General features: G+C 36.7%; 2 protein-coding genes, 2 long non-coding RNA genes and 1 pseudogene across 8 annotated transcripts; 2 read left to right on the forward strand and 3 right to left on the reverse strand.

The window, feature by feature from the left end:
• Positions 1-7,163: 7,163 nt before the first annotated feature.
• On the forward strand, positions 7,164-59,839 carry LOC140505765 (uncharacterized). Of its 5 annotated transcripts, none has more exons than XR_011967655.1 (5): positions 7,164-7,445; positions 16,819-16,947; positions 38,183-38,285; positions 46,210-46,282; positions 59,515-59,839. It is a non-coding gene; the product is annotated as an uncharacterized lncRNA (long non-coding RNA). The 5 variants fall into 5 exon arrangements; XR_011967653.1 differs by lacking the exon at positions 59,515-59,839 and adding an exon at positions 58,254-58,429; XR_011967658.1 differs by lacking the exon at positions 59,515-59,839 and adding an exon at positions 58,254-58,429 and having other exon boundaries at positions 46,210-46,255.
• LOC140505763 (cyclin-dependent kinase inhibitor 2A-like) lies at positions 28,901-35,048 on the reverse strand. The gene is given in 4 exon segments (XM_072612075.1): positions 28,901-29,074; positions 30,652-30,951; positions 34,535-34,731; positions 34,734-35,048. Coding segments are annotated over 3 exon segments (606 nt in total). The 5' UTR covers positions 34,855-35,048; the 3' UTR covers positions 28,901-29,074; positions 30,652-30,663.
• Positions 59,840-60,031: 192 nt separating the features above from the next.
• LOC140505772 (uncharacterized) lies at positions 60,032-241,967 on the forward strand. Its single transcript, XR_011967661.1, has 6 exons — positions 60,032-60,678; positions 90,914-91,041; positions 158,708-158,828; positions 159,816-160,125; positions 235,798-236,031; positions 240,690-241,967. It is a non-coding gene; the product is annotated as an uncharacterized lncRNA (long non-coding RNA).
• Positions 74,492-81,267, reverse strand: LOC140505764 (cyclin-dependent kinase 4 inhibitor B-like). Its single transcript, XM_072612091.1, has 2 exons — positions 80,043-81,267; positions 74,492-77,914 (listed from the first exon to the last, which is right to left on the reverse strand). Exons 1-2 carry the CDS (start codon positions 80,199-80,201, stop codon positions 77,654-77,656), a joined length of 420 nt encoding a protein of 139 aa, XP_072468192.1. The 5' UTR covers positions 80,202-81,267; the 3' UTR covers positions 74,492-77,653.
• LOC140529048 (heterogeneous nuclear ribonucleoprotein C pseudogene) lies at positions 115,103-116,595 on the reverse strand (annotated as a pseudogene).
• Positions 241,968-288,358: the final 46,391 nt, after the last annotated feature.

The following is a 288,358-nucleotide window of genomic DNA, read 5'->3' on the forward strand; positions in this document are numbered from 1 at the left end:
CAATCTCAAACTTATTTTCTAGAATTCCTAAGTTCAATAAATGCTATGTACTCTCTGGAGACTGCTGATTTAGAGGATTTGATTTCTCTTCCTTCCCTATGGATAGGAGATATATTCTTAACCCAACAAGAAACAGAGGCAATTATAAAAGAGAAATAGATAACTCTTTTTATTTGAAACTGAAAAGTTTCTGTACAGACAAAATTAATGCATATTGGATTGGAAAAGAAGTGATCAATTCAGAAAAATTTTGCATCAAATTGCTGATAAGGGTTTGGTATTCAAGATACACAAATAATTACTGTACTTGCTATATTAATTATTATTGATAATATCAGTGATAGATTATAATTATATCACAACTAATAACATAAATCTTATTTATCAAAACATCAACTTGTAAATATTTAACATATACTTAATGTATGCATACATATTAATTATATATATTGGATACCAAACCCTTATCATATATATATGTATAACATACAGATCAGAAATAGATAGCATATTTATAAATGTGTCAAATATGACTAATAGTTATTTCCCAATAGAGAAATTGTCTCAGGATACAAACCATTGTCAAAAGAACTGCAAAGTATTCACAACCACATAAAAGAACACTCCAAATCACTAATAATAAAAGAAATGCAAATGAAAACAACCCTGAAGTTGTACCTCACATCCTACATATTGGAAAAAATTACAAAACATGGCAACAGTCAATATCGAAGGGCTCATGGAAGGATAGGTACATTAACATATTGTTGGTGAAGCTGTGAAATGGTACAACCATTTTGGAAAGCAATTAGGAATTATGCAAATAAAGTGACTAAAATAACCATACACTTTGAACCAGAGAATTCAAGAAAGTCATAGATAAGAAGAAAGTACCCACACCTATCAGATTGGCTGACATGACAAAACAGGAAAATGATAAATGTTGGAGAAAATGTGGAGGAGTTGGAACACTAATTCATTGTTGGTGGAGCTGTGAGCTGATCCAGCCATTCTGGGGACCGATTTGAAACTATGAACAAAGGGCCATAAAAATGCACATATCCTTTGACCCAGAAATATCATTTCTAGGGCTATATCCCAAAGAGATCATAAAACTGGGAAAAGGACTCACCTGTACAAAAATATTTATAGCAGCTTTTTTTGTGTTGGCCAAGAACAAGTTGTGGCATATGAATGTAATGAAATACTATTGTACTATAAGAAATGATGAACAGGTGGACTTCAGAAAAACCTGGAAAGACTTGTATGAACTGATGCTGAGTGAAGTGAGCAGTCAGGAGAACACTGAACACAGTAACAGCCACAGTGTGTGAGGACTGTTTTTTTTTGTTAGACTTAGCCCTTCGCAGCAATGCAAGGACCTAAAACATTTCCAAAAGCCTCAGGATGCAAAATGCCATCCACGTCCAGAGAAAGAACTATAGAGTCGGAACATAGAATGAAGCAGACTATTTTCTCCTTTGTTATGGTTTGTTTTCCTCATGATTTCTCCCATTTATTATAATTCTTCTATGCAATACAACTAATATGAAAATCTGTTTAATAGGAATATATGTGCAGAGCCCATATCCAATTGCATGTTGTCTTGGGGAGAGAAGGGGGAGTGAGGGGTAGAAAATTTTAAATTTATGGAAGTGAGTGTTGAAAACTAAAAATAAATACATTGAAAACTGTAAAAATCAAAAATAGGGGAAAAAGGTCTCCATATACTCCAAAATATTTATAGCAGCACTTTTAGTGATAGCTAAAGTTTGGAAACAAAGTAAATGCTCATCAGCTGGGGAATGGCTAAACAAATTGTGGTTCATGAATGTAATGGAATATTACTATGCTATAAGAAATGACGTATGTGATGAATACGCAGAAGCATGAAAAGATTCATACAAGCAAAGTGAAGTAAGCAGAGTAAAGAAAACAATATACATATTAACTGCTATAATATAAATGGAAAGAGTGGTTATATATCAACAAATTAAATGTAAATGTAACAAAATTATAAAGATCTAATAGGATTCAAATGAGGGGTGCATGGGCAGGTACCCTAGTACCACCTCTCTGCGGAGTTGAGAAATCCAAAGGTGTTACACATTGTATATGTTTTTGGTCTTTTTCAAAGTATTGATCACTTGTGCTGATTTTTTTCTCTCAAAAAATATTATATGTCAAATGAGATGGCTCTTTGAGAAGGAGAGGGAAGAGATACATGGAGCACTGTGGTGATATAAGGAAAACAAAATATCGGTAAAAATTTATATTGTAAAGGGGACACAGAGCTGAGGGATAGAAAGTTGTACAGTCTTTTAGAACTTGTAAAATCTATGAACCCCTGATATTATGTGTGAAAGTAGCTGTAAGTCTTGTGACCCCCACCATTTAGCAAGATAACCCCTATCTTAATATTAAGAAGCATCTAAGTTTTATAGTCACACCCACTGGTTGTACTCTCTAGGCATAAGTTTCATATAGATAAGTTTAAGGAGCCCCAAGATACTGTCTGAGCTCACATTGCGTGTGTATCCCAGATAAAGCTCCAATTTCTCCCCTTACACTTAACTACACCCTTCTAAAAATTGTGTAAAAAACCCACAGTTTTGTCTACTGGTCAGCCAGTCATAGTCAGAGTCAATTAACCAGTTTAGTCACTAATGCTGACTTGCTAGTGGGATGAGGGAGCCAACCTGACTCTATCCAAGGAGAACTACAGTCCAGTAGTCTCAGTGGGGTAATCCTGTACCTCCGTAAGCATGGAGAGCTCCTGACAGACAGACAGACAGCTCCCATATTACCCAACACCATCTTTAGGCATTTTGCCTTTACAATAAACATTGTGATCGGTGCATCACTCCTGACTGGATCTAAGTTATTCATGGCACCTTCACGTCAAGTTTGACAGACTGAAAGACCCTGGAACTTCTTCAGTACTTTTACCTGAGGAGATGATTGTGCACAACCACTAAAGTGAGCATTGGACTCTTCATGGCCAGATCCTCTTATGCTGAACAGATTCAGGTGAGTGGTTAGCAAAACTTCACACTCCCTTCTTACCTCCTTTTCTCAAAATCCTCATTTTTTGAATCAGATACCATTTCCTCTGTGACACCTTTCCCCATTTCCCTAATTGTTGATGTTATCTACCTCTTCAAATTAATGCTATCTATGTCTTCAAATTGCCTTTTATTTATTATGTCTACAGGTTACATGTAGAACAATAAGCTCTTGAGGGAAGAGACCTTTTTTTGTCTTTGTATCTCCAGCCCCTGGCAAAATGCCTTTCCCATGGTATATGCTTAATAAATGTTTGTTTTAACCGAATTGAACTGAATATTTTCAGAATCCTCGGTGTGAATATTCCTATTAAACAAATACCTTGAGTATGGATTGTAACTAGACACAATTATGCTTCCTCTTAGATTCTGTCTAAACTCATCATATGCTTGCTCCTTTGCATATCATGTTGTCCCACTCTGTGATATTCTATACCCTTATAACAGCAAGCACCCTAGCATACCCAGGATGATCTGCTAACACAGGCTTTTGGATCTGCTTTTCTTCAAGGAAAGCAACTTTTAAGGGATCAACAATCTTTTTAAATTACATTCACTAGTTAGGAAAAGTCAGCACCCAGAACTTCAGAGAAAATACAGAGAAAATATAATCTGAAAAATAAAGACCATCAGACAGGGTTCTACTACACACATCCCTGGATCAAGAGAGCCTTTACATGAGAGCAGTCAGGGGGCTCTGAACATACAGCTACTCAGAGTCTCAACCAGGGAACCACAAAATCCTTTTCGTAAGCAAACCCCCAAAGTAAAATACCAACTCAGAGTATATATACACTTCTCAGAGCAAGAAGGCATCACAACCCTCCTGACTCAGTGCCTAATTAGAAATTAGCATAAGATGTGAAAGCCTTCCTACAAGCAGGCCTCCTCTAAGCAAGCTTTCCTTAATGGGCTCCATGTGAGGCCTATTAATGGGGGGGTGTAAGATTTTACATCCCATTAACATTGCAGCCCCTTTCTTCGTGTAAGTTCTACATTTCATTTAAAGTCCCATCCATGACACACTTTGTTTGGACACATTTTTGATGCTACTAAAATACGATATACCAGATTAATATCTTCTTATTTATGTGACTTATTTCTGATAAAGGGCAGTAATATGTCTTTTTTCTCCTTCTGTCCCTGACCTACTCTTGAAGACAAGACATTAGATAACTGCTTCACACTATTGATTTAAAAAAAATATCCATAGCAGCATTCTGTGGTAATAAAGAATTGGAAATAAAGTTAATTATCAATCAGAGAATAGCTAAACAAATTATGGTAAATGAATATCATGAATGTAAAGAAGTAATATGTACTGTAATACTGAATATTATGAAAATTGAGAAGTGTAGAAAGACTATGAACTAATGTAAAGTGAAATAAGTCTTGTCAAAAGGCAACATACATACAACAACAATGAAAATGAAAAGAACCACCACAAAATAATAAAAAAAATGAATGTTGCAAAACTGCAAAAAACAAATTCTGAAGAAGAGACATTAGAAGATGCCTTTCCCAACTTCTCTGCAGAGGTGAGAGGTCCATGAGTATAGAGTGTTTCATATATTTTCAGATTTTTGTCAATGCATTAGTCATTTTTTATTATTTTTTTCATCTTTTTTTTAAGTTTTTTGTTATATGAGATAACTCCCTGAGAGGAAGAGAGGGAGTGTTACAGAGTGAAATGTAGACAATGTTTAAAGAAAATCTAATTTTTTAAATTTTGAATGACCTTTAGGTTAATTAACTCATTCTATCCTGCCTTTGCTGCTCTGCCTAGTTTGAACTCCATGGAACAAAATGGCCCAGTGGATACTTCCTGATCCCTTTTGGGATTCCCCCTGCTTTCTTCCCTTCTTTTATGTGTTGTCTGTCCCTATTAGATTGTAAGTTCCTTGAGGAAATGGACTATCTTTCTTTTTATTAATTGTATCTTCAGGACTTAGCCCAGTACTTGACACATAGTAGACCTTTAATAGTTGTTTTACTGGATTGATTTAGATTAATTCCCTGTTTCATAGATTAGATACATTGCAAATGTTTCTTGAATATGCTGATGAAGAAAAAAGCTGACCCCACCCCAACGTAATGTTCAGTCCCTGAACTCCCATTCACTAAGGATTTTTTGTCACTAACAATGAAGTGCTTACCCCATTCCTATTCTCTAGCTGGCTTATTTCTTACTCTATATTGTTTTCTTGTCTTTGTTTACTTCATTCTGCATCATTGTACCCTGTATGAAGTACAACTAGAAACTTTTTTCTAACCTAGTGCCAAAATATTTTCCCTCAAATTACCTCCAAAAATTTTCATCAGCCATCTCTGAAAAAGACGGATGAGGAGATAAGAATGTCCTATTCATATTATGTCAGCACCTTTTAATTATTTTTGTTTTGGTCTGATTGTCTTGATGTGGTAACTCCTTTCACCAGTGCAGAATTCTTCCATAATGTATGGTCATAGATAGTTGCTTGGCATCCTCTGAGTTGTTAAGAACAGGCCTAATGCCAATACCCTAGTAGTTCAAGTTTCATTTTGTGATGAAATAAGACACATATAAGTAATTGAACAGTTAACAAAATTAGTTTTATTAAGTCTTATTTAGCCTGGCAAGGATATTCAACAAGGAAAATGGGAAGAAAAATGTGCTTAGCCCCCTCTTAATGCTAGCACTAGTTCAAGTTTGATTCAAGAACAGAAGAAGACCCTGTTAGGTCATTGAAAAGTCAGCACAAGATTTACTTAGCCCAAACATAGTTAGATTACACAAAAAGGATACAATGATCCTCAGCTTCCAAATGTGTGCCTCAGTCCTATCTCCAAACAGAAATGTGTTTGGGCATCAGGGCATCAGGGCGTCAGGGTATGGCGACTCAAGAAGTCTTCAGAAGACGGTCCTTGACTCCACATTGGTGGGGTTTTTTTAATGCCCTTAGGTGACCAGGAAACAAGAGCTGATCATTTCCCAAGGTTAGATGGATTTCATACTGGTAGGGAAGCTGGGGACCCTGATAGATATTGGTTGTATCACAGTGATTAAATGACTTGCTCAATAACTAATATGTATCAGAATTAGGTCCCAGAAGATAGATAGATAGATAGATAGATAGATAGATAGATAGATAGATAGATAGATAGATAGATATAGATAGATGTAGATAGATGTAGATATGTCAATATATAGATATATACACACATATCACATACACACACACAAATATATCAGAGGCAAGATTTAAACCCACATCTTCCTGACTTTAATGATGGCACTTTATCCAGTGTGCCAATTTCTTTCTCTAAGACCAAGTGGTGATCTTAATACTAGCTTAGCAAGGTTGAGTAGCTAGTGGAGGAATGTTCAACAGACATTTATTTTAGTATTTACATCAATGATTTCATTGAAATACATATGCCCTCCATCAGTACAGATGAAACCCCACCCATGCCTTCTCATCTTGTAAAATTCTTTGTTCATGTTCTTCCATAGGTTCTCTAGAAAGAATCTGCTATCTTTTAATTTTTGAACCATTCTCATCATACAAAATCAAGCCAATAAATATATTCAGGCCATGGGATGTTCCTGGATCTCAGTATTTAAAAAAGCCAAATGCCAAAGAAAAAGAAAAAAATGAGAGCAACACTCAGTGATACCCCAAACCTCAGTAAGAATTCCATAGGGCAGGCCAGACACAATCCTGCCAAAACACTGACAGAATATAAAAAAAAAAAAATCAAGGAAAACTAGTAATGCATCCAGATAAAAGTGATTCACCGTGGCAGGTGTTGTGCACCTCAGATTAGTTTGGTTTTGGATGGCCAGGCATCTGAACAAGTGTGCTCTTTCATAAAGCCTACTAGCATTGCATCATTTTTCTTTTCAATGCGTGGTTTAACCTGCTGTGTGGATTAGAACCCAGCCTAGCTATTGATATCATCTGCACCACTGGTATGAACTCGTTCATTTTTTCCACGTCAAATGGCATGACAAGTTATCCAATGAGAAGGGTTGGGAATATAATCACTCCACAAGCAGTAAAAATGGGCTCCTCCCAACATAGCTAAATAAGAATTAGTCATGAGTTGAGATCTGATGCCAAACGCAGGAGGTGGTGCACTGGGGCTTGGGCAAGTGAATGTTTATCATTTTTTTCTTTGCCAAAGTAAACCCAGGACTGAGAAATAGTCGAAAGTATCCAGCAGTGGCAGTTGGATCAAAAGAAAATACATCATGATGACATATCAAGGACATAAATAATAAATACAGCTTCCTGCTCACCACAGAAACAGAGCATCTTTAGGATCTAGAAGTCACTGCTGCTCACTACAGGAAAAGTTGAAATTTGCTCTCTTTGTGGAAGAGGAAGCCTGCACAGGGTAAGCAGAGCTTTGTACTAGGAGTCCCCCACCTCTGTAATGTCCTTTGTTTCACAGAATCCCTCATTTCCATCAAAACATGACTTTGATGCCATCTCCTCCTCACATAAGGATTTCCCTGATCTCCACAGTTGTTAGATCTCCCTCAATCTCCTGAAAATGCTATAAATTCCTTTGTATATCTGTGTTCATACATAATATCCTTCTGGAATATGTTTTCTGAGAGCAGGGACTGTTTTTTCTTTTCTCTCTTCAGTGCTTTGCACACAGTAGACACAATATTTTTTATTGTTGAATTGAATTGTCAACCAGCTCATCTGACCAACTCATTGTTTTCCGAAATTTTTTTACATACTAAAAAAACTTTACCATGTACAGCCTCATTAATAAGGACCCCCCTCCACTTATGACTTGGGCTGGTATACAGCCAGGATGTATAGTAGAAATCTATCGACCATGTAATACTCTCATTTGAAACATTAATTTCTATCTCCTTGCCTCCCTCACATGTACTCCTAGAGTAACGGAAAGAGTGGTGAATTTGAAGACAGGAGACCTACTTTCAAATTCCACATTTTTACTAGAATTCTGGCATCCCTCAGTGTCATTCTATTTTTTTCTTTTAATTTGATATTTGGCATATTAGCTTTGTGACAGTGGGAAATGACTTCTCTTCCTTGGACTTCTAGTTCTTTCATGTATGAGATGAAGAGTTTGGACTGGATAATCTCTAAGGTTCTCTTCCAATTCTAAATCTATGATCCTATGATTGGATCAACCAATCCAAAAGCATTTGTGAAGCATGTATTACATGGCAAATACTGTGGTAGGTTCTAGGGATATAAAGATAAGAGTTAGAGTCTCTACCCTCAAGAAACCTATGTTCTAATAGGAAAGACAATGTGCACATATATAGACCTAGAGTAACCTAGGAGGGAAGAAGGGAGAGTCTAGGAACAGAGGAAACTATGAAAAACATCTTATGTAGAAAATGAATCCTAAATTGAATCTTGAAAGAAACCAGGGATTTCAAAAGGCAGAGATGAAGAGCGTATTCTAGATATGAAGGAGAGCTAATTCAAAGGCAAGTATGGAGCATTATATGTGTAGAACTGCACGTCAGCCAGTGTCAGTGGATGAGGAGTTATATATAAGAATACTAGGAAGATGAGAAGGAACTTGGCTATGAAAAGTTTTAAAATGTCAAACAGGAGCTTATATTTCATCGTAAAGATAATAGGGAGCCATAGTTTATTGAGTGTTCATATCTATATGCATAGATATACTTGTCCCTTTCTCAGCCAAACAATTTGAAAAAAACTGTCTCCACTTGGTATCTCCATGTCCTCTCTTCCAAATCTCTTCTAAATTCATCATTGTCTACCTCTTCACTAAAATTCTAAAGTTAACATTGATCTCTTAAGTCTTAAATCGAATATCCTTTTCACAATTCTCCTCCTTCTTGACTTCTCTTCAACATTTGGCCCTGCTGACCATGGGGCTCCTCCTGAATGTTCTCTCTTCTCTAGGTTGTTGTATATGTGTGTATAGACATATATATTCATATACACACATACATATGTGTATAGATATATACACACATACATATACACAGCTAAACAGCAGAGTGACTAGAGCATTGGCTCTGGAGTCAGAAAGACCTGAGTTCAAATCCAGCCTCAGACACTTTTACTAGCTATGTAACCCTGAGTAAGTCACTTAACCCTGATTGCCTCCAAAAAAATGAAGAATAAAAAAATAAGTAAAATGGGAATACTAATAATACCTACCTCCTAAAGTTGTTGGGAAGGTAGAATAGGATAACATTTATAGAGTGTACTTAGCACAATGGTTAATTCATTTAGGCACTTAATAAATGTTTGGGATAGGCAAATTAATCCAGAAGCATCATAGTGTCCCCTGACTGCTTCTAGTATCCCAATTTTATAGTTAAGAAAATACTTAAGAAAATGAAAGGAGTTAAGTGTTTTATTCAGGGTGAAAAACCTAGTTAAGTGTCTGAGGCCAGATTTGAAATTAGGTCTTCCTGACATTAGTCCTAGTGTTAGTTCAAATATCCTGTTCAAAATGTTCACTAGGAAATTGGTGATAAGAGATTGAACTTCATGAGAGATGCTAAAGCTATATCTGTATGTATTTAGATATAAATGTATATATATATATATCAATGGGAATCATCTGCAAAGAGATATTAATTGAACATATAGGAACTGATCATATAATCAAGTGAAAGAATATAAAGATAAAACAGAAGTAGGCCCAAGAGAGAGGCTTGGGAGACACAAACTCAATTAGTGGGTATGACATAGATGATGATATTCATTTTTTTAAATTTTATTTTATTTTTCATTTTTAACACAGTTTATATCACATAAAACAATTCCACATTTGGTCAGGTGATACTTCTTTTTAAAGCACTTACAATATAGACCACAAAAGAATTTTTTTTAAACATTAACCGAGACACAAATAATATTTATGTATGCCAACTTCATAAGCCTAATTGTCTTCACAGTATTACTAAGAATTAAAGGACCCTAACTTATTGTTGCTGGTCTAAAGTCCTAAGCCTAATAGCTTAATTTTAGACTTAACATTGGATGTTCCCCTACCAACAATCTATAATTTAATAGATCTAGTATTAAGCTTACAAATCTTTTGACTATAGGAAATTGCCACTAAGAGTAGGGACATTGCAGGGAACAATATCTCCCCAACTTCATGTCAATTCCAGGTAGGAGTAGATTGTCCACTTGCATTCAGTCAGGCTTAAAAGTCTGCCAAGTGTCACTGGGGAAATTGAGTCAGGAGAATCCTACCTTAGCCCAGACTGAACAGCCACTCTCCCACCCTTCCCATGAGATCACCTTTTTCAGTTCATGCTAGCATCTCACAGGCTTACTGGCATCATGGATTGGAGGCTCAGACAGCCTTTGTTGCTATCCATACCTGGAGTTAGACTCAGAAGAATAGTCACTTAATAGTTCCATAACATCTTAAAACAGCAAGTTCCAATAATCAGGTTTCAAATATGACTACAATTTCACTTTGGCTAAGGAACATCTTTTGGGGCAAGTCTTAAGTGACTTATATGCCTTTCTATACATGTCTAGTTCCTGGTTAAATAGCAATCATAAAATCAAATTTACCATTAAAACCTTAATTTTTCCATCAATGTCAAATTTTACCTGAGGTTATCTGCCTCTAGGAAATTTAGACTAAAATTCTTTTCCCCAGACTAAAGATGTCTTTGATTTATTGTCAGTAATTAATTCAGTCAATTGTTTTAATACTAATTGCTTTTACATCACTTTGTAACATGTTCCCATCTCTCCCCCGCCCCCGCTTCCTAATACCTTACATTCTGATTACTCCTTCCCTCAATGTACCCTCCCTTCTATCACATCCCTCTCTTCCCTTATCCCCATCTTCTCTCTTTTCTTGTAGGGCAAGATAAATTTCTATACCTCATTCCCTGTATTTCTTATTTCCCCGTTATATGCAATAAAAATTCTCAACATTCATTACTAATACTTTGAATTCCAACTTCTCTCCCTCCCTCCCTCCCACCCTATCCTCACTGAGAAGGCAAGCAATTCAATACAGACGAAATATGTGTTGTTTTGCAAAAGACTTCAATGATAATCATGTTGTGTAATGCTAACTATATTGCCCTCTATCCTACTCTATCCCCACTTATTTTTTTAATTCCCTCATTTGACCTTGTCCCTTCCCAAAAGTGTTTATTTCTAGTTACTCTCTTCTCCCATTTGCCCTCCCTTCTATCATTCCCCTCACCCCATTTGTCACCTCCTTCCCTACTTTCTTGTAATGTACGATAGATTTTCATATCAAATTTAATGAGCATGTTATTCCCTCCTTCAGCCATATGTGGAGAGAGTAGCTTCACTTTTCCCCTTTCCCTTTCTCCCTTTTCTCCTCCATTAAACAAGATTTTTCTTATCTCTTTTATGAGTTATAGCCTGCCACATTTTATTTCTCCTTTTCTCATCCTAGTATTTTCCTCCCTCATTCCTTAATTTTTATTTTATTTTATTTTTGTGGATATCATCTCTTCTGATTCAGTACAACCTATATATGTGTATGTGTGTGTGTGTGTATGTACAATCCCTCCACCTACCCAAATACTGAGAAAAGATTCAAGAGTTATGTTTTCTTTCCATGTAGGAATGTAAACAGTTCAGCTTTAGAAAGTCTTTTATGATTTCTCTTTCCTGTTTACCATTTCATGCTTCTCTTGATTCTTGTGTTGGAAAGTCAAATTTTCTATAGTTCTGGTCTTTTCATCAATATGAATGCTTCAAAGTCCTCTGTATCACTGAATAACCATCTATGCCCTTGAAGTATTATACTCAGTTTTACTGGGTAGGTGATTCTTGGTTTTAATCCCAGTTCCTTTGACGTCTGGAATATCCTATTCCAAGCCCTTCAATCCCTTAATGTTGAAGTTGCCAGATCCTGTGTTATCCTGATTGTATTTCTACAATACTCAAATTGTTCTTTCTAGCTGCTTGCAGCATTTTCTCCTTGATCTGGAAGTTCTGAAATTTGGGCCACAATATTCCTAGGAGTTTCTCTTTTTGGGTCCCTTTCAGGAGGTGATTGGTGGATTCTTTCGATATTTATTTTACCCTCTGGTTCTAGAATATCAGGGCAGTTTTCCTTGATAATTTCATGAAAGATAATGTTTAGGCTCTTTTTTTTTTTTATCATGGCTTTCAGGTAGTCACACACTTTTTAAATTGTTCCTCCTGGATCTATTTTCCAGGTCAGTTGTTTTTCCAATGAGATGTTTCACATTGTCTTCAATTTTTTCAAATTTTTGGTTTTATTTTTTAACTGCTTGGTTTATCTCATAGTCATTCATTTCCCTGAACTCAATTGTCTCTTTCAATGAACTATTTTGTTCAGTGAGCTTTTGAACTTTCTCCTCCATTTGACTAATTCTGCTTTTTAAAGCCTCCTTATCCTCATTGGCTTTTTGGACCTCTTTTTCCAATTGAGTTAGCCTCTTTTTAAAGGTGTTATTTTCCTCAGCATTTTTTTGATTCTTCTTTAGTACACTGCTAACTCTCTTTTTAAGCTCTTCTGTTGCCTGAGTCTAGTTTAAGTTCCTTTTGGAGGCCCTGGAGGCAGGGGCTTTGAATTCTTCTGACAATGTGCTTTGTTCTTCCTCATCTGAAAGGATGGAAGGAGACACCTGTTCCCCAAGAAAGTAACCTTCTATGGTCTTATTTTTTTCCCTTTTTTGGGAATTTTCCCAGCCAGTTACTTGACTTCTGAGTTTCCTCTCAACAACCACCTCGCCTCCAGTTCCACCAAACCAGCACTGGGGGCTGGGATTCAGATGAGCTGCTCCAATCCCCCAGGGGCTTTAGGTCATGGCAGAATGCTATTCAGTGTGAGATTAAGATCAACTGCTCAGGTGGAGGCAGGGCTGCCACACAGGGCTCAGTTCCCTCAGGGGTTTTACAATGAGGCCTTCAACAATGGATGTGGGTTGCTGCCTGCCTTGGGAGCCCCTGTCTGCTGCTGTTTCCACTACTGCCTCTTGAGGAGACCTGAGTTATGGGGACACCCTGCTCCCTTCTCAGTCAGCCGAAAAAACCCTCTCACTGACCTTTAGTGCCTGTGGGTTGAGGGATCTGTGCTACTGCTGGAGATTCTGTCCCTGAAGCCTGCTTGGTCCTGTTCCTCCTGGTGCTGCACAGCCAAGGCTGAGCTGGGCTCTGCTCTGAGTCTGGATGCAACAGACCTTTCCCATCAGTCTTTCCGGTCATTCTGGGCTAGAAATCTCTTCCACCCCATTGTTCTGTGGCTTCTGCTGGTCTAGAATTTGTTGAGAGTCCTTCTTTAAGGGTATTTTATGGGCTGTGGGGGAAGAGCTAGTGTATGTGTGTCTTTCTACTCCTCCATCTTGGCTCCGCCTCAGTGATGATATTCCTTAACAGAAAATTAGGAGTGAAGGAAAAGTTAGGAAAACCAGAAAAACCCAGAGAGGACAGAATATTCAGGAGGAGTGCCATAGTCAACAGAGATAAAAATGTTGGAGAGAGGACAAGAAATGATAAGAATTTTGAAAAGGACATTAGATTTAGGACTTAAGAGATCATTGATAACTTTGGAAGCTGAATAAAGAGGTAGTAAGCTAGACAGTGATGGATTTAGGAGAGAACTGGAAGAGAGGAAGTGGAGAAACCAAGTGTAGAAAGTTTTTTTTCAAGTTATTTGGTTGAGAAAGGAAGGAGAGAAATAGAATGATAGTTAACCAGGATGGTGGGATGTAGTGGAGGTTTTTTTGGAGATTGAAGAGACTTGGGTGTATTTGTAAATAACAATGAAAGTACCAATAGATAGAGAAAGATGGACAATTAGAGAGGAGGCATGATAGTGGTGATAGTCTGCTGGGGGAAATGGGAAGGGATGGGATAATGTATACATGTGGAAGATTTGGCCTTGGCAAGGAGAAGAGCCACTTCTTTATCAGAAAATGGAGGAAAGGAGGAAATATTAGATGAGGGTGTCAAGGGATTTTGAAATGAAAGGAGAGAGTTGTGAAATAAGGGGGTGTGTTGTAAAATGAGAAGAAAGATCTTTAGGCAAACAGATTTGTATTTTCTCAATAAAACATGAGGTAAGAACCTAAACTGAGAGGCTAAGCAGAAGTGAGACTGCGATAGTTTGAGGAGACAAGAGAAGTTTGCAACAGTTGTTGTGGAGAGTCAATTAAGGAAGAATAAAAGAATTATCTTGCTTTAGGTTAGAAAACAAATTGATAGTGGAACCACTCAGTAGAGTTGTGTGACTCTCCAGATTTTTTTCAGTAGCATGTGAATAGAAGCAAAGGAAGCAGATGATTGAAAAAATCCATAATTAGGTTTTACAAAATGTGAGCAGAAATAGCCTATGGGAATAAAGAATTTAAGAGAAAAGTCTACTGTAGAGTTGAGGGCTAAAATTGGGAAGGTAGGAGGCTGTAGCTAGAGCAGAGGTGGTGGACTGGCAAAGTATGGAAAGGAAGAAGGATTGGAAATTATAATTGGGGAAAAATAGATTATAAAGACTTGTGGCTGATAGCAAGATATGTGGCCAATTCTGTGTGTTAAGGTGGAGTAGATCATGGTAGCTGAGTACACTGAGGAACACAAAAGTTAAGTTATTTAAAGGAACATCAACATATATGTTGAAGCCTTCTAATTTGATGGCAGAAGTTGGGATCAAGAGGGGCAAAGTGGCTCAGGTGTTGAAAGTCATTGAGAAAGTAAAGAGAATGCCTTTAGGTCAAAGGATAACAGCCACAATGATCTAGATTGATTAATTTGGATAGAGTGAACCTCAAAAGTTACTGAATGCTGTCAGAAGAGGGAGAGTTTGTATGACATGTCAGGGAACAAAGGAATATTCTGATTCTGTCTCCAAGACCAGTGAGTTGGGTATTATGAGAGAAAACAACCAGTACTGGAAAGGATGGGCAGGGATGAATTGTTATCTGGGGGTGTCAAGTCTCAGTGAGAGCAAGAAGAGAAAAAGAGTATAAAAGGAAAAGGTCTAAAATAAAGAGATATTTGGAAATTAATTATTGGGTCAAGTATTCCAGAGACACAGTGGGAAGGATAGAAAGAAACAGAATGAGTTATTATAAGGATAGGATTGAGGTGGATGGGGATGAGATATGGAGCAGCAAGAGCTGGAAATGGAGAGCTTGATCTTTGGCAGTTATGGATTCATAATAGAGGAGTTAAGAGGTGCAAGGAGGTGAAAGCTTGCTAACCATATGGCAGTGAGCCCAGGAAGAATATCAGTGAATAGAAGGAGCTCTGCTGATAAAGGCAGATAATTACAATGTACAAGATCTGATCTGATTGCCTGTCTCTCTGTTTCCTTGAGGGGCTGTGCCTGTTCACAGTAGCAGTAAACTAAATGGTCTGGTGTTCTGGAATTGAGAGCAGTATATCAGAGGCAATTTCTTAACCCCTTTCAGCTTTAAATTCTATTACATATATATACACATACACACATATACATATATTTCTTCTACTCATTTTGTAGTGTAAATTTTGCTTTAGCAGCAATGTCTCTGTTGTGTCAATTTTTCAGTCATAGCCAACTCTTTGCGACGCCATTTGGAATTTTCTTGGCAAAGATACTGGAATGGTTTTCCATTTCTTTCTCCAGATGACTTTGCAGATAAGGAAACTGAGGCAAACAGAGTGAAGTGACTTGCCCAGAGTCATACAGCTGCTAATTGTTTGAAGCCAGATTTGCACTCAGGAAGTTGAGTCTTTCCTAATTCCAGGCTTGGCACTCTATCCACTGGCACAACCTAGCTGCCCAGTATATTTCTAATGAAGGCAGCACAAGTTAAAGTAGCATGGATTGAACTTGAAGTCAGAAATTATATTCTACTAGTCTACTAGTCTTCTCATCTTCTCATCTGGAACAGATTAAGTTTAAGACACCTTCCCAGGTGAACATTTTGTGAATTTGTGAATTCTAGGCAGAGGAAGAGGAAACAGGCCAAAAAAAAACCAAACAAACAAAAAAAAAACAACCTGAAAAATCTAGCTTGAAAAGAAGATAGGAATGTTACTTCACAAAATCACTGTATCTTGAGATTTAAAGGGACCACAGTGAACATTTAGCTCAAGAAATTTCACTGGAGACCCTTTTCTAACATCCTAGACAAGTGGCCCTTGTATTGTCATAGAACATAGAGTTGGCCTAGAAAGCAAGAAGATTTGCATTCAAGTTCTGCCATTGACATATGCTGGCTACTATGACAATAGGCAAGTCATTTAACCTCTTAGTGCCCCCAAGCAACTAAGACTATAGGTTGAAGACAAGTTACAGACCTTATTCTGTGGAAGGAGTTTCCCACACCGATGGCATCACAGATTGATATACCCAGGCAAAGTGAAATAATACTATTATCATCCTCATGAAACCTCCCTCTTTAAACCTCTTATAACACATTGCCTGTACCTTTCTTTAGTGCTTATCTCATTTTTGGAATGAAGAAGACTCATCTTCCTGAGTTCAAATCTGGCCTCAGACATCTGATTGCTGTGTGACCTTGGGCCAACCACTTAACCCTGTTTCCTTCAGTTCCTCATCTGTAAAAATGAGTTGGAGAACAAAATGGCAAACTGTTCCAGTGTCTTTGCCAAGAAAACTCAAAATGGGGTCATGAAGAATCAGATATGACTGAAATGACTGAACATTTTCCCACATATGCTCATTATAGATATATTTGCCCTCACAATTAATTACAATTAAATAGCTAAGTTCCTTGAGAGTGGAGCAAATGCTATTTTTATTTTTGCTTCTCCAGGGCCTAACAGTGCTTTGCACATAGTGTTGACAGAGGTCAGAGGAATGTTTCAGCAGAAAGAGAGATGGGGCTGGCTAGGGGACTAGCAGGAGGAGGAGGAAGAACCCTGATCAGAAATGGTTCAAAAAGGTAGGCCAGTGAAAATTCCCATCATTGTTTCTTTTTCTTTTTAAAAATAAGGCTTATGATGACTTTTGCTTTTTATATCATAGTCATTTCCAGATGTGCTCCCTGACTCCTGAATCAAAGGGCCTTTGCTATAACAAGGAAAAAGTTAAACAAAAGCAACTGCATTTAACACCAGAGAGGACATTCTGCACCTGAGTTTTCTACTATAAGGAAGGGCCATGATAGTTTCTTACTAACTTCCAAAGAAGTCTTTGTTCTTCCCTGTTTATCTCTTCTCCCTCATAACATCTCAGTGTGTATAAGTGGAGGGGATTCCAACCTGATGCTGGGGGGAGACCAGTGTTATGAATAAATCCACACAAATATTTAGACTCTTCCTCGGAAATTTTGGGGTGTAGATGGGGTGGAATGGCAGAGCTCTGCATCTTTACCATTTTCCTTTCCCTCAAGGAAGGCTGATAATGGGATTTAGTCCTGACCTTCAAAGAAAATCAGAAATTGTGTTCTCCAATATCAGTCAATCTTTACCCCTGCCCTCCTTATGAGATTTCAATCAGGTTTCTGCCCAAAGAATAATTTGTTATCAAATAATAATAGCTTTCAATTTTGTAAAGCACTTTATATACATTATCTCATTAGAGTATCATAGCAATCCTGAGAGAAGATACTAGCAGTATTCTACTCATTTTAAAGATGAGGAAATTGAAGTTCACAGAGTTAATTGACTTGTCCATGGTCACACAGCTAGTCAGAGGTGGGATCTGAATCCAGCTCTTCCTGAAATCCAGATCCATACTACTCTTTATAATTAGAAGATATTCAGAATGATTTTCTTAACATAGGGACAAATGAGTTGTTTAAAAAGTTTAAACTGGTAAGTACTACAGAATACAAATGAATTGTATACCAAGTATATTTAATGACAAAAAGTTTTAGCCATATTAAAATATTATTCATGATTATGAAAAATAAAACTATGCTCTATGTTAATATAAAGGACCCTACTGAAGAGCTTTTATTTATCTTATTAGTCGTTATTTTAGAGGAAAATGTAGAGGAAAATTGTATGACAATGGAGAAAATGTGAAAGTCAAACCCAAGGGTATCTGGCTATTAGCTTCTTATCTTTCTCTCCACATCCCTCCTTCTCCCATTCCTAACTACTGTTGAGGGCACCACCATTCTCCCAATCATTCAAGTTGGAAACCTTTGAGTCATGCTTGACTCTTTACTCTCTCTCTCTCTCTCTCTCTCTCTCTCTCTCTCTCTCTCTCTCTCTCTCTCTCTCTCTCTCTCTCATCTCATCTCATATATGCAATCAGTTGCCAAATCTTGTCATTTCTACCTTTACAACAATCTTTCACATATGTCCCCTCCTCTCCACTCACACATATCACCCTGGTTCAGACCCTCATCATCTGTTTTCTAGACTATTTCAATGACTTTCTGATTGGTGTCCTTACTTTATCTTTCCTCATATCAATCCATCCAAAGTGACCTTCTTAAAAACTTGAATCTGACCATGCCAATTTTCTACTCAATAAACTCCAGTGGTTCCTTATTATCTGTAGGTTAAAATAAAAACTACCTTCTTTGGAATTTAAACCTCTTCTAAATGAGGCAGTGTGGTATAGTGCAGAGGAGTCAAATACGTGGTGGAAATGCCAACAATAGTCCAGATTGCTGCTGAAGCCGATGAAAATGTAATAGATGACTATTTTATAAAATAGATAAAAATACAATATAACATAGACAATGTGTGAGACTCTGTTTTGGGGCTAGGTCCATCCTTCACAATGGAGGCTTTGTTTGGTGCTAATGAAGGGCTGTACATAGCAGTGAGTCAGGTAAGAGTGATAGAAGACTATGGGATGGTAGATTGTGGACAGAGAAAGTAAGAGAACAAACGGTTCATAATACACAGAGACTTTGTCCTGTGCTCACTGCTGACAGTCTCATTGATTCAGGTCCTCATTACCTCTTGCTTAGGCTAAAGAAAGACCTTCTGCTATGGCCCCCATGGCTTTAATCTCTCCCTAACTTCAGGTCATCCTATATACTTCAGATGAATTTAATTAATGGGCAGATCTGATAACATCATCACATTTTTCAAGAGCTTTCTGTGGCTCCCCATTGTCTAACAAATAATTCATTTATATTGCATTTTCCAAATTCCTTAGTTTGCCATTCAAAAACAATTCCAATGTGGCTCCAACACACCTTTTTAGACTTATCTCAAAAATTTGGTATGTCTTAGAGAAGCTGGATTACATTCAGCAAACATTTATTGGACACCTACTCTATTTGAAACATTGTCATAAATGCTGGCAACACAGAGACAAAAATGAAACAATTAGCAAAGAGAGATTTCTGTTTGATATTGGAATGAAATGAGATATTGGTAGGTCCCTCAATATTTAAAAAGGGAAATTTTACTTAGCCATAGTAGAAGAAAGATGTTCAATAAGGAAATGCATTGAAGTCACTTTGAGATGATTCAGGTGGGTGGAACTTCCTAGCCTGAATGGTCTGTTATCTTCTGCCAGACAAGCATCAACTCCTAGTGGCTATTTTGTCCTCAGACATCCAAAAAGTGATGTTAATAGCCTGACTTTTTGTCCCCAGAGTAAATCAAGCCTAAAATATGGTTCTAATATCTGTCACCATTCAATCACAATCTCATCTTCACCTAAACTATAAAAACTTTATTTGCAGTTTTTAAATGTCCTTTTTTGTATTGAGAGGCAGTGAGATATAATAGAAAGCCTGGTCAGTTTACAATCTCCTGGGCAGGGAAGAAGAGGTGAGGAATATAACATATACAAAAATAAATATAAAATAATCTGAGGAGAGAATGAGCATTTATAGCTCAAAGAAAGAGAGAGGCTTCTGGTAGGAGGAAATAATAAAAGTAACAGTAACAATAACTAGCATTTATAAAGTGTTTATTATGTGATAAGCACTGTGCTAAGCTCTCTACAAATATCTCATTCGATTCTTATAACAACCCTGGGAGGAGGGTGCTATTATTATCCCCATTTTTTAGTTGAGGAAACTGAGGCAGACAGGGCTTAAGTGACATGCCTAAGGAAGTGGTGCCTGATCTGGCTCTTGAAGGAAAGTAGATTTTTTAACAGGCAGAAATAGGATGAGCGACATCCAGGCAAGGGTGAACAAAGAGAGAGAGGGAGAAAGAGTTATACCCAGGGGAATGGGGAAGGAGGGAAATAGAATAGACTATAATAGAAGCAGTGTCCACTGGAAAAGAGGAAGTGTGGCATAGTGACTAGAACGCTGAACTTAGTCTGGAATACTAGATTCAGATTCCACCTCAGACACTATGTGACCCTAGATAAGTCATTGAATATCTCTAAGCCTTAATTTCCTCTTCTGTAGAATTAGGGCATTGGAGTTGATGACCTCAAAGATAATTTCAGGCTTTAAATCTATGATATTAAAATCCTCCAATACATTTCCTGTAAAGTCTTATATTTAATTAAATTTATCACCAGGTGGTAGTGGGAAAATAAAAAAAAAATTGGTAGTACCAGGTCTCAAGGAGTGCAGTTGCATTATTTGAATTCATATTGCATATTTCTGCTGGGCTGGAGCCAATGACTGTATTTATATAATTGCAATTTCAAATAGTGCAAACTTGAATTCTTCAGGGGATTTGTTATTCTTACTTACCAGGACCAACCTGTAAAATCATGAACTTAGAAGAACATAAGGACTTTTTCTATTGTCTATCAAAAAAACCTTTTTCCATGACATAAACATTGTCTTCTGAATTTCTTGGAATCTCTGATTTTCAGATATGTTAGCTAAGGGTAAATACATTCATATTGCACTCACCTTCCTAACATCCCTGTGAGGTAGAAAGTGTGTTATTGTGAGCCACAACCCCATTTTAAGGATAGGGAAACTGAAGTTCACAGGGTTAAATGCCTACCCATGATCTGTCACAGTTTGCAAGAACCAGAGTCAGAATTTAACTCAGGGGAAATGGTCTTCTTTTCAATGTTCTATACTATACTGCTTTTCTAAAATCAAAAGGGATTAAGTCATAATCTCAATAAAAATTTATATCACAAAATCAGAAAGCAATTTAAAGGGCATTCCTTCTCAGAGCACTAACCTGACTCACTACATTCCCAACAACTGATCATCCTGTCTCTGATTGAATCTCTCTAGTGACAAGAAACTCACTACTTAACATGTATAAAATTAAGCTCATCATTTCCACTCCCCCCCCAAAAATCCACCCCTCCCAAACTTTCCTACTTCTGTATAGAGCACAAGCATTTTCTGAATCATTATATTTGATATTATCTTTGATTTCTCACTCTAATCTCACATATTCAATCAATGCTAATCTTGTTTCTAACTACCAGCTGAAATACTGGCCTCCCAATTGGTCTCCCTGCCTCAGATCTCTTCCCTTTTATCAATCCTCCGTATAGCAAATGATTTTCCTAAAGTTTATGTATGACCATGTCAGTGCCCTACTCAATAAACTCCAATGGTTCCCTATTGTCTTTGTGATCAATATAAGGTCCTCTGTTCAACTTTACAGTTCTTCACAACCTGTCTCCAACCTACCTTTCCAACTTTATTACATATTACTCCCTTTTCTGTACTCTAAAGTCAAGCCAAATCAGACATTTTTCTGTTCCACAATATGACACTCTATCTCCCATCTCCTCACTTTTGTACTGGCTGTTTCAATGACTGGAATAATTCCCACTTTATTTTTACCTCTTAGAACCCCATATTTTCTTCAAAACTCTCGTTATACATTGTATGTAGTCTTTCCTGATTCCCCCAAATCCTACCTCTCCCTTCAAAAATTCCCTTGTATTTATTTTGTTTTTTATTATTTATGTACATAGTGTTCCTCATTATTTCTCTTGATAGAATGAAATCTCCTTAGGGACAGACACTGTTTCATTTTTGGCTTTGTTCTTCCAGCACCTGGAATGTCTGTTACACAGTGGATGCTGAATAAATAATTATTGATTGATTGATTCCTAAAGCATTACATTCCACTTTTGGATAGATCTGATTTTCAGGGAAATTTTTCTTTTAATCAACTCAAAATTTTCTTTCCTAAAACTATTATCATTACTCTCATTTTTTCTTGAAGACAAATGTAAAAATTTAATGTATCTTCATTATACTTCTTCAACGATGTGGATATAGTGATTGGGTCCATGAATGATGCCAGAGGCCATGTGCTCCAGAGCTTCTCTTGTCTGTGCTAAACATCTCCAGTTTTTCCAACTTGATTCCCATATTATATACTCTCCAGTCACATCACATTATGACTTACCTTCTCTGAATCATTCATAAAGTCTCTAACCATGAGCTTACTCTGTTAAGTGTGTCATTGCTAAACTCTAGGGCTTAGATCATCTTATAATGGAAAATAGCTTGGTAGTAACATAGAGAGCTTGAAAATTGAAAGATAGGTTGGAGCCAGACAGGGCTAGGTTAAGGAGTCTGTATTTTATCCTATAGAATCTATAATAAGAAGTCCCTGAAGAGGATCTGACTTTGTATTTGGAAGTATGGCTTCACAAATAACATGGTAGAAAAGGTAAGCTTAGGTTATTCTTAAGGGCTTCCTTTTTTAAAGTAGCCTAGCCCAGTGATTGTGAGAACCCTAGTTCAGGAGTTATGTTGAGTGATTTAGGCATACATTATTGATACTCAAATGGTTAATAAATGAGAACATACATGTGAAAATTATAAGTTCTTTTAAAATGTCAGGTATTATAGCTACCATTCAATTCACCAAATATTTATTGAATATCCGTCATATGCAAAGTACTTCATAGAATCATAAAACTGGAACTAAAAAGAACCTCAGAAATTCAATCTGAACAAACAAACACTCATCTAGCACAGTTTCTAGTTATTTTACAAGGAAGTGCAAACAAATAAGTCAGAGGATACACAAGGCCTCCAGGAAGGTATGAAATACAGAGCTAATGTCACCAAAATTCCTTTAAGGAAAAACAGTGAAATTATTATACTGTTTCAGGTGAACAGAATGCAGGGTACACAAGTAGTCTTCTAATACTTAGGAGAGGAATTCTGTTCCTATTTGATCTGGGGCATGATAAACTGTACCTTTATAGGCTAACACATTGATAAAATTAAGTATATATGCCACATGACAGAAGAAGTATAGTATAGACCTAGATTCTACTCATGGTAGTTCATGTGAACTAAGGTCTAAATCTTGGTGGGGGGAAGTATTTTGAATAATAACTTGACATGTCTGACTCATTTGTCCTTGCCCAGACTGATAATGGGAACTTTGAAAGGCATTCAGGTATAAACTTTCAGCTGCCTATGGTGTTAACCTGATCGAGATAAACATTGGATTAGGAAGATATTTAATTAGAACTGAAATAAATAATAAAATGTCAGTGAATCTACCTCACTCACATTTTAGAGTAGATAAAATCCCATCTTCTCTTTTCTCCCCCGAGTGGTTTGAGAAAGCTTCCAGTATCTGCAGGACCCATGGCTCCAGTATAAACAGGGGATTAAACCTTTGATATAGACAGTTTTGCTATTGCTGCCCACAAATTTGTTTTGACTTTGCCACCAGATCTTTTGCTCCTCATCTGCATGAAGATATCAACTTGCCTGGTCTCTGGCATCATTTATGGACCTGATCATTATTGTCTCCATATTTTCCTAGGTCATCTCTCTTTTCTCATGGTCACCAACCCCCCAGCATCAGGTGGAGAATAGATGAGAAAAGTGTACCTCCCTTTCCCCTCCTTTTTTGTTGAGGTGGAGGATTTATGGGTCTGGAACATTGCATATACTGTTAGACTGTTATGTGAATTAATTTCACTGTATTGTTTCCCCAACACTTTATGTCTGTCAGTGTCCCTGTCTCTGTTTTTGTCTGAATCTTTACCTCTGTCTCCGTCATTCTTCCCCTTCATCCCCCACCCCACTTGACTGAGAAGGGAAGGGGAGATTTATTTGGAAATGAAAGTGATATAAATATATGTATGTATAGTATCAATAAATTTTTAATTTGGAAAAAAACCAAAGAGAGTGGAACATATGAACTCAAAGATTCTTTACCAGATCTCATGTATTAGTCATTTGATGTTAAAATAAAGTCAATGAGTTTCTCCTATGAACAGCACAGCTCCAAGAGTGCGTCGAATCCATTAAGTAAAGACTCCCAACTGAAGTCTGCAGCTGGCTAAGCATGGCTGGTGAAAGTCCTCCAGATTTCCTCTACATCATACTAATGGAGCCCACACAGAAATATTGTGGGTGCGAGAGGTATTGACTTTTACTCTGAGCACTCAATAGGGGAGTGGCTGGAACTGCAGTACATACCAAAGACAAAACTAGTATCTTAATTTATCTTGTGTTTGATTGGGAGAGATAAAGAAAAATTTGTTTTGAAACTGGCTGGGGGAGTGGGAATAGGGAAGGTAAGTAAGTCTTCATTCTCACTAACTTCACCTCATCATTTCCTCTGACCAACACACAGAGACTGAATACAAGTGAGGTTGCATGGCATAGGTGGAGAGGGAAATATGTTTGGAAAAAAATAGAATTTACTCTGCAAGAAAGTAGGAGGGGAAAAGGATAAGAGAAAGGGAACTGGGGTGACAGAAGAAAGGGCAGATTGGGGAGGGGATAATCAGAAGCAAAACATTTTTGAGGAGGGACAGGGTAAAAGGAGAGCAGATAGAATAAATAGGAAGGGGATAGAATGGAGGGAAATACATGTAGCAGTAGTAACTATGAAAAAAATTTGAAGCAAGTTTCTCTGATAAAGGCCTCATTTCTCAAACATAGAGAACTGAGTCAAATTTATAAAAGTAAGAATTTCTCCCCAATTGATAAATGATCAAAAGATATGAACAGTTTCCAGATGAAGTAATCAAAGTTATCTATAGCCATATGAAAAGATGCTCTAACTCACTATTAATTGGAGAAATGCAAATTAAAACAATTTTGAGGTACAACCTCATACCTAGTACATAGGTTAATAGGACAGAAAATGAAAGTGAGAAAAGTTGAGGGAGATGTGGGGAAAATGAGACATTAATGCACTGTTGGTGGAGTTGTGAACTGATTCAACCATTCAGTAGAGCAATTTGAAACTAAGCCCAAAGCACTATAAAATCATGCATATCCCTTGATCTAGCAATACTACTGCTAGATCTGTATCTCCAAAGAGATTAAAAAACAAAAAGCAAAATGACCTAAATGTACAAAAATAGTTATAGTAGCTCTTTTCTGATAGAAAAGAATTGCAAAATAAGTGGAGGCTCATCAGGTGAGAAATAACTGAACAAGTTGCAGTGTGTGATTATGATGAAACACTCTTGTACTGTACGAAACTCTCAGAAAAATTAGAAAGACTTACATGAGTTGATTCAAAGTGCAATGTATTGTCTACAAAATAACAACAATTATGAGATGATGGGGGGGGGGGGGGGAGTGTGGAGCCAAGATAGAGGAATAGAAGCAGAGATTTGCTAGCGTTCTTCCCCTGAGCTCAGCCAAATAACTGTAAAAAATGACTAAGCAAGTTCTGGAGCTGCAGAACCTACAGAATGATGGAGTGAAGCAAATATCCAGCCCAAGACAGCCTGGAAGGTCAATGGGAAGCATCTATGCCACAAGTTTGGGAGGAGACCACAGTCCAGTGTGGACCACACCATCACAAATGAGACCTGAGTAGGTCTGGGGGGACTGAATCTCTGGCACCTGTGTCACTTTCCAGATTCAGAACTCCAAAATGCCAAGGACAAATTGGACAGTCAGTGGAAAAACCCTGTGGGACCTGTGTGAGAGAGTAGAGTGATCCAGCTCCAGCCCCAGAATGGTGGAGGAGCCAGTGGCAGCTGCAGCAGCAGAGGCTGTTTCTGGAGCTCTAGGTCCACAGATTTTGGGGGGATCCAGTGACTGACAGTACATCCCCACCTCCATTGGAAGCAGAGAATTACCTTTATAAAGACCTCAGAAGTCAAGTAAATGGCTGGGAAAATGAGCAAAAACCAGAAAAAGAATCAGAATCTTACTTTGATGACAAGGAAGATCAAAATATACAAACTGAAGAAGCCAACAAAGTCAAAGCTCTTCCATCCAAAGCCTCCAAGAAAAATAAGAATTGGTCTCAGGCCATAGAAGAGCTCAAAGAGGATTTTTAAAATTAAGTAAGAGAAATAGAGCAAAAATTGGGAAGATAAATGAGAATGATGCAAGAAAATCATGGAAAACAGGTCAACTGCTTAATAAAGGAGACCCAAAGAGGGCTGAAGAAAATAACACCTTAAAAAAATAGACAAACCAAATGGCAAAAGAGATCCAAAAAGTCATTGAGAAGAACGCCTTAAAAAACAGAATTGGCCCTATGGTCCAAAAGCTCACTGAAAAAAGTAATTCCTTAAAGATTAGAATGGACCAGATGGAAGCTAATGACTTTATGAAAAATCAAGAAATTATAAAACAAAGCCATATAAAAACAAAAATGAAAAAATAACAATGTGAAATATCTCATTGGAAAAACAATCGACCTGGAAAATAAATCCAGGAGAGAAAATTTAAAAATTATGGGACTACCTGAAAGCCATGATCTAAAAAAGAGCCTAGACATCATCTTTCAAGAAATTATCAAGGAAAACTGCTGATATTCTAGAACCAGAGGGTAAAATAGACATTGAAAGAACTCACTGACTGCCTCCTGAAAGATCCCAAAAGAAAAGCTCCTAGGAATATTGTAGTCAAATTCCAGAGCTCCCAGGTCAAGGAGAAAGTATTGCAAGCAGCCAGAAAGAAACAAGTGGAATATTGCAGAAATACAGTCAGGATAATACAATATTTAGCAGCTTCTACATTAAGGGATCAAAGGGCTTGGAATATGATATTCCAGAGGTCAAAGGGCCTAGGATTAAAACCAAGAATCACCTACCCAGCAAAATTGAATATAATACTTCAGGGGAAAAAATGATCATTCAATGAAATAGAGGACTTTCAATCATTCCTGAGGAAAAGAATAGAGCTGAATAGAAAATATGACTTTAAAACACAAGAATCAAGAGAAGCATGAAAAGATAAACAAGAAAGAGATCATAAGGGACTTACTAAAGGTGAACTGTTTACATTCCTACATGGAAAGATCATGTTTATAATTCTTGAGACTTTTCTCAGTATTAGAGTAGTTGGAGGGATTATATATAGACAGAGCATATGGGGTGAATTGAATATGAAGGGATGATATAAAAAATAAAATTAAAAGATGAGAGAGGAATATATTGGGAGGAGAAAGGGAGACACAGAATGGGGTAAATTGTCTCTCACATAAAAGAGGCAAGAAAAAACTTTTTCAGTGGAGGGGAAGAGAGGAGAGGTGAGAGGGAAATAGTGAACCTTACTCTCAATTGAATTTGGCTTAAGGAGGGAATAACATGCACACTCAATTTGGCATGAAAATCTATCTTAAACCACATGAAAGAAGGGAGGAAGGGATAAGCTGTGGGGTGGGTGATAATAGAAGAAAGGTCAAGTGGGAGGATGGGAGTAATTAGAAGTAAACATTTTTGAGGAAGGACAGGGTCAAAAGAGAGAATAGAATAAATGGGGGGGGGGGGGCCAGGATAGGATGGAATGAAATGTAGTTCATCTTTCACATCATGACTATTATAGAAGTGTTTTGCATGGCCTTCTCAGTGGGGATGGGTGGGGAGGAAGGAAGGGAGAGAAGTTGGAACTCAAAGTTTTAAAAATTGTTTTTATGTGTAACTGTGAAATAAGATATACAGGCAATGCTGCGTTACAAGAAAATTGAGGGGAAGGGGATGAGAGAAGGGAGAGGTGTGATAGAAGGGAGGGCAGATTGAGGAAGGGTTAATCAGAATGCACAATCTCTTGGGGTGGGTGGAGGGGAGACATGGGGAGAAAATTTGGAACTCAAAATCTTGTGGAAGCGAATGTTGAAACCTAAAAAAAAAATATTTTTTAAAAAATGCTGTAAGATAATCATCTATGAATGACTTTGCTATTCCCAGCAATATGGGGATCCAAGACAACTGTGAAGGACTTGTGATGAAAAATGCTATCTATCCCCAGAGAAAGAACTGATGGTGTCTGAATACAGATCGAAGCATATTTTCTTTACTTTGTTTTTCTTGAGTTGTTTTTGTCTATATTTTCTTTCATAATGTAACTAATGTGGAAATATTTTGCATGACTACACACATATAACCTATAGCAAATTCCTTGCCTTCTCAATGAGGTGGGTGGGGTGGGGAGAGAGGAGGGGAGAGAATTTGGAACTCAAAGTTCTAAAAAATGTATGTTAAAAATTGTTTTTACATGTAACTGGGGGAAAATAAAATACTAAATAATTTTTTTAAAAAATGAATGCTGACTGAGTAAAAATGAATGCAAAGAGAAGACTGATTTCTATGGCCCTCTTTGCAAGAAGCCCAAACAAATAATTTAAATTTAAAAGACATGGAAATAATTTTAATGTTTATTTTATAAATAAAGCAACTAGATGGGTCTATTCACTGATAGATCACTGGGACTGGAGTTGAGGACCTGAGTTCAAAACCAGCTTCAGACACTTACTAGCTGTGCTGGAAAGGCCACTTCATTTCTTTGCCTAGAAGGTGGTTAGGTGGATAGAGCACTGGTCTAGAGACAGGAAGACCTGAGTTCAAATTTGACCTCAGATAGCGTGTGACCATGGGCAAGTCACCTATGTCTATTTACCTTAATCCACTGGAGAAGGAAATGTATAATCCAGTATCTTTGCCAAGAAAACTCCATGGACTGTTGGTCCATGGGTTCATGAAGAGTAAGACTTGATTGAACAGCTACAACAGCACACACTTATTGAGTCCAGACACAGCATCCTGAGCAGCTGCCCAAGTAAGAATAACAGAGACTACTGTTTCAGGGCCTCAGAGAGAAGCAAGTTTATTAAAAAATATAGAAATGCTAAGGGATGTTTAGCTGAAGGCAAAGTAAGGCAGTATAGAAGGAGGAGGACAGGAAGCCTTTGACTGGGACTCTCAGTCTTCTAGCTTTCTTGAGAGCTTTTTAAATTTGCAGAGCGTATCGAAATCTGCAAAAGAAAAGATCAGTCTAAGAAAATTCCATAAGACTAACAGACAAATGTCATTCCTTAGGCCATCCCAGTTCTCATCCCAAACCCCAAAAGTGCTACAAAGAAAAAAACTAGTTTCATTTAACTCAGACAATCTCTTCTTACTGCTTGCCAGGAGGTAGTCAATTTTTTCATAGGATTTTAAAGCACCAACTTCGCTAAATCTACAGACAATTGTATGTATCAGTGTCTGTGTCCTGCTAAGACCCCTCTCTTTCTGTATCCCTCTTCATACTTGGGCTTTCCTTCTATTGATTATCACCAATTTATCTTGTATATATCTTATTTGTGCAAAGTTGTTTGAATGTTGTCTACCTCATTAGACCGTGAGCTCCCCAAGGGCAGAGCTTTCTGCATTTGGGGCGGGGGACGGGGGAGAGAGGGTAATCTCACCGTTTAGCACCGAGATTGGCTCGAAGTAGGTGCTTGGTGGTCAATTAGAGCTGTTTATAAACAAATGTCTCCGGCACGCCACTGCTCTGAAGTTTGCATCTCCAGACCACTCCCCACGCCATCCCCTCCTGTACAATAAGGGAACCCGTTTCTAACAGAGCACAACTCCCTAGCTCTGCGTCCCTCCATTGGATAGCGGTTCCTTTGTGAGCTGTCTTTGTGGATTCCTCGCTCTTGCTATGAACATTTCCACTAGTCTTTGGGGAAAATGGACAAAACCAAGAATGTTGATTTGGAAAGCCTGGGGGAAAGCTGCACCTAGCTCTTTTCTTCTCACCATTACAAATGGTATCGGCTCTACTTACAGATCCCTTTCCACGACTTTGCGAAGGGCATAGAATCTAGTCGCGCGCTGTCCATAGCTATAGAAAGGAGAGGCAAGGGAGGGGGAAAACGGTTTCTGGAAAGCCTAGTATTTCTGCAGAATTGAAGTGGAGAGGACCGTGCAAGGAAATTTTCGGTGAGCAAGTTAATCTACCAAAATAAAAGCTCTGTGATTTATAGTCTTACAGCGCTGTCTGGCGGGCATGGAGAAGTTACTAGACTAGCAAAGGCTGCATTTGAACTCAGCTCTTTCTGACAGAGTTTTCCATCCATTATGCCCCACAACCTCTAAAAATCATCCGTCACAAGGAACGGGTTTATGAAATGGAACTGTATTTATTTCTGTTTTGGTTGCACTCAATTCTGAACACACCTGACCTCAGTAGCCACAGAAGCAACCTGCGTGCTTAGCAGGGTAGCTACATTTTACAATGCATAGAGTGCTGGACCTGTAGTCAGAGAAACCTTTGTTCAAATATGCTTTGAGACACTTACAACCTGTGTGACCACGGGTAGATCACTTAACTTCCCTCAGGTTGTTTTCTTATCTGTAAAACGGGATTAATTGCACCTACCTCCCCGAGTTTTTTTGAGAAACAAATGAGATATTTGAAAAGTGCTTTGCAAACCTAAAAAAGCTAAGTAAGCGATAGTTATTCTATCCTTAACTTTGGTGGTCCTAGAGAAGGGAAAAAGCAGTGGCAGTCTTAACCAAAGAGGCTCCGTACCCACTTACTAATTTTCTATTTTGGCCTCACCTGAGGATCTTATTACACATCCTGGATCTTGGACTTTAGTCCTCCCTTCACCACCTCGCGCAGATAGGAGACCACGAGGTGGTGTCCCTGCTCCTCAGCAAGGTCCACGGGGAGGCGACCCAGGGAGTCCTTGACGTCCAACCGTGCCCCTGCCCGGTGAAGCAGCATCAGAGTGTCCAGGAAGCCCTCCCGGGCAGCGTCGTGGACTGGTAGAGTGAGGGTTGTTCGGTCCGGGGTGTTGGGCTCCGCTCCGTGCTGCAACAGGAGCTCTGCCACGCGCACACTGCCCATCATCATGACCTGGAAGACAAACGACACGGTTGTACACATTAACAAAGCAGCTTGGGAAAATTCCTATGATAAGGCGCAAGAAGTGAGGCTTCTGTTTTATTTATCGCTGTATCCCCAGCACCTACCACTGTCCTACGTACAAACAGGTGCTTTATAATTAAAGTTGAACTTGATTTCAGGATAGAGGTGAGGCACAACACAGCTCCTCGTATGTGAGAAAGTTGGGAGACGTCAGTAGTACAATAACAGAAACGGTGAAGAGGAAGTGAATTTAGGCATGGATGTATGCATTCATTTTTGCAGTACATCAGACTAATAGAGTTGGAAATGTATTTGTCTGCGGCGTTGTTTACAACTCAGAACAAAAACACTAGTTAATTTTAATTTTAATTTGAGAACACTGAGTTGCCCAGGCAGTAGGAGAGGAGACCGCACGGATTTCTGAAGATGGTATAAGTTCGGTGAAATCGCAGAGACGTTCAACTGGCAAAGAATTGTCTCCAGAATCTATTCTCACTTACAGGATATGAAAGATGTAGGGCCATTGAAAAAAGATCAGACTACTGGGTCCATGAGGAATTTAGACTTACGTAAATTGAATTAAATTCAGCTTAAAACTTAGTGAAAAGAATCACAGATTTGTAGGCAGAGAATCTGCGTTTGAATCTAGGCTCAACTACTTACTACTGGTCAAGTTACTTTCTAGGGCTGCAGTTTCCTTGATAGTAAATGAGATCCTAGCCCTAGAGAGAGGACTTCTAAATCCTTACATGAAACTCATCCCAAGGATGTTCAACAATCCAGCCACTCAAATGCTTCCAAGCCATGAAACAGTCACATGAGGTGAGAGTATATACAAGACTATTTGAAGATATTATTATTATTATATAACTATATTATTTTTTAGTTTTCACATGCATATATTATTGTATTGTACTGAATTTTGCTGTAATGTACTGATATGTGGGTAACCCCATTTAATTGACTTTGATTATTTTTTTCAAAGAAAAAATAAATTGTCATGGCTCCTATATAAAGGTCTGTAATTGTCAAATTCTTCTGTGGAACTTTCAAACAAAAATATAATGTACCAGTAGTGATTTTATAGATTTGAAAATAACTATATTTACACAAGTGGCACATAGTTTGGAAAATAAGGTGGCTATTATAATGGAGGGTGGATTAAAACTAACATTTTTTAAAAGTCTGAAAATGCTAAATCAATTTTTCATAAATAACAAAGGCTAAAAGATGAATTTGAGGGTTTTGCTATGTTCATGCAACAGATGGCTGTTTAGGTTGTGAGCTCTGCCACAGCTCATGTCTTTAGCCTTGGTTTCTGATTTTTAAAAAGAAAATTTTGAAACTTAAAAAGAAACCTAGCTTAATTTAGCTTTTATTATTTAGCTAGTTTGGCATATCCCAGGAATACATCTATTTTGTAGACAGCAGAAATGATTATGACATATTATGATTTGTAAACTGTCTTTAAAAATATTTTCCAAAGAGATGTGCTTTGAGTTATGGCAACATCAATGAAATAGATAGCCTCCCCAGGTGATAAGTTTAAGGACAATACTCATGGATTTTAGTTTGATGAGTTCATTTACAAACCAGTTTCATGGCTTTTTAACTTCAGCACTCATACACAGCTCACAAAACTAATAGCAACAATAAAAATCAAAAGATTTGGGGACGAAGTGGGACCAGATCTTGGGGACCATCAAATTCAATGCCCTTATTACTTTAATTTACCTATGTAAATACCAAGTAAATCCCAAATGGTGTACAAATTTTACAAAAAGAGTTGAATATTCATTGCAAATAGTAATAAAGCTGGTCAAAATATTCATTTAAATATTCACTGGAAATAGTAAAGTTATGGAACATTTTCATTTACATTTTATTCAACAATCCTAGTGGTAATCTAGGAGAACCAAATTAGATATTCAAGGGGAAAAAATTCTACAATTCTACAAATGCAATTACGATAATTGTATCACCTCTCATTAAACTTTACATAAAATATTTTATGTAATTTAGTTCACCTCATAAATAAGAGAGAAACAATACGACGTTTATTGAAAGTGTTTTTTAAAAAACTCAGAGTGTTTACAAATAACCCAAAAGATATTTGCTTTCACTAATTGTTTCCAACAATGTACACAGCAGCCAACCCTAATCTGCCCAATCTCGTCTGAATCCAAAAAACTGACTACAGGGGTTGCACCCAGGTTCTAAGTGACTCAAGTTCTCTCCACTTTTTAAAAAGCCATTTAAATATAGTCCTTTTGAACACTGTATTTTAGTCAATTATTTCAAAACATAAACTTAGCTATTTTCTGTCCTTCGCTTCCCTTTTTTTCAAAAGCAATTTTTCAGTTTTCAAAAAAGTTTTTTTTTAGAAGAAATACTCCATTTTGTTTCAATGACCAACTTAAAACATTAAAATACACATTTTAAAATCCAACATTTAGTAGAATAAATAATTTATAAGTGGAAATTGACAACAGTAAAGTACTTTGGTAGACAACAGATACAGCTTCTATCTTAAAGGTGAGCCATTTATTACTTTCGAGGTCACATTTTGAAAAGTAACGAATATAACCATAGCATTTTATTTGCCCCTCCCCCAATATCTGATTATCCATCCACCTCGAAACCAAAATGTCTTCACCCCCACCCCACTCCCCAGATCCACAATAAGCAAGGCACTGTTAATTTTCTCCACGATGAACAGCATTTTTTTGTCCTCTATATAGATGTTTCAGAGTCAGGAGAAAGATGTTTCATTTGTGAGTCTTTGGTTTGTTTGTTTGTTTGCTTGTTTTTACTTTTGTTCTCTCTTTTCTTGGGCAGAGGCTGCAATATTTTTACACGAAATTAGTAAACTCTAAACTAGAATAATCTTGGGATCCTGAAAGGTAACAGTTTATCTCTAGATTTCGGGAGATAGTAGTGGAAGCAGTTAAATGCTTTTGAAAACTAGAGATAGTTTTAACTGAACACACACACACACACACACACACACACACACACACACACACCAATTATTACTTTAGAGGTCACATTTTGAAAAGGAAAGCATTCTCTCTGCCTCTCCCCAATATCTGATCATTTACTAGTCATCCATTTTGCAACTAAAGTATCTTCATCCTGTCCCCACCCCGCACCTCAGATCCAAAAAAAGTTAGGCTTTATTAGGTAACTTTTATATTTAACATTGCTAATTTTCTCCCCTATGAACTATATTTTTAAATCCTGTAGAAGGTTTGAAATCAGGAAAAGATGTGTCATTTGTATACATATACATATGAATTACTCCATCCATTTCATCATCTGGAATACTTAACTATGTAGTTCATTATTTAGAAACACACACCACTCAATAGCGAATGCATTTTTTAAAATTACCATTTCTTTTAACTTTTTCCCTCTGCGAATAATTCGAATCAATACTTCATTCTTTAAAGCCTCCCTTTTATAGGGATCTCTGTAAGACTTCTTCCCTCCCCCCTCCACCCCCCACCTTCCCCCGACTCCTCGCTCCGTTCCACCACCGCCATTCTCTAACACTTCCTTTTCTCTCTACCTGAATGGCGCTCCGGCCGAAGCGGTTCACGGCATTGGGGTCCGTGCCTGATTCAAGAAGCTTCCTTACTACTTCAGTCCGACCTCTAGCAGCAGCTTCTGTTAGCCTCTCTACGGACAGATTCATCCTTTTCTCTGGATCGTGCCTTCTGTGCACCCTGGTTTCTTTGCAGTACCCTGCACCCTTACAACTGCCTCCGAATTAAACACAGCCCGATTTCTGTCTCCCTCCAATTCCCCCTCCTCCCCTATCCCAGTTAACTCCTCAACCACTCCTTTCTTCTTAACAGTCCCTTCTGATTTGACGAACTCTTTCACCATTATTTTTTTGGACCTCCGGTCTTAAAGGGGGGAAGGGCAGACCGCAGCTGAGAAGCGAAGTAGGGAGGAGGGAGGTTGATGAGTCAGGATTACTAGGGGGGAAATAGGGTATTTTCGCAAAGTGTAGGGCTTTGTTACCTTGGTCACTAACTTCTCTTAACTACTGAGTTTATATAAAAGCCAGCTATATCGACAGCTTGGGAAATCTCACTCTTCAGCCTCTTTCTATTTTAAGGGTAAAATCCTACCTTGACGACTAACTATAAAGGAACTTGGCAATGAGCAGGGTGAGTAGACCGCGTGACGGGAAGTAAGAAGCACAGAGAAAAACCGTTCCCCTTCGACACCCCCCTTCTCCATTGCTTTATTACAGAAAAATGTTTTGGCTCTGTGACAGTACCAGAACCTAATATCAAGTGAGCGCCTCTCAGAGACAGTTATAACTGAATGGAGAGAGTTCAGATTCTCTATACAGTGCTGTATCAATGTCATTACTTCGGCATCACCCATTTCCCAATTAAATGGGAGTGCAATGTGATGTAGTAACCAGAATTTTGATTTGGAGTCAGAAGACATAGATTTGAATTCTGGCTCTGCTGCTTAATAATAATAATGATAATTGTGAGTTTAACTTTTCTGAGCATCAAGTATTCTCATCTGAAAGATGAGGGTTGAATTAGCTAAGCTTTATGGCCCTTTCCCCAGCGCTAAATCTAATGACCCTGTACAGACTTTTGAGATCATGATATACGTATGTACAAACACATATATATGCATGTGTACACACACGCAGATATCGCGAAGAAACTGGGGCTATTTAACCTGATGAAAAGAAGATTTAGGAGGCACATTATAACAGTCTTCAAGTTTTTGAAAAGTTCTTATGTAGGAGATAGACTAGACTTGATTTGCTTGAACCCAGAGGGGAGAACTGCAAGCAGTGTGTGAAAGAAAGGTCCAGAGAGTCAGTTTTAAACTTGATATAAGCAAAAAAAACTTCATAATATTCAGTGCTGTCCTAAAGTGAAATGAGTTGCCTTGGAGGTTAGAAGATCCCCTCAGTGCATATCTTTCATCAACAAGTATTTATTAAGATTAACATCCTAGACACTGAGGAACACAAAGATTTTTTTTTTAATGTGCTGGCCTCCAAAGAGCTCACACACTGATGGAGAGAGATATCATAAATGTATAGAGATGAATCAATACATGAAAATACAAAGTAATTTCAGAGAAGGCACTAACAAATAGTGGGGGCGAGGGGCAAGATGTGTAAACATTTCGTGTAGGAGGTGGCATGTATATACTTTGTCTCCTCCCTGCAAAGAGAGTACACCAGAGAGTACAATGTATCAGGTACATAAGTATTATTAGAATTGGATATTCATTGAAAACCAGGCGGGGGGATGGAAATGTTGTAGAAATGTAGCATTATTCCATATGTAGGGGAACTGCAGTTATCCTGGAAAGTGTCCCTAGGTAACTGTGATTACATTTGTTTACAGCTTAGAGTAAAACAGAGCTCTTAAAGTGAGACAGAAACTCTTCTTGGGATGGGGTGGAGCATGAAAAATAGAGATGGAAAGAAGAAATTGTCATAGGACCTTACTGGCTATCTAGACCAACCCATACATGAAAGGAATCCTCACTATAACATACCAGAAGAATGATTCTACTGTCTGTGCTTGAAGACCTCTAAGGAGGAGAGAAACCTCTGCAGCTTGAGAATGTTTAATGTGCCTTTGAACAACTCTATTCAGAATTTTTCGCTTCCGTCAAGCCTTAATTTTCTCTTTGGGACTTTCACCCCTAGTTCTACCCTGTGGGGCCAAAGAAATCAAATCCAATCCTTTTTCATGTAAGATTTAATCCTCCACTTGATCCTCATATGTGACAAACTTATGTCCCTTCACCATCCCGGCTGCTTTTCTCTGTGCGTTTTCCAGGATTTAACACAATACTATAAATGAGGACCAAAGAGGGCAGAATATCATTGGAACCATTAGCTCTTTGTTACTGGTTTACCTTCTTAATGCTTCTCAAGACTGAATTAGCTTTTTAAAATTTTTGGCGGGGAAGAGATGCCACACCATGGCTACTTATTCAGATGGAGCCTGCAGACTGCTAACTATTATTCCTAATGTTGTGTCATATGTAAATTTGATAAGTATAGCATCTACATACTGTTATCCAAAATACTGATAACTGTTAAACAGTAGAGGACCAAATACAAAAACTTAGAGATCACTCTATTAGAGAACTCCTGCCATACTAACATTGAATTTTTAACAATTACTCTCCAATGGGCTCTGAATCCATGTGGTTGTTTTACTGTATAATACATAACTCTTCATATTATCCAAAAATGGCATGAAATACTTTATTAAAAGCTTTGCCAACATTAATTCATCGTTGGTGGAATTGTGAATTGATCCAGTCATTTTGGAGAGCAATCTGGAATTATGCCCAAGGAGTTATTAAACTGTCTAAACACTTTGGCCCAGCAATACCACTACTTGTTCTACTTCTGAATATAATTAGTGCAAGAGGAAAAGAATCCATATGTTCTAAAATGTTTATAGCAGCTCTTTTTGTCATGGCAAAGAACTGGAAATTGCAAGGATATTCATCAATTGAGGAATGACTGAATGCATTGTGGTATATGATTGTCATGGAATACTTCTCTGCTATAAGAAATGATAAGCTCAATGATTTTAGAAAAACATGGAAAGACTTGCACAAAATAATGAAGCGCAAAATGAGCAGAACCAGCAATGGTGTTTTAAGAATGACTTTGAATGAATAAGTTATTTTAATGATTATAAAAACCCAAACTAACTATAAAGGATACATTAAGAAAGACGCTATCCACATCCAGAGAAAGAACTAATAAATAGGTGCATAGAATAATTTTACAATTGTATATATATATATTGTTTAATGGTGGTGGGGGGAGAGAAAATTTAAGCCATGGGAGAAAAAAAATTACAAGACAATTTCGTTGTATATTTGAGAGAAATGGTAAGTTGTGAGTAGAGGATTTGCAGTTTCATGTGCAATCATCTTTTTTGTTATACTATGTTATAGAAATGCTTGTTTTATCCCATAAATTAAAAATTAAAATTTAATAATGAAAAAGTTTTGCTAAAAATCTAAGTAAACCATATCCTCTGCAATCCTCTATATCTATTAGTTTAGTAAGTCTATTAAAATGTAAATTAGGTTAGACTGGCATGACCCATTCTAAATGAAGTCATGTTTGGCTCTTTGTAAACACAACATCTATTTCTAGTTGTTCACAAACCATCTCTTTAATGATCCTTTCTAGAATGATGCAGCTACACAGCATGATGGATGAAGCACTGGATCCTGAGTTAGGAAGATCTGAATTCAAATGTAGCCTCAGTTACTTACTAGTTGTGTGACCCTGGGTAAGTAACAACCTCTCAGTCTCAGTTCCCTCATTCATAAAATGGTCATATTAATAGCACCTACCACCCAGGACTATTATGAGGCTAAAATACAATAATATTTGTAAAGCACTCTGCAGATCTTAAATCTCTCTATGAATGTTCGCTATTAGTAATTCTCAAGAATCTAAGCCAAAGTCACTAATCTAATAGAGTTGACAGACTGTTCTCATCCTTTTTGAAAAATCAAGATATTGGCCCTTTTCCAATCATGTGGGACTAATAATTTTCTATAATTTTTCAAATCTCAACAATAATTTCTGGCAGTTCTTTCATGACCAGAAGATGTAGATGCTCTCTCACTTATTCCTCACTTTCTAACTCCTTACTCACTTAGTTTCTCACTAATTCTCTTACTAACTCCTTGGGTATCAATTCCATGTTAGTTATTTTTGTTCTGTCATTTACAATGCAAAGGTCATTCTCCTTAGCAGAGAAAACAAAAACAAAATAAGTATCAAATATTTCTACTCTAAAGATACTATCCCTTCCTTGCTTTTCCATCTTCTAATAGAGTTTTTAAAATCTTCTTAGATTTCTTCATCTGTCTAAGGTTATTATGAGCTTTTTAAAAGTATTCATGATAATCTCTTTACAAGACTATGCCATGCTCATCTTTTGTTACTTGGCCTTTCTTTCATATTTTGTATATTTTTCTTTTAAATGTAAGTAAGCTAGTAAGTTTCTTGTTAATCACACTGTTCTCCTTGGACAGATACCATTTTTCCTCTTCATTGTAATTGGTTCTCTTGGTGCCTTCAGAATTTCATTCCTGGGCTGACTTTCCCTGATGTAATCTCTGGCATCATACCCATCTTTCCTCTAAGCCTTTTGAAATATGCCTTTGTGAAATGTAGGGTACACGTCAAACTATGTCTAGATTCCCTTCCTTGTCTATCAACTCTAGGATGGAGTGATCATCGGATCCCCGCCCCCCCCCCCCCACCAAGATTTCAGTCATTTCCACCCTAGCAACCAATTCCTCCCTCTTAATGAGAATCAGATGCAGAATAGAGTTTTCCCTTGTTGGTTTCTCCATAATTTGAAAGATGAAACCACCACTACAGCAAAGCAAGAAACCATTAGCTATTCTGCTTTTAGCGGAGAAAACTCCAGCAGACATCTGGGTAAAGATTCCATGCTTACCATATCATACCTTTGTGCAGGCTTTTCCAAACTTCTCATTTATTTTTTCTTTCTACATAAGTGACTGGTTGCATATTCCAATGACAAAAATCACTTCTATTTATCCCTCATTTGTCTTTCAGTCAAATTTTCTTATGTTTTTTCCTCGAGTGATTGTCTTTGGATTTGTGTATCATATTGAAGGGAGAAGGGAATTTTATGGTAAAAAAGTAGGATATCTGAAAAGAGGCACAGGCCTATGAAATGTTGCTTCTTTTCTACAGAAAGGTCAAAATACCCCCCACTATGTCTCTAGGAGTTGTGGGCCTGGGAAAAGGGAATTCAGGGTAAGGAGGAGATCCTTCAGCCTTCTAATTTCCCTTTATTCTCTCTTTCTTCTGCCTTCCCTTATTAACCCCTTTTCCTTGTCTTTTGTCCATATTCATTACTTTAGAGTGGAAAAACTAAAGCTCTCTGTGTGTATGTGTGTATATATATATATTATATACATATATATGTATGTATATTATATCTTGTAATTACATTTTGTATACAAAGTTTCTATCTTTGTATATTAGATTTTCTTAGAATGAGATAGACATGTGGTTCTCTGTGTAATATTTGAATCCTTTGAGATCTAGAGGGGAAAATATGACCTGGGTATATTACATATATATGTATATTTTATATATATGTATAATATACATATATAAATATATTCAAACTTAAGGAGAAACTACATATTGACTTAAAAAAACCTCAGTATAGGATAATGGGAAGAGCAATGGTTTGATAGTTATGGAAGCTTACTTCTAACTCTTAACTGTCACAGAATTTCCAAGTCAGAAAGGATGTTAGAGACTATTTAGTCCAACCCTTACCATCTATAAAGTTAAGGAAAAGTAGTAATCTAGAGTTTTGTATAAAGATATATAGTTAGGAGAAACCCATTGTTAATTGTTTGGAAGTTTTTCCTTACATCAGTCCTTACTTAATCTGTCATTATTTAAGCTCCACCCATTGCTCCTAGTTCTTTCCTCTGTAGCCAAGAAGAGAACAAGTTGACCAATTCTTCCACAACAACCCTTTTAACACTTGAAGGCAGGAATCATCCTTCTCTAAGTTATTTGGGAAGCTATTTAAGAATTTTTTAACTAAGGTATTTCTGGGGAGGAGTAGGATAAAGAAGGTCAATTCTGCTGCTAGTTATCCATTTTAATTAAAAGTTCAATAGGAAAGAAATTTAAAATTAATTACCAAATATTTTTCAAGCACAGACAGTTTTATGAATGATTATACCATATGCAGCCTATGTGGGGTGGTTACCCCTCTCTTTGTTACTAACTCATTTCCTTAATAATTCTCATCCTGCATTCTAAGGCAATCAAGGGATACATTATATTATTTCCTTAAAAATTACAAGTATGTAAACCAATTAGCTCAGAGTTGCCACACTATACATAAACTGGGGAAACATTTTGTCCCATATGTTTTTGTTCTCCCTTCTCCTATCCCATCCCCTCCTAAACTCTTGATTTTATTTGTTTTGTTGTTTTTAGTTGTGTTTGACTCTTTGTGACCCCATTTGGGTTTTCTTGGCAGAGATATTAGAATGGTTCACCATTTTCTTCTCCAGCTCATTTTACAGATGAGGAAACTGAGGCAAAAAAGGGCAAGTGACTTGCTCAGGTCACACAGCTATTAAGTGTCTGAAGGCCACATCTGAACTCATTCACTATGCCATCTAGCTGCCCCTCTTGATAGGCTTAAATTATTTATGAAAGTAGCAAATAATAAAATAAACGCATAAAGTTTATAACCAGAAATCACCTTATGTTCTACACAAACAAGAGAAAGAAACCTTTGAATAGAACAATTCTCACCAAAGCTTTTTAAACTCTTCCTCGAAAAGTTAAGAAGCACAGTTCTGTCAGGAAAGTACTTTGTCTCTCAATAATACTTTTCAGAATTTCTTTTCCATACAGGATAGGGGTTAAATTAAATTATCTCAAAAGATCCCTTTAGACTTTTTTCTCCCTGACAGTTACCTGATTCATTCTCTCAGAAAAAAGCTTCTTACTCCCTTCTCTGTGCACTCCATCGACATAAATCTCTGCAGATAACAGTGCATTATGTATTTAAAGATTTTGTGCTCTTGACAATGGTGTTAGAGAAGTATTTGTTATATTGCCAACAAAATAGCATTGAAGAGAATCTGTTCATAATGTCGAACAATTTGATCATAATTTTCCTCCTTGATCATTTGTTGGCCAGCAGAGAAATATTTCTAGAAAAAGATAGTGATGGCAAAATGCTGTTATATAAGCACAGGTTTAGGAAAAGTCATCAAAAATCTCCAGAGATGAATTAGATTTACATTATTGACAAGATTTACTTTTAAACTTGAAGTATAATTCATGAAACTCAAAAGAATAGCTTATTTTAAATAGATGTCACTGATGAAAAGATATATCTTTATATTAAAAAGTGTTCGTTGCTCAAATATTGCTTGTATTTGAGGCCTTCTTATGTCTAGCAATGCTTGATACAAGGAAGGTGGTATGGAGGAGGGAATCATATCTGAATATAAATATGTATTTATTACAGTAAACACACACATGCCATAACCAATGAAGAATTGTTTACCAGGATAGACATAGATAGTATCTGTTAGACAAAGTTCACTTTCAACTTCCTTCTTGGCATATATCACAAATATTTTATTCCCTTTGACAAACGATAAAACAAGAATAGGGTCCCATTTCAGCATTTGGTCATGTTAGATATGTTTAGCACATAAGTTCCCTATGATTCTTCTACCTTCAAAGCAACCACTTTTCATCAGAATATTGTGTAAAGGCTGTTAATTGTAGTTTCCACTTACAAAATTTTTTCCACTGCTGTTACTTACTTAATGTATAATTGTGGAAAATCCAATTAATTTTTCTTGGTCTCATTTTTTCCTGCTCTAAAAATGTGAAGAAACTGATACTACCTATATTTATCTATTTACCAAGTTTATTGTGAGAATAAATAAAGGTGTACCTCAAATTATAAAATATGTGTGTTCCTGAAATCTGTGTTAATCAAATTTTATTTTCAATACACATGAAAAATACTACTAAAATAGTGCTACAGTGAATCTTATCAAGAGGTAAAGCATTTTTCAAAGTTTCTATCTCTGTATATTAGATTTTCTTAGAATGAGACAGACAGGTGGTTCTCTGTGTAATATTTGAATCCTTTGAGATCTAGAGGGGAAAATATATAGATAACTTTAATAATTGGGAAGTTTTTCATATATCAAACCAGAATCTTCCTCTGTATGTAATTTGAATCCATTACTCTTGGGTCTGCTCTCAGGGGATAAGCAGAACAAGTCTGATCTTTCTTCCACATGAAAGACCTTCAAATACTTCTCCAGGGGCAGCTAGGTGGTGCAGTGGATAGAGCACCAGTGCAGGAGTCAGGAGGATCTGAGTTCAAGTCTCACCTCAGACACTTGACACTCACTAGCTGTGTGACCTTGGGCAAGTCACTTAACCCCAATTGCCTCATCCTGGGTCATCTCCAATCATCCTGATGAATATCTGGTCACTGGATTCAGATGGCTCTGGAGGAGAAGTGAGGCTGGCGACCTGTACAGCCCTCCTTCACTCAAAACAAAGGCAAGTGTAAGTCATGTAATTGTTTCTCTGATGGCATGTTCTTCTTCGGCAACGAAGGACGAACACCTTTCTTCATGCTAATCCCTCCCAGTTCCTTCAAATGATCTTCATATGTAAAGATCTCAAAGTCATTCATTGTACAGGTCTCTTGATGGAAGTATAGGTTATCAATGCTGTTCCTAAAATATTGTGTTCAGAGTTGAATGAAATTTTCCAGATATGACCTTACCAGGGCAGAGTATAGTAGAACTATGACGTAGTACAAGTTAGTAGAACTAATATTGGGGTGCAGGTCAGACCATGCCAATATTTTCTGTCCTCTATCAGGATTTCAAAGAAAAGTTTCTATTATACAAGGATTCCATCATTTCAAGTTACTTTCTTTAAGTAGCATAAGAATGCAGGGTTTTTTCTGACCAGTCACATTAGCTAGTAGGTTCATATTGAGCCAAAAGTGACTAAAAACTTGATTTTTTTGAGATTCATAACTATATCTAGTCATATTTCTTCCATTTTATACTTGTGGGGTTGACTTTTTTTTGGGATGCAAGAGTTAATTTTTAAATTTGTCCCTACTAAATTTTATCTTGTTAGATTTGGCTCAAAATTCTACCTAAGATGTTTTTGGGATCTTGACTTATTCATCCAGTAGGTTGGTTGTCAATGATAGCTTTGTGTCATATGATAATCTTACAGAATGTCATCTGCATCTTCAACCAAATCTTTGATAATAATAATGATAATCAACTGAACAGGGTATTCCACTGGGATCCTCCAAAAATGATGAGAAATCCAAATTCATTTAAATTTATCCTAATTTTGACATATCTTTACCATGAGATATTGCCAAATGTTTTGCAAATCAAGGTAAAGTATAACTTTGGCATTGAATGAATGAATGAAAAAAATTGCTAAATGCTTATAATGTTCTAGGCGTTGTGGGAATTGCTGAAGAAATAAAACAGAGATTAAAATCCCTGCTTTTAAGAGGTTCACATTTTAATATAAGGATGCAACATGTGTAGCACAGTTGTGGCTAGGGAAGGATATTTTAATTGGGCAGTCAAAGGGTGGAGCCAAAGGGTAGTAAATTGACTGCTGAGCTAGGTACTCTCTTAATATCAGTCCCTGCTGTTAAGAAGGGTATCAACTTTACATCAGTCATTTTTGTTCTTTTCTTTCCAGTCCAAAGATAATTCTCCTTGAGAGAAACACACACACACACACACACACACACACACACACACACACACAGAGTAAGACTTGAACAGCCCTTCCCCTTAGCATCATCTCATCCATTCTCTTCTTTGAACCTCTTCTTTTCCCTTAAAAACTTAAAATCCTCTTTTCTTGTCCTTAGGTTTCTTGAACAGCCCAGTCTTAGCTCATTCTGAGCATTAGCACTTCTGATACAATTTTTACAGGACTAAGATATGTTTTTAATGTTATTTTCCTTTATCTATCTTGTTTCACTCTTATGCACTTGTCTTTTTAACAACCTAAGTTATTTAATTGGCTCTCTTTATATCCATAGCAGTAAAAAGAAAACAACACTGTCCTTTAATGCAGTGTAATCAAATAAGAGTATTGGCTCTGGCTTCAGAAACAAAGGTACAGGTATCAATGCTGAGATTTACTACTTCTGTGGTCTTGAAAAAATCCATTACACTCTGACAGCCTCATATGTAAAATGAAGGCTTTGTATTAGATGACCTCTGAGGACCCTTTTGGCTTTAGAGCTAAGATTCTGTTGATCTTCATTACATTTTTTTTTCACCCTTATGTCCTTATTTCATTCTTGAGAAACTGCTATTCTTTTGTGATGTGATTTCTAAAGAATTTAAGTTCATTGGATTTTCCTATACTTTTTTTTCAAAGTCTTTGAAGTCTGATGTCCTAAATATCGGAATGTATGTCAGATCATGCCAAGATTTTTTTGTCCTCTATCAGGATTTCTAAGAACAATTTCTATTGCATGAGGATCCCATCATTTCAAGTTTAATAACCAGTGTCATTGTTAGTCAAGTACAGAATATTCTTTCTAACAGTCACTCATTTCCTGTAACTTTTTGAAAAATGAAATAACTTTTGTTTTTGCAAAGAGGAAAAAGAAAAGAGAGAAGGGGTAAAGGAGACAGACAGAGAGAGAGAGAGAGAGAGAGAGAGAGAGAGAGATTCTTGAAGGAAAACTTGAATTTCAAGAGGCGAGGGAGAAAAAGCATTCCAGAGATGAGGGACAGCTAGTTAAAAGACACAGAGATGTGAGATGCAGCCTAATGTGTGAAGAACAGTAAGAAGGCCTGCATGTCTGGCTCACAAAATGATTTGGGGTGGGGGTGGGGGGTGGAGTAACCTGTAAGAACACTGGAAAGATAGGAAAGGTCAGGTTGTGAAGAAATTTAAACATAACTAGGAGAGAAAAATTTGATTTGAGAATTAACAGGGAGCCATTGGAGTTTATTGAGTAGGCCAGTGACATGGTCATAGCTATGCTTTATTTTTTTACATTTATTTATTTTAATTTTAATTTATGGAATAAAACAAGCATTTCTATAAGAAAGTATTTAAAAGATGATTGCATACAAAACTATTATGTACAACTTGCTATTCCTTTTAAATATATAAAAGTTATCATGTAATTTTTTTTCTTTTTTTCTTCCCTCCCTCCTTTCCCACCTTAGAGATGGATATCATTAGACACAAAAAGGTATATATCTAAAATTGGAAAACTATTAACATAATTGATTATATCAATAATAAAAGTTTAAAAATAATATGGTTACATCAATAGATTCAGAAGAAGCTTTCGAAAAATACAACACATTTCTATTAAAAATACTTGAAAGTATTGGGATAAATGGATTTTTCCTTAAATTGATAAAAAAAAAATCTAAAATCATCAGCAAGCACTATTTGTAGTGGGGATAAGCAAGAAGTCTTCCTAGTATGATCAGATGTGAAACAAGGATGCTCACTGTCACCAATATTATTTAGTATTGTATTGGAAATCTTAGCAATAGCAATAAGAGAAGAAAAAGAAATAGAAGGAATCCGAATAGGGAATGAAGTAATAATACTATCCTTTTTTGCAGATGATTTGATGATAAACTTGGAAAATCCCAAAGACTCAACTAAAAAGTGAGCTGAAACAATAATTTTAGTAAGGTAATTACACACACACACACACATACTCACACATATATATCTAAAATTATACGTGTGTAAACTCACACACACATATATGTATATATGTATATATATATATAGAGAGAGAGAGAGAGAGAGAGAGAGAGAAAGAGAGAGAGAGAGAGAGAGAGAGAGAGAGAGAGAGAGAGAGAGAGAGAGAGACATAAGGATATAGCAGGATATAAAGTAAATTCACATAAATCATCAGCATTCCTATATGTCATAAACAAAAATAGTAAAAGATACCCCATTTAAAAGAACTCTAGACAGCATAAAATGTCTGGGATTCCACCTGCCAAAACAAATCCAGGAATTGTATAAACAAAATCATGAAAAAAATATTTAAACAAAATCAGATTTAAATAATTGGAGAAATATTACTTGTTCAGGGATAAGCAGGGTCAATATAATAAAGACAAAATTTTTACCTAAACTAATTTATACATTCAATGCCATCCCCATTAAATTACCAAAAAAAGAACTATACTGAATTAGAAAAAATAAAAACAAAATTCATTTGGAAGAACAAAAATTCAAGAATATCAAAGGGACTAATGAAAAAATGTAAAGGAGAGAGGTTTAGCAGTACTAAATCTTAAACTATGTTATGAGGCAGTAATTATCAAAACTATGTAGTACTGGCTAAGAAATAGAAAAATAGATCAGTGAAACAGAGAAAACATACAATTTATACCAGCAAACAAATAGAATAACCTTGTATTGGATAAGTGTAAAGACCTGAGATTTTGGGATAACAGTTCATAACTATGCTTTAGGAAAATTACTTGGCAGCCATATGGAGAATGTGAGGGGAGAGTGATTTGAAGCAGGAACAACAATTTGAAGGTTATTGCAATATTCTAGGCAAAGGATGATAAGAGCCTGAACTAGGGTGGTGCTCTCTGGGTGGAGAGCAGAAAGAATGGAGATATTGTGAAGAAAGATAGGACAAGATTTGGTAAATGATTAGACATGTGAGGGAAGAGCTGAGAGTTTGAAGATGACACTAAAGTTGTTGACCTGGGTAACTAGAAGGGTGATTGTGCCCTTGACAGTGATAGGATCAGAAGGGGGTGTTTCTGGGAGTAGAGATGAGTTTTGTTTTGGACATATCCAGTGTGAGTATGAGATACTATGAGACAATCTCTTCAAAATGTTCATGAGGCAGCTGGTGATGTCAGAGTCTCTTAGGGGAGAGATTATATCTGGATATTTAAATATGGGAATCATTTATATAAAGATAATAACTGAACCTTTAAGAACTCACCAAGTAAAAGAATATCTAGAAAGATAAAAGTTTATAGCACAGATCCTTGGAGGACACCCACAGTTAGTAGTGTAACACAGATGAATATCCAGCAAAGGAGACTGTCAGGTTGCAAATAGACCGGTACCAGGAAAACCAAGAGAGAGCACTGTCAGAAAAACACAAAGAGGGGAGGGTATTCAGGAGAATCCAGTGTCAAATGTGGCAGAGAGATCAAGAAGGAATGAATACTGAGAGGACATTAGATTTAGCAATGAAAGGATCATTGTTAATCTGGAGAGACAACAGACATGATCTAGTGTGAAGTTTTGTTTATTTGTTTGGCTTTTTTGGATGGGGGGAGATTTAATCTGGTTTATAGGCAACAAGAAAGGAATCAATTATATAGTGCTTTGAAAAATTTATGAAGTGCTTTATACAAGGAATCCCCAAAGTCTTAGTGCATTTTAAAAGTCTTTATAGCTTAGAACAGCACTAAGACTTTTGGGACACCCTGTATAAATAATTTCATTTGAACCTCCCAATAACCCTATGGATTAGATTTTAAAGGTATTATCACCTCACTTTATTGTTGAGGAAACTGAGGCCCAGAGATCAGCAGAATTTAAGTGCAAGTGTTTTCCTGATTCCTTGTCTAATACTTGATTTTCCATACTATGGTAACTCTTGTTTGCTTTCTTTCCATATAATATCAGTGTTACCCTTGATCTTTCTAGACAAAACACAATATGTAAGGGCACTACTACTTCACACAGACCCAGAGGTAAACAGCTTCAGCCTCAGGGGATATTATTGAGTACAATAAAATTTCATTTTCTTATCCATTAGGTAGGAAGGAGAGGAAATGCCCCTCCTCCCCTTCAAGTATTCAATGCTCTTCTGATCTTTAACACCTTTCTTCTATTAAAACAGGAAAGGTTCTGATTCTTCATTTAAATTTGTTGAATGGTTATAATTGAGTGTTCATTAGTTTCAGTTCAGATGCTTTCCCAGTTTAAATAATTTGTTTCTATGGAAAGATGGATGTTAAAATAACCAAAGGCATTATCAAGCAGACGGAGAAATTATTTGGTAGCAGAACAAAAAAACAGTGAATAAGGTGGAGAAAGTGCTGAATTTGGGCTCAGGAAACCTGAATTTGAATCTAGATTCTGCCACTTATTATCTATGTGTCATTGAGCAAGTCATTTAGATTGAGTGTCTTCATTTTTAAACATGAGAATTGGACTAAATGACCTCAGATGCCCTTGCAGTTCTAAGTCTATGACCCTTAAAGCCCTACTATTCAGAGCTCATTGGTAAAGATGACTTTCCTGTTAGGGTGACCAAAGAGGAGAAAGGACAGAAGGAATTATTATGTAATAGTTTACATTTCTAGGCCTACAGCCTTATATTATTATTATTGCAGTATCTAGTAATGACCGAGGAAATACTGTACATCTTGTCATTAAAGGCACAATTATGTTTATTATGCTCTATTTATGTAGGGACAAGACCTGTAATTATATACAGGGTATACCCAGATGAGGAAATTCCCTCTACCATTGCAAGTCAGTGCCTATCAATTATATAGTCACAGAAAGTTACCTCACTACTGCTAAGATTAAGTGACTTGCACAGGGTCACATAGCTAGTATGTGTCAAAGATTTGGACCCAGATCTTGACTTCAAGGTAAGCTCTCTATCCACTATGCCACATCAACTCTGCTTTTTCTGTTTACTAATGCAGGAAAATGGACAGTGGATTTTGGAAATCTTTTTTATAACAAAGATTAATAAATTAAATTTATTGAGAAATACCTGGTTAATCAGAAAACTCAATTAATGCTTACTGATCATCATGGTGCCTGACTTGTGCATGGTGCTTAATAAGGTCCTGATGAATTATCAAATGAATAAACAAGGCATCTACCTACACCCAGGATTCTCAATCTTTTTTGTGCATGTCTTAAGCCACACCATCCCTTTAGAAGTTCTTAGAATAGTATTTTTAAATGAATCAAATAAAATGCATAGAAAGGAAGGACACAAGTATTTATTGAGCACACACTGTGTCAGGCACTGTGCTAAGTGCTTTCCAAATACTATCTCATTTGATCCTCACTACAAAATGAGAGGTACATGCTATTATTCACATTTTACAGTTGAGGAAACTGAGGAAGACAGAAGTTAAATGACTTGTTAATGTGTCTATGAGGCCAAATATGAACTCAGGTCTTTGTGATTCCAGGCCCAGTTCTCTATTCACGGATCCACCCAGCTACATCTAATTAGGATTACAAAAGAAAGCAAAGGGTAGTAAAAATAAAACTGTACTTTTTCCCCATCCAGATTTGCAATCCTGCCCCTGGAATTTATCTATGGATTCCACAATTTTTAACTCTTTTTGCCCATTTTAGAATAGTCTAAAAACCAAGCATCAAGAAGAATTATATGAAATATTAGTTTTTATTTAATTGGATTCCATCAATTTTTATAAAATTCCACTTCAGATGATAAAATATCAGAAGTAGTTGGGATCTTGAAACCATCTAGTAATAACCTCTCAATTTATATGTATATAAGGAAACTGAAGTCCATTGAGGTTATGTCACTTACATAAGAGCAAATGATGTCAAATGTCAGAAATGGCACTCTAATCCAAGACAACCCCAAGTAGCTCAGTGGGAATTAAATTACTTGAGTCAATCAGTAATTTTGATAGCTTTTTATTTTGTGACAGCAATGATCATGAGTCTGTGCTTCTACTGACAATAAATTGACTCAGAATATCTAACTGGATTAAGCCCAGGGAGGTTTTGACTTGCCAAGGTCACATTGGTGGTAAGTCTCAGATGAGACTTGAAACCAGGTTCTCTGACTTCAGCACCAATGCTCTTCCCACTTTGTTACAGTTACTTTTAATAGCAATCTAAAATCACAGAATAACATTTAAGGGATTGACACTCTGAGTACTAATCAGAAGTGATATTCAGAATATTCTACATAACTTAAGGAAACAATGTAATTGATGTAAACAATGTAAGAGAAATTTAAAAAGTATTATAAAGCAGTTTTCCACTAGAATAAAATTTAGTTATCACTTTTTATATTTGTTCTAAAAATAAATTTGAATTTCCACATGATTAAAAATGAGTCTAGTTTCACAACCATCTTTGATTGTATTGCTAATCTAGACATTAACAAACTACTACATTTGTGGTAAAGATATAGGGCCAAGATGACTTATTTCAGGGGAATGACATTTTTCTTTGTCATGTTTTCATCTCTCAGGGCCCCATGAGTGTTTTCATTTTGTGCTTTTGTTGTCCAGTCCCCTATTCGAGTACCCTAACTCGGACCTACTCATTCCATGAGCCCGTATTATTGACTTTCTCTTGTCCACTCTGTGTCCATTCAAAACAAAATTTGCCCACGTAACTAATCTCAGCTAAGCACTAGGAAGAAAACAATGTGGCAATTCACACTAAGCTATTAGCAAATGATAAGCTCATCCTCCTATGCATTTTTAAACTCCTAATAATCTATTACTATAAGTTGTACTGGACAGGGATTGGTACCCACTTCTGAAAGATGGATTATTGTGCTAATCAAAGAGCAGTCCCCTACTCCAGAGCTCCTTAGTTCTACCCCCCTCATTTTACAGATGTGGAAATTGAGACAATGTAGATACTGTCTTTTATAAAGTTGCAAGCACTATATAAATACCAGCTGTTATTGTTTGTATGATTAGATTAAACACATCAGTTAGTGGCAAAGGGAAAACTGAAACAAGGTAAACTGTGGCTTTTAAAATTTGAGCCATAAGCAGAATACAAAAACCAGGAGCATGCCTTGACTAATCATTTCATGAGGGTAAAAAATGTACATTAATCACAGAATGTCAGAGCTGGAATAGACCTTAACACTCTCATTTTAAAGATGAGGGAACAAAACCTAAGAGGGGTGAAGCAAGTTCACACAGCAAGTAAATGACCAAGTGAATATTCCCACCCAAGCTTTGTGACTCCACACTAAACTACCTCCCAAATATTTATTGTGAAAAGGAAGTGCTAATTTAAAAAGGTTTCTTTGAAAAACTAAAAAGCAAAAAATAAAAAATAAACACAACTTGAAATACCTAGAATATACACAGAGCATACTTTAACTGCATAAGATGTGTATTTGTTTTGTGTTTTTTGTTCATGCATCCATAGTAAACAAATTTTTATAATACACTCAATAGCATGAGAAAGATTTATCAAGTAGGGGAAGTGATTGTTTTCTGAGTGACTCTGTTTCTTTAAAAAGTAGTGAAATGAAAAGTCTATTGAATAAGTGCTGAGTCAGGTCATCAGGCAGCCAAAAAGAATCACGAGGCAAGAAAATGGTGGCACTGAAAGGAGGTAAAACACAAGCATATTTTTAGAACAGATCAACCAAATGAGAGGCTGTCACAGAATGATCAAGACTACAAATCACAAGAAATATTAGCCTTTTACTTTGGAAGGATCATATGTTTTCACTGTTTTTCAAAATTGCAAATTATTTTTTTAGTTTATATTATATTAATTTGTTCTTTCTCTATCAGTGTGTTGCACACAAATACACAAGACTATCAGTTTTATCTTAGTACTGGATTCTATTGGGGTCTCATTTTCTGTAGTTTTACTGCAACATTTAGCAAACATGATTTTTGGATTTTTTAAAAAAATACATCTCTTATGTAAGTTCGTGATGTACTTGACTACATTTGAAATATATGAACCAAATGAAAACATTATTATAGACATTTCCATTCTCTCTCTCTCTCTCTCTCTCTCTCTCTCTCTCTCTCTCTCTCTCTCTCTCTCTCTCTCTCTCTCTCACACACACACACACACACACACACACACACACACACACTGTAATATTATCTAGTCAAAATGACAGATCCATTTATGTCCTATTTGGAAATTCACTTATTCTGTAAAATAGAAAATGAATATTCATATGCCAGGTTTTGCCTTTACTCTACTTTTGTTTGTTAATTTAGTGAAAGCTTTAGTAGTTTCTTAAATTTTGAACACACCAATCTAGATTCTGATCTAGAATCCAATCTTCTTGAATGAGAGGAGTGAACACATAATTATAAAGGTTATCCTTTGGGGGAAAACAGTTTTCCCCACTATCACAGAGATCTACATGTCCCTAATGTTACTACTAATGTTTTACACTATAAACATGAGACACTTTGAAACAAAAAGGAAATGAAAACAAAATCACATGATCTCCAATTTCTTTATTGTTCCTTTATATTCTCATAATTAAAAGTATAGCCAAGACAGAGGAAAGCCTACCTCCTTGAATAGACAGTGATGGTGAAGTTATGGAATTTTGTTGAAACTACTTTTACTTTCACAAGGAATGACTATATATGTATATATATGTAATATACATATATATGTAATTTATTTAGAAGAGCTTCTTTTCAGTCCTCTTTACGTACAGCTTAATTCTGAACCTCCGCATTTAACTCTATATTTCTAGAGCATTCATTTAAAATTTCCCCCCAGAACTAAAAATGAAAATGTTTTTGAGGTTAGGGAATGGGAGAGAAGATGGCAGGAGTGGGGATGGTGGGAGAGTACAGAGAAAGACAATGAAGGAGAACAAATTATCCAAGAGTTTACAAAAAACCCAAAATAGAGATCACTGTGATGAAGATGAGCAAGAACCAAGTTATATTTTCAAACAAAAATCAATTCATTATTTTCTACATAAATATGGGAAAAGTCATTTTAACATATTTTAACACAGTCCTGACAATATGAATTATTTTTACTGTAATTGGCAAGCCAGATCAACATCTAAAAAATTAGTCAAAACAGATTTAACAATTTTCATGCAAGCTAAGTAGTTTGTTATTAGTAAAAAGCATTTTTGTACTTTAGAACCCACATAGCATTTTTAAAGTTTTACTATTTACATTCTTTAAAATAGTAACAATAGTCTTGGGACAGCTAGGTGGTGCAGTGAATAGAGAACCAGTGCAGGAGTCAGGAGGACCTGAGTTCAAATCTCACCTCAGACACTTGACACTCACTAGCTGTGTGACCTTGGGCAAGTCACTTAACCCCAATTGCCTCATCCTGGGTCATCTCCAGTCATCCTGATGAATATCTGGTCACTGGATTCAGGTGGTTCTGGAGGAGAAGTGAGGCTGGTGACCTGCACAGCCCTCCCTCACTCAAAACAAAGTCAAGTGCAAGTCATGTAATTATTTCTCTGATGGCATGGTCTTCTCCGGCAATGAAGGGCGAACACACGACAATAGTCTCAAGCATAGGAAGGGACTTTGGGAATCATAACATCTAAATCTTTCATTTTATATATTTGGTGTTCTGAGGTTAAGCCACTGCCTCATGTAACACAAACTTGCAAGATGTAGAAGCCAGACTTGAACCTAGCTCTTCTGAGTCCAATTCCAAGATTAAAAAGTGTTTTTACTTTGGAGATTTTATTACAAAGCTAAATGAAAATGAATGTATCATAGTTGAAGCTGTTATTTAAATGTAGATAAGATATAATGGTTCAGGTAGATTTCCAGCTGTCAGAATTTTCTTTTTTAATAAAAATGTTGGGATTTTTGGCTTTTATATCACTAATTTTCAAATAACTCTCTTTGCCTCCTCCCCAGAGAGCTTAGACCCTTGCAGAAAATAATTTTTAAAGCTAAAAAAGAAAATCCAGGAAAATTAGTCAACATACTAAGCAGCTCTGACAACACATGTAAAGTTCACCATTCATAGTTCCCCACCTCTAGCCATTTATTGGGAGCAATGAATTTAAGACTTTTCTTAAAGATGTGTCTAGACAAGACAGTTCATATATGTTCTTATTTCCATACTTTTATCTAGAGACAATTTTTTTTTTAATATGGGAAAAGAGAATAATGAGAAAAATTTACTATGTCACAGGAAACAAGCGATAACCTGTTATCCTTTTTTTTTTATTGGGGGATCAGCCCTTCTTCCATTTCCTTCTCTCCGTTTTCAAAGTCACAGGAGAGAAAGGAAAAGCAGGAGACTGGTGGAAATGTACTTGCAATAATTTCAGAGACCTAACCAGACCTGAAGATAAAGAATGCCCCAAACAAGGTTCAGAGTCTGTTAAATCTCCTCTGCATCTTTTCCTACAAATGTCATTAGAGAGATAATTGCCTCATACACATAGTCATATGCATACATATATATGTATGTGTATATATATACATATTATACATATTACATATGTATATATATAATATGTGTGTGTGTGTGGGGGGGGGGTATATATACACATACTGTGAACACCCAAATCCACAGTGACAGCCCTTAGTGTGAAGTTAAGAGAGAAGGGCTGCCATAGGAGTGAAAAATAAATGTAAATGGGAGTTAAAAGGGGGTCAAAGTTGGAGAATGTGAATAGAGTGAAGATAGAGCCAAGGTCTGCAATCACAGCTAAAACTTTCAGTTGACAGCTCTAGTCTCAGAACTTAGTGCCTGGGGAAGGCTGTGAGTGTGTGTATGTATGTGCTAAGCATCAGGCGGGGAAGAGAGAGACCGGTGGAGTCTGCTACTGCAAAATTGATCACATAAGGCGTGGTGCAAAAAGTGCAACGAGATAAGTAAAGGGTCTTTGGTATTTTTCCATGACAAACAGGTAGGGAATTCTCTTAACTGGGAACACACATCACCCAGTGTTTCAGCGTTCTTGAATCTGGGGGTAGATAAGGGATGATGTTCCAGACCTGTAGGTCCAAGCGGTTGCTAGGGATTTGGGAGGGAAGAAGAGAGTGAACTGAATAGATCCTTTAAAAAAAGAAAAAAGTGATGATTCACAGAGACCTGAAGAGGGAGTAAACCAAACGAAACTGTAGAAGCCTCGTGGTTTTCTGAGGCCTCTGAGGATGAAGTTTAGTCTTCATTATAAAAAACAAACAACAACAACAAAAAGTTTTCCAATGATCCAATCTTTCACCTATGACTAGGGAGTTTGGGGTCCCACCTCCAGATTAAGAAGAAATCTGTATCAAAATGTATCTATATCAAGTCTCTATGATTTTCTGGTATGGGAACTCCCTCTGGAGCATTGGACTGGTCATAGAGAAGTGACTTGTTCATGACCACGCTACTTGTAACCATCAGAGATTAGATCTGAACCTGATTTCTTTACTTTAAACCCAGTATTCTATTGATTGCACCATATTGCTTATTATATTATACTACATTATATTATATCATATTATATATTATTTCTATTAATTATATTGTTATATTATATTTCCTGGACTTATTCTCTCAGCATTTTGAGTCTTTTCCCTTTCCCTTCCTCCTCACTTTTTATTCCTAGGTAGATATGCAGGTTTATCTGTTATACAGACTAGTTATGTCAATTTAATTTTTTTTTGAGTGTACTGTTCAGTCAACCCTGCACAATAGATTATGCCATTAGAGATTGAATTGCTTCTTCTAAAGGATCATTGATTTAGAGCTAGAAGGACCTTTCAGGTTCATCTAGTTCAACTCCTTCTTGGGAACTGAAGGCAGAGAGAGGTTAAGTAATTTATTCAAGGTCACACAAGCAAAGCTCTGATTTGAACCAAAGTTCACTAACTCTCAATTTGAGTATTTTCCTTTAGGTATCACAATGCTCCAGGATCTGAACTTAATGGCAAGTGATTTAGAAAGTGCATCAATTCCTCCAGGCCAGTACAGCACATTTAAAATCTTATGCTAGGGGGAGTGGAGAAGGGAAGGGAGAGTGTTTAATTAAATAAAACTTTTACTAAGCTTTAACTGAGTCTTAGAAACTGTGCTAACTGAAAGAAATGGATAGGAAATCAAAGGGAAAGACAGTCCTAACGCTCAGGGAGTTTATACTGTAATGGGGGAAGAATACATAAAAAAAGAGTTAGCTATCCCTGAGCAAGCCTAATTTACTAACTATGAAGTGACTTAAGTACCGTGGACAATGACTATTGTTTGTACTTAATGATCATAGTGTACTCAAACAATTATTAGTCACATAGTATTTCACAGTGATATATTACCAATCCATAAAAATATATTTTATATTTATAAAACTAGATCCTATCATGTTCAACCTGAGACACACCATGTAAAAAATTGTGTCCCCCATAGTGGCATGAATTTATATATTTATAAATTCTGAGCCTCATATTGCATAATGACTGTACTATGTACATTTCACACAAAATACAATAATCATTGTATTTTTATTGTATGGAAAATATTATACACTTATAAAGGCTACTATATAATATCTGTATGTATCTCTCCAATATTATGCCACTTAAATCTTATCCATACAAAAAAAAAATCGCAGAATAATAATTACTTACTTGCCTTTTCAAATGTATGTGATATTCATAACAGCATTTTCATGAATACATTTACATCTGTATGTTCAAGATATAAGCATATTTAAACTAGTGTTTTGTGTGAAATATACATTTGTATGACAAATAAATGATATTCATTAGTATTTATAGCTATGTAATATAATTATGGATAAATTCAATATTATTTCAGCAGTATTTAGCAATATTTTGTTGTTGCTGCAAAAATACTTTTTACAAATATACTCAAGATATCATGGGGAAATGGGGTCTTTAATATGAACATTAAAGCATGTATATCTATTTACACCTTCCTATCTACCTTCACTAAAGTCTTACTTATAATGCTTTATGTCTGCTGTGAAAGACCCTTAGCTGACTAAGATACTATTCTACAAACAGTTTTAATAAGTGGTCAGTCCTAGCACACTAGTCATGCTTTTAGTATAGCCTTGGCAATGAACTGTTTGTTCCATCTCAACCATTCTAGCTAAATGCAATAAGCTTATCATCAGGTTTTCTGCAGGGTGACGAATTTTTTTCAGTCAAAGGATCTCATGAAAAATGGAGAAACTACCTACACCTAGAGAAATACAGATCCTTAAGCTACAAAAATGTCTGTCTTTTGTATGTGTACATGTGTGAATTTTCCATATGTGAATCCCTAGCTACAACAATAAAACATAGTTTATAATTTTTATATTTGCTGAGAGTCAAAAAAATACAAAAAAAATCCTTATGCATACTTTTAAATGAAGACATTATTATACTGTCCTAAAAACAAATTTTTAGCACAAATGCTTCACCAAGAGAATTCATACACATATTTTAAATATCTAACATACCTAACTGTTGTAATACATCTGTGAGTACTAACATAATCTGTTTGTATACATACAGTATTACCAAAGGCAACATGGTATGGTGGATACAGAGAGAAAGGTTTGGATTCAAGTCCTAAATTTGACACATGCAGGCTGTATGACTCTGGATAAGTCACTCAATAACCTCTCAGTGCTTCAGAAAACTCTCTAAGACCAATGAGTAGCAGAGAAGATTTTGCCTTGGAATGGCAAAGAAGCATTGCCTTACTGGGACCTCCCAAAATGGATGAAATCACAGTATTGTGTATCATATTATTTCCATAAGTACCCCAGTTTCTTATGTGGAATTATTTCACTATGAATAGGTAATAACTGGCTGAGCATTACTTTAAAATTATGAATGAATAAAATACCATATCTATAATCTACATACTCAGAAATACAAATAAAATATATTGTTTTTAAATTATGCATGAATAACCGTGTCTTCATATACAGATTTACAACTAGGCAGAGGAAGAAGGACTTCACAGTTGTTTAACAAAGAAGCCAGGCACTGGAATGAATGATGCACTTTTGCTACCATTCCCCCTTTCCTTATATTCTCTGGTTTCAACCTATTCCAAAGGACAAATTTATCTTACATATCAAATAAATTTATATATAAACATGTATGTTAATGATTGTGAGGATCTCACTTTTTTTGCTTAAGATTCAAAACTGTAAAGTTTCTATATCAAGAGCCTCAACTTTATTTTCCACAAGAAAAAAATCACAATAAATAAAATTTAGTTTTCATATGAAATAAAGTGAACCCCAAATTTGACTTTGCCTCTTGCTTTTACATAGGTATTTTTTTTTAATGGGCCACCACATGGGAAGTCACTCAAATGATAGGCCTCATTACTGGATTGACTACATTGTCTTCAGGTTTATAAGCAAACACAGGTTAAGTAGCTTTGCTATTCTGACCCTAAAATTTCCTTTATAAATGAGTTTCTAAAAGAGCTGAAATACCTTCGGTAGCGAACATGTTGCCTTCAACATGTGGACCAAATGGGCCTAGAACACCTTAGTTCTTTAGTAGTGTTGTAAGCTGACTGGTTAGGAGAGGTCTCCAAATTAAGATGGTCAATTGCCCTTCCTTATTTATAACGTAGGGACAGGCACAAAATATGACATCCCAATAAAACATAAGCTCGAAATGTACCATGGAAAACAGACTGATTAAAACAAAATCATTCCTGAGAACAAGTTGGCTCTTGCTGGTTGACAATTGGTGTGTACACTTTCAGAGGGGGGGCGAAATTTCTTCGAGCTTTGTCTCACTTGGACAGTCGGGGTTACGGGGAAGTTAAATCTTTTGGGTGCCCTCGCCCCCATTTCCCTCCAAAACTTCTAGAAAAGGGGAGGGGGAAATGCTAGTAAAAGGCGCCACCTCGAAAGAATGAAGAAGTAGGCACTGTAACAAATTTTCATGTCTAGTAACAACAAACTCAGAAAACCACGAGAGGACTAAATCCACCTTCTCTAAATGGGGTCAGACTCTCACTCATCCTTGGGCATTCGGAAGTCCCCAGATCACTAAGATAGCACCAGAATTCCCTCCTGAGGCATTGTTATATAAGCATGGGGTGGGGGGGACACCTGCGTTGGGCAGAACAGGGCTTTCTGTATCCTGAGATTCAGAGTAAAAAAAGGTACGGGGACATAACAAGGCACCAAGGGGGTGAAAGTGGAACTGCTTTTCTCTCTGCAGGTCTCCAGTCTGCTCAATTTCGTACCAAGGCCAAGTTACCTGTGAATCACACGCACCCCCAGACACCTCTTGTCTTTGCACGGCTTCTCTCCACGGCTTTTGCCTACCTGGTCTTCTTCGATCACGTTTCCTCCTCACTATCAGCAGCACTTGGAAGGGGATGGCTGGATTGCTGCTGGCTGATGCCCGGCACAGCGCCCGCACTATCTTTGCCACGAAAGTCCCGATGCGGTGGGGTCGGCAAGCTCTGCCCACGCGGATGGTCACTCGAACCCTCCGAATCATTCTCTTGCCCGCGTTTACAGGCCCAGCAGCACTGCAGACTCTACACACACACGCACACAAAACACACACACACACACACACACACACACACACACACACACACACGACACACGCGCGCACGCACACAGGAGCGCGGCTGAAGAAGAGGGGCGGGGAACCTCTAGATCTGTCCCGTTGCTCAAGATCCGCTTTACTTGCTCGGGTGATTTGGACAGTAGGCAAGATAAAGTTAAGGGCACGGGTGGGTGGGGACGGGAGATGAGAGATGGGGGTGGGGAGAAGACTGAGGGGCTGCTTCAACCCCCACTGACTGCTCTTCAGCTTCCTTTCCCTCCGCCTTCCCCCTTCCCCTCCCCCTTCCCCTCCACCTTCCTCATCTCCTTCTTCTCACACCTCCCCTCTCTCCCCCCTTCCCATGTCTGTCCTTCCCCCGCCCCCCCGTTTTAGTTCCGCCAGTCACAGCTAACCCCCCCGCCCCTTCCTGCTACTCTCTCCGCCCAGCTCACTTTGTACCCCTTCTATCTTGCCCGCCCTGCCCCCCGTCTCTCCTTCCTTTCACCCCTCCTGAAGGGTCGCTAATTTCTCATTCTTGCTTACAATTAAAAAAAAAAGCTTCGTCTTGATTGTATTCGCCGACCAATCAGGAGCTAGAGGTCAAGTTTGAAATAAACGGCTGCACAAACACTGACATTTCTTAGGCGCTGAGTAGGCCAGCGGTGGGGGATGAAACAAATAAATAAAAAGCTCCTTTCACCTGGGGCGGCGGCGCAACATCTGGGCGCGGTAAAGCGAGGTGTGCGCTGGCTCCGGCGGGCACAGGGAGAAAGCGTCAGCAGCTGCCGAGAAGCGGAATCTAAAGACTGATGAGGACAGCTCTAGGTAGGCAAAGTCGAAACCCGAGGCGTGTCTGCCTCTGTGCCTTCCCCCTCCCCCGCGCACTCCCTCTGTCCCCCTGCCCATCACCCACGGCTCTCCTCTCCCCCACTTCTCTCCATCCCCCTCTTGGCTTCAGCTCCTACGAGCCTCTCTGGCCCGCAGATGGCCGGTCTCTTTCTGTGTGGGAGACACTAAAAGACATGTCCCCAAACCAATTTTTATTTTCGGTTTTAAACTTAGAGATCTGCACAGAGAGGAGTATTGGGACCTCTCTGGCATCCCTTCCTCTGGTCCTGTTTCCAGGGTCCTTTTTCTCGAAGTCTGTTTGCCTCTTCTTTCCTACAAGAATTGCAACCGGAAAAGCAGGGGTGGCTGTGGGGGTGGGGCTGGGGAAATCCACAGGGTGAGGTCAGGACACCAAGGCTCCCTTAACAGCTGGGTCTTGGGAGGCTCAACAACCGGCTATTTCCTCGGACCAAAGGACATGTAAGTGAGATCACTGTCTTCAGGGTCCCACTCCTAACTCAAATTCCGTGTATCTGACGGTTCCGCCTCAGGGCACACATCGAGTCTCTCTCTCTCTCTCTCTCTCTCTCTCTCTCTCTCTCTCTCTCTCTCTCTCTCTCTCTCTCTCTCTCTCTCTCTCTCTCTCTCACAAACACACACACACACACACACACACACACACACACACACACACACACACACACAGTCCTATGGCAGGCCCTCACCCCGGATCCGCTGCAAAGGAGAATTGTAGACCCCACGCTGAATTAAGCTAGAGACGTAGCACTAGGAGTCTATCCCCCATCTTCGCCAGACTAGGGACAACTACACTGCCCACTACCGAATTGGTTCTTGAATCTGCCTGGATCCCAGTGTCAGACCAGATCTTCTCAGAAAATCTTCCCGGTGGTAAGGAAATATACTACATAGATATTTTGAGGCAAGGCCGAGCACTCTGAAATAAGGAGAGATTTTCAATGTAGTTTATTTCCTCCTCCTCCTCCTCCTCCTCCTCCTCCTCCTCCTCCTCCTTCTTCTTTTCTCTCTCTCTCTCTCTCTCTCTCTCTCTCTCTCTCTCTCTCTCTCTCTCTCCCTCCCTGTCTCTCCTCCTCTCTCTCCCACTCACCCCTCCCTCTCTCTCTCCCTCCCTTTCTCTCTCTCCCCCTCTTCTTTTCCCCACACCACTTTAAATACTATAGTTTCTAAGGTGTCTTCTGTAATTCTGGCACTTGTATACACACCACTCACACCCACACCAAATCACCTGTTGGAGGTGTGTCCCAAATCTAGGATCATAGATTTAGAATGCTAAGGGACCTCAGAAGCTGAATCGAACTTCCTCATTTGACAGATAAGGGTACTGAGGCCCAGAGAGGTTAAGCAATTTATTGACAGTCAAACTTATATAAAGCCAGGGAGATGAGATTGACACCCAGGCCACTCAGACACTTCAGACTTCAAATTCAGAACTCTTTTCATTGTACCAGGAATCTATAAAATTTGTAGCTGTAAGACAATCACCCCTCCCTCAAGCCATACCCCCTGCCCCAACAGGTATACTCACACGCATGTTGTTCAGACTTAGAACTGTAGTGTCTTTTCCACAGGTATGATCAACAGATGATATTTCTAGATTCCTGGTAACACAGAACCTGACTTTATATGTGTTGGTATAAATGGACACTGAATATTAATTTAGATATTAAGAACTTTACCATTAAGGATGGTGCAAAATATTGGTCATGTTCTCTTAATACTGATTACATCTCTAATTCATCTTTCACATGGCATCAAAGTTGATTATTTTTTATGCATAGAACTTTGGGCTATGTCCCTCCTCTTCTCAGAGAACCCTAATGCCTACTCAGTAAATTTCAAGCTATATAGTTTTGAATTCAAGGTTTTTTCCTCAAATCACCTCACTTCTCCTGTCTTACTGTATGCCACTCCCCTCTCTACCTATGTCATGGTCTAGCCAAACTGGATTACTTATTATCTCATACATACATACATACACATGCACATATATGTGCATATATACATATATACATACATATATTACGCACTGTCCCACAATTGTGTTTTTAGTCTATGCTGTTCCCTACACCTAGAATGCAGTTTTATCCCCAACCTCAGGGGTAGCTAGGTGGTGCAGTGGATAGAGCACCAGTGTAGGAGTCAGGAGGACCTGAGTTCAAATCTCACCTCAGACACTTGACACTCACTAGCTGTGTGACCTTGGGCAAGTCACTTAACCCCAATTGCCTCATCCTGGGTCACCTCCAGTTATCCTGATGAATATCTGGTCACTGGATTCAGGTGGCTCTGGAGCAGAAGTGAGGCTGGTGACCTGCACAGTCCTCCCTCACTCAAAACAATGTCAAGTGCAAGTCGTGTCAGTTTTTCTCTGATGGCATGGTCTTCTTCGGCAACCAAGGACAAACACACATCCCCAACCTCATCTCTCTCTGTCTTGAAATCCTAGGGATACCTAAATTAAACATTGTGGCCCAGCTCAAATGGCATATATTCTATTGTGACCATTTCCAGTCACCTCAAGGTTCTGATGCTTCACCCCTTGCACCTAAAGTAGCACTTGGTTTATGATATATATGTGTATTTCTTAGCTATGCTTTTAAATCCTCTAATATCTTCCCCAGAAAAGAACAGCGACTGCCATATAGGGATACAAGAAATTTGCTGTCACAAAGTGAAACTAAAAAAAAAAATTTAAATAGTCAGTTGCTATATAGTCAGGATATTGAATATTGCAAATATCATTTTCCTTCATAATCTGAACTTCCATATTATAATACCAATTTTATGTTCATTTGGTGAAACAGGATTTATCCATGTTAGACTATGTTAGTTCTAATTTGTGGAGCTTTCTGAAAAGTTAAAAAAGAGGAGACACATTGTAGGACTATTGATTGTTTCACTGGATGGAGAAATAACAGTACTTACGAATTTCAGAGAAATATCTACCCCTACCTTTTTTCAGAGCACTGTTGTAAGGAGAAAGATGACAGTAGGCAAACAAACATCCTTTGTTCTCTGCATGATGAAATGCACCTTGTTGAAAATTTTTTATCTCTATTTTTTTCCCTGCCACCCTACACCTGACCTCACTGCCGGTCAGTGTATCCTAGGGAATTCCAACTAATTTAAATAACATTTAGAACAAAAATAATTAGGAAGATGCCTCTGCAGCAAAAGGGTTCTGCATTCCAAAGAAAAACTTAAATGCCTTTTGATCAATCACTTAATCCATTGATCAGAAAATATTAAGTCCTTGCTGTGTGCCAGGAACTGTGCCCCTAGATCCCAAGGATGCTAAGAGAAAAATAACTCTTGACTTAATGGAACTTACATTCTATTAGGAAAAAGCAAGTATAAAATATATACAAAGAGCTTTTTTGGGGAGGAAGGATCCAAGTACTTGGAGGAGTGTGGAGTCAGGAAAGGTCTCATGTAGGAGGTTGCACTTTAACTGAATCTTGAAACTGTTGAGGGATTCTAGGAAGTGGTAGTACATTTTGGGCATGAACAAGAGTGCAAAGATGCAGAGAGAAGGGAGGTGCAGTGTTATATATGGTGGTCAGACTGTCAGAAATTTAAAGAAGAGTAGAAGGAAAAATATGTAATAATCCTGGAAGTATAGGCAGGAACCTCATTGATAAGAGTTGAAAAGGATCTTAGAGGTCACTTAGTTTATTTTACAGATGAGGAAGCTGAAACACAAAGAAATTAAGTTACTTACTCAAGGTCCTATGGATATACTGTAAGTAGCAGGGCTGGGATTTGAACTCAGGGCTTCAAGCTCCAAACCCAGTGTTCTTTCTGTTACATCACACTTCTGCTCAAAAGAGTGCTGTTAGAACTGGGATGCCATCGCACAACTCCAGGGGAAACAGGAGTTTTTATCTTATCCTAGAAGCCATAGAGAACTACTCTAACTTTTTGTATAAGGTATACAAGCTTTTTGTATAAAATATGATCAGGAATGTGTTCTAGGAATAAGATTGTTGATAATGTGGGGAGATAATTGGGACAGGAGATTCTCATTAAGAGAGCAGGTGAAGAGGGATTGAGGACCTGAAGTAGGGCATAACTAACGTATGAGTGAAGAGAAGAAAATGGATCAAAGAAATATTGTGCAGGTTACATCATTAAGATGTGAGAATTGATTGGATTTGGGGAGGTGAATGAATATGAAGAATGGAGAATGATTTCAAGTTTACAAACTTGGGTGATTGGTACTCTTTTAAAGTTTTTTAACATTGAATAGTATTTTATTGTTCCAATTGCATGTAAACATTCTTTTTTGTAAGATTTTGAATTCAAAATTTTTCTCACTCCGTTCCATCCCTCTTATCCAAGTACAATCATGTTAAACATATTTCCACATTAGTCATGTTGTGAAGGAAGAATTAGAACAAAAGAGAAAAACCATAAGAAAGAAAAAACAGAAAACATAGTGAAAATAATATGCTTCAATCTGAATTCAGATTCTATGATTCTTTCTCTGGATGTAGTTAGCATTTTCCATCATTAGTCTTTTGGAATTTTCTTGGATCATTGTACTGGTGAGAAGACTAATATAGTTGATCATTACACAATGTTTTTGTTACTGTGTACAATGTTCTAGTTCTGCTCACTTCACTTAGCATCAGTTCATGTAAGTCTTTCCAGGTTTTTCTGAAATCCTCCTGCTCATTATTTGTTATAGAACAATAAAATTCCATTACATTCATATATCTCTACTTGTTCAGACATTCCCTAATTGATTGGCATCCCTTTGGTTTCCAATTCTTTGCCACCATAAAAAGAGTTGTTATAAATACTTTTGTATATGTGGATCCTTCTCCCTTTTTTATGATGTTGTATCAAAAGATATATACATTTTTATAACCTTTTGGGCATAGTTCCAAATTGCTCTCCAAAATGACTGAATCGGTTCACAACTCCACCAAAAATACATTAGTGTTCTAATTTTCTCACATCTTCAACATTTATTATTTTCCTTTTCTGTCATATTAGCCAACCTGATAGGTATGAGGTGGTACTTCAGTTTTTATAATTTGCATTTCTCTAATCAATAGTATTTTGAGTATTTTTTCACATGACTAGAGATAGCTTTAATTTCTTCTTGAAAACTGCTTGTTCATATCTTTTGACCATTTAGATGATCAGTACTCTTGACTGGGATTGTGGTACTCCTCTCAGATGTAGGAAGTTAGGTAGAGGGGTGGATTTGGGGGAAAATAATGAGTTCTGATTTGAATATGTTGAGTTTGAGGTGCCTATGGGATATTAAGTTGGAGTTCAACAGATAGTATATTAGGGGGATGTTTTGCATTATCTATGCCACTACTCCCCCATATTATCATGTATAACTCACAGCAAACTCTAAAAATTATTTATTACTTTAAGATAGGATGATTCTATGATATGTTGATCCCAGTTCTTTTCTTCCTGACTTGTTTTGTGGTCTGTCACAATCACAGAATTTAACAGATATTAAGTACCTACTACAGAGTGCACTGTGCCAAGTACAAAGGTAAATAAAATCCTTATCATAAGGAATGTACCCTAAAAGTACAGAGAGAAGACAACCCTCCTCTTTGTCTCATTCAAGACTACAGGAAAACATTACTTTAATTTGTGGTTGAATCTCAGGCTTATGGTATTTTACAGTTAGTTTCTATATCCAGCACATTTTTGTATTTAAGATATGCGCAGAAAAGTAACGTAGTGGGAGCAGTCAGATAATGTTGTTTTGCCACTGAATGATTCTCATAGGCTCATAGATTCAGATCTCTTAGTGCTCATCTAATAAACCTCTCATTTTAGAGAAGACAGAGACCTGGGTTGGGGATGTGGTTTTCAGAACCAGGATCTTAACTTCCATCCTCTGGCTATAAATCTAGGACTCTTTTTTATAATTTATTACTCACAAATGGTGGGAATAAAATATTATGTGAGACCACTTTATATCCCCTGTATCAAGTTCTGTACAGCATATATTTATATATATATATATATATATATATATATATATATATATATATATATATATATACACCTTTTTTCAAATCTTAAAGTATCATCGTGATCATCATCATCATCTTGCTCAACAGGACAGCTGGTATGTTTGAGAAATTAAGCAAACTATTATTACTGGTATGGTCAGACTATTATCAGTTAAGAGAGAGCTGTTGTATTAGAAAGTCTTCTGGACTTGGAGATAGGATGTCTGGAATTGATTTCCCATTCCAACACTTTCCCCCTTACAAAGTGTTTGACTTTTGACATTTACTGGTAGTATGGCCTTATGTAAGTCACTTAGCCTCTAAGTGTTCTAGACCATTTTCTATGACTATAAGTTACAGAGAAGGTGTTGACATGCATTGGTAGAAGGGGTTTTCTCACTTGGGAGTTCCCTATGTTAATGAAATCACAGGCCCAGTCCCTGTACCTACTCTATTCAATCTTTAGTAACCATATGATGACATACAAGTTGCTTAACTAATCTGAGGCTCAGTTTCTTTATCAGTAGTATGAGAAGACTTTGTAGTATATGTTCCACAGGGTTATTATGAGGATCAAATAATATGTGAAAAATCATAAGTGTTAGACAAATGCCAAATCTCATTGTTTTTCAGATTATTTGGTCATGATAAAAAAAATCACAATACATCAAGCTTTCAAACTAGCTATGTAAGGGAGGGAATGATAATACACAAAAGTGAATGATAACACAAAAATAGTTCCTAAATTACTTCTATTTGGTTTTGTAACACAGTCAGAGAGATATACAAATGTACAGCTTTTTTTAAAAATTGATACCAATTCTTCCAAATTCAAGCCTACTGGTATATTAAAAGGCTGGATGAGACTAGGGGTATGAGTAATTAAAACTTACATTTATGTGTCATTTTTACATTTGCAAAGTTATTTCTATACCATATCTCAATTGAATGTCACAATCACACTGTAAAACAGATACTATAGTTATTATTACCCCCATTTTACAGATGAGGAAACTGAAATTGTGAGTGGTTAACTTTCCTGTAGTTTATTTCCTATAGTGACACAGGTAATAAACCTCAGAGGCTAGTTTTGAGCCAAGGACCTTCTGATTCCAGTGTACTATCATACTGTCTCATAGAAGGTGATAAATTTCAGATGACATACCACAAATACACAGTCAATGTGTTTATACCCATGGATTGTTAAGATTAAACAATCTTGTTTGTCTGGAATCCAGATATGCCTTTTGCATCAAAATCTGCATCTAAAAAAGCCTCAGTCCCTTAAAATGGTTTGACAAATATATTCAGAAGCACACAACTGTTTAATTAATCATTGGAATATGGCAAAAGATTCAGAGGGAACCTGGAGACGATTTAGTCCAGTTCTTTTGTTTTTTAGATAAGAACTGGGGCCTAGGGAAGTGAAAGGGCCTTTGCAAAGCCAGATGACTCACTAGTGGCTGAGTTGAAACTCAGAATCAGGTTGCCAAGTCCTAGACTAGTACTTCTTTGCTATCTTCGTATTCGGTTCAACTCTTTTGCAGGGATCGCAGGGCATATTTGTTTTTTCTGATTCTCTTCTTGTAATATTCTGTCTTTGAAAACAAACGCCAACAAACTATACTAAAACTATCAAGTAGCTGAATTTGTAATTTGGGATTTTTTTTCCAGTAGATCAACAAATGAAGGTCTCTTTCAGCTATTTCCCAGCACATTTCTAAATATATATTTATTACAAAGTGGTAATTATAGCTTTGTAATTGAAGATTAACTACAAGTGTACAATATGAGAATTATTATTGAACCTGTTATATACTTCAAAGTAGTTAACATAATAATCTTCTAATTACTTTTACTATTATCCTATTAATATCACTTGTAGCAAAGTAAGTTTTCCTTCATTAAATAATTAAAATAATTGTGTTACTTCCTTCTCCAGCTCATTTTACAGATGAGAAACTGAGGTAAACAAGATTAAATATTTGTCCAGGGTCACACAACTTGTAAGTTTCTGAGGATGGATTTGAATTCATGAAGATGAGTCTTTATGGTTCCCACTGCATCATCTATCTGCCCTATGTCAGTTATATATATATATATATATATATATATATATATATGTGTGTGTGTGTGTGTATGTATATGTATACATATGTATATATGTATACATATATACACACATATATATAAAAATGTGAGAATTATATACATACATACATATTGTTTATCTGGAAAAGTATCATAATCACCTCTCCCCTAGAAGAAGTAACAAGTAATTCTACAAAAAATTTTTATAGCTATTTATGGTGCTAGATAATATACAAAATATACATAATTTACATAGGGCTTGATCCCTGAACTCATGGAGATTATAGTCTATTATAGCCTGAAAGGAGGAAGATAGCTATACAATACAAAATAATAAATGTTTCATATGTATGTTAAGCAGGTGTAAAGGAATCATTGATAAAACTTGAGAGTAAATAACCTGATAACAAAGTACGTTGAATGATTTGAATCAACTTGAATTATAGGTTGATGACCACTAGATGAAGGCAACTGATGAACAGATTATCTGTGCTCCTTATGGCCTACATAAAAAGCAAAATGGCCTTACCTTGACTGAGCTTGGAAGGAAGGACTCAATTGTTAAGGACTTTTGCCTATTAGAGACTCAAGCAAGTGTGTGTGGGAAATTTCTCTCTCCTGTCTTTCCTATTAGCAGTGGCATCTCATACACAATTTGAGAAGGAAAGTCAAGCACATTGCTTCCTGAACTCTAAACTTCTGTGTTCAAGTTAGAGTTCTTAAATGTGAGGGTTCCAGATATGGTATCTTCTCTATAGAGAGGATATTTTTTTTGAATGTATCATGATCATTTGAGGTGGAAAGAGAGTTCCCATGGTTCTGAGGTCTACTTAAAGTTCAAAGTCACTGAGGAGTTCTATGGAGTGAAAAACTGAAGATGGTGGAGATTGCAGGAAAGAAGTGATCTAGTGTCCAATGCAGCAGTATCTTTCAGTATCCAATTGAGTCTGCTTCTCCACTTGTGCATCCTGGCCACATGTGTTCCCTATGGGTTCCCTTTCACTTGTGACCTCTATGTGTGTCCACTGTTCCTATTCATGTTGTGTGTATTTATGGAATAGTGTGTCCTAAGTTTATGGAGGTGGTCTTTTTTTATTGCCTTTTAAAAACTCTGCGATTTCATTAAATGCCTTTGTTTTAAGCTAATAGTACCCTTTGGTTGACTATTAAAAGGTAAAATTATTGGTGGGGGCTTGTGAGCTATAGTTTTAGCAGAGTACCTTTGCAGAATACCACAGAGTACATTGAACCTGAGATAGTTGTCTCCTGGAGGAACCCAACTTGTGAGCGTGAATGAGGAGGAAACTACCTATAGATGTAAAAAAGTACAATGTGGTTCAGAACAGGGAAGGGGAGGTTATTATTGTTACCAGGCTTTTCAGAGCTAAGGACTCGCAAGCAAGCTGCACCCTGAGTTTGACATAACAACAATCTTTTGCCTTCACCCTGTGACAGAATCACATAATTATTGTATTGCTTTGACCAGCACCAGGTGTTCTCTGAGCTCAGACAAGCACCCAGCAAGCACCCATGTTCTGGTCATGAAGCCCTGCTATAAATCAAACTTGTCTCATTGTTGATGTCAGGGCTATATAGCTCACTGCATAGCCATTGATGTAAGTATTGGGATCTCCCTACACTGCCTTGGGTCCCACCACTAGGGGCAGGGTAGCAGCATGTGTCTAGATCCCCTCCTTGCTTGTAAGTCATTTCCCTCACTTTGAAATTAAACTTCATTTTGTTTCCTCACTCTCCTGTCTCTAGCCTGTTCTGTTCCTCCCAGTCACCCACAGGTTAGAGGCTGGTTCATTACTATTCATGGGATGAATCAGAGTAGGCTTTGAGGGAGGAGGTGCATTTGAATTGATCTTTAAAGACTGTACTTTGAAAGGAAAAGTTGTTGAGGGTGTCGGAGGGTCATCATGGTATAGATAAAAAAAAAAAAAAACTGGAATCAAAAGACCTGAATTTAGATTCTGCTTCTGCTGCTTACTACCTATAAAAATCTTAAGCAAGTTACTTAACCTCCCTCATCCTCAATTTCATCATCTATAAAATGATGGGCTTGGACTAATTGGCCCCTGTCATCCCTTTCATGTCTACACATATGACATTTTGTGTATAGTGAACAATTCACAATGTTCTCCTTGTTACTACTGTATTCTAACAGGCAAAACTTTTCTACGAAGCCCAGAATGAACTCATGTGTGATAATTTATGTTAAAAAATTAAAGATGGTACAAGTGAGTCAAGTAATAGTGGGGTTTAAGATAAGACTTGGGGGCACATGACTCATAATATTTCAGAATTCCCATCAGCGTGAATATCTGGAGACATATGTCTTTGAATTTATCATTCTGTTGAAATCCCAGGCTCTTTCCCACAAACATCTTTCTTTTTCAAGAGGGAAGAAATATTACAGTTGATAGAAATAGTATGGTGCAGGAAATATAACACTGTTAAATCAGAAATTATAATTTCGTTCAAGTGCCATCATTTACCAGTTGTGGGACCTTGGACATGTCATTCTCCTCTCTGGGAGTTCAGCTCACATGTGAAGAATAATTTGCCACTGTTTATTTTAAAGCTGTTCCTACATTACTTAATGATTAGAAAAAAACATTTTGTTTTTAGTAAAGTGATAAGTATGGTATAGATATTGAAACTTATAAGAAACTTTTTTCCATCTTTTGAAAGCAGCAATAACATTTGTGTATCAAATTTTACATCAATGTTGAAAAATCTTGGAAATCAAGTTTCCTCATCTTTAAAGTGAGGGAACTGGATTATGTCACCTCTAATGTGATTTCCTCCTCTGATCAATTCCATTTGTATGATTCTGCCCCTGAGACTTATTAATAGGAACACCACTTTCTCCCTTTCCTTTCCTGTTCTTATTCTCTGCCTTAGTAGCTCTCTCCCAGTTACAGCTGCTGTTAAGTGGAATAATATCCAGACTCTTTATGTGCTCAGCTTTTCCTGCTATCAGCCAAGTTGCTTCTGTAAGACTGGGGAACTAAGGGACTAAAGAAAATGATCTTTGAAGCCAGTCAAGGAATTACAGTATCAAAGATATTCTATCCAACTAGACTAATTCCACAAGAGCTATTTACAGAATGTTATAAGAAGCTTCTGAGTCCATAAAATAGCAAATTTATAATATAATGCCCACTTCAACTAAACACTGAATTTTCAGTGCTTGCCTTTTGAAGATTACTTAGCTTGATCTGCATGGGGAAAATGCATAAAGGAAAGAAAACCTTTACTCTCTGCCTTCATTTTTACTCCCTAAGCTTTAACTAATGTTTACATCATCTCTGGAATTCAAGAAAGTTACATTTTGAAATGAACAAAACAAAAGGGGATTCCCTTGTGACTTTTTTTCTTCTTGAGGACTCAGATTGTGTAATTAATATGGCTGATCTATCACCTTAAGAAGAAAACATTTAATTACACATATACATTTTAAGCATTTCCCTTCTAGTTGTGTAAACTAGAATTCTGGCAAGAATTATAGCAAGAATTCTCAAAAGAAAGCAGTTTTAACAAATGTGAAACTTAAAAAGTCTCAACATGATCACTATACAACAAAATTATCCTTCATGATAAAAAAATGGATCATGAGAATGTCTTGAAAATAATGGACTTTCATTTTACTATTTCCTATTTTTAAAATTAAGTTAAATGGACAGTCTCAAATCTTTGTCAAATGATAACTTTTTAGAAGGTGACAACTGCAACTTGCAAATTGTTTCAGAATCTGCTTCTATATATTTAACAGAAGACATGAAACTGAAGTCTGGCTTTGCCACCAATTAGCTGTACGATCATGGACAAGTCACTACATTTCCCTGAACCTCATTTTCCTCATCTTTAAGGTGACTGAATTATATAACCTCTAATGGCTCTTCAAGATCTAAATATCTACGATCTATGAATTAGGATTAGAATAAACTGTATTGTAGTTTGTAATTACAGGTGTGACAGGTCGCCAAAACTGACTTTTGCTTCAAAAGGCATCCTCCCTCTCATCCCCCCTCTCTTTATACAAAGTACTATTGGTACTAAATCTTTCATTTAGGAGATACTGTACTAGGTTTACAAAAACTACATGATATTATGTGATCTCATAAAATAATAAAATTCTGGTTAAGACGAGAGGAGAGAGAGAGGGAGAGAGAGGGAGAGACAGAGACAGAGACAGAGACAGAGAGAGACTGAGACAGAGAGACAAAGACAGAGAGAGAGTTTGTGTGCATGCATGTGTAGACATGCATGCACACACTTGAATGCTTGGGTGCATGAAATGAATCTGCGTAAATCTGGTCCTTGTACTTTTCGAAATGATGATTGAGTCTTAATTGAATGTTTTGGTAAAAAGCAAAATCATGAAAATTGTGGCAAATTTCAGACCTCCCAACCACCCTGATATGTCTTTTTGCATTTTCCAAAGAGAGGTAGATGGATACATTGATAGATGATTGATATAAGATAACCAATTTAGTTATCTATTTCTTTTCAAGATAAACAATATAGTTATCTAAATCTTTCAAGAAAAGCTTTGGGCTCCTGCCCTGTTTTGCTACTTATTAGCAAACTGAGCAAGTCATTTAACTTGAGGCCTCAATTTCCTGATCAAATAAGGGAGGTAGACAAGATTTCTAAAGGTTCCTTATAGCTTCAGCAATCTGAGATTGAAAATGAAACCTGAATTTCAATTTGTAACATTTACTAGCTGAACAAAATACTCGACCTCTAGGGAAATGGAATTGGCTGACTCTACGTAAATGAGAGCCTAAATAAAATCATTTACGATTGTGAACTTTTCAAGGCTTTTCAAAATTGTATGTATTTCTGTAATTCCTTTTGAAATGCTGTGAATTAACTAGCTATTAATTTATTACAATTTATTTCACTTTTAATATTGAAATAATTTTTAATGAAAGTTAACAGGTTATACATTTCTTCAGGGCAGGGTTTATGTCTTTGTATATCCTCAAGTCTTATACATAGTATTGCTTAATATTTATTAAATTTGAATAAAAATATAAAATTGAAGGCTACTCAGGAGCAATTGTATTGTTTTAATATCCACAAGTCCTAAAGTTGGCTTCATAGTGAAATAATAGAAATTTGAAGAAACACATTAAACCAATACAGCAAGTCTACAAAATTCTTAGCTCACAAAGCCAATCTGACCTCCTTCCAAATAATACATATATAGTGAAATAAATCAAAGAAGTATCTGTTCCACTGTGTAGTATTTGGATTGAAGTCAGACTGGGTTTGTGAACCATAAACTTTTTGGATCTGGGTTGAACTACTCATGTAACCTTGGTCTTCTTCGGCAATGAAGGATGAACACAATAGTCATGTAATGTAATCTATTTAAAACACACACACACACACACACACACACACACACACACACTCTTCATTTTGGCTTAGTGAGTGGTTTGTCAATGAGGGTACCTTAAGAACTAAAGCAAATCTAAACCAAACATTTTAATATATAGTGTCCCAAAAGTCTAGGTGCAATTTCAAGCCTTCAGATTAAACCCTGCATTATAATTTTAATAAACTACATTGAACCAGACTCTCCTTTTTCTTTAAACTATTCCATAGATGTGTGCTAAATACATTGGAATTACTCCTACAGGTTATTAATAAGTCACTGAATCAGTGAATAGTTCATAAACAGTTTATTTTCTAAAACATTTTGGTATTGGTAAATTTAATTTAAAAAACCACATAGCTCAATATTATTGTGTTATGGGAGTAATTTTCTTTTGGTTTTACTTTCAATTTCAGCTACTCATTAGAAAGATCTATGAGAAAGTTTTACTGGCCTACACATGAAATAATTTGTACAAAAACTTGAATTTATTTCATATGCAATCTACAAAAGAGTTCTTTTATTCAGCATCATGCAACAACTAAATTTTGGCTTCTTGGAATTTTGGAAGTACATAACAAGATAATGTAATAATTAATAAAAATGAATTTTGGAGGTACATAACAAGATAATATAATAATTAATAATAATTTCTTTGGATTTGCAAAACACACTTTTCTTCCATAGCCTTGTGAACTAGGTAGTATATCTTCCCTAATTTAGGGCTAGGGACTTGTCTTAGGATTTCATCTGAACAGGGAACTCCTGGGTAAGGAAATTCCCTCTATCAATGCAGGTCAGAGTCTTCTTTGTCATTTATAGCTTTAGTGGGTTGCCTGGAATACTAAGAGTAAGAGAATAAAAGTGAGTAGGAAGAAGGGGGAAGGAAGGAGGTAGGGAGGAAAGAAGGAAGGGAGGGAGGGAGAGGGAGAGGGAGAGGGAGAGGGAGAGGGAGAGAGAGAGAGAGAGAGAGAGAGAGAGAGAGAGAGAGAGAGAGAGAGAGAGAGAGAGAGAAATTATTAGGACTTTGAAATGTCTTCTATCCAAACAAATGAAGCTACAGAAAAATGTGAAAAAGTTTCAGTGAGAAAATCTGCTCAAGATTTAATAAACATTTTTTAAGTGGTTTTTTTTTTAAAGTGAAGTGAATATTTAATAGCACTGTGGTGACAAATAACAATGTGGAATAAAGCAGATTATGGCCTGTAAAATTCACTGAGTCTCTCAATCGGATATTTGCCAAGTATTCCACTAACAAATCAGTGGGAGAAAGTAGAGCCTTTACATTTAAACAAGTAATTTCTTACTTTTTATATTCCTTCTTGTCTGGTTCGTCGTGAATGTTTTTCCTCTATTTAAACATATTATGTACAATGCTTTGAGATCTTAGAAGTGAAATAGATTTATCAATTAGGGAAATGTTTTATTAAGTCATTGAAATTTTACTTGTCAGATTGTTTTTATAAACCGTTGCCTAGTCACTTACCAGCATGTTTATTAAAACAACAACAACAACAAAAAACCCTGAATCTTCACAAAAATTAATACAGTTCTAAATGTGCAAATATTTTCATATATGTATTTGGTAGGGTGCAATTTCAAGATCTTCATACTTCTTTAGTTGATGGTGAATTCACATTCATTTACTTTGTACCGAATTACCTACAACATTTTGGGATTTACTTTGTGTCTTAAATCCTGTTATTAAGACTAAGAATTATCAGCTGTTATGTTTCTGAATCAATCTATGATAAACATTTAAACCTAGAAGCCATGAATTTAGGGTTTATGACTTATGCATTAGAAGGCAAATTATCATATTCCAAGCTATTACAAGTCCTTCCAAGAGCTATGAAATTTTCAACAGCTTTTAGACTCATTTCAAGCCCTCTGCAAACCTAAAGGAAAAATTTTCTTTCTACTAAGAAACCCAGTAACTGAATTCTGACATAATTTTATTGAATAAATTCATCATGCTCTAAACCACATTTATAATATTTAAATGGTCATTTAAATATATCCCCTGAGACAAACCCACAGAGAAAATAGTTTTAAAAACAACAAATGAATAGGAGAGGGATAGAGAGTAGATCAATGTTTTCCCTGGTTTAAGGAGCTCTCCAGAGAGGAAGTTTCTTCTACCGATGCAGGTTAGCACCTTCTTGGCAACTGAGGGAAACTCTTTGTCTTAAAAAGTGGCTTAGAGCTCTAAGAGATTAAGTCCAACTAGCCCGAGGTCACAAAAGCCCCTTTGAGTCTTGAATTCAGACCCTGGCTTCCAGGTGGGTTTAAAAGAATTGTAAAGAGATCCACTGTCTCAGTTTAAACTAGTAAACAGGTTGTAATTAATGTCATTCTAATAGAAATCTCCCAGTATGCTGCTTTGAATTCCTTGATATCTAATCCCTATGGTAATATTAACATGGATGTTTTAGACATGAGCTTGATCAGTTTACATGGTACTATGGCATTTTTCCAATACAGTTAGCCTGGGTTTCAAAGACTCTCTTTAAAAAACACTTCCCTAACTCTCCCATTTTTTTTCCCACTTTTCTTTTATCCTGGCTAGAACCTTTGAGGTGATATGGACCTTCAGGGACCCAAAACACACTAACAGTGGCCAGACCATTTCAGAGAGTCATCTATCACTGCAACTCTTGATTTTTAAAATTTATGAGCAAATCTGTGACTTCCAATCCTCCTTTCCCTTCCACTTCAAGCCAGATCGAATAATTCTGACCCCCACAAAATGAACACATAATTTCTATTTGTCATCTCTAGCTCCCTTGGCAATGTTCTGTAGAATATCTCTCTCCTATAATAAAATCTATGTGCATTGTTAAAACTGTCTCCTTCCCCCCACTTTGTACCAATATTACCAATGTTCTAGGCCACTCCAGTTAAACCTGGGAGAATTCTTACAGTATTGCCGCCAGACTCTTCACTCCAGTGAAGGTTTTTCTAACTGGTTCCTCCACCAGGTTTACCTATTTGGATGAGACAGTACTCCTGTAGAGTATCATGCCCCCATCTTCAGAGAAAAAATCCACCACCCCACTAACTTCTTACCACAAATTATGTATTTACAAGTTTCACATTTGCAGATTTTTTTACCCTGTTCTTATCTCCTCCAGTGGGAAATCCTGACCCAAAAGTTGATTCTCCACTTCTACTCAGATCCTGTTTTTACTGTAAACTGAGAAAATCAAGGAAACAGTTGAGGGTATAGCTAGAATATGAATACACTTCCTTCTGAGGGAGCTTCAGCTGGGTGGGTCTCTGTACTAGAAACTTGTCATCCCATCTGAGAAGGTGCATAAGGGAGTATGTTCAAAACTGCTCTCTTGTCACCTTCCAGCTATCCTTTCCTCAATCTGTTTGGAGCTACTGTGGAGGCCATGGGGAGAAGGAAAGAGCAAGAAGTCCCAAGGGTGGATCAGTTTCATCATTGCTTTCAATCCCCTGTAACTGCTCGAAGGTATAAGGTGACTTGATGGTGTCCCTGCTGCTGAGCTAGGTGCAAGGGGAGGCGACCCAGAGAGTCTCCAATGTCCAAACGGGCTCCTGCACGATGAAGCAAGATCAGAGTGTCTAAGAAACCCTCCCGGGCTGCATCATGGACTGGTAGGGTTAGAGTGGTGGGGTCGGGGATGTTGGGATCTGCTCCGTGCTTCAGTAGGAGCTCTGCCACTCCAACATTGCCCATCATCATGACCTAGAAGATAGTTGGAGAGTGGTCAATGAGGTGATATGAATGCCAAACTTATGCCAATGGAGATTAAGTATACAGGCATACTTAATGTGTGTATGTATGTGTACACATACATACACATGATTACAAATTTGCTATTTGTCTGAAATTTTTCATAAATTATTTTTCATAGCAGTAAGGAATTATATATATGTCTATTTTATGTAAATCTACATATAAAAATAAGTAACTAAATAAATTTCTCAATTGTCAACATTCCCACCCCACTCTCCAATTTCAAATTATGATAAATTAGTAGAATAATCTTTTCTAGAAAGTTATGTAAATTTTAGTCAGGAAATGACAAAAAATTTTCTTACAATTATAAAATTTTGTAAAACAAAATTGGACAATTTTTTAAAACATGAATTGAATTTTTAACTATTAGTGTTTAAATTAAATTAAATTTCACATTGAAAAGATACATGTAAAAGATACATATATGTATATTATATTATATGCATGTCCGAAGAGTAAAAATATATATTTTTGTCCTGTAAAAATAGTGTCATTTACTTATTCTAAAAGAAAGTTAGAGTATTAGCAGTAAAATCCTTTAGACTACCAGCAATGTCCCCCTCCATAGACATCTATATAAAGTTTGACCAATTCCAATTTTTAAACAGGGAAATACTTTTGAAGTGACTTATAGAATAAACTCCTTATAAAATGAACTTTCCAAATGGAGAATATTAATGTGGGTTTCTTGTCATTGGAAGTGGAGTCAGGTGAAGTGGAAACAATTAAACATGTTTAAGTAACTGACAGGAACTTGAGTTCTAGCATACACACATAGGTATGCATATATGTATGTATATGTATGCACACATATACACGTACATAATTATATACCTACATAATATACATGCACATATGTACACGCATACATACGTGTGCACACACACAAAACTAGTTTCTACCATTCAAAGTATAGTAGAAATATTTTGAAGCAGAAGGGGCATAATAATTAAGGAGAACTAGAAAGAAAAAACTGGTTCTCCAACTGAATAATATAATAATAGTATGCAATATAAATTCTGATAACATTTTAAGATTTTAAAGAACAAATAAAAGTATTTCTGTTGCCCGTCTGTTATTTGTATGTCATAAAATACATATGAAGCGAAAGAATTAATTCTTTTTAATCGGCAGTTATAAATCTATGTAGTACAGCAAAAGGCAATAGTGAAACGGACTACTTTCTTTGACTCCAAGTATTGGGGAGGAGGACCCATGAAACTGTTTGTTCCTCTACAGACAAAATGTTTTTATAGGAAACTGACGAAAAAGTAGGGACAATTTAAAAAAAGTTATCTTTGAAAAGCTTTCTTTGAAGGTACTTTCTATCTGGACACCCTTCTAAAGTGAGTGGGGGGTGGATTATTAATGAATAATGAATATAAAACGCAAACAGTACTTTCATTACAAGGCTTGACATACTTTTAAAATCTTTTAAAATGGAAAGTGTCTGAAAACATAGCAATCGCTCAAATAAGCATACAATTTCCCCAACCCTCCATACATATCGGTATGTAATACCGATAAAAATCTGACGGTACCATGATTTTCTTTTCCCGATTCTCTTACAAATAACATACCCATATGTAGAGCCCATTTACTTTTTTTTTAAATTGAAAATTAATATTAGTGTTTCTGATTTTTTTTTTTGTGAAGTAGAAATACGTGCATACCTTCTGAATTGCGGAACTTTTCGTTTACTTTTCCGCCTGTATGCATTATCAGTAAAAGTCAATAAACAGAGAAAAAAAAAATGGCTCAAAGTAAATCCACAAAGAGCTCTCAGAATGGGAGAAGGGAAGGCAAGAGGACATCTTGGACATTTTTTTAAACTATTAAAAAAATCGTGTGGTGTATTATGCTATTATCCAGATACTAAAAAAAAAAAAAAAAAAACCCATTCAATTTCTCCTAATAATGCGTTTCATCGGATCTCACACACAAAGCACCTGGCTGGGGAAATGTTGCAGCACCCGACTCCTCCGGCCCCAAGTACCGCCTATTTCACGAAACCATCTCAAGGCTCCTGCTACTCTCCCGCCCTCTACCGACCATCCAGTATGGCCCCAGGTACCTGGATGGGCCGCCTCCCAAAGCGATTGACTCCGTTGGGATCTGCTCCCGCTGCCAGGAGCTCCTGCAAAAGTTCCCTTTGCCCTCGGGCAGCGACACTTGTCAGGTCGAGGCAGCTGTCGAGGCGAACCCCCCTGTCCTCTTCTGATCCTTCTGTCATTTCAGAACCCGCGAATGTCTCCACTGGATATTGCTAGACTCACTCTGCGTGCTTCTCCTCTCTTCCCTTCTTCACTCCAGGGCCCTTCCTCCTTCCTGGAGAGGGTTGCTTCACCCCTTTTTCGGTTCTTGCGGTCTTCTTGCCCTGAGTCTCGAAGCTGACAGCCAGGCTTTCAGCTGCCCCCTCCAACCCCTTTTCCGCTTCAGTGACCCCTGGTTTCGCAGTCCAGAGTTCTAGTCAGTCCCAGCTTTCCACCCCCTGAGGACTCTGGAGTGAACCTAATAAGCCAGAGTTTTCCTAGACTCTGCTAATGAAAGGGGTTCCACCTGGACGGTGCCGAAGCAAAAAACCTTTCCCACCTCTGCGAGTTGCCGTAAAGGGAATACACGTCTGGGAGACTAAGATTATTTGCCTTCTCCAGCTGGGACTGTGCCCGGCTCTCCCCACCCCCTATGGCTCCACCTCCGCTCCAGGCTAGCGCTGAACTTGTTCTAACTTGCCTTGTCTTTTCACCCGGCAGCCGATGACCTCACAGCAGACCATCAGGAGCGGCCACACTCCCAGGAGAAGGGGAGGGCTGGGATATGCTGAGGCGCATGCGCTGCAAATTTATTCAGGTGGACCACCCGGACCCTGGAACAGGAGGCAGCTTCGTACTCCCCGGAACATTCCACCCAAAGTTCATATTCCAAATGCAAGGCAGGAAGCTAAAGACTTTGGAGATACTTGCAGAAACACCTCCCCTTCCTCTTCCTCCATCTTCAAGCAGTCATAGTCGCTCCCTTCTTATGGGAAAAAAACAGGCTAATTCAAATGCTTTTGCCATCAGTCTCAACGCCCGTAGCTTTTACTCTTAAACCCAATTCCTGGGATTCGCTCTGCTGGCGCCACTCCGTGGTTAAATGAACGATTTTTCTTTTGAAAGTTTAGGGAAATATTTACAATAGACATTTAAACAATTCCTCCTTTCCGGGAGTTTTCCCTTTTGTAGAAGACCGGTTAGTGACAGTTTTGCACCTGTCATACTGGGTAAACCCTCCTCAGGAAGGACTTGGCACTCCAGAGGCTTTCCTGAAACCAAGTCTTGCATTAAGTGAAGAAGCTTTCTCACTTGGGCGTGTCTGGCAGGCAGAAACACTGAAAAATCTTGAGTATCCTGTTTTGCATGTGTATGTCTGTTTTTACTTTGAAGTATGGATGCAACTAGGTGGATACGATGAATTTTAAAAAAAGAAAATGCAGCCTAAGAAAAATAACATTTTTATGAAAAGAAATCTTGGACCATATGATTTTAATATGTTCACTCAATGTTTTCTTGTTTCCACCTTCACCTATTTAAACCCACCATCTTGGCAAGCAATTAAATTTTTATTGTCAAGGGAATTTATGCAATTATAATTAAACATATAGTCATAAAAATAAAACAGGGTGTGGCACTGTCATGAAAACAGCTGATCAGTCATTCATTTACTGTGTGTATACAGGCCAAATGCTTGGTAGACTTTTTTTTTTAACTAAGATATGTGGCAGCCATCTCTCAGTTCCAAGCTCATTAGGTTTAGTGTTAAACAAATGTATGCATTACCTAAAAGATTTTTTAAAAATGCTGTCTGTGCAGTTAGGATAGAAAGATAATGATAGGTTATGTCTACTTGGGATCAAAATTTTATTTTTCTGAGGAAATATAATGGTGAATATACTTATGGGTGGGCTGTCTGAAGAGCTTTGGCTTATAATGACAATGTAGCTAAGTGTACTGAAGAGGACAATTTCTTCAGTGCTGACTGAGACTTTAAAAGGCAAGTTGATCATTTTCATGGGATTAAGACAGAAACTGGGTATTTGTCAGAATGTCTTTCTTGTAACTCACATGAGTGTAAACTACTTATCATTTTCTCTTCATCAAATGAAAGGATTGGACAAGATGACCTCCGAAACACCTTTTAGCTCTAAATCTGTAATCTTTCTTTTACTTTCTTCTTTGCTATTTCCTTTTCCTCTTGAGGAAACCAGGCTTTTAGTACTGTTGATATAAAGTTTGCTGCTAGGACATCCCATCTAATGAATCCCATTCATACTGTTGTGACCATTAAGGCTGCTATTTTCTTGTAACTGGGTTTTTAATTTAGGCCTTAGTTTTTCTATGGATCATGCAAACAATATAAACAAAAAAGATATATGTAAATGTGAGCTATTACTCTAGAAAATGTTTGGGAGAAATGAGGATTATGAGTTCAAATTTGGGGATTAAAGAAAAAAACAGGGAAAGATAGCAACATGGTTGAGATATTTCTAAGAGGTGGAATGTCAGAGTGGGAAGACCATTAACTTAGAAGTTAGGGAAGTGAATTTGGAAGCCCGCCTCTGGTACTTTCTGTTTGTGTCAACTTGGGCAAATAGTTTCAACTCTCTGAAACTCAGGTTTCTCATTTGTACAACCAGGGATTAAGGATTAGATTATTTTAAGGGCCCTTCCAACTTTAAATTTTATGATTTTCCCCATGTCAGTTATTGGGAAAGCATGCTCAGGGAGAATTGATGCCACAAATGCTTGAAATATTAGTACCACGGATAGCAACTTCATTAGAATCTTCTCAGGGTGGTCCTACATGCAACTCAGTACCTGCTCAGTACCTTAAAGGAAGGGTGTGTAATTTCATTTACTTTTTTCTTCATATTCACCTACATGGGAGTCAAGTGTACACTAATAATTTCTGTTTGTAAAATCATCTTGCCCTTTTTTGACTCTTAATAACTGATTTGTCAAATGCAACCTTTTAATGACTAGATCACTTAGGACTGAATTCAACAACAGCATCTTTGCAAGAGAGGATAGTATGTATATAATCTATAATCTGTAACAGATTTATTATCTCTCTAATTATTTCTTTATACTTGTGTCTTCTTAACCTCTCTTTTGTCTCTCTTGGAATTCCAACATTTTTTTTTCCAGGTTATTCTCTATAGCTAATATATAAATGCCTCTTTCAGCAACCCAACTCTTTATCCATTTCCTCTTAATGCAATGGATATCATCTTTGGCTACTGTGTTCTATTGCTGTGGGGCCACTAGAATATTTTTGTGAAGTGATTAGTAATAAATAATATACTTTAACATATAAGATAAAACTTCAAAAAAACCCAATATAACTTAATCCCAAGGATTAATTTACTTTTGCTTTTCTGCTCATTTTAATGACTGAGTTAGGGAACAAAGATTGTTAGTCCAATTTCAGATTTGGAACACTGAGAAATATTATGATCAAAATAATACAGTGCCAGTTCAAAGAGTAGACCTGGTTATTTTGACTACAAATCTGGAGAATCTCCCATGTATTCCTTAGTTTCTACTCATTTTCTTTTTTAGGGGGAAGAGGGGAGGTGGAGGAGGGAAGATGGTGATAAACAGAGTTTAGTGTTATGAGAAAATAAACAATAAAATGGTAAGACTATAAATGCTAAACATTTCACCTGGATGAATGTAATTAGCATTATTTTTACATAGGCAATACTTCTAGCATAAGCTATGGGGGAGGGGAAGTGGGACACATTGGTACTTGGAGTCACTGCTAAGTAGCACACTCCCTACCCCCCTTCCCCAACTCAGATTTTTTCTTCAGAGAGAGATTCATAACTAAATATTATGGAAATCTTTGGATGATAGTTGCATGCATTTCCAAGTCCTGAAAGTCTGGATCATTTTACACATACCCTCCTTCACTGCAAGATGACTGGATATAGTAATTGGACCTTATTATGTAGGCAAGACAGAGGTAGCTAGGTGGCTAAGTGGATAGAGAACAAGACCTGGAGTCAGGAAGAACTGGGTCCAAATGTGACCTTAAATATTAATATAAAAACAAAACATGAAAATTTTTTTTATTAAAAAGTGTCTATCTCCTAAATATAAAGACATTTAAAAGTCTTTATAACTAGAAAACACTGCATACTCCTTTGTTATAGCACATCCCTGATTGTGCTCTAGAATTTTCTATTTGGTCCTCATAGTACATTGACCCTGTAAGCAAACTTCAATTTGAATAGTTGCTTGTTATAAATAGTTGCACATGCATACATATGTGAGCACGTACATAGATCTACACATACTCAGATTGCCTCCATATGTATATAGCATAATCAAAATAACTGAATGCCAGGCCTAGAGGCCTGAGGGCTACCCGAGTCTTCCCTTACCTCTATCCCGAGGTCTTCGGTTGGCCAAACCGGATGCTCGTATGAGAGAAAGGACGTTCCAGAGTCGAACAAGGGTTGAGCTTTATTTCAGGGTCTAGTTACAAGTGCAGGGGAATTCTTCCTTAGGAGGGAGCGAAGAATCTCCCAAGGAGGCAAAGATCTTACAATAAGAGATTGGAAGTAGAAGTATAAGTGGGGAGAGAGGGGGAGGGGAGAGAGGAGAGAGGAAAAGCGGAGCCTTCTGTCCTCACACGTGGCCCCTCCGCCCAAGAGAACTTTCAGGCTTTCCTGATCCTACTTAAGCTCTCCAGTCGCATAGTTTGCATCTGAATACCGTGCTGTTAGGTGTGCCCAGATCCGGGACAATCTCGAGGGCAGGGAGAGCTCTCTCCCATCACGTCTCTCACGGGAAGAGGTGGAAATACACGAGATAGCTCGGTTCACCTCGATTCCCAGTCGTTTCCTGGGGGGTCTCATGAGAACTCTAAGATTTAGAAGTTCCCACCTTTACCCGCCCGAGACTGTCCACATGGAATTGAGCTTCCATCCCCAGCAACTGAAAGATTTGATTAGTTTAATTTTCCATGGCCAAGGTTCTATAATCACAAAACATTGTCTAGTTTACTGTGAATTGGACCAACCAAAAATTTCAAGCCTTTGTATATATCCCAGTTTACCTGTACTGTTGACCTAGATCTAACATGTCATGTCTAAAGATATAATCTGATACTTTGAAGGATATGTGATGTTATCTATATGAGTATTCCTTTAAATTTTTTTAAATTATAAAATTATAGAGTCAGCTAAGTGGCACAGTGTATAGATCACTGTTCCTGGAATCAAGAAGACCTGAGTTCAACTCCACCATCAGATACCTACTAGCTGTGTGACCCTGGGCAATTCATTTCACCTCTCTTCCCTCAGTTTCTTCAAATGTAAAATGGAAATAACAGCAACATCCAGGGTTGTTTTGAGGATCAAAGGAGATAAGAACTGTAGAGTGCTTAGCACAATGCCTGGCACATAGAAAGTGCCATATAAATGGTAGCTATTATTATAACTCATCAGACTATCCCATCCTGTGTGAAACTTGTTCATGTTCTCCTATATATTATTCTCACGGGGTTCACCTAACATACTGGAGATCTTCGTCTAATTCTCTTGACCTTGTATGAATTCTAATAGAGTTCATGATCTGTCAAAGGGTCTTCTATTACTTTCACCATTTAACCTTTTTCAATTGTACATTTCTGTGATAATAGCTTTTATACCACTTCTCCTGTACAATTCCTTGATGGTAATATATTTTAACTTTTAATTTTTTTTTTAAATTTTACCTACCATGCATCTATCCATTGTCCCCTTGGTCATCTGAAACTTAAATTCTCTGGACACTGTGCTTCTGAACTTTACAGCCATAAGATATTATTAGAAGACAGGTGTTACAAATATGGGCCTGTGTTTAAGGGAAAAGATTAAGGTCATTAAAAGAAGTGAATAATTTCCAGTTATTCAGATGTTCCAATATACTCAGTTAGGGATCTACAGACTGTTTCTTAAGAAGTAACCATATCTTCATATGTTAACATGGTACTTAGATTTTAAGAGGAGTAATCCTAGAAAGAAAAAAACCTGCATAAAACCAAATAATGCTTGGGTCTTTGGGCAGTTGAATAATATGGTTAGTGTCTAATGCTATATTTTTCATTACTTCAGCAAATATAAGTGGGAGATAAAGACATAAAAGAGGGTATATTAGACTCAGTTCGTCTTTCCTCTAGGAATAGAATAAGTAACATAATTTGATATAAGAAACTACTTTTGTAACCATAATTGGTAAGCAACATTGTTATACTACACTGGAGGTAACAGTAACAATAGCTAGCATTATATAGAACTTTGTTTTACCAAATGCTTTGCAAATATCATCTCATTTTATCCTTATAGCATTTCTGGGAATTAGATGCTATATCAGGAAACAGATAAATGGAGGATAAATAATTTGCCCAGGGTCACACAACTATTAAGTATATGAGGCAGGATTTGAACTCAGACTTTCCTGACTCCAGGTCCAGCACTCTAGTGGCTGTGCCACCTGGAGAGAAACCAGGAGTACCTATATTTTTCCTTCTTGATTTTCTTGGATTGTCTTTTTTTCCCTTTCTAATTTTTGCTCAGTCTTTCTCATTTGATTTTAAAGTCCTTTTTAAGTTCTTCCAAGAACTATTTTTGTGCTTGAGACAATTTGACATTTCTCACTGAAAAAGGAGTGGCTTTTTTAAAGCTCCATTATCTTCCTCTGAATATGAACCTAGATCTTCTCTATCCCCATAGTAACTATCCTGGGGTCTTTCTTCTTTGCTTACTCCTCTCTCTCTCTCTCTCTCTCTCTCTCTCTCTCTCTCTCTCTCTCTCTCTCTCTCTCTCTCTCTCTCTCTCTGTCTCTGTCTCTCATCTATCAATCGCAGCTATTAGTGTAATCAGGTTGTAGTCCCGAGGTACGGGGAATGATGCCCCCAAACTCAGGTCTTTCTTACTATTATTTTCTGAAGGCTCTCTTGAGGCCCAGCCTTGCTCTCTCCTTGCTACTTTTAAGCCACAGCTAGGGTCCCCAGCCACATTGTCCCAAAAATGCTCTTACTCCCTGAGGTTCCTCTGGTGGGTGCAAACTCCTTGGTCAGCACAGCTGTGCTTGGTGTCCCTTGACAAAGGAAGGTCCTTCAATCTTTTCATACTCAGTCCTCAGACTCACACACTGTCTTTGAGATGAAAGTTTCTAAGGCTGAGGTTTCTTCTCCAGCAGCTGCCCCCAGGACTTGCTGTGTGTTGATTCTTCAGTCAGCCTGGAGGTATTTGCACTTCATTCAGACCAAACCTCTGCCCTAGGAGTCTTTCCTGGGGTCTTCTCAAATATTCTTAGGACAACTGCTTTACCCTCTGTTTATTCCTGCTGCTCTGAGGCAGTACTATGGCCCCTTTTTTTTGTGGGGGAGAAATTTGGAGAGTGGAAAGTTTTTTGACCTACTCTGGCATCTTCCCAGAATCCTCCAAAAGTTGGTTTTTAAAGAGGCACTTTTTTTTCTGCTTTTCACTTGCACGTAACCTGAACAAAATTAATGTTTGTCCTGCCGCTTCTGCATCATCACTGTTTGGATCTCTTTTTTCCTCCTGCAGTGAGAAATATACTTTGAAATATTTAACCTCCATTTTAGGGGTGGGGGAGATGGGAACAGTAAGAGAAAAAGGGACAAAGACAGAAAGGTGAGAGAAACATACACTGCCCCCCCCCCCCACTCAGAAACAGAGACAGAGAGGCAGACTGAAAGTGAGACAGTAAAGAGATGAGATGCAGAGACAGAATCACAGGGGGCAGAAAGATAGACAGTGAGAGACAGAAAGAGAAAAGGGAGAGAGAAAAAATAGGGAGAAAAAAGGGAAGGATGAGGGAGAGAGAAACAGAAAAGAAACAGAGAGATCTATGAGCTAGAAATGTTTCCCAAAAAACAAAGCCAGAAAACTAGAGGAGGTTTTAACCTCTTTAGAACAAATTAATGAAATAGTAGCATGAAGTAAGTAGCCAAGTTTAAAATTGCCAGGTGCCCCTCCCTGTGTGAGGAAGACAAAAGCAAACACTGTGGAAACAACCAACCTTACTTTCACTGGCACTATAGGGGAATCCACCTTGAATCTCAAGGCCTCACCTTCTTTCCTGGTGCCCAAGTAGGACACACCCAAACTTGCCACTGCAGAGGTGGGGCTAGATTCATGTCAGTATAAAGCTTGTTGTCATGGAGATGAGTAAAGAGCCTTTTTGGACAATAATCAGCCTGTACCTAATTGCCTAACCAAAGTAAAATAAATACCCAAACAGACCTGTATGTATAGACATTTCACGGTCCTTTAAAATAAGAAATGCCAAAACAACACTGATTCTTATATGCCCTTTTGCAGGTAGGTATACTTTTCATTAATGTAATTCTTCTTTTAGTCCCTTAGCTACTCTAAACCAGAGAAGGAATATTGGGGGGACTTAGAAAAGAAAAATTTTACTTAGTTATTTCTTCTCTCCTATCCCAGCCTTCAACCCTCCCACACAAGAGCAATTAAGGGAAGGATAACTACACATTGGAGCAGGAACTGGAGCATGGGGTAGCACTTCAGTTTCATTGGAGGCAGTGGGGTGCATTAGATAGAGTGCTGGGCATAAAGTCCTGAAGGCCTGGGTTCTAATCTCACCTCTCTTCTTCACTAGCTGTGTGACCCTGAGCAAATCACTTAATCGCTCTATCTATAAAATAGGGATACTAAGAGTACAAACCATTCAGGCTTTCTCAACCTGGGTGATTCTTGACCATGGCTTTCTATAACTCTTCTTCAAGGAATTTCCCAAATTCCAAATTCTTGATATTTTTCTCAGATTATTTTCACTGTTATCACTGATGTTCAACCCATGTTCTATCTTTTTTTGGTCAAGTTAACCACTACTATTCTGTACCAGGCACTATGCTATGAGCTGAAGATGCAAACACAGGTGAAGACAATTATCATATCCTTTATAATAATAACACTTGAATATTGGATGGATTTTTGATTCTGGCAGAATGGGAGAACTCCCAATTTTGGAACTCCTTTCACTGATACAGATCACAATTCATCCATGTTTTAGTAGACAAGTTCTAAGGAATTGCTTGGGCTACAGAGGTGCAAAATGATATGCCTAGGGTCTAATAAATGTCTGAGGTAGGATGTGAACCTAGATCTTGCCGGTTATAAGATCCAAACTTTATCCATTATACCATGCTTCTTCCAGACATTTACATAATACATTTTTCAAAAAAAAATTCCATGCCTGATTTTATTGATGACTCCACTAATTTTATGCAAATCATTATTGGCACTATGCTCTAGTCTATTTATAGACATTGCATATTTTTTTCTTTGAGTCATCTGCAATTTTGATTCTCCTGATATTATGGTGTTCCCAGGTAACTATATAGTGCCAATGAGAGAACACTGCTTCTAATAATGTAAAATATGAAGTAGAATCTAAATTCAGATCTTTCCTATCCCAAGGCTGGCTTTCTATCCATTATGACCTTCTGCCTCATATACTAACTATATAACTTTAAACATTAATTAAAATCTAGAGGTAAGTGAAATTTACATTTAGCTTCTTCATCCTAAGAACCTTGCTAACCTATATAGAAAGTCATGAAGAGAAATTAATGACTTGGTCAAATTGTGGCCTAGATTACTTGACCCTTAAATAGTAGAGAATTGACCTTATGGAATTCTTGGTTTTGCCATGACTATTTGCATTGCTTAAACAATCATGGATGTTGGATGCATTTTGAGCAGCAGTCAACTATGTTTCTTATTTGCTTTTAAAGATTTTTATAAAGTCATTTTCCTAAAGAGCTCTATTCAGTCAAATCAACAAATATTTATTAAGTGCTTGCTATGGGCTAGGCTCTATGCTAAGCATGGGGATAAAAAGAAAGGCAACTACAGTCTCTTCTCTCAAGGAGCTCATAGCTTGATGGGGGAAAGAGCATGCAAACAATATCACACACATACATGTAGATGTATAGGTATATAAATCTATAAGTTATATATAACTACATCATACATCTAATTACATATGTTATAATATATAAAGTATGTAGATCTATATACATATATATTTGTGTGCATATGTATACACACACACTATATATATATATATATACACACACAAATACACACTAACTATATACACACAACTATATCTCTCTGTATATATATATGTCTCTATGTATATAGATTTCTATGTATATAGAGATGTATGTATCTCTCTAGAGATTTATATAGATCTGTCAGAGGAAAACCCTAATATTAAGAAGAAATTCATCAAGAATTTATCAAGTGCCTACTGTTTGCAAGGCATGAGCATATAAAAGTAAATAAACAGACCCGGTTGTTAAGAAGCTTACATTCTCCTGGGTTTTAGAAGATGCTCTTTGTCAGAAGGGTAAGAAGTGATTAGCTTCCAATGTAATGTAATGGGATTTAACATTTCCTATATGCCCCTTTCTCTCCTCTGACTTACCACTAAAGTTTAGGCCTTCATTGCTTCACACCCAGATTCTTACAGTAGCCTGCTGGTTGGTCTTCCTGCCTCAAGTCATTCCTCCACTTAACTGTCAAATTGTTCTTCCAAAAGGAAAAATCTGGCCACATCCTCTTTTCTCACCAACTTCCACCATTCAAAAAACTTCAGTGTCTTCCAATTACCTCTAATATATAAATGTTCCATTTGGCATTCAAAGACTTTCATTACCTGCCACTCTCTCTTCCTTTTTCCAGTTTTCTTATACCTTACTCTCCCTGACATCCCCCTCCCACATATTTTTTGATTCAGTGATACTGACCTCCTTATTGTTTTAAGATAATTTCTAAATTTTATTTTAAACAATTTTTATTTCTTTTGTTTTGTTATATCACAATTTCCTATATATCTTTCCCTTGCTTCCTCCCAGTGAAACATTGAGTGGCAAATAGTATTCTTTAGAGAAGAAAAAAGGCCAGCCCAACTGATTGACACATTGAAAAAGTACAAAATCATGTGCAGTGTGTAACATCTATGGACCTCCCAACTCCACAAAAGGTAAGTTGGGGATGTTTTCTCATATCACTTCGTTTGAGTCCCACTGGAGTCCCACAGCATCTCACTGTTATATTTACTTTTGATTTTAGAGTGTGTCACTATTCTTTTTACATTGTTGTAATTACTATGTATGTTGTTTTCTTGGCTCTGCTTACTTAACTCAGCATCAGTTTTTATAGATTTTCCCTTGCTTCTCCGCATTTATCATGCATGACATTTCTTACAGCTTAATAATATTCCATTACATTCATATACCACAACTTGTTTGAGTTCCCTAATTGAGGGGCATCGACTTTGTTTCCAGTTCTTAGCTCTCACAAAAGTGGTACTATAAATATTTTAGCATTATATGGGTACATTCTTCTTATATCTTATACCTAAAGGTATAAACCCAGTAATGGTTCAAAGGATATTTTCATCACTTTATTTGCATAATTTCAAATAGCTTTCAAAAATGTCTGTACCATTTCATAGTTTCAGCAACAATGTATTAGTGTGCCTCTAAGACTGATTGTTCCCATTTGGGGGATCATTTTTGCCAATTTACAGGGTGTAAGGTGAAGCCTCAGGGTGGTTTTGATATACATTTTTATTATTAGTGATTTGGATCATTTTTATGTAGTTGTAAACACTTAGCACTTCTTTTGAGAACTGTTCATATTTTTTGTCAATTTGCAATTGGGAGATGTGTGTGTGTGTATGTGTGTGTATGTATGTATGTATGTATGTAGAAAGAGAGAGACAGACAGAGACAGAGAGACAGAGAGTTAGAGAGAGAGGGTTTATACCAGTGTTGGGGAACTTGTAGTCTCAAGGCCTCTTGTGACCCTTTATGTCCTCAGGTGTGGCCCTTTGACTGAATTGTCTTACAGAACAAATCCTATTATTAAGGGTATTTGTTCTGTGAAATTTGGATTCAGTCAAAGGGCCACATGTGGCCCCAGGGCTGCAGGTTTCCCATCCCTGGTTTATACATATTTTGGATATTCAATCCTTATGAAAGAAAATGGATGTGAAGATTTTTCCCTCCTTCTCTTCTTATTCTAGATACATTAATATTGTCTGTGCAAAACTTTAAGTTTCAATTAATCAAAATTATCTGTTTTATCTTTTGTTATTGCCCATATCTCCTATTTGGTTAAGAATATATGTCTTACAAATGAAAGAAATATTAGATTTATTTCTCTTCTAAATTACAATATGATCTTTAATATTAAGATCATGTGTCCATTTAGAATGTATTGTGGAGTGTGACATAAGATCTTAAGTCTAATTTACACCAGACTGCTTTCCAGTTTCCCCAGAAGTTTTTATTAGATAGTTTTTCTGTAGATAGTATGTGCTTTTTCACTTTATCAAAAACTGGGTTATTGAATTCTATTGTTTTTGAATTTTGTCTAACCTGTTCCATCAATCTATCTTTTTATTCTTTTGTCAGTAAGTGGTGATTTTGATGACTGCTGCTTTATAATATAGTTTAAGGCCTAGAAATCATACACCCTCTTCATCTTTCTTTTCAGCATGTCCTTTGATAGTCTATATCTTTTATTTTTCCTAATAAATTCTGTTATTATTTTTCTCAAGCTCTGTAAAATATTGCTTTGGAATTTGTTATAGCATTAAAAGTATAAGTTAGTTGTTAGTATTGTCACTTTAATTATATTGCCATGGCCTAGACATGAACACTGAATATGAACTTCCAACTATGTAAGTTCTTTATTTCTTTAAAAAGCATAGTGTAATTGAACCTAGAGAAGTCTTTTATATACTTTGAGAGGTTAATCCCCAGACATGTTGTGCATTTGGTTATTATTTGAAATAGAATTTCCCTTTCTATTATTGCTTCTTGTTATTATTTTTAGAAATGTTGCTGATTTTTGAGCATTTATTTTGTAGCCTGAAAATTTCCTGAAGCTCTTCATTGTCTCAATGAATATTTTTGCTGATTCCCTGGGATTTTCCAAGTAAACCATCATATCCACAAACAGGCTTTGTTTTATCTCTTCTTTACATATCTTTATTGTTTTATTTTCTTATTGCTATTGCTAGCATTTACAGAATTATATCAAGTAATAATAGAGAGATGGCATGTCCTTTATTCATTCCCATATTTTTTAGAAAAAGATTCTAGTGTGTCCCTACTGGTTATAATGCTTGCTTTTGATTTTAGGTAGATGTTTTGTAGGATATTTAAAAAGGTTCCTCTATCCTTATACATTATAAGGTTGTTAGCATTAAAGAGTCTTGCAGTTTGTTAGACTTTTTCTGCATCTATTGAGATGTTCACTTGATTTTGGATATTTTAGTTTTTATTATGATTTATTATATTGATTGTTTTCCTAATGTTGAACCATCCTTTCGTCTGTGGTATAAATCTCAATTGATCATAATGAGTGATTTCTTGGATACATTGCTCTAGGAAGTTTGATAGAATTTTGATTAAAATTTCTGAAGCCAATGCTCATTTATGATATTGGTCTATGCTTTTCTTTCTGTGTTTTATCTTTCTTTGATTTAAGTATCAGGGCCATATTTGCTTCACAATAGGATTCTGGTAGGGTGTTTTCTTTCTCAGTTTTTGAAAATAATTTGTGAAGTATGGTTACTAAATTTTCTGTAAAACTTAAATAAAATTCTATGAATTCATTAGGATCAGAAGACTTTTTTCCCCTTTAATAATTTCTTTACAATTAGATTTATTTCTTTTCTAGGGTTGTTTAAGATCTCTATCTGCTCTTCTAATAGCTTACATATTTTATATTTTGAAAGCATTCTTCTATTTATTTTGTATCTTAAATATCTTAGCATATAATTGTGTACAGTATGGTCTGATTATTCTTCTTGTTTCTTCTGGATTTGCTGTGATTTCACCTTGCTTATTTTCTATTCTATTGATTTAATTTTCTGCTCTCTTCTTCTTCAACAGATTAGTTTAGGAGTTATCAATTTTATTAGTCTTTTATTTTTTTATTAGGTTTATTTTTCTTGTATTTATTGACATTCATTTAAAAAAAAATGAGTTTCAAAGTCTCTCCTTACCACCAATGCTTCCCTCATCCATTGAAAAGGCAAACAACATGATAGCAATCATACATGTAAAGTCATGCAAAACATATTTCCATATTAATCATGTTGACCAAAAACCCCAAGAAAAATGAAGCAGGAAAATATGCTTCATTTTCAGAGTTAATTGGTTCTCTTTCTGGAAACAGATAGCATTTTTCATCTTTTGTTCTTTGGAATTGTCTTGGATCATTGTATTAATCAGAAAAGCTAAGTCTTTCACAGTTGATCATTATTACAATAGAGCTATTAACGGTGTACAATGTTCTTCTGGTTCTGCTCATTTTCCTTTGAATCAATTCACAAAAGTTTTCCTAGGTTTTTCTGAAACCATCTTATTTGTCATTTTTCATAGCACAATAATATTGCATTGCAATCTTGCCACTACTAGTTTAGTCATTCCACAATCAATGGATCTTCCCACAGTTTCCAATTATTTATTATCACAAAAAGAGCCCTTATAAATATTTTTGTACACATAAGTTCTTTTCCTTTTTCTTTGATCTCTTTAGAATACAAAGTTAGTAGTGGTATAGCTGGGTCAAAGGGTATGTACATTTTTTTATAGTCCTTAGGGCATAACTCCAAATTGTTCTCCAGAATGGTTGGACCAGTTCATAACACTAATATTAGTGTACCAAGTTTTCAATATCCTCTCCAATATTTGTTATTTTCCTTTTCTGTCATATTAGCCAATCTGATAGGTGTGAGGTGGTATCTAAGAGTTGTTTCTATGTGTATATCTCTAATAAAGAGTGATTTAGAACATTTTTTCATACGACTTTCGGTAGCTTTGATTACTTCTTCTGAAAATCACTTATCAATTGGTGATTTTTTTTTATAGATTTGGCTCAGTTCCTTACATATTTGAAAAATGAAGTCTTTATCAGAGAAATTTGCCGTAAAAATTTGTTTCCCAGATTCCTAATTTTGTCTGCATTAGTTTTGTTTGTTCAAGACCTTTAGATTTCACGCAATCTGTGATTGAAGACTATTGTATTGTAAGAAATGATGAGATGGGTGTTTGGGGGGTGGAGCCACAGTGGCAAATAGAAAGGCAGACCTGCTCCAGCTCTCCCATAGCCCATAAAATACCTGCAAAATGACTCTAAACAAATTCTAGAGCCACAGAAGCCACAAAATGATAAAGTGAAAGAGATTTCCAGCCAAAGACAGCCTGGAAGGTCGACAGGAAAGGTCTATTGCACTGGATTAGGAGTGTAACGTAGCCTAGCATGGGCCATGTGGAATAGCAGGGACAGGTCTGGAGCAGGCTTCAGAGTATGGAATCATAGGTAGTAGCTGTGGTTCCCAGATTTCTCAACCTACAAATGCTAAAGACAGCTTCAAAGGTCAGTGAGAAAGTTCTTTCACCTGAGTGAGAGGGGTATGTGGTCTGGCCCTAACCTCAGCCCCAGGGTGGTGGCAGCCATTGCAGCAGCAGTGTCCACTTTTGGAGCCCTCACCCTAAAGACCCTGGGGGAATCAAGCAACTGATCTGAGTCTCAGTCCTGAATGGCAGTCCTGGGGTGAAGAGGAGTGCTAGTGTGGTAGGGCTGGTGGTGGCTTTGGAGAGGGAATCCTATTCTCAGTTCCTAGGCAGAAAAGAGTGCTTGTGGTTGCTCCCAGACCAGAGTGCAGGCCAGGAGAGGAGTAAACTTCTTCCCCTTGATTGTGCCACTTGGGAGGAAATGAGAATTTACAGGTCCCTAGAGTTTATCCTCTACTTGAAAAAGGACTGGGTAACTGACTAGGAAAATGCCCCAAAAGGGGGGAAAAATGACTATAGAAGGTCACTTTCTTGGTGAAAAGGTATTTTCTTCCATCCTTTCAGATGAGGAAGAACAAAGCATATTATCAGAGGAAGACATCAAAGTCAAGGATTCTACATCCAAAACCTCCAAAAAGAATATGCCATATATGTCTCAGGCCATGGAAGAGCACAAAAGATATTTTGAAAATGAAGTAAAAGAAGTGGAGGAAAAATTGGGAAGAGAAATGAGGACAATGCAAGAAAATCATGAAAAGTGAGTCAACAGCTTCCTAAAGGAGACCCCTCCAAAACGCTGAAGAAAATAATACCTTTAAAAATAGACTAACCCAAATGGCAAAAGAGGTCCAAAAAGTCAATGAGGAGAAGGATGCTTTAGAAAGCAGAATTAGCCAAATGGAAAAGGAGGTTCAAAAGCTCATTGAAAAAAGTAGTTCTTTAAAAATTAGAATGGAGCAGATGGAAACTAATGATTTTATGATAAATCAAGAAATTGTGAAACAAAATCAAAACAATGAAAAAATGGAAGATAATATCTCATTGCCAAAACAACTGACCTGGAAAATAGATCCAGGAGAGATCAAAAAAGACCCTAGACATCATCTTCCAAGAAATTATCAAGGAAAACTGCCCTGATATTCTAGAACCAGAGGGTGAAATAGAAATGGAAAGAATTCACTGATCACCTCCTGATATAGAACCCAAAAGGAAAACTCCTAGGAATATTGTAGCCAAATTCCATAGTTCTCAAGTCGAGGAAAAAATATTACAAGTAATCAGAAAGAAACAATTCAAGTATTGGGGAAATACAATCAGGATAACACAGGATTTAGTAGCTTCTACACTAAGGGATCAAAGGTCTTGGAATATAATATTCCAGAGGTCAAAGGAGATAGAATTAAAACCAAGAATCACCTATCTAGCAAAACTGAGTGTAATACCTCAGGGCAAAAAGTGGAATTTTAAGGAAATAGAGGACTTCCAAGCACTCTTGTTGAAAGGATCAGAGCTCAATAGACAGTGTGACTTTCAAATACAAGAGTCAATGGAAACATGAAAAGGTAAACAGGAAAGACAAGCCAAAAGGAACTCATTAAAGTTGAGCTGTTAGCATTCCTACATGGAAAGATGTTATTAGTAAATCATGAGACCTTTTCACTATTAGGGTAGTTAGAGGGAAAAAATATATGTGTAGGTGTGCATGCGTATGTATGTATGTGTATATTATAAATGTGTAGGTGTGTAATATGTACATACATGGTGTACATACATACATGGGTGTATGTATATGGATGCATGTGTGTATATATGTATGTGTGTGTATATATACATGCATACATAGACAGAGGGCACAGGGTGAGCTGAACATGAAGGGAGAACCCCTAAAATATTACAATTTACTGTTTGAATGGAATGTACTAGGAGGGAGATAAAAGGAGGGGTAGAATGTAGCAAATCATCTCACATCAAAGAGGAAAGAAAGACCTTTTACAATGGAGGGCAAGAGGGGGGAGATGAAAGGAAATAATTGAGCCTTATTCTCATTGAAAGGCTTAAGGAGGGAATAACACACATTCAATTGGACATGGAAATCTATTTTACCCTGCAGGAAGGAAAGGGGAAGGGGATAGGAGAGGGAAGATAATAGAAGGGATAGCAAATTGAGGAAAGGGATAATCAGAAGCAAACACTATTGTGGGAAGACAGGTCAAGGGAGAGAATGGAATAAATGGAGAGCAGGATAGGACAGAGGGAAATGTGGTTAGTCCTTTACAGCATAATTATTATGGAAGTGCTTTGCATTGTTACACATATATGACCTATATTGAATTACTTGTTTTCTCAATAAGGGGGTGTGTGGAGGGAGGGAGAGAATATGCAACTCAAAGCTTTAAGAATGAATGATAAAAGTTATTTTAACATGCAACTGGAAATTAAGCTATGCAGGCAATGGACTACAGAAATCTATTTTGTCCAACAGAAAAATAGAAGGAAAGGGGGATGGAAGAAAGGTGAATAATAAAGAGGAGGACAGACTGGAGGATAAGATGGATGAGGTGCATGCTGTCCTGGGGTGGGGGGGGTGAAGAGACATGGGGAGAAAATTTTGAATTCAAATGCTTGAGGAAGTGAATATTGGGAACTGAAAAACAAATAAATGATAATATATATTACATATATATAATACATACACACATACATACACACACATATATACACATAAAAGAAATGATGAGCTGGTTAATTTTAGAAAAACATGGAAAGACTTGCATAAAATAATGAAAAGTGAAATGAGTAGAACCAGGAGAATGTTGTATATAGTAACAGCAATATTGTTCAAAGAATATGCGAATGATCATATTATTCTGATTTTTCTGACTATTATAAATACTCAAATCAACTTCAAAGGGCCTATGAAAAATGATGCTATTTAGCTCCAGAGAAAGAATTGATAAATAGAAGTACACATAGTACAGTTTTTCATATATTTATAAATCTGTGTCAAATGATAGCCTTCTTTAGTGTGGAGTGGGAAGGGAGGGAGGGAAGAAGGCAGTTTGGAATTTAAAATGTAACAAAAAATAAAAGAAATTTTTAAAATTTCATGTAATCAAATTATTGATTTTACTTCCCTTGATCCTCTCCATCTCTTGCTTGGTTATAAACTCTTCCCTTTTCCTATAGATCTGACAGGTAAAATTTTCCATGTTCCTCTAATTTTCTTTTGAAATAATTTTTTAATATCTAAATCATTTACTCATTTTAATCTTATCTTGGTGTAAGATGTTGTTTTATGCTTAGTTTCTGCCAAATTGCATTTGAGTTTTATCAGTAATTTTTGTCAAATGGTGAATTCTTACCCCCAAATCTTAGATCACTAGCTGTATCATACACTAGATTTGCATGATCATTTACTGCTGTATATCATATACCTAATCTATTCCACTGATCCACTACTCAATTTCTTAGCCAGTACCAGGTTATTTTGATGATTGCCACTTTGTAATATATTTTGAATCTGGCACTGTTAAATGGCTTCCTTTCTCTTTATTTTTCATCGATTCCCTTGATAGTCTTGCCCTTTTGTTCTTCCAGATGAATTTTATTATTTTTCTAGCTCAATTGGTATGGTACTTTAGTATACTCATTTATTGTTTTGACTTGATCCACCCATGAACAACGAATATTTCTCCAATTGCTTAGATCTGTCTTTGTGTGAAAGGTGTTTTGTAATTTTGTTAATATATTTCCTTGGCATATAGCAGTCAGAATCTCAAGTATTTTATATTGTCTGCGATTATTTTAAATGGAATCTTTCTTTTCGTCTCTTCCTGCTGGGTCTTGTTGGTAGTATATAGAAATGCTGAGGATTTATGTGATTTATTTCATATTGTGCAATTTTGTTAGAGTTAATTGTTTCATCTAATTTTTTAGTTGATTCTCTAGGGTTCTCTAAGTATACCATCCTATCATCTGCAAAAAGTGATAGTTTTGCTTTTTCATTATTTACTCTTATTCCTTCAATATCCTTCTCTTGTTTTATTGCTATAGCTAGCTCTTCTAGTACAGTATTGAATAATAATGATGATAATAAGACATGCTTGCTTCACCTTTGATTTTATTGGAAAGACTTCTAACATTCCCATTACAGATAATACTTGCTCCTGGTTTTACATAGATATTATTCACCATTTTAAGAAAGATTCCATTTATTCCTATGCTTTCTCATATTTTTAATAGGAATGTATGATTTTAGATCCTGTACTCTATCCATTTTCCACTTACCTGCCCCTTTCAGCTAGTACTACTCATGAGTTCAATTTCACTTTTTGTGTCCCTTTCCAAAAAAGGTTTCTTTCACTCTCTTCATTATTCATCTTTCCTTTCCATCTGTTCTAGACCCTCCATCTCTGATTTATGACTTCTAAGATCATCTGGTCTCTCTTTTCTCCATATTTTTCATATAAAGTTTTCAAGGTATCCATTCTAGATTCTTTCTTCTATATGCTTTCTTCTACTGCCTTGTATTCCTCATGTATTCCTATTTTTCATTGTGCTTTACTCTCAGAACAATGCCAATTTTTGCATGCATCAGAGAGGACACTGTCCTATCCTGCAGCCCCACCCCTCCATCTATATATTCTCTTTTGACCTTTTTTCCCTTTCTACATTTGCCTAGTAATCTCTTCCCTATGTCCATACTCTTCCACTCCTTCAGGTGCCAGTTGCTTACAAGTGTTCCAACTTCTCTCCTCCCAGGAGAAGAAGAATCTTTTAAGCACCAAATTTCCCAGGCTTCATCCAGTGTATGTTCTTCATCTCCCTTCACCTATGGGAACATTAATCAGTGGAACTGCCTCCCACTTCCAAAGTAAGGCCTGTTTCCTTTTTCCATCCCTCCCTTTTCAATCTTTGTCTCCTCTTCCTTACCCAGTAAGTTATAAGCATTTTTCTTTTTGAGGCCACAAAGGTCACCTTCCCCTAATTGTTAGCCTTTGATTTGATTCTGGTGCATCACTCAGTCTGCTTCCCTCCTCACCTTTAATATACCTTCCTCTCTTGCAACATAGTCCCACAAAAGAAGTATTCACCTGTAGACAGAGTATCTCCACTTTCTGTTGATAATGCCCCTTGTCTACCTTCTTCCAAATTTGTTACCTCTTCCAGATTTCTGTCTTCACCCTTGTCTCCTTGTGTAAATTTAGAAAGAATTCTCTTAGTGGTCTTTCTGTGATTGCTTTGTGCTGTGGCTGTCCTTGCCTGCTGCACTGAGTCAGTTCCCCTGAATATCTGTTATCTGGGTTGTCTGAGAAGCAAATCATCTCTTCAGTTCCAGTTTTTTTTCTAAAAAGGTTTCAAACACTTTTATTATTAAATGTCTATCTTTTGTCCCATACAGTATTTGTAGGATGCGCTGCATCTTGAGCTCCATTACTCTTTAGAACCCGATTCCATTCCCTCCTTTTTCTAGTGGGTGTGGAATAGTGCTGTTACCCAAATATCATTTCCCTTTGTGCTTCAAGGTCTTTCCCCTTCCTAATGGCTTGCAGAAATTGTAACCACTATGTATGTTTGCAATTTTGAGGGTTTTTTTTTTTCTGGATGCCATCTATGAATTCTTCAACTGTAATTTCAGCTCCCATGTTCAGAAGTTTTGGGCAGTTCTCTTCTATTATTTCTTTCATTATGTTGTTACGTATTTTTGTCCTGTCATGTACTTCTGGGAGACCTGTGATCCTCATGTTAGCTCTATGCATCTAGAAGATCAGTATGTTTTACTAATATAGAAAGTATATTTTCTTCTAATGAAATTTTTGTTTTCCTTTTCTTCTTTTAGATTGTCCTTCACTTCTGCATGTTTGCATTCTGAGTTTATTATTCTTTCTTATGTTTCTTTAGCGAGACCTGCCCTTGCAGATTCAAGGTTTTTCTATTCTACTCATTTTTTTCTAGCAGGGAATAAATTCTGCTTTAATAATTCTCATTTCTTTTTTAAACCATTCAGGAGCAGTGTGTTGTGGTTCCGTGTTCTCCTCAAATATTACTGGGTCTTCTGTCTCATCGCACTGGAACATTTTCCTTTATTTTTCAGTATTAATTCAAAGATATCTGAACTTGCTTGCCAGATAAAGAGGCCATATTTTATTTTTATCACTTTATTTTCCTGTTTATCTCTCTGTTTATGTTCAAGTGATGTGAGATTTCTACTTGAAATCTTTGATACTTTCAGCCTCTCTTCACCTTCCCCCCCTCCTTATTGTCCTTATCACTTACTTCCTGATTGTAGTTTCCTTGGGGGCTGGATCTTAAAGAGTCTTAGTCTCCTCCCACACTGGCCAATTCACTGTTCTACTGACTAGTTCAACAGAATTTTGGTTGGTTAGAACTGGCCCCAGCTGGGTACTGTCCTCTCTCCCTCAGGTTTGGTGAAGTGCTATACAACCTTACACACCCCTAGTGTCCTGCCCTGGTAACCTGTCCCATTCCTTCACTTGCTCACTTCTCTGGTCCTGCACCAGTCTTTTTCCCCCCTAGCATCAGCAGTTCAGCACTTTGTCAAGTTAGCGCTTCTGAGTTGCAGTTCCTGCTGGCAGGCTTTTTCTCCTGAAAGGTTATGCTCAAGCTGGATGTTAAGCCCTGAGCAAGCTTCCACAGCTTGGAATTGGAGTCTCCATGACTCTGGAAAGAAGGAACAGGCACTGAGTGAGCTGAGTCAGTAAGCATCAGTTCCTATTTTTTTAAATCTTCTTTTGAATTCTTAGTGCGCTAGATAATGGAAATAGATAAAATTACTTCATCTTCGGTGCATAATTTTCTGGTTTGGAGAAGCTCAAGTGGTTATGGGTATCAGTCATTCTGTTGCTCCGTCGATGCATTACTGACATTGAGTCTGTCTCCTACTGCATAGCCATTTTGTGATTTTCTTTAAATACAAGCCACAGTCCCACTTTCTACAAGAAGCTTTCCCTTAACTCCCTTAAAGCTAATGCCTTGCTTCTGTGGATTATCACCAGTTTATTTTGTATGTATTTTGTTTGTACATGTTTTTCCCAGTAGACCACAAGCTTCTTGAAGTCAAGGACCATGTTCTTTGTATTCACAGCATGGTGTGTGTTACATAGTAAGCATTTAAATGTTTGTCTAATAAGTTTCTGAGGACTATATATTTTATTTTCTAAGCCCCACCAACATCATTCAAAGTAGTAGAAAATTATCTTATTAATCCAGTCACTGGCTTGTATTGTGAGATGCTCATTGTAATTGGTAGGTTTGTACAATCTCAAGGAAACACTTTTTACTGAGAGAGAAGCATCACAGGAAGAAAATAAACAGCGGTGGAAGCTGGTAAGAGATCTTGTGGAAATCATCTATTTTTCTATTATGCATTTAATTTCTCTCAATTTTTATGATTAAATATATATATCTATATACACCTTCTATAACCATATCCATAATAAATATCAAAATAATTCAGAGAGAACATCTATAGGACTGAGAAAAAACATATTACTGGGGCTGCATTACTGGACTTGTTAGTATGCACTGAAAAAATTTTATAAAATTATGAAAATCTGTTCATTTAATTTGTATAGTTATGGGCAGAAAGTACAGTGATTCTATATTTATATCAGTATCTATAATCATGCTTAGTTTAAGTCAGATACTTAGTTCAAATTGTCTTATGTGTTTAGGAAATATATGTATATACACTAGTACAATTCTGTTCAAATATCTTTTGTCTTTTTATGATTAGTTGTTTTGTATGAAGTAGGTATGTAATAAATAATCGTTTCAAAGTCAAATCTAATCATCAAAATTGAGACTTTCAAAAGAAATTTGGAACTAAATAACATTCTTTTTCATTTCTACTTTCTATAACATTTAGATTTACTTAATACTCTTAAAATATGTTTCAGTAATTGATTTTTGGATAAGGAAAAAAGAACAAATCTATGAGAGAGAAAAAAACTACTTAGTGGACATATTACTTTTTATTGAAATGCCACAGTCTTATAAATGAAGTATAAACTGGAAAGAAGGTGTTGGGTGTTTAGTGAAAGTTGTACAAACTTTAATCTTTCTTTGTAAAATTGTGGGATTGGGGCAGATGATCTCTCAGCTTATTTCCATTTTCAGTCTTCTATTGTTTTAACAAAGTCTGCAGGGGGACACACTATATATATACTACAGATTGTTAGAAGTATGAGCTCGCCACCTAGAGGAAAGAATCAGATTTCTATTTTTTTAGACATTTTATCATATTAAAACGAGGCAGGAGTGATACATTTTTAAAACTGATCTATCATCACTGCATGTGTATTTTGATCTAGTTATTGAAATAAACATCTTTATATACCTTTGTATGAAGTGAATTTTAAACTAACTTTTTAAAGTTGTTGCACAAAAATAATTACTTTGTTAAACAAACATTCATTAGGTGGTATCTGCTATGTGCTTGGAACTGTGCTAGATACAGAGGATATAAACCAACCAACCAACCAACCAAACCCCAGTACCTTCTCTTAAGGATCTGACCTTCTACTGGGAATGTAGATGGGGTGGGGCCAGATTCCCTTTTCCAATTCAGGTTGGCATCTTCTTTGCACTTTATAGCTTTAAAGACTATAAATTGTGCCTACAGCATTGGGAGATTAAATAACATATCCATAGTTCAAATGTTCTTGCTTTAAAGGCCAGCCCTTCAACCACTGTGCTAAGCTTCAGATTAAAAAAATAGAAGGCATAATTTGAGGAGGGGGGAAAGGAGAGAACAGTAATAACTAGATGAGGAAAGGCTTTTAATAAGAGATGGCAGTTGTGTTAAGTATCATTTGGTTTCCTCCAACTACTCTTGGCACAGTGGTATGTATGTATGTGTATACATATATCCCACAACAAATACTTGTTGAATAAATTTATTTTTAGATTGACATTAGCACAGTTTTCTGTGATATTTTGAAGGGTATTGATATTGACTTCTCTCATGATCCATGTATCAATTAGGAAAAAAATCCTTTGTCTTTGGAAGATGGTATTAGTTTGGTTACAGAATTTGAGAGTGAGAAGGGACTTTAAAGATTATCTAATCTGACCTCATTTTAAATATGAAAAACAAGCTGAGACCCAGAGAGGAAAATAGTTTTGCCCAAGCTCAGCTAGCTTCTTTTTTTTTATTTTTAAAGCGTTTTTATTCAAAGTTTCTAGTCCAAAATTCTTTCCCTGCTTTCCTCTCCCTCCCCTACCCCTCAGATGGTAAGCAATCAGAGGTTATACCTATGCAATTATGTATAACATTTCCATATTAGTCATTTTGTACAAGAAGATTCAAATAAAAGAAAAGATGAGAGTGAGAAGTAGCATGTTTCAGTCTGTCATTCAGTTTTTCATCAAACAATATTGCTGTTACTGTGTACAATGATCTCCTGTTTTTTCCCCCACTTTACTATTCATCAGTTCATATATAAGTGTTTCCAGGTTTTTCTGAAATCATCCTGCTTGTCTTTTTTTACAGCACAATAATATTCTATTCCAATCATATACCACAGCTTGTTTACCCATTCCCCAACTGATGGCATGTCTTTGATTTCCAGTTCTGAGCCACCACAAAAAGAGCTGCTATAAATATTTTTTACAAGTAGGTCCAACCCCCCCTTTTCTGTGTCATTGGGATATAGACCTAGCAGGGGTATTGCTGAATCAAAGGGAATGCACAGTTTTATAATTCTTTGGACATAGTTACAAATTGCTCTCCTGAATGATTGTATTAGTTCACAACTCCACCAACAGTATATTACTATGGTTGTTTATTATAATGTAATTTTTACCTAATCTGTTCCACTGATTCACCACTACTTCTTAGCCAGTACCAGATTGTTTTGATAATTACTGCTTTAAAATACAGTTTGAGATCTGGTACAGTTAGGCCACCTTTTTGTGCCTTTTTAAAAATTGATCCCTTGAGATCCTTGAGCTTTTGATCTTCCAAATGAATTTTGTTAGTTTTTTCTAGCTCTATACACTAATTTCTGATAGTTTAATTGGTATGGCATTGAATACACAGATTAGGAAAATTGTCATTTTTGTCATATTGGCTTAGTCTGTCTATGAGCAGTTAATATATTTCTGATTGCTTAGGTCTGACTTTATTCAAATGAAAAGAGTTTTATGGTTGTGTTCATATAGTTTCTCTGTTTTCCTTGGCAGGTAGCCTCCCAAGTATTTTATATTGTCTACAGTTATTTTAAATGGAACTTCACTTTCTATCTCTTGCTGCTGGACTTTGTTGGTAATATATTGAAATGCTAATATTTCTATGGGTTTATTCTGTATTTGTAATGTATTTGTATTTATAATGGGTATCCATGCTTCACCCCAATTGTATTGGGAAGTTAACTAGCTTATCTCCATTACAGACAATGCTTGCAGATGGTTTTAGATAAATATTTTACTTTTTATTTTAAAGTAAACTTCATTTATTCCTGTGTTCTCTAGTGTTTTTGGTAGGAATGGGTGCTGTATTTTGTCAAAGACTTTGTCTGCATCTATTGATATAATTATATGATTTCTGCTTGTTTTGTTATTGATATGGTCAATTATGCTGATAGTTTTCCTAATATTGAATCAGCCCTGTATTCCTGGTGTAACTCCCACCTGGTCATAATGTATGATCCTTCTGATATATTGTTGTAATCTCTTTGTTAGTATTTTATTTAAAAAATTTGCATCAATATGCTGCTTGCAGTATTTTTCCTTGGTCTACAATTTTCCTTCTCTGTTTTGGTTCTTCCTGGTTTAGGTATCAGCACCATATTTCTGTCATAAAAAGAATTTGATAGGGCTCCTTTTTCACCTGTTTTTCCAAATAGTTTTTATGGTATTGGGATTAATTGTTCTTTAGATATTTGGTAGAATTTGCTTGTGAATCCATATGATCCTGGGGATTTTTTCTTATGGAGTCTGTTGATGGCTTGTTTAATTTATTTTTCTAAGATTAGGTTATTTAAGTACTTCATTTCTTCCTCTATTAATCTGGGTGATTAATATTTTTGTAGATATTCATCCATTTCATTTATTTTGTTCAATTTATTGGCATATACTTGGGCAAAATAGCTTCTAAAATTGTTTTAACTTCTTCATTGGTGGTGATTTCACCCCTTCCCTTTTCGATAGTAGTAATTTAGTTTTCTTTCCTTTTTAAAATCAAATTAAGTAATGGTTTATTGATTTTTTTTCGTAAAATCAGCTTCTAGTTTTATTTATTAGTTTAATAGTTTTCTTAACTTTCAATTTTATTTATCTCTCCTTTGATTTTCAGGATTTCTAATTTGGTGTTTAATTGGGGATTTAAAATTTGATCTTTTTCTAGTTTTTTTAGTTCTATACCCAATTCATTGATCTGCTTTTTCTCTTATTTCAGTGGTGTAAGCAATTAGAGATATAAATTTTCCTCTACGTAATGCTTTGTCTACATCACATAAATTTTGGTATGATGTCTCATTGTTGTATTTTTAAATGAAATTATTGTTTATTTCTATGATTTGTTGTTTGATCCACTTATTTTTTTTGTATTTGATTATTTAATTTCCAATTAGTTTTTAATCCTTCCCATTGTCCATTATTGAATGTAGTTTTTATTGCATTATGATCTGAAAAGGATACCTTTATTATTTTTGCTTTTCTGCATTTGGTTGTGAGGTTTTTATGTCCTAAGAAATGGTCAGTTTTTGTGTAGGTACCATGTACTGCTTAGAAAAAGGTGCATTTCTTTCTATTTCCATTTAATTTTCTCCAGAGATCTATCATATCTAACTTTTCCAGGATTTTGTTCACCTCAATTTCTTTCTTATTTATTTTTTTGTTAGAAAGTTTTGAGAGGGGAAAATTAAGGTAAGTTATTTTATCTATTTTCTCCTGTGACTCATTCAACTTCTCTTTCAAATATTTAGATACTATACCATTTGTTCATATATGTTTAGTATTGATATGATTTCATTTTGTGTGGTACCTTTCAGCAAGTTATAGTTTCTTTCTTTATCTCTTTTAATTAGATTTATTTTTGCTTTTGCTTTATCTGAGATCATGATTGCTACCCCTACTTTCTTTGCTTCAGTGAAGCATAATAAATTCTACTCCAGCCCCTTACCTTTACCCTGTGTGTATCTCTGCTTCAGATGTGTTTCTTGTAAACAACATATTGTAGGATTCTGGTTTTTAATTCACTCTGCTATCTACTTATATTTAATGGGTGAGTTCATCCCATTCAAATTTATAGTTATGACAACTAACTGTGCATTTCCCTCTATGGTATTTTCCCTTTGCTTATACACCTCTCTCTTACCCCCCCCCCCCCCCCGCCTTCCTTCCTCATAAGTATTTACTTCTGATCACCACCTTGCCCAATCTATCCTCCCTTTTATCATCCCCCCTTCTATTATTTGCATCCCTTTTTACTTTCTTATAAGGTAAGATAGATTTCTATATCCAACCGAGTGTATATGGTATTCCCTCTTTGAGCCAATTTTGATGAGAGTAAGGTTTAAGCTTTGCCTGCCTCTTCCCTCCACCATCTTCCCATCCATTATAATAGCTCTTTCATGCCATTTTTATGTGGAATAATTCACCCCATTTAATTTCCCCTTTCCTTTTTCTTCCAGTGCAATTTTCTTTCTCATCTCTTTATTTTTTGGAGGGTTATCATCCCATCAAAATGACCTTGTATCCATACCCTCTGTCTATACATACTCTTTCTAATTGTTTTTATAGAAATACAGTTCTAAGGAGTTACAAATATTGTCTTGCCATATAGAAATATAAACAGTTTAACCTAATTAAATTTCTTATGTTTTCTCTGTCTTGTTTCTTTTTTTGCCTTTTAATGTTTCCCTTGAGTCTTGTATTTGGAGGTAAATTTTTTTCTTCAGCTCTGGTCTTTTAATTAGGAATGCTTGAAAGTCCTCTATTTCATTAAATATCTATATTTTTTTCTCCTGAAAGATTATATTCAGCTTTGCTGGGTAGGTGATTCTTGGTTTTAATTCTAACTCATTTGCCTTCCAGTATATCATTTTCAAAGCCTCCATTTCTTTAATGTGGGAGCTGCCAAATTCTGTGTAATCCTGATTATAGTACTGTCCTCAATATTTGAATTATTTCCTTTTGGCTACTTGCAGTGCTTTCTCCTTGATCTGCGAACTCTGGAATTTGGCTATCACATTCCTGGGAGTTGTCATTTTGGGAACTCTTTTAGATGGTGATTGGTGAATTCTTTCAAATTCTATTTTGCCCTCTGGTTTGAATATCTCAGGGCAGTTTGCTTTAGTAATTTCTTAATAGATGTTGTCTAGCCTTTTTTTTTCTTTTTGTTCATGACTTTCAGATAGTCCCATAATTATTATATTATGTCTCCCAGATCTATTTTCTAGGTCAATTGTTTTTCCACTGAGATATTTCGCATTTTCTTTTCTTTTTTTACTGTTTCAGTTTTGTTTTATTGTATCTTTGTTATATGTGTTATAAAGTCATTACCTTCCACTTGCTGAATTCTAATTTTTAAGAAATTATTTTCTTCTGTGAGCTTTTGTACTTCCTTTTCCATTTGGCCAATTCTGTTTTTAGGAGTTCCTTTCCTTAGCAAATTTTTGCATATCTTTTCCTGTACTATTGACTCTTTTATTATGATCCTCTTGCATTACTCTCATTTCTTTTCCCAATTTTTCTTCTCCTTCTCTAATTTGCTTTTTAAAATCCCTTTTGATCTCTTCTAGGAATTCTTTTTTTGGGCCTGAGACCAAATTTTATTTTTCTTTGAGGCTTCCCATGTAGCCATTTTGACACTATTGTCTTCTAAATTTGTGCTTTAATTCTCCTTTTTACCATAGTAGCCAAGTCTTTTTTTTTTTTTTCATTTTTTCTTAGTGTTTTTATGTGAGAATTGGCCCCTGGTCCTGCACTTTCCCAAGTTTTTTGTGCTGAAGCTGAGGTTCTCACTGCTGACTTTCACTGGGCTTCAGGGCTCAGCTGTTTGCTTTCACTGGAGGGTAGGCTACCCTTCTAGCTTGTGCTGGGGGATGAAGCCTCCCTGTTGGCTTCCCCTGAGTGTGGGGTTTAGCTGCTGGCTTGTCCTGAGGTGGGTGTTTCTTTACTGGTCAGCAATGGGGCCAAGGCCTTGATGGTAGCTTGTTGCTGTGGACTGGCCGTGGGAGCTGCCAATGTGAATGCTGAGAGATGGTGAGAGAAAAGTAGACACGGGCTAGGTGAAGAGTTGTAAAGAACAGCTTTTGTTTATTAACTGGATAGCCAAGATTTATATAGGTTTTTACAGGCAAGCAAGCAGTATTATTTACGTGAGAACATTCAAGCAACCAAGGTCATTCCCATGAGAACATTTTTAGTTTATTTCTTGTACTCCCTAATCTAGTTCCTCCAGCGAGACAACCTTGGGGTACAAAGGCAAGGTCAGGATGTTCTCATGCTTGCAATATGAAGAGTGGGGATGATGAGCCAATTTTCCTGATAAGGTTAGCCCTTATGTTAGTATAAATCTCAAGTAAAACCTGGACAGTACCTCACATTCCAGACTGCATCAGTACTGGCCCTCTACAACTTGTGCCTATTGGGGTGGGCTTGCTGTGCTACACAGACTGCTCATTTGCCTAGGGGGCTATTGGTTTTCAGGAGGGTGATGCTTCACTGGGGGATTTCCCCAGCCTTGCAGCCTTGCTGCAGGCCCCCTTCTGTGAGACTTGTTGTTCCTGCTGCTCTTGGACCTCCCTCCCCTCCCACCCCAGAGAGGGACACCTTTCTTGCTCTGCTGGTAAGCCACTTCCCTGCTCCTTGGTCAATTCTAAGGTAGTTTTCTTGTTGTTACGAGGGGAATTTGGGAAGGCTTTAGAGGCTTCCTTCCTCACTTCATCATCTTGGCACTGGAAGTCCTCAGCTAGCATCTTAGTGGCGGAACAAGCTCTAGAATCCTTCTGATTCAGAGGCTCTTTGCATTATGCTGTACTGCTATTTTTTGGTATTAATATTTACCATGCATATTTTAGACAATATATTGTTCAAGTCTTGAATGGACATAGGATTTCAAGGCTACATAATTGAATTAGTGTGGTTAATTCCCCTATGCCTTAGCAGAGAGTCTTCATGAGTTGTTATGGACCAAATTAATGTCACCTGAGGGTCAATTTTATGGCAATGATTTTCTTCGAAATTACCTAGGATACTTATATAATCTCTGTGTTAGGAAGGACCTTAAAAGTTATCTAGTCCAACTAATATCTGTAAAGGAATTCCATCTATATGACTGCCAACAAGTGGTTGCCTTTTTGTTTTTTAAAGCCTAACTTCTCCAGGCTTAAATAGGAAGGCAAGAAATGAAGGAAAGAAACACTTATTAAGAACCAACTATATTCCAGGCACTATATTAAATACTTCAAAGATGTTATCTCATTTGATCCTCACAACTCCCGTGGAAGATAGGTGCTATTTTTATTCCCACTTTACAGTTTCGGAGCTGAAGCAGAAAAAAGTTGTGATTTTCCTATGGTCACACAGCTAAAAAGCAACAGAAACTGGATTTGAATTCAGGTGTTCCTGACTCTAGACGCAGTGCTGTATCCACGACTCCACCATATTAATTTATTGTTATTCTTATTATTAGAGACTTGATCTCCATATCTCTCCTAGGTTGGATATGCAGAGACCATTTATTGACCTGACCCAAATGCTCATTGGGATGGAAACTTTGACTTCCATTTCCAGCCTAGTTTTCTTTTTTACTCCTGAGGCTGCCTGTAGCTTCCTGTTCCTGGGATTGGGATTCACCATGTTAATATCAGAGTTAGTGGGGATAATCTGCCTAGTAGTAAAGTAGCTGTGCACCATTTTCCAGCAGTTATATTAATTCTTCAAGAAAATTTAGTTACCTTCACAAAAAACATATATCTGTAGCCCTCAAATAGCAGACACTTAACTCTGACAGGTTCTACCAAGTTGGAAAAAGTTTCTAATATAGGATCAGGGAAAGACTATATTTCTGCTACTTGAGGGCTACAGATGTTTGTTTCTGTTTAATGAATCTAAATTTTCTTTAAAAATTAATATGAGTATTGGATTGGTTGTATACACCTGAAGTCTTTGCAAGTAGGGAGGTTGAACCCACTAAGTACCAACATGATGAGAAATTGGAGTAAGACTTTAGTAGGAGAATGGACACAATATCTTTTTCTTAAACCTATAGGAACATATCAAAATCTTTTAGTGTCAGGATACATTTAAATGAGCAACAAAAAATTAGACTGCTGCTAAAGGGAACCTCAATGATTTATGCTGTACCTGAAGAAGCCCAAGACATTTTACCAATTGGCTCTCTTTTTGTTTTTTTTTAATTTAAAATTTTTGATAGTATCTTATTTTTTCCCCAATTACATGCTAAAAAAATTTTTAGCCCTCATTTTTATGAGATTTTGAGTTCCAATTTTTTCCCTCTCCCTCCCCTCCCCTCTTCCTAAAATGGTAAGCTATTTGATACAGGTTACACATACACTACCATATAAAACGTATTTCCATATTAGTTACAGTTGTAAAAGAAGAAACAGATCAAAAGAAAAAAAACCATGAAAAAGGATGGAGTGGAAAAAAAGTATGCTTCTATCTGCATTCAGAGTCCATCAGTTCTTTATCTTTATTTGGTTAGCATTTTCCTTATTGAATCCTTTATATTTGTCTTGGACCATTGTGTTTCTGAGTCATTTATAGTTGATCATGACACAGTGCTGCTGATACTGTGTACAATGTTTTCCTGGTTCTGCTCATTTCACTTTGCATCACTTCATACTTGTCTTTCCAGATTTTTCTGAAATATGCCTGTTTATCATTTCTTATTTCACGATAGTATTCCATTACATTCATATACCATAGCTTGTTCAGCCATTCTCCAATTGATGGGCATCCCTTCAGTTTCCAATATTTTGCCACCACAAAAGAGCTACTATAAATATTTTTGCACATATATGTCCTTTCCCTTTTTTTTATGATCTCTTTGAAATATGGAGACCTATAGTGGTATTTCTGGATCAAAGGGTATGCACAATTTAGTTGCCTGTTGGGCACAGTTCCAAACTGCTCTCCAGAATGGGTGAATCGGTTCACAACTTCACCATCAGTGCATCAGTGTCCCAATTTTCCCACATCCCTCTTCAACGTTTGTTATTTTCCTTTTCTCATCATATTAGCCAATCTGATAGGTGTGAGGTGTTATCTCAAAGTCATTTTGATTTGCATTCCTCTAATCAAAAATGAGTTAGAACACTTCTCCATATGCCTTTAGATACCTTTGATTTCTTCATCTGAAAATTGCCTGTTCATATCCTTTTACCATTTATCAGGGGCAGCTAGGTGGTGCAGTGAATAGACCACCAGTGCAGGAGTCAGGAGGACCTGAGTTCAAATCTCACCTGAGACACCTGACACTCACTAGCTGTGTGACCTTGGGCAAGTCACTTAACCCCAATTGCCTCATCTTGGTCATCTCCTGTCATCCTGAGGAATATCTGGTCACTGGATTCAGATGGTTCTGGAGAAGTGAGGCTGGTGACCTGCACAGCCCTCCCTTACTCAAAACAATGTCCAGTGCAAGTCATGTCATCATTTCTCTGATGGCGTGGTCTTCTTCAGCAAGGAAGAACAAATACACACATCATTTATCAGTTGGGAGATGGCTTGTACTCTTATAAATTTGACTCAGTTCTCTATATATTTGAGAAATGAAGCCTTTATCAGAGACACTTGCTGTAAAATTGTTTCTCAGCTTTCTGCTTTCCTTCTATTCTTGGTTGCATTGGTTTTTTTTGTATAAAAGGCTCTTAATGTAATCAAAATGATCAATTTTACATTTTGTAATGCTCTCTTCCTCATCTTTGTTTATGAACCTGTAACTCACTTAACTTCTCTTTTAAGAGTTTGGATGTTATACCTTTCGGTATATGTGTTTAGTATTGATACTACTTCATTGTCTATGGTACCTTTTATCAAGATGTAGTTTTCTTCCTTATCTCCTTTCCTTCTGTATTCCCTATTATGTCTATTTTTGTTTTTGTTTTGTCTGAATTACAATTGTAACTTTTTAATGTCAGCAGAAGTATAATAGATTCTGCTCCAGCCTCTTACTTTTACTCTATGTGCATTTCTCTGCTTCAAGTGTGTTTCTTGTAAGCAACCCATTGTAGGATTCTGGTTTTGGATCCACTCTGCTATCTACTTTCATTTTATGGGAGAGTTCCTCCCATTCATATTCCCAGTTATGATTACTGCATATTTCTTTCAATCTTATTTTTCTTCTTGTTTATCCTCTCTCTTTTTTCACCCTTTCCATCCTTGACAGTGTTTTGCTTCTGTCTGCCACCTTTCCAACTCTCCTGTCAGTTCCCCCTCCTTTACTTAATTTCCTTCCCTCCTACTTTCCTGTAAGGTAAGATAGATTTCTATATTTAACTTATTGTGTTTATTATTCCCTCTTTGAGCCAGTACTGATGAGAAGAAGGTTCAAGTGATGCCAATCACCCACCCTCCCATCTTTTCCTTCACTATAATAGGTTTTTCTAACCTCTTCATGTGAAATAATTTATCCCCTTCTACCTCTCCCTTCCTTATGCACCCCGTGTACTCCTCTTTCTCATCCCTTAATTCCCTCAAATTTACCTTATATCCACACCCTCTGTCTGTGTATATTCCCTCTAGCTGTATTATTAGTGGTATAGTTTGAAAGAATTACAAGTATTATCTACCCATGTAGAGATGTAAACAATTGAGCTCCTTTGAATCCTTTATGTTTTCTTTTCCTCTTTACCCTTTGTAGGCTTCTCTTGGATCTTAATATTGGAGATCAAATTTTTTTTTGTTAAATTCTGGTTTTCTTATGAAAGCTTGAAATTTTTCTATTTCATTGAATGACTATCCTTTCCCTTGAAATATTATGCTTAATTTCACCAGGTAGGTGACTCTCGGTTGTAGTCCTGGCTCCTTTGCCTTCCAGAATATCATGTTCCATGATCTCTGACACTTTAATGTCGCAGCAGCTAAGTCCTGCATAATTCTGATTGTGGTTCCTCAACATTTGAATTGTTTCTCTCTGACTACTTGCAGAGTTTTTTTCTTGACCAGATAGTTTTGTAATTTAACTATAATATTCCTTGGAGTTTTTATTTTAGGATCTCTTTACTGTTTGGTGGATTCTTCCAATGCCCATTTTGCCTTTTGATTTCAGGATATCTGTGCATTTTTCCTTGATAATTTCTTGAAAGACACTGTCCAGGTCCTCCTCAGGGCTGTCCTCCTTAGGGTTTTCAGGTAGTTCAATGATTCTGATATTGTCTCTCCTGAATCTATTTTCCAGGTCAGTTATTTTTCCAATGAGGTATTTTAAATTTTCATGTATTTTTTCATCCTTTTGAATTTGTTTGATTGATTCTTGATATCTCTTTGAGTTAATTAGCTTCCACTTGCTCTATTCTAACTTTTTTATTGTTAAGTCATAAAGAAGTATCAAAATTAAAAAAGCAAAATTACAGTAGACAACATAAGTACTAGGAGAATTGAAGTCCCTCAAAGGGACTAGGCACAGGGAAGAATCAAAGAACATGGGAAGGATAAAGTTAAGTACAACAGTGAACATGTGCTGGAAGATACTAAGGGAGAGAATCTGGTGAAAAGTTTGATCAAAACAGATGCCTAGGTAAAGAAATAATTGGATGAGATTTCTAAAAACCCCAACATGTTGTCCTTGCCATTGGCACTGTCTCTGTCACCTTCTTCAGTTTCTTTTTCATCATCTTTGATCAACTGCAGCTGTTTGTTTGCTTTGTTCTTTCTCAATTTTTTCCAGGCTCTCCAATAATGGATTCACTTTCTGTTTTATCAAGGTCAACTCCTTAATTGTCTGAATTTCGATTTACCAGATTTGGATGAAGAGCCCCACTGTCCACTTTTGGAATTAAAGCCATTTTGACCTCTGTGGGAAGTATTTCCTGATACACATTGGCATGGGGAGGGCATCATTGCATGAGCAGTTGGAGCAAGAGATGGTATACATTGTGGGTAACTGTACATCCTGTCATAATAATCTCACTGAAAATCATAATTCAGGTCAAAGGAAGAGCTGAGTATAGGGGACAGAGAAGGGTGTTCTGGTACTGACCCATACATCTCTGCTGCAGAATGAATGCTTCATACCTGCTTTTCCTGGGTTCACTTTTGACTCTACAGCCAGATTAATATCTAGTACCTGGCCAGCAATCATTCTGCCATCCTCTCCTGCCATAGTAGCACAGGCATTTCACTCATTAATGTACTGAACAAAGGCAAAACCCTTATGAACAGAGCATCCATGATCTTGCCATACTTTGAGAAGATGGCCTCAGCATCAGTCTTTTTAGCAACCAGAGTGTTGAGATTCTCAATGAAGACACAGGACTTCCGAGGTCAATCTTGTTGGTGATATTGCTGGACGTGATGTTTGATGGCAAGGGACAAACAGCCACAAATATAGTTAAAGATAAAAAAACCTCAGTGGTGGGGAGGAGAAAAAGTGGAGATTCTGAATCTCCACTCTCTGATCTAACAGCAGTAAAGAAAGGGATTACTGCTCCAGATAGCCTCTTCAACTGTTACTGATACTTCTTTGTCCAATCTCTGTCACCTCACAAAATGGTACACTTCCCATTTTTTTGGGGGGATTTTGCCCATAGGTGTTTTAACATTATTGTCCTCTTTTAAGCTTATGTCTTGGTCTTCCCTGTCACCATAATAACTTTCTATGGTCAGATTATTTTTTTGTTGTTAACTTTTGCTCATCTTTTTTGCCTTTTCTCTTACTTTTAAATTTGAGCTCTGCTCCTGGGGTGGAAAGGGCACTGTCTAAGGGCTTCTTGTTCCAGGGGCTGCAGGCCATGGCTGTTTACTGGGCTCTGCAATGATGTTGCCCTGAGCTCCATGGGGTGCTCTAATGTTTGTTGCTGTGCTGAGGGGGTGGGAGGTGGCAAGCCCCTCTGGAGGCCATAGGGGTCTGACAGCTTACCTGGTGCTGAACTATGGTCCTAGTACTGGTGTCTGGCTTGTGTTGAGGCTGGTGGGGTGTTTCTGCTTTTCCCCAGGGCTACACGGAGGCACTTGGTGGTCTGGCCACTGGGGGATGTCTGTTTGGCCAGGGCTATGCTGAAGCACATGGGTATTCTTGAAGCCAGAGTCTGACCATTCCCTTGGCTATGCTGAGGCACATGGTGGGGGCTGGGGGAGTGTATTCTTGTTTTGGCATTTGCCTGCTCCACTGCACTGGGGCTCAGATTCTTCCTCTGGCTTGCTGCTGGATGCTTCCTGTCCTGGACTGTGTTGCCCCTTTACCTGAGAGAAACAGATCTTTCTTGTCGATCTTCCAAGTTTCCTGGGCCAAAAGATGATTTCACCCAGTCTTTTTCCTGGTTCTGCTGTTCTAGGATTTGTTTTGGGGTGCTATTTTGTGGTTATTTGGAGGCAAATATGGAAATTACTATTAAGTGATTACTCCAGCATCTTTGAACTCTCCTTTTAGAGGCTTCTGCCATCAAGGACATCCTAAAGTTTCACTTTCTCCATCAGGTGTTCTTCCTCCTCTTTTGGCAACAGGTCTGGGAACACTCAACTCTGTGTAATGTAAGTATTGCTTTAATGATTGATTTTGGCCTATTAACTTTTTTTCTCTTTCTTAATTCTACAATGGGGATAATAATAACATCTTCCTCCCAGGGTCATTGTGAAGTTCAAATGAAATAGTGTTTGTGAGGTGCTTGCCACAGTGCCTGGCATGTAATCGTTGCTTGTTGCGTGCCTTTTGTTCTCAAAGAGGACCATGACATCAGGGAGGTGATGTTCTGACATGCAAGTGAAGTGGATTTAAGTGAGGCAGGGCTCTGCAGAGTCACCAGCCTCACTTTCTCCTCTGGAGCCATCTGGATCCAGTGGCAAGGTGCAGTGATGTTTATTTTTTTTTCTTTCTTCATACTTTCTAGTCATGTTGTATTTAGTCCCTTTTTCATCTTTGTGTTACTTTCTTTGAGTTTTTATGGAAAATGTTAGTGGTTTAAGTTTTTGGGCAGAGAAATTTTTAAAATTATTTGAAGGGCAGTTAGGTGGAACAATGGATAGAATGGTGGCCCTAGGACCAGGGGGACCTGATTTCAAATCCTCCTAAGAAACTTACTAGCTGTGTGACCCTGGGCAAATCACTTAACTCTGGTTTGCCTCCTCCTCCAATAAAATAGAATAATTTGAACATTCTTCATTTTAACAAACTCCAAGGCACACCAATGTTACTTGTTTATGGTAATAAACTCTTATAAGGGAGTGAGGTAGAGACTAGAATAGGGGAAAGAATGCTAAATATACAATTAGAACTGCATTCAAGTATTGGCTCTACTGCCTACTTGCCGTGTAATAGTGGATAAATTACTTGTCCTCCTGAATCTTCAGTCTCCTCATCAGTAAAATGGGGATAGTCACACTTACATTATCTTATAGGTCAATTATAAAGGAGTACTTTATAATCTATAAAACTCTATACAAATATGAACTGCTGTTATAGGCAGTAAATGTTGTTACGTCCATGCTTATTTGATGAGGAAACAGACAAAGACACAAAGATTCTCAACATAAAACGTCTACTATCAAATTGAAGTGACCAGAGAGCAATAGTTATTTTGATAATTCTAATGAAATCCCCAGTGAAAGTTAATAAAAATCAGTGTCACAGCAAATTTTCTAAGTCTCACTGCATAATTTTTCTAACATTGTTTAAGCTATTGTACATTGTTCTCACCATCATCTCTTATATCTCTCTAGGCTGTACAGTTTTCAAAGCTGTACAATTTTTAATTGTTTGTAATCTGAGTAAAGGAGGTATTACCATTTTAAATTGGGAGTCAGGGATAATAACACAAAGGTCCAGAAAGTAAACCCCATGTCTAAGACTTTTTCTACTCTATAGGTTTGCTTTACTAAATTTGCAAACTTACACATACTTTTTAAAACCACACTTACAAAGTGGAATAAGACAGTTTTTACAATGTAAGCAAAATGTCCAATACAGATCTCAGTACTCATGCTAGCTCAATTTACTCCATTCTTAGCACAAATTAGGATGTAAGTCCTTTGAAAGAAAGAACTGTTTGATTTTTTGTTTGTGGATCCTCAGAGCATAGCACCTTCTCTGACACACAGTAGGCACTTCATGAATGGTTGTTGAATTGAATTGAACCAAAAGAGACAAGTCTGAAGTCTGCAGATTAGCCAGAGGTAGTTGTGATGGCTAATCAAACTGAAGGAAGAAAGTGGAGGAAGCAATAATGTTTAGAATTGGACTTATATTTGCCTAAAGATAAATTTATAATTTACTCATAAGCAGGGAGTGGCACTAATTTCTGTGTTTTCATTAAAGTGTGGTTAAAGTTCATATTTTGCAATGTATAATCTCAATGTGACTGGACAAATTCCACTGTGAATTATTAGATAGCCTATTGTGTACCTTTTGATTGCTACATCTTCATTTTTTAAAAAACTATCTGATCACATGCTTAAAAATTCTCTCCCTCCCTCTCAACCTTCCCCCACCTACTGGGAAGGCAAGCAATATGATATAATTTTACGTGTGAAATCATGAAAGCATATTTCCACATTAGGTGGACTTTAGAAAAAAAATCAAGAAAAATAAAGTGAGAAAATTATACTTCAATTTGCACTCAGAGTTCATCATTTGTTTCTTGGGAGGAGGATAGCACTTTTTTTCAGCACAAGTCCTTTGGAATTGCTTTGGATCATTGTATTGATCAGAGTGACCTTCATTACAACATTGCTGTTATGATGCACAATGATCTCCTAGTTCTTCTCACTTCAGTTTGCACCAGTTCATATAGGTCTTTCCATGTTACTCTGAAATCACCCCTCTTGTCAGTTACTCTGTGTGAAGGAGGTAATAGTACTCCATTGCAATCAAAGTCCACAGACTTGTTTAGACATTTCTCAAGTGATGATCATCTTCATGATTTCTAATCCTTTTCCATCATAAAAAGAGTAGCTATAATTTTTTTTTGTATCTTTAGGTGCTTTTCCTTTTTCTTTGATTTCTTTGGAATATAGACCTAGTAGTGGTATTGCTGGTTGAAAGGGTATGCACAGTTTTATAGACCTTTGGGCATGCTTCCAAGTTGTTCTCTAGAATGCATGGACAAGTTCACTGCTCCACCAACAATTCATTAGTGTATCTGTTTTATTCTCATCCTCTTCAGCAGTGATTTTTTCTGACAGGTGTTACCTCAGAGTTGTTTTAATTTGTATTTCTCTAATTAATAGTGATTTATAATATTTTTTCCATCTAACTTTGATTTCTTCTTCTAAAAACTTTCTGTTGATATCATTTGACCATTTATCAATCGGAAAATGGCTCTTGTTTTTATAAATTTGTCACAGTCCAACACTTAGTATGTATTTGAGAAATGAGGTCTTTATCAGAGAAATTTCCTATTTTTTGATATTACTTTATTGTCTGACTTTCTTTCAATTAGGTCTAGTTATGCTTTTGCTTTGCCTGAGATCATGTTTGCTACCCCTGCCATTTTTACTTTGTCTGAAGTGACCCACCATTTTTAAAGCACATTAGAACTTATCTAAACTGGAAGAGCAAGTATGATATATGTAACCATTTTTTGACTTTTTAGCTTAGGCTAATACATAAAGGTTCCTATTTCTGTGGTGTAACTCTATTGAAAGGGAACACTAGTAACATTTAAACATCCTACAGGCAAAAAACACTAGCATCATTTGAAAAACCTGCTGGTGGGAGCCCTGGGGCTGTCCCTCTCCCAAAAAGCATACCTAAGAGAGTAAACTGCCCAGGCTTCAACATCCCAGGGCAGCTCTTTATTTGAAGATGGACCAGCACAGATGGTACATGAGAAGAAAGCTCCTTGTCACCCAGTCAGTGTGATCATCTCCCTCTTCTTCCTACTTGAATCTTCCTCTCTTCCCCCCATCTTCTGTGATCACTGTGTGTGTGTGTGTGTGTGTGTGTGTGTGTGTACTTAGCTGTGCCACTGGACTGGATTGCTCAGTCATTCCCATCCCTGAAATTCCCCTTGCAAATCTAATAAACAGTTGTAATGATAGGCATTCTAGGTGTCTCTCCTTCCTTGCAGAATCTGAACCCATTAGACTTGGCCTTTTCTGTGGCCTAATCCTTTTACAGAGCTACAAAGTGAAAATTTGCTTTCTCTTCTGCTGTGACAGTGATAGGACCCAGTGCCAGGCATACTATAGGACTGTGTGCTCATTTTTTATACAAGTCTTCTCTCTCCTTACTTCTTTTATAGAGGAATAACAGGTTACAGTTACCCAAGGGGATCAAACAGAGATTATTGGTACATGTATTAGAAAGAGCTCATGGAATAGTTCCTACCTGTATGCCAACAGGTTATATGCATGGATGGTGAGGATGAAGCATAAAGTAGTTTCATTTACTTGCTTCCTTAGGAGCTGTTGTCTTTAGTCGTCTAGCAATCATGTAGTCTGGGAACCTGGTGTACAAATTATGGTCAGGCATATATATATATGTACACACACACACACATATATATGTATATATACATGCACATACACATAGTTAAAGTTGTCTGAACAATTCTGAAAAGAACATCTACCTAATGTGGGACTTAGAGCATTCATATTATGTTTAATGAAAAGGCACTGTGATATAGTAGAAACAGGTAGGTAACTCAGCAGATGGAGTTAGGAGATTCATTTTCTTGAATTTAAATGTGACTTCAGGCACTTATTAGCTGAATGATCCTGGGCAAGTCACTTAACCCATTTTGTCTGAGTTTTCTCATCTGCAAAATGAGCTAGAGAAAGAAATGGAAACAACTCCATTGTTTTTGCTGAGAAAACCCCCAAAGGGGTTACAAAGAGTTGAACACAACTGAAACAACTAAACAACAACAACTGTTGGTTGAGATAAGTTGGAACTGAGAAACGAAAAATCGCAGAGATTTGATGTTTAAGAACAGACTTACACTGTGGTCATGGGTTTATGTGAGTCACGTGGACTGTTCAGATTCAGGGGAGGAGAGGCTGACTCTCTAGAAACCCTGAGTTCTTTTACTGACTGGAGATGCTTCAACTGCAAGGGTAGTTTTATAAGTCTGATATGACTGTATATATTCCTGGAAGAGATGAGGGTGACAGTACTGTTATTACTGCTACTATTATTATTAGTAGGACTCTAGTTCATCAAGTAATTATCAGCAAATTCTCCATTTCTCTAGATGTAATGGAGACATGGCCATTATGCCTAGAAAGCTGAAGAGCATAGAAATAGGAACAGCCAAAGAAATCCCTGTTCAAAAGGGTATAAATACTCTCAGAGAGCTGGCTCATTTCTAGTCAAAGTTGTATCCATGTTTGATAATTTCTCTTTGATTAAGATTAGGAATTACTCTGACTCCCTAGTCTAGCCACATATGTAAACACTACAGAGTTTAGTGGGAGCTATTCCCGAGCCAAGGAGCCAAGATTGTCTTGACACAGTGCTACTTTAGCAGTTTTATGGCAATTAAGAACACATATGTTAGAATATCATATGTGGTTACAGTTTTCAAAATGTGCCTCAGGCTTTTGGCACTTTTTTTTCTGGAGTTGTTTTTAGAAACTCTTCATACAATTTGTCAAATCAAGATTCTTGATAAACATATCTGATTTTGCTGAGAAATCTGTTGCTAGCAGTCAAAACACTGGGCACTTTTTCTTCCTTAATTCAGAGTATATCAGGAGAGTTTCCCATCATCCTAAATAGGTCTATTTTTTCTCTATTTTAAAAATGGCAGCTCTTTTGCACTTTTCCAGAAGTGGTTTCCATACTACTTGAAATCAGGATGTGGTCCAGAGTTAATGACATGAGGAAGCACTTTGCTCCTTATATCGCCAAATTGGTTTTCCAAACCTCATATGGACTTGTCTTATGCTGTGTCATAGACCATGACTTTGTACTTCTGTCTCCACTTCCTCTCCAGGCCTTCCTCTGGTTTATGGTCCTCATAACTCATCTTGTTCCTCCAATTCTATCACTTGGTAGCTGTCAAAAGAACTCTGTGCAGTTTTTGCCTCCTGATACAGCCTCACATATCTTGACTCTATTTCAGTCTGAAGTATTTATTCTTTGAGTTGTCTCTCTCCTATAATTTTCTTTAACTTTCTCCTTTCACAATCACCCCCCCCCCCCCATAAAGCAACCTAGTTATTCTGTGCTTAAAAACAAATAAAACCCCACAGGAGGTTTATGACCACATTGTTTCACACAACAGTAACAAAAATTTAATAAGCATCTACCTTGTGCCACGTGTTGCAAATGTATCTTGATAAAGTAGGAGTGGGTTTTATGACCCCAGAGACTTGAGGTATCTAGAAATTTCTAATCATAGGGTTTTGTGCAAGAGCTCTCTTCTAAATTCTGTTAAAGCATTTAGTCTCATTTAAATTCCATTAATCTATCTACAATTATGTGACTCATCTAGGTTGAGGTTGTAAAACCTGGGTGGGTTGAGATACTATAGATCTTATTCATAGCTAGCTCTCAAGTAGTCCTTGTGTAGCTTGGTGAGGGTAAGGGGGAGGGAATGAAGGGAAGGCAAGTAGTGACAAAAGGGGCCTCAAGAGAATAGCTCTAAGCCAGTGTGGGGTCTCCAAAATTATCCCCTTTGCTGCAAGTTCATGGTTTTGCTAATTCCACAAATTGTTACCTATAGATATCTAAGGGTTTAAAGAGCACAGTATTTACTTGCAAGGCCCACCTCAGCTAAATCTTCTAAACTTAGAGTAAATGCCTACCTGCTGAAGATTAATGACTCAGCTTCTCAATTTTTTTTAAAAGTAGAGCATATCTAATTTTTAGTTATTATTAAAGCAGAAAGTCTAAGACAAGTCTAGAAATAATTCAGAGGAGATGGATAACTTTGTACAACTATGAAAAGTACAAAAGTCCTCTCACAATTCATTAGGTGTAAAAGAAATTACTTGGACTTCCAAATCTTATGGTTGCTTTCTCTGCTGTTAACAATTTGGGTCTTCTCTCCATTCATACCGCCATCCCTTATTCAGACCCTCATCTCCCTTGCTTGAACTACAGGAATGTACCCTTCTCATTGGATTCTGCCTCACGTCTCTCTACTGTAATCCACACAAATCCAAAATGTTATTCTTAAAGAATAGATCTGACCATATAAGCCTCTCTTCTCCCAGTTTAATAAAGGCTAATGTCTCCTTTTTACTTTTAGGATCAAATGTAAACTCTGTTTGATATTTAAAACTCTTCACAATATGGACCCTTCCAACCCCATTAGTCTTTTAACACATCACTCTCCTCTGTGTACTCTGTGGTCCAGCAATACTAACCTATCATCTGTTCCTCACACATTATACTCTCTGCCTTCTATACTCAGTGCCTGCACACTGGCTATCTCTCATGTCAGGAATGTTTTCCCTCTTAAGACCCAGTTCAAGTATTATCTCCTTTAAGTGACCTTTCCTGCTCTCTTCAGCGACTAGTGCTTCCCACTAAAGGCTACCTTCCAACTACTCTATATTTTTCTTGTCATGTGTTGATTTATTTGTCTATTGTCTCCCTCGTTAGAATGTAAGCTCCTTGAGAGCAGGAAATATTTTTCTTCTTTATTTACCCAGTTCTTACCATAGTGGTTGGCACACAATAAGAGCTAAATGAATGCTTATTGATTGATTGATTACCCTTGGTTTGATGGGAAGACTAGAGATTTTGTTCATATTTAAACTCACCTAGGGCAAGGTATCTCTTCTGATAGAATTATATGACCACAAGTTTTGGTTACATTACGCATTCAAATGTTAGTATTTCAGAAACTTTCATTCCTTTTCCCATCTATGCAAATAATCATTTACTTATCTTTTGGCAGGGAACAATATACACATAATTAGAAAAGCACTGAATTCTTTGATGATACTGCAAGTAATAAGAAAAAAACCACAAAATAGTTATTTAGGGCATATTTTTTAAATCATACCACGTACCAGTTGAAACATTTCATTTAGACTCTTAAATAGGCTTTTAGCCTACAAAGCATTTCACTGTATTGCATATATTTATGTTTCTTATGAAAAGACTAATGAACTAGGGACAGGTGAACTAGATTCACATTACTGCTCCACAATCTTTAAGCCAATGTAGTGGATAGAGTCCTAGTCCTGGAGTCAGGAAGACCTGAGTTCAAATTCAGCCTCAGATACTGTGTGACCTTAGGTAAGTCACTTAACCCTGTTTGCCTCAATTTACTTACCTGTAAAATGAGCTAGAGGAAGAAATGGCAAACCTCTCTAGTATCTCTGCTAAGAAAGCTCTAAATGGGTTCATGAAGAGTCAGATATGACTACTAAACCAGTAACTTTCTTGGAGCTAAATGTGTTACTCTTGAAGATGAGATCTTTAAAGATGAAAGTCTAAATAGCTTTTGGACTATTAGAGCTCCCACATTCTAGTTCTAGTAAGAAAAGTGTTAGTTTGATGTCTTTTATGAAAACTTTTAGGGCTTGGCTGGCTGCCTGGCTTTATCCCAGGACGTTCATTAGTCAGTGATAAAAGCTTCCTTTTGCTTTTCAGTCCAGAGCAACAGAGTGCTGCCGTTCTCCCAATAGCCCTTTGTTCACAGTTTCTTTATTTACCTGATTTGTGAATACAGTGCAATGAAACTGGTGATCTCTTGGGGTTTCTCTCCCTTGTTTCTTGTTTTCTTGGAGCAGTCTGTAGATAGGTTACTTTATCTTTATGGAGGCCCAGTGGCTGCTCCTCATACCTCTCTTTTATTTGGATGGCTCCTAAAAGTCTCTAGGATATAGTTAAAGAAACCAATAGTTTCCAGATAGTTGTTTAACTGGTATCACTTTTGGGTTAAGTAGGTTATTGAGCTGTTGGGGGAAATTTTCATAAAAACCAATTATAGAGGTAAATTAAGAAGATAATGGGGTGTTGGGGAGAGGGGAGAAGATCAGGTTAGATTCCTTTTCTTATCTATTCTTCCATTGTACATTAGAAAGAGACTTCAGGTTGAACATTTCCTTACATAGTACCAGGGTTTCATAAGCTAATATAACATAAACTAAATTCAGAAAATGGAAGTATCAGGAATCACTCAATAAATCACTAACCTAAAGATATCAGACCATGAGTGATAATCATTTAAGAAGCTATGTTTCTGCATTGAAACTGGACTCAAAAGAATGCTTTTGTGCAGGGAAATTAATATGAAGTAGAACTGGGGAAGGAAAAGGGGATATGGGAACTAACAAATAAATTTTGACATCGTGAAAAAGTTTTAAGCTTTATGCCCAAAGCAGCTTTGCACGTTTTTCACAGATTATTAGGTCTAGAAATCCTGGGAATGTGGCAAAATGAGAGATATCCTTGAGCTCAGCTTTCCATTTACTCCCAAACCAGTAGAGTGCAGCAAAATCAGCAATGACAAGGAGAGGAAAATGAAGAGAACTCACTATAATGTAATAATTACAGAAAAAAATTATCTGAAAAACAGCTATTCAGATCATTGATCCTGTTCTTTTCTTCCCACCTCTTATTGGTGCCTACTTAGGATCATCCCTTCTGAGTCGCAATTTTAGGCACTGATTTAGTCAATAAAATTAACCCTTTGGCAGTATCCCACAGGGATCTTTTCTTTCTGCCTTCTCTTTCCTTCGGGGTAGATAGAGGTCCCATTCATTATTCCTATGACTTCTTCTTCCAGGTTACCTTCCTCTACCACAGCTGGCAGTCATGAAGGCCTGGGGCCATCCCAACTGGCTATTTAGATATCAGTTTTCAAAGTTAAGCCCTTGTCAATCTAGGGTGGAGTGAGTGGAATTTGTTACTAGAGCGTATAGAGACCTATGAATCAGACTCTCTTCAGTTTTCAAGGGGAAGGAAAAGGGACAGCTGCTGTATGAGTGTGTAGTTTAGGGAACAAAATTGCAGAGGAGGGAAAGGTCCAGAATTATATTGCTAATTACATCTATTTAGTACTGTGTAAGGGGAAAAGGAAGAAAGAAGTGGAAAAGGTAGAGTAAAGGCCTAATTGCATAGGCTTCTCATAGTTCTGTTTTGATCTGGGTAACTCATGCTAATCTATTTCTACCAGCCCTTGTGGTTGTCATAGGCAATAAAGTCAGTCTCAGATAGAGGATGGAGCTCAAAAGAGTGAGTCCCTAAAGTTATAGGGACTCCTGAGAGCCTTTCTGCTGTCTCTAATCTCATGAAGGTCACAGACATCCAATCCCAGGGCTCTGAGAGAACATGATATAGAGATCAAAGGCTGGGGAGAGGCATAACAGTGATCGTCCTACCAAAGGTGAAGAAGGACTGTCCATAAGAGGCACGTTTACAACAAAAACATAATGGGAAGATCAGCAGAGTGATGGACAAAGTCAGATAAAAGCTGATTAAGGAGGAAAAGTGGTTGAATGTTATAAAAAAAGCTATCTCAGTAAACAAATACCTGGGGACAAAAGAAATTGAATCAGTGTCCCTGAAGCGAATGTGAAGATGGTATTATTATATTTTCTTCAAGTCCCCTAGAAAAGTTAATGTGGTAATTCTTAGCCTCTTAAGGATGGTTTTGAAGAAACATTAAAAATAAAGACAGAAATTAGAGTGCTTAAAGAAGAAATCAGTAAGCATAGCAAAAGGCTGGAGAATTTATAGCAACAGAGACACCCTCTGTGGTAGTTTTTCTTCCCCTGCCTATCTTTGCTTAATGTTTTATTTTCCCCCAATTACATGTAAAAACATTTTTAACATTCATTTTTAAAATTTTGAGTTCCAAATTCTCTCCCTCCTCCCTCCCATCTCTTCTCATTGAGAGGGCAAGCAATTTGATATGTCATACATGTGTAATCATGCAAAACATTTCCATAACAGTCAGGCTGCACAAGGAAACATAGACAAAAAAAATACCCTCAAGAAAAATAAGGAAAGCAAAAAAAAGTAATTTTATATTATAATATAATTTATATAAAGTGATAATATAAAGTAATTTATATTCAGACACCATCAATTCTTTATCTGGGAAGGGATAGCATTTTTCATCATAAGTCCTTTCAGAATTGTATTGGTTTACTATATTGCTGAGAATAGGTAGGTCATTCACAGTTGATGACCTTACAATATTGCTGTTACTTTGTACATTTCACTTTGCATCAGCTTGTCTTTCTAGGTTTTTCCAAGAACATCCTGCTCATCATTTCTTATAGCACAATAGTAATTCATCATAATCACATGCCATAATTTGTTCAGTCATTCCCAAAATGATGGACATCCCTTAAATCTTTGCCACCAGAAAAAAAACTGCTATAAATAAATTTTATACACATAAGTCCTTTTCCTTTTTATTTCTTTTGGAATATAAACCTAATAGTGGTATTGCTAGGTAAAAGGGTATGCATGATTTGATGGCCCTGTGGGTTTAGTTCCAAATTGCTCTACAGAATAGAATGGTTGAATCAGTTCACAAATCCACCTACAGTGTATTAATGTCTTGTTTTTTTCACACGTCCCCTCCAACATTTGTCATTTTTTATTTTCTGTCCTATTACTCAATCTAATAGGTATGAGGTAGTACCTCAGAAGTATTTTAATTTGCATTTCTCCAATCAATAGTGAGTTAGGACATTTTTTCATATGGCTGTAGATAACTTTTGATTACTTCATCTGAAAACTGTTCATATCTTTTGATCATTTGTCAATTTGAGAATGGCTTTTATTTTTATAAATTTGACTCAGCACTATATGTTTGAGAAATAGTACAAAATTATTTGTTTATTATAAATAAAGGAAAAATATAATATGATTCTGCAAAACAATGGGCTTCATTAATTAAATTCAGAAAATGGAAATATTAGGATCATCTTAATAAACCACAAATCAAATGATATCAGACCATGAGTGATGATCATTTGAGAAGCTGGGTTGTTAATCTTTATGTTATGTTTATTTTAAACATAAAAATTTGAATGTTCCGTAAAAGGGAGGAATTTAAATCTTCCCTTTAAAAGGAAATTCAGATTAATAAAACAGAAAAATGTTAAATGACTTCAGATGGCACTGAAAAGTTAGAAAATAAAATATTTGTTTTTTGTGTGTCCAAAAAGCCAGATTGGGGGTATGACTTTTTGTGTGTCAATTGATTTTCATTTTAAAAACATTGTATATTAAAAGATATTGAGAAGATCAAGAGAGTATCAATGGGCTAAATAATTTAGGGATTGAAAGATATAATGAGAAAAATGAGTAGAATATCTAGAAGAAATGATTTAAAATATTAGGTTAAAAGTATCATTCTCTCATTAGTAAATCAACATTATTGGGAAATTTATATAAGGGAACTCCTCTCCTATAAGGAGATGAGAAAATGTAATAGTGGGTATAGGAAAAGAATGGCCAAGACTTGAGAAGAGGGATGAACAGAGGGTTTGAGTTGATGGAATATCAGGGACCGAGTCACAGAAGGAAGAGTGCATACATCTAGCAACAAGGTAATGATAAAGGTGCATTTTGATGTGATTCCACAGAGATGGGAAAAGTTGAGACAAGGTTTTTCAATGAACTCTTTTGTTGAGGAATAGATATTTCAGCTCAAATAGATTTGTGTATGTTGGGTATCATGGTATGGACTTCCAAAAGCAGGGGGGAAGTGACTGAGACTACAGCAGAGGGGAGGGACATGCTGAACAGAGGGTCTTAAGGTCAAAGGAAAGATGGTAGGACATCATAATGAATAAACAATAAAATAAAGGACAGAGAACAGGATGAAGCACCTTGCACTAGGGTTACAGAACATGTTCCACTACACTCTACTGCCTCTTTTGAGAAATGGCATTCTTGGGAAAAGATTCTAGAATATCATACAAGAGGAAAGGAATAAAAAAAGAGATAGAATGAAAATACTTCCTGGAAATTAATTAATGCCACTTAAGTGGAAAAATGGTTTAAGTGGTAGTTGTGGGTGGGGAAGATTCGGTAAGATACTCCTCTCTGAATAAGCAATAAGAAGAGTAAACTAAATGGGAGGGGAAGAAAGAGGGGAGGAAGAGAGAGAGGAAAGAGAGAGAGAGAGAGAGAGAGAGACAGACAGACAGACAGATAGACAGAGAGACAGAGAGACAGACAGAAAGAGACAAAGAGAGAGACAGAGAAAGAGAGAAGAGAGAGACAGAGACAGAGACAGAGAGACAGAGAGACAGACAGAGACAGAGAGAGAAGAGAGAGAGACAGAGAGAGACAGAGACAGAGAAAGACAGAAGACAGAGAGACAGACAGTGAGAGAGACAGACAGAGATACAGACAGACAGAGACAGAGGCACAGACACAGACAGACAGACAGAGACAGAGAGACAGAGACAGAGAGAGACAGAGACAGAGAAAGAGAGACAGAGAGACACAGAGGCAGAGAGAGACAGAGGCACAGACATAGAGAGACAGAGAGAGACAGACAGAGACAGAGAGAGATAGACAGAGACAGAAAGAGAGAGTCAGAGACACAGAGAGAGACAGAGGTACAGACAGTGAGAGAGACAGCAACAAAGACAGAGAGACAGAGACAGAGGCACAGACAGAGAGAGACAGACAGACAGAGACAGAGAGACAGACAGAGATACAAAGACAGAGAAACAGAGGGAGACAGAGGCACAGACAGAGAGAGAGAGACAAGGAGAGAGAGAGAGAGAAAGAGAGAGAGAGAGAGAGAGAGAGAGAGAGAGAGAGAGAGAGAGAGAGAGAGAGAGAGAGAGAGAGAGAGAGAGAGAGAATAATACTAAGGAGAGGGAAAGGAAACAAGCATTTTATTAAATGTCTGCTGTGTGACAGGCACTGACTGTGCTAAGGGCTTCACTGTGACAAGTGTTTTAATCCTCACAAGCACCTGTGAGATAGGTGCTGTTATTATTCTCACAGAGGGAACTCTGGTCCTTAAATCAAGAAGACTTGAATTCAAATCTGTCTTCAAACACTTACTAGCTGTGTGACTTTGGGCAATTCACTTAACCTTTTTCTGCCTGAATTTCTTTATATTTAAGGGTTGTTATGAGGATCAAATGATATAATATCTATAAAATGCTTAGCACAGTGTAGGATTTAATAGATGTCTTTTTCCTTCCTTCACAATTTTACTTTTGAGGAAATTGAGGCAGAAAGCAGTTAAGCTATTTATCTAGGGTCAGAAACTAGTAAATGTCTGAAGACATTTTTGAACTCAGGTCTTCTCACTTCAGGCTCAGCCCTCTATCCACACTGCATCACCTAAGTTGTCTTGTGCCTAATGGAAGGGAAGATGAGATGGGAGAGGAGAGCAGTAGTGTAAAGAAAGCAAAACAAAAAAATAAGGAAAATATGTATGCATATACGATGTATATGCATGTATATGAACATATATGTATAATACACATATTTATTAACTTATGTTTGCATGCGTGCATTTCATGAAAAGCCCCCACAAACAAAAATTGTAATCTAAAATATTAATGAATCCCCCAATAAAAAGAATAAACATGGAAGAATGGAGGGGAAAAATGCTATACACAGTAAGAACAGGTTCAAAATGAAAAATGAGTGATTGGGACAAAATCTACAAGCTTCAGGTGACTCCAAAAAAGTTGAAGTTGCAATAATGATTTCTGATGAATATACGATGGAAATTTTCTTTGCTTCCTCTTTAACCTTTGGGAGAGGAGAATTTGGTTTTTTTGCGGGGAATGACATATATTATTTATTTTTGAAAGGTTGAGCAAATATGCACAATTAACTCCTGGGCTTGTGTGCAGATGGTCAGCATCCCTGCAAAACATCTATAAAAGAGAATTGCATTTGGAAGATATTTTTCCCCAAGGTTGATATCTTTTGACCCTACTTCTAGAACTCAGTTCACAAACTACACACTGAAGTCATGAATTCCCCAATTCTTTCACTTGCTTGTACTATCAGATTTTCCCCCCCACTGTACTTGAAGGTTGCTTGCTCTTTAGATTAAGATAGTGCAAACTCTCAGTTACACTCTTCTCATCCCCCTACACAAAGTAACTTCTGTGACAGTGGTCTTTGCTGGCAATTTCTTAGGGCTACATTCAGATGTATAAAAGAGTTTGGAGGGGCCTTTTGTTGTGGGTAGTATCGTGTATCTGATTGCCCTCACAGAATGTGACCTATCTCTAGTATTGCTTATCAGCACTCTAACTTATAGTTTTAGAAAACTGCCTGAAAGATTAAAGGACTTTTTCATGGTTACACAACTAATATATGCCAGAAGCAGAACCTGAACCAAGTCTTCCCGACTTCAAGGCCTGCCCTCTTAATCCTAGCCTGTGGTATTCTAAATGGCTTTTGCCTCCTTCCCTTGGTTAGCAATGGTGGCTAATAGCTTTGATTATAGGTTAAAGAAGAGTCACCTTTCCCTTAAGGAGATATTTTCTGGTTACTGAATTTCTAGTAGAAACTGATGCTACAGATTGAGAGTCACTATAAAAGTACCAATAGATGGTACCTGAAGCTTTGGGAGTGAATGAGGTTGCCAAAGGAGTCAGTGCAGAGACTAGGTGAGGACTATAGATGCATCCTTGGGGAAGACCCAGCTAAAGGTCTTAAGAAGACAATAGGGAGCCAGTGGGGGGAGAGAGTGATCAGAGAAGCAGGAAAGATGGAAGAGAATGAATGTCTTTAAATTCAAGGAAGTAGAGAGGAGAGCATAGTGAATATTGTCAAAAGCTGCAGAGAGGTCAAGGAAAATGAGAATTCTGACATTCCTAGGATCATTAAGAGGGAGTGGCAGGTAACATTACATTTGATATTAACAGTTTTTCTGCCAGGGTAGAGAAGTAAGTGGTCGCAAAGGGTTAGAGAGGGAGAGGTAATTTGTTGTAGACAACTTGATACTGCCTGCAGTAGTCAAGACAACCCAGAATCTTTTTCCAAGTTATGTCTGTGTTTAAGCTCCCAGATCATACTATGATTCTTCCTTTTGCTTTATTGGTTTTTTATTGCTTTAAGTTACCCTGAATGAGAGATATACTTTTTTATCTGACCCAATACAGAATTCCTCTGGATTTCAGACCATCTTGCCTTGGTTCAGCCATTGTTTCTTTTGCCTTATCCCTCCTTGAAATCTCTGGATTCCCCAACCTTGCCTTTGATCTTGTTCTTTCTGTCCTTTTTAATCTGCCTGAAGAATCTTCACTCTCTGGTTGTTAAAGCTGGCACAACTCATTGATTTAGCTCAGTTTTTCAGCTAAACTAATATTTTGGTGTAGTTTCTTTAGTTTCAATGTGGTCTCAATATGGCATTATCTTTTGGCAACTAGAGTGTGATCTTGGATCCACAGGTGCTATCTTTTCCTGAAACCTACTCCCTTTGATTACAGGAAGTAAATGACTTATTTCTTCCTGTTTCAAAATCTGAACTCTTTTTGGGGTTAACTCACTAAATGTTTCCTGCCTAAGGGAAGCCTCCAGTTCTCAGAGAGCTATGAACTCAAAGAATGATCAAGTCATTTCTGGCCCAGCCTGCCAGCTTTACTCTCTGACCAAGATCCACTTTGAAGATTTGCTGCTCCAGTTCCTTTCTCCTTTAGCTCTTTCCCACATTTACTTCACCCTGCCCCAGTTACCAAAGGGGAGCTGTCTTTCAGAACACTATTCTAATTTTTAATATAAAAATACTTCACACTTTTTTAGGGTCCAACTGGAAATAAATTAATTTTGAGTCAGAGAACTTGGGATAAGATTCTGTCTGTGCTATTACAAGTGTGATCATAGGCAGTCATTTCCTCTCTATGATCCTCAATTTCCTCCTTTTAAAAAAAAGGGTATTGAATGGAGCCTTTTCCAGCTCTCGTGTCTTGAAGGAAACTCTAACTCCTAACATATGTCTTTTTTGTGCATTCTCTTTCCTCCATTCCGCTCCCCCCTCCCCCATTTTGTTCTCCTGTGAGCTCTTTGAGGGCAGGAACTCTTGACTTTGTGTCTAAATAGGTGCTTGTTAGTCACTTAATAAATCTTATTGACTTGAGCCATTTCACCCTCATTCTGTCCAATGGTATGGTAACATATGGTTTGTCCTATCAATTTGTTCTCCTGGTTCTGATAACTTTATTCTGCATTATTTTATAGGATTCTCTAAGTCATCTTTTTCATAATTTTTATGGTAATCTATTACAATCTATTATGGTAATCCATCTGATAATCCATTACATTCATTTACCATAATTTTGTAATTGCACAATATGTCACCGCTTTTGATTCTTTTAAATTTCTACATTCCTTTAAATTCCTGCTTTTTTGCTCTTAACATTGAATGGAAAGCTAAGAGCATGTCTGCAGAAGAGCCTGCCCAGTCAGGATACGGTCTTCCAGGACTCCAACTGTTGGGCAGAGTGATAGCTGAATTGAGAGTTGAACTTGAGACTGGACCTAGGTGGTTAATAAAATGTGGATGAGAGAGCTGATTGGGTCAATACGATAATAGTTGTTGAGAAATATTAGGTCCTATCCATAGCCTTTTATCTACTTCTTCACTACTCAGGGGAGCTGCTTTCATCCCTGTCTAGGAAAATAGTTCATGAGAGAAGGAATAAAGGGAGAAAAGTAAATTCTGTCCCTTCTTGGTTGTGCAAGTCATCTCCTTGATTGCTTGCTGGTTCTTTACTCACTTTGAAGTACCTGTGTAGACACTCGGCCACCAACTTTCCCTGCTGTCCTCAATCTTTGTCTGATGTTGGTTAGCCAGTTAGGGAGTTTATGCAACTTGTTAGTGATACAGTAAAGATGATTGATTTCCCACTTATTCCCTTTGAACTTTATGTGAGAAAAGCTAGATAATGACCAAAAGCTGTTTATTGTGAGGAAAACACTTTGTGCTATTAGCTGCCTGGGCTGTCTGATTGCTAAACCTGGCCTAAGAGGGAGATAGAGTTATTGAATATGTTTGAGTTTGGGCCAGGATCTTTCTTGTTTGGGTGCTAGGGCACACCTGACCTCTCTTAAGTACTCCTCCAATGTTTACACTAATAGCCAAAAGCTATTTATTTTCATTTACTCTAAGTTTTAAGATCCTTCATAATTCCATTCCCTACTGGAGCTACAGATGTAATCACCTGCCCACCTGGAAGGCATAGAACTTTCAATTACCTCTGGCTCTGCATGTACGAGATCTGAAGCCAATGAGTTCTATGTGAAGACCTACAGCTTTCTCATCATTTAGGGATTTAACTTATTTTGACTTAACTACTAGTTAAACATTAGAATATCCAAAATACTTATTCCATCTAGGGATCCAGCCCTATCACTGTCCTTTTCTTTGCTACATGAACATTTTTCAAAACTCCATGGTGTGCATGATGCGAATTCTATTCCTAGATTATCTAGGTTTTGCCATATTTCCAGGGTGATTTCAGAGGAGTTGTTATTTTTCAGGCCACACCTTTGTCTCTAAGCATAGGCCCCATGTGAAGAAAATCTTCTGGCCAAATGCTCCAAACTTGCCCCATCTTTGATATCCCAGGAAATCTCAAGTGTATTTATAAAAGCTCTTAAGATGGTCATTCATTCTTAAAGTGGTATTGAACCACCATTGCGTTTTGAGAGAGATTCCTAGTCATTTTGAGATTGGTATTGAAACATCAGTGAAAGAATATGACTTATGAGTCAGAAGACCTGGGTTTGAGTCATGGCTTATGACCACTTTCTAGTTTATAAAGGACAAGTTATTTCCCTGGGTCTTGATTTTTTCATCACCAATATGGAGATAATTAATATTGCACTACCTACCCGATGGGATTATTGTGAGTATCAAATAAGAAACTGTATGCAAAATGCTTTCTAAACCACAAAAAGCAACATGTGCTTTTTGTTTGTTTCCTTTTGAGGGATTGTGAACTTATGATTCTACCATTATGAGGAATACTTGGTATGGGAACTTTTTCCACCAACATATATGGGCAACTAGTCTGCAGTTTGCAGTCTTAAAGTTGAGTGGGGATACCAAGAGGGCAAATCAAGTCAATGAGTCATCATAATTATTATGTACTTATTATATGCCAGGTATCATGATAAGCTAAGTACTAAAGACAAAAAGAAAGACAAGAAATAGGCCCTGCTCTCAAGAAACTCAAATTCTGTTGTGGGAAATAATGTTCAAATATCTGTGTACATAAAGTATATATATATACGTATATATGTATATATATATATATATACGTATATATACATGAAAAATTGGAGGTAATAGAGAGCTTCGGAAGTTAACTGGTTATGGGGTGGCATAATTAGACCCATGCTTTAGGAAGATGTATCGCCAAGACAATATTCACAGCCCTAGTGGTGACTATGAGTATGACAGTGTAGTTCTCAATCACCAAGCATAAAAGACTCTCCATATAGAAGGCAGAAGAAAAACATTTACTTAAACACCAGAAAGTCAAATCCCAGAACCAGAAAGCAAAATCCGTCATGGTGACCAAGACGTTACTAAACACGATCACAGCTGGGGGCAAAGCCATTCTCAAACTTTTCCTCCCTCAGTCAGGGTCTTCTCACTATCAACTGTCACGAGCCTGAGTCTTGCTATGTCAGTTGGCCTGCATTCTGTCCCTTCTGACCTGAACCCACTCACTCACTTCCTCCTGGTTCCACTCCACCCTTCCTGTTCCGCCTATTGAGCAAGTTCTTCCTACCACATGTGACTTAGGCTTCCAAGTGATTTAAGCAGATCATGTGGGACTATTAATTAATGAGAAAGATCTTTCCATTTAAATTACTATTACAGAAGATTAAGTTGACAGTTGAATCAAAGATAGACTGAAGTGGGGGACACAAGGCAGGGAGACTAAACACAGGTGTTGTAAGAGTTCAAATACGAGGTGATGAGGGTTTGCTCTAATCTATGGTCACAGATTTAGTATGTGCCAGAAGCAAGACTTGAAGAAAGGTCTTCTTGATTCCAAGTCTGGCACTCTATCACTCTAGGATGTCTTTCATTATATGAATATCAACTGTTATCATTATTACTTTATTAGAATTATTTTTCTCAGTGTAAGAAAAAAAGTTTTTACATTTTGTATCTTTTGTCCAGATTACTACATCAACTCAATTGTTATAAGAAGCAAGAGAAGAAAACAAGCATTTATTTATTGTGTGCCTACTATTTCCCAGGCACTGTGTAAAGCACTTTACAAATATTATCTCAGTGCCAACATTATGTTAGAGAGAAAATGATAGTATAGTGTGGATAGAAGAGCCCAGATGCAGGCAGATCTGAGTTTGCATACCATCTCTTGTGTGGTAATGAGAAAATAACTTGATGTCTCTGAACTTATTTGCTCATCTGTAAAATGGGAATAATATCTCTAGTATCTATCTCACTGGCATTTTGAGAAGCTCAAATGAGGACAAAGTGCTTTGCAGACCTTCAAGTGCAACATCAGTATTAACTGCTAGTCCTCACATGGTTCAGAATTAGAGTATGTTGTGAAATAAATGAAATTCTGTAGAGCATGAGCTGGGTTGATTCACTGAAGTGAGGTTTTACTTCCGTTACTAAAACACTACTAAAATGTGCAGCTGTGATTACAGAAAAGTGATAAAAAATGAAACCCTGAACCTATAATTCACTGCAATAAGGAACTCACGTTGAGGAAACTTGATGTACCAATATAGATTGGTCTTCCCTGCAATATGTAGTCCTGGAGAATTGACTGGGAGCTGGGAGATGGGGCAAGGAAGGTGTGGGTGGGGTGAGAGGGTGGTGGGGACTGAAAGGCGCAATTATTTGCCTAGCGTTGTTCAGCCAGTATCAACAGAGGTAGGGATTAGGATCAGGTCTTCGCTGAAGAGTCAGCTCTCATATCTACTACACCTGCCTCTTGATTTTTAATATTAGCAACAACAACATGTACGAGTTAGTATATATACATGTGAATGCCACAGATGCCTGTGATACTGTAGGTAATGAAGAAGTGTGACATTTTGATCAAACGAGATAAAGTTCATCAAAGTGCATGCCACCTTAAAGCCTCATGTAACTGTAATTTTGTCCTGCTGTTGCTGCCACTATTATTGTTAAAAGATTCCTTTACAGTAAGTCAGTCCTCTTCAAAAGTAAAACAAAAACCTTAATTAGTCACAAGAAGCTGACCTGATACCTCTGGTAGAATTGATACACAGTCTCTGGCTTATTGATTTGACTAAAGTGCTTTCTCTCCTCACTTTCTCCTCCCTTTATCACTACAGTTGTTCAGACATCTGCAGGCAAAGACTGACTTTCCTTAGGCTATTTCTGTGAAGAACCTATAGTTGAGACCAGCTTTCTGAAGCCCTCTTTTTCTGTGAATTTGTGATTTCCTCAAGTTGTTTCACTATAGAATAAAGTCCAGCTGTAATACCAACCTTCTAAGAAGTAGAATAAATTCTTTCAGTGGTTGTGAGCATGTCCTCTCCTCTTCCCCTAGAGTATTAGTCATGAGCCAAGCAACTGAAATTTGAATTAGATCTGAGATTCTCTAGTTGAGGGAGGGAAAGTGACTTGCCTCAAGTCACATAGGTAGTAAGTGTCAGAATTAGCATTTTGAACCCAGGTGTCCTAACTTTACATCCATTATAACACACTGCCAGGTGCTTAGCCTTCTATGACATAGTAGCAAATCAGAGACCACTATGTTTAAATATGCATTCACATAGTAACTATTTAACCATTGTGTAGTTCTCTATTCTGAAAGTTTTATTGATTCCACAATACACCCTAATAATGATAGCCTAATAATTAGAAATCTAATAATAGCAACTCACTTTATCACTTTATTTTTGCAAAGCACTTTCGTTTATAATCCCGTTTGCTTTGTCACTACCTGTATGATCTTTGACAGGTAATTTAATTTCTCTGAGCCTCAGCTTCCTCATCTTTAAATTGAGGAGCAGATGATCTCTGGATTCCTCTCCAGCTCTAGTCTGTGATCTTTTGATCCTTTTAACCCTATGAAATTTATGTTATTTTTGTTCAGTCATTTCAATCATGTCTGATTCTTCATGATCCCAATTGGGTTTCTTTCTTTTTGTGTGTGTGTGGCAAAGATACTAGAGTGTTTTAGGACATCATTTTCTTTACTTTAAGGAGGAGGAACCAGTTACAGGTTAAAAATGATTTGCCCAAGGACTCACAGGTAGCAATGAGTGGAGCCAGCATTATATCCCAACTGAATTTTCAAGTGTGAATGTCTTTTCATCACACTGACCATCCTCCTTGTGTTGTAACATGGTTGCCTCATGGTATTGTGGTACTTTAACTAACTGAAAGAGTTCCTTTATACTTCAGTTGTATCTGGTCTATTCAGACAGACCTGGCTGAGATGTATTCAGGACTTGTAGAGGATCTGTTACTGAGGAGCTATTTTCCTACTCATTTCATAATGTCTTCATCTTTAAAAGTGGATGTGGTCAATGTTTCATATTGAATTGTATTTCAAAGATGAAAAATACTGCAAAAAAGGCATGTACTTTCTGTGCTGTTTTTTTCTATTTATCCTGAGCAAGCATCTCTTGATGTGTTTTTTTTAAATGGTGAAGAGTTCACATCATTTGCCATCCATTGCTAATTTAAAACACACAACATTTAATGACTTCTTCCTACTCGGTGGATGAGTGAACAGGACATGCAGAGAGAGGGGATATGAACAGTTACTATGCAGAAGTCTGAGGTCAGTGATCTCTGTGTCCAGTGTGGTATGGAGAATATAGAGGAATTCTGAGTATGGAAGTAGAAGCTAGAGAACCAAATTTAATTAGAAAAAAGCATATTAAAAAAACAATATTTTCCCTAATTATGTATACAAACAATTTTTAACATTCTTTTAAAACAATTTTGAGTTTCAAATTCTCTCTCTCTCACTCTCTTCTCCCCTTCTTGAGAGGTTAAGCAATCTGATATAGGTTATACATGTGCAGTCATACAAAACATTTCCAATTAGTCATTTTGTGGCAGAAAACTCGCCCCCCAAGCCAGAAAGTGAAAAGTAATATACTTCAGTCTGTATTCATGCATTCAATTCTTTCTGTGGAGAAACACAACTTCATACTTTTCATCGTGTGTTCTTTGAGATTGTTTTGGATCATTGTATTGCTGAGAATAGTCAGGTCATTCATAGTTGTTCATCGTACACTATTGCTGTTACTGTGTACAATGTTCTCCTGGTTCTGCTCACTTCACTTTGCATCAGTTCATTTAGGTCCCTTTGAAATCATCAGGTTCACCATTTCTTATAGCACAATATTTTCCCATTACAATCATATGCCACAACGTGTTTGGACATCCCTTCAATTTCTAATTCTCAGATACCACAAAAAGATCTATAAATACCCTTGTACAAATAGTTCCTTTTTCCCTTTATGGGATCTCTTTAAGATACAGATCTAGTAGGAGTATTGCTGGGTCAAAGGGCATGCAAAGTTTCATAGCCCTTTGGGCACAGTTCCAAACTGCTCTCCAGAATGGCTGGATCAGTTTACAACGCCACCAACAATGCATGAGTGTCCCAATTTTCCCATATCCCCTCCAACATATTTTATCATAACTTTTTGCCATCCATCTGCTAGTTATGGAGTGGTACTTGAGAGCTGTTTTAATGTGCATTTCTCTAATTCTTAGTGATTCAGAGCATTTTTTCGTATGACTATAGGTAACTTCAATTTCTTCTTCTGAAAACTGCCTGATCATGTTCTTTAGATATTTCTCAATTGAGGAATGACTTTTGTTCTTATAAATTTGACTCAGTTCTCTATATATTTGAGAAATAAGGCTATATCAGAGATACTTACTATAACTTCCCTTCCCCCACCCCAACCCCAGTTTTCTGCTTTTCTTCTAATTTTGGCTACATTGGCTTTGTTTGTGTAAAACCTTTTTCAATTTAATATAATCAAACATCCATTTCACATTTTGTATCTCTATCTTGTCCAGTCCTAAATTCTTCCCCTGTTCATAGGTCTGACTGGTAAACTATTCCATGATACTATAATCTGTTGATGGCATCACCCTTTGTGTGTAAATCATAACTCCTTTTGATTTTATCTTGGTATACAGTGTGAGATGTTTGTCTATACCTGGTTTCTACTATACCATTTTCTAGTTTTCTCAGCAGTTTTTATCAAATAGTGAGTTTAACTTTGGGTTTATCAAAACAAAATTCCTATGGTCAGTGATTACAATATGTTGTGCGCTTAATCTATTCCACTGATCCACTACTCTATTTTTTGCCCCGTACTAGATTGTTTTGATGACTTCTACTTTATAATACAACTTGAAGTCTGATATGGCCAGGCCACCTTCCTTTACATTTTTTTAATCGATTCTTTTGATATTCTTGACTTTTTGTTATGATTTTTTCCTAGCTTTGTAAAATAGATTTTTGGTAGTTTGATTGGTAATAGCACTGGATAAGTAAATTAATTTAGGTAGAATTGTCATTTTTATTATACTGGATCAACCTACCCATGAGCAATTAATATTTTCCCAAATGTTTAGATCTTTATGTAAAAAGTGTTTTGTAATTGTGTTCATATGATTCCCAGGTTTGTCTTGGCAGGTAGACTCCCAACTATCTTATGTTGTCTATAGTTTTTAAAATGGGAATTCTCTTTCTATTTCTTGCTACTGAACTTCATTGGTAATATATAGAAATACTGATGATTTATATGGGTTTATTTTATACCCTGCAACTTTGCTGAAGTTGTTAATTATTTCCACTAGGTTTTTTTTTTACTCAATTCCCTTGGATTCTCTAAGTATATCATCATATAATTAGGAAAGAGTGATAGCTGTGTTTCCTCATTGCTGATTCTAATTCTTTCAATTTCATTTTCTTTTCTTATCTCTATAGCTAACATTTCTATACAATATTGAATAATAGTGGTAATAATAACAAAAATATGAATTCCTCAGATTAACAAAAGAGGAAATAGAATATTTAACTAACCCCATCTTAGAAAAAGAAATTGAACAAGCCATCAGTGGACTCCCTAAGAGAAAATCCTCAGGGCGAGTTGGATTCACAAATAAATTCTATCAAACATTTCAAGAATAATTAATTCTAATACCACAAAAACTATATGGAAAAATGGGTGAAGGAGTTGTACCAAATTCCTTTTATGATACAAAGTCATAGTACCATGATACCTAAGCCAGGAGGAGCAAAAACAGAGAAAGAACACTAAAAGATCAATTTCCCTAATAAATATTGATGCAAAAATAAAATAAAAAATTTTAAATAAAATAGAAGCAAGGAGATGATAGCAATATGTTATATACTATAACCAGGTATGATTTATTTACAGGAATGTAGGGTTGGTTCAACAGTAGGAAAACTATCAGTGTAATTGACCATATAATGACAAAACCAACAGGAATCATATGATTATCTCAACAGATACAGAAAAAGCCTTTTAAAAAAATGCAACACTCATTCCTACTAAAAATGCCAGAGAGCACTGGAACAAATTGAACTATCCTAAAAATGATAAGTATCATCTATCTATAACTATCAGCAAATGTTACCTGTAGTGGAAATAAACTAGCAACTTGCCCAGAAAGATCATGGGGTGAAGAAAAAACCCATTCTAACACTGAATAGAATTCTTTTTGAATGTCCAGATGCGAATATCATCTGTACCATTTTCATCAGGGGAGATATGGTCTGGAAACATAATATTATCAGTGTTGTATTTATTCATCCACTGATAAAGATGGATAACTTCTTTATAGTCTTAGAGAGATGTCAAGAGATAACAGGAAGTTAAGTGACATTCCATTGTGACACAACTAGAATTTTCCAGAGGCAGAAATTTAATTCTAAAACACTGATCATTCACTCTAAACATATAAGAGATAATTAGGCAACTAGGTAGTTTGTTGGATAGAGCACTGGACTGGAGTCAGGAAGACCTGAGTTCAAATATGTCTCCAGACACTAGCCAGCTGTGAGACTGACCTTGGGTCTGTCATTTAACCTCTGTCTGCCTCAGTCTTATCAACTGTAAAATGAGCATTGTGATAGCAATCGCCTCCCAGGGTTGTTTTGAGGATCAAACAAGATAATCTTTGTAAAGCACTTAGCACCTAAATAAGTACTACATGAATGCTTGTCTTCTTCTCCTTCCCTTGAACTCAGGTTTTCCTAACACCCAAGTCTGGCTTCTGTTCACCACTTCATATTGTCTTTATTTCTAGCATTACTCATTTCCTTCCAAGTATACAGATTGTCCTCCACCTATGTCTTACCATCCTGTGCTTCTCTCATTTGTGTTCTCTCAGAAATTTGTTGCAGGCTATATCCACCCAATTAAGTTGGAGGCCTTTCCCTCCTCCAGTCATTTATAAGATAATAGTGGAAAACTCTGGCTGTTCATTTGTCATCTCTTACTTTTTCTGTTTAACCAGGCCATCTTCTGTCACACAGTTCTTAGGTGGTATCCTTTACTCATTGTTCTTCACTGTTCTTCAGTGCTTATATATTACAACTTGCTCACATCCAGCCTGTGCATTGGGCTCTTTATCTTTAGTTCACTGGAAGTAGTAGTGTTCCATATCTTTCTGCCATACAGTAACACCAGTAAAATGTTAGTATTGGAAAGAGGGGCCTTTGCTTCTATGGTATGCTTTGGGTCAGTGAGAAAGCTCCGCTATTTCAGGAAAGCAGTCTAGCTTGCTCTCCTTTTAAACTTGGGGTTTAGCTCAGTGTCCATCTATACTGTCTGTCCCAGATACAAATACTACTAGACAAGCTTTATAGGATGTCTGTTCAAATGCAATGAAACATATATTTCTGGACAGGGCCAATGTAGGAATTTATTTTGCTTAACTATGCATATTTATTACAGAGGTTTTGCTTTTCTAATTCTTTTTTAAAGTGAGGGTGTATGGGGTGTGTGGGGGATGTTCAAGGAGGACTAGCACCTTTGGCATGAGGGTTTGCTGACCCCTCTTCAGGGCTGCTCATCCACCTTTGACACTCAATTCTCACCTGTGGCTCCAAGAAGCTGTATCATGCTCAGTAGCTACACTTTGGTAAATCATCTTGCCATTATGGGCTAAACCAGCTTGAGGGTAACCCAGGTCTGAAACCCACTGGTGAGTTAAAGACTTCTCTCAGTGCAATGAGTGGACGAGAACAATTTGTTCCAATGACCATGACAGTAGGTGAGGTAGGCGCTGTGGAGCACTTAGAGGCTGGTTAGACATTGAACAACCATTGCATCCTGGGCCATCATCAGACTTGAGTTATTGGCAGAAAAAGACTCAATCTGAAGGACCTGGGGAGAACGAGAAGAGGATCAATGCTTAGCCTTGTGCATTTAAATTATGAAAATAATGGTCATTTTATTTTATTTGAAGATGATTCAAAGCTGGAAGAGCTAATACATTGGATCACAGTCAGGATTTCAAAAATTCTCCATAAACCAGAATGTTTGGTAGAACTGAATAAGATAAGACTTCATAGGGATCACTGTGGTCTTACAACTGAGTTTGAAAAGAAATCAGTCTCAATAGCACAAAACTGAGGGAAGCATAGGTAATTGTATGGAAAAGTCTTGGCACTGTAACTAATTCACTATGTCTTGGGATGAATCATTTAATCTATGTAAGCTTATTTTTTAACAGAAAAGTAAATATAATATATCTGCCTTATATACTTCATAGGACAGGGTAGTTCTAATGAGATAATGAGTGGGAAAGTGCTTGTGGAATTTATAAAGGACTAAGTCAATGTAAAAGAGTAGTTAATGTTGAATATTAATGATGTGCTATAGTCTAACACATGGATACAATTATCCGCATTGCTTATCTTCACCTTAAAATGGAGATAAAATCTATGGCGTCCACCTCATAGAGCTATATCTCTATGGCCTAACATATATTGGGCACATAATAAATGCTTATTGAATTGTTGAACTGCATGGTGAGGATCAAGTGAAATGATGTTTGTAAAGGGGTTTGCAAAACTGAAAGCAAAGTATTAGAGTGATGCATTAATATCATTATTATCTTCTTTGGACTTCAGTTTTCATAATGACAATGAAAAGACTTTTTATAATGTTAGAATTAAATTTGGATTCCTCAAAGAAACATTATATACTATAAAATTGAACTGGAAGTCATATGTTTACCTTAGGTTAAAGATCTTATAGTACATAACTCATCAAGGACGTTGAATAACTGATTTTTGACAAATGCATAGAGCAAACCACACAGAGAAAGGTCTTGCCTTTAAGAAGTAGATGACAATTCTGAATTTTTTTCCTTTGAGGATTCAGTAGGTTTTTAGTTTTTATGCTGTAATGAAGAGATGATTTAATAGTAACACTTTTTAACATCAAATGTAAACATTTTGCAATATATATGTGTATATATATATATTTACCTTAAGATCCTTTTAAAAATATTAAGTATTTGCTTTTCTTTTCAGTAACTCTATAAACTATCTGTACCTATGAATGATGCAAGAATGAGCAAAAATCCCCCAAAGTGCTCTGGCACATAGCCAAGTGTATTTAATGTTAAACAGCCTCAGAGCAATGATGGTATGTAGAGAACTGGGTGATTTCTTAGAACTTGCTGGTATTTCTCAGTATTTCATCTTTTTATATGGGTGCAAATTTCTGTTAACCACTCTGTGGATAACTAAAAGTTCCTGGAAATAGGGCCGATGAACTATCTGTTTATTACAAAGCCCTGCTAATTTGGTTAGAAAGCATCTGAGTAGGAAAGATTTGCATTCTTCTGTGGCCGTTGGGTGGAGGATTCTACAGAAATTCACAGCTCATGTTTTTGCTCCTCATCTCCCTAAATGCCTTATGCCATCTATGTCCACATGCTATATAAATTATAAAGTGCTTTATAAATCTTTAAGTGCTTTGCAAATGCATTGTTGTTGTCACTGGATCCAGACTGGTTTCAGGGAAAAAGTAAGGCTGGTGACTTTGCACAGCCCTCCCTCACTTAAATCCAGTTCACTTGCATGTCATGGCATCACCTCCCTGATGTTATGGTCCTCTTTGAGAACGAAGGGCAAACAACAAAACAATATAAATCCTAACTAGATAAATTAATGAAATACAATGTTTAATAAAGAATTTTTGAGTCATTGTTTAGTAGTCATCTATATGTCCTTAGCATTCCTCTATTTTGATGTTTTCTTGTATTTTGCATTTTTAAAAACTGTATTCCTTTCTATCTTTTCTACTTAGAGTACGCTTCCTGCCTTTTATTTGTATGCTAAATAGGCTTGAGATCCCTTGAAGCTCCAGAATGAGAATACATTTTTGTTTCTTTTTTTAATGAAAATATTTTTCAATTATTCAGCATTTTTTCTTCTTTCCATCTCTTGCCCCTGCCTTAATCTCTCCTCCACAAAAGAGAAAAATAAAAATGAAACTCTTAGAAAAATACATATAGTTAAACAAAATAAATTCTCATATTAGCCATATCCAAAACATGTCTTATTCTGCATATTAAATCAATCAGCATTTATTAAATGCCTACGATATGACAAGAACTGGGCTAAAGACAGTGGATACAAGCAAAGAGAAAATATGGTCCCTTCTTTCAAAGAACTGACAATCTAAAGGGGGAGAACATGCAAATGAATATGTACGAAAAAGATGTGTATATGATAAATTGGAGACAATTGACTAAGTAAAAACACAAGCATTAAGGGAGTTTTGGAAAGGTCTGTCACTTCTTTCAGGAGGTAAGAGTCAGTTTGAGAACATTCAAGCAAGACAGGTTTAAATAGAAGATTAGAAACTCTTCAGGCTAAGGGGCCATGGCAGCTAGGTGGTGCAGTGGATACAATACTGGCCCTGGAATCAGGCAGACTTGAGTTCAAACTCAGCTTCAGATACTCATGTCTGTGTGACCCTAGAAAAGTCACTTAACATCTGTTTGCCTCGACAGTAAGAACAGATATCTTGAGGGGCTGTTGTCAAAAGAGGTAATGTTTGTAAAACACTTACCTACTACTTGGCCCATAGTAAGTACAATATAAATATTAGCTACTATTTTTAGTCTTTCCTTGTTTTAATCTCCCCCTGACACATTTATCAATGTTACTTATTCGCTAGCCAAGTAACCTTGAGCAAGTCACTTGACTTTTCTGAGGCCTAGTTTCTTCATCAGTAAAATAGACATAACATTACCTAAACAGTCTGATGTAAAGGGGGTGTGTGTGTGTGTGTGTGTGTGTGTGTGTGTGTGTGTGTGTGTGTGTTTTATGTTCAGTTCTGGGTGATATATATATGTGTACATATATACACATATATCTACACAATATATATGTATACACACATATGTGTATTATACACACACATACATATATACATATATTTGGTTTTGGAGGGAATAGGGTTAAGAGACTTGTCCAGGGCCACACAGCTAGTAAGTATCTGAGGCCGGATTTGACCTCAGGTCTTCCTGACTCCAAGGCAGGCGCTCTCTCTACTGTACCACCTAGCTGCCCTTGGGTGCTGTATTTTAAGAAAATTATTAGGGAGAATAGAATATTTCCAAAGATGGGAACAGTGAGGAGATTAGAGAACATACTATGTAATAATTAGTTAAAGAAAGTGTGGCATTTATCCTGGAGAAGAGACGGTTTAATATGGGGGTGGGATGAGGCTGGGCAATGAGAGCTGTCTTCAAATATTTCAAGAATTGTTATGAGGAAGAGATAAAAATAAATTTTACTTGTCTCCAGAGGTCAGAACCAGGAACTATAGGAGAAAGTTTCAAGGAGGACAATTTAGATCTGGTCTAAGGAGAAATTTCCTTTGAATTGTTGTTCACATATGTCTGATTCTCCCTTTGGGGTTTTCTTGGTGAAGATACTGGAGTAACTTGCCATTGATGAGGAACTGAGGCAAACAGGGTTAAGTGACTTGCCCAGGGACACACAGATAGTGAGTGTCTGAGGTCAGATTTGGACTCAGAAAGATGAGTCTTCCTGACACTTGGCCTGGCCACTCTATCTGTGCCACCTAGTTTCCCTTTTCTGTCAAGTTGGTTATCCAAAAGTGCAGAGAGCTACCTCAAGAGGTGTGTGGGGGTGGGGAGTGAGGGGGAAGGTTCTTTTTATCCAAAGATCTTTTGGTAAAAGTTAGATGACAACTCTCTGCTGATTTTAAAAAGCATTAAAGAAGTATTTCCTGGAAAGGATTTCTTTGTCCCTTGTTCAGTGTCTTTTACTTAGTTATACTGCAATTTTCCTACATTTGTTTTTCTGTTTCCTAATAATTAAAAACAGTATCACAGCAAAGGAAGTAAATTCCTCTTGGAGACATCTGTGGCAGGGTGGCAGTGGGAGATGAGAACAACCGTGGAGAGAGGGAGTCAGAAAGGTGTGACTACCCTTGACACATTTCTAGCTATGGGAATTTGTAGGTAAGATATAAACTTTTTTTTTTCTAGTTTGTCAGTTATATGTATAAAATGACAAATCCCCAGACTTTAAATAGATGTGCACACACAAACATGTCTCTTATTTCATAGAAACAACTGTAGCTATCACAGGAACTGTATCAAACTGAACAAGCTTATGATGTAATGGAGATTTGGGAAACAATAATAACTGAAATTTACATAATTATTTGGTTTTCAAAGCACTTTACTTTCATATTCTCTTTTGAATCGTATAACATCCTATGAAGCAGAAGGTATAGATTTTAATGCTCCCATTTTACAGATGAGGAAATTGAGGTCAAGAAGTGACTTTTCATGGTCATATGGCAAGCATTTTTAAAAAACAGGATTTTAGGGGAGGTCTCCTTGCCTTCAAGTCCAGCACTCTATCTACTCCACTATGAAAACTCCATTTTAAATTTGTTTTAAATGGCCATATTTATGTTGAGGAAAAATAAAGTAGAGATTCTCTTTTAAACACACTCTTCATTTCCTTTCATGTTTCAAGCCATCCAAGTTTGGGACCGGCAGGAACTTTCAGATACTATTCTATTTAACCTCTTGCCATACGTAAGCATCTGCCTAAGACTTCCCATATCAAGTTCTTGATCTGGTTTGCAGTGTGCAAAATTTCCTTTGCTAATCTGTTAGTATTTAATTGTTTTCCAAGAGGCAGCATAATATAGGGGTAAAAACACTGAACTTAGAACTAGATGACCTGGATTTAGGTCTCCATTTAACATTTTAAACTTTTAAAATTTAATCTCCTTAAGCATGAATTTCCTCTTTTGTAAAAGAGGTTTGGACTAGATCAGTGGTCTCAAACTCAAATAGAAATTGAGGCCACTAAACCATAGATGAGGATCCAGGTCGCTTCACATTGACTTAGGAAAAATATTAACATTACCCATGGGTTTTTTTTTTTGTATTTTTATTTAATTTGATGAATATTTCCCATTTGCAATTTAATCTGGTTCAGGCTGCATTTAGCCCAGAAAGTAACTTAAGGAAGCCTCAGTAAGACTGAATGGAGTTAGCTGGATGTTTGCATATCACTGAACTAGGTGGTCTCCAAGGTCTCTGTCAGCTGTAAATTCTATGATTCTGTAAGGAGAAGAGAAGCATATTTAAGCTTGATGTCAGGAAAACCTTTCTCTATCTAACTTTCTTTACCTTATAGGATCATAAAATGCTAGTGCCCCGTCTCCTAAAACTTGTTCAATTAACTGTTCATGACCTTGTAGACCATATTGTGATAGACCATACTGTGACCAATATCTCTCAGGAGGTCTCAAGGGTAGACACACAAACTTCCCAATACATTGTTCTTGGCTCATCACCTTATTAATTTTAATCTTTCCAAACTGAAAAGATGATCTAGGGGTATATTCTGACATTCCTTCAGAAATTACTAAAATTACAAAACATTTTTTCTATTTGCCTTAATCCCTTAGCCTGACTGATAAAACGAAGGGAATCTTAAACAATCTTTCTTCCTCTCTCTAATTAAAATTTTAATTCATTAGCTTAAATAAACATCAGAGTAGCTATCCATGAGACTTAATGAAGTTAATTTTTGCTATTTAACTGTAGTAGGTTGTTACCTACCATTTATTTATTTATTTTTAGTAAATAACAAACAAACAAAACAGCAGCTCAGGCCACCTCATACTGGGAGAAGACATTAACTGAAATTCTTTACACCAGCTGTCACCAAGTTTTCATCTGTAGTCTTCTTTATTTTTATTTTCTGGTGTGCATGCTTGTCCCCTCATGTTTCACCTTCTTATTTCCTTCTAACTCCCTTCTTGCATTTCTCCAAAACTTGTGTGAAAATCTTCTTCAGTCTATAACTGTCATAATTCTCAACTGCCAACTCATAACAGAGCACTTGTCAAATTATCCCTTAATAAATTCTTTCTTTGTACAAAATCTGTGATCTAACCATTTCTTCTCATAATGTAGTTCTATCAAAGTGCCTCATAGACTTCTCCAAGAATAATATCTTTTCTGAGAATAATTCTATAATATTTTTAAAGGTACACTATAAGAATCTAAAGTGTCACTAGTACTGAGTCTTGCAATAGTTTATTTTTCAAATTGTAACCCTGGCATCTGAGGGCTTACCCCTGGTATGAAAAGTCTGGGCCACTTTGGAAACCTCTCACAAATTTTTCTGGCTTACTTGTTGATACTCAGGGGGAAACTTGCAACTTCAGCACTTGGCACTTCAGGTAAAAGGATGCCTTCATTAGTTCTGCAAGCATGTAGTACCATAGTGCCAACCTCTAGGCAAAGGATCTCATCAGGCAATTGTGGAGACCTCTTCATTTACCCTGTATCAACCCAAAGGCTCCTATTTAGTTTAGGGTGTCTTGTTTCATCTCTTAATTTCTCTACTGCCCAGGCAATATGTCTTTCTGTTCAGCCAAAACATTCTATGGGGCTGTTAGGGATTGAGAAAAACCACAACAATGACATGCTCCCATTTCTATTTGCCCTTTTTTTTCTCATCACATCCTTGAGTGACTGGCCTAGAACACATAAATTACCATAAGGCTTGAAGAAGCCTTAAGTAAGCATTATAAATGCCAGTTGAGCAGGGGTAAAGCTGGTGGCTCTTATCAGTGCAGATGCCTGTGAAAGACAAAATAAGGTTGTTTGGAGAGGAAAGAGAGTGTCAGGGAGAGGTCTTCAGAAACAGAAGATTCACATCCTATTTATATAATCTCCCTAGTCTTGAGCTAAATGTTGTTATCACAGTGTTTTGGAGGCCCTCCCTGTTTTCAGTGCTTCTTTGTAGTAATTTAGATCCCCCAACAGATGTCTTTCATGTGGTTTCCTTATAGTCATATAAAGAGATATCATTATGAGTGCTGAGTGAGTTGAGCAACATTGAATTTGCCACTTCTTCAGGGTAGGATTATGAAAAATGGAGACATAATAGGTGTGGAAAGGAGAATGTTTTAAGGTCACCAATTCTCATCAGAATCTCAGACAGCTGGATAATTAATAACATTAAGAGACTAGATATATAATGAAATCCACACTCTTTCCACAAGGTCTTTTGTTATGAATGGAGGAATTGGGCTTTCTTGCAACTATTAGCAATTTAAAGGAAAATTTTCCCCAAATCAATTCCTTAAGAAAAATGGTGGTGGAGCCAAGATGGTGGAGTAGAAAGACACACATACACTAGCTCTTCCCCCACAGTCCATAAAATACCTGTAAAGAAAGACTCTCAACAAATTCTAGAGCAACAGAAGCCACAGAACAACAGAATGGAGGAGATTTCCAGCCCAGGGTGACCTGAAAGGCTGACGGGAAAGGCCTATTGCACCAGAGGTGGAATGGAGCCTACCCCTGCCTTGGCCGCATGGCACAGCACTGGGAGGAGGATGCAAGCAGCCTCAGGGGTGGAATCCCCAGCCGCAGTAGCAGTGGTTCCCAGATCCCTTAACCCACAAGCGCTGCAGGTCAGTGAGAGGGTTTTTTCAGCTGGCCAAGAAGGGAAAACGGCCTTACCATAGCTCCAGCCTCAGGTGGTGGTGGTAGAAGTCACATTCGGCAGGTGACAGGAGCTCCCATAGCAGCCCCTACAGGAACCGTATCCATTGTTGGATCATGAAACCCCTAGGGGTGCTGAGCAGCTGATTCTTACCTCAGCCCTGTGTAGCAGTCCTGCCGCCCCCTAATGCTCCTAGGGAATTTGAGCAGCTGATCTTTACGTCACACTGAATGGCAGCCCTGCCCTTGCAGTTTATCTGAATCTCAGCCCCCAATACTGGCTTGGTGGAACTGGAGGCCAGAAGGCTGTGCAGAGGAAACTCTACTACTCAGATTCTGTGCACAAAAACTTCTGGTTGGTCCCAGACCAGTGTATAAGCTTGATTGTACCACCTTGGAGGAACTGAGATCTTACAGATCTCCAGAGTATACCCTACTCTTGACAAAGAACCCAAAAGTCAAGTAACTGGTTGGGAAAATGCCCCCAAAATGGAAAAAAAAAATAAGACTATAGAAGGTTACTTTCATGGTGAACAGATATCTTCTCCCATCCTTTCAGATGAGGAAGAACAATGCTTACCATCAGGGAAAGACATAAAAGTCAAGGCTTCTGTATCCGAAACATCCAAAATAAATATTCAATGGTCTCAGGCCATGGAAGTGCTCAAAAAGGATTTTGAAAATCAAGTAAGACAGGTGGAGGAAAAATTGGGAAGAGAAATGAGAGAGATGCAAGAAAACCATGAAAAGCAAGTCAACAACTTGCAAAAGGAGACCCAAAAAAATACTGAAGAAAATAACACCTTTAAAAATAGGCTAACTCAATTGTCAAAAGAGGTTCAAAAAGCGAATGAGGAGAAGAATGCTTTAAAAAGCAGAATTAGCCAAATGGCTAATTATAGGCAAATGGAGGTTCAAAAGCTCACTGAAGAAAATAGTTCTTTCAAAATTAGAATGGAACAGATGGAAGCTAATGACTTTATGAGAAACCAAGAAATCACAAAACAAAACCAAAGGAATGAAAAAATGGAAGATAATGTGAAATATCTCATTGAAAAAATAACTAACCTGGAAAATAGATCCAGGAGAGACAATTTAAAAATTATGGGACTACCTGAAAGCCATGATCAAAAAAAGAGCCTAGACATCATCTTTCATGAAATTATCAAGGAAAACTTCCCTGTTATTCTAGAACCAGGGGCCAAAATAAATATTGAAAGAATCCACGGATCACCTCCTGAAAGAGATCCAAAAAGAGAAACTCCTAGGAACATTGTAGCCAAATTCCAGAGTTCTCAGGTCAAGGAGAAAATATTGCATGCAGCTAGAAAGAAACAATTTGAGTATTGTGTAAATACAGCCAGGATAACACAAGATCTAGAAGCTCCTACATTAAAGGATCAAAGGGCTTGGAATAAGATATTCCAGAAGTCAAAGGAGCTAGGACTAAAACCCAGAATCACCTACTCAGAAAAACTGAGTATAATACTTCAGGGGAAAAAGTTGTCTTTCAATGAAATAGAGGACTTTCAAGCATTCTTGATGAAAAGACCAGAGCTGAAAAGAAAATTTAACTTTCAAACACGAGAATCCAGGGAAGCATGAAAAGGTAAACAAGAAAGAGAAATCATAAGGGACTTACTTAAGTTGAACTATTTACATTTCTAGATGGAAAGGTAATATTTGTAACTATGAAAACTTTTTTCAGCATCTGGGTAGTTTATGGGATTACACACACTGACACAGACACACAGACACACAGACACACACGCACACACACACACATATATATATAGAGAGAGAGACAGAGAGCACAGGGTGAATTGAATAGGATGGGATCATATCTAAAAAATGAAATTAAGCTGTGAGAGAGTAATATATTGGGAGGAGAATGGGAGAAATGGAATAGGGCAAATTATCTCTCATAAAAGAGGCAAGAAAAAGACTTTTCAATGGAGGGAAAAAAGGAGGAGGTGAGAGAGACAACATAAAGCTTACTCTCATCACATTTGACTCAAGGAATGGATAAAACGCACACTTATTTTGGTATGAAAACCTATCTTACAATACAGGAAAGTGGGGGAGAAGGGGATAAGCAGGGTGAGGGAGTTGATGGAAAGGAGGGCAATGGCAGGAAAGGATAATTAGAAGCAAACACTTTTGGGGAGGCACAAGGTCAAAAGAGAGAACAGAAGAAATGGGGGTGAGGATAGGATGGAGGGAAATATAGTTAGTCATACACAACATGACTATTATGGAAGTCATTTGCAAAACTACACATATATGACCTAACTTGAATTGCTTGCCTTCCCAATGGGGATGAGTGGGGAGGGAAGAAGGAAGGGAAGTTGTAACTCAAAGTTTTAGGAACAACTATTGAGTATTGTTCTTGCATACAACTAGGAAATAAGAAATACAGGTAATGGGGTATAGAAATTTATCTTACCCTACAGGACAAAAGAGAAGATGGAGATAAGGGAAGGGAGGGATGTTAGAAAGGAGGGCAGATTGATGATAGGGGTAATTAGAATGCTTGGCATTTTGGGGTGGGGGAGGGGAGAGACAGGGAGAAAGTTTGGAACTCAAATTTTTTGGAAATGAATGTTGAAAACAAAACAAATAAATAAATTAAAAAATAAAATAAAAATTAAAAAAAGAAAAATGGCTAACATATATTTGAAATTGGGGACTTATTGTGATAGTAAACACAGATGCCTTTGACCACTTATAAGGCTCTGATAAATCATTTGATGGCTCTAGTAATGCCTGGTAGGAGAATGATTTTTGGTTTTGCATCAATAAAGTAGAGGAGTTTAATAATACTTGATAGCAGAGATTTCTGTAACGGGAAAGAAAGGAAATGCTTATAAAATATTTTCATCTGCTAGATGAATTATCCTTCTAGTCAGATTGATTTGCTTATCATTCCCCTTCTTTGTTCATGCTGTCTCTCTGACTTGAAATACTGTTTCTTTTCTAATTTAAATATCCAAATCTAGTCATCCTTCAAAACTCAACTCAAGTTCCATCTCCATGAAGCTTTCTGTTACCATTAGAGATACTTCTATGTGGTAAAGGAATTCTATAAAGTACATGCACAATGTAAAAGTTTTCTAATGATTAGATGAGAAGATTTATCTTAAGCTTATTTACCTCCTTATCCATTGATTCATGATGTGATCTTGGATGTTGGTTACCAACATGTAAAAGAGATAATATAAAGAACAGTCAGCTTGAACTCCATGAAAAATTAGGAAGTCTAATTTACAACAGGTCAGACCAGTAAAATTTACCAAGTAGTTCACTTAACGTTATTAAAATGCTTTCTGAGTCTTATCTTTAAGTTCTGTTTTCAATCTTTGGGAAAAATGTCTTCTCATCTAGAACTACAAATGTCATCTTATTGAATCCAGTGTTACATACCTTTTGGAGAAGAATATTTCAGTATTTCTCAAGATTATTGATATATTCAGTTATTTCTCAAAGAAAATTTAGTTCTTGTTCCTGGTCCTATTCAGCTCTGTGCCCAGTTCAGTGTTCATCTTCAGTGTCTGTTCAAGATATTTATTAATCAGTTCAATGGGCTGTCAATTGCATATCATAGTTTTAAAAAGTTATTTTTCATCCATTTGGCTTTTCCTATGTGAATAGTTAGGCTGAAGCCTTTTGAGTAATAATTGATCTCATTTGGGAGGCTCTGTGGTATTCCAGGACTTAATTCAATGAGCAAAATGTCCTCTAGAAATAGGAGTAGCTGTAAGACTTCATTACCTATAAGAAATCCTTTGATGTGTACAATGCACTGAATTCTGTACATGACAGTGACAAGCACTTTCTATGAATATACAGTTTCCTATTTTATTGATCTTTGATGGTCATCTTTGTTATTAAATCTGTGAAAAATGATGTATGATTTAGACATATTCATGGGAGATACAGCTGGAAAAAAAGCTTTAAATCAGAATTTTGCTTTACCTAATCAAAAACCTACTCTGTGGTCAACAATTAAACACATTGCCTTTAAAAGTTTTTACTTTTAAACTTAACAAATGTTAACAAATAAGAACATTTTAATCTGCAAGGGAAAAGAGAAAGAAAAACTGTATATGAAACTGTGAACCTTATTTATAAACAGGAATAAGCATTTATTGAAAGTATAAGTTTATATTAAACTTAACACAGTAGTAACAAAACTTCTCTGTCTGTCCCCAAATGAATTTTCCTCTTCTCTTTTCTATGTATGTTTAAAATTTTTCCTTTGATACTCTTTTCTTTAACTGTACTATCATTATCTACCAACTGCACTGCCTATAGCACTCGCCCAATGGAAATTTGTTTCCTTTGTAGCAAATATAGTTCAGGAAAAAAAAATCAATCTGTTGGCCATGCTGGAAATATGTCCTTTACATCTTTAGTTCAATACCTCTTTGCCAAGAGTAGAGAAGCATATTTCATCATTAGGTTCCTGCAGTCATGTTTGATTGTTGCGTTGATTAGAGTTGTTAAGTCTTTCATAGTAGTTTTCCTTAACATATTGTAGTTGTATAAACTTTTCTCCTTGTTCTGCTTATTTAATGCTATATTATGACATATAAGTCCAGCTTTATTTGAATCCATCATATTGTTATGGTAAAGTAATATTTTATTGCATTCATATGTCATAATTTATTCAGCCATTCCCCAGTCAGTGAGCATCCAATTTATTTTTAGTTCTTTGTTAAACAAAAAGTGCTGCTATAAATATTTTTACTTATGTGAGTCCTTCCCCTCTGCCATTGACTTCTTAAGGGGCAGGCACATAACTAATAGTGATATCATGGAGTCAAAGGATATGCAGAGTTTAATTCATTTTCTGAAGTATAGTTTCACATTATTTTTCACAATTGTTAGACCAATTCATAGTTTCTCCAAGAGAATTTCATAGTGGCTGTCTTTACATGATCCCTCCAAAAATTGTTATTTTCCTCTTCTGTTGTCTTTGCTAATCTGATTGGTGTGTTAATTTGCATTTTTCCTGTTAATGATTTGGAACATTTTTATAATATTATTGGCAATTTGCATTTCTTCTCTTGGAAATTACACATTTTTATCCTTTGGCTCTTGTTCTTATATATTATATCAATTTTCTACATATTGTAGATATCAGATTGTTATGTGAGAAGCTTGCTTAAAGGATTTTTTCTTGGTTAATTTTTACTAAGTGTTAACGCTCAATTATTTGTTATTAATTCTAAGTGCATCATTTTTTTCATGTACAAAATTTTAAAATTTGATGTAATCAAGATTATTAATTTTATTTCTTATGAACATCCTTATGCCTTGTTTGGTTAAGAAGTCCCCTTCTATCCATAGTTGTGAACCATATCTCTTTTTTATGTTAGGTTATACATGCATTTGGAGTTTATTGTAGTATAGAGTTGAGCTACTGATCTCAACCTAATTTTTAAAGGATCCCTTTCCAGTTTCTCCAGTAATTTTTGTAAGTAGAAAATCCTTACCACAAGAGTTAGTGTCCTTTGATTTATTCAACACTGTACTGTTATGTTTGATTCCTTCTGAGTCTTATTTAGCTAATCTGTTTTATTGATAACATTTTTTATTTTTAAAATAGTATCTAACAATTTTGATAATTTTTGCTTTATAGTATATTTGAAAATCTGGTTAGCCAACCCCTTCCAAGTTTTCCCCTAAAACAAAGGCTCATCTTTTTCAGCATCAATATTGTTCTGGTGTCATTATATGGTTGTGTGAGTAAAGGAATACCATTGTTTCCAAAATATTAAAGCTGAGGATCACCCAAATAAGAGGTGTTCTTTGGATATGAGGAGACTGAAATATACTACTGACAAAGAATTATTCAAGAAAAGCAGTATAAGATACCATTAGTGTATGACCAAAGAAGCAGAAAAGCCTTATGTGCAAAAAGTAACCAATGAGAAAAGCTAACATGTGCCATTGTTATTCCCATAATGTTAAGAGATCTAGAGGAAAATTTCTAGGATGTTAGACTCCCTCTAGAGAACTTAAAGGTTGTCATGGATAAGATGAGAAGTAAGGACAGATTATGTTCTATACTGTTGGAAACAGTATCTACACTGGTGAGATCACAGGTTCATCGAAGTTTTATTCAATAATAATAGTCATAATAACAATTACAGTTGGCATTTATATGGCAATTTAAGGCCTATAAAGTGTTTTAGAAACATCAATAAATAATGAGATAGCAAATCAATTGTACAGAATAACATATACTGACAGGGCTAATCAGAGCCATAACTAGGGCAGAACAACCTGGACTTTGACCTAGGATGATACACTATGTATAGTGTATCAGGATGATGCACTATGTCTATGGTAGTTCTTTGCCAGCCTGTGTCATGCAGTATTAGTGTCCCCCCTCCATTACCTAGTCTTGGCTTGCTGATAGCATAGCTATATCATTGACATGCCCTCCAGTCTAATGCTCACTTTCCCTTGTACTATAGATGACCACACAAGAGAAGATGGAGAGATGGGGATTGATTGTTGGGGGCATGGGCATAGGCCTCCCCATCCCAAAATGACTGCAGTTAACTGAGTTAGATTGTCTAATGGACCTGGGCCCCACTTTCCATGGACAAATTCCCATGATGTTACTCTCATTCACATAGATGAAGCCTTTGATCTCTGTAAGAATTTTTCTCCACATAGGGCCTTGTGATCTAGGTTTTGACATAGCCAGTTGTCTGCTGGTAAATGTCTAACAACTAACTCTCTGGGGAAAAATGCACACATGACACAATTTTAAGTTTAATCTGCATTATTAATATTTCCCCATTACTTTCTTAAATCTTTACAATCAAGGAAACCTTAAATCAAGCTCTGATTTGAAGTATTTGCTAATGTTTAAGTTGTAAATAATAACACTGAAAATTTAACAATCTGCTCTTGTGAACCATATGAATTGACTCCAGCAGACCTCTGGCCATACCTGTCATGTGAATTTGCTCTTGGTGCCAGAATTCCTAGTTAAGGCTCTGTATCTAAGAGTGTTGGGACTAGGAATCAGAAATTCTGGCTTATGTTCCAAATTCCTCCAATAACTACCTATGTAACCTTGTGCAAATCACTTTACCTTTGTGGATTCTATTTTTTCATCTATAAAATGAATGAAGTAGATGAATTGATCTTTAAGATCCATTTCAAGTTGTAAAAGACTATACTATTTTGGCCTTTGAAAAGTATCTTGTGGAGTAACTTTTCCTTTCTGTATTTTTAGATATAAGGAAAGAAATGAGTAACCATGGAAATTCTGTCCAATAATTTGGCATTATGAGAATCTTCTCTACCTGCTTTGTGAAGATCAGCTAATGTTGGGCCTAAAATAAATTATGCTGTTGGTGAGTATAAATAGCACTGTGTGTTGAAATAATATCTTTTCACAAGTACTGGGCAAGTCACTTAACCCCACTTGCCTCATCCTGGGTCATCTCCAGTCATCCTGATGAATATCTGGTCACTGGATTCAGATGGCTCTGGAGCAGAAGTGAGGCTGGTGACCTGCACAGCCCTCCCTCACTCAAAACAAAGTAAAGTGCAAGTCATGTCATCATCTCTCTGAGGCCATGGTCTTCTTTGGCAACAAAGGACAAACACATACACATTTTGGGGGTGACTGATAAAATGAAAAGGATAATGGAAAATTTTTTGGGCCCTCAAGAAATTCTGCATGCCTAAATAATATTCTAATAATTTATTTACTTCCAAAAGAGAAATTATATAGTTATGGTAAAAACAAATTAGCCCCAAGTAGCTATTGTAGTTTCATTTTAATACTATTTTACTATTAGAAATGGAAAGGAATAAGAATAGATGACAGAAGTCTGAGGAAAACTCAGAAAACATGAGTCTAGGCTGCTAGTGACCAGGTGAGCACAGACAAGTATGTCATAAAGTATAGAATTCTTTGACTTAGTACCATTGCTATTATTCCAGCCTCCCAGGGTAGAAACCTTAGAGACACTTTGACTCTTTCTTCCCTTTCACTGTATGTAATCTGTCACCAACTCCCTTCTCCATTGCCATGCCCACTAATTAGACTCTTATCACCTTTTTGAAATCATGGGGTATTCAGGAGTACTAGCACCTCTGATGTGAGAGATTGTTGACCCCCTTTCAGGGCTGCTTATCCACCATTGGTGTCCATCCAATTCACCCAACTGTCACCTGTGGCTTCAAGAAGCTGTAGTACGTGTAGCAACCATACCTCAGTAAACCGTTTCAGCAGATGGGCAAAAAGAAAAGGCTGAAGGTAACTGATAGGCCTCAATGCTATTGGTGAATTACATGGATGTCTACCTTAACCATGTGAAAACTTTCCTTGGCAGAATGGGCAGATAAGAACAATTTGTTTCAATAACCATGAAGGCGGCTAAAGCAAATGCTGTGGAGCGTTTAGAGCTTGGTCAAACATCAAAGACACCAAGCTCATCCACTGCATCCTGAGCCATCAAATATTCCTGATTTATGTCTTGCCCCTGGACTTCAGTGACTGGAAGAGAAAGTGAGGCTGACTTTGTGCAGCTCTGCCTCACTTAAATCCAATTCACACACAAGTCAAGGCTTCACCTGTGCTGGCACTGGTCCTCTTTGGAAATGAAGGACAAACAAGAAGCAGAACAACAAATCACTGCAAAGGTACATGGATGATCTTTGGTTTCAATTTCAGAATCTAAAATCTCAATTGGAAGGGATTTCAGAAGTCATCTAGTCCAATTAAGTCGATAATCTCTATGACCTTAATCAATCTTCTGAAAGACTCTCATGAGGAGGAACTTACTAATTTCTGAGAAGTCCTGTTCTACTTTTGGATGTCTAATTTTTATTCTTCCTAAAATCCTCTCTGCAGCTTCTATACATTTTTTTTTTTCCTAATTCTGCCCAGTTCTTTGATCTGGGACCAAGGTAAATAATGGTAATTTCTCTTCCACATGACAGACAGCCATTCAGACACTTGAATACTGATCTCATTTGCCCCCTAAATTTCCTCTTCTGTAATCTAAACCTTCCTGATTCCTTCAGCAAATCTTTGTATGATCTGTTCTCCAGTCTTATCATTCTCGCTGCCATCCTCTGGAAGTGTGTTCCAGTTGTTTTTCTTTTAAAATGAGGTAATTGGACAAAATATTCCAAATTTGGTCTGAGGAGAGAGGAATATAATGGAACTGTTAACTTCCCTCTTTATTCTTATTACATGGCTTCCATGTCACACTGTTGACATATTGAGCGGGTAGCCTACTAAAACATTCAAATCTTTTTCACATTTGCTTTTTTTTTTTTTTTTTACTGTTTACTCCATCCTGCATTTGTGAAACTGAATTTTTGAATTCAAGATTCTCTTCCAAATCATCCTATCAATCAATCAGTAGGTGTTTATTAGGTACCTACCATGTACCAGACACTATCCTAGGCACTGAGGATATAAAGACAAAAAGGAAAAAAAGTTCTCTCTACTTAAGGAGCTTAAAATCTAGTTAGAAGAGACATGTATACATATAGGTAAATATAAAATATAACTGTTTAAAAGATCATTTTGGAGAGAAGGCACTAGTAATGGTGAGCATCAAGAGAGGTTTCATATAGAAGGTGGTACTTGAGCTGAGCCTTGAAGGAAACAAGGGTTTCTAAGAGACAGAGGTAAGGAGGAAGTACATTCCAGCACTGGAGATGGCCAATGCAAAGGTATGGAGAATGATAATGGAATGCCATATATGGGGAATGGCAAGAAGACCAATTTTTCTGGACTATAGGATGCACAAAAAGGGTAGTTTTAGGTCAGATTGTGTATAGCTTTTAAATGCCAAATAGATGAGTTTATATTTAATCTTAGAGTTAACTATCAAGTAGAGATAATATAATAGGGGAGTCACATGGTCAGACCTGTGCTTTAGGAAAATTATTTTGTTGGTTTTGTGGATGACGGGTTGGGGTGGGGTGAACTTGAGGAAGGAACTTTAGTTGGGAGGCTCTTACCACAGTCCAAAGAGGTGATGAGTGCCTGAAACAGAATGGTGGCTGCTATGCGAGGAGAGAGAAGGGAATGGATGCAAGGGAGGTTGTGGAAATAGAAATGAAAAGATTTGGAAACTACTTGGATACGGTGGGATAAGATAATGAAACGTTGAGGATAACACTGAGCTTGTGAACCTCACTTGAAAGAAAAGGAGTTCATTTTTGGGAACAGAGAACAAGTTCTGTTTTAGACATGTTCAACTTGAGATACCTACAGGGCATCCAGTTAGAAACATTGATAAGACAATTGGTGATATGGAAGTGGAGTACAACAGAGAGGTAGACCTGAGAACATAGATATTCCTTTCTCAGTTAAACTCAGAAAAAGTTTTCTCTATCCATTGCCCCAACTTCCTCTCCTCTCACTTCACTTCTAAATTCTTTGCATTTGATTGCTGCCTTCATCACTCACCTGAAACTACTCTCTCCCAAGGTACCACAGATCTCTGAATTAACAAAGTGCATATATAGTTAAGCATTTCATTTGGTCTGTAATTTTTCAAGTTTGTATATTCAGTAAATTCAACATTAACTGCAATATTCAAGGTGCTATAGGGAAAACAAAGAAGAATAATGCCTAGATTCTGCTGTCAACGTGCTTATAGTGTAATAGGGAAGATAAAATGTATACACAAACAAAGAGAAAAAAGTAGAATATGTTAAATGCTACAGAGTTTAGAGAAGGAAGAGTACTTCCTGGGGAGTGGGGATGGGTTGGGACAGAAAATTGTGGTTGTCATGAAATCCATCCTGTGCTTTGCCACTACAAAGAGTTGCTATAAAAATCCTATTTATACTATAAGTTATAATTATTGTTTTTGAATTTCCTTCCATCTTATTTTTATTCACTATTTTCTTTCTTAGCCTCTCTTTTAACCCTATCCCTATTACCTTACCTTCTTCCCCTACCCTTCCATTTTCAATCTCCCCATTCCCACCCTCCCAATCTCAATTCACACACCAAGAACTGGAAATTGCAGGGATACTCATCAATTGAGTAATGGCTGAACAAGTTGTGCTGTATGGTTGTGATAGAATACTACTATGTTATAAGGTATGATGAGGTCAGTGTCTTAGAGAGGTATTGAAAGACTTGCATGAAATGGTGAAGAGTGAAATGAGCCGAGCCAAGAGAACATTATATACAGTAAAAGCAATATTGTTTTAAGAACACTTTGAGTGACTATGTCATTTTGATTGTTATAAATACACAAATTAAAAATAAGACATATGAAGAAAGATACTATCTGAATTCAGAGAAAGAACTGATAAAAAGATGTATGGAATAATTTTACATATATGCATGTACATATACACATACATGCATATACATAGTATCTATATGCATATACATATATGTATATATAAACATATACATGTGTGTATATATATACACACATACATACATGCATATGCCAATATGTGCAATGGCAGTTGTCTCTAGGGCAGGGTCAGGGGGGAGGGAAGAAAAAGAGGGAAAAAAAAAGAAATTTACGGGATAACTTTGTTGTGTGTTTAAAAGGAATAACAAGTTGTACACGGTGGATTTGTGATTTCATGTGCAATCACATTTTTATTTTATTATATTATGCTATGGAAATGCTTGTTTTATTACAAAAATTAAAAAATAAAATAAAATTTTAAAATCCCATTCTGTGATTTCATGGGTATATGCCACCCCAGGTGAGAAAATTTCCTGTAACAAGGCAGATAAGCAATTGTTATACAATTCAGTCTTTAGAAAGTTGCCTGAGGTACTGGAAGTTAAGTGATTTGCCCAAGTTCACACAAGTGGTAAGTAGAAGAGCCAGTATTTAAACCTTGGCTCTCTGACTTGAAATCTAATTTTCTTATTGTTTGACCAGAGATGCACTGAGGAAAGATGCATGGAGGTAGCCTGGCAGTGCAGAGGATAGAATGTGGACCCTCAAGTAAGGAAGATCTGAGTTCATATCTAATGTCTGACACTTGCTAGTTATGACCCTGAGCAAGTCACATAACTTTGACCTGCCTCAGTTTCCTCACCTATAAAATGGGAAGAATAATAGCACCTACCTCCCAGGGTTGTTTTGAGGATCAAATGAGATAATGTTTGTAAAGCACTTTACAATCATTAAAGTGCTACTTATAGAAATACTAGCTATAATTAAAATTTATTACATTATTATTAAAATAAAAATTAACATTATTTTATTTAATTGATAAATAATAAAACTATTGTTAAAGAATAATCTGAATGAATATGATTAATTTAAAAAAGAATGAAAAAATTATAAGCAGCATGACTTAGTGGAAAGAGAACCACTGGCTGTGTGTCCATAGGCAAGCCACTTAATCTCCTGGGATTTCAGTTTCATCATATGTACAATGAAAGGACTAGACTAGATTATCTCTAAGATCTCTTTCAGCCCTAAATCTGTGATCTAAGTAATCTATTTACTTACTTTGGGACTCTGGGGAAATAACTATGGCTTTCTCAGTCCCAGTTTTCCTTATCTGTAAAAATGATAGGATTGGACTAGATGACCTTAAAGATCTTTTCCAGTGTTAAATGCATGATCACACACACATACACACACACACACTCACACATGTGTATCATTGAATATGATGATTGTGAAGTGAATTGTGATTAAAAAAGCTCTGAACATTCTGCAGCAGCAGAGGCTTCCTTCCCAGGAGACCTTAAGACATGAAACCAAGCTCTGTAAAAAAGCAAAATTAGCCAACAAACCCCATAAAACCATCCTTCTGAACTTTGAAACATTACATAGTGTACCCAATAAAATTTTCCCTGGGTATTCAATCCCTTGGGTCTGGGTGGACCTCAGGTTGGTTTCTCTGTTACGATAAACACAAGGGAACATGAACATTCCAGTTGACTTTGTGCGAACCTAGTATCCAATAGGCTGGTTACTAAGAGTGCTGTACCCACTTGCTAACTCAAAATCAAACTGAAAAAGACACTTTTAAAATAAATGTCAACTAGGGAAAGGCAGCAGATTGCTATAATTTATGACATTCCATTAGCCCTTAATAAAAGGACACAAATAAAAGGATATAGTGAAAAATTTCTTCCTTTAAAAGGTATACAATGAAGAGAAAGATGAAGTACACCATATTTTATTTTAATTTTAAATGATGACTATTAAGTTAAAATATGTAAAAAGACCTTGACTACTTTTTGTAAAATAAATCTCCTTGGGCTATGAAATTGAGATAACTATTATCAATCTAACATTTTTTCCCATAATAGGAGTTGAGTTGATAGGATAAGTATTAACATGGGGAAGTAAATCTACCCTTGTGGATACTTTTGAGACTTGATAGAATATGCTTATAACTGAAGTATGGCAATGGACATGTATGCTTCTTTAATGTAAAGAGGAAGTAGAATGTCATCGTACATAAAAAAAGATAGTCAATTGTGTAGAATTTCACAGAACCAAGGATCTGCATGAGTATCAAAGCAGGGAAAAACACAAGTGATATAACATTGGGAATATTGTATAGGTTACCAGACTAGCTGAAAGATTTGGGTAATGACCTCCCGTGGAAGATCACAAATCTGTCATAGAAGTAAAATATGATTATGAGAGGAGATGCCAATTATGCATTTATTTGCTATAAGTCTCTGCTAAAATCAGTGCAATTTTCAACTTTTTGACCTATATTGATAATTTTTTGTTTTAGAAAGTAGATGGGGTGAGGAGGGGTATTGTTATTCTTAGATTGATTTTGACTTAAAAGAAAAAAACAAAGACAACCATTTATGGTGGGATGAACAAGGGATTTGGAGTCATTGGCCATGGATTCAAAACCTAACTCTGCTAACTTACCATTAGTGTCACTTTGGGCTAATTACTTGTTACTTAACTTGTAATTTACTGACGTTACTTAATTCTCCTCATCTTTGAAGTGCTTGTGTGTGGAGAGGTTGGGCTATATGACCATCAAAGTCCCTTCTAGCACCTGTAATCTTATGATCTATAACATGAAGGAGTTGGACTATATACTTTCTAAGCCCAAAATTTTATGATGATAATTGTTACTGGATCAGAAATGACAGAATTGTCAAAAGGCAGCCACCATGAAATCTTGGAATTTTTAATAGGTAAGTAGGGGAACATAGGATATAATGTAACATATATATCTTAGAATGGTGGATTTCAAAGAGTTGAGAGTTAGATAGTAGAATACGATGGCTTGAGATTCTAAAAGTGGAAGTTGGCTTAAGAGGAATGGGAGGCCCTCAAAATTCTAGTGAAGGTCATAATTGATTGTAGGAAAAATTGGAGTTGTCTCAAGAGAATGATATGACTGAATAGAGAGTTCAATGACAGCTTTAGACATACAGTAAGAAGAAGACTTCACACACACACTTAGCGTAGTCCTATGAGAACAGCACCAAGGAAGAACCAAGTCCACTGAGTCCTGAGTCAAATTCATCATTTTGGAAAGCAGTTTGGAAAACACACAGAAACTGTATATATCCTTTGACTCAGTGACATTGCAACTTGATCTATATTCCACAGAGATTAAAGAAAGAACAGAGGAACGCAGATGTACAGAAATATTAATAGTAACTTTCTTTGTAGTGGTAAAGAATTGAAAACTAAAATTGGGGAATGACTGAACAAATAATTACACATGAATGCTATAGATTACTGTTGTGCTGTAAGAAGTTAAGGTGGCAGTTTCAGAAAATGCTAGAAAAAGCTTGCATGAACTGCTTTACAGTGAAGTGAGCAGAACTAGGAGATCAGTTTATACAGTAACAATGATATTGTGGAGATAATGAACTTTGAAAAACTTAAGAACTCTGAGGATCAACTCAATGACCAACCACATGGCAGAGAACTCATTTTGAAACATGCTATCCCCCTACAGGTAGAGAACAGGTGAACTAAGAACGCTTACTGAAGCACCTCTTCTCTCTTCTCTCCTCTTCTATTCTATTTTCCTTCCTTTCCTTCTTTTCTTTCTCTCTCTCTCTCTCTCTCTCTCTCTCTCTCTCTCTCTCTCTCTCTCTCTCTCTCTCTCTCTCTCTGTCTCTGTCTCTCTCTGTCTCTCTCTCTGTCTCTCTGTCTCTGTCTGTGTCTGTCTGTCTGTCTGTCTGTCTCTCACTGGACCTGCATTGCTAACTGTTTATAACCTTGGGGATAAGATGGTAACCTGAGACCAGCAGCAATAAAGGACCTCAGCACAATTAACAACTCTTCTAGTCCTTTCTTTTCCACTCAGGCTCTTGTACTGCCAGTAAAGAAGATCTTTAACTTCCAGCTCCTTTCTCTTGGCTTCTAGGGAAGCTATATAAGCTGGGGATAGTCAGAGGAGAAATTTGAATTTCTCTATTTCTACTTTCATTGTCTATGTAATCTAAATGCTTACATAAATCTTAATGGCTATTATTCTCTTTTTTACACTACACTCAATCAAACAATTCCCTTAAACTTCAAGTCAGTTTGCACTGACAAAAATCCATATTGAGTTTATAAAATCTTAACAATTTAAATCTGTTCCCTCCTAGGTTTATCTTCTCTCTGTTCCCAATCTTACTGGTAGCATTTAAACAAGTTGAACGGCCATCCAGATTTAAATACATTAGGACATGCACACTAAGAAAACTTTAAAATGTTACTATTTACCAGGATAATTGTTTTAAAAGCAGCTACAGTCTGTAGATGTATGGGGAAGAAGGGAAGGAAGGGACATCATGGCTAATTTGCCTAGTGTGGCTGGCCTCTGTTTATCTCTGTAAGGAAATAGGTAAGGAGAGTGAGACAGATAGTAAGGGAATGGATTTAATTCTTTGTCCTCCACCCCAAAGCACAGGAGAAGTCTCCAAAGTAGTCCAAGCAGCACCCCCATTTCTGTATCTTAAAATTTTTGTGATTATATGTGTATGTGTATATACACATGTACATATTTACACATACACGTATACTTATATAAATGAAAAATGGTTGTAAAACATTGGATTAGGAAGGTGTGAGTTTGAATCCTGCTTCAAACTAATTAAATTTCAGTTTTCTCATTTATAAAATGACAGTAATAATAGCACATACTTCACTGGGTTGTTGTGAGGATCCAATAAGATTATGTGTATTAAGTACTTGGCAAGCCTTACATTTTTGTATAAATGGTAACTATTATTACCATTATTTTCATCATTATGATGTACAAAATCAAATGAATGAATTTTTTTTTTTTTTACTAGAAAGGTAGTCTGGCATAGTGGATGGAATTAGTGTCAGAGTCAGTCTGTCAATAAGCATTTATTAAGCACCTATTATGAAGACTCTGTGTTAAGTGCTGGAGAGGAAAAAAAAGACAAAAAACAGTCTCTAAAGGAGATAAGATTCAACTATGTACAAACAAGAAACATATTGGATAAATTGGCAACAATGAGCAGAAGTGAGGCACCAGAATTAAGGGGGACAAAGAAAGACTTCTTGCAGAAGGTGAGATTTTAGCTGGAACTTGAAGGAAGTCAGGGAAGTCCGAAGATGAAGATGAAGGTAGTGGATAGAGTTGGCCTTGGAGTCAATCAATAAATCGTTCAGTCAGTCAGGAAAGATTTCATACAAAAGGTAGCACTTGAATTGAGGTTTGAATACAACTAAGGATTCTAAGAGGACAAAGAAGTGTATTTCAGGCATGGAACATGACCAGTGCAGCACAGAGAGGAGAGGTGAAGTTCAAGAACCTCAAGAAGTCCAGTTTGCTTGGATCATGGTATACAGGAAATGGAGTAGTATATACTAAAACTGTCAAGGTTGGTTGGGGTCAGGTTGCAATGGGTTTATCTAGGGAAAGACATGGTCAGAGCTTTACCTTAAGATAATCAGATGAGGGAGAGCCATGAGGCAGGGAGACCAATTGGGAAGTTATTTTAATAATCTTCAGGAAAGAGGTAATGAGAACCTGAAACAGGGTGATGACTGTTAATAGAAAAAGAAAGAAAGATGTTGTAGAAGTAGAAATGACAAGATTTGGAAACAATTGACACATGTGGAGTTTAGTCAGTCAGCTAATAAGCATTGACTACTATGTGCTAAACTTTTGGGATAAAAAGAAAGATAGGGTGAAAGATGGAGTGGAAGATAACACATTTGTGAACTTGAAAGACTGGAAAGATGGAGGGGGAAAGAGATAATTACAGTAAAACTGCATTTAAGATTTGAAAGCAATGGTTGGAGATGCCACAGTATTTCATAATTATCTATATTGACTTTAAGACTCAGAGTACCTCCAGACCATTTATTCACTGCATAATCTGCTGGGCGCTATTTTTTTTTTTTCAGCAGGTTCAGCTCCATTGCTATCTATGTTTTCAGACCTCACAATCTGTGTGTAGATGTGCTTTCATCCAAAAACCTGAATCAATAATTAAATTAATAATTAAATAGCTTAATAAATTGGTAATTAACTATTCAGTTAGTTCATAAATAAAATAGCTAATAAACAAATAACAATGATAAATAAATAATCAGTTACCCTGACAAATCTTTCTACACTTTCACCTTTGGAGTCCCCAAACCTCCTAGAGATACTGAAGGTAATCTTTCGGCAGCAAGTAGACCTTATACTAAGGCTTATTTGACCATCTGCCTAAAGTACAGATCTGACTGTTATTCCGCTATTCAATAAACACCAATAGCTGCCTGTTGTCTTTGGGATCAAATATAGTTCTCCTTTTGTCATTAAAACCCCAGCCTATCTTTCTAGCCTTATTACACATTACTTTCCTATACAAAAACCAGCCAAATATCTCATCTCTCTGTCTTTGCACTGGCAGTACCTCATGACAGATTTACTCTCCTCATTACTGTCTCAGAATCACCTGCAGCCGTCCTGTTTTTTTCTCCCAGCTGCTACTACTTTCTCCAAACTATCTCATCTATTTTGTTTGTTACCATAACCACGGCACTGTCTTTCTTCATATTGTAAGCTCCCTGAGGGAAGCAAGTATTTCATTCTCGTCTTTGTATTTGGCCTGTGTGGCACATACTAGGTATTTAAATGCTTGCTGATTGATTTCAAACTTGCATGACATCTCATCTGAGGAAGGTCACATGACTTGTGTTAGCCACAGCTGTGATAAAATGTCAGCGGTCTTAGCTAGGCTGGGTTGTCTGGGACGTAGGTCCAGTGTACACATTTGGAATGTGAAAAGAAATTAAAATCAATACAACGTAGAAGCTATTATTATAATTTTTCTCCTGCTTAGCTTAATTCTTTTGAAATTGGTTGTTTTATTTTTACATTTTGAATTACAAAGTTGATTTGAGGGTGCTTTTCATACTGACTGTCACAGATGACCTAAACTGATAGCTACAATCCTGAATTTCAGTTTAATGTCCAGTCGTGATCTATCCTGGCCTGGGCCAAGTACTCAATGGAATGTCCAACAGGTTTATACATCATCCTTGAACAATCCCTTCTAAGCAGAATCTGCTCTGTGGAGTGCTCCTAACGTTGAGTCTTGTCATGGAGCTGCTTGGCTTTATGTACATGATTTCATCTCAGTGGCAGGAGCATCCTAACCAAGATAATTCACTTTTTTCCCCTATACTAGACTTCCCACTATGGGTATTGTTGTCTATTTATTGCTGAAGGAAAATTTCTGTCTCCAGAACTTTTGCTTTAACATTATCTCCAATCATGGGCCGCACTTTATCTCATACTTCAGGCCTGTATTATTTATAACCTTTCAGGTAATGATAATTTTCTATATAATTTTCAATATGATGATCAGATTTTTCTCAAAACATATTATCCCCATGACCTCCTTTAGTGGTTCAGGATACTAAACAGAGAGATGTCTGAACTAAACCCTAAAATAGTACTTCTGATACCCTACTTCTTATCATCAGAATGTCTGGGCTGGCTAAGAGCCCACCCTACAATTTTGTTAGAATTAATGTTCATTTCCCTACCTTTCTATACAAACTGTGTTTTCCACCCACCTTTTCTTAGACTCACCCTGTATATTACAGTTTCTACAGTTAATGACTAACAGAGGAAAATGGAAGGATACTCACTTTTAGTGAGCAGTCAAAGTAGCAAAAAACAGGAGAAGATTATGATAGATTCCTAGGGAAGGCCTCACACATGAGAAACCAGGTCTGGTTATCCTTCCAACTCAGTAAACATTTATCAAGCACCTACCAAATTCCAGACACTGTGCTAAACTTGGGGAATACAAAGAGAAAAAGAAAGACACTCTCAACCTTAAAAACCTTACAATCAAATGGAGCAAGACAACACATAAAAGGAAACTGGAAAGGGATGGAGGAGAAACACTACTTGGTAGCTGGTAGCCTGTTCCGTGGTGCATGGTCATCTTATTCCATGGTGATAAAAAAAAGTAGAACTGCCGAGTTTCCTGGAAATTGGCAGAAAGAGCAGTAGGTTTCCCTCCCATATCTACCCCTTGGTTATCCTAGACTTTATTTCAGTGGATTATCCTCAACCCCAATTTGTGTCTTCTGAGTCCTTTCCCATCATTTCTAATTGTGGACTGGCAGGAAAAATGCATCATTCAAGATATACTTGAGGTACAGATGTAATAGGGCCACTTTTAGTCCCTAGTAAACTGGCAGAGGTACAGGTCCTAGGAACAGATATTGGAACAAATACATAATTTATGCCTGAGTATCTGTCTATCTAACCATCCATCTACCCATTCCTGTGATTTCATAGGGAATGTTTTGGTGAGGAACCTTTTTTTATTGAAGTAGATCAGCAACTTTTCTCAGTTAGTCTTGGAGAATTGTCTGAGATGTTGAGAGTCTAAGTGACTTTCCTAGTTAGTATGTATTGGAGATAGGCCTGGAGCCTAGAACTTCCTGATTCTAACATCAGCTCCACCATGTTGCCCCTTAGAAAATGTATACACCTTGACTTTAGTACTGGCCTCTCATCAACACCATCCCATTAAGTCTTTAAATAAGTCTATAGGCTTGAGGTCTAGAGCAAGTGGAATGGGAGACAATTCTGACTCTGCAGGCACACAACCTCAGGGAATGGGGTGGGACAGAGAACACCAAGAGTTACTATTAAAGGGGAGACAGACAGGTGACTCACCAGCATCCCCCGCAATTTGCTTCTATATCTTCTACAGATTTCCAGGCATGAAATCCTGTTTTTTTTTTCTGCCACTTTTCCTGCTTGTTTTAGGTCTTTGGATTTATTCACCTTGTAGACACCCTGGAACTCTGTTCTAGAGTTTTTCTTTATGCCTGTTTTACTCTCAACTTGGACTTCGGCCTGCTCTGCTTCAGCGGGAATTTCCCTTCTTCTGCCAGAGATTTGTCTAATTTTGCACGTCTGCTGCCTTTGATCAGTGAAAAGTTTAAGAAAATAAAATAAAACTCCCCAACAAATAGAGCTATTCAAAAATAAAATCGATTGACTCAAGTAGCAGCAGATTCCCCAATACTTGGAGGGAGGTCTACAAGCAGAATCTAGATATCCTCTTGTAGTGGATATTGTAAAAAGGGTTTCTGTTCAGGTATTGGAGTTGGTGTCCTGAAGGAGCACTGGATTTAAAGACAGAGGACCTGTGTTCAAAACCTAGTTGTGCTACTTATTATTTCTGTGTCCTGGAACAAACCACTTCAGTAGGCCTCAGTTTCCTCACCTTAGAATGAGGGTGGGGTGATCAGATTAGAAAACCTCCAAAACTTTTTCAGTTATAACTTTTATATTGGGAATTTGTGACCTCTGAGGTTCATTGATTCCATTTGAAAGTACCTGATTCTCTTATGGATGGGAATAAGGAATAGGATGCTTTATCCAGTTCCAGTAACAATCAGAAGCTAATTGTTGGAGCCAGCTTACCTTACAGTATTGTTTTTAGAAGAAAGAATTAAGCTAGAATCATTTTATTTTTCCCTTTTTGAGTTTTAAGCATAATTTCCCCTACTGGGAAGCTTTGTCAGGGAGATCAGACCAATCTTACAAACCTTTTGATTTAGCATGTTAGGAGACTAACTAGGTGTGGGGAGGCTGTAATGACAAAGGGGGAGGGATTATGGGAAGATCTGTCTTGAGAACAACTTGCATATTACATGCTGACATCAAGCTTGAAAAATGCTGCCCTCTTCTGAGTCAACGAGCAAAAGGCAGTAGGTTTGGGGGGATGGGGTGTATGGAGTAGGGGAGTAGTGAGGGAGAAGCTGCTCATTTGCAGAAGAAGGAAACATAACTCCTTCCCTCACTCTCTACACCCTCAAGTCTTCTTAAACTTCTGGGCTATAAACTGCCACCTTCCAGAATAAAAGGACATCACAGATGACTAAACAGTCAGAAATGGACTAGTTTTGGACCCCTTGTTTTGGTTTCTGTTCTTACTGCTCTACTGACAGAAGAAAAACGGAGACTCACAGGAGCTAAATGAATGATCTGCTCAAAAACTCTTACACAAATTTGTCATAGGAGACCTCAGAACCAGATTTCCTAACAGCCAGGACTTTATCAATTCTGTTAGACAATAATGTTTTCTTTAAAGCTAAATCATATAGCTTGAGGTGGAAGGAACTGAAGAGATCCTCATTTAGAAAGGAGAAACTGAGGTCCATAGTAGTTAAATGAATGGTCTGCTTTGAACCAAACCAAACCAAACCAAACCAAACTAAACCAAACCAAACCAAACCAAACCAAACCAAACTAAACCAAACCAAACCAAACAAGAAGCTCACATATCGATCAATAAACCAGTAAACATTTAAGTATCTATTATGTTCCAGGCACTGTTCTTGGCTCTGGAGATACAAAAAGAGCTAAAAGACAGTCTCCACCCTCATGGAGATTACATTCTAATGGGGAGGACAGTGTGGAAACATATACAAAGCAATCTACATACAGGAGAAACAGCAAATATTTAAAAGAAGCATAGCACTGGGAAGGCTTCCTGTAGAAGATACGATTTTAGTTGAAACTTAAAGGAATTCAGGGAGGTCAGTAGTTGGAACAGAGAAAGGAGAGGGTTCCAGCATGGGGACAGGAATGAGGAATTACATGGTAGGGAGTGTGGAGCAGAGTTTAGATGATGATCTACAGGAGTTCAGAGTTACTAGGGTGTGACAGATATGACCCGGTGTGAGAATGTTCATCACTGACCAGAGGGCACTACTCCTCTACCTTCAAGAGATAAATGTAGCAGAAGATGAGAGGACTGAAGTTGAAGGAGGGTTACCTTTTTTTGCAATGGAGATTCTCCCTATCCCAACTGGGAGATTGGACAAGCAGTAGAAGGTGGAGGATACAGATGGAAGTTGTTGTGTTGGAGCAGATGGAAGATGCCTTGCCTGGCCCTTAGTAGCCTTTCCTGAGGGGATACACTGAAGTTTAGTATACCTGTAGTCTGAGGTCTTCTTCATATTTATCATAGGATACCTCAGAGTCAGGTTTCCTTACAACTATGACTACTAACTCTACTATAGTAAAGATAAAAGCAGAAGAGTGGTTGTAGGTTTGTTGAGGAGAAAAGGTGGGAACTGAGGTTAGTACTGAAGTCAATCAAAAAGCATAGGTTAAATGTTTACTATGTGCCATGCATTGTGCAAAGCAGTTTGGGATGGTACAAAGATAAGCAAAAATAAAAAAACCCAAAAACCAAAGTGGACCAACAAACCAACAACAAAAAAAAGTGGTCCCTGCCCTTAAAGATATTTTTATCTTTATTTTTTGTAATTTCTAAGAAATTTAAACAAATACAAAATGAGAAAAGAAAAAACATTGCCATGTACACAGCAGACCATAAGAGAGGATTCAATATAAAACAATACATTTCCATTTCAAGAAAACCTACTACACATTGTTTTCAAAGTTACCCAGCTTTTCCTTGTTTGCTTTGTTTTCTCTCTTTCCTTGTTGGTTTTCTTTTGGCTACGTAGGTTTTATTTATATAAGAAAATTTTAATTTGAATATTTTATTTACACAGGTTTTATTTATAGAAGAAAATTTTAATTTTAAATAATTAAAATTATTCTTTTTATACTTCAACAATGTTTTCATCTCATAATTTAAGGTCTGATAAGCCTGACTCTATTTCCTTAACTCTCTGCTCCCCCTTGTCCCCTTCTTTGAAGTTCCTGATCTTTTATTCTTTCAAATGAACTTTGCTATTATTTTTTCCAATTCAGTAAAATAATGTTTTAGTAATTTAATTGGGATGACATTGAATAAATAGATTAGTTAGATAAAACTGTCATTTTAAAAATTATATTGTTTCTACCTGTCCATGGACAATAAATATTATTTCAATTATTTACATCTGAATTTATTTGTGTAGTGTACTATGTTTAAGTTGATACAGTTTTTATGTCTGTTTCAACAGGTATAAGCTCAGTTATTTTATACTGTCTAGGTATTTTAAAATGGTTTAAAACTATTGAATGATATTGCTGACACAAAGTATTGTTTCTCTATTTTTGCTGTTGATTAAATCTATTTTAACTTTGTCTGAGATCCTGATTACCATACCTGCTATTTTTATTTACTAAACTCTACTCCTGCCCTTTATTTTATCTTTGTGTGTCTCATTTTTATAAAGTTTCCTGAAAGCAACATATTATTGAATTCATATTTTTAATCTGCTCTCCATTTTCATTTTATGGGTAAACGCATCCCATTCACATTCTAAGCTATGATTACTTGTTATGTATTTTCCTCCTTCCTATTTTTTCTCACTATCTTTCTCACCCTATTTATCCTATCCTTCCTCACTCCTCTGCTTTACTTCTACCTGCTACTTTGCCCTCCTATTCTTTAACTTACTCATGCCCTAAAAGCCCCTCCCTTATCTCTCCCCACCCTATCCCCTTGCCCTCTTATTTCTTTCTGAATTTAGATAATATTTAAATTTAGATCTAGATAAATATATTGTTCCCTTTTTAACCCATTCCTGCTGAGAGTAAGGTTATAGCACTACCCACCTTCCCATACTAGCTTCTTCTGTATCAACTTTTCCTTTTATGCCTCATTTGTATGAGATAATTACTTCTTTTTATCTGTCCTTACACAGTTTTATTTTTTAAGAAGTAGTTAATATTTTCACATATATGAAGTAAACACATAAGAATCACACTATCATATTCAGCTCAGCTCATGCCTTTCTTTCAAACTACTCAAATAATGATGAAAATCATAAGACAGTAATTAACAGTAGTTAATATTTTCACATATATGAAGTAAACTCACCTTAGTGAGTCCCTTATGATTGGTCTTTAATGTTTACCTTATATTTCTCCTGGATATTATATATCAAATTTTCCCTTAAGTTCTACTGTTTTTGTCATAAAAACTTAGAAGTCATTGAGTTTGTTAAATGTCTATTTTTTTCATTCAGGATTATAATTAACTTTGTTGGATAATTTACACTTGGTCATAACCCTAGCTCTTTTGCTCTTTGGAATATAATATTCCAGAACTTACAGTCCTTTAATGCTAGGTCTTATGGAATTCTTATTGTAGCATCATGATATTTAAATTGTTTTTTTCTTGTTGCTTCCATTATTTTCTCCTTAGTCTGGTCGCTTTGAAACTTGGATATGAGATTCGTGTAAGTTCTCCTCCTGGGATCTCTTTCAGGTGGTAATTGGTGGATTTTTTTTTTCTATTTCTACTTTACCTTCTTGTTCTAGAACTTCAGGGCATTTTTCCTTGAGAATTTCTTGTAATATTGTATTAAGATTCCTTTTTTTATCATAATTTTCAGGTAGTTTGATTATTCTTACATTTTTCTCTTCTATCTGTTTTCCAGATCAGTTATTTTTCTGATGAGATGTTTCATTTTCTGTTCTATTTTTTCATTACCTTGATTTTGTTTTATGATTTGTGGTGTCATAGAACCTCATTAGCTTCCCTTTGCCCAGTTCTAGTTTTCAAGGAATTATTTTAATTAAGTTTTTGATTCTCTGTTTCCAGTTAGTTGACTCTTTTCATAATTTTCTTATTTTTGTTGGATCATTCCTATTTTTTTCTAATTTTTCCTCAATCTCTCTTATTTGATTTTTAAAGTTCATTTTAGGTTCTTCCAAGAACTCCTTTTGTGCTTGGGAAAGAAAAAGGAGTGTTTTGTTTTGTTTTTTTTTTTTAGCTCCATTTTCTTTCTCTAAATGTGAATCCAGATCTTCTCTATCCCCACAGTAACTATCTACGATTGGGTTCTTTCTCCTTTGCTTACTCATTTGCATTTATATATTTGTTGTTTTATTTTGTTTTTAGCAGCTGTTAGTGTAATTAAGTTGTAGTCCCAAGATATGGGGAATGAGATCCCAAAACAACTGGTTTTGGTATATGAATGGATGTTATTTGCTGAGATCTATCTTGGGATCGAGGCTTGGGTTCTCCTCTCTACTTCTAAGCCACAGCTAGGGTCCCTAGCTACAATATCCCTCCAATGATCTTGCTCCCCAAGGTTCCTCTGGTACCTGCAAACTATAGCTGTCCTCTCTGCCTGGGAACTGAAACCAGGGACTTTGCTCTCTTGCAAGTGCCCACAGACAACAGGTTCCCCGCCCTCTGCTACTGCACTCACCAGGTGTGTGCCCAGCTCCTTTTCCCTGCAGCCACATTTCAGACCTTTCCAGTCAGCACACATGCTGTTTTTGGAGAGGAAGGTCCTGCCTACTCAGTCATCAAAACCCCACAGTCTTCAAGATGAAAGTTTCTAAAGCTGAGGCTGCCTCTTAACCCAGCTGCCCACAGGGAGTATTATTTGTTGATTCTGCAGTCTGCTTGGAGGTGTTTTACACTTCACTCAGGCTGAATCTCTGTCCCTAGAGATTGGGTCTTTCCTGGAGTCTTCTCAAATTGTCTTAGGAGGACAACTGCTTTACCAAGTGTTTATTTCTGCTGCTCTGAGGCAATGTTCTGTCTTTTTTTTTGTGGAGGAAATTTGAAGAGCTGAAACTTTTCTGCTTTCTGTTTTTCTGACCTACTCCACCATCATCCCAGGGTCCTGTCAATCTCTTCAAAGATTTTAATGGACATTATAATGACAGTACTTGAAGTATTTTCCTTGTTTGAGGGTAGGGAAAAGTTCTCAAAGTTTCCTGGGTGGTCATGCATGCATGCATGCATGTTTGCATGGGGAAGGGTGTGCCAGGTATACACTCCCTAAAACTCTTGGTCCCCTTCCCCTCCCTTACTCAAGCATTTCAAAACAGTATCACAAGTTGGGGCAAATGACCTGTGTTGATCTCAAAGCCTAGATCTAAATTTAGTTAGTTTCCCTTCCCACACGTTCCAAGCAAGAAATGGTCTTCCTTTGTTGTTAGGCACCTCTCATGAATGATAATGGACCTTGATCAGCAACAATGAACTTGATGTGTTCTCAAGTGAATTATTAGCCTTGTTATAGTATAGAACTGTCTTCAAGGTCAGGGCTTGAGTTCCTGGAGTTTTGCATCATTAACATAACACCCTCTGTTACAGGAACTTAGATACAGAGTCTCCCATAAAAGTGGTTGGCAAGGTAAAATATTAACTGAATGCCACTTGATGAGGTTAGGCATCTTGGTGGCAGGATAAAAGACTGTAGTTAGAAATAAGAGGAGAGATTTTGTGTTTAGATGAGGGACACATGTATGTATATGTTTCCCTCCCTCAGTCATTGTAGGTTTTATTGCTCTGATGCTAGATTTATCTGTAGCAAGAAGATAGACTTGATGTGAGAAAGTACTCTTTTAATACATGCATTATATATAAATACATACTAACTAATATATAGCAAAGTCCTAGAAACAAGGGTCATGATTTCACATGTGCAGAAAAGTGCACATGATTTTTTAACTGTTGGCATTTTGTGCAGAAATATGTATCTATATCTCTATATAGATATGGTTGTGTCATGCCTCTTTGTGACTCATTTTTGAGTGGTTTGCCATTTCCTTCACCAGCTAATTTTTACAGAGGAAGAGCAAAGGCAAGCAGGGTTAAGTGAGTTGCCCAGGGTCATACAGCTAGTAAGCCTTTGAAGCCAGATTTGAATTAATGAAGATGAATCTTCCTGACTCCAAGCCCAGTGCCCTATCCACTGTACCACCTAGTTATCTAAGTATGAATATGGATATAGATATGTAGTGTCCCAAAAATCTCGTGGAAGTTTTAAGGTACCAAAGCTTAAAATTTCTGTAAGACTTTTGGGACACCATATATATGGGCAGATGGTGTAGTAAAATACTATATATATTCCATCTACTATACCACAGTACCATATCTATAGGTGTATAAATACACACAAATATATGTGTATTTATGTACAAATGTACATGTGTGTATATATGTATCTATATCTACATATAGTGAATGTGTATGTATAAGTAGCTATTTCTTCCAATCTATAAACATATGTTTTAAAAGATAGTTAAAAACCCAACACTGAAAAGTGAACTAATGATTTGTGTTACTAGGAACATATACCCATTTGCATATCTATAACATATACATATATAGAAACACATGTATCAGAGTGGCATAGTGAATACAAAATTCTGTACTTTATGTTCATACATATATACACACACACACAAATATATATGCATAGATACATGCATATGTGTGTATATGTTTGTATATGTCAATAAACCGTCACGCTATAATAGGTAGAGCATATTTATACAAAATGCCCTACTACATCATGCTGATCTATATCTATGTCATCTATATGATTTTATATATATACACACATATACACATGTATATATGTATATATTTTATTTTATATATTTTTTCAGTTCCAAATTCTCTCCTTCCCTTCCCTCCTTTCTCAGTACATTGAGAAGGCAGGAAATATGATGCTCATAATACATACATATATATACACACACGTACACATGTACACAAATACATACATATACACACAAATACACACATAAATATATATTTATATATATTCAAGAAAAATATATTTCCACATTAGCCATGTTCCAAGAAGAAAAGTGAGAAAAATAAAGAGAAAAAAAATATGCTTCAACACTCTTTTGATTGGCTTTTCTCTCTGGAGGTGGATAGCATTTTTAGAATTTTAGATTTAGAATTCTATAGATTATTGTCGTGATCTTTCCAATATTGTAAAGTAAATGTTACTGGGTACATTGTTCTCTTGGTTCTGCGCTTTTCATCAGTTCAGATAAGTTTTCGCAGGCTTTTTAAAAGCATTTCCTTCATCATTTTTTATAGCACAATAGTAATTCCATCTATTCATATACCTTAACTTGTTCAGGCATTCTTCATTTGATAGGCATCTCCTCTGTTTCCAACACTTTGCCACCATAACATGAACAGCCATAAATATTTTTGTACATATAGGTCTTTTTCCTTTTCCTTTGATCTCTCTGGGACATAGACCTAATAGAAGTATTGCTGCGTCAATGAACAATGAGAGTTTTATAGCCCTTTTAGCATAATTCCAAATTTATCTCCAGAATGGTTGTACTGTTTCAAAGCTTTACCAATAACTCTACCATTAGTCTACTCATTTGTCATTTTCCCTTTCTATCATAGACAATCTATTTTAATTTACATTTCTCTAATCAATAGCGATTTAGAGTATTTTTCATATTACTATTAGTAACTTTGATTTTTTCTCTGAAAATTACCTGTTTATTTCTTTTGACTGTCAGTTGGGGGATGGTTCTTACTTTTATAAATTTTGGCACAATTCCCTATATATTTGAGAAACTTGACCTTTATTAGAGAAATTAGTGGTAATTTCCCACCTCACCCCCCCTTACCTGTTTTTCTTCTAATATGACTGTATTGGTTTTATTTGTTCACAAACTTAATTTTATCTAATCAGAATTATACAGTTTACCTCCAATGAACTTCTTTGTCTCTTGTTTTGCCATGAACTTTTCCCGTATCCATAGATCTGACAGACAATTACGTTGATCCACCATTCTATTTCTTATCCAGTACCAAATTGTTTTGATGATTGCTGCTTTGTAGCATAGTTTAAGATCAAGTACTGTTAGGCTTTCTACTTTCCCATTTTCTCCCATTGATCTCTTGATATTCTTGACCATTTGTTCTTCCAGTTGAATTTTGTTACTATTTTTTTCTAGCTTTATAAAGGTGCTCTTTGGAAGCTTGATTGGTATAACACTGAATAAATAAATTAACTTAGGTAATATTGTAATTTTTATTGTATTAGCTCAGTCCGCCCATGAACAATTCATATTTCTCCAGTTACTTAGATCTGTCTTTATTTGTGTGTAGAGTGTTTTGTAATTGTGATCAGATAGTTCTTGTGTGTATGTTTTGGCAGATAGACTCCCAAGCATTTTATGCTGTCTGCAGTTATTTTAAATGGAATTTCTCTTTCTCTTCTCATTAGATTTGTTGGTAATATGTATATATGTATGATATATGTGTGTATATATATATGTGTGTGTGTGTGTATATATGTGTAAATGTTGATTATGTCAACTTTATGTCTTGCAACTTGGCCGAAGTTTTTAATTATTTTGCTTACTGTTTTTTGTTGTTGACTGTAGATGTCTCTAAGAATAAAATCACATCTTTTGCAAAAAGTGAAAATTTTATTTCCTCATTGCCTGGGCTTATTCAGTTGATTTCTATTTTTTTTTATCTTATTGCTATAGATAGCGTTTCTAGTACAATATTGAATAGTAATAGTGATAGTAGACATCCTTGCTTTAACCCTAAAGTTTTTGGAAATGTTTCTACTTTATCCTCATTGCAGATAATGTTTGCTTTTGGCTTTAGGTAGATAATACTTATCATCTTTATGAAAATGCCCATTTATTCTTATGCTTTCTAGTTTTTTACATAAGAATGAGGTTTTCTTTTATGTAAGAATTGGAGTTGTATTTTGTCAAAAGCTTTTTCTGCATCTGTTGAAATAATCACATGATTTTTTAATTTTTATGCTTATAGTTTTCCTAATATTGAACCAACCCCACATTCCTAGTATAAATTCCATCTGATCATAGTGCCTGTTCTTTGTGATATATTGTCGGAATCTCCTTGCTAGTATTTTTTAAATTAATATTCATTAAGAAAATTAGTCTAGAGATGTCTTTGTGGGTTTTCTTTCTCTCCCTGGTTTAAAAATCACAACCATGTTAGTGTCATAGCAGGAATTTGGTAGTATTATTTCTTTACCTATTTTTTTCAAACAGTTTATATCATATTAATTATTTCTAAAATGCTTGATACAATTTAATTGTAAATCCATGTGGTCCTGTGGTTTTTCTTAGAGTGCTCATTAGTTCAGTTTCCTTTTCTAAGATAGAATTTTTATTTAATATTTAAATATTCTGCATTCTCTTGTATTAACATAGTCAATATTTTTATAATTATTCATCCATTTAATAGATACTCAGTTTATAGTTGGGCCAAATAGAGCTTAATAATTGCTTTTATTTTATCTGTATTGGTTGACATTCTTTTTCATTTTTGTTACTGATACTGGTAATTTGGTTTTGCCTTTCCATTCTAAAATTAAATTAACCAATAGTTTATGTAGTTGATTGTATTTTTCTTCCTCATTGAAACAACTCCCAGGTGTATTTATTAGTTCAATGATTTTTTTCCCCTTTCAGTTCTATTAACCTCTTCTTTAACTTTCAGGATTTCTATTTGACTGTTTAATCGAGGCTTTTTACTTCATTGTTTTTCTAGTTTTTTTTTATTTGCATGAACATTTCATTGATTTTCTGTTTCTCTCTTTTATTAACATAAACATTTAAAGACATGAAAATTTCCTTAAGTACTGCTTTGGTTGCATCTCTTAATTGTGGTATGCTGTCTCATTTTTGTCTTTATCTTTAATGAAATTATTGATTGTTTCTATGATTTGTTCTTTGACTCACTTATTCTCAAGGCTTAGATTATTTAGTTTCCAATTAATTTTTAATCTGGGTTGCTGATTCTCCGTATATCCCTTACCGAATGTATAAAATGTTGTGTTTACTATTTCTGATTTTCTGCATTTGTTTGTGAATTTTTTTTGTCATGTCAAGTTCATTATGACTCCATCTGGGGTTTTCTTTCTTTTCTCCTAATGAATATATTTTTAATTTTTTATTTAGTAGTATATTTTCCTCAGTTACATTTAAAATCAATTTTTAACATTCATTTTTAAAACCTTGAGTTCCAAATTCTCTCCATTCCTCCCTCCTCACCGCCCCCCCCCCATCGAGAAGGCAATAGATAATGCCTGTATAGCTATGCAAAATATTTCCGTATTAGTCATATTGTGAAGGAAGAGATAGACACACCTGCCCCTAAAAAAACCATCAAGGAAAATAAAGGAAGTTAAAAAACAGTATGCATCAACTGGTATTCAGACATAATCAGTTGCCTTTCTGGGGATGGATAGCATTTTTCTTCATAAGTCCTTTAGAATTGTCTTGGATCATTATATTGCTGATAATAGCTAAATCATTCATAGCTGATCATTTTACAATATTACCACTACTTTGTACACAGTACATTTTACTTTTTCACTTTGCATTAGCTCATGTACATCTTTACAGGTTTTTCTTAGAGCATCTTGTTCATTTTTTCTTATAGTATGTATGATAGTATTCCATAATAATCACATGCCACAGTTTGTTCAGCCGTTCCCCAATTGAAGGGCATTCCCTCAATTTCCAATTCTTTGCCCCCAGAAAAGAACTGCTATAAATATCTTTGTACATATAGGTCCTTTCCCTTTTTTTTTTTTTAAAAAAAATCTTTTTTGGCATACAGGTCTAGTAGTGGTGTTGCTAGATCAAAGGGTGTGCATACATGGCTTTATAGCCCTTTGGGCATAATTCCAAATTGCTCTACAGAATGGCTGAATCAGCTTACAACTCCACCAACTCCACCAGCAAATTTGCATTAATGTCCCATTTGTCCCATATTCCCTCCAATATTTGTAATTTTTCTTCTCCATCCAATCTAATAGGTATGAAGTAGAACCTCAGAATTGTTTAAATTTGCATTTCTCCAATCAGTAGTGAGTTAGAGCATTTTTAAAAATATGGCTATGGATATCTTTATTGCTTCAACTGAAAACTGATATCTTTTGATTACTTATCAATTGGGGAATGGTTCTTTTATAAACTCGATACAGCTCTCTATGTATTTGGGAAATGAGGCCTTTATTAGAAAAATTTGCTTCAATTCTTTTTCACAGTTACTAATTGTATTTCCCTCCACTCTCTTCTCCCACTCCATTTATTTCTGTTATTTTTCTCCTTTCAATCTGTCCCTCTCCATAAGGGGTTTGCTTCCGACTACCCCCTCCCTAAATCTGCCCTCTTTTCTATCACTCCATTGTCCTTCTCTTCTCCTCTTCCCCTCCTACTTTTCTCTATTTTCCTGTAGAGTAGGATAGATTTCTATACCCAACTGAGCATGTATATTATTCCTCTCTCTTAGCCAATTCTGATGAAAGTAAGGTTCATTCCTCCTTACCTCTTCTCTATTCCCCTCCACTGTAAAAACTTTTTCTTGCCTCTTTTATGTGAGATAATTTATCCCATTCTACCTCTCCCTTTCCCTTTCTCCCAGTACATTCCTCTCTTACACACCTTAATTTTATATATTTAGATACCATCCCTTCATATTCAGCTCCTACTTGTGCCCTCTGTCTCACCTAGGTGTGACAGACCTTTCCTGCCTACCTTCTAAGTTATCTTTGACTGGAAAATTATTTTACTCCATACTTTTGTGGCTTCTGCTGCTCTAGGAATTGTTATATGGAATTATTTAAAGGTGTTCAGAGGGATTTGGGGAAGAGCTCAGGTGAATTGCTGTTTTTTTCTCTGCCACCTTGTTTCTGTATCCCCCCATTTTAACTTTTAAGGACATATTTTCAGTATTTTTTTACCTTTCTTATCAAGCTAAGTTTGATAAGCTATTAAATCTCCATATTTTCATATTCTAATTATCATGTCTAGCTACAAAACCAAGACCTGTTTCACAATTGCAACTAGCAGTCAGCTGTATAAACATGTCTCAACAAAATTACAAATGCACTAACAAAAAAGGCATTCATGAAATACTCACTTTGTGCAAAGTGCCATGCTAAGTATTGGATATTCAAATAGAAAAGAAAGAGTCCTCCCTCTCAAGAAGCTCACATTCTGTTAGGGGGAGACAGCACATGTAGATGTTTTCAGCTCCAAGTCAGATTGAAAGGCATAGTAGTCTCTACAATGCAGTAGCAAAGTAGTTCTTAATGTACTTAAAAAAAATTTATGTTGACATTTCTTCTATTTACCTTGACTAAATTCTTCCCAATTTCCTTCCTTTTCCCTTTTCCTGAAAGCTATCTCATATAACAAAATGTATTTTTTAAAGAAAAAAATGAAGAATAGTTTAAACAAATTCGTAAAACCAATTAACCTATTGAGAAAAGTCTGAAACTATATCCAATTTTCCATACCCATGGACCTTTCACTTTTGCAATGGAGTGTGTAGGCGAGGGAGGAGCTATCTTCTTATATCTCTTCTCCTTGTCTATGCCTGTTTAATGCATCTTAATGTTATTTTCATTAAAAACAGACTATCTATTTCTGACATTGAGCTGCCTAGGGCTACAGACTTTGATGGTGAAAACTTAAGTTTTCAGCTCCTTAGTAGAAAAAAAATAGGGGCTCTTATTTTTCAAGGGCATATGTCAAGTGACTCTTTAAGTTGAACAGTAAGAACAGTAAAATGGACATCAGAAATATGTAAATTGTCATAATTAATGCTTCCTGTCCATCTTTTTATCAGTAGGTTGCATATGAACATCCAGGAGTTTTCAGTACTTTTGCTTCATGAACTTCCTCTTCCATTCTCTAAGCCCTTAGCAACATAAGTCATGACTTCATTTTCTAAGTGTGCTCTCTCCCTCCCTCCTCAATTTTATTCGTTAGTTAAATAAAATCTTGTTGAGTTTTTTAGAGCATTTGGATGATCTTGGATGAATTATTTAACCTCTTGAGTTCTGACTTTCCTTATCTTTTAAATGAATATATTGGAATAGATGACATCTGACATGCCTTCCATCTCTAAATCTATGATCCTGTTGTCTTATTTTTTCCCCTAAGTAGTTATTTTTCTCCCTTTTTTAAAGATGTGTTTTTCTGCCATCAGTTATTTGGGATCTCTAGGGTCAGATCCTGTCAAGATATCTCCAGCTCAGTTTCAGTCATTTGTTAGGCTTTGCTTAATGTCTCATCAACTAGCCCTGGCCTACTAAGGTGGAATATCATCATGTTTCCTAAGAAAAAATGTGAGCGATGACATTTGGACGGTTCAGCAAACCTTGATTACTGTTCAACTTCCTTTTCCTTTCTAAAGATTACAGTATCAAGAAATTTCCCCAAGGCATTTACACTTCTTTTAAATTTATCTGCTAAAATGAACTTAATTAGGGAGGCCACATTCTTTTTTCTTTTGCAGGATACACATTACAAAAACCTTGCTCAACAAATTCACTTTGTATATAATCCCCTCTTTTTTTTTAGAGTTCTCCATGATCAGTCCCCAACCTACTTTTCATTTTTTCTGACATTTTGAAATTTTTTATTCTGAATTTAACACATATCATATAAAATGAACATTTTCATGTACAGAATAGAAAAAATGGGTATCATACATGAAACTGCAAGTCTCTATTATGTACTTGTTGTTTCAATTACATCTGACTCTTCATGAACCCATCTGGGATTTTGTTGGCAAAGATATCAGAGTGGTTTGCCTTTTCCTTCTTCAGATCATTTTATAGATGAGGAAACTGAGGCAAACATGGTTAAGTGAGTTGCCCTGGGTCACATAACTAGTGAGTATTTAAGGCCAGATTTGAACTCAGGAAGATGAGTATTTCTAACTCTAGGTTTGGCACCACTGCTGCACCCTAGCTGCCCTTATTATGTACAGCTTGCTTTAAAAAACAAACAAAAGAAACAAATCATTATATAATCGCTTAAACATATACCTTTCAATGCTGCCCTTGTTTCCTAAGATTACTTCTGTCCTCTTTTATGTATTTGGAAATATTTTTCAATGACTTTTTTTGAGAGCCTCATTATTAATTTCCCCTCTCTTCTCCCATGAGAAAAGAAGAACAAAATCCTTATAATAAATGTGTTGTCAAATAAAAAAAATTGCCACATTGGTCATGTATGAAAATGTATGCTTTATGCTGAATTCATTACTTTTCTGTCAGATAGCATGAATCATAATTAGTTCCCTTGAGCTGGCCATTACATTGATCTTTCCAAGTTGATTTTTTTTTACGGTGTCCTTCCTGTTGCTATCAGTTGCCCCCTGGTTCTGCTTACGTTACTTTTCATGAGTTCATACAAGTTTTCCTGGATTTCTCTGAAATCATCCCTTTTTAAATTTATTATAGCAACACAATGTTCCATCATATTCATATATCATTTCCAATTTTGGGGCAGTTTTTTAGTTTCCATTTTTTCTATACAAAAAGAATCACTATAATATTTTTGTACACATGTCCTCTCTCTTATTTCTTCAATCATTTTGGTAATAGTTGTAAATTATTCTCAGGAATGATTGGACCAATTCACAGCTCCACCAGGAGTATGTTCATGTGCCTCTTTTCTCAGAATTCTTCCAATTTTCACTTTCCTTTTCTTTTGGTCGACATTGCCAATTGGATAGGTATGAGATAAAATTTAAATTTTTTTAAACTTCCATTTATTTAATTATTAGTGATGTGTAGTATTTTTTCATATATTTGTTGATAGTTTGGATTTCTTCTTTTGAAAATTGATAGTTGTACCCTTTGAGTATGTATTGGGGAATGACTCTTTTTCTTGTAAATTTAAATCAGTTCTTTATATATGTTGGATATGAGATATGTATCAAAGAAATTTGATGCAACAGTTACTTAAAGTGATAATTTAACTTATTTCATCTTCAAATGTGAATTCTTTTTAATTTTTATTCAAAAATTTGGTTTTATCTCTTAAAAATCATAATTCTTATTTATCTACTGTATTTTTAATTAAAAATTAGCACATAATTTTATCAGTCCATTTTCTTTTTTGGTGTTAGGTTGTTGGTGTTTCAGAATTTTTATTTTGGTCTTTATTTGGCATTTTTTATTTGTTGTTTTTTCTAGACTTTTTAGTTTGATCACCCGTTTATTGTTCTAGGTTCTTAGTCTTTTTGTTGATAAATTGTTTAGATATATGTGTTCTCTAAAGATTTCATTAGTTGTAGGCCCCAAATTTTCTATGTATATTGTCCTTTTTGGATGAAATTTCTATCGTTTCTATGATTTGTTCTTTGCCTTATCAACTTTTTAGTATTCAATTATTTAGTCTCCAGTTAATTTTTCTTTATTCAAAGGCCCTTTGTTGAATAAAACTTCTATTATATTGAGGTCATTGAAGTTTGTATTGAGTATTTCTGCTTTCCTGTATTTGTTTATGAAGTCAAATACGTAGTCAAGTTGTGTAAAGTTGTCCTGGCAGCTGAAATATGTAAAGTTCTTTCTCATTCCATTTAGTAATCACCAGAAGTATAATCTATTTAAATTTTCTCAAGTTCTTTTTAGGCCCCTCAATTTTTTTTCTTTTCTTTTTGTTAGTTTTTCCTAGGTCCAAAAGGTTATTATGCCTCCCCCTTATTATGGTTTACATCATCATTTTCTATACAATTTGGTTTTTTAATATAATTATTTTATTTGCTATCCCATTTAATGTACACTGACATATATAAATGATATGAGTTCATTATCCATAGTGCTTTAATCATATTATAGTTTCCCTTTTAGTCATGTCTATTTTACTGTCACCTTGCTTGAAAATAACATTTCTACTTCTGCAATTTCAAATTCCCCTGATGCATAATAGATGTTTTCCCCCCAGGTCCCTATTTTAACTCTGTGTAAATCTTTGTTTTAAGTGTGCTTCTTTTAAACAACATGTTGTTATATTCTACCTTCTAAACAAAGCTACCACCAGGTCTTCCTGTCTTATTTAACTTTCTTTATGACCCTTGAAAACATGAAGGTTTTAAGAAAACCCTTGTTTCTTTTCCCTCATTAGAATTTTACTATACGCTTCCACTTTATGGATTACTTTATTTAATTCACAGTTATTTTTTTTTATCGTATGTTTTCCCCAATCCCATCTACTTGTCCTTTTCTCTCTTTGCTCTCCTCCCCTCTCTACAAATAATAAGATGGTAAAAGATAAAGAGTTTGTGTAGCCTTATTTTTCTGTGAAACAGGGGACTGGCTAAGCCTAGTCCTTATGAGCATGCACAGGATGCTCCACCTGATCCACCCCCCAGATGAGTTTCAGACATAACTGATTTTGGCTCACTAAATACGTGGTAAAGAAATGGACTTTTGATTAGTGATTGTCTCACAACTGGGTGCACATTCAAACTAACCAAACACAAACACCCTTTTCCCTCTCTTTACTGACTTGTTAATTCAACTGAGGAAGGTATATTTGTGGAGTTACTATCTTTTTGCACGATTCCCTCTTGTGTTTTTGTTTTTGTTTTGCTTCATATTGTGTGTGATTTCTCCTATTTATTCATGTCTCCAGCCTCAATTTCTTGAGTAGAGCTTTGTTTTGGGGTCAGATGCCACTCTTTCTAAGATTCCTGCATGGTGCCGGTAGGCCCTGCTTGGTCCTGAATAGAGCTAAAATTGGGCCCCACCTTCTATGAGAATTGCAGGTCTCCTCATGGTTTAAGATTTGGTCTTGGCTTTTTCTCTTTCTCTCCTTATTCTTGAACAGTCCCAAATTTGGAGTTGGGTCCATCCTTTCAGTAACCCTAACTTGCCCCAACCAGATGCTATTGATTGTGTGGGTAACCCCAGGCATTTTGCTTCCCAAGTACTGCCTTGGCCCTTTCTCCTGCTCTGTTTGCTTGTATGGCTTAAAGATGGACTCTGCTCCCAGGGATGTCTGGTTTCTGCTTTGTTCTGGTTTCTTCTGTGGTTTAAGCTTCCTGGGCTCTGGGTTTGGCTTAGGAAGACTGGATGTTGGGTGGAGTGGGATGGGTGGGCCCTGTACTGGGTTCTGTTCTAGAACCATATCCTGCAGTTATGAGGTATTTGAGCTCTTTGCTGGGTCTGGGTCTAATTCTGCCTTTTGCCTCTTGGGTACTTTGCCTTCTATTCACCTTAGCTTGTCTCTGCTCAGATGTTTTGTCAGTCTTTTTTGCAGTCCTAGACTGAGCAAAGAAGCTGTTTGCATCATAGCTGTTTGGCTTGGGTTTTCTTCTGGAACATTCTTAGAGCTTAGAGTTTATAGGAAACATGGGCTCCTCTTGGTCCTAAAATGCAACCATCTTCCCAAAATTTCCTTTCAACTAACCTTTCCAATTTTATTGCAGTCTTCCTCATATGCTTTAGAATCAAATCCCTGACACAAGATATTTGATTTGCATAGTAAGCCTCTGCATTCCTCCAAGCTGGCAAGTTATTTTTTCTACTCAACCCCCTCAGCTTTGCTTGGATATGCTTCCTCAGATGAGCATAGTTCCCCACCTATTTAGGAATTTCTGTCTTAACTGAGTCAGAGAGTGACTTAGATTCTTTCCCATCACTCCCATTGTCTCCACTCATATAGCCACCATTCTAATTTAGGTCTTGATTACATCTAACCTGGATTATTACAGTAGCTTCCTAACTACTCTCCCACCCTCAAATCTCTTCCTATTCCAATTCATCCTCCATACCACCACCAAAGTTATCTTTAGAAATTAGGTCAGACCATGTCAATCTACTTCTCAGTACAGTACAGTGGTTCCATATCACCTCTGGGATCAAATATAAGCTTCTCTATTTGTCATTTAACATGATCTATCTCTTTATTACCTGTCCTCAATATGCTTTCCAGCTTTATTATATATTATTCCCCTTTGTACACTCAACAATCCAAGCAAATTGGTTTTCTCATTGTTCCTCTTTCATCACACTCCATCTCTTATCTCTATGCCTTTTCAATGGCTGTTATCCCTCCTCTCCTTACCCTTTATAATCTCTAGTTTCCTTCAAAGCTCAGCTCAAGTACCATCTTCTACATGAGACATTTCCTGATCCCTCCTCTGCTCCTGCCCTTTCCAGTTACCTTGTTTTTTTGGTATATATTTTGCATATTTTTATAAGTCTGTATGCTGTCTTCACTGATAAAATATAAGCTCCTTGAGAAAAAATTTTATTTTTTTAAATCTCTCATGTTTTGCACAGTACTCAGTTGCTTAATAAAATGCTTGTTAATCACTTGACTATACTTGATGACCGATTGGAAGAGAAAAGTTAGAAGGAAAGATCTTTGAGCTTTATACTAACTGAGATGATGAGGGGAATGGTGATGGGAAGTAGATGGGGAGAGAAAGAGGGAAACAGCTAGGGAGATGTTGACATTTTGGTATGGTTGTATAAACTCAAGTATTCCTTTATTTAATAGTCCCTTAGATAATTTTCTTTATTTTCTTATTTCCAGAAGTAAAATTCTTAGCTGCAATGTCTGTCAATTTAAAGGCACTTCAGTGGAAGGGAGGAAAATGTACACTGGCACAAACAACCAAACACCCAGAGCAAATAACAGGCAATCATCTGTCAGTCATAAAGATAAGCAAAGGAATTAGAATGCTTGTGTAGATTGAGTCACTTAACAGAAACTTTGACCTGATACTTTCCTGGTTCAAGAGTTCAGCTCCAAGACCTACTTTCTCTATCAGCTGGCTTTGGGCTGATAAAGTCCAGAAAAGAGCAAAGGTTCTTTATTAGCTTTTATTTCCATGTCCTTGTGGTGTAGGAGTTTGGGGATAAAGAGGGAGAGAGTTGTCTATCCAGAGTAATTTTGAGTAAGTCACTGCCGCTCCTGGAGAGAGTAGAAATTGACAGATGGAAAGTCACCTAGCACACTGCTTTCTAGTAGTAGGTGGCCAATAAATATTTTACTGAATGAATAACAATAATTACTGACACTTTTTAGTACTTTAGCCTTTACGAAGTGCTTTCTTCATAACCCCTCTGTGAGGTGAACGAATAAATGAATGAATGAATGAATACCACATTTTGCCTCTTAATGACCAAGCACCATTTATTTGAAAAATGATCAACAAAGCAGTTAATCTGGACCCTGAGACAGAGGGAGAAAATGCACAATACTCATTAATTTGAATATCAGACTGTAAGGAAAATTTCTTAGAAATTCAATTTGACAAACATTTATTAAGTACTTTGTCCTATATAAAAAGTGAGAAGAGGAGTGATGTAGTGGATGAGGAGCTTGTTCTGCAATCAGGGTGACCCGGGTTCATGTTCAGTATCTGCCACATACTATTCCATATGGCCATGGAGATGTCACTTAGATTTTTATTGCCCTCGGCTACTTTCTAAGACTGTTAAGTTTCCTTGAAGTGGCTTGTTGAGCTGCATTAGTAGGACTTTCCATAGTGCTGGTTCCCTGTATCAATGGGATTAGAGCTATAACCCTCTCCACAACTTCCACTATCCTTCCAAATAAACAAAGCTTTTTGATAGAGATTGGAAAGAAAAGGATAGTTGTGGATTGTACTTTTCATTCAGGAAATTTTATCATTTAATGATGAGTTTCAAACAAGTATAATTGAAAGCTAAGTGCTATAAAAATATAAATAAAAGTATCTTTAAGCATTTAGAGCACTCTACTAAGCACTGAGGAAAATTCTCTACATTTTAGAGAATACACTATCCCTAACTTTCAATATGGACAGCTAAGAGGCACAGTGCATAAAGTGCTGGGCCTGGAGTCAGGGAGATTCATCTTCCTGAGTTCAAATCTGGCCTCTAGTTGTGTGACCCTGGGCAAGTCAACAGGCTTCCTCATCTGTAAAATGAGCTGGAGAAAGAAATAGCAAACCACTCCAGTAATTTTTGCCAAGAAAACTCCAAAAGGGGGCAGGAAGAGTCAGACATGACTGAAAAATGACGATAACAACTTCCAATATATCAGGGATAGTGGAAGATGCAGGGATATCGCACAGCAAGTTAATATAATAGTCTGAGAGAGAAAGAACAAGGGCCTAAACAAGAGTTTTTGGAATAGGAGGCATAGGAGGAAGGGGAGATGCATACAGAGATGTTATGGAGGTAGAATCAGCAGGACTTAGCAGCTACTTGTATGTGTGGGATGAAAGAGAGAGTGACTGCTACATTAGATGCTTGTATGGGATAACTCCAGGCAATTGGGAGGATAGTGATGCCATTTAACAGAAGTAGAGATGTTAGGAAGGGGAAAGCAGAGAAAGGCTGCATTCATATATAGTAGTACAGGAGAGAGGAAGAGAACATTAACAAAAGAGAAGAATTACAAAATTATTATTATTTTGTAAATAATAATTTCTATAAAATGGAATTCTGAATAAAAATTTGCCAGTCATATCCATCCACATGCCTTTAGTTAGTGATGAACCAAGTAGAACTCATGATAATAACATAGTAATAAGCCCTGATAGTACACTTCTTTTTCATCTATTAATACCTATCCTAAAGAGGGAGGTAACCATTTATCCTAGGGTTGATCTTCCTCTTTCATTGCTTCTACTCTGATTTGCATTCTGTTCCCTTGTGTTTCCTACTAATATGTTGTGTAAACTTTTGTAACTCATTTCCTCTCTCTGGGCCTCCTTTTCCTCATCTGTCAAATGAATGAGTGGACAGCTTGCTTTGGAATCAAAGGACCTAAGTTCAAATCTATACCCTGCCAATTATTTATTTATTTTTTTGGGGGGGTCAGGCAATTGGGGTTACATTACTTGTCCAAGGTCACAAAGCTAGTAAATGTCAAGTGTCTGAGGTCAAATTTGAACTCAGGTCCTCCTGACTCCAGGATACTCTATGCACTGTGCCACTTAGCTGCCCCCCATAGATGTAGAAAACCCATTGAATTTTATTTTTAGGTAACTGGGGTTAAGTTACTTGCCCAGGGTCACATAGCTGGTAAGTGTCTGAGGATGAATTTGACAGATCCTCCTGAATCTAGGGTTAGTGCTCTATCCGTTGCACTACCTAGTTGCCCATATCCTGCCAATAATTACCCACATGACTGTGGGCGAGTCGCTTTACTTCTCTAGCCTCAGTTTTCTTATCTGTAAAATGTGGATATTGTATTATATTAGAAATTTTTAACTTGGGGTCCATGTATAGATTTTAAAGAATCCGTGAGTTTTGATGGGGAAAAAATGAGATCTTTATTTCAACTAACCTCTGCATGAAATGTAGCATTTCCTTTAATCATGAACATAGAGAACAAACTGCTGATACTAGACTTTATCAGGCTGCTGAAGAAAAAATCAATGATACACAAAAAATTAAAAATTCTTAGACTACAGGATCTCTAAGCCAAGTTCCAGCTATACATTTACGATTCTATTAAAACTGTATAATTTTGAGATCCTTCTAGTTTTATGATTCTGCATTTCCATGAATATATCAACTAATTTTAAAAAATAGTGAGTAAAATTACCTTTGACCTTAAGTTAATTCTCCCCATTAAGAGTTAGTAATTATATAATTTTTTGTTTGTTCTTTTAAACTACTAGGCATTATTTATTTTATATGTAAGTGTGAAAAATTTCAAAATATTTTTTAAATAAAATTTTTAAATGTTTCAGAAAGGTACTCTCATTAAATGCAAGGGGGATGGGAAAGGTGGGGACAGTGATCTCAAAGAAAAGTTCCTATCATTCATAAGAGAGGAGTCTAAAGTTAAATACTGAGGCAGACAGAGGTTAAATGACTTGACTGTGATCATACAACTAGTAAATGTCTGAGGCCTGGCTTGAACACATTAGTTATCCTTATCAAGTAAGCAGCAACGAAAAAGAATTACCAAAATAAAAAAAATGTACAAGATGAACTCACAGTAGAAGTAAAAACAGAATCATTAGAAATTGCTATGCACAATTATATGCCAACAAAATTGAAATGTCAAAGAAAATTGATGAACATTTACAAAAGAACAAACTACATAAACTAACCAAACAAGAAATACATATTTTAAACAATTCATTTTCATAAAAATAAATTGAGCAAACCACAAATGAATTTCTGGGGTGAGGAAGGGGACTAGGTTACACGGAAATGTTATTTTTTTAAGAGCAAAAGGTATTAACCTCTTTCCTCTTGGATTTTTTTTTTATCATGGAGAAATACTAGAAGCTTTACCAGTATAAACTGGAGTACAGCAAGAGATATCCATCTCCCCACCATTATTTGATTTAATTTTAGATATTCCAGCTACTGCAAAAAATTTTTTTAAAAAAGTATAAAGATCCCCGCCCCCCCCAAGAAGAAACAAAACTATTCCTATTTGCAGAAGGATGGCATAATGGCATAGTTGGAAAACCTTAGTGAGTCAGGAAAGCAATCAATTGCCATGATTAAATAAATATTAATGAGTAATTTTGGAGGATACAACAAATTCACACAAATCACCATTTCTGTACAGTACTAAAAACATCAGGAAGAAAAAATGAGAAATTCCACTCCAAGTAAATGCACAAAATACTTGTGAATTAGCTTACCAAGACAGAGATAAGATTTGTATAACTATAAAAATGTATTTTAGAGAAATAAAAAGAGGCTTACATATTTAGAGAAATATTCATTGGCTATGCTTGGGTCAAGCCAACAGAGTAAAAATGATGATACTAATAACATTAATTTACAAATTTTCTATAATACCAATCAGATTACAGAAGGAATGCTTTCTAGAATTAGAGAAAATAAAGTAACATAGATACAGTGCTTTGCAAATCTTAAAGCACTATATACATTATTGTTATTATTATTATTAATCCTACTGCTGAATATATCCTTAAAGGAAGTCATAGACAGAAACAACTATCTGATATATACTAGAATATTTGTAAGAAACATCTGGTGAAACAGTGGATAGAATTCTGGACTTGCAGTCAGAAACATTTGAATTAAAATCATATATATATATATGTGTACATATGTATCACATGTTTAGTGTTTTTTATTTCATTTAATGAATCTTTTCATTTTTTATATTCTTTCTAAAATTCATGTTAGATACCTTTTCACATAACATTCATTTCATGCTTTAACTCTAGATTGAATCTTCCCTTGTAATAAAGAAAAATAATCAATGTATATATACATGGTGCATTCATATACGTATATATGTATAGATTTATCTATAGCTGCATATCTATGTCTATCTACATCTTCTAGACAATCTATAGCTATATCTATGTACATTGAGATATATATATGTCAATTCACTGCAAATCTAAAAACCCAGTCTTCACCCTTTATGACTTATTAGATTTGAGACAGTTGTATCCACTCTCTTCCTTGTTCCCTTCCTATTTATTTATTTGCTTAACTTAATTAATTTATTTGCTCAGTCTCCTCTAGTTGCTCATCACCCAGATCATGTCCTCTAACTGTGAATATTCCTAAGGGTTCTGTCCTAGGCCTCTTACTCTTCTCTCTGTACACTTTCTGTCGTGGTGACCTCATCAGTTCTTACAGATCTAATGATCATTTCTATGTAGATGACTCCTCTAGATCTACATACCTAGCATGTGTCAGAAGCAGAACGTGAATTCAGATCTTCTAGACCTTGAGGCCAATTCTTTATTGTTTCTTCTCGTTAAAATATTATTTGTATTTGTAAGTATATTTTTATTATTTTGAGAAAAAAAAATGGTACTTTAAGATTTTATTTGAAAATTTGTTTGATATTTGATTCATTAACATTTGTTCAAAGTGTTATTTTTTTAAGAGTGAAAGGTATTAACCTCTTTCCTTGGAGTTTTTTTTAATCTCAATCAATTTGGGAACTGATATAATTAGGAAATATACCTACATAATCCAATCTAGTCCTCTTCTACCAGAAGTAGGCTCTGAATACTAAACCATTACTCTGGCTAGGTCACACTTTGGAGATCACACTACCAAATAAATCTTTTGTCTTATACTCATTTTAAAATTGTGATTAAAACACCTGGTTTTTTAGTGGTCATCATACCAAATAAGCATTTTTATCTTCCTCCCACTTAAAATTATTATTAAAGCCAGTCCTTATGAAAAGAGTATTTTACTAAATTTTTAAAAATTTTTTAAAAGGTGAAAAACAAAAGATTTATTTGGTAGGGTAGTCAGCAAAGGGGGAACTGACAAGTATAATAGTTGGAGCTCTGGTCCTAGTTCTGGTAGGAGAGGATTAGATTGGATTGAATAGAATTGTTGCTACAACCAAGATTCCTGCAGAGCTAATGTGTGTTCTTTAGCTGAGGATTTTTATCAAGGACACTGAAAATGCAACACCTCAGTCACTCAGGTAACTCTCAAAGATGATAAATAGTAGAACAGATTCCCATTTGACTTAGAGAGCTTCTTATGGCAACAAAATATCAATAAATATCAATTCCAGTCCTCCCCTCATATATACCATGATTTTGACAAGTTCGGCTTTGAATTGTTCTTAGAGTTTGACTTTGTAATGAACTATAAAGATTTTTTTTAATCCTTAGTTTACTAAATCATATTGTTACATTTAATCTGATTTCTTTGGCTTTACCTGTATTTCAACTCCTGGGTTTTCATAGCTATAACCATTCTTTGTCCTCTTTAAAAATTTTCTGATATGAGAAGAAATCAGGATATTAATCTCTTTTCATCAACATGTCTTCCCAGGGCAAACAGATCTTTAAAATATTCTATATTAATCTCTGAAGTGAAAGACTCCATAAACAACAGGTAATACTTAGAGGCCCTAACAGCCAACTCTTTCTTTTTTTAGTCTAACTGTATTTGTTTTTTGTTTTTCAATGAAAAAGCTTTTTAATTTTATGTAATTGATTTTTTTTTGTGATCACCTCTGTTCCTTATTTGATTAAGAATGCTTCTCCAGGTATACTTGTGTAAGTCACCTTCTTCCATTTTCCTCTAATTTTTTATGATTTGATTTTTTTTATATTTAAACTGTTTATCTGTTTGAAAAATATTGTGGCATATGGTGGCAAGAGGACAGTATAAACTTGTTTTTTGTCAAATAACTTTCCAGTTTTCAGAACAGAGAGTTGTTTATGCTCTTTGATTTATCAAACACCAGACTACCATGTTTGCTTCTTTCTAGAAATTATTTGTTCTATTATTATGCTGAACTAGTTTTCTTTTTTTTAAAAAAATAAGTAACAATTTTGATAATCATTGATTTGTATTATATTGACCTCAGCTCCAAAGGATAATAGGTTGTTGGTGATTGGGGTGGAGTAAGGAGAATATGCAAAAGTGACTTCAGTTTCTTCATTGGGAAATGAAGGAACTGAATTAATTATCTCTAAGATGGTTTCTAGGTTGGGCTAAACTTGGCTTTGCTTACAATTCCCTCCTTAAATAGGAGCAGAGGAACAGACAGTGCCATTCAGAGAAGGTAAAGCATAAAGTAAAAGGTAAAGAAAAAATGAGCAAAAGTGGATGAGTGCTATTCTGGACAGCACGAGTCATTTACAAAAATTACCAGGCTATAGCTTTCTCATGTATATCATGCACAAAGGAATATTAAGAATGACTGAAAAAAAAAACATTAAAAAGGAACTAAACCTCAGGGAAGGTCAAACGCACTAGTACAATTTTGTTTCAGAGTTAATTTTTAAATTCTCCCTTTCGTGTTTAGGGAAATGTGTTGCTTTAAAGAGGAAAAAAATGTCCATTGATGTGCTTAAATGAGAAATTTTAAAAAGAGAAGTCTGAAATCATGCTTTAATGCCAGAAGATGTGAAGTATCTTAATTAGAACAAAAAAAAGCACCAACTCACAGGGTGGGGAGAATGTTTTGCTTAACTTGAAAGCCTGTGAGAGAGGTAGGAAAACAGACTTCCTGGATCTCCTAGGTGCACAAGTAAATAAATCATTAACAGTACCCAAATGATTTTAACTTTACAATGACCAGGGTTTCTATAGCCTGTACTTTTATTGCTTTAACTCAGAATTCTCCTTGTTGTACCACTCATTTCTCTCCTTTGCCTAAGCAACCAAAAGTGACTGTGTCACCTACAAGAGATCTTTTTGTGTTAGTTACTGGCATTGCTTTATTCTCTGGGAGAAGAGGAAAATCTCTTCATTGACCAAGGAGTTATGAAGAGATGAATGATAGATGTTTCTCTCTCTCTCTTTCTGTCTCTCTCTCTCTCTCTCTCTCTGTCTTTCTCTGTCTCTCTCTCATCTCTTTCTCAGAGAGACAGAGACAAATAGAGAGACAGATAGAAGAGAAAGACAAGAAGAGAATAAGATAGATATCAGAGAAGCAAAGACAAAGAAATTATGATATAAATGGTATGAGAGTGTTCTTTGTTTAATCCCATTTTCCTTCTTTGTCCCTCAAATCTACCATGTATGCAATTACTTTGTAGGATAGCCTTGGGGAAAGAGATTCCCTACAGGGATAACAAATCTACTTTGTTGTATAACTGAATATGTGGTGAGGGGGAGATGAGAGCGGGAGAGAGATACATATAGGAGAGACAGTGAGAGAGAAGAGACAGATAAGAGAGAAAGAGAAGGGATGAGGAAGAGAGAAAGGAAAGGGTAAGGTAGGAAGGAAGAGATAGAAGAAGAGAGGGAGGGAAAAGGAGAGGGAGAGGATCATATTTCTCTTTCTGTTCAAGCAGTGTTATCTTCATCTGGAAGGCTGTCGGAATGGAAAGGTGAATACATCTGCCTTGAACTTAGAGTACTAAATCTACCCCAGCTGAAGATCCAGTCTGAACTAGGATAAAACTGCTTTAGGTCAATATCAATAGGGCCTTTCTTTTCTCTCCTCATCATACTAAGGGCAATTCTCATGTTGAGGGCTGAAACTCCTCACTCTCCAGTATTCAGTCACATTCTACTCAGAAACCTCATAACAAATATAGCTCTGGTGACCTTCTTGGGTTTTAGACCACTTCCCTAATGGTATTCAAAAAATCTTTAACTAGTTAGAAAATGAGTATTGTGCTGATATTGCCATGCTATGGAAGCTTTCTATTTGTTCTCTCTCCCCATTTCTTAGCATATATTTATTAAAATTTTCCATATTTCCAAAATTCCAAAAATTTCTATCTTCTACCTCAGATTTTTTTGACCATTCCCTAGGGTGTATTATATAACTTGACATATGTCTCTCTGTCTCTTTCTCTCATTTTAAATAACCTGTCTCCCAGTTACTCTCTTCTGGTTGCTTTTCAGCTTGCCAATGTACTATGTGGCAATAAAAATTGAGTACAGTACTTCAGATATGATCCGACCAGGACAGAGTCCAATAGGAATATCATCTCCCTTGTCAATTCAATTCACTTCACTTTAATTCAACATAGTTTGAAGGATAATGCCTCTATTAGTCCAGGATAAGGTCTCCTTAGCTTTTTTGACTGATGTGTAAAACTGTTTACTCATATTAAACTTATAGTCCAATGAATCCTCCCAGAAAACATTCAGATAAGCTATTGTTCATCTGAGCCTCCTTTAACTTTGATTTATGAGTTTGATTACATTTGAACCAAAATCCTACAATTATTATTATCATTTTTTACCACAAATTAAAGTGTACTAAGAGACACATAAAATCAGACAACCTACCAAGGGAAAATACTCATAAACACAAAATAGTAATGAAATTACAATGTAAACCAAGATGGAAATCTTATAGTAAAATAACTGATAAATTTGTGGTCAAAATGACTTTCTGGTGCCTCTCTATATAAGTAAGCCTGCCTTGATGGAATTGACTAGTTGTATCTAGTTATTTAAATAAACTGATTAGTCAATCTTGTCAAATTTTTTGAACCAGTTTATGAACTTGAACCAGTTTCTTTGTCAACAAACACACATACATGGTGCTTTTATCATGCCTCTGAGAGATAAACTTTAAAAAGTAATTAAAATTCTGAGTCCAGAATCAAGAATTCACACTGTGTATAGTTTTTCCAGACTCATTCAAGTCCTCCAGACACCTATGGCAATGATTTCATAGAGCTTTCACATTTGTGCCTTTTCTGACAGGCAAATAGGTTCCAGTGCACTGAACCAAAAAATTTTACTACTATATATTCTGCTGACTTCATCCTCAGTGGCCTTTAGGAACGTTATTCAGTACATCAAGTAAGCTGAGAAGGGTGGGGAATAATACTGATAGTAGTGAGGAAATATGGAATAACAAAGAGAAAAAATATAACTTCATCAGCTGTCTACTGTCAGTATTATATTGTATTTCATATCAGAGAATAGAAACATCACTGTTCAATAGCCACAAAACTCAGTTTTATATCATATTTTTTAAAGGAATTGGATGATTCATGGCCTTTTAGTGCTAATTGTTTAGTTACACGAGAGACAAAATATTGTGCCATTGCTGAAAAATAATAGCCATTCTGAAGAAATATAGTCTTTGTCACCATTTTGAACCAAAACATACTGACTTAAGCAAATTGAAGAACAATGAAAAAAAAAATTAAAGCATCCAAATTGTTGGAAAAATTTCAGTGGGGAAAGTGAACTCAGAAAATGAGGAAGCTACTAAGGTTAGATTTCAGATTTTTAAAGAAATTGCTGCTGCTGGGAAGTCTTTTACTAAAGTGTTTGCCGATTGCAGTTCCTGGATTATATTTCAATAAAAAAAGGTGTATATGAGAATATGTTTGTTATATGGCAATATATATTGTCATATATGAGTATTGTCATATATGAGTATATATAGTCATATATGAGCAGTGAGTAACTGATGATAAGCTGATTGCTGACAAGAAGTGTAATATATCCAATTAACTAAATGTAAATAGTAAGAAAACCTGAAAAATGTATTAAAACTTGTACTACTTGACAATGCAATTTTTAAAACATGAATGTGATTTCATGATAAATAAAAATCTTAAGAAATAAGTGTAATTTATTGATATTAGTTGAAATTTCCCTTTTTCAATATGGTTTAATCATTAAAATAGTTTAATCATTAATTATACCTTTACTTGGAAAGTAAGCTGCTAAAAACTTATCTGCAGCCCAAAGAAATTTATCCTATTTTAATTTTGGCCCCTATCTACTGCTAAGTTGTATAAGTTTGGTCTAGATGGTAGGTGATGCAGGAGCTAGGGTGGAGGCCCTATGAGCAGAGAGATGGAAATATGTTGTGAATGAAGAGATGACAAGATTTGGCAATTTAGTGAATATGTAGGGTGAGATTGTGAATTTGAAGATGAGAAGAACTTTTGGAATCTGGAGAACTAGAAGGATGGGAAGTTCAGAAGAAGGGTAGGTTAAAGGAGAAAGATAATGAGTTAGTTTTAGACATGTTGTCTATGGGACATAAAGTTTGAAATATCCATTTAGTGGATATTAGTGGTGGTGATGATTGGAGCTCATCAGGAGCTTTCAGGAGAGAGACTAGATCTGAGAGTCATCAATATAGAGATGATAAATTCACTCAAAACAGTTTAGAGAAGAGATGAAGGTCCAGTACAGAACTATGAGAAATGTCCACAGTAAGAAGTATCTCATTGATAGTAATCCAATCAAACAAAGAAGACTGAAAAGTTAGACACATAGGAGGAGAGACAAGAGAGAGCAGTGTCATGAAAATCCCAAGAAAAGAGAGTATAGAGGAAGGAATGATGGTCAACATTAAGTGCTGCAGATAATTCAAGAAGAATGAGGACTGACAAAAGACCATAATATTTGACAATTAAGAAATCATTGGTGACATTGGAAAAGGCAGAGTCATTTGAGTGATGAAGTCAGAATCCAAATTGTAGAGTATTTAGAAGAGAACAAAGGGAGAGGCAGTGGAGGTAAGATAACTTTTCCAAGAGAATGAGGAAGGGAAGAAGGATACAGGACTATAGCTAGTGGGGTGGTAGTGTCCAGTGAGTGCTGGGGTGATTGGCATGTGTTTGTAGGCAAGAAAGAAGGAGCTACTAGATAGAGAGTGATTGAATACAGTATAAAAGAGAAGGAGGATAAAGAAGAAATCTGCTGGAGAAGGCAGGAGGGGAGAAGGTATGTGTTGAATCAAGAGATCGTAGAATGTTTTAGCTAGAAGGGACCCTAGAGGTGGAACTTTTAGTGAGATCGACAGTGAACAGTTATTTTTGGTGGAACCTGAATTTATGAGATATTAAAATTAGAACAAACACAAATACTGTGGTGTTAGCTCATTTTCTCCTTCCTCCCCCCAGAGTTCAAGGCCTCAGTGAGTCTAGTTCATTTGCTGCTTATACCCCTTCATGATGATTCTACCTGATACTTGCTGGTTGTAAGTGGAGCAATAGGAAGAGAAAAAAAATTGAGATCTTTGAAGTAATTCTTTAGAAGTGATACTGGTTATTTCAGTACCTGAGGGATTTGTTTTGCATAACCAACTCCTCCATTTACTTCCTCTTCTCAACACTGAGCTTTGCTCAGTATTTCTTCTGGGAAGTGTAATTACCCACCTGGGTTCCAGTAAGAGTCCCTACCTCACTGTTAAAGAGGGACAGAATCTCTTGCATGTCCCTTTTATTCACTCACACAGCCTCCACTTTTGTTTGTGCTTTTCATGGAATTCAATAGCCATCTAATTTGTTTTCTTTCCTCAAGTGACTACTTATCTGAGTCCATCCTCAGCAGGTGCTCTTCCCAAATGGAATGTAAATTTTAATCTCAGTCAAACTAAGACCTGTTAAAGACCTTAGCTTGAAAAAGCCTATGTCCCCTACTGTATCCTGGGCCATCTCCAGTCATTTTGATCTGTATCTGGCCTCTGAACCCAGATGGCTCCAGAGGAGAAAGTGAGGCTGGTAACTTTGTGCAGCCCTCCCTCACTTAAATCCAAATTCACTTGCGTATCATGGCATCACCTCTCTGATGTCATGGTCCTCTTCAAGTATGAAGGACAAACCATAGCAAATAGCAATGATCACAAAGGGTGCTGCCATAAATATTTTGGTGTATATGATGACTTTCTTCATTATAATGTTTCTTAGTTTGATGTTCGAAATCACATACGATATCTATCTTACCAGTCGTCTCATATGTTCTTCACAAAATCTGTGTTCAAGTCAAACTAGATGTCTCACTGTTCCCTTTTCCCATTCTGCCCTCCCATGTCTGTAATTATGAAGATGCAGAGGGAAATGACATCAGGGAGGAGGAAAAATGGTAGTTATCTGAAGAGACTGATATGAGTACACAGAGAATTTACCAGAGAGCTTAGATTTTAAAGACATATAAACAAAAGACAGAAACAAAGTCCAGCAGGAGAGGATGAACATAAGAACATATCATGGTCCTGTAAAAATGGTGTCAGAAGTGCTCATGAGCTGAGGTGAACAAGGGGAGCTAAGGATAACAACAGGGAATGTTTTAAATATTTTAAAGCTATTTTAGGAGAAAAAGAAGTATCAAAGAAGGGATAAGATCTCTGCTTGTGGCAAAAGAGATAATAATTAATGAGAAAATGAACATCTCCTAAATAGGCTTACTTTGCTTGTTTCCTCTGCAAGTAGAAATAGTAATTTGGAAAATTAGTAATTTGGAAATGGTAGTACAAAACAGGCTAATAGGGAGTGTGAACCCCAGAGAAGTGAGTAAATAGTAATAGAGTTCCTTTCCTTACCAAGTTTAAGTTATGGGCCCAGATGAACTACCCCCTGCAGTACTGAAAGAACAGACAGATGTAAGGACTGAACCATTGTTGGTGATAGTTGAAAGACTGTGAAAAATGAGAGGGGTGGCACAAAATTTAAGAGGGGTGAATGTTCCAGTTTTTAGGAAGGGGAGAAAGAATCAGAGTCTGAAAATTATAGACCAATGAGCTTGAATTTAATTTTTTGCAAAATTTTTAGAACGGGCCTTTAAAGTGATAATTTGGCATAGCTATAGAAAGGGAAGTGGGACTCACAAAGAAGCTAGAGGGAATGCCAGATGTGGGGTGGAGGGAGGAGAAAGATGGCAGTGGATGGCAGAGACCCCAAGAAGAAAGAATTCGTAAACCCTCTCATCACTGTGAGAGAGTACTGTGAGTAGATGGAGAAATGCATGAAGACCTCTGAGCAGCCCTGCCTCTATGCCCACCATGTGTGTGTCCATTACCACATCAAAGAGGACTGTACCAAGTTGTTCTTTGACTTGTATGCCAGAGACCGCTGCATGGTTTACACAGCCTTTGAAATTGTGAAATAAATGTCTGTCCTTCTCTGCCAAATGCTCCATGTTTTGACCCATTGTGGGGGGGGGAGGGAGGGTACATCTCCTCAGTATTATTTCCTGTCACCCTAGATCTCAAACACTTGTACCAAATGTCATGTTATTCCACATGAGACTTTGTGGCTGTAGGCTTAAGCCTGGAGCCTGTGTGAACCACAACAGCTCTGTTGGGATAAAAACTAGTCATATGTGACAAAGAAAATCTTCATAAAGAATAAGTCATGCCAGACTATCCTTATTTACTTTTTTGGGGAAGGTTACTAATCTGTTAGAAGAAGGGAATGCAGTAGATGTGGTTTTCTTAGTTTATTATAAAGTATTTGTTAGAGTATTCTGTGCGTAGAAAAATGGAGAGATGTGGACTAGGTGAACACTTAGTATAATGTCTGGCAGCCAGTAAGCACATGACAAATGCTTATTGACTACAATTAGATGGAAACAGAATTGTATGAATGGCTGGAATTAGAGAGCAGTTATTAATTATTTGATGTCTTTGAGGCAAAAGTCACTATTGGATAAGCCCAGGGATCTATGTGCTTATTTAATACGACTTCAATAAAGGTCAGTTATTTGCTCATCAAATTTGCATGTGACACAAAAGTATGAGTGATAGCTACTTTAATGGATGACTGAGTCAGGGTCTCAAAAAAATCTTGAGAGACTGAAACATTGGACTGATGCTAAAAGAAGATGAAAATTAATAAGAAAAACTGTAAGATCTTACACTTGAGCTCAAAAATGTCTATTTCACAACTGCAAAATGAAGGAGGTATGGTTAGATAGCAGTTTGTCTGAAAGGATTTGGGGTTTCAATAGATTGTTAATAATGTGGCAGCCCAAAAAGTTAGTGTAATCTTTACCACATGAAGAAAGTGATATATCCAGGAATAAGTAGATGATATTTATTCCTTTATGTTTTCTTCATCAGACCCTACCTGAATGTTATGTTCCTTTCTGATAAACATAGTGATAAAGGGGACAGCATTCAAAGGAGAGCAACTAAGATAGTAAAAGGCCCCATTTGAAGATCAATTCATTGAAACAACCAGCATCTGAAAGGTTATCTTGTGGAAGAGGATCATGATATCAGGGAGATGATGATATGACTTGCAATTGTCTTTGATTTGGGTGCAAGGTCACCAGCCTCACTTTCTTGTCCAGAGTCATCTGGGTCCAGTGGCCAGATATTTATCAGGATGACTGGAGATGGCCCAGGATGCAATGGGAGACCTTGGACCTTTTTAGCTACAGTCTTTTCAAGTCTTCACTTTGAGCAAAACAAAACACATTCAGTGAAGAGGTCTGTTTAAGAAGTGAATGAAGGGATGGCCTCTTTAATAAAAAAAAAAAAAATGAGGCAACTAGGTGGTGCAGTGAGTAAAGTACCAGCCTTGGAGGCAGGAGAATCTGAGTTCAAATCCAACTTCAGACACTTGAAGAAAGGGAAGACCCTCAGAGTTGTAGGCCAAGAGAGAAAGAATTACTATTTATATTGATTCTTAGCCTGGAAGGCCCCCAAATAACTGTTACATGATGCTTGGGATGGAACCTATTGTGAGATCCAGAGTGAATTGAGTTTGAGGCTGTCTTTGAGAAAGAACCTAGCCAGTAAATCCCAAGTTAGCTAGGTACCTTTTGGCCATCAAAATTTACCTTTTGTCATTTGAAGGACTATTCTCTTATTTTTTGGTATTCCTTTGCCTGGCATTCAATGTCATGTCTGAAGGCTTCCTCTGTAATCCCTTATTCAGAGCTACACTAACCCCTGGATTTCTCTGTACTCCATAATTCTCTATCTCCCCCTAAGAATGACTACTAAGGATTTTTTCAGTTTGATCCAAGGTCATACAGGTAGTAATTTGGAGAATCACAATTTATGCTCCATCCTTCTTACTGCAAATCCAGTCCTCTCCCTGCTTAGACCACATTGTCTTATCTTGTTGTGCAAGACTTGATTTAACAGGAGAACTTGCACAACTACTCTATGTTGTCTTTAAAGTAGTCACCTTGGGAGACAGTATACATTTTGATGATGGCTGCCTTAGTTTACCAGATATTTGTACCTCTTTTAGGGGAATTGTTTTCAGTCAGTTTATAAACCACAAACAAGAAACCAGTTTCATTACTTTAAAACTATGCTTCATTTGTGAGATCCACAGTGGTATTAATCAGATCAACTACTCATCAGCAGACTTAACCCTGAAGGATTTTTGGCTGTTTCACAAAATCTCCAGAGAGTGAAAATTTGTCATCACTGAAAGCTTTACGAAGAGTAACCTCAATTTTAATATTAGTGACCTAGACAGTCTAAAAGGTGAAAAAAAAGAATGGACCATAGGCTACTAAAGTATTGTTCCAGAATAGGAATTCTGAATGTATGTTGTGAACCATGGTGAAATCGTTTGTTAAACATGTGCTTGACACACACAAAAAGGTATCAGGGAAATTTATTAAAACAGAGTTCAGAGGGATTGAATACCTTGACCAAGGTGAACTCCATCCTTCTTCAGAAAGGAGGAGAGAGAGAGAGTGAGATACAGAAGTAAGGGCATTTTGTAAAGTTCGTACAGGATAGATCCTTCCATCAGAGGACAGATTGAACCATTCTCTTTTGGGTCACAATCTTTTGACATCCCCACTGTACATCATTAACAAGCCCATTTGGATTGTCTACTTTCTGATAGATTTTCCCTCAAACAGTTCAGCCTGTGCACAAGTTTCTGACCTTCTACACCTGACTCTGCTAGGTCACAGATCAACTTTCCCCACTGTAAGTTTTGACCTTGCGGAAATGAAACTTTCCTTTGTTTCCCACACATTGAAATAAACAAAACATCCCTTGAGATGATGATTTTTGAAGGGGACGTTAGTTCTTTAGATGAACATTTATTTATATGTTTTAAAGAAACAGTTGAATTAATTGGACTGTGGAAAAGCATGATGGTTATGAGCAAAAGACAGATGAAATGAAGACACAGAAGTTTGTGGAGGGGCTGATGAGACAAACCCACCTGGTCCTTAACACCTTTGTGGTTCTTTCCTTTTGCACTGACCAGGTGCTATCCCTTCCATTTATCAGTTTGAATTAATTTCAGGGGCTTCCCTTCGTTCCTTTATTCCTGCCCTTCTCTCCCAGTGAGGGTGCAGACGTTTGAAGATGCTTGGGAAATATAACTTTCAGAAGGACTGTGTCTGGGACTGAACTGGGGTTGGAGGAGTAGATTTTCTACTTGATCTTTAATAATGGAGCTAAAAGCAATGTTTGTTTACTGGCTGCAAATTCCATCCTAGGGTGTGGTGAGCTACTGGAGGGCCTTTGGGCTCTGCAGCTTCTGCTTTTGTCTATAGCACTTCCTCTCCTGGCTTCAAAGTTAGTCCTTTCCCAGTCACTGCTAGTTTTAGATTCAGGAGGTGTCTATATTGCGATGTTTCAATGGTTGTGGTGATGGTGTTGTTGTTGTTGTTGTTGTTGTTGTTGTGTGTGTGTGTGTGTGTGTGTGTATGTGTATGTGTGTAAGAAAGAGACAGACACAGACACAGAGATAGAGGCAGAGAAATGCATATGATGGGGTGTATCAAATAGGGAAAAAAAAAAAATTTTTAGACCCTTACTTGGGGATCACTTCAATTAGTTCTTTGCCTGAGATGGAATGAGAAGAAAACATGTGGGCTGTTTAAGGGGAAAGATTAAAAAGGAAATGAACAAAAATTGAGGACATTACTCAATGGAGGGTAAACAGGAGATAGGCTTTCTTCCTTTGATGTGGGGGATAGAAATGATCATTCCCCACTAAGTCAATAGTTCTAATACAAGTCCTGTTCTGGGAGGACAAAGGTGATTAGAGCCTTCCAGCCCTATCAGCTGGAACAAATTCAATCAGCTAAATTCCTTTGTTTCTTTGTCTGCAATTTCTCTTATATCTAGTTTTTCTCCTCTAATTCTCAAGTAACCATCTCTTCTGGACTAGACTGTTATAATAGCTAATTGTTCTTACCTCCTGCCTCTTTTTTCTCCAAATCACCATTCGAACTGCTTTCCAAATAGTCTTCCCAATGAACTACTCAGCGTTGCTTTTCTCAGAAATGTCTTGTCCATGCCTCCTAAAAAAATACAAACTCTTAATGCTATTTTTTGTTTGTTTGTTTGGTTTTGTTTTGGAGGGAACGTTTGAAGGTTTTCACAATCTGATTCATTGCAACCAGTCAGGACTTATTTCAAATTTTTGCTCCCCTTCACTTATAATACATTACACCATCATTCTCTATCTTCTATCCTCATTCTACCCTCTCCCATCTCATTATCTTTGCTCCTGTTCTTCTATGTAAAGTCTCATTTCTTCAGTGTACAACCCAAATGTTACTTCTTCTCTGAAGTCTTTTTTTTCTATGACAGGTAAAAATCCCTTTTTAGGTGACTTAATTTTGTCTGATATTCCCTCTCCACCACCACCACAATGTGCACTCTAGCAACCACCACTGCAAGTTCCACCATGCCAATGTTCTTCCTTGCCCCAAGACCATCACCCAGGACTGTGGCCTAGATCCAAGCGTGGACAAAGCAAGAGAATCCTGACTCAGTGCCAGCAAAGAGATCCCTGCACTCCCTTTCTGATCAGTCTCTCTATCCACCCCACCATGTGTGGGCCAAGAGCTTGGAAAACAGCTGCCACTGCTGCAGCCACCACCACCACCACCATCCTACTTTTTCAGTTTTTTTGCACATTACTCTCCTCTATGGTCCTGTCATTCTGGCCTTGGTATTCTTCATACATTCTACTCCTTGTCCAGTTTCCATGCTTTTGACCTGGCTGTCCTCCATTCCTGGAATGTGCTTCCTTATTACCTATGCATCTTGGATTTCTTAGTTTTATTCAAAACTTACCTCAAGTGCTATCTTCTGCATGAGATCTTTCCAAGTCAATCCAGCTATTAGTACCTGTAAGTAATGATTGAACTTTTGTTTCTACCGAAATCATGTAATACATGATTTGCAAAACCTAAGGAGTTATACATGTCAGAAAGTCTCTTACTTATTGGTTACTTATAGCTAATGCAGGAAATAAACTGATTGTAGAGAGAGTAGTTGAGAAGGTTGAGAGCAGACATTCCTTTCTTTGCTCTCTGGCAATGTCTTTTACCTGTTGTTAACAATTACAAGGCCAGGTGGAGCTCCATTAAGGATAAGGCCCATTAACCCGGTCTTGAGAAAAGGGACTTTTCGTGTGTTAATGGTAGGAGAAACGCAGATGTCCTGAGTTGTATCTTCAATTTATACTTTTTCAATTCTCTTAAAATTCTTTCTTCTTGCTATGGTTAAACAAATATGGAGATCATAAATCTGAGTGATGCAGACACCCTGAGTTGGGATTGTTCTAAAAAGTATTTAGGGCTTGAAATGTGGGGAATGGAAAATGAAATCGCAGTATAGATGTGTGTTTAGGCACCCAGGATAGTCTGTAAACCCTGCAGTATCCAATCAGTGGGGAACCAGGTGAGGGATTTGCATTCAGGACAGGAGAATAAAAGGACTATGTCTTTGCACTACAAGTTTGTGCCTTTCCTTATAGGTCACCCATTCCCTTGCAAAAGAACATTAAATAAAAATCTTCTCCTGAATTCACTAATAGCCACTTGGTAAGGCATTGTTTCTTTTAGTGCCTTCCCCTCCAAAGTTGCCAGAATACTCTCTGTGCATTGTGTGTATTCATATATACAAACAAATGTGTATTTTATACATGGAATATATGCATATATATAATAAAGAACATACCCACATATAGGCATACAAATGTTCCCTGCACTATTTGAATATAAACTATTTGAGGATAGGCATTGTTTTGCTTTTGTGCCAAGTGCTTAGCATACAGTAGGGGCTCAATAAACGATTATTGATGTATTAAGGAAGGATAAGTACAAAAGAACAGACATATAGGGCTAGAAGGGACCTAGAGTTCATTTGGTCCAGCCCCCTCATTTTTTGGAGCTGAATAAACTCCCCAAGATCACGAAAGTAGCAAATGACCAAATTAGGATTTGAACTTACTTCAATGTTCTTTCCATTCCATCATACTCATAATATTTCTTGCTGTCTTATGGAGTCATTAATTTCTGTTTTATCTATTTTAGTTTTCAAGTACTCTACTTCTTGCATGATTTCTACTATTTTCTATTCAGTCACTCAAGGTTTTTTTTCAATTTCATTTTTTATTTCTTCCTTCATTTCTTTTAGGAATTCATGTAATCCTTGTGGAAAGGCCATTTTTTCCTTTGAATCTATGTTTAGAGATATGGAGTTTCTTCTTTTGGAGGATCTCTAGATATTATACTAGTTGATGTTTTCATCTTTAATGTATTTATCTCTCCAGGTATAGTTTCTGAATTGAGACTTTGTGCCAGGGTCAGGCTATGTCCCCTGATAAGCTTCTGAGTGAGTTGACCGACCACGTGAGATCTTACCCTCAAATCAGTGCAGTTCTTGCACTGACTTCCACATCCTGGGATTTGACCTCTTTGGACTTTTGAGGTTTAGAGCCGAAACCTCAGCAATCTAGCACTTTTAACTCCCCCCTTCCCCTCCCAGGGATTTTGCAAAAGAAAAAGTGCTAAAGCAGACTGCAGTCTACATGAACTCCTTGGTTAGACTGGGAGATGTAGATCCTAGTTTTGTTTCCAGGCCGCTGTTTTCTATTGTCTGTATTTTCTCTCGTCTCATCTCATCTCGTCTCGTCTCGTCTCGTCTCCCCTCTCCTCTCCCCTCCTTTGCCTTTCTTTCTTTTTTCCAGTTCTCAGGTGGAAGAAATCACTAACTTTTACTTTCTCACTAGATCTCAGCTTCAAGAAGATTCCATGAATTGTTGGAGTAGGTATGCAGTAGGTAGGAGGTCTGCCTTGAGTATCAAAGTCCAGACAACTGATCCTGGATGCTAACTTATTGGAAATATTGTAGAAGGAATTCTTGTTCAGAAATGATCTGACTTAGATGACCTTCTCAAGCTATGAAATTCTTTAGCTACTTAAAAGGAGTGACCTCAGAAATACCTATTCCCAAAATCAGTTCCCTCAAGGAGTCAACATGGTGCTTTTCTGAGATGAGGAAATGGTATAACTATCATAAGACTTGACAAAGCTGGAATTGCTTTTCTTAGACCAGGGAGATGTGTCTTAAGTCTCTGCCTCTCAGGAAAGGATTACTCATCATTTCTTAAAGCACAGTAGTATTCCATCACAAACACATACCACAATTTGTTCAACTATTCACCAATTGATGGGCATCCCCTAAATTTCCAATACTTTTCCCCCAGAAGATAGCTGCTATATAGTTCGTTTTCCTTTTTTAAAAATGTCTTTTGAGATACAAGCCTAGTAGGAGTGTTGCTAGTTCAAAGGGTATGCATGATTTTATAGTGCTTTGGACATAGCTCCAAATTGCTCTCCAGAGTGATTAAATTATTTCAAAACTCAACCAACATTTTTCACACATCCCCTCCAACATTTGTCATTTTTCTTTTCTGTCCCATTAGTCAATCTAATAGGTATGAGGTAGTGCCTCAGAATTGTTTTAATTTGTATTCTCTAATCAATAGTGAGTTAGAGCATTTCCTCACATGGCTACAGATAGCTTTGATTACTTCATCTGAAATGTGTTCATATCATTTGATCATTTGTCAATTGGGAAATGGCTCTTACTTTTATAGATTTGATTCAGTTCTTTATGTGTTTGAGAAATGACATCTTTATTAGAGAAACTTGCTTCAAGTTTTTTTCGCAGTTGCTATTACTAACTATATTTTCCTTCATTCTACTTCTGTTTATTCTATTTTATTCATGTTTCTTCTATTCTTTCTCTCTTTACAGTCTCTCCTCAAAAGTGCTTTTGTTTCTGACAACCCCCTTCTCTGATCTGTCCTCCCTTCTATCACCAGCCCCCTGCTCTTATTCCCTTCCTTTCTTACATTCTTTTAAGGTAAGATAGATTTCCATACCCTGTTGAGTGGGTGTGTTAGTCCCTCTTTGAGCCAATTCTGATGAAAGTAAGATTTACTCACTCTCCCTCAACTCTCCACTTACCCACCACTGTAAAACCTTTTTCTTGCCTTTCCTATGGGGTATAATTTACTCCATTCTATGCCTCTTTTTCCCTTTCTCTATGTACATTCCTCTCTCAATCCTTAATTTTATTTTTTTAGATGTCATCCCTCCATATTCAACTCATACCTGTTCCTTTGTCTATGTACACTCTTTCTAACTGCCCTAATAATGAGAGATTTCTTATGAGTTAGAAGTATGACCTTTCCATGTAGACATGTAAACAGTTTAACTTTATTAAGTTCCTTATGATATCCTTTTCCTGTTTACCTTTCTATGCTTCTCTTGAATCTTATATTTGAAAGGAAAATTTTCTATTCCACTCTGGACTTTTCATCAAGAATGCTTGAAAGAATTCTATTTCATTGAATGTCCACTTACCACCCCCATCCCCAAAAGAACTGTATTCAGTTTTGCTGAGTATCTGCTTCTTGGTTGTAATCCTAGCTCCTTTATCCTCTGAAATATCATATTCCATGCTCTCTAATCCTTTAATATAGAAGCTACTAAATTTTGTGCTATCCTGACTGTGACTCCATGGTACTTTAATTGTCTCTTTCTGTCTGCTTGCAATATTTTCTCCTTGACCTGAGAGCTCTGGAATTTGTCTATAGTATTCTTGGGAGCTTTCATTTAGGGATATCTTTCAGGAAGTGATCAGTGGATTTTTTCCATTTCTATTTTATCCTCCAGTTCAAGAATATCAAGGCAATTTTCATTGATAATTTTTTAAAATTAATTTATTTGTTTTGAGTTTTCTACAATCACTTCCATAAATCTTAGATTTTCTCTCCCTCCCTCCTCCCTCTCTGCGTGAGTTGGCATGCAATCTTATATGAGTTCTACACATACATTTTTATTAACCACATTTTCACATTAATCATTTGCATAGAAGAATCAAAATGAATGGGAGAAACCATGAGAAAAAACAAACCAACACAAAACATAACACAAGAGAAAATAGTCTACTGTGATCCAATTCCATAGATATTTCTCTGGGTGTGGATGGCATTTTGCCTCAAGAGTCCTTTGGAAATATTTTAGGTCCTTACATTGCTGTGCAGGGCTAGGTCAACTAGAGACAGTCCTCATACACTGTGGCTGATACTGTGTACAATGTTCTCCTGATTCTGCTCATTTCACTCAGCATCAGTTCATATTAGTCCTTCCAGGCCTCTCTGAAGTCTTCCTGTTCATCGTTTCTTACAGAACAATAGTATTCCATTACATTCATATACTACAACTTTTTCAGCCATTCCTCAATTGATGAGCATTCCCTTGATTTTCAGTTCTTGGACACCACAAAGACAGCAGCTACAAATATTTTGTGCATATGGGACCTTTCCCCATTTTTATGCTATCTTTGGGTTATAGTCCTAGAAGTGATATTGCTGGCATTTTTGTAGCCCTTTAGGCATAGTTCTAAATTGCTCTCCAGAATGGTTGAATCAGCTCAAAGCTTCCTTGATAATTTCTTGAAAGATGATGTCTAGGCTCTTCTGGTCATGGCTTTCAGGTAATCCAATAATTTTTAGATTATCTCTCCTGGATCTATTTTCCAGGTCATTTGTTTATTCAATGAGATATTTGTATTGTATTCTATATTCTTCCCTCTATTCCTTTGGTATTGTTTTGTTGTTTCTTGATTTATCACCAAGTTGTTAGTTTCCATTTGCTCAATTCTAATATGTAAAGAATTATTTTCTTCAGTGAACTTTTGTACTTCCTTTTCCATTTGGCCATTTCTGCTTTTTAAGGCATTCTTCTCCTCATTGGATTTCTGGACTTTTTTTTTTTTTTTTACTTTGGCCTAATCTGTTTTTTTTTTTAAGTTGTTATTTTATTTAGCACTTTTTGTGTCTTCTTGATCAAACTGTTGACTCATTTTTCATGATTTTCTTGCATCACTTTCATTTCTCTTTCCAATTTTCCCTCCACCTCTCTTACTTGATTTTCAAATTCCTTTTTCAGATTTCCATGGCCTGAGACCAATTTATGTTTTTCTTGAAGGCTTTGGATGTAGGAATTTTGACTTTGCTATCTTCTTCTAAGTGTGTATTTTGATCTTCCAAGTCACCATAGTAACTTTTTATGGTCAGAATATTTTTCTGTCATTTGCTTAGCCTGTTTCTCGACTTTTAACTTTTCATAAAGGAGAGCTCTGCTTCCAGGGTAGAGGGTGAACTGTCTCAATCTTCAGGGATTTATACAGCTATTTTTCAGAGATAATTCTAGGGACCTGTAAGTTTTCAGTTCTTCCAAACTGATATGATCTAAAAAGAGATGTGTTCACTACTCTCTTGGCCTGTGAATGACCACAAGCACTTTTTCTGCCCTGGAACTGTTATGAGGGTTTCTGCTCTACTGCAGTCACAAACTCTGTTGTGCTGGTGGTTCTCCTCACCAGGACTGACTGACACCCAGGGTTGTAACTGGATCTGTGTATGGGTGAAGCAAAAGAGTCCTTCCTCAGTGCCAGCACAGAGGCCTCCGTAATCTGTTTTTTATGTTTTTCAAGCTCCCTAGATTCTGTGAACTGAGAGCTCTGGAAGTATCAACAACTACTGCTGACTTTTTAGCTCCCAGGGCCTTCTGGTTTGCTGGGGCTCAGTCTGTGGTGGACTGTGCTTTACTTTCACCCAGATGTGATAGGTCTTTCCTGATGACCTAAATTGTCTTTGGAAAATTATTTCACTCCATCTTTTTGTGGGTTCTGGTGCTCCAGGAATTTTTTAATGACATTATTTAAAGGTGTTTGGAGGGGTTTTGGGGAGAGCTCAGGTAAGTCATTGCCTTTTTTCTGCCATCTTGACTCTACCTGAAACTTACACTTTAAACAGGGAAGACAATAATTATATAGGGGAATCCTAGCTAAGGCATGTTTATTGATCTGAGAAGTAAAAGAGATTGTGAGCAGACTCATAGGGAAATTGATTGACAAATCCTTTTTAGAAATGGGAGGATTGATTTGACAACTGTTTCCAGAGTAAGCATTTATAATTGAGGGGAGTATGAGAGGTAGAGTACAGCTGCTACTGTGAGTGGTATAGAGAAACAATAAGGGGAGGATAGAAATATAACCTTGCTTGAGGGGACATTAGCTGTGATTAGATAACACAAATTTGTAGGAATCATTTGGTATGGTTGTGTGACTACTTCTAGCTCAGTTTATCAGAATATGAGTAGGATTTAAAAAGGCAGATGGTGAGAGCAATCCAGGGTTACAATATGACAAGATGTCAATGGAGGTAATGTAAAGGGGCAAGGGATTGAAGGGTAAAGATTAGAGAAGAATTGAAGTGGTTCACAAAAGGGCTGAGATTGGGAAGGAAACAGAATATAGCCAGAATAGATAGGGTGACACAGGAAAGTAATGAAGGGGGAAAGGAATTGGACCTTATGAGAGGAAGAGCAAGTTTAAGAGGAGAAGGCATAGGGAGATAGAGAATGAAAGAAGATTATGATCAGAAAGTAATTTCAGAGTTCTGTTTTTAGATGTTTATCATTTTGTATATTTTATTTTATTTTTAACATTCATTCTTAAAGCTTTCAGTTCCTTATTCTCTCCCTCCCTCCCCACCCACCCTCGCTAAGAAAACAAACAATTCAATATAGGTCATATATGTGTAACAATGCAAAGCATTTCCATAATAGTTATGTTATAAAAGACTAACCACATTTCCCTGTGTCCTATTCTGCCCTTCATTTATTCCATTCTCTCCCTTGACCTGTCCTTCCACCACAGGGTTTACTTCTGATTATCCCTTTCCACTATTTGCTGTCCCTTCTATTATCTTCCCTCTCCTATCCTCTTCCCCCTTGCCTTCCTGCAGGGTAAAATAGATTTCCATACTCAATTAAGTGAGCACTGTTCCCTCCTTAATCCAGTTTCCATGAGAGTAAGGCTCAATTATTTCCTTTCATCTCCTCCTTCTTCCCCTCTATTATAAAAGCTCTTTCTTCCCTCTTTTATGTGAGATGATTTGCTACATTCTACCTCTTGCTTTCTCTTACTCCTAGTACATTCAGTTCAACAGTAAATTTTATTTATTTTAAGTATTCTCCCTTCACATTCAGCTCACCCTGTGTCCTCTATGTATACACACACACACACACACACACACACACTATATATATACACATACATATACTCATATACAAATACATACCTACACATGCATAATATACTCATACAGACATACCCATACACACCTACATATATATATATATATACATGTATATATATATATATATATATGTATATTCCCTCTATCTTAATACTGAAAAAGGCCTCATGAGTTACAAATAACATCTTTCTATGTAGGAATGTTAACAGTTCGACTTTAATGAGTTCCTTAAGGCTTCTTTTTCCTGTTTACTTTTTCATGTTTCTCTTGAAAGTCCAATTTTCTGTTCACCTCTGGTCTTTTCAACAAGAATCCTTGGAAGTCCTCTGTTTCATTGAATGACCATTTTCGCCCCTGAAGTATTAGTTTTGCTGGGAAGGTGATTCTTGGTTTTAATTCTATTTCCTTTGACCTCTGGAACATAATATTCCAAGCCCTCCAATCCCTTCATGTACAAGCTGCTAGATCTTTTGTTATCCTAACTGCATTTCCATAATACTTGGATTATTTATTTCTGGCTGCTTGTAATGTTTTCTTCTTGACCTGGGAACTTTGGAATTTGGCTGCATTATTCTTAGGAGTTTTCCTTTTGGGATCTCTTTCAGGAGATAATTGGTGAATTCTTTCCATTTCTATTTTTCCCTCTGGGTCTAGAATATCAGGACAGTTTTCCTTAATAATTTCTTGGAAGATGATGTCTAGGCTCTTTATTTGATCATGGTTTTCAGGTAGACCAATAATTTTTAAACTATCTCTCCTGGATCTATTTACCAGATCAATCATTTTTTCCAATGGCATATTTGACATTTTCTTCTATTTTTTTATTCTTTTGGTTTTATTTTATAATTTCTTGGTTTCTCACAAAGTCATTAGCTTCTGTCTGCTCCATTCTAATTTGTAAAGAACTATTTTCTTCCATGAGCTTTTGAACCTCCTTTTTCATTTAACCAATTCTATTTTTAAAAGCATTCTTCTCCTCATTGGCTTTTTGGACCTCTTTTGCATTTGGGTTAATCTATTTTTAAAGGTGTTATTTTCTTCAGCATTCTTTGGGGAGCTCCTTTAGCAAACTGTTGACTCACTTTTCATGATTTTCTTGCATTGCTCTAATTTCTCTTCCCAATTTTCCTCCACTTCTCTTACTTGATTTTCAAAATTCTTTCTGAGCTCTTCCATGGCCTGAGACCATTGCACCTTTGTTTTTGAAGGTTTTGACTGTAGTAGCCTTGATTTTGATGTCTTCTTCTGGCAATGTGCTTTGTTCTTCCTCATCAGAAAAGATGGAAGAAAATCCCTTTTCACCAAGAAAGTAACCTTCTATAGTCTTATTTGTTGCCTTTTTTGGGGCATTTTCTAGCCAGTTACTTGACTTTTGAGTCCTTTGTCAAGTGGAGGGTATACTCTAGGGACCTGTAAGTTCACAATTCCTCCATGGTGGGAGGAGGAGTTTTGTCCTCTCTTGGCCTGCACTCTGGGCTATCAGCAACTACAAGCACTCTTTTCTGCCCAGGATCTGCAAGTAGGATTCCCTCTCCACAGCCACCACCAGCTCCACCATGCCAGCACTCCTTCTCACCCCAGGACTCCCACTCAGAACTGAAACCCAGATCAGCTGGTTAATTTCCCAGGGTCTTTAGGCTGAGGGCTCCAAAAGTGGAGGCTGCTGCGCTGGGCTAGGTCTGGGACCAGACTTCACTCCCATCTCACCCAGGTGAAAGAGCTTTCTTACTGGCCTTTGAAGCTGTCTTTGGCATTTGTGGGTTGAGAAATCTGGGAACTGCAGCTGCTACACATGATTCCATGCCCTGACGCCTGCTCCAGTACTATCTGTGCTGTGCTGTGCTGCACGGCCAAGGCTGTACTGCATTCTGCTCTGAGCCCAGTGTGATAGACCTATTCTGTCAGTGTTCTAGGCTGTCTTGGGCTGTAAATGTCTTTTACTCTGTCAGTTTGTGGCTTCTGCTGCTCTAGAATTTGTTTACAGTCATTTTTTTACAGGTATTTTAGGGGTTACGGGTGAGAGCTAGAGCTCTCTACTCTGCCGTCTTGACTCTGCCCCCCCCCCCCCCTCAAAATTTCAGAGTTCTTAATCATGGAACCAAACAATTGTGAATTATGGCAAGACCAATGATATGGCCAACCCTGTATAAAGAGGAGGTAGAGTAGAGGAATATGTCACAGCAGCTGAGTATATTGAGGAACTAGATTAGAATATTTTAGGCAACATCAACATGTACACTGGAGTCTTCTAGTATAATTGCAGGAGTTAGGAGTGAAGAAACAGAGGCAAGCATTGCATTCTTTGAGAAAGGAGGGGAAATGACCTTTCTCTATTTAGATCATAAACTCCTTGAGAATAAGGTCTATATTATACTGGTCCTTATAGCTCCAGCATCTACTATAGTACTTTGCATGCATTATCTATCTATGTGATAATCAAATAAAAATTAATTGAGCTCGCAGTAAAGGAGCTTTGCATGAAAAGTTTTTAAATTCTTGAATGGATAGACATGAACAAATCTTAATCATGGTTTGGGATACCTAGAGTCAACTTTTGTTGTGTATTAATAAAGTAATGACTGACCCTCTCCTAAGTATGGAAAATGAAATTTTGAATGAAAAAAAACTAAGTAGTGATAAAAAGCCACTTGGCAGAGTTTAAATCCTGGGGTTTAGACAACATGTACCTCTAGTGTTAGGTTTACAATCTTACTTCCTTGGTGCTAATTGTAAATGATAGCATCGCATTCTGAAACTTGCAACGAGGTTTTCCCACCTCCCCCAAACCCCAACATCAAAGATGTGACTCATATTCAAACATCGCACATCGATTCATACAGTTTCTTATCAAAGTGTTTCCACATAACTCTCCGCTTGTATGAAATGCTCTATAATTATTGTGTTGAGGTTTTCTTTTCTATTACAATAAGAAATTTATGGAAATTCTGATCATCTACATGCTTTGACATCTTGGTTTCTCAGTTTCTTTTTAGATTCTTATAGAGTGATCTGGCACATTCTTGGAGTCAGAGACTCAGGTACCATTTCTCCTTTGTCATCTCCTAGGTGTGTGTCCCTTAAACTCCCTGCATCCAAAACTACAAGTTATAGATGAGTGGCTGAATTTGCCTTAGGGAAGAGAGTTTCATTGTCACAAAATGTTTCCTCAAAAACAAAATCATCTGGACTAAAAAAAAAACAAACCCCAAATTCTAAGGCCCCTCAAGTTGTCTAGCAAACACCACATTGTACTTTATTTGGTGAAATAAAAAATACATCCTCCAGACACTTGAATTCTGCCCCTAGCTCTTGCACTGGCATATTGCATGACTTTATATAAATCATGTAATATCTCCAAGTCTCAAGTTATTCATTAGTAAAATGAAGAGAATTGAACGTATTTTAAAAATTGCATTTTAATTAAAGAAATGTCCTGTCTAAACCAAAATATTTATAGTAAAAAGTTTTGTAGTATTAAGGAGTTGTGAAGAAAAGTAGATTCCTATCAGTTGGGGAATGATGCCTACACACTAGTGGATTCATGAATGTAATAGGATATTTCTGTGCTATATGAAAGAATGAATAAGATGGATAAAGAAAAATGTAGGAAATTTTACATCTACTAGGTTAAAATGAAATAAGCACAACTAGGAGATCAGTATACAGAAAACTACAACAGGGATAAAAAAGAAATGAACAATAACCATAAAACAATAGAAATTAAGCTCTGTGACATTATAATGATCAAGCTTGTGGCCAAAGAATAGATATAATAATGCAACCATCTTCTTTCTTTTTGGGGTAGAGGATTATGGATGTGGGACACTGTATTTCATATTTGACTTGGTTGATGTTTTGGTTAGTTTTGCTGAATTTGCCACCCCCTTTCTTTCTTTTACCTCCTTCCCTTCCTTCCTTCCTTCCTTCCTTCCTTCCTTCCTTCCTTCCTTCCTTCCTTCCTTCCTTCCTTCCTTCCTTCCTTCCTTCTTCCTCTTTCCTTTCTTCCTTCTTTCCTTCTTTTTCTTCTTCCTTGTTATAACAGATAGCTCTCTGGAAATGGGAAAGGGAAGAAATGTATTGGGGAACATAGATATCGTAGAAACAAAAGCTATTAACACATCTTTTCAAAAAGAATAGTATCTATAATATGAAAGGTATCTATAATGGAAACCTCTGGGAGCACCTCAGAAGAAGTTCTATATAATATGAATTAATAATAGTACCTGTGGATTTGGGGTTAAACTGTAAAGTTTAACGTTGGGTAACTCTCTAAGGCTGGCTACTTCAGAGGATAATTGGGTACTCTCATAGTAGAAAAACTAGTACTTTGTAGTTAAGAGTTAAAAACAACACCCTGTTAGAAATGAGGAGAGAATGATTCCAATTTTCCCTTTTCTCAGTCTTCTATTCCTGAAAACCTTGCCTAGCTGTCTTTGTGGCATAATAGCTAATATTTATATCATACTTCACGATTCACAAAATGCTTTACATATATTATCTTATTTGATCCTCACAACAACCATTGGAGGTAAGTATTTTCATTATTCCCATTTTACAGATGAGGAATCTGTAATACTGATACCAGTCTTTCATTAGTTTATTTTCAGAGTACTTGAAGCATCTGTTTGTATTGGGAATCGGTTACTAGAGGCAGTGTGTTGCAATGGAAAAAACCCTAATGTTGGAGTCCACTTGAGTTTAAATTCCTGTTCTGCCACATGTATAACCTATATAACTTTTGACAAGCCTCTTCAGTTTCCTCATCTAGAAAATGAAATGCTTGAATGAGAAGATTTCTAAGTTCTCTTCCAGCTTGAAATCTTTGAAATGGTCATATGCATTAGCCTGTGTCCTAAAAGTTGAAATGGCTGTTTGTTCCTCTGGTACAAAGTCTTTAGAGATAAACGTCAAGAGCATTTTATCAAACCTGATAGATAACAACATAGCAACAGTATCATGCAGAATGAATGAGAATGGAGGTGAACACTGCTAAAAGCAGTAGTGTGCTGAGGAAAGGCCATTTAAAGCAAGATATGCCTACATATGAAAGGTTAAAGGGTTGAGCTTAGAATCAGCAAGACCTGGGTTCAAATCCTTCCTATGTCTGTGTGGCCCCGCCCAACTTAACTCACTTCTCAGTATCACAAGCAACTCTCTCAAGTTCCAAGCTCAAGAACAAGTACAGATCTGCACTATTTGAGAATTTTCTCACTGGAAATTCAGTGTACTAATGAAATCTCAGGTTTGGTAAAATATTATTTCCATAAATTTGCATTCAGGAATGCCAGTTATTACTATTCTACTGCCCAAGGTGGTGGGAGGGGAGATGATTAGATTGGAGAGGATCAAAGTGAGCAAATTAATAATAGATTCATAAGCTCATATATTTAAAGCTCAAGGTACCTTAGAGGTCATCCTCTCCAACTCCTTCATTTTAGAGCTTGAGAAACAAGGTCCAGAGAGATTAAGAAATTTGCCCACGTTCACAATATTCTAAGTAGGACTGGAGATTAGAAACTAGATCCTCTGACTCCAAATTCACTGTTCTGAGGGTTCCCAAAAGACACATGTACTCAAAATTTACACAGTTTTTATTTGCTGCACTGAATGGCTGTAAAAGACCTCAATTTGAATCTTTGACTTGATTAGAATTAGTCCTAGAAGTCAGGATTGGACTCATATAAATCAATTCCTTATTGTTTGTACACTTTCAGATGAAAGCACAGGCAGGGAAAATATAAAAAAAAATCACTCATTTGATTTTTGAATGTATCTTATGTTGGAATAAGGGTAATTATTTCCATCAAAGTAAATAAATGAATAAATTAATTAAAACAAATAATGAAGTCATACAATGAAATTTTGGTTCAGTTTCCCTATTCTGCTAACCATAAAGAAGTCGATTGCTTTTTTTCTCAGCAAAGTTTTGTGTTCTTTCAAGCCTTCCCTGGAGCAGATGCCTTGGCTGAGCAAAAGGGTTTTAGAACATTTGATCTGTGTTGAAAGTAAATAGAGGGAGTTAAGTCAACAAAGTTTTTACAAATAAGGTGCTAACAGTTAGTAAACTTGAAAGCAAGATTCGTGTCAGATAAGGGACATGCCCAGGGTCATACAGTTATGAATTATCTGAAGCTCATTTTGAACTTATATCTTTTTGATTCTAGAGTCATCATCTGCCGTGTGTGTGTGTGTGTGTACACATATATACATATAGAGAGATAGATAGACATATCTTTATCACAATAAGATAGTCAGTTTGGAAGGAGTCCCTAAGTTTGACCCTTGTCCCTTATACCTTAACACTCACACAGTGTTATGGTACAAGGAAGGAATAGAAGTTGCCCTGGGTAGGAAAAACATCCCCTTTCAGTCCCCTACTTATGGTTCAGATGAGCAGACATAGGAGTAAAGGCAGATTGGGTCAATGGGGAAAAAGCGTCAAAGAATGGTAAGTTGTGAGGTGTTCTGGAATAGGCAAGGGGAAACTGGGATAAACAGAGAGGCAGTCAGTGGTTTTTCAATACAAAGAGCATAGCACAATGGAGGCACAGGGGGAGGGCATGGGAAATGGAAACATCTATTCTTAGACTTCCATTGAACCACAAGACTGAGAAAAGACTTTGAAAAAGATGATATTCCACCCCCCTGCTTGGTGTCAAGAGAATACTTCTGTCTTACATTCCAGACACATGAGACTCAATCCTGTTTTCAAAGTTCCTCAGAAAAAGACCAGGTCCTAACTTTCTGTTGTGTTGCTGCCAGTGAACTGAGCCTGGAGGGGTCTTTCATGTTCTTCTTTATTCTTCTCTTTATCAGTCAGAGGCTAACTGAAGGATCATGTGACCACTGTTCTTTTGGCTCAACTGGCAGATTATAGCAGAACCCACCTTTATATCCTGCTAGCTGCCTTGAAATGGTTCTGAATAAACCATTAAATAAAATGATGTACTGGATGTGAATTTTTTATATATAATGCTCACCTTAGGAATGTTAATTCAATTCAGTTGAATAAGTATATCTTTTCAGGAATCTATTCTATCTAGGTTCATGACCAATATAAGTATTCACTTATATTTCTTCCCTCATTGACATATCCCACGGCACAGCATGAATGTGCTATGATTTGACTCAAATAGATATTTTCTTATTTCTAACTATGCCAAGATAAAAGGTATCTAGAAATATCTACATTGGAAAGAAAAAGATTGCCATGCGCACTAAGGCAAACAGGGTTAAGTGATTTGCTCAAGGTCACTCATCTAGTAAAGTGAAGTAAAACCAAATTAGAAATCAGCTCTTCTTGACTTCTGGCCCAGTGCTCTCTCCACTGTGTCACCTTGGGACCCCTAATACACACACACACACACACACACACACACACACACACACACACACCTTGAATTAGATTATTTGGGAAGGTAATTTATTACATTGCAAAATTCTTTGCCTTTTTATCCAACTCTGCTTAGCTGACTGAGGAGGAATTAGCTACTAATTTGTTAAATTCTCTACTGGTTTACATTCTTTTCATATTTTATTAAAATAAAACATGCTAGTTCAAAGGAAGAGGGACTGGATTTACAATGCCTTTTAACATTAAAAAAAAAAAAAATCTGTTTCCTATTTTGTTGATTGGGAGAGTGCCATGAATAAGAAACATGGTTTGTTGAAAAGAAAAGAATCTTAATAATTCTCAGCTAGATAACAAAAGAAACTGAGAGCAGGATTTTTCTTTTGCATTACTAACTTTTTGACAATATTTAGGCAATTTGAAGGACAGGCAAATATTTTGGAAGGAGTCAGATGCCAATTACAATAGTCTGTTCAATCACTGTAGATAAATATTTGTGTTCCTGGCAATTATTTGATTTTTATCAAAATGTATTGAATGGAAAAGGCAACTTCTTTTAAGTAATTAGTTTTCATTGTCTATTTTTTCCCCATTGAAGTTTCTGTGGGCCAAGAGAGCAACCAGTCCCCAGACAGACATACCATATAATGATCCTTATCATAGCCAGACAAAAGAAAAACCCTTTAAAAAATTACTTCACAAGACAACTGCATAATTTCCTCACAGGAACTTATTGAACAAATACTATAATGATTATTAAACTGATTGGGTCAATCTCTTACATCAGTTTAACAAGAGTCATTCCAAGATGTCTAGCCCATTCTACATTCCAAGTGTAAATGACCTCTAGAAATTGGAATATATCCAAGGAATTTATGATTACTTTTCCTTACTGCTGTAATGAGCAATGTATTCCCTCCTTTTCCCTAATGTAAAGGGGTAGCACTGATTCACAATAGTTTGCACCAATGAAATTTTCCCCAATGCTGAGATTTAATCAATTCATTCTTTTCCAAATTACACTTTTTCTATAATGGTCCAGAAACCTCTTCATCTTTGAAGGTCTGAAATTAGCTATGGATTTAAAAAAAATGGATATACCATATACCCTTGTGCCTCTTCCTCTGATTGGATGACTTTGAGAATGCATCCATTTGAGGAAGTCTCCAAGAGAGCCATGCCTTCATTTGTTTTAAGGCTGACTTCCAAACTTTCTTTACTATGCTCCTCCAGCTAGGTAATTTTGTCTGGTTTCCCCCTTCTCTTTTTTTTTCTACTTTCATGTGCCATCTTTCCTCATTAGCAATAACTCCTTGAAGACAGAGACTATCCTTCTGCTTGCATTTGATTCTCAATTCTTAGCACAGTACCTGGCACACAGTAAGAACTAAATGAATACTTGTTGAGTCCCTGTGTTTCTTCACGGGAAGGTCTCAGTTATCTCAGGGAGTTGTCATGCTACCTATAGGGCGATGAAAGTCCTTCCCATCTATTCAATCAATCCATGGTAATGTAAGATAGCCACTTCATGGAGGTGTTTGGAAGAACAATCAATCTTTCATATATAATCCAATTCTCAAACCTTATTTAGATGTTCAGCCTTATTCAAATATTCAGCCTTATTCAGATGTTCAGGCTTATTCCTGGACATTTTTACCTCACTTCAAATGTCACTCTTCCTTGGATCTTTTCCTGAGGTTTCCTCTCCCTTCTGTAATGTCCCTCCCTCTTGGGCAATTCTCTGATCATGTAACATTATTCAATGTAGCTTATCTGTGTCTTATCATCTATTGGAATATAACTTCCTTGAGGGAGTTTGGAATTTGATTTATGTAAATTTTGTATCTCTGCCAGAGCCTAGCAAAAGTGCTCTGAATACAGTATGTATCTAATTTGTGTGTGTGTGTGTGTGTGAATGAAAGTGGGTAGTGTAAGACCACTCAGGAAACTAAAAGGACAGTGTAGATAAATTTATAATAATTTTGATGTGTCAAGGCCCAAGTTCAAAGTGGTCAAGTACTGCCATAAAAAAAAACAAACAAAAAACCCAAAAAGCCCAGGCAGATAGTGTAGGTTCAGATGCAGGCCAGGTCCAAAGACTACAATATTGGAGGTCAGGAAGCTATTATGAGGACCTCAGTTGTGGAATCTGAAGAACAATAAAATCTTATGACCTATGATCACAAGATTATGGATTTAGATAAATGGAAGGGACAATCAGGATCTAGAGAAATCCAGCAAGGGATCTGAGTAGAAGGCATCGTGCCCTAGATATGAGCATGGAATCTGCTATGGAGCTACTTTTCTGAGGCAAGAGCTTCACATAAAACTTTTTCCATGGGTTAAGACTACTTCACTACATATAAACTTCTCTATTTAATTTTTAAAGCCTTTTACAACCTAGTCCCTTCTTATCTTTCCATCCATTTTTGCATTCTACTGCCCTCTACATATTCCACCGCTTTCTGTTCCTTACACTCCACCTACCAACTCTGTATCTTTTCCACTGGTCTTTCCCCATGCCTGGAGTGCTTCCTCTCCTTATCGCTGCATCCTGCTTCCTTGACTTTCTTTAAGATTCACCTCAAATCTCACAATCTGCAAGAAGTCTTTACTCAGTCACTTTCCTCTGAAGTGACCTTCTATTTAGTCTATATACAACCTGGATATTTAAAAAAAAATGATTGTTGTCTTCTCCATTACAACATGAACCCCTTGAGATCAGGGACCCTGTTTTTGCCATCTTTGCAGCCCAGTACTCTGATACATGTTAAATATTTAACACAGTCTTATTTGAGGATCGACTCTATGTTCACAAGTAAAGGCAGACTCTTAAAATGCAGGTGGAAGTGATTGACAGCTCAGAGATTCTGGCAGTAGACACTTGGAGAAAAAAAATATGCCATACTAAAAGGTGTCAGAGTCTAGAAAGTGAGGTAGCAGCTGAGGAACAATATCTTTAGGAAGTAGAACCAAAATGAATATTGGTTATTCCAAGGTAATGGAATTTAGAGCCAGAAAGAATCTTAGGAATCAGAGGGCATAGGGTTTTAGAGTTGGAAAGGACATCTGAAATCAGCTAGTCAGAGCCCCTTACATTCCAAATGAGGAAACAGAGATGAAAAGGAGATAAATGACTTGGCCAACATCTCACAGGAATCGAGCTACAGAGACAGAGTTTGAAGACAGCTCCCCGTGTAGCTTAGTATGTAGCTAGGTGGCATAGTGGATACAGTGCTGCCCTGGAGCTTGGGCAAGTCACTTAACCCTGTTTGCCTCAGTTTCCTTTTCTGTAAAATGAGCTGGACAAGGAAATGACAAACCAATTCAGCATTTTTGCCAAGAAAACTCCAAAGGAGTCACAAAAAGTCGGACATGACTGAAATGATTGAACAACAACAGCTTCTTGCTTTAGACCCAGTGATGCTCTTTTCCAATGCCATCACGCTAAGATCATCTAGCTTAGCTCCATTTACAAATGAGGAAACTGAGGACCATTGGGGTTAAATGGACTGCTCACAGAGATAGTAAGTGGTAGAATTAGGAATAAACTCAGGACTTAGGACCTTGAGTTTACAGATTTAAAGCTGGAAAGATTCAGCCCTTCATTTTCCAGAGTAAGAAAATGAATTATAAAGGAGTTAAGTTACATCCCCACGGTCACAAAAGTGACACCACTGGGGCCTTTTGGTCTTCAGTACGAAATTGAAGTAGTGAATAGAAGAAATGAAATTTGAAGCCAGGTCCTCTGATTAAAAATCCATTTCTTTTCCCATAATACCGCATTGCCCTCCAAGAAAATAACTAAGAAAACAAATCCTCCGTTTGCTCTGTGCAGTGATCTTTCTAGGTAAAAAGAGATTGCTATGAGTCAGTGCGGTATTCCCCAGAAGTCTGGGCGGGTTTTCAGTTTCCTCAATATTTATATTCTCACCAGAACTACAGACTTAAGTTATTATGCCATGGATGAAATTTGATTCTGTTAAGGAGACAACACTGTCCTTCAATAAAATGGAAAGGATATGTGGCTTTGGCAAACACTTTAGGCAACTAGATTCAGTGTTTGGTTAATGAAAACATTTTTTTTCTGTCTTTGGGTAGGTTTAGGTCGAAATTACACCCATTTGCCTGCAAAAAGATTCAGAGCATCACACATTGTGGTTTGCAAGAGTAATTCTGTGTAATGTGCTATTTATGCTGTCTGAGAATACTGACTCTTTTGTCTAAAACACAAGGGCCTTTAAAAATATAATGCCTTTTAAAATGATTTTAGAAAACCAAGCAGCTTTTCCCAATTCTGTCCTCAATATTTTAGGTACTTGTTTTTACAATACCAGAAGTCCCTGAAATAAAGAAGAATGTAATGAAATACTTTGAAAATATAAGTGATTCGTTTTGGGGCTGAACCTCTGATTTCATTATTATAGGTACTTTTGGTAAGAAACTTTATTTTTTCACTTGTATACCCTTGGACAAGTCACTCATCTCTATGTCCTGCCTCACAGACCTTCATTCTACTGATCCACTGATCTCTAATAGGGTAATAAACAGGAACAGATCTTTTAGGTCAGGGTTTTTCAAACTCTTTAAAGTCATGGAACATGTTTAGCAAACATAATTTCAACTTGTTAAGTGGTTCTAAGAAAATACTTCTTTAGGAGAAACAATATCATGGGGGACAGCTAGTGCCATAGGAAATTTTTTTTAATGGGGCAATGTGCACAGTTACATTTTGGGAAATTGTGACATTTATGTCCAAGTAGTAACTCAGTTTGTTGCTGACCTACAATATGCTAGAGTTTGGGCATATAAGGACAAAAATTCAGTACCTGACCTCAAGGATTTTACAATCTACTAAGGAGATTGTATTCAATAAGTATACAAATAATAAAAATATGGGGTAAGGTATATGGAGGGCAAGAAAGAGCTCAGAAAAAAGAACATTAGGAATATTTATGAAAAAGACAGCACTAATACTTAGGGGGATCAAGAAAATCTTTATGGAGCTGGTGACACTTGAAATGAACCTTCAAGGAGGATAAGGACTTTGAAAGACAAAGATTAGAAGGGTCAATACTGCAGACATTGCATTTGTATGAATATACAGAATTTAGAGGTGGCAAGTCAAGTATAGAGAAGAGCTGGTAGTCAAGTATGACAAGAACATAGAATACATGAAGGGGAGTTTGCTTTTTGTGTTTCTCATTTTCTGAGTCATAGCTAAACAATGTATAATGACTTTTTTTTCCTATAGGGAACCACCTTTGTACACTACTTTCTAAAATGGTCTTTGATTACACCTGGGTAGAAATGCATGGCCATATGGTAATGATGACAGTTTTGGAGATAGAAAAAAATTGAATTCAGAAACAGTATCTGCATACAAACTTATAATATGAAAATAGTTTGTTACTTCTCAAAAACACTAAAAACTACTCATCATACCCATGGAAACCAAGCATATAACACAGTTTGAAAAATCTTGGTTTAAGTAATTCACAAACACTTTTTTTTTCTCTTGAAAAGCACATAGACCATATGTGGAATGCTGTATTTATTTCTAGGTGTCAAATCTTAGGAAAGTAATTGCTAAGTTGTGGAGCATGCAGAGAATGATGATCAGGAACATGATGGAATTCAAGATTGTGTCACATGAAGCTCAGTTGAGGTAACAGGATGTGTCACATGGAGAAAGAAACATTTGCAGCATGGATGACATGAGAGTCTTCACACATTTGGAGGGCTATCATATGGAAGAAGGATTGGACTTGTTTTGCTTGGTAGGGGGTGGGGTATGTGGGGGGCACAACTTGGGCAAAGGAAAAGTGGCTAATGGATTGCAGTTTGAGAAAAGAAAAACATTTCCTCACAATTAGAGTTTTTCAAAAGAGAAACAGGTTTTTATTGAGAAGTAATGAGTTCTCCATCATTGAGGGTCATAAAATTGAAGCATGTTGACCTATTTTTAGCATATTATGGAGGGAACTTTTGTTTAGGTAATTGTTGGATTACATAACTTTTCTGGCCCTTACAAACTCTGAAATTATGTGATTCTGTGGTTGAGAAAGTGTTGGTGAATCATTGATGTATTTGTGGCCAGAAACAAGGTTTATCCCTTTATACATACACATTTATTCCTTATCTTTGATCAAAATCAATTCAACAAGCATCTTTAAGGATCTGCTATGTGCAAGGAATTATGCTAGATAATGGGGATACAGATATTATGACAAATGTTGTCTGAGAGACATTAAAAAAACATATAGTTTTGGACAAAGCAGTCCTTACCTCGGAATCATGCAGACCTGAGTTCAAAACCAGCCTTGAACACTTACCAGCTGTGTGACCCTGGGCAAGTCATTTAACCACCTTGACCTCAGTTCCTTATCTATAAGATGAGCTGGAGAAGGAAATGACAAACCACTCCAGTGTCTTGGCCTTCTTATGATCCCATTTGGAGTTTTCTTGGAGGGAAGTCTTCCAAAAGGATAGCACACATAAGTTGGATCTGAAGGAAATAAGAATTTTAAGAGACAGTAGTGAGGAGGCAGTGAATTCTGGGAATGGAGGACAGTTTGTGCAAACTCACAGAGGCAGGAAGTGCAATGATGAGTTTGGGGAACAGCAAATGTAGGCCAATTTGGTTGGAATATAGAGTTCACAAAGGGGAATCATGTGTAATAATCCTTGAAAGACAGGCTTCTAGATTGTCAAGGGCTTTAAATGCCGACCAAGTAAGTTAGTATTTTATCCTAAAGGAAACAGAAAAATCCTGAAGGCTTTTGAAAGAAGGATCAGACTTGTGTTTTTGGATGATTATTTTGGAAATTAATTATATAGAAGATACAGAAAGAGTAAAGCATCTAAGTTGGGATCTTAGGTGAAGAGATTTAACATCTGGAAATACGATTTTAAAAAAATAATCAAATAAAAAGAAATATTATTTTAAAACTCCAACATATTATTAATTTATCCCTTTCTGCATCCAAGACAGTATACTCTGCAATTTTGGGAACCCAAAAGAACATAAGACCTGGTTGCTGCTTTGGGGAACTTACAGTTGTTAGGAAAACAACAAGTAATTGAGCAGTTAAAAATAATTATTTTTATTGTTCAGTTGTTTTTTAGTTGTGTTTGACTCTTTATGATCTCATTTGGGGTTTTCTTGGCAAAGATATTGGAATGGCTTGCCATTTCCTACTCCAGTTCATTTTACAGATGAGGAAACAAAGGTAAACAGGGTTAAGTGACTTGCTTAAATTCAGCTAGTAAGTGCCTGAGGTCAAATTTGAACTCTGGAAGGTGAATCTTCCTGACTAATCCTAGCACTCTATCTAAGGTACCACCTATCTGCAAACTTACTTCCTTCCCCCCTCCCACCCCATAATAATAGCGTTTGTTTGGTTTGATAATTGTTTTATGTATATCTCATCTGATCCTCACACTAACCCTGTGAGGCAGATTAATGTTATTACCATTTTATACATGAGGCAATTGAGGCTGAGAGAGATTAAGTGATTTGCTCAGACCCACACAGCTAGGAAACTTTGAGGTAGGACTCAAGCTTAGATCTGGCTAGATCTTGACAATCTGATTTGAGATCCAGTACTCTATCCACTATATCATCTAGCTGCCTCCAGAAAAACGTTTAAAGATTCACATAACACTTTAAGACAACCACAGGAGAACTGTAGAAAGACATTTATACATAAGATTTAAAGCTGGAGGGAAACTTAGTTCATCCCTTTCATTTTACAAATGAGGAATCAGAGGCCTAAGGGAATTGAGCGACTTGGCCCAAGGTCACAGTCACACTAAGTGACAGAGTCAGCATTTAAATCCAAGTCTTTTCACTGCAAGTCTCATATTTTTTCTATTCCACCATGGTTTTCTCTTCCTGACTAATTAAAGACTATTTGGGCAGAGAATAAAACTGGGTGGGGAAGGTAACACCTTTTCACTCAAATTCCCCATTCCCTTTGGAGAATTAATAGATTTGTTACATTCTTAAACACACACCTCTGCTATTTCACTAGTTATCTTGTTCATGAATTAATCATTTCCAACTGGATTATTGTATATCTTTTGGTCAATTTAACTTGTGTGTTGTCTATAGTGGATTTCATTCCACTCAGTGTAGGGCCCATGAAAATTATTTCAGCACTGCAGTTACCATTTCAATTCCTATTTTGGTGTGAATTAAAATGAAATATTTTGTAGTAGGTTGCAATGTATTCCACATAACTCCCTTTCTCTTTATTCAGCTAATAGCTCTTTATATGTATTACTTTTATTATTTAGCCTTTGGCTTTATAGGCACGTCTCACCTTAAGAAGAAAACAATACTGTAAATTTGTTTCTTTAATCTCCTGTCTCTTGAATTCATGGGGAATCCCCTCTTTTGGTAGCCAAATATGAGAATTAGTGTTTTGGAATTTTCCTGCCCACTGCTGACTCAGTTTGGGTTAGCCCCTGCTGCTGAGTGCATAGCAGAACCCTCCAGAGACATCAAGGTTCATCTAGCAGCTGACATTCAGATGAAACAGCTGTTCCAAGATTCTGAAAGAGGGCTCCGTATAACGTCCTACTTTTTTCTCCTCTTTTGTATCTCTGCTGGTAAACAAACAATGGCTAGCAATGATACCTGGGATACACTTCCCCATAGGTTACCCTTAAGGAATTATCCCCTTAGGCAACATCTCTTCCTGGTCCAACTGGCCCCTTATGACAGCTTGGCTTATACCTTCCTTTTTTTATTGACCGTAAGAGTAGGGGTTCTTTCAGACTCCCTCCCTTTGGCCAAAAGGGGGAAATGTCAACCTATCAGGAGATATCTTGTTTTCCAGAGCTAAGGCCAGCAAGCAGTAGTTACCTGAACTTGGTGTAACAATAATCCTTTGCGCTCACCCTCTGGATGATCTCAGTCACAGCAAAATCCCAGTATTGTTTCACAGCAGCATCAGGTGGTTTCTGAGCTTGGACAAATACCCATATTCTAGTCATGAAGTCCTCTTTTGAACCAAACTTGTCACATTGTTGGTGTTATCCTCATTGTCAGGGCTCTCTGCAAAGCTATAGGTGTAAGTATAGATATCTCCCCATACTGCTCTGCCTTCCCATCCTCCCTCCCTCTAGAGGCCTGGTTCCAGCATGTGTGTCTTTGCTTGCGAGCTGTTTCCCTCACTTTGAGATTCAACTTCCGCTTGATTCCTGACTCATCTGTCTCTGACTTAGCTCCGGCCACCCACAGGTTAGAGACTGGTTCCTGTTGGTTGACAAAACTTTCATCCTTTCCTTGGGACAAATTGCTTCACATTTTTGGGGCTTGGAAAAATGGTCTCTGGTGATGTCTCCATCTCTGACATGTTTTCATTCCATGTTCCTATTCTCATTCAGCAATTCATTGTTCACAGCCACCCTTTGGAAAGAATCACGGATGAGTTAAGAGAACTACTGGTGCCTTCACTCTGAAGTTACCTTCCATTTACTCTGTGTATGTCTTGTGTATGAGGCAGCTAAGTGGCACAATGGATAGAGTCCTGGGCCTAGAGTCAGACAGACCTGAGTTCAAATCTGGCCTCATTTGCTGGTTGTGTGACCCTGGGCAAGTCACTGTTTCCTTCAGTTTCCTCATTTGCAAAATGAGCTGGAGAAGGTAATGGCAAACTACTCCAGTATCTTTGCAAAGAAAACCACAGATAGGGTCACAACGAGTGGGAAATGACTGAACAATAACATATATGTAATTTTTTTTGTACAAGCATGGTTGACAGATTAGCTACTTGATGATTAATCCTTTGGTCATGATTATCCGACCTATGAAACCCTTTTGTGATTTAAATACCCATCTAATACCATAGTAGATGAACAATTATTCTTGATTGCTAGAGAGGGATCCATGAGGTTTTGTTTTTTTTATTTAGAGAAAAGATTCTATGTTCAGTTTGTAAAAACAAGAATTCTTCCTTTACTACTTTGCCACATTCTTTCTTTTCCCTCCCTGAGTCAGATTTTCAGGACATGCCACAGCCCCATCTCTGTTTCTGTGTCTCTGTCTCAGTCTTTTGATCAGTGTCTCATCTTTCTGTCTTTGTCTCTGCTTCTGTCTGTCTCTGACTACCTCTGTCTGCTTCTCTGTCTTAGTCTCTCTCTCTCTCTCTGTCTCTGTCTCTGCCTCTTTATACCTTTGTCTCTCTGTCTTTCTTTTGACTGATTAAAAAAATACTTAACATAAATTAAATAAGTAAATTCATTTAGTAAATCAACATATAATTCAATTAATTTCAACTCATAAAGTATCATAGCATTCTTTCAGTCATTCCTTAGTAAAATGTTTCTTAGGTCCTAGTGAGAACAGATAACGTAACAAACAGTGAGGTCTCAACATGTTAGGTCCTTGATCAAACATCTAGTTCCGGGCTGCACACTTCACAGGTCTTGGAGAACTCAGAGATGATTCAGAAGAGAGTAAAAAAGATGATTAAAGGTCTGAGAATGGAAAGGATTGTTAGCTAATTATGTGGGGAAATGAAAGAAGGAGGGATTAAGGAGTCTATAGGAGAAGCTAAATATAGACTTTAAAATGACTTTCAATTAGGACAGTGGATAGATGATGGATGATGACCATCTCCATTGCTATTAAAAACCAGACAGGAGGTAAAAGGCTTAGAGTGCAGCAAGACAGATTTAGATTAGGGAAAAAAGGAAAAATTTCCAGACAGTGAGATTTGCTACATATTGGAATGCTTTACTAGAGGGCTTGTGGAATTTCTTTAAAGTCCTTTAGCAATGGTATCCATTCTCCTATGCCAGAAAGATGGACTATAGATGACCTCTCAAACTTCCTTCCAATACCACAGGGATTTTTCATACCTTAAGGAGTAATAATGGTTTTATAAGGATTTGCCTGACAATTTTATTAGTATAGGACATCTATCAATGCAGACCTGCACTTTCTCTACAATTTATTTCATTTGTTCAGTCATTTCAGTCATGTCCAACTCTTCGTAATCCCATTTGAGGTTTTCTTGGAAAAGATATTGAAATGGTTTGCTATTTCTTTCTCCATCTCATTTTGCAAATGACAAACTGAGGCAAAAGGGGTCAAATGACTTGTCCAGGGTTCCACAGCTAGTAAGTGTCTGAGGCCACATTTGAGTTTAGGAAAATGAATATTCCTGACTTTAGGCCTAACACTCTACCCACTGGGCTACATAACTTCTCCCTATAACTTATAGTCTTAGAGAATTACCCAGAGCAGTGAGAGACTAAGTAATTTATTTAGGGTCACACAGCCAGTAGGTGTCAGAAGCTGGACTTTTTTTTTAGGGTCTTTCTCTCTTCAAAATCAGCTGATATTCCTCTAGGAATGCCTAAAAGTCAAAAGAATGCTGAAAACATAAAATACTGTTAAGTGTATATAAATATACATACATATATACACATATACATGTATACATTTACATACACATACAGACACTATAGCCTGTTACCTCTATTATACACTCTCAGGAACATTTTACTTTCATTTCAGGTCTGGACAATCCAACCAACTCACTCAAGGTCCACATCTTTGCCAGTCAGACATGTATGACTTGGCCATTTTCTCCTCTGAGAAGAGCGTGGTTATGAAAACTACCTTCTGCAGGGCAATTGACCTCCAGTTTGATAACTCTGGACCTCTTGAATTCACAAGATAACCACAGAGGCTTAAACCAGATTTCTCAAGAGCAATATTTGGGTAAAAGACACAAAACAGAAAAGACAGGTGAGCCTCAAATTATATTAGTTATACATTTAATTTGGTCAATACAGACACCAAATCCAGAAAAATAGTTCATAAGGTGGTGTGCTTCATAGTGGTGGGGTGGGCTTTTCTGATTTATTTCACTTATAAGACCTAAGAAAAAGGTCCTTAGAAGGACTACTTTAGATAGCATGATAAGGAAGATTTTACTTAAGTAGAGAGGTTTTTGTTTTTGTTTCTTCTTTTTCTTTTAAAGGCATGGATAGGTAAGGATATCAGAACACTCTGAATGTTTGATTTTTCATCAGTTTCCTGCTGTGAACAACAACAAAATTCTCAGATGTCTTAATGCCTTTAAAGAGATTTAAAAATGATTTACTTAGAATCTTTATAACAGAATCTGTGTGCCAAGTGGGAGGAAGTTTTCTTTATTTAATTTCCTTTCACAGGATGTTTACCTTGCAAAAGTTCAAGGTCAAATGTTTGGCTTACCGGAAACTGCAATGACCTTAATGTCTGAATGGGCAAAGGGAAAATTATTGCTAGCTCCAGTTTTGCAGACTGTAGTGAGGTTAATAATAATAGCTGATATTTAGGTATTGGTTTAGAGTTTGTAAAGCTCATAATACAGTTAGACCCTCCTAACTTTAGAGTGATTATCAGTAATAACTGTTGTTGTTTCCCTCCCAGTCTGATGACTTATTTTCTTGACCTCATTAAAGGGGTCATGCCCTGGCTACTTCTTAAACAGGCCTATTCAATGAATGGTCGTTGCCTCACCCTAAATGAGTACCTGCAAAGACCTTGGCCTAAAGGGCCCAAGGTCTCCCAGTGCATCCTGGGCCATCTCTAGTCAGTCACTGGATTCAGATGGCTCTGGAGGAGAAGTGAGGCTGGTGACCTGCACAACCCTCCCTCCCTCAAAACAAAGTCAAGTGCAAGTCATGTCATCATTTCTCTGATGTCCTGGTCCTTTTCGAAAACGAAGGATGAACACAACCCTCTTTGTCCCAGTTTCCTTATTTGTAAAATGAGCTAGAGAAGAAAATGGCAAACCATTTTAATATCTCTGCAAAGAAAACCACAAATTGGTCATGAAAGTTGGACATGGTTGAACTGACTGAATAACAACTCTACAATAGATAACTGGGTGGTACAATTGGTACAGTGCTAAATCTGGGGTTCAGACATTCTGTGACCCTGGCAAATAACTTAACCTCTGACTACCTCAGTTTTCTAATTTATAAAATAGGAACAGTAATCACACCTATGTCCTGGAGTTGTGAGAAAAAAACATCATATTTATAATTCATTTTGCAATTCTGAGGATTATATAAATATTAGCTTTTATTATGCTAAACCTCATCTTTTTCTTATGTCTTTTTTTTATCCTATGAAATCCCATTTCACATTGCACATTTATAGTAGGAAAGTACCTGCTAATTTATGGAAAAGACTCAGATCATCCAATATATGGTCTCTATACTTTTTTTATTGTTAAAAATGCTCAGCATCACCAATCTGTCAACCTATCTCTACTCAGTTATGGAAGAAGAGGTATCCTTACTCCTTACTGGAAGCTAATCACTCTTCCTGTGTCCTGGAACCTTTATTCTCTCTCCTCCAGGACCTAGTGCTGGTAGGCTCTCTCTCTTATGCATCCTCAGTCTGTCTTTGTCTAAGGTCTCCTTCCATATGCTTCTAAATATGCTGTTCTCCTTACCAAATATTTTATAAAAAAATTTTCTTTTGGCTTTTATCCTAGTTTACTATGGTAGAATGATAATACAGAAAAGGACTGAATTTCAAGTCAGAAATTCTGGGTTCAGATTTTGGCTATGCTGTTGGATAAATTCCAGGCCTCAGTTTCCTTATCTATAAATTGGTAGGAAGAGGGTTTGGACCATGTAAAAACAATTTTCTTGTCCCCCCTCTCCATTTATTTTTCCATCTTTCTCCTTCTCCTCACTGATAAGCTTCTTGGAAAAACTGTCTGTACAAAATGACTGACTTTCTTCCCAACCCCTTGCTCTTGGATTTCTGTTTCCCTTATTCTACTGAAGCTCCTCTCCTAATTGCCTACACCTCTTTGATTAGTTTTTTCAGTTCTTATTCTTTTATTCTGCAGCTTTTGACATTTCTGACTGCTTCTTACTTCCTGAAAACCTTTCCTTTCTGATCTTTTTATTATTCCCGTTATTCCTGATCTTTCTTCTTGGATGGCTCCCCATCTTCCCCTCACTGCCTTAAGGAAGGTGTTTCTCATTAGTCTATTCTTAGAACTCTTTTTTTCATGAACAATATCTCCCTTGGTAATCTCATTTAATTTCATGATTTGAACTACCACCTTTATGCAGATGACTTCAAGATCCATATCACTTATCCTGAACTCTCCTTGGAACTTTATATCCATCGCTTTACATAAAAGAGGTTTATATCTAGATGTCCTAATATCATCTGAAGACCAGATCTTGCTTTCTCCCTAAACTTGCTTCTTCTGAGTTCACCATTTCTGTTTCTGACAACTACATCTCTCATGTTCATAATTTTAGGAATTAATTTTGCTCCTTTCCCTTTCTCAACTATCAAAGTTGAAAGGGCTAGATAACATATTGAAAGTTATAGCCAAGATCCAACTTTAGGCCCAATTGAATAAAATGACATTTAGTGGGAATAAATGTAAAGTGTTACAATTTGGTTAAAAATCAATTCCATATGTACAAGATGGATGAGGAACCATTAGATCTCTGTCCATCTGAAAAACAAAAAGACTTGGGGTAGTGGATTACAAGCTTAATATGCATTCACAATGTGATATGCTAGCTATTATTATACTTGTAGCCAAACATGTTAATGTGAACTTAAGCTGCATTTTAAAAAGAAATAGAATCCAAAATAAGGGTGATATTAGTCCTACCATATTTTGCTCTAGTCAGACCATATATGGAGTATTATGAAAAATTCTGAGCATCACAATTTTAGAATTGCTAAATTAGAGAGTATCCAGGAAAGGCCAACCAAGATGGAGCCACAGGAGGATTGGTTGAAGATGATGTGAAAGTTTTATAAAGAGATGCAAAGACTTAGGGAAAACATGATAACTGTCTTCCAAGTATTTGAGGGGTTATTTTGTAATATACTACATGATAGTTGCCTGTGTTTATGCCTTGCTGTCACCCCATGATATTCCCTCCATCACCCAGCTCTCTCCATCACAGAAGCTCTATGACAGCATAGACCATGTTGTATCTAAACAGGTGAATTTTCACAACATTGGAAAAAGAAGAATACCTCAATTTTCAGAAAAAAAGTTGAGATTCTATAGTGTGAAACACTGTGGCTTAGTGAGACTGACTCTGGTTTCTGGTAAAATGCATGTGCAAGAAATATTAGACTTGGTTTCTTATCGTCATGAAGACAGAATTAGTAGTAGTGGGTTGAAGATACAGAGAAGTATATTTAGTCTGCATGTAAGGAAAAGCTTCTCAACAATTAGAGCTTTCCCAAAGTGGAATGTGTTATCTCAGGAGGTAATGGACTATTTACCACTAGAAGTCTTCAAGGAAAGGCTAGAAGACCACTTGGGGATATGATAATGGACATTCTTGCTCATATGTAAGTTGGAAATAGATTCACTATTAGTTAATTTGATTTTTAAAATTAATATCAAATAATTAGTCTTAAAAAAAGAATTGGTAAAAAAGAAATAAAGGAAATTTTATTAACATTATTTTCTTTTTATATGTCAACAAAATTGATAACTTGAATGAAACATCTTTTGAGAAAAAATAGATTAATAGAACAAGAAATAAATAATTTCTTGTTCTCATATAGCTCAATCTCAGAAAAAGAAATTGAATAAATTGTAAATGAACTCTCATAGAAAGAAATCCAATATCTGTAAGACTCTCTTACTTCCATTGACCCAATTCACCTATGATCAGAGTATTGGCTTTTACTCTATTGCTTCTAGGTATAAGAATTCTGACCATTCTTGAGTATAGATGACAAATACTATTTTTTATCTCCTGGTAGTATGTGATGGACTAGATGTGCAGAGATGAGGCATACACTGAAAATTCTATTCGTGGGTTGGAGGGTTGGGGATCCCAGCCTTGCATTAGAAAAAGTCACTGTTTCCTTTGTGTCTCCTGTGAATGTATAGTATATTTAGGCTACTACCAGTGGGACACAAGGAATGGTTACTTGCCAGTCTTTGCACAAAATAATATTAGATCACTCAGATTCAGTCTCTTAACAGAATGAAAGGATATGATTAGAGAGAAGTCCCTCATAAGCTTTTGAAATAAGGTAGGAAGTCTTTTTTTGTATGCTTTTTTCCTCATTGTTCCAAGCCCCAAAGGGTTAAAAATACAATCTTATATCTACCCACTTTTCCTTTTAGTTTTCACCACTTGGGGTTTTCAACGGAAGCTTATTTTTGAGGATAGGAACTACCAATGACTAGGGTTGTTCTGTTACTGCATGCCTTGCATGTACTACATGAGTATATATATTTATATGCAAGTATCATAAATATATATATGTATACATACATACATGCATATGCATAATAGCTCTGTATCAAAGAATTCTTATGAACTCATTTTTAAGAGTACTTTTATAACTGCACTTCCATTGTAACTGACTTCCTTGCAATTCTATGCATTTTATTTTAGGCATTTAAAATATTATTCTAAGAAGAAATTCATTGGGTTCATCAGACTGCCCAGGAGTCCACGACCAAAAAAGAAACTGAGAACTCCTGCTCTATATCTACTTTGTTTCCAGTTTTTTGCTGCCTTTAAAATGCTGATATGAATATTTGGTATATGTGAGAAGTTTCAGTCTTTGACCTCTTTGAGTGTATTCTTTGCAATGGGATCTGTGGGTCAAAGAATATGAATATTTCAAATGAGAAAAACAAGATTGCATTTATGACTGGAATCTCCAATATTTCTGAAATCTGAAGCAAGGCCATATGAAGCCCCCAAAAAGCTATAGGAGATATAAATATATAAAAATAAGCTATATTAAAATAATGACTATAAAGATTTGTATGACATTTTAAAGTTTGCAGAGCACTTTAGAAATATCTCACTTGATACAATTCATTTTACAGATGAGGAAACTGAGGCAGACAGAGATTAAGTGACTTGACAGGGTCACATAGCTAGTAAATGTTTGAGGCAGATACGAACACATTGCTTCCTTACTCTAGGACTCAAGAGTGCCATTGCGCCACCAAGCTTCCTAATATATAAATACCTAGAAGTATGGAAAAGTAGGGGAGGAGTAGGGACATTTTTACAGTTACTGATTAGATACTATTTGATGAGGCTAGTAAATGGAGTGATACTGAAGTTTTATATTTGAAAATTCAGTATTTACCTGATAAAAACATACTTTGGTTATTCACAACCTGCCTCCTTTCCACCTCTTTTCTGCTGTTGATGGCTACAGGTCAGTTTTAAGTGGATGAATTATCCATTTAGTTTGTGAGAATCCCTGTTATATTCAAGGTTACTATGGTTGTAGAGGTGTTTACATAACTCTCTAGGTCATTCATTCTTAATCATTATTGCCCTGGGCATCTACATGAGAAAATGCTGTGCAGGAATTCTCGAGGAGTCTGTAATATATACTAGGTATGCATGCATATGTATAGATATAGATATAGATATACAGATATAGCTATACGTAGATATAGATATATGTATAGTTATTTTTCAGAGTCTTTGAATGTCCACTGGAAAATAATATATAGATGCCTCACCCTTTAGTTGCCCAATACTGGAGCTGTCAAAAAAGAGGTAGACTATCTTTGTTTGGAAACTATGTAGAAATGACAAAACCCAGATAACATTCTGAATGTTATTATGTGACTGCTGGAAAGAAATTAAAAGCCTACTCATTTTTGTCCATTGTGTGACACGATAATAAAAAAACTCATCTCATGCCTCCGGTTTTCTATTCTGTGCATCTTTGGGATTGTATCTGTTTCCACCCACAACATCATGCTCGGAAGTTTGTAGTCTGACTCAGAGGAAGCTTTCCAGCTGAGTCCTCACATGGTCTTGTTTACAGTTTCTGAGAGTGGATAATGGCTAGGGTACTGACTTCCACAAGACTCAGCACACTTCCTGGGTGTCAATGTGAATGAGATATTGTGTAATCTGCTTGGTATTCAGCTATCTGCACCAATTTTTGAAGTCCTATTTTTTTTCAGAACTTGATTTTATAAACCAGCCAGAATATGGCTCTTTGTTTGCCTTGAAAGAAATGTGCCTTTGTTTAACTACTACTAAGGTACTTGAATTCCAGTGCAGCCAATCCTGTTTGGGAATATAAGGTAGAGAAAGAAATATCTTAAAGGGTTATTGAAAATAAAGTTGGTAATGGGGTTTTTAATCTGATTCATCAGTATTTATATTCATATTTACTTCTATATCTAAAACTTTATCTATAATCCATATCTATAGCATCTCTCTATACTTATATCTCTCTCTCCCCCATATGCCTATATCTATATCATCTCTCTCTTGATCTAATCTGTATCTACTTCTATAATCAATATTTATAGCATCTATATTTATCTATAGTACCTATATATATTTTTACCTATACTTCTTTCTGTCTCTATTTCTTTCTCCATATCTATACCTGTATCATATCATCCACATCTTTATCTGTCACGTACATCTAATCTATGTCTATACCTATATCTCTATCATCTATCTCTATCATCAATATATGTTTGACAGACATTGCAAATGGACAATGAACTGGTTCCATATTTGAGCCAGAAGTGGCCAGACTAAGTCATCCTTGATAATTTTCAAAGTTCTTTTAATGATCCTCAACTCCTCCCTGAAACAAAAGCTCATCTTTTAAGTTATAGTATTATTCCAGTTATGTCATATGGCTGTAAGTCATTGAAAATTACACTCTCCATGAATTAAAGGTGAGGATCACCCAGAAGGCAATGAAAGGATGGATGGTGGGCCTGAGAAGTCTGCAAAGCATTGAAAACAGGGAATGATGCAGAAGAAGTATAAAGAATGTCACCAAAGATATACATGACAGAATAGGAAATAGTGAGAGTGAGGGATAAGGGATGGTATCCTTTTTTTGAGATCCTCAGAACAGAAAGAGAATGAATAAATTTATGGGGAAACATGGACAAGTGTTACATAGAATACACAGTAATGGTTGGATTATAATCTCCAACATTAGATGCAATATCACCTCAAAGATCACAGATCCACTGGAATATTAAAGCAATGTTAATGAAAGCCATTTCTACCTTAACATAAATGGGAACTGTTCCATCTCTAGGCTTAATTGTACTGACAGTATTCTTTATAAATGGTCAGACAGGCAGGTATTAAGCACTTATTAAGCACTTATGTTCTAGGCATTTTGCTAAATTCTAGGGAAACAAAGAAGGGCAAAAAACAGTCCCTGCTCTCATGGAGATTTCATTCCAGTGTTGGAGATAACATGTAAATACATACATACATACACTTTACATACAGAATAGTAAGTACAGAGTAGTAAGACAGTTGCAGAAAAGAAGACATAAACAACAGGGGAAGCCTGTAAGACCCCCCCTAAAGAAAGTGAGATTGAAGCTGAATCTTGAAGGAGACTAAGACATGGAGTTTAGATAATAGCTTTGATAAAAATCATTCATTTGTTTATCTGTCTATAACTTTTCTTTTTTACATTTTGAATTCCAAATTGGTAATAGCTTTTAATGTGGTTCTTGAATTTTCTCCTGAAACTCATAAAATTGAAATCTTGAAGTTTTAAAGGAAAGATTAACAATGATATGGCTATAACAGTGCTGAGGTAGTCATTAGACTAAAGGGCCATATCAACAACACAGGGAAAATGGAACATGAACAGAGTTTTTTTTAAAGGAGACAGACTAATTCTTCTACTGAGTTTCAGAATAAACCAGTGGAATCTGTGTATGGTCTGTTTCATTCATAGAGCAGAACATGAATCACTATGAAAAAAGTGTTTGGAGGCATTAAAAATTCAGAAGTAGATTTTCTCTTTATGGCTTCTACTCCAATTAAACCACACCTTATTTTTCATCACAAGAATATTTCTTTTTAATGTAGACATTTTTGTAATACTATATTGAAGTAGAAATTATCCTGAATATTTGACAAAACATAATTATATCCATTTGTTTTATGTTTATAGTTGCTACTTCTCAGCTATGAAGCCTGTGAAGTCCAACAAACAAGTGTTCTAATTCATTATTTTTTTTTCATAAAGACATTGAATCAAGAGTCGTTACCTAGTAACTATATCAATGTAGTTGGTTTCTCTGTGAGCTTAAATATTTTATTTTATGCCCCTGAAAATATTATTCTGGAAGGAAGCCATAAGCTTCACCAAATTGCCAAAGGGGTCTATGACACACAAAAAAGGTCAAGAACTCCTGTATTGGCTAGAATACATGAGTGTGGGAAGTAAAAAGTAGTTGTTCAGATGAAAAGACAGGAATTAAAGTGTAAGAATGGCCATAAGACTTCAGATGTGGGCTAGATATCCATTTTCTTCTCTATTAAAAGACTGAATTCTAAAAAAAAAGGAATTTGACTTAATAAAAATAATTAAAATAATAAAAAATAATTGGTTCCTTCCCCAATTTGAAATGTTCTACAGTGCTTGCATTGAAGTCAGAATGGGGATTTCTCAAATAGAATTTGAAGAATTATCACAATAGTACCAATTGGTATTATGTAAATCATTTTTAGGTTATTTACCATCTCTGTCTCTCTGTGTCTCTCTGTCTCTGTCTCTCTGTCTCTCTGTCTCTTACTCTCTCTGTTTCCCTCTCTTTGGGATGGCACAGGTGATGGAGTTCCAGGCCTGGACTCAGGAAGATTCATCTTCCACAGTTTAAATGTAGCCTCAGACACTTACTAGCTATCTAAACCTGGGCATGTTAGATAACCCTGTTTGCCTCTGTTTTCTCATTTCTCTTGGGCAAGTCACTTAACTTCTGTTGCCTTAATCCACTAGAAAAGAAAAAGAGAAATAATTTCAGTTTATTACTAAGAGGGATCATGAAGAGTTGAGAGTTGGACATAACTGAAACAACTCAACAATTTATTTGTGTGTATGTATATATGCATTTTTCTTGGCAATGATACAGGAATGGTTTGCCATTTCCTTCTCCAGTGGGTTAAGGCAACAGAAATTAAATGACTTGCCCAGGATTATCTTCCTGATTCCAGGCCCAGTGTTTCATCCACTGAACCACCCAGCTGCTTCATCTGCAAACAGAGATTAAGTGAGTTGCACTAGGTCATGCAGTTAGGAGGTGTCTGTATGTAGATAAATAGCTTTTTATATATTTGTTTGTATCTCGTCTCCCCCCATTAATTGTAAATTCCCTGAGGGCAGGCAGCATCTTTTGCCTCTTTTTGTATTCCCACTGCTTAGTTCAATGCCTGGCATATGGTAGTTGTTTGATTAATGATGATTTTTTGATTATTGATTGAAAGTGATGTTCCTCAATTAGATTAACTCCATGTGTCTGAGTTTATCCGAAGAATTCTAGAAACCTACCTTCTCACTTCATAGGAAAGTAAAAAAGAGACAGAGTAGTGCAGTAAAAAGGGTACCAGGTTCAGAGCAAGAAAACCTAACAGCAAATTCTAGCTGGACTGTGACTTATTTGTGTGACTTTGTACAAATCACTTTCCCTCTTTGGGTCTTGATTTCCTTATCTGTAAAATTAGGTGGGTATTATGGGATGATCCTAAAATTTCTTTCATTTCTAATCTTTAATCGTATGATCTAAAGGATTCCTGAAGAAATTGTCATTCTGAATAAATTGTTAAATATAAATTTCTTATTTTAAATAGGAGCCATAGATCTATTTGACTCATTCATTTTTTTCTCCAGAATGATTATTGTCATCTTCCTTCACTGAAACAATAGAAGCATACTAAATTGTTATTAAAAATGTCCAAATGTGACCTTGGTTTAAAGATATATTTAGTGGCCTTGTAAGGAGATAGTGTTACTAGGTTTGTTTGTTTTGTACCTGTGCTCAGGTATATGGCACCTGGAATACTTTATTGGCCCTTTGTCAAAGGAAAGTGATGTGTCATTATTTGGATATTAGTTTTTCATCCAGTTATCATCCAGTCTTTCTTAATCAAGAGCCATTTGATTAGGGTTCATATGCTACCTAGTGACTCTGGTATCATGAAAATTCCCAACTGACTCTTGTCATATGAACTTGGATTTGTCTCCTTCCCATGAATCATATTTTAGCCTTCATTATTAGCTCTTTTCCTCTCAGGAAGGGACATTTGCAGCTTTCCAAAAAAAGCTTTTAAATTTAGTTAAATTAAATTAAATTAGTGCTATGAGGAAGTGGAAATATATACTAAAATAATATTTTGCTTGATCATAAGGAATGGATATTTCCTTCCTATTTTTTCCTGTTTTAAATATGTTTTCTTTTTTTGTATGTTTTGGGACCATGATGGTAAAGAAAACAACAAAGTGATGATGTTGCTCAAGGCCATTAAATGCCATCAGGTGTTGACAAGATAAAGCTTCATTTTCTGTAGAAAAGAGACCAATTTGTATGAAATTCTTCTTAAAATAAATTTTTATTCATTTATTTTGTTTGCAAATCATCTGCATTTCAGAATGCATCCTTTCCTCTCCCAGATTCCTTATCACAAAGAATAAAAATAAGAAAAGAATGAGCAAAAATTGATCAAAGCATCAACCAAGTCCAGTGATACATGTAGTATTCCATATTCTTAGGCTCCTACCTCTACAAAATGTGAGCAAAAATGGCAGACATTTTAAAATGTCTCTTCTTTGGGGCCAGGATTCTGTTTTGATTGCTTACTCATTCTTTCCAATTACATTATTTTTAACACTGTTTTTCTGATTCTGCTTACTTTGCTTCATAAAATCCTTTTGTTTCCCTGTATTAACCGCATCATAATTTCTTATAACAAAGTAATAGTCTATTACCTTTATATATTACAATTTGTTTAGCCATTCCCTAATCAGTGGATTTTTACTTCTTTTCCATTTTCCTATAATAAGATCACTGCTGTGATTATTTTGATACACATTTGATATTGATAAATAGCCTAATAGAGAAATCTCTAGGTCTAAAGTTTAGGATATTTTGTTCACTTTCTTTGAATAATTTGAAGCTCATTTCTAGACTAGTGGGATCAGTTTAAAACCCCACCAGATTAGTGTATCTGTATTTCCACAACCCCTAGACTGTGGAATATTTCTACCTTCTGTCCTCTAAGATCTGAGACAGTCTGCAAGTCCATAAGCATTTATTAAACATTTACTATGTGCCAGGCACTATACTAAGCACTAGGTATAAAAATAGAAACAAAAAGAAATACAGTCCTTGTCCTTGGAGAGCTTAAGTCAACTAGACAAAGATGAAATATTAAAAGGGAGCTGAAAAGGTAGGGGGATGTGTATGGGAATGTCTCTCTAAATGGAGAGGGTAGAAAGTCCAGAGAAACAGGAGAGGATCTGGGAGACGAGTAAGGAGTAAACGTGGTTGGCTTGGGCATCTCCAGGAGTAAATCACCAATCAGAGAAGGGAGTTGTAGGTTGGAGAGCAACCTTACAAGGTATAAAAGATGCTGGAAAATGGTGGAGAAACTCAGAGTCAGGAGCTGAGTTGGATGAAGAATGAAGGAGAAAATAATTTTGAACTCATTGTCCATCTATTTAGGACCAGTTTTCTAAGACTGGTTATCACCTAGTGCTAAGGGAGTAAAATTAACGTGTTTGAGTATCATATGAGCTAGAGTGAGAGCATGAGGTAATGATGATGGGTTGGTTTTGGAGTCAGGAAGACATGGGGTCATATCAACCATGTGACCATGGGCAAGTCATCTAATCTCTTAGTATCCTGGGCAACTTTCTAAGCCCAGAGTTATTGTCTATAACTGTGGAAGGGGATTTCCATGTGGGGAATTCCCTACACCAATGAAATTACAGGTCTGGACAACAATTTTAAAATGATCTAGTTAGCTATGTATTTTGGCCACAGACCGCATTCCTATCTCTAATGGTTCTCTCACAAATACCAGTGGCGGACTTGGGAAAGAGAGAGTAGATGAATAAGTATACATTTCTCACTACTCTCGTTAAAAATAATTTGAATATAAATTATCCAAATTAATGGAAAATGAAATGGAGATCTTAATTCAATCACAGAAAATGAAATTGAATAGACTATTAAAGAGCTATGAGGTAAGGGAAGTAGTGACTAGTCCAGATAAGCTTAAAGTTAAACTCCATCAAACATTTAAAGAATATTCAATATGTTTGCTATATTAATTATCCTTAAAAATTGAGAAAAAGATGTGTCACTGAATTCCCTTTATAAACAAATGTGGTCCTAATTACATAAACAAGAGGGTGGGGAGAGACAAAGAGACAGCAATAAAAAATGTAAATCAATATTACTAATGAATGCTGATAAAATATTTAAATGAAATCCAAAAAAAGACAACAGTGATGTATGCAGAAATTATTTGCTGTGACTCAGTTGTATTTATACCAAGAATTCAAAGATGATTCAACAGTAGGAAACAACATCAGTTCCAAACATGATTACATCAGTGTATGCAGGAAAAGCTTGTGGCAAAATACAACAATTACTTATTCTGTGTATCCTAAAAGCACTAAGAAGCTCACTGTATTGGGAAGAGAAGGACATGCAATTATTTTTCATTTATGAAAAATATTTTATTAATAAAATATGCATTTACAATCATTCATCACTTGAAAATAAGTTTCAACCCAGATTACTCAAAATCTTTACAAACTGTGATTATTTTAACACCTTAAAGTATAATAAATGCAGATAACATTGTCAGAAGCTTTGAGCTATCACACACCTGGAATTTCACAAGTTTCTTTAGGATATGGCACATAGATATACATTATCAAAATGTAGAGAATAAGGAATAAAGAACTGCAACTCAAATCATATACGACTATAATAGAACTATTCAAAACTCATTGTACTACTCCAGAATAAAATGAAGAATTAATAGTCTTGAATGGAGAGCTAGTTTATCTTTGTTGTGCTTAGGATATACAGAGATAGAAAGAAAACAGCTGATAAAAATATTTAATGGAAATGACATACATAGCTAGCAAAGTGAATATCAAAACTGGAATGTACTAAAGGTGAATTAATTGGTCAATAGCAGTAGTTAATGTCTTTTTTTAAAAAAATTATTTTGTTTTCAGTATTCTGCAATCACTTTCATACATCTTAGATTTTTCTCCCTTCCTCCCCTTCCTTTCCCTCTCCCTCCCCCCTCCCTCCCCCCTCCCTCCCTGAGATGTGTGCAATCTTATATAGGTTCTACACATACATTCTTATTAAATAGATTTTCACCTTGGTCATATTGCATAGAAGAATTAAAATGAATGGCAGACACCATAAAACAAAACAAAACATAATACAAGAGAAAATGGTCTGCTTCATTCTGTGATCCAATTCCATAGTTGTTTCTTTAGATGTGGAAGGCATTTTGCCTCAAGAGCCAATTGGGAATATTTTAGGTCCTTGCATTGCTGTGAAGGGCTAGGTCTGACAGAAAAATTCCTCTCATACTGTGGTGGTTGTTGTGTAAAAAGTTCTCCTGGTTCTGCTCCTTTCACTCAGCATCAGTTTATATTAAGTCCTTCCAGGCCTCTCTGAAGTCTTCTTGTTCATCATTTCTTATAGCATGATAGTATTCCATTACGTTCATATGCCACAACTTGTTCAGCCATTTCCCAATTGATGGGCATCCCTTTGATTTACAGTTCTTGGCCACCACAAAGAGTGCTGCTATAAATATTTTTGTACATGTGGGACTCTTTCCCATTTTTATAAACTCTTGGGAATACAGTCCTAGAAGTGGTATTGCTGGGTCAAAGGGTATGTGCATTTTTGTAGCCCTTTGGGCATAGTTCCAAATTGCACTCCAGGGTAGTTAATGTCTTGACAGAGATCTTGGAAATGAAAATAACCTATGAAAATACTGAAAAATGAAGCAAAATAATTGTACAATGTAATTAAATTTTACACAAGTTAGATTTGGAAAATGTGTAGCTCCCATTTGGACCAGTATAGTATTTATTAACTAAAATGGACACATTGTTTTTTAAAAAGAACTTTTTCAAGTCCATACCTTTGTGATAGTGAACCTCTTTTTAAATACCTTTTGATAAAGCCTCATTAATACATTCATAATTAAAGGATGGCTTTTTTATTCCCAGTCAGAGAAATGTCTGTCATGGCCTAGTGCTCTCACCTCATATTTTGCATGAGATTCTCAATTACTTTCTTAACTTAATCAGTGAAGAATGTGTGTGTGTGTGTGTGTGTGTGTGTGTGTGTGTGTGTGTGTTCTAGAAGCATTTATCAATATATAATAGAATACTGGTAGTAAGTCTTTAGGACAATGTTTTTTTTAATTATCAGCACTCTAAGAGAACTGGTTGGTTGGTTATTGTCCTTAGTTTTTGAAGAGGACCAAAATGACATCACCATGATAAAGTGAAATTTCAGTGTGTCCAGCTGTGGCTGATCAGACCAATATGAACTTGGAATGCTCTGCCACAGATTGGGCACAGATAGTCCGTATTAATATTTGGGGTGAATATCCCAAATTTAAGTATCTGACATTTATTTTGTGATGTCCCAGTTCTGCTTTGTTCATACAGCACAGCACCCTTTCTGGTGTGGGCATGCCATATTGAGCAGTATTGTGCCAGTGTCTCCCATGTTGCACAGTCAAATCTAAAGTTCTTGAGAGAGACCTTCAGAGTGTCCTTATATCACTTCTTCTGACTGCCATGTGATTGCCTGCCCCATGTGAGTTCTCCATAAAATAGTCTTTTTGGCAAGTGTATGTACATTTTGCATTCGAACAACGTGACCAACCCATCAGAGCTGCACTCTCTGAGGCATAGTTTGAATGTTTGGCAGTTCAGCTCGAGCAAGGACTTCAGTATCTGGTACCTTATCCTGCCAGGTGATCCTCAGAATCTTCCTAAGACAGTTCAAATGGAAGTGATTCAGTTTCCTGGCATGGTGCTGGTAGACTGTCCATGTTTCACAGGCATACAACAATAGGTGAGCACAACAGCTCTGTAGACCTTCAGGTTGGTAGTAAGTCTAATACCTCTTCTCCCAAACTTTTCTTTGGAGCCTCCCAAACACTAAGCTAGCTCTGGCAATACATGCATCAACCTCATTATCAATGTGTACATCCCTGGAAAGTACACTACCAAATTAGGTGAACTTATCCACAGCATTCAAAACTTCTCCGTTTGTTGTAACCAATGATTCCACATACAGATGATGTGGTGGTGGCTGATGGAGTACCTGTGTTTTCTTCATGTTAATTATTAGGCCAAAATCAGCACAGGTTGCAGAGAATTGATCCATACTTTGTTGCATCTCAGCTTCAGAGGCTGAATTGAGTGCACAATCATCTGCAAACAGAAAATCACGCACCAACACTCCCTCCACTTTGGGCTTGGCTTGTAGCCTTTTCAATTTGAAGAATTTGCTATCATCAGTACAGTAGTTGACCTTGATGCAGTGTTCATCCTCATTGAAAGTATTTGACAACATGGCTGTAAATATCATGTTGAAAAGCATGGGAGCAAGCACACAGTCTTATTTCACTCCATTGGTGACTGGGAAAGCATGAGAGCATCATTCATCATCCAGAACCTGGGCAAACATGCCATTGTGAAATTGATAATGATGATGAACTTCTCTGGGCAGCCAAATTTTGACATAATTTTCCAGAAGCCCTCATGACTAACAGTGTCAAAGGCCTTGGCCAAATCTACAAAAGTTGTGTACTGACCTCTGTTCTGCTCCTGGGATTTCTCCTGGAAGTGTTGGGCAGCAAACACCATATCTACTATTCCTCAGCCCTTTCTGAAGCCACACTGGCTCTCAGGTATATGACCATCAGGTGAAGGATCAGCCTATTAGTGAGGACTCTAGCAAAAATTTTGCCAGCAATGACTAAGAGATCCCCCCTGTGATTGTCTAAGAATCTGTCTAAGAGAACTAGAAACAAGACAGATTCTTTGATTAATGTCAAACATAGTTGAAAGCAAATAACACTCGCTTAGAAATTAAAATCTAGGGTTCTAATATCAGTTACACCACTTACAATGTGACCTTGGAGAGATTGCTTAACAAGTTCTCTAGGTTTTTTTTTTTTCCACAAAATGGATGGTAAAATGCTTGTTACATGATTTTTTTGATCCCTTTCAGTTTTAAATATTTTTTGACCAGTTGCTGACTTTAAGTTTTAATTATCCATTCATAGATTTTATATTAATTAATATCTTTATGTATTTATGTTACCAAGTAGAAACTTTCAGTGATTAATAACTTTCAGATTGTTTTGTGAATTGTAAAGCTTGGTAGTTTAGTCACTTTTCTGCCTCTTCCTGTAGCGCCCACATAAACTCAGCCTCTCCTTAAAACTCATCTTTGGTACAAATATACCACGCTCACCCTCATTTCTTTGCTATGTCATTAATATGAAGTACTCATAAATTATGCAAAAGAAAACTGACATTTTTGTTCATGTTTTTGAAATATAGCATTTTTGGAAGATATTTTCTCACAATGTATCTTAGTACTGATTCCCTGACCTTAAACCTTTCACATGATGCCCAGACCCTAAGACAGACACTTCCATTTTTGACTAGTTCAGAGAATTAGAGAGATCTTTTATTTCACCAATTTAATTCAACAAACTTTTTTTAAGAATCCACTTTCTGCAGAGAACTATGAAACATAGAAAAATGTAATCCATCTTCCATCTGACAATCCTTAAAAAACATAAAGACAGGTGTCATCCTTCTAAGTCTTATCTTCAGAGAAACCATCCTTAGTTCCTTCAACAGATCAATCCTCATATGATATGATTCCATGAGCCCTCACCATTCTTATTGTTCTCTTCTGTCCACCCTGACTGATGTTCATTAATACATGGAGGTCAGAACTAAGCACACAATTTCTAGATATAGACTGATCAATGCAGATAACGGGAAACAAACCTAGAGTTCATTTGGTTTAGTCAGTTCATTTTTCAGATGAGGGAACTGAGACTCAAAGACAGGATGTGAGTCATACAAGCTAGTGTCTTAGAAGGGGCTAGAATCCAGTTTCTTGAGATTGCGTAGTTTTTGTAGGATTTAGAACAAAAAGGAAATTTGGACATCATCTAGCCTAGTATAATCCATCCTTTGGAATCCTCTCTCCCCCTTTTAAACATTTTTACCAATTTCTAAGGTAATTGATTAAATGGCTCTCAGAAAGAATTCTGCTATACATAATTCACATAATTTAAAAATTAGACCTGTGATTTTTTTCAGTATTTCCTTCCAGAAAATAAATGTCCTCTACCATTGCAGATTGGCAACTTTTCTGTAATTTATTATCTTAGAGAGTTGTCTGGGGCATTGGGAGATTCAACAACTTGTCCAGAGTCTGTTCCACCTCTGTCACTTACTAGATGGGTCTAGATCAAAAGCAACATTCATTCATTCAGTCAGTCAAAAAAAAAAAACAACCAACCCCAACTATGTGTAGACATTTTACTAAGTGATGGGAATGCAAATACAAGCAAAAAGAAAGACAGTCTCTGTCTTTAAGGAGCTTACTTTCTAATCGAAGAAGGTAATACATAAAAGGAGGCTGAAAATCAGAAATGGAGGCAAGGAGAGGGTATTATGGCACAGGGGCATGTTGGAAAGGTCTGTATTATAGCTTGGTGAGAAATGATGAGATGGCTGGTCTGGATGCCTCCTTAAATGAAAATTAGAGGAGCTATCTAATTAGAGCGAGGGGCTGAAGGTGCTGTGGGTATTTTTGAGGTGTGAATGCCAGAGCTGAAGTGATCTTCCAGGTTGAAGAGTTTTCTGGGGCATGTTGGAGTCCAGAAGGCAGCCTGGTGAGAAACAAAGAGAGTCATTAAATTCTAACAGTTCTAGAATTATAGGCTCCCATTTGTAGCTTATAAAGGACAGGTTCAAGGACCAATCAAAAGAAGCTCTTTTATGAAATAGTGGGTGCCAATTTATGAAATTTATAACCACAAGATGTTAGGAGAGTTCAGATAAGTTCATTTATGGAAGTGAGTTAAAGAAACAAACACTTAGGGTAGAAAGCATTAGTTTTAGAATTGGATAAACTTGACACTGTTCTTTGCTCTACCACTAACTAGCTATACAACCTTGGGCAGGAGGTCATTCCACTTCTCTAACCCTCAATTTCCTCAGGTATTCCTGACCCCAATGTAAAAAAATTCTATCCAATAAACTCTGCAGCTTTTGACAAATCAAGCCACAATTATCCTATTTATAAATTCTAAAGTTTAAAATATTTGCCATTATATAGTGAACTAACTAAGGACCTTGCAAATATCATCTAATTTGATTCTCATAACTACCCTGTAAGAGTTGAGGAAACAGAGGCAGACACAAGTTAAGTGGCATACCCAGAATCAGACTGCTAGGAAACATCTGAGGATGAATTTGAACTCAGGTCTTCCTGAGTCTAGGCCCAGTGCCTCGGCCACTGTACCACTTAACTACCTGAACAGGGCTATAGGTTTCAGAAACTCCTTCCTCACAACTAGCCCAGGAAATTTTTGGCAGCCCTTCTAATCTGGAGAGCTCATTTAATTATTTTTCTTTATAGAAGCCCCTTTTTCTTTTCTACAAAAGGGCTTCTATGAAGAAAAAAAATTAAATCTAATTTGGCAAATGCTTAGAGAATGCATTCTATTTGTAAGGAGTTAGAATCAGAGTTATAAAGGCAAACATAAAAAAGCATGGGGCTTATGTCTACTAAGGGGATATGAAAATATACAAACAAGCATAATATAAGGAAATTTGAAGGAGAGAACACTGGCTAGTAAGTAGATCAGTGTACTGTTAATGTATTTTTGCATAATTTGAAGATCTTTCCCACCCATTAATAGGCCCAGATGACCTGCTTAAATCACATGGAAGCCTAAGTCACATGTGGTGGGAGGAACTTGCTGAATGGATGGAACAGGAAGGTGGAGCGGAGCTGGGAGGAAGTTAGTGAAAGCAGTTAGGACAGATAAGAAAGAGTGGACACAGGCAGGCACATTTAGTGTTGTGAGTGTTTACTTTTGGGAAGCCCTTGTGGGAGTATGGGGGAGGCTTGGGAATGGCATTGTCCTCTTCAGTACTAATGTGTATTGACTTCTTGATTACTATGATGGATTTGACTTTCTGGTGTTGGGACCTGACTTTCAAAGAAATGTTTTTTCTTCTGCTTTCTGTATGGAGAGTCTGTTATACTTTGTGATTTAGAACTAGGCCTGCATATTCATAGCAATCATAGCTGTCATAGTTGCTATGAATATTGTCTTGGCAATACATTTGGTATCATGATCACAGGGTTTAAAATCTCTATTTGGAGGCAGAAGAGCTTAGAGGAAGAAACGGATATCTAAGGATGAGAGGATTTATCTTATTCCTCCCTAGCAAGGGAATGGGCTAAAAGCATTGTACCCTGTGAAGACAGAATCAAGATTACAGGAGGGGGAACCTAGAGACTTGGAAAGGTGTTTGTAAGTAATACCAGTAAAACCAGGGAAAGAACTGGCAGGGGTGTGTAGAAGAGACTGGATTTTGTTAACAGGTATTATGTGTAAAAGCAGCTTAATGAGCTGCTGAAGGAAAAAAAATCAGATGGAAAAAGACTTAGCTATGGGAAATTGCATGGGGAATTTCAGTGTTTGGGCTCTCCTTTAAAAGAGCAAACTAGGGGATCACAGGTGGAGGAAAAGGCTGTTCATTTAGCTCAGAAGAAGAAGCAAAAGGCTGGTAAAAGACGTATGCATGCAACCTTTGTACAGACCCAGCCTAGTTGCCATGGCAATGACTGCCAGGAGAGTTGTAGGAAGAAAATATAGCAAAATCAGAGGGGAAAATGAAACTACACTAGAGGGGAGGTGTTCTCAATACTAAGGCAAAAACTGGAGAACCAGGGAGGCAACACAGTCTTTAGGGAGATGATTGAGGATTTTACTCAGCAGGAAGTCACAGATATTTTGAGTCAGTTCACTCAAAGGATGGGAGAATCATTAATATCTTGGATGGTGAGAATAAGTGATGAAGGAGCCAGAGGAGTGTCAATAGATGGCATGGATTGCTTGAAATTCATAGGTATTAGTTAGAATCCTTTCGTACAGCAAACCTTTAAAGATTACAATATGCAAGGAGGTAACAATACAACTGATCTGTTAGCATTACCTGCAGAAAGATGCAGTAAGTAGTATCCTGCTGACTCTATTTGGCCTAGTGGAGATAGACTATGGTATTCATTTAGGGACTGTACAAAAAAGTTAAAGGAGTAGGCATTGAAGATTGCCATAATGATAGGGAAGTGCAGACACATACAATGATACCCCCTTAGCAGTTTGTCATAGTGATATAATAGTGAAGATGGTTCCTCCTGCTTGCAAGCATTTAATTTTGACTCTAATTGGGGAAATGGGGCACCCTCTTTTGGAGGTACTGGATAAGATTTCACAGTTAAATGATTGTGGGGACTGGGGAAAAGATAAATTTCCTTGAGAGAGAAGGGTAAATTGCCAGCAGTTTCAAAGTCAGAATAGATTGACAAGAAAAGAATTGTTTATTGTTCTATTGAGAGCAGAGGTAGATTTTGGAAGAACAGATAGTATTCCAACTAATAAACCATACCAAATGTATTGAGAAAAGAGGCTTGAAACTAGGTGGAATAGAGAAGTAAGAACTGTCCCTACAGATCTTCCTGAACCCTTGTATCCAAGTTTGTCACACCTTCAGGGTGAATAAAAAATTGGCTGAGCCCCAGTTCAGATTATAGACTGTAGGACTATAGGACTATAGACCCCATATCAATTTTGCCATATATTGGAAAAATGGATCAAATGCTGTAACTAGGGCATTAATAGATATTAGGGCAGAAGCATCCCTTATATATAGAAACCCTGATAAGTTTAAACATGGAACTCTTATTATTATCACAGGATTGGGGGTGGGGGAGCTGAAATATCAGCCAGACAAGACAAACTAATGATGAGAATTGGACAATTACCTAAGAGAGAATATATTGTGGTAATTGTACACATTCCTGAATACATCATTGGAATAGATATATTGAGAAGTATGACTTTAAATTTACTTGAGGGAAGATACCAATTTGCAATAAGGAAGATAGGAATTAGTATGGTTTTAGTGGGTAAAATAAAAATTACCCAATCACTTTACCTGAACCTTCTTAAATAATTAATTTAAAGCAGTATCATGTGCTAGATGGGCAAGATGAAAGTTCTTTAAAGAAATATGTTGAGGCAAGAGTGTTATTCCCTACAACTACTCCATGGAATAGTCCTGCCTGGCTATTGTGAAAGTTAGATGGGACATGGAGGATAACAGTGGATTATAGACAATTAAATAAGATGACTCCTCCCTTGTATGCTATTATTCCAGATACTTAATAGAAAGGGTACAGAAATATGATGGGACTTGATGTACAATTATTAATTTAGCCAATGCTTTCTTTACTATTTCAATGGATTCTAAACAGTGGGACCAATTTGGTTTCACTTGGCAGGGCTGACAATATACATTTACGTACTTACCACAAGGATGTCTGCATAGAACCATTATTTGTCATAAGATTGTGGCTGAACATTTAGATGAATTAGAGCTACCTTGTGTACAGCTTACCCACTATGTAGATGATATTATGATACAGGGTAAAAACGCAAAAGAAGTGGAAAAGAATTTGACACTTTTAATTGAGCATATGAAGAGCAAAGGGTGGGAAATTAACCCTTCAGAGATTCAAGGGCCAGCTCAAACTAAAATTTTGGGATGTACAATGTAATAAGGAGCTGTGAGAGATTCTCCCTCAAGCCCAACAAAAGATTCAGGATTTTTTCATCCCCACCAAGAAGAAAGAGGCCCCAAAGTTTATAGGATTATTTGTGTATTGGCCATATCAAATACCACATCTAGGACAAACTTTGAAATCCGTATATAAAATTACTAGGAAAAATATGAATTTGATTGGAGATTTGAGCACACTAAGGATTTTGAAGAAACAAAGGCTGTTTTACAATTGGCTCTAGATTTATGACTTTTGCAAAGTGGCCTGGTAGGATTGCAGGTGACTGTACAGGATGAAAACGCAAACTGGAGTTTATGACAAAAACAACAAAGCTGAAATGTACCCTTAAGATTTTCGTCTAGGAAACTCCCTTCCTATGCAGTTTAATATGACCCTTTTGAAAAGCAGTTGTTAGTAGCATATTGATTGGGCTTTGGTAGAGACTGAACAACTGACTTTGGGCCATGAGGTAATGAGGTAAGGCTTGGAATCCTGATTATGACCTGGGAAATGAGTACTCCAGCTTCTCACAGAACTGGACATGCACAAGAGGCTAGTATAATAAAATGGAAATGACATATTCAAAACAGACCTAGAACAGACAAAAGTGGAGTTTCTGCTTTATATGAATTTATAGCAAATGTAGATACTGAGGGAAATGATATACCCCCTGAACCAAAGCAACAGTTGGTACAGCCTTTGGTAAAATAGAATGGGGGATACGATAGATTAACTGGGGAATAAAAGAGACGTGCATGGTTTACTGATGGAAAAGCAAAATATTTGGACCACAAAAGACGTTGGAAAGCAGTAGTCTATAACCCATGTGCTAGGTGGACTTTGGAAAGTACTGGGGTAGGAGGAAGTAGTCAATATGCTGAACTTATGGCAGTACATCAAGCTATCAAAACAGAGCCAGGAGGACAGTGTCATATACTCACTGATTCATGGGTGGTAGATAATGGGTTAGCTACATGGATGTCCACATGGAAAATCCAAAATTGGGAAATTCGTGTCAAACAAGTCTGGCAAAAAAATATGTTAAGATATATGAGACATGCCTTTGGTTACTAATTTGTCATTTTTTCATGTAGATGCTCATGTGACCCTCACCACTCCAGAATGTGAGTACAATATACATGCTGATCAATTAGCAAAGATTGCTCTTCAACATATTGTCCCTATTCTGACATCAACTGATGATCTGGTACTAGCAGAATGGGTCCATCAAATGACTGACCATTTATGTGTCCAGGCCACCCACCAGTGGGCACAAGACTGAGGTATTAGTATCTCTTATTCATTTTTAAAGCAAGTAGTAGAGGAATATTATATATGTCAACTGGAAAAGGGATGAACCGTTTCTCAGGTAGTAACTAGAGATATAGCAAGAGGAAAAACACCAGCACAAATTTGGCAAATAGATTATATTGGACCCTTATCCCAAGATAAAGGATGCAAATTCATATATACTTGTGTTGATATCTATTCAGGTATACTAGTGGCTTGTCCCTATAAGAATGAGACCCAGAAAAACACCTGTAAAACTCTAGATAGCATAAGTCTATATTATAGAACCCCAGTGCAGATTCAAAATGACAGTGGGTCACATTTCAAAGGTAATGAAATGAAAAGATATTGTGTATTAAACAATATAGAATGGATCTATCATATTCCATATTATCCACAAGTGTCTGTTTTAACTGAAAGAATGAATGGATTACTGAAAGAAGAGATAAGGAAATTCAGTTGTAATAATTCTTATCAACATTGGAAAAATAATTTGCTCACTGCTTTATGCAATTTGAATAGTAGACCACTGGGAGGAAGTACACCTCTAGCCAGAATGATGACCCTAAATCTGCAAATTAGAAAACAACAAGCACATAAGATCCCAAATGTTGAGTGTTGGACTGGGAGGCCAGATATCCTAGTACCATATCCAGGAATGCCTGGTTTGGCAGAATATGATTTACATTGTTCAGAGGATTTTAGGTTGGATAGAAAAGAAATAAGAAAAGTATCTACTGGAATATGTATGACAATCTCTAAAAATCATTTGGATGGATATTACCTAAATCAGGATTAGCAGCTCGAGGAATACATGTATTGGCTGGAGTGATAGTTTCTAATGATCAAGGAGAGATTATTGTGACATTCCAAACTTTAGGTGATGATCCCATACAGTTTTGTAAAAATGATAGACTAGTTCAAGTGATTATTATTACTTGTGAAACAATACCTCTTGTGAAAACTAGCCCTCCTTTTGAAATAACTAGCAGAGGAACTGAAGGGTTGGATTCTACTGACAGAATAAAATTGGTAACTAAAGTATGGATAAAACGGAAGCCAGACAATGTTCCAAAGGCTATGGAAATTATAGTATGTGGGAAAGATAATATTGTAACTGTTGTTTATTCAGGAGAAGATGATTACCAAATTGTACCCTTAACTCATTTATTCTATCATGAATGAAGCTATGATAGTGAGTTCATGGACTCCAGAAGCACAGACCCTATTTCTACCCTTCTTCTGGTTATTGTCTCCTTGTTTCTTTTTGGTTTTTTGGCTGTTAAACTTGTTGCTAGATTTGTTTCCTGCAGGCTTAGTACCCTCCACCTGCAGATGTCTGATTCTTTAAGCCAGATGTCACCCCCTGTCCACGACTGTGTTGTGTCGTGGCATTGACCAAACTGCTCAGACCTCAGAAGCTATGTGGAAGACAGGCTGCACAGAAGACAGTCTGGAATCAGCACATTCACTTAGGTTTCCCTTTCAGTTTGACCTAGGTGAGAAATGATGGCCTGAAATAGGGTTGTAAAAATGTAAGTGGAAAAAATGGACTGAAACATGACGACCAGTTTTGCACATGATGTTCTGTATATTGTATGGGGAAAATATTTTGGTTTATCTATGTTTTTTCCCCTACTACCATTCCTGAGTCAGCATTTTCTTGGTTTTTCTGACTATTGCAGCATTTTGAACTCATCTTCAGTTAATAATAATAACAATATCAGGTGATTTCATGTAACTTTACCATTTTCCACACTTTACATACATTATCTTATTTTCCATTAACTTCATGTCCTGTTTTTGGACTGTAACTGAAAACATCCATACCATAATCTCATATGTATATTTTACAGGGTTTTATGCATGCCTAGATTACCCAAGATAGAAGAGACCTGCTTTTGGATGATATTTGGTAGGCTCCAAAGTTGGCTGAATCTTTAAAGCTACCAGAAACAGATTCTTCTCTTCCTCCTCCTCCTCCTCTTCCTCTTCTTCTCCTTCTTCTTCTTCTTCTTCTTCTTCTTCTTCTTCTTCTTCTTCTTCTCCTTCTCCTCCTTCTCCTTCTCCTTCTCCTTCTTCTTCTTCTTCTTCTTCTCCTTCTCCTTCTCCTTCTCCTTCTTCTTCTTCTTCTTCTTCTTCTTCTTCTTCTTCTTCTTCTTCTTCTTCTCCTTCTCCTTCTCCTTCTTCTCCTTCTCCTTCTCCTTCTCCTTCTTCTTCTTCTTCTTCTTCTCCTTCTCCTTCTCCTTCTCCTTCTTCTTCTTCTTCTTCTTCTTCTTCTTCTTCTTCTTCTTCTTCTTCTTCTTCTTCTTCTTCTTCTCCTCCTCCTCCTCCTCCTCCTCCTCCTCCTCCTCCTCCTCCTCCTCCTCCTCCTCCTCCTCCTCCTCCTCCTCCTCCTCCTCCTCCTCCTCCTCCTTCTCTCTCCCTGCCGCCGCTCCCACCTCCAGCATCCAAGGTATTCACTCACAGCACAGGTGCCATGAACTGAGCTGGATGCTTGGTACTCAAACCCAGGTGGGGCTCTGGATCTGGAACTCAATAAGACTATGCTATTTAGGAACTGAGTTAGGTTGTGAAACTTATCCCTCTCCCTTCTCCAGAGTCTGAGTTGAAGTGGGGAAAAATTTTTCCCCAACATGTTATGGGGAAGGGGGGAAGGGTACATATTTGTTCTTATACCTTTGAAGCAAATATTCCTTTGTAAAAGTGAATCAAACTATTAAGTGGCTAAATGGAACCAAGATGCAGAAGACCCCCAAAATTTGAGGAACAGAATTAGTAGGGGCTGGAGCCAAAGACAGAGAGACTAGGTACTTCCTCCTAGATCTTCTTAAGAGAACCAGAGAAATTTGGGGGTGGGAAAGAGAAGACACTTACATGTGGTTTGGATTATTTCCCCTTAAATGCTTTCTTATACTTGCCTCCACTGGCACTCGCTTGCCATTTTTCTGCCCATTCATAAAGTTTTGTAGTAACTTCCTGAAATTAAGGCTTTCTCAGCTTAACACCACTTAATGCCATGAAATTTAGTCATCTGAAGACTTGGAAACTTCATTGTGTTTCCTCATCTAGGTCATAGAAGTATTACCCCACAGGTCAATGAAGGACGCTTCTCCACCCATCAAAGAGGATACTTAATTCTGCTTTGCCCCTGTTTATAATTCAGTTTTAATTTAGTTCCAAATGTTACTTCAATTCCATTGCCATAGTCACTTAGTGGTTGTCCATTTTTAAATGGTATGCTCTTGGTATAGATGTTTTACAGAATTTTTGAAATCTAATGTAATGATGTTCATATAATCTCTTGGTATACATGCTTATTTTTCTCCCACATTTATTACTTTTACTGCCAAATCTATTATATTAGTGAGGGATGATGTTATCTTACAGAAAATATTGTCTTTGCCATTAGTACACACTTGCTCTTATATTCAGCAACCTCAAATTTATTATAAATTAAACTTGACAAGAATAATAAACTGATTTTATAGAGCATTGTGCAGTTACAAGGTGCTTTACATAGATAGTCTCATAGACTAGTCTCATTTAATTGTCACAATAACTTTATGAAGTAAATGCTATAGATATTATGAGTTCCATTTTGCAAATGAGGAAATGGAGACTGAGGGGCTTATTAACTTGTATAGGGTCACACAATTAGTATTTAGAATGGAATCTGAATCCATAGTCTCCTCATTCCAAGCCCAACACTCCAGTATATTACAATGCTTATAATTTTAACTTGGGAGGTTTTTGTTTATTTATTTTAGGGTTTCACCAGACATCTGACAGAGTACTCATTTGTAATGAGATGTAATGTAATTTTACAAATTACACTTTTAACTGAATGTTTCTACAACCATTTAGTTACTTCAGAGACTCAGTTTCTTCATCTGTAAAATGAAAGGGTTGGCCTCAATAGCCTCTGAGGTGCCTTCCAGTTAACTCTATATAATTCTATTGCTATTATCTCTTGACTTATTTCTATCCAGTTTCTCAATAAGTGTTACAGCATAGCTGTGCAATTCTATGCTTTCATTTTTAATAGGACAATTAGAAATTTTAACGTGGCTATTTGTTGTAAAATATACCATTTTGGAGAGAATGCTTGATTTTATAGTGTAGATATAGAGATGCCTAGAGAAAATGAGTTTAGCATTTCCTTTGTTCTAAACAGTTCAGGCAGCTGATAGAGATATCAGCAGACTTAGATGCCAAATTCTGTTTTCCTAGTTTTAATGAAAGACAAAAAAAGTCAGATATAAGGCTAACAGGATGTAATCAGACACTACAGGCAAGTTTTTTCTTCCCAAGGCTGTTATAATGAATTACTTTCTCATTATTACTCAAAACTAGTACTAAAATATTTGTGTATTCAGTTTCTGAGTATGGCAGGAAGTTTCCAAGAAGCAAACAACATACCCTTCCGTCCCTGGCATATTTATAAGCTATTTAGGAGTGAGTCATTGGAATTTTGTGGTTTGTGTATCCTGAGAGGAGAGAATATCCTGTGTTGTTAGCATTCATTTCAAACAGCTAGTGGTAAAAAAAAAATCCCTTTGATAATGGACCTCAGTACTAGGTAAGAAATATCTGCAGATAGACTGATACTTCAAAAAAGTATTTTTATGGAATCACTATAGATGTGAGATTTTCTGGGAACATAGTTTATTTTCTTGGCTTAAATTAATTTATATCTTTACATGTTAAGGCTTAGTGATCTTATTAGTTAAGCCTAATGATTTACTTGGCATCCCTCTATTTTCAGAATCACACTTTCAAGTCAGATTGATGCCCTAAGTTAAGAGGGGACTACATAGTTACTGAATCAAAAATTTCTGGCATTTAACAGAGAAGGGCAGAGGGTGTTTTATGACTGAGTTCTACTCTGGAATTTTGCTTGTTTGTTTGGTATTTCAACATGGCAGTATTTTTAATTCCAGAAATTGTTCTAGAAAATTTGTAGTCCATTTTCACAGGATCTCAAATGGTACCACAACATTACTAGACACTAAGCAAACAAAATCACAGCATTAAACTATTTGAACCATAGCAACTTGAGATCTATCTATCTATCTATCTGTCTGTCTGTCTGTCTGTCTGTCTGTCTGTCTGTCTGTCTGTCTGTCTATCTAGCTATCTATCCTTATATGTTATATGTCACATCACTTAGTTGAATTATCCCTTCCTGGTTCTACCCAGCTAGTTCCCAGGCTAAATAACAATCGATTCATTTTTATAATTTGATGGATTTGTAATATTACAAATCCATCAAACAACAAGAAAACATTTATTAAATGCCTATCATGTTCTAAGCACTGTGGTAATCACTGAAGAATAAAGATAAAGGTGAAACAGTCCTTACCCTCAAAGAACATATTATTTACAAGAAAACAACATGCACAAATAGAGTTATAAACAAAATATGTATGTAACACACTCTGGCATATTTCCTCCAACTTGTGATTGTGGATTCTGGACTTGTGGTCTCTGGAAAGCAGATACTTTCATGACACCAATCCTTCCATCTGTGTCCTTTTTATTAACAATTTATTATCAATCAGTCAGTAGATTTAATCAGCTCTTGTCCATGATATTTACTCAAATAGCATAGCAAGAATAGCAATTATAAAACCTGATATTCCTGGGGTACACTTTCTCACAAATATATATTATATCTGCAGGTAGAGCGACCACAAACTTATAGTCAATATAGTCAAATGTAGCTAAGGCAACTCACAGTTTTGTAACTGTTGGGCATCTTGTCCTTTCCCTCTTGGTAGAGTACTCACAGAGTTCACCACTGGGCCAGAGGACAGGTGCTACTTCAAGTCAATGCTCTACCTTACAGCACTACCCTTCTAAATCTATAGTTTGTCAGTCTCTACTAGTGTCCTCACTAAAAATCAGTCTGTAAACTCAATTAGTTCTCAACAAGTGCATTTACTCTAATGACACAGAAAGAACAGTTATTATAAAACCTCAAAAACATGAGATGCACTCCCACAAATACCTACAGGTGTCATAGTAACAATATCCTTACCCCTGTTTTCTTACTAGTTAGGCTTGCTTTTCCTTACAATGTATTGAGGCATTTCTGCTTATGGCACCATTTCTAACTGCTGTGCCTTTTCTCATACATTAATTGCACATTGATTATAATATTCTCTGCTCCCTACAGTCACTTCCAGCATCCCCCTTTACTTCCATCACCCAGAAATCTCTTCTCTGAAGTTCACTGAATCAAAGTTCTCTACTCAGTCAAAATCATGATGGCTGTAGTCTCTCTCTCTCTCTCTCTCTCTCTCTCTCTCTCTCTCTCTCTCTCGACAGAACATCTCCTGTCTCCATGCCTTTGGTTTCCTCCACCCCCATCCCCACCCCCTGCAATGCACTTCTTCATCACCTTGGACTAACTAGTAGAGTCTTTCGCCCCCTTCACTACATACCTCAAACATCATCTTCTGTATAAAACCTTTCCTGATCACTCCCAACCCTGCATCAGTTAACTGGTGCCTTCACTCCCAAGCAAGTTACCTTGTATTTAGCTACTTTGTATTTATTTGTCTTTATTCTCTTTATATTCGTTCTGAATATGCTCATATGTGTAATTGTTTTTTCCCTATTAGAATGTAAGATCTTTGGAATAGATTGTTTCATACTTTCTAATTCTGTCTAAAGTACCAGGCATGCTGCCTGAACAGACACTTGATAAATGTTTATTTAAAACTTTATGGTACTTGTTAAAAAAATAGAAAAGTTGATCAATGGAGCATTTTAAAATCACAACAGACAGAAACAGATGAGCATAGTAATATCATTTTTAATTGATCTAGTAACCACAACAGCTAGGGAAAGAGTACACTCTGATAAAAATTTCTTGGAAAACTAGAAAGCAGTTTGATGTAACTTAAGTTTATATCAATATCTTATGTATATCACAATATATCCTAATTATCAAATTAGCTTTAGATACAAAAAGTCACAGTATATACAAATAGAAGAGCAAGAAAGAAAAGACCTTTCTAAACTATAGATAGGGGAAGAATTTATGATTAGACAAGGAATAGAGAGGAACATAGAAGATAAAATGGACATTTTGTATTACATAAAATTGAAAAGTTTTTGCATAAACAAAACTGATGTAGTTAAGTATCAGAAAAGAAACAATTAACTGGGAATATTTTTGCAGCAAATTTCTTCAATAAAAATTTGATAGTTAAGATATATGAGGGAATGATAAATGTATAAGAATGATAGTCATTCCCCAGTAGATGATCATATGATTTTAAAAGGAGAAATCCTAATGACAAATAGCCATATAAAAATGTTCCAAATAACTAGTAATTAGAAAAATTCAAATTAAAGCAACTATGAAATTTTCTACCTCACTCACACCAGATTAACAAAGATGGAAACAATGAAAAATGGCAGTTATTATTAGAGGGATTGTTGGAAAACAGGCACAATTGATGCAGTGTTGGTGGATTTGCGAATTGTTTAGGCCATTCTGGAAAGTAATTTGGAACTATTCCCCCAAACTCTTACATTATGAATATCCTTTGACCCAACTATAGACCTATGCCATAAATAAGTAAAAGAAAAGAAAGTATTCATTTATGAAGAGAAGTGTATATATATATATATATATATATATATATATATATATATATATATACATATATATATATATATATATATGCTCTTTTTAGGTGGCAAAGAACTAGAAACAACGTGGATGTAATCAATTGGGGGATGGCTGAACACATTCTGCTATATAAATTAATAGAATATTGTTGCATTATAACAAATGGATAGTTTCAGAGAAACCTGAGGAAACTGAAGTGATACAGAGTCAACTGATTATAATAAGTATAGAACAATTTCTATAGTACCAATAATACTGTAAAAATGAACAACTTTGAGAGACTAAGAACTCTGATCAATGCAATGGCCAACCATGACTCCAGAGGCCCAATGATAAACTAGAGGAGGGAAGAACTCAATATGTGGAAAAAGACATGCATTCTTGTTGGTTGGCTGTTGTCCTTCATTCTTGAAGAGAACCAAAATGACATCACTATGCTAGAGTCAAGTTTCATTGTGCCCAGCTGTGGCTGATCAGACCAACATGAACTCAGAATGCTCTACCACAGATTGGGAACAAATGGTCTGTGTGAACATTTGGGGTGGATACTCCAAATTTGCACATCCTGTATTTCCTTTGAGGTGTCTCAATTCTGCTTTGCTCATAGAGGACAGCACCTTCTCTGATGTGGCCATGCCATGCTGAGCAGTCCTATGCCAGTGTCTCCTATGTCACACAATCAATTACAAAGTTCTTAAGAGAGACCTTGAGAATGTCCTTGTATCACTTTCCCCATGTGAACACTTGCCCTGTGTGTCTGAATTCTCCATAAAATAGTCTTTATGGCAAGTGTACATTTTACTTTTGAAAAACATGACCAGCCCATGTGAGTTGCAGATGCTGAAGAAGAGTTTGATTGCTTGTAAGCTTAGTTAGAGTAAGGACCTCAGTGTCTGGTACCTTATCTTGCCAAGTGATCTTCAGAATCTTCTTAAGATTCAAATGGAAGCAATTCACTTTCCTAGCATGGTACTGGTATACTATCCAGGTCAACAAAGAGGTCAGCACAGTGTCTCTGTAGACCTTTGGTAATCGGTCTAATACCTCTTCTCTCTCATACTTTCCTTCAGAGGCTCTCAAACACTGAGCCAGCTCTGGCAATGTGTGCATCAACCTCATTATCAATGTGTACATTCCTGGAAAGCACACTACCAAGGTAAGTGAACTTATCCACAGCATTCAGAACTTCTCCATTTTCTGTAACCGATGGTTCTACATATGGATGGTATGATGGGGGTTGATGGAACACCTGTGTTTTCTTGGTGTTAATTGTTAGGCCAAAATTATCACAAGCAGCATGGATTTATTTTCCTTCATTATGTTAATTTGTTATGAGCCTTGTGTTTTTCTTTTAAGTTTTTGAGAGGATTTGGAAGGAAAAGGGGAGCTAGTAAGAGTGTTGCTGAAAAAGAAAGAAAAAGGGGTCATCGAAGGTTGTTTTTAATGCACTGAAGAGAATGGAAATATTCAGAAGGAAACAGACAAGCAGGCAAACTTTGGAAGTAACTTATTGAAATTATATAATTTTTTTTAAAAGGCAAGTTGCATCTAATAGAGATTCACAGTTTCACATATAATTCTGTATTTTTCAGTTCTACTTTACATATATTTACACTTTACATCTACTGTTTGATATACACTAAATTTAGAACAAAACCATATTTGGTGATTGGTTTTCTTGGGCACACTATGGTTGAACAATGAATTGTACCCATATTTGAAAAGGAAAAGGAGAGTAGGCTGCTTTTCATTTGGGAAACTGTGTAATACTTTTGATGACCCCAAGCTTCCCCCTGAAACAAAGGCTCACTATTCTTCCAGTGATGTGGTATATCTCTGAGTCATGGAATATTACCATCTCCAAAGAATTGAAGTTGTGGGTCACTTAAAGGACAACAGAGAGGTGCATGGAAGGTGTGAGTGGGCAGTGACATGAATAACAAAGAATTGCACAGAAGTGGAATAAAGGATATGAGAGGTGTAGAACTGTAAGAAGTGAACTGATTGTATATATTGAGTAAAAAATGGATAGCCCTCATAGTCTATCAGTATCTACATAATGCCAAAATGTCTAAAGAAAATGTTATACCGTATGGAATCCTCGGTGTAAGATATGTTGGGGAATGAATGAATTGTTCTAGATAAGAGGTCATGAGTGTTTTGTGGGCTGTACTGAAGGAAGAGGGATCCCCATACTGATGAAATTACAGTACCGTACAATTTTTGAAGTGTCTGAGTTGGCAGAAACACCTCACAGAACATGACTGTCTGGTCTTTTTGTGTGAAGGAGCTACATTTACTGGAAACTTTCTTTCAACATGATAGTCAAGTCCTTCTGGGGCTGGAAGAATATAAGAGAATGCTCTATTTATGCTATGGAAATGTCCTTGCATTTGAATTTAGTTGAAGAGGTCATTTTAGGAACTGAGCATCCATAATCCTGGGATATTATTAGCTGACACAGCATCTTTCTGTATATACTTTTTGAATATTTTCAATGGGATTCAGTTTATAATTGGAGGCTAACACTGGTTTTCTTCCCAAAATATAGAGGAGTGATTACTTCTAGTCTCAAGTCCCTCTTTAATGTAAATGACTACATTGATATTCAGACAAGAATCCCATGGACCCACTCTGGTGCTCTGCATTCCTGACTGGTGAAACTTGACCATATCTAGCTCGACTTCAAACACATCAGACTGCTATCTTCCTACCATGCTACTGCTATCATATCTATACCATACTCTCATTCTACCTATAGCGACTGAAAAGTAAAATAATAATCAAATCAAATCAAATGTAACAGTAATCAAACAGAAATCAATCCAGGAATTACCATTACTGGAAGGAACGTGTCAATTAATTGGCTGTGATTTCATTTACCATTCTTGTCATTTTTCAGACCAAAATAGTCTTCTCTTGCTACCATTCCCCAATATGTCTCCACCCCCCATTCAAATGCAAGTTCTTTGGACCAGGAACCAGCTTTCTCTCTCTCTCTCTCTCTCTCTCTCTCTCTCTCTCTCTCTCTCTCTCTCTCTCTCTCTCTCTCTCTCTCTCTCTCTCTCCCCTACCTCCCTCCATCCATATATACTTATATATTTTTATCTCTATTGCTCTATTGATCAGCACAATGATGCTTGGTATGTAGTAAGCGCTTGCTACGTAAATAACCTAAATAAATATGTTTTTTCATTTATTCACAGCACTATTTTGACCATGTTTTTATAGCTGTCACCATGAAGATCAAGATGATGGAGATGAATACCTAGTGGTTTGGTGGAGGTCTCCCAGTATTTCCCCCTTTTTGATCCTCCAAGAAGTTTATCCAGATCATGGGACTGCCAAGAGAACCTATGACCCCACACAAATGGACTTGTCTGGAATAGAAGCCATGAGAGTATGAAAACATTGGGGTGGGGTAGCAACAGCAGTGGTAGAGAGGATAAGGGAGCTGGAGAATTGAAGCCAAGAGGGGATCATGAGTGAAAGCAACCACTGTGATTTTGTCAGCACCAGGTTCCTGAGGTCTCTTGGGCATAATTGAATCATGCATGAGACATGGTAAGTATTTCATTGCTAGAACAAGACAAGATGCCTGACACAATTGCCAATCAATAATGCTTCATTCCTCTCCCTTTCTTTCCCCCCTCTTTCCCTTAGAAGTGGAAGGAGACTTACCTTGACTCTGAAAAATTTGCTTACCTTTCTGTTTATTTTGTCTCTTATAGTGACACCTGTGATACATGGCCGCTAATCACTGCATTGCTAATCTGTATGTTATTGTTCACGTACAGCCAGAGAGTGACAATTGGGCAGTAACCAGGAGGAGAGAAAGCAATTTAAAAAGCAAATATTTTACATTCTCTGGCTAGGAGCTCAGAATATAGAAGAGAACTTCAGATTACTTTTATGATGTCTCAGGGAAAAGATATAATACTTACACTGGGATTCTTCTAGGCCATAAAAGGGGAAAAAAGTGCCTAGGGTGATCTAACTAGGTGGGTTGGTAGCCTCATTTTCCTTCCTATTGTTTCCCAATTCCGGGTTTGAAAGGAAACCCACCCTTCTAGAGGGAGAGGGGCAGAAAGTGAGAACAAGTAAGAGCTGCTGACAGCTCTTTGTGCTTGTTCTAGTTTAGCATTAGATCACCATTGTACTTCTAGACATTCATTCTTATCGTGGGGAAGGGGCTGTGGTGGTGGCTGTCATACCAAACAAGTGGTTACCAATTGATCATTGTCTGGGAGCTATTAAGCATCTTATTTGATATCACCCAGCAACCTTCGAACCTTCCTGAGTGAACCTTCTTACTAGAAGGGAAAGTCTTATTCAGATGATGAGTTTCAATTCCCAAGCTAGAGTTATTGTATTTCTTTCAATTAGTAAATTATCTTTTTCTAAATTAATAAGTTGATATTCTGGCTGATGAATCCATTTTTTTCTCTTGTGAGGTTGGTTAACATACTTTGACTCAAAGTTCAGTAACCTTTGACCAAAAGAATAAAATTAACTTTGTGAATGACTCGACTTCAAATGATAGTGACCACCTCAAAACAAAGCACCAAATGAGAAAAAGCCTGAGGTAGCCTGGCAATTTAGCCCATTTTTCTTCAGTCTCTAGGAGCACACATATTCTTGGTATACAATGATCCTTCTAAAATACTTGCATTTTTAAAAATTCTTAAAACATTCCGAAGACACACCTCTATCACATTTCACATTATTTTCTTACATATTTAAAATTTTGCTTGTATGTGATACAACACAACATGATGATAGCATAATGTCATACCATGCTACATCATATCACATTACAGATAATAAAAGATAATGCAATAAATGATGATATGACATAATGTAATATAATAAAAAAACTAAATTATCTTAATTTAGCATGTCATAATAGCTTAGAGAATCAACTTCAAAGCCAGGAAGACCAGAGTTCAAATCCTTTCTCTCACCCATGCTAATTATGTTACCCTGACCAAGTTACTTAGCCATTTAAGTGCTTCAGGCAAACCTATGAGCATAAGTTGTCGAACAGTTGTATTCTGCATTGGTAGTTTTCTCATTGGGATTTCTCTAAACCAATGAAATCACAGGTGTAGACAGAAAACAACAATAAAATCTTTTCCAAGTTGCTGCCAAAGTTATTCTACATTTGTAGAGTCAGGTTTTACTCTATCTCATGTGTGGTAGGAACAATATTTATTAGGATTCCTTTCATATACCCTTGGCTGACTTTTCCTAAGGCTTTAATCCATACATGTTAGGTTAGTTTGTCCTTAAAAGGTAATGAAAGCTGGTCTAGGGAAGAAGGCTCAAACCATTGATGTAGCTTCCCAGTGGTTTAAATACAAATTCCAGTGCGTGGGGATTCTGGAGCTTCTCTATCAAACTTCATGCATGTGCTTCTGACCAATGACATCCCATGACAAATAAATGCAAAGACAGAGAAGTTTCATACATCTGAATCAATGCTTTGTAATTAAACTTACTTTTGTTAGCAGTTAGATTATTTTCAGGTGTCTCATTTCATTCAGTTCTAAAAACTAATGCATTACTTGGCATGAATCAGGCTGAGCCTACTGTTGAGGTTGAGGGGTGTTCTGACTCCAAAATAGCAATCTTCAGATCCTGCCCAAATGAATTCCACCCAAGCCTTCTTTCAGCCAAAGACAAACAAGGTTTATTAAAGATCTGCCATATTGGTCAGACTCTTAAGGAATCTGAACATTTGTAATGCTAATGTAAGCAGGCCAGATTAAATATGAGCACCTTCATGGAGGCCCAGATGGATCAGAAAGATTGTGGGAGGGATCTAGGGTTGGCCCAGAGTCTGGGGTGACTGCAGGAGGGATCTAGGAAAGATGTTATCTAGAACGGCCAGTAGGCTGGTGTGTGTGTGTGTGTGTGTGTGTGTGTGTGTTCATCCTTCATTGTGGAAGAAGACCATGCCATCAGAGAAATAATGACATGACTTGCACTTGACTTTCTTTTGAGTGAGGGAGGTCACCAGCCTCACCTCTCCTCCAGAGCTATCTGAATCCAGTGACCTGATATTCATCAGGATGATTGGAGGTGACCCAAGATGAGGCAGTTAGGGTTAAGTGACTTGCCCAAGGTCACAAAGCTAGTGAGTGTCAAGTGTCTGAGGGGAGATTTGAACTCAGGTCCTCCTGACTCCTGCACTGGTGCTCTATCCACTGCACCACCTAGCTACCTAAGCTGGGGTAACTAGAGGTCAGACACCGGGAACCAAGAGAATGGGATTTATAGAATCAAATGTGGGAAATAGCCGGAGGCAATCCAGAAGTAGCAGACAATGAAGGCCTGGGCTAGGTTAAGAGTAGGGGAGAAGTAGGTATAGTGATATTGAAAGGCCAGTTGAGAGGATTATATCCTTAGGCAAACACCAGATCAAGTGGGAAGATTCAAGGAGAATTCAAGGGGGTTTCCAGAGCCTTTACTACCACACCAGGACACCAAACATTTGCCCCAAAGCTAAAAATTAAGAACAAATTTGAATATGGAGTGAAAATTTTATGATTTAATGGATAAGATCCAATAAGCTATCAATGTGATATTGTATAAAAATAATTATCCTAGGTGCTGAAAATATGAGAGAAAAGTTGTTAAGACTTCTTGCAGTTATGGAGCTTGCATTCTATTGGAGAATAATGTATAGACAGACATGATCACGTGAGAAGGAAGAGAGCTCTAACAATTAAGGGGGTCAGCAAAGACTTCCCATGGGAGGTGGAACCTAAGCAACAGAAATAAGGAAGGAATAAGTTCCTTGGAAGGGTGCCAGCCTGTGCAAAAGCACTTGGGGGATTTGAGATGTCTGCTATATTACTCTATATTAACTGAGTAACTCCTGGATTCCTCCTTGTCTCTGCTTTGTAGAAATAGCCTTAACTCGGTTAATAGCCTTAACCAAGCTAATAAGGTGAAAGTGTGAAGAATCTTTTATTACCTCTGTCAGCTGCTTTGGATTTAAACCTATATAGCTAATCATTTATTAGCTTCTAATTTTGGAGGTAGCTTTTAGTTGATAAACCTCATAAAAAGCTAAAACCAAGATCCTTTTGATAAGGCAGTAAATCATTAATCTAAAAACTGACCAACTGATTTATGACTTAACTTATTCACATACTTTCTACTATGAGAAATATACCTTGACTTCTGTTTTCCATCTCTGCTCTATCTAGTTCTTTACCATTTTAAAGCTCAGACCAAATGTTGCAGAGAAAGTTGGTGTGACTTGTTTTTAGTAGATTACTGAGCAGGCAGTTGGGAGATATATTAGGGCAAGTGGGATCTTTGCATCTTTCTCAACTTACGTCATTTAAACTATGGTCAACTCTAACCACATGCCAAGGGTAAGAAAAGAAAATGTACCTGGTGCATTTTCAGACTTTGGGGGACCTCAGTAGAAATAAATGGCCTTGTTCCTTCTCAGTTTTCCTTTTCTTTTCCTTATGGTACAATTTAGGATGAAAGATCACTGATTTAGTGCTGGAAGGGATCTTAGAACCAGCTGCATTTCATTTTACCTGATTGTATAGGTAAAAGTTAAAAAACATTGGTGCTAATATTTTATTTCTTTTAAAACTTCTATTCCAAATGAACTATGACAACTGAACAGAGTTCAGTGCTGTGATCAGATAACACTTTATAACTGGGTGAGGCTGACAGTTAATGAGATGCATAATCTTTGTCCTTCTTGGTACTTAATTATTACCAACGTTAAGCAATATATATGTAGGTGTAGAATTAGTACTATTTTACATACAAAATTCATTGTTTGGGAGCTGAGGAGAAGGGGAAATGGGGAGAACCAGGATCATCTTTAAGGTTGATAGTAAATCATTCTGGGTAGACTCCTTTCCATAACAAGTAGTCCTAGAGGCACATGGGAAAATTGGAGATTAAGATATGGGGTATGAAACAATATACTCAATTTGCCCTAGATTAGGCAGTTTGGATAGGGAGGAAGAAAAAAGAATTTTGGAGAGAGGAAGGTTTTTTGAGTAGTACCACTAGAAAACAAGGAGTAGCTAGTTGGTGCAATGGACAGAGTGCCAGGCCTTAAGTCAGGAAGACCTGAGTTCCAATCTGACCTGACACTAGCTGTGTGACCCTGGGCAGGACACATAATTCTGTTGCCTCAGTTTCCCCATCTGTAAAATGAGGTGGAGAAGGAAATAGCAAATCATTCCAGTATATTTTCCAAGAAAAACCCAAATGGGGTCACAAAGAGTCAAACATGAGTGAAAAATGACTGAACAAACCAAAGAATAGTGTCTCCTTTTTCAGGTATCTCGATCTCTCCAGGAGCTATAATCACAGTCCCGCACACTCAGTCCATCCAGGGACAAATCTACACTTCTAGGAGATTTTCAGAGGCTCAGCACATCATACCTCCCCTATGCCTCTGCTCCTCCCAATCTGAACTCATTGATGAAATTGGATTAGAAACTTTCCTCATTGGACAAACTTCTATGCCTGTATTTCCAATAAAACTCAGAAAAGGTCAGTTATTTTGTTCAAGGTCACATTGGTTGTAAGTAGCAGAGTCAGGATTTGAACCCAGGCACTGTAACTTTAAATCCTGCATTCCTTCTACTTCGCTACCCAAAATACTTGAAGGAAAAATGAAACCAGAGAAAAGTTATAGGTCACATGAGATACGTGTAAGGATAGGGAGTTGCCTTTGCTTTGCTTCCCTCACATCTCTTCCCGCCCACTCCCTTGGTGGTGGCACCAGAATGTTTAGTGATAGGTTGGTTGGACCATCTTTAGTAGTCATTATGTTCCCCACTGACTTCCCTACCAGAGTTTCTCACTGTTCTGCTTGAATCCTGAAGCCCAGGGCCTGTGGGTGGTGAGGGTGGAGTCAAAAGGGATGTGGTTCTGGCAGTCTCTCAGATCCCTTTATCTCTGCCACAACTCTCTTCCTGTCAATGACCCTGGCCACAAGCTTCTTCTTGGGGGAACATCCACAGTGACTAACTAAGGGGGCAGGTTGAAGTTGTGCTGAATAGTGAGCACCACTAGGAATTCAACAGAATAGGAAGCATTTTCCTTTTGCATTTGGGACTGTATCTTTTCTTGCAAATAAACTCCAATAGAGTTCAGAACCAAGACTTTAGGAAGTCAGGAGTGTTTGGGAGTGGGGGTGGGAGGGACCAAGTTAAGCTCCATATTTCATTACAACATTGGGGAAAGACTTCAAAATAGTTGGCAAATCATTCAACCCACATAAATTCTTTGTACTCAACAAAATTTGTAGAGGCCTCTGAAGAGGTTATTAGTGTTAGTCTCTCCCTTTTCTTCATCATCCTAATGTCTGGTCCATGAACAGAATAGGAGAAAACAGGTCCACCAGCAGTCACAGAAAATACCTTTTTTGGGTTTTTCTCCTAACCCCTTCTCATACTCCCCACTACTCAGTTTATCAGAATAGAAGGCCATCCTCCTCTCAGCAGTTTTCTCAGATTCCTTTGAATCTTCTTGAAGTACAGGTCTGACCATGTCACTTCCTTACTCAATATATTCTAGGGACTCCCTATTACTTCTAGGATCAAATATAAAATCTTCTGTTTGGTTTTTAAAGCTCCTCACAACCTGACCCCTCCTTACCTTTCCAGGCTTCTTATGCCTTACTCCCTTCCCCATAACCCATAATCTCATAATACTGGGCTTTCAGTGTCCTCACACGCCAAATTTCATCTGCCTTCTCCCTATGTTTTCATGGAACTCCATGTTTGGACATTCTCTTTCCTCATTTCCACCTCCCACCTTCCCTGTATTCCTTTATGACTCAGATTAAATCCCACCTTCTGTAAAAAACCTTTCCCTGTCCCATCTGCAGTACCTTCCTTCTGAGATCACCTCTCATTTATTTACACTATATATATATATATATATATATATATATATACCTGGTAGGTACATAACTCTTTTCATGTTGTCTCCCCCATTAGAATGTGAACTCCTTGAAGGCAAGAACTATGCTTTGGACTCTCTTTGTGTTTATAAATGCGTTGGTGGTTGCTGTCCTTTGTTCTTGGAGGGATCAAAATGACATCACTGGGCTAGAGTTAAGTTTCCATATGTCCAACTGTGGAAACATTGTGATCAGACCAATGTGAGCTCCGAAAGCTCTACCACAGATTGGGCAGAAATAGTCCACGTGAACATTTGGGGTGGATACTCTAAATCTGCGCATCCTGCATTTCCTTTGAGCATTTTCAATTCTTCATTGCTCATAGAGCACAGCCTTCTCGGATGTGGGCACGCTATGCTGAGCAGTCCTGACTGAGAGAATTATTTCCGTGGATTTTACAAATAAATAGAAGTTTTGATTTGTCAGAGGGCTACCCTTAAAAGGTTCATAGGATCACAAGGAGATTATATGATTTAATATTTATATTTAGGAAGGTCGCATGATACAGTAGATAGAGGGGTGACCCTAGAGTCAGGAAAATCTGTATTCAAGTCTTTCCTCTTATGCATACTGGCTAAGTGACCATGAACAAGTCATTCAGACTCTCAGTGCCCCAGATAATTCTCTTTCACTCTTAAATAGAACTGGTTGATCAGTCAGTCTATTAAGCGTCTATTCTATCCTCAGTTCTGGGAACAAGAGACAAAAATGAATCTCTTCGCTCAAGGAGCTTACATCTATAGATAGAGATTTCATATACATTGAGCCTATAGAAGATATGTTCTCAATAAATACAAGATGGACAAATTGATTGTGTGTATTTGTGGTGGGGGGAAGGCAAGTTCTAGCACTAGGCAAGGTATATTGGTGGAGGAGCTCCTGTCCAAAGAGTTCTTCATCCCAGGAAACCATAGACTAAGGACTGCTCTCTGTAATCCCCATCCTTAATAATAACTGATACTTATATTACAATGCTATAACATTTACAGAACACTTCATAATAGTTCACCTCACCTAAGCCTCACAGTAATGCTGTAGGAGAGGTAGTTGTCATAGATCTGTCCTCAGACAGAAATATCTAGTTTCAAGTCCCCCCCACCCCCCCCACCCCCTTGGCCTTCTGATGTATACTGATCCTGGAAAAGTTCCTTAATTTCTCAATATTCTAGATAACTTTTTAAGTTAATTTTGTCTAAGTTATATTCATAGAGAAGGTGCCAAGGTAGAAGAGAGAGTTTTCTCTCCTTGAAATTGCCTGTATCAAAGAACTCACATGTCCAGTTACTAGCCCTAACAATATTGAAAGGCAGGACTTGTATTATCAAGAAGCTCAGAGAAAATAAGAGTCTTGGGCACATTAGCAGTGAGCAGTCAAGTTCTCAGTAATCTGAGTTTACTGTCATTGTACCGAGTCCAAAGGCCTATCTGTACTGCAATGCTGTCTCCTTGACTTTGGAAGTCATTTACTCTGACCTTTTAATTTTATAGATGAGGGAACTGAGTCTCATAGAAGTCATGAAGGTAGCAAGAAAGATATCCAGAATGTAGAGCTTTGGGGTAAATCATACTGTGAGGGGTCTTCTCCTGTTCTACTCTACCATTTTTGTGCAGGTGACATTGGACTAAAATTAACATAAGGGAAGTCTTAAAAGAAGATGAACCGAAATGTGGCAGAAAGCATGAGCGTGTGTGCCAATGGGACAGAAATAAGTGAAGCTATCTCCAAACCACCTATTATCCATACTTCCGTTCTCTAGTGGATGCATAGTTAAATTTATGGGGTACTTTTTAGCAGTAACTGGCAGGTGCTGCTTCCTTAAATGCTTTCTTCTCTAAAAATTTAGTGTAGAAGGGACAATTTGGAGAAACTTTTTACTGGAGACCAGCTTCCTCCCTTGTCAGAAACTTATGCCAATTTAACCTTTAGTTTTGAAAAAGACCCTGGCTAGGGGACATAATTATGTCTGGAATCCGGATTAAGGCCTGTAAGTCTTTGATGAATGGGATTACAACACATGCATAAAACTCCCCTAACTCTCTATGAACCTTGAAAGGCTAGCCTTGAAATGATGAATTATTTTTACAGTAAAGGCTTATCTTTTCAGGTGCTTTACAGAAGTCTACAAAGTCAGCCTATGAATGAATGAGTCATGGAGCTATGGTTAATTTACAAATTCTCCAAAAATGGAGTACAGTCTAGTGCCTGAGGTTGGGTAACAAAGAAGGGGGAATTCTTCACTGACTTAAAGACTAGGTATGAATGCATGTATATGTATATATACACACGTTTATGTAGATATACAAACACAGATACATACACATATACACATATATGTATACATACATACGTGTGTGTATGTGTGTATACACAAAGTTCCAGAGGAAGAAAAGAATTATCTCTCCTCATTATTTCATTGGCAAACTGTAGAACACTGGTAAATTACTCTTTTCCTCTGCATGTAAAGGAGATGGAACAGAAAGTGGGAGTGTTAGTGATGTTTTGGGGAAGGGGAATTGCTTCACTTTATTTAAATATTTTAAAAGTTCATACTTTAATAAGCTCCCAGAATATAATCATTCCATGTACATTTGTAGATGCACAATAGCTCCTAATCAATACTAAACTGACCTTTGGGATTTTCTCTAAACTGTGCCATCTTCCTTTGCCTTGTAGGTTAGAACAGGTGTTTTCATTGCCTCTTTAAAATCTCCTAGGACAGTCTGCCTGTGAGCAGCCATTCTAAACCTAAATTAAATTAAATTAATTAAAAATTAAAATGAGCAGTTATCCCAATGAGCTCCCTTCCATTTGCAGTACAGAATTTCTCCACCTGTATGACCACCAAATTATACTCATTACTTTAGGGCCTGGGATGCATACAACTAGGCTAAATGGTCCTCTTTTCTCTCTAACTTTGTAGAGATCCTGCCACATAAGGGAGATTCTCTTATTATTTTTACTTTGAGGACACCTAGTGGTGATTTATTGGTTGAATCCCACAGGAGCACCATGGAGAACAACAGTCGATTTATTTAGTTCAAGCAGATGCTTTGTTCCCCTTTATTTTCAGGATGATTCTTGATAACACCTGGATAGCTTCCCACTTACAGATGGGCAATGCCTGAATATGGCCATGAAAACGTTGGGATATCAGTTACCGTGTGAGCTAAGCAGAGTAAACAAAATCTTGCCAAGTTTTTAAAATAAATTCTTCCCCTTTTCTGCCTAAGTCCCCACAGAACAGTTCTCCTGGACTGAATGTCTTACAATTACTTTCCAAGGAATTCATTATTGTGTTTGTGCTTTTTATTTTAAGTTAGAAAGGCCCAATTAATTTCTGCATTACTATTGGCCTTCTTTCACAGGCTGTTGTTGAAACTCGGATTGTGTTTTGTTTTTTTTTAAATGCTCTGCTAATCCTGTCTGCTTGGGAAGGTATTTTGTGGCTCCTGGATTGCCCAGTCAATATGTATTATAGACTTTACTGGGTTATGGGGAATTATTCCCTCACCTCTTTTCCCTCCTCCATTCCATACATGTACTCAAGGAACTTATGAACAGTTCATCTTCTGTAATGAGCGGAATTATTTGATTCTTGTTATCCACTCTGAATCCCTTGTATAATTAGTGTGATTTTGTTCCACTGAGAGCTTTTTCTCTGATTTCCTTTCTTGCAGTGTGGTGTATAAGAAAGAATGTTGAACTGGGAGTCAGGAAAGGCCTAGTATTGAATCCTGATTCTGACACTTAGCTGGGGCACCATAGGCAAGTCACTTGATGTTACTTGTTGGGTAAGTTTATTATCTATGGTGCCTGAAAACTGTTTTTAGTGATTTGTGGCTTGAAACAAATAAAAAGTATAATATTTGTAATGTATTCTACATTAGGAAGACTGAATTTTAGTCATGGCCACGGATTAATAACTAACATTTACATAGTTTACAAAATGCTTTCCTCTCAACACATTGTGAGTTAGTGCAAATGTTATTATTGAGATTTTACAGATGAAGAAACTGAAGTTAAAAGTCTTAACTAAATGGCCATAATAGAATATATGCTATGTAATAGAGCTGTTGTACAAGTTTGGAGAGATAATTAATTAATGGTCACTGTCAACTGGAGGAAACATATAGCTTTTTAAATGAGGTAACATTTTGACTTGGGCTTTTAAAAAGTTTAGTGTCATATAACTAGAGCTGGAAGTCAATTAATTCTGGTCAACAAGCATTTTTATGCATCAGCTATGTTCAAGGCAATGTGTTGAGTGCTAGAAGGGAATTTAGAGGTCACTGAGTCAAAGTCCCTTGTTTTTCAGATGAGGAAAGTGAGGTTAGGATCACATAGCTACTAAGTGCCTGAGCCAAGATTTGACTTCCAAAGATCTTGACTCTAATTCTAACACCCTATCCCTGACTCCACTTACCTCTCAGAGGTAGCATGGTAGATTGTAAAGATGGTCTATGAGTCAGGCAGACTTGGATTCCACTCCTGTCTCTGACACATAGTGAATATAAGCTCCTTGAGGACACTGATTGTTTAATTTTTGTCTTTGTATCCTCAGGGCCCAGCACATAGCAGGAGATCAATAAACTCTCATTTATTGATGTCATCTGTTACATACTGGCTGTGTGATTGTGGGAAAATTATTTAACTTCTTCATTTCCCAGACAGAGTTCAGGGCAACTAGGTGGCAGAGAGGATAGACTGCTGGGCCCAGAGTCAGGAAGACTCAGCTTCCTGAGTTCAGATCTGGCCTCAGACATTTACTAGCTGGGTGTTCCTCAGTTTCCTTATCTGCAAAATGAGTTGGAGAAGGAAATGGCAAACCACTCCAATATCTATACCTAGAAAACTCTCAAAGCATTCATGAAAAGTCAGACACATTTGAAAATGACTGCAAAAAACAACAGTGAATAATGGTTGTGCATCTGTACATGGGAAGGAGTTTCCACATCTGGAGTTTCCTACAGCAATGAAATCATGGGCCACTACCAAAAAAGGATTCTGATAATCTAGGAGGCTCTAAAAGGACATTCCAAGAGTGGAATAAAGAAAAGCGAGGAAACCAAGGAATGGGGAGGAATGTGCAATGGTGACCTTCCATTCGGAAGGTGATATACTACAACAAAGAGGGCAAAAAACTCATAAAAACATTTTCATGTTTCCAGTGAAAATTCCCTGATACTGAGCAAAACTTGATGTAACAGATTTCTTTTGCAATGGAACTGTCTGGCCATCCTTTTGAAGTATCTTTTAAGTTATTTCTTCAGGTAAAGTATTGGCCATTAACATTACTAACTTGTTTTGCTTACATCACCCTTTAGGGTAATGCTTTCAGACTCCAGGGGAAACCCTTTAAAATCCCCACTGTTTTTTCCCCTGGGGAATTTTCTACCTATTTTAAGAACAGTAGGCATGTGAAATCATCCCAATTAAGATGCCTGATTTCTGTAGGCTGAACCTTTATTGTATATTTGAAATCAAAACAGTGAATCATGTCAGAAGAGTTGTTTCAACAGGGATGAAAAGTGAAAAAAAACATGTATAAAATGCATTGTACTAATCAAATATGAGTTGGAAATGAGGTAGTTCCTGAAGCATTAGTCATTCTCCGTCTAGGTTTTGTTCCAACAAAGATAGTGTCTACATTATTAACGATGAAATAAGAGCAGATTCTGTATTTACGTGTACTTGTAGAAGACCTCAGAAAATACCTTTTGGAATTTTGCTCTGAAAGAAACATAAGAAATTGATGCCGTGTCAAGATTTCTTCCTTTTTGCATGATCATAGGACATTGGGGAGGATATGAAAGGGTTTTGCAAAATGATTTCACTATTTAACAAATGGGAGAAATCATTCGCAGAGATGTTAGGGTGAAGCATGAGAACTGACTATATTAGATACCCACTCAAACCAAGGTGGGTGTTCTCAATTACACTTCCCCCCCTCACCCCAAATCAGGTTCACTCTCTGTGCCTTTGCACTAACTCTTCAGTATGCCTGGGATGCTCTGCCTTTTTAACCTCTGCTTATTAGTTTCTTTAGTTTCCTCAGCTCAAATCTTACTTTCTGTAGAAAGCCTTTCCCAGCAACCCTGCCTCCCAGCTGCTACCAATACCATTCTCTGACTGCCTTCTGTTCTGGGATGGACTTGATGCAGACCAATCCCCTGGCAGTTTAGGTTCGAGCCTGGAACAAAATGAGATATTCAGAGATTATTCAACAGTTAATGAGATGAGATTTACTTAACCTTATTAGGAAAAGTATATTCAACAAAGGATAGGCATAGAGAACCTCTTGAGTTGATTCAGCTGAGTGAAACTTTCTTGACTGAGTTGCCCAACTTTTACTAGCAGCCATTTTTCTACTATTTTCTACCACTAAAAAGTACTCTTCTAATGTGCATTGTATTCAGGCAATCAGGAAGTGATGTCAACAACCTGAACCTTTGATGGCCTGGAGCCAACCAAGAATTAGAGGTTGATTTCAGTACCTTATATATGGAAAAAGAGCTAGACTGACTTTAAAGGTGGATATTGCTTTTAATCACACTTTCCTTCTAATATGTGTGTGTGTATTCTATATGTATACATAACATATGCTCTATATGTATATGCAATCTATGTGTGTGTACATATGTCTATGTTTATCTTATATATTCTTAGTTATTTACATGTTTTCTCCCTCATTGATTCCTTGAAGTTAGGGACTGCTTTTGTTTTTCTTCGTATTCCCAGAACTTAGCATCGTATTTAGCACGTATCTAGTATCAATATGTGCTATAGTTATTTTAATAAATGCTTGTTGGCTGGCTGACTGAAATTTGCTATAAAGTTATGAAACATTTTTCTGAAATAAATACTTATTTTCATAAAGGACCCAGGCAATTTTGACTGTAACTTTCAGACCAATCAACCACACTAGTGAAATCAGAGACTAGAACCAAAGTAAAGAACACTCGCCATTCATTCATTCACTCCTACACTCCTCACGGGTTCATTCAATAAGTATTTATTAAGCAACTACTGACTGCAATTTGGTACTAGGAAATACTTGAAAGATATGAAGGATCTATGATTTTGTCAATGCAGGGTGCTCCTAAACTTATGACTTAACAGATGAAACACAGAAAGTTGCCTGAGGTATGGAGATGTTAATTGACTTGCTTAGTTTAACACAAGCAGTAATCTTCAGAGAAAGGCTAGAATCTGAGTTTCTCTAAATTTAAACCTAGCGTGTTCTCTGCTACTCCAGACTACATCTCCTGGGAAATACACCTGTATTTATAATAAAAATAATAAATGTATATGTGTGTATATATGTATCTAAGTACAAATAATTGTTGGTATTTGAACTGGACCTGTGGTTTTACTGTGATATTCGTCTCTGGAGTACACTCTCTATTTTCCATACTTCTACCTTGCCACAGAAGCTTCCTCACCCTGGAAAGTCACTCCACACCTGGATTTCTCACCCTGGAAGTATATTCCCTCCCTCCTCACTTACTCTTTTTTTCTGACTGATTGGTTCCTTCCAAAACCTCCATTTTAAGGAAAGAATCCAGGACAACCATGCCTTTATTCCCTTTCACATGCTACAGCTAATTCTCTGTTCTCTGGACCTTTTCTAATTTGCCCCAGCTACAGTTCTGTGCCCCCTCCCACCACCCCAAACTAGAGTATAAGATTCTTGAGGGAAGGGATTATCTTTTTTTTTTTTTTAACTTGTATTTGTATTTCCAGCACTGCCTGGCACATACTATCTGTTTAATACATTTTTAAAAATTATTATCAGCAGGGAAATTCTGATAAGCAAACTTCTCTCAATCAAGGAAAAGTAGCTCCTGCTCAGTATTTTTTGGTGTTAGAGAGTTGGTTGGGCAGGTTAAGGGATCAGAGGGTAGATACTGGACCTGATCCCAAGTTTTCCTGAATCTAAATGAGACTGAAACTTTATCCATTAACATATCTCACTGCTTCTAAGATGAATAATAACAAAAATAATAGCTTACATTTCTATGTATCTAAGCTTTGAAACTGATGAAACATTTGAAATTATTTAGCTGGAACTTTGCCACAATCTTGTGAGACTGGCACTTTTATTAACCTCACTTTTGGATCAGGAAACCAAGGTTAGGGAAGTCAAATGAATTTTCCAGGGTCACAATAAGTGTCAGAGGCAGGACCATAAACCAGTCTTCATGATTCTGGCTCCAGGGCTCTTTCCACTTGATCAGTGGTATCAAACTCAAGTAGAAAGAGGGCCACTAAATCCCTACATATCCATATAGGCCCATATTACTTAGAAAATCAAATATTAACATTATGTTTCATGTATTTTTATTTTAAAAATATCTCTCAATTGCACTTTAATCTAGTTCAACTATATGAGGGAGTGTTGTGGGCTGCAATATGGCCCACACCTCTGCACAAGGCTCCTCTGCCTCTCTACTTTATAGAATATGTATTTACAGATATTTCATATTTTATAAATATATTTGTAGCTGTTATTGTTTAGTTGTGCCCATGGAAACCCATTTGGGGATTTCTTGGCAAAGATACTGGAGTAGTTTGTCATTTCCCTCTTCAGCTCATTTTACAGATGAGGAAACTGAGGCTAACAGGATTAAGTAACTTTCCCAAGGTCACCCAGTTAGCAAGTGTCTTAGGCCAGATTTGAATTCAGGTCTTTCTGACTCCAGACCTGGTGCTCTATCCAATGTACCACCTAGCTACTGATAATATATTTTATTTTTATATATTTATGTTATGTATAAGCATTTATATATTATTTTCATAATTTTACATATAGAAATCACTCACATTTTATATTTAACAAATAAATTACTCAAAACAATCTTTTAAACTGAGTAATACCTCTGTGGATGTGGTTCTTCTTGCTGAGAAACTTTCAACGCACCAAAAATAAATATGATTTAAAATATATATGAGTACATACGATTGATACAAAATACCACAGGAAGGTGACATCACTTTTGGCTAGGGAAACCAAAGAAGAGTTCCTGGAGCGGGGTATCATTTGAACTAGATCTTAAAGGAAGATAGGGTTGTTGTACCAGGTAGAGATGGAGGGACAGAATTCTATGTGTAGGGAATTCCAGGTCTAGTCAAAGTTATACATTTAGGAAACTGTTTAGAAGACTGTGTGGTTTTACTGGAGTATTGATTGTATAAGGGGAAGTAGTTCAAGATATGATTAGAAAAATAGATCATACACTATGGAACTTCAGTTTTGGATGATATCTTCAATAACAAGTCCAACCTTCTCATTTTAAAATGAGAAAACTGTAGAGATTAAATCACTTGTCTAACTGCCATCTGGTAACAATGATAACTGGATCTGGATAATGGAATATTTTGAGTTTCAGGCCTAAGTAGTGGGATTTTATTTAGTAGATAGGAAAAAAATTGAAGGGTTTTGGATAAGAGAGTGACCTGATCAAAGGTGTACATTAGGAAGAAAAAAGTGGTATGGAACAGATTTGAGGAAAAAGAGATAGAAAGGAAAATAAATTACGAGGTTACTGTAATAATAGAGCAAGAAATAGTAGGGACCTGAATTAGGATCTTGATGGAGGAATCCATCTATCAATCAATAAACATATATTAAGTACCTCCTATGTGTCAGGCAGCGTGCTATGTTCCATGGATCCAAAGAGAAATGAAACATTCCTTGCCCTCAAGGAGCTTACCTTCAACCCAAGGAAAAAAATATACATGTTCTCCTATGCTCTTCATACTAGCTCTGGGAAATAGTTACTAGACCTATTGTTATTATCTCTAGTATAGCATTAGCGAGGTTCAAGGGACATCATGAATAGAAGAAGAAGAATACTTGGTTAGAGGCAGCTCACTGGCAGAGGAGATAATTGTCATCCAACTATTTTCAGTTGTGTCCTACTTTGTGACCCATTTGGGGTTTTCTTGGCAAACGTACTGGAGTGTTTCACCATTTCCTTCTCTCTCTCATTTTACAGATGAGGAAACTGAGGCAAGAAGAGCTAAGTGACTTTCCCAGAATAATATAGCTAATAAGTGTCTGAGGCCAGACTTGAACTCAGGAAGACAAGACTTTCTGACTCCAGGCCTGGCACTCTGTCTACTGCACTACCTGGCTGTCCAGAGATTCAGTCATTCAGTTGCGTCTGACTCTTCATGATCCTGTGTACCATGCCGTCCAAGGAATTTTCTTGGCAAAGCAACTATAGTGGTTTGCCATTTCCTTCTCCAATGGATTAAAGCAAACAGAAGTTAAATGATTTGCTCAAGGTCACACAGCTAGTAAATATTTGAACTCAGGGCTTCCTGCCTCTAGGCCCACTAAGCCTAGTGGGAAAAGGCTATGTTCAAATGCTGCTTCAGATTCTTCTTGGCTCTATGACACTAAACTGCTCTTAACTTCAGCTTCCTTCACATGTAACATTAGGAGGACTACATCACACTGTAATGTTTCTTTTAGCTCTATGATGTTAAATGAGGTGAGAAGGACAAAGCAAAGATGCCTCTGTCTCTAGAGTTCCTATCCTGGAGTAATGCGTATGCTATTATTAGAAATGGGGAGGAGCTTTTATTGTCCCAAAAGATACATGAGATGACAGCTATTACTTAATTATCATTTGTACATTTTAAGCTTTTCTCTGGTACAGTAGATAGAGCCTTACCTCTGGGTTCAAATCCTACTTCTAATGCCTATCATGTGTGTGACTTCAGGCAAGTCACTTAAAACTCCCTAGGCATCAGTTTCACCATATGTACAATGAGAGAGTTGAATTAAATAATCTCTGGGGTCCCTTCTACCTCTAAATATATAATCCATTTGAGCAAGCCAATTAGTCACTTTTCAACTTTCACACTCAGGCCCCAATTCTTTAACCTCAATACTCAAATAGAATAACTCTTCTCTCCTTAACATTCCCAGTCACAAGTCTCCAGACCTTATTCTGTCATGAAGCTGGCTTCATGTAGAAGTAGAGGAAGTGAAACACTATATGTTGTCATTCTAGGTTGTCAAAATGACCTGTCTATTTTAAAAAAGTTTCCATCTTCCAAGCTTTGAAATTCCTTTAGCAAGGCATAGAATTTTTCACCCTACAGAGCTAAGACTTCACATGCAAATAGTCTTAGAGCAGGGAACACAATTAAATATATACTAAAGTATAAATAAAAAGATTATAGATTTAGCACTTGAAGAATTTGACCCTAGAGGTCAAATAGATCAACCCTCTCATTTTATAGGTGAGGAAATTAGGAGTCTCAGGGTGCATGGATGACTTATTGTGATCAATAATTGTGATCGTTGTACAAACAGTAAGTGACAGAGCTAAGATTCGAACCCAGGTCCTCTGACTCTAAATCTAGCATTCCATTATACCCTAGTTTGTGGGACACTGGAGGGAGGCAGCTTATATCAGTTGAGATCTGATTGTTAAATTTTCA

This window comes from Notamacropus eugenii, chromosome 1, assembly GCF_028372415.1.
Source record: "Notamacropus eugenii isolate mMacEug1 chromosome 1, mMacEug1.pri_v2, whole genome shotgun sequence".
NCBI classification, from domain to species: domain Eukaryota; kingdom Metazoa; phylum Chordata; class Mammalia; order Diprotodontia; family Macropodidae; genus Notamacropus; species Notamacropus eugenii.

Bases quoted from the DNA above. Each gene is read 5' to 3' on its own strand.
- LOC140505764 (XM_072612091.1), bottom strand. From the start codon at position 80,201: ATGACAGAAGGATCAGAAGAGGACAGGGGGGTTCGCCTCGACAGCTGC. The intron at 77,915-80,042 runs GTACCTGGGGCC...ACTATCTTCTAG, and splicing joins TTGGGAGGCGGCCCATCCAG to GTCATGATGATGGGCAATGT.